Source organism: Phalacrocorax aristotelis, chromosome 1, assembly GCF_949628215.1.
Source record: "Phalacrocorax aristotelis chromosome 1, bGulAri2.1, whole genome shotgun sequence".
Taxonomy (NCBI): Eukaryota; Metazoa; Chordata; class Aves; order Suliformes; family Phalacrocoracidae; genus Phalacrocorax; species Phalacrocorax aristotelis.
Genome location: NC_134276.1, coordinates 32,095,007 through 32,371,907, shown reverse-complemented (window position 1 = coordinate 32,371,907; position 276,901 = coordinate 32,095,007). Strand labels below are relative to the sequence as shown.

Here is a 276,901-nt window from a genome sequence, read left to right as displayed (position 1 = left end):
ATAATTGAGCCTTTCTACAAACAAAATAAGAAAAAGTCAAAGCACAAAATGTGAATTTTTTTAGGCTAAGAAATCTGGATGTTCCAACTTTATCTGCAGCTAAGCAAGTCTGTAAGAGGAAGATTTAATGTGCCACTGCCTTAAAACAGACAATATTGTTCTATATTTATTGTTCTGTCTATATTTAACATTCATGTATAAATTAATTTTATAAAGCTCTGCGTTAATAAAAAGTTTGGAATTCTGCAATGTTCACAGAAGCCCTCAACCCCTTCTGAAAATGAGAGTCAATTAAACATAACAGCTCATTTATCCTCAGAATTATCTACCCATTTTGAATGAGACTTAATGAGGAGACAATGGAACTATAAACTAGACAGTTACACAGGATGCTCCATGATCTTTCTTTCATTTTCCAAGTTAGCTCCCAGGCCTGTGTGCCTCCATCCGTGTTTCTGAAGCAGACCAGAACTGCTTGGAAGGCCCAGGCTAGGACGACGGACCAAGGGCTTTCCCTGTTGAGGGGGAGGTATCACTGACAAGAAAAAATCCATAATTTATTCATGCTCAAGCACAGGCTATAGTTTAAAATGCAATTTACTACCTGATCTGAAAGACTTCTGTGCAGCAGTTTACTGTCATTAATTAAACTCTAAAGGATTTGTTACGTCAGCAAGCCCCTCTGCAGCGATACGACCCCAGTAATAGCCCAAATGTATTAATAATGGAGTTTAGTAATCAGAAATGGAATAGCCAAGTCTCATTCTTATTTACTAGTCTTCCAGTAAAGTTTTTAATCAGTTAATTTATACATTATCAGTTGAATCCTTTGAAGCCTCACTAGACACAAATGCATACGGACATACAATACGTCCTTTCTACCAGTTTAAAGAATTGTCATTCCAAAATCCTAGTTTTAAAATGTCTCTTACTTCCCTCATAAAAGAAATAGGATTCTCACAATGGATTTGCATGCAGCTCGACAGATTTTTGGGTTATTTCTCCTTCACCTTGTCTTTCACAATGAATTCAAGAAATATCACGCATCCAGGGAACAGGGTAATTCTAAAATTAACCAGATGGCTTTGGCTGCTTGCTGCTGCTGTCATTCGTGAAAAATAGTACTTTGATGCATGGACGGTGCCACTGAATTCAATGGAGCTGGTGATTTTGAGCAACAAGATACTCCAGGGGAGTGTGGCAGAAGATACTCCAGGGGAGTGTGGCAGAAGATACTCCAGGGGAGTGTGGCAGACTTTACCCCAGGACTGTCTCTGCTTCAGGTCGGAGACAATGTCTAGCTAGACAGCACATACAGCCTCCGTCTCAGCTGGCAACTCTGGGCACTGCTGTAATACATATTAATAACAATTTTGTTGAAAGGTCTTATTGTAGTTTTTGATTTGCTTTGGACCAGCCACATGAAAGGACATCCAAGTAAGAACAAAGAGTACAGACCATGGCCAGGGACAGAGTCAGCTAGTTAGCAGCATCTGGGGCCAAGAGCTGAGGGCCACAGTAAGCTAGTCTGGCATCTGATCTGCATGGCTCATTTGAAAGAGACTGTTAAAAACTGTGGAGAGAAGAGCCAGAGAAATTTTAAAGAACTCGAAAGCAACCCCTGAAATAAGGCAAACAGAAGACTTCTTTTTTTAGCATCTCAAAAATAAAATTAAGAGATGAGAGCATTGCACTGCGTAAGTACCTTGACTGAGAGAAAACGTGAGACTCTTTAGGAGGGCAAGGCTTGACAGAAAAAAATGGCTGTAATTTAACTCATTTAAACCAACAAGTAAAGTTTCAAAATGAGGCAGGGATTTTTACATGAGGGTTTCTCACTATTGCAACAAGGCATAAAGGAAAGAGAAGGATGCCTCTTCGCTGGGGTCTTGAAGTGAAATCTAAAGTGTGAATTGTTTGTCTTTTATGACACCTAAAATACTTCTCAGGAATTCAAACATAAAGTTTAAAATGGATTCAAACAAGTGCTCTTTTGTGTTTTGTGTTTTAGTGTGATACGTGCTCTAACCCACAGATCTGTGAGTTATTTTAGTGGAAGCTCTTTCCTGTTTTGCCCACAAAAACCTTTCCAGAAATAAGGGTCTTCCTGACTGAAGTTTCACTGAAACAGAAAGTTTTCATGAAAATGTTAGACAAATTGACATATTTTGATTTACAAACAAACCAAACCAAAATCAAAACCTTCACTGAAATGTTCCCAACCAGCTCTAATGAAATAATCCTATCTCAACATCTTGGATTTTCAGTCAGGAAGCATAATGAAGCAGATTTTATCATAACTTATGTTTTGTGTGTTTTTCCACTACTATAGTCTATTATTTGTGTACTAAATGACATCTTGATGTATCACATTAGGTCTCTGAGTTATATTCAACAGCTTGACATTTCTAACTTGCTCAATGTAAGTTTGAAGCTCCTGCTAATTCTCCAGTGCATGAGGTGGGATGTCAGCTGAAGTTCTTTGCTCTCCTTTGTGCAGAATTTCAGTGGGGAAGAATATGCAGTATTTTGATTACCTTTCTGAGGTACAAAAAAATTCCTCCTCTTCAGAAAGACAGTATGGAAAGAGGATGTTAAGGGCCAGAAAGGTGATTAATTTTGTTGGAAGAGGTATCAAGCAATGCCTACAAGAGGAGCGTTGCTTTTCGGCAGCTGCAACAGCAAGGCTTCGCAAACTGTACAGCTGGAAGATGAATCAAATTGCAGTAATCCATCAGCTTGTTGTGGTTTCACAGACAGGCCGTTTCCCACCGGACCCAACTGATCAGCTCTGCTCTATAGCTTGACTGCAGAGATAGAAAAGGATTCCCACCAGCCCCTGACCTCTGCAGTCATGCAGGGGCCAAGCTCCAGCGATCACAGAGCAAGGACTCCATAGGAAAACATCCAACTAAAAATACACTGGGAGCCATGGGGAATAAGCAGCTGAGCTGAAGTGTAATACTGTGAATATAAAACCTGATATATGGATGTAGTACATACGCTTAGGGTGACATTATGTAGGACAGGGAGGTTGTTTTCCCTTGAACTGATCCTGCTATGATCATTACCGTGCTTGGTTTGGCCCAGCAGGTAGAAGGTAAGTTGGCATTAAACTGTAAAAAAAGTTCCCATTTTGAGAAACAGCAAGTCCCTAGCTGATGGTAATAGCTAGTAAATGTCAGTGTAACTGAAGACAGATTTTGCCTTTCCTGACTTACTCTGGTAACAAGGAAGGTTTGTATTTTAACTGTTTGTGCAGTGCATTTTGATCCAAGAGTGGTGCAGGGCAGCTCCAGATGCACAGTCACAGGTCTGGGGATACGAAACAAGAACCGGTCCAGGGAACATCATGACATTCAGCAGAAATGGTCTTAAATGTCATTACTGCTGGGTGTTGATAACCTGCCTTTTCTGTGGGTGTTACTGTAATGCCTCCTCCTGCACGTCTATGGTGTTTCTTTGGGAAAGGGTGGTGCTGCAGCGTGACCCTCCCCTGTGCAGGCAGCTTCCAACTGCACGGCTGAGGGAAGGCCAAAGCATGTTTCTGTGCACACAGTACTAAGAAGTGTAACAACAGGTTACAAATTATGAGGGCTATAAAAAAAATTAAAAAGCGAAAGGAAATTGTAAATCATATCAGTTCTGCTTAAATCACTTCAAATAATTTTAGCAAGTGGAGAAACACAACGAGAAGCATATTATATTTGCCCTCCCTGGCTGAGGGGAGGCAACACACACATAATAGGTGTAATATGTGGCTTGTCAGATATAAATCTTAGATATAAATCATGTTTGGTGGGCTTCTCGGTGCAGAGCAGCCTTTCCGACAGGCACGTTGATAGAATTTATTATAATCAGGAAGATCTCCCCAGGCCACCCCTCCACAGGTCTCTCCTTTGTTCTGAAAAGAATTAAAAGAAAACAGTCCTCTCATTTTGCTAACCGAAGGAAGAGAGTCTGGGTTAAATCTTTTTCCGAGAATATTCAGCACATCTTTGTACTTTAATGAACTTAAAACCTCTTTTGGGTTTCTCTGAGACAGGAGGATGATGCTGCAGGTTGTAGCCAGGTGAAGAATATGAAGCACTTGGCTCTTTCATGAACATTTTATTTTGGTTCCTGGCAATGCTCTTGAAAATGCCTTCCCAGAGCCAGAGCCTGATGGGGTGCTGCACGAGATGGCTGCACAGCTGCCTCATACCCCTATAAATGTACTTAAATGCCATAGATACCTGGGATGGTAGAAGTCCAGAAAAGCTGTTGCCAAAGCAGTTCCTGCTTTCTGCTGGGTTTTCCTGATTTCTACTCGGCGAGTTTTCTGCTGCACTGGGGAGTTGAACTGTGTGGACTTGGGGTGAGGTGAGAGGTGGAACTAATGCAGGGATGGGACAGGAGCGTGCATCACTTGTGGTCTGTGCAGGCATCGTATGTGCGGTGTGTGTAGGCACGTGTTGGTGTGCATAGGCACAGAGGTGTGGGAGGCTGGTGGAGACTCTCCCCTGGGAAGGCACCTCCACTGGAGGAGCAGAGCATCTCCCACCACTCTGAGTAATGCACCCACTGTGGACTGCTGCAAGGGACTGCACTGAAGGCAGGACAACCCTGAAACCAAATCAGTATCCATATTTTTATATCTTAGCCAAGCATATAACCAAAGGCCAGGCTAGTTTAACTAAGCAAGGACACCTCTTAAGTGCTCTGCACGTTTTCCCACTCTATTTTACAATTGCAGCGGCTTCTGGAGCTCCAATCACTTCAGTGCACAAAATCCAGTGTTTCTGCATTTATAGTAGCATAGTCGATATCTATTCAAATAGCTTTTGCTGAAGCTTCTCCAGCCCTTTCACTAGACTGGAATATAAAATTGAGAAACACGACTGACTAAAATCATTTTGGCTATGGGTGTGTATAATTTACAAGAGGTGCATATCTTTCAGCTTGTGTGTATTTTGTGCCAGGGCTATATATATCATGAATTATACCAGCATTAATGCACAGTCACAAGCAAGACAGTAGATGTTCTATGTCCATGTCAACATCCGCAACCCAAGAAAAGGCTGTGAAAGGTGTCAGCAGCATCTTGATCGATTTAAGATTCTCATAGAAACTGAACTTCCTGTGCACTTTAATTTATCATTTTTTTCTCAGGTATTTTACTGGTAGCTTGTGACACGAAAGCAGGCATGCTGGCATTAGAATGATTTATATCGCCTTTCATTTCCATAGCACCCTGGTTATGTATAGATCATGCCATATAAGCAAAACTGAGAAAAAATACGAGGAATTCCACATACTGATATAACAGAGTTACAGTAAGAAATATCATTATTATAAATGTAATGAGACATTTATTGTATCAGTGAGATCTGGGCTTTTATCAGGTTTGGACTCTAAGGATTTAACTTGCCCAAGGCAAAGAGCATTTATAAATGCATAGGTAGGCATTAGTCACGAGGCGGAGGAATATTTTTCTCGTACAGCACCAGCATAAACATCAGATCTATTTAACATCATGTCCAAAGGGGGAACTAATTTCTTCTGCTTTGACTCCCTTCAGATGGGCCGATTTCAGCCCCAGGTTTGTATAGTCACAAGTCTGCTGAGGGAAACGTGCAAGCATAGGTGTACCTTGAGGACAGACCACAGATCATCATCTCATCATAAAAATGACCTGGTGAGATCACCTGGTCTGCAGAGCCATTCAGGGCAGCTGAAAGCAGACACATATTCCTTTCTCATAGCCTTTTGAAGGAGGACCATCACTCCAATTAGAGAGTCCCTGCAATAAGAAATTGCTTTCCATTCCTATTGCCTCTTTCTTTTTTCTTCTGGCACTATAGGTTTGTGGCTTCTCTCCTATGGTCTGGTTATGTTTAATCCAACATTTTCTTGCTACTGCTGCTTTGGCTCTGAGCACAACAGATCTAGCCCAAAGCCGGGGCAGGTCCTAGCTGCTTCATGGTCCCAGGCAGCCTCCGTGGGGCTAATCCCTTGGCTACAGTCTCAGGAAGGTAGCACTCTGCTTGGTCAGCAAGCCTTGCATGCAAGTCTGTGTTACACATGAGCCAGAAATGTCCCTGGTGATTTCTGGGGGGGAATCCATGTGGCTGGCAGAGAGCCAAGCCGTGTTGCAGCTCTGGGAATGCTTTCCTCTAATTTGTCAGTCCCAGGCAGGTGCCTAGTTTGCTCACAGAATGGACCCAGTCCTCCTGCCCCATCCAGTTGTATCACCTGTGTCTGCAAAGGCTCTCACATATCCACCCTGGGGGTCTGCCAAGCCCCCTCTCCAGAGAAGCCACACATCTGGCTGGAGGTGCTCATCTGGCTGGAGCGCACACATCTGGCCAGTGGCATTTCTTTGCAGCTGTGTTTGTAGCCAGCAGACCACACCCTGGCACCTCTTGGGGAGGCTGAGCAGCTGCGGGCATCCCAGGTGAGCAACTCCAGCCTGCATGCACCGAGCCTTGACAGAGCTTAACACTCAGTTATATCTTCGGTAAATATGTGCAAGGTCCTGCACCTGGGGAGGAAAAACCCCAGGCACCAGTACAGGTTGGGGGCTGACCTGCTGGAAAGTGTCTCTGTTGAGAAGGACATGGGAGTGCTGGTGGGCAGCAAGCTGACCAGGAGCCAGCACTGGGGTGCATTAAAAGGAGTGTGGCCAGCAGATCAAGAGAGGTTATCCTCCCCCTCTACTCTGCCCTAGTGAGACCACATTTGGAGTACTGTGTCCAGTTTTGGGCCCTCCAGTTTAAGAAGGACAGGGAACGGCTCGAGCAAGTCCAGTGGAGAGCTACGAAGATGATCAGGGGACTGGAGCATCTCCCTTATGAGGAAAGGCTGAGACACCTGGGTTTGTTCAGCCTGGAGAAGAGAAGACTGAGGGAGGATCTTATCAATACCTATAAATATCTGAAGGGTGGGTGTCAGGACGATGGGATCAGACTCTTTTCATTAGTGCCCAATGACAGGACAAGGGGCAGTGGGCACAAGTTGGAACACAGGAAGTTCCACCTCAATATGAAGAAAAACTTTTTTCCTGTGAGGGTGCCAGAGCAGTGGAACAGGCTGCCCAGGGAGGTTGTGGGGTCTCCTTCCCTGGAGACATTCAAAACCCACCTGGACATGCTCCTGTGCCCCCTGCTCTGGGTGTGCCTGCTCAATCAGGGGGGTTGGACAAGATGATCTACAGAGGTCCCTTCCAGCCCCTGCCATTCTGCGATTCTGTGATCCTGTGATCCTGTGAAATGTATATGTATATCTCAGTGGCTTTGCTGTTGGAGCTGTATTACCGGGTGGGATCCCACTTGATGAAAAGTAGTCATACCAAAATAACTGCAAAAGTTCCTTCTGTCTGGTGACCCTGATGCAGGATGGGATAAGACATGTGAAATGGAAACGATGGGTGAGACTGCGTGCTAGAGATATTGCCTGGTAAGATGCAATGCTCCTCTTTTTTCATCTGTAACCCCGGAAAGGAATGGCCTGTACAGAGGAGGGCTTTGGATGGGTCACTATGAGCTGTATAAGCAGCACATGCTTCTCCTGTGAGCACAGTGTGCAGGGTAGGGCTTTAAACCATGGTGTCAAGATACTTTTTTCTAGCATGGCCTGGAGATGTCAAAGCTGAGGTCTGAGCAGAGGTCCTGGAAATGCTCATCCAGCTTCAGCAGGCAGGGGTTTGAGTGAACTGCGCCAAGGGCTCTGCAGAGCTAAGGTGGTCGGTGGAAGAATAAAGTTCCCAGATGATCCCACCATGAGAAAGCAAGTGTTTCCCTCTGAGTTTAGGGCAAGGCTTGGGTAAGGATTTTGTAGAAGAACTGAGATGGAAAAACCCTTCTGAAGAACGGAAGTGGGGTTGCCTGCAGTTGCTGCAGTTCACAGGTGGAAAAACCTGGCCTGGATAGGTAACCTCCTGGGAGAAACAAACTGAAGAGCTAAGTGTACTTGCTCCTTCAGCAGGACTTCTGAATGAATGACCCTGACTTACCTTTGCTGGAGGCCACCTCATTTCCCCCAAGCTCCCCTGTTGTAGCTCTGTGCATTTGAACTCAAACATATGTTCATGTTTAAGCAGTACCTATAAAACAAAAGGATTCTGTTTCTTTCCAGTCTTGGTAGAATCATGGAATCACAGAATGGTTTGGGTTGGAAGGGACCTTAAAGATCATCTAGTTCCAACCCCACTGCCATGGGCAGGGGTACTTTCCACTAGATCAGGAAGGTATCCCTATTTTCCTCAGAGAGAAACAATTTCAAGCACAGTACAAATGTGAAAAGAACAGTTTGAAATGCATTTCGAGGAAAGTTTTAGCTAATTTGAAAGAACAGCTAAGATTACCCTCTATACCCTGCCTTTTAGTATCTACAGTTAATTTATCCTGTGCAATTATTAGGGGATAAACACTGGGCTGCATAAAGCACAGCACAAGGCACAGCACATGGTATTGGTCCAATACGCATAGGGTACAGTGCAGATAGTGGTTATAACCAGTCACAGACAGAAAGAGCTGTTGGCCAGGAGCTAATATGATACATTTTGATAGGATGAAAGTTTTCTGTGTTGTCTGCAAATCTGAGCTTCCTTTTCAACTGAGAAAACAGTGGAGATGTGGTTGAATGCAGCTTATTTCCTCTATGCTTTCGAGTAAAAAATGTCAAATAGTTTCCCGTAGTTATTCATTATTGCACAGATATGAAAGGGGAGTAACCCACTGTGGCTTTTATCATTTTCAAGGTAGTGATAAAACTGCACAAGGAATATCTGAAAATGCAAAAAGCAAACTAAATTCAAATAATTTGTACTTTGACAATGTGCCATCAATAGCTTCTGATAATGCAGATGTTGACTTTGGAAGATACCTCTTTAGTTACCAGTTAGCAGAAAAGAAAATAGTGTTTTCTTCTAACTGATCCAACCTCTCATATAATATTATACAGCAAATTAATTTGATTTTAAAATAAGTTTAACAGCATTTACAAAGACCTTTTCTTAATTCCCAAGAGTTTTGGAGCTGCAGGAGAGAATTTTTCCTAACTTTAGACACATGGAAATATCAAGGTATATCTCCATGTGACAGTTATCTCCATACAGTTGCATTAAAAGAATTTTAAAAATATTTTCTAGCCCTTTAAACAAATAAATTCTTTCTTTATCTCTTTGAGCATTAGATAAAGATTTCCCAGTTGCACATCTAAATTCTTGAAGGATCTCTTAGATGTGGTTGACAGAGAAGTGTTATAAAAAATTTAACATTTCTTTCACAATGTGCCACAAGATTTTTTAATATGATAACCTTAAAATTAAATGACCTTATGATACATGTGCTGAAGTTGATTATATAATGCATTCATTGAGAGGTAAGTCACAAGATAGAATTGGTAGTTCCTTCGTCGTAAGTATAGCTTTTATCTAAAACACTTCTTAGCGAAGAAAAAAGATAATTTTGTCACATACCCAAATACTTGACTTCACATTTTAATTTCAATCCTTGGCCTAAGATACTTTCTCTGACAAAAACATTGACTTTCAGGACACACTAAGTTCTGCTGAGTGTCTTCAATCCGACAGGAAGCTGGATATGGCATATTTGCATAAGGCTTTTTGTATACTGAGAGGCTCAGCACAGCTGCTTGAGTATGTTTCAGGAGTCTTGTATTAGGAAACAGGCTGAATCCTGCTCCTCTCATGATCTTAAACCTCTCAGAACTCGTCATGCCGTTCCTACTTCAGACGCAAAGCCATGCTGAATATTTTTCACGTGTGAACCTGTTAAAAACTGTATTAGCATAATGCTTCAGACTAAAGTAATTTCAGTTTTTCTGGGAAGAATGGCATTAACTGATTTCAAGACACAGAGGATAAGTTGAAATGTCTCGAAGGAGGTTGCTGTCAATTATGACAAAGCAAATGATGCCCTGAAGCTCATGGTAATTTCATTGGATGTTGGAGGGCATTTGAAATGAACGCTTGAGAAACACATCCATGATAAAAGGGAAAATATCACGTCCCTGAGGTATGCCATATGGGGAACGTTTTGCTCACAAGAGGTGACCACCTGTGCCATGAATGGCCTGCACTCATCCACCCTCCTGGTGACCCCTGGCCTAAATGGGGCCCCAGATATCCTGCCCTACCGTGACCCCGCTCCCCTCGCCTGCCTCCCGCCAAGGTCGTCCAACCCTGAAACCTCCTGCAAAGCCCTAATCCCTGCTTTCTGCTCCCTTTCATGGCAGTTTCTCATCAGAAAGGGTTAAAGGAGAAGAAGGGTTGCAGCAAGGGTTGAGTGAACCTCTCTGGCAGGATGCGGGTGGCCCAAAGCCACCGGACACCGATGCGGGACCTCAAAGTGGCTGGCAGGAGCACCGGCTCGCTTCCTATGCCGTGCTGCTCGCTGAGCTGCAGCAATTCAACCGCCTGCCACTGCCAGAGCAGATCCTAAAATAAAAAGAGAAGCAAGGCTTTTTTAGGGTGCTTATGCAAGTGTAGGGTGGCACTTGGTATGCCGCCGGGTTCTCCGCTGCATGTAGTCAGCTTCCGCCCTGTGCCAGCAGATTTTTCTCATAGAGGGGGTAAAAAAAAGATATCAGTAAAATGCCATTTCTAAACAAAGCTTGGCAGGGGATTCAGGATAAGGTACAGTGCCGCTCTTAATCTTTTTTCCAAAAGAATGGATTTCAAGTTAATGACCCCTGAAGCACGTTCATTGGCTCTGTAGGAACAACCAAAACATCCTTCCTTTTTCTTTATTTGGGGACAAGAAGGGAGGCGTGCAGCACAGATTACTTCTATTTTACAACTTGAAAGACAATTCACTGATTCATAGGAGAATATTTACATGATTTTCCTGACTTAGGAAATATCTTTGGGCTGCAGGGACAGGAAGCAACTACTGCGAATATTTTAGCAGGGGCTGTGGGTTGTTGGCGTTGCCGCAAGCACAGGTCTGTCTACAGGCAAGGGCTGTGCTGCTTTCTGTATGACTTTGTCTTGATGTTGACATGTGACTTGTCCGACCAAGCCAAAGCGTGATAAGACTCACAACGTGATTGAGCAGCGCAGGAAGAGGGAGAACAATGATTGTTTTTGAGAGTGTCAGGAAAAGAAATCGTGCTCTGCTCAACATTTTTTTTTTAAATTGTTTTCCAGAGTAACTCAAGCTTTACAAAAAAAAAAAAAAAAAAAAAAAGAGTTTGTTCTCAGTGTAATTTTTTTTTCCTGTGGGTAATTATCTGGACATACATAAAACTGGGTCAGTGGTTCCCACCCTTTCCAAGCCGTGTTTGCAGTTATTGGATTTCTGCCAAACTTTTCAACATCCCTCATTGCCTTCAAGTAGAAGGACTGTGGCAAATGAGACCTGTATAGCCCTGTCACTGCCAGCAGCCGTCATGCTGTGAACAACTGTCTTAGCAACTACTGAGATAGTTTTTACTGATCTACAGTTGCTGAGACATGGCTGAAAGCTTGGCCTCCAGTCTTTGCATCTGTCAGGGTGATTTAAAAATATATATACTCAAAGCTATGAATGCTGAATGGTGGCTACTTACAGAACCCAGAACAAAGCATTGATGTCTCTTTATGCTGACAGATCTTGTCACTCAATGACCTTGGAGTGCATTGATTAAATATTTTGAGGCTTCTACAGCAATACAGTCCACTGCAGTTCAGGGACATTTTCCTAATATTTCTCTGAACGCAAAGAATAGTCTTTCTACCCAACACTGGTCATACTTGTTGCCAGCTGAGGTTGTGATCATTCCTGTTAAAACTCTTTGGGCTCGTTACACCCCAGGAAAGATGGGAAACATTCACAAGAAAAAGCACTTTCCAAAGGACAAAGTCAGCCCAGCAACAACCTTATTGCAAAAACAAGTCATAAGGGTGTGCGTCTATGTTAATGCATGTATCTGTTTAATGAGGAGGTATCTATAACTGGTTACAGCATTGGAGAATAACAGCAGGAATATCACAGCCTGTACACCTGAACTTTGCCAGCATCTCCCCTTACAAAAAACTAGTATCATTTTAGGGCAAAAAGAAAGCAGTCTGGGAAAATGTAGTTCTATGCCAGCACTCAGATCTGTTCTTCTATGAGAACCATTCACCCGTGTGCCTTCTGTTCTGGCTCATTCAACGAGGTCACCCAAAGAAGACCATGTGCCCATATTGTATCTTCTGTAACATGAAACAGCACTGGAAAGACAAAAATATTTGCCTTTTTACAACCTTCCCCATGGTCTTTTCCCAACTCTGGCAGCCCCCGTGAGCCCCCCCTGCAGAGGGCCAGTCCCTTATCCTGTGTGTGTGTGCCATTGGATTCATTTACAGGGGAAAGCTGGATTCCTCTTTCTCCCCAACACATCACTGTTGTGCCAGTATCAGGTTCGTAGCTCTTCAGACAGACACAGAGTTTCCTATTAATCTTTGAAGTCATGATCTGAAACGTAATGCTGGCAGCAAAAGCCAGGATGTGGGAAGCAGGACCATGGCACACAGGCACCCTGCTCTTCTGTTTAACCAGTAGGTCACTTCATATTAACAGTAGGGTTACCCCCTCCAGGCAAAGCCATAAATCATGCCGCCTAGCAGCTGCCAAGTTGAGAAAGCCACCCCTGAATTTAGAAATTCAGTCTCAAGCTATGCCACCTATTGCTCCATGCCCTATTCATTATGTTGAATCTGTGGAATTTGTGGTCTTTTTAGCCCAGCTCATAAAAATAATGTCCTGGATGATCAAAGCTCTACTTTGATCTGCAAACCTCTTCCTTTGTCTTGAAGCATTAGCTTCAAACACCTTAAGGACATCTGCTAATGAGCCTGAAATGAGTCTGCCCTTTGCTGTGCTGAGCAGAGCTAGATGGATGAGAACAAGCAACCCTCAAGCCAGTTTGTGCAATAGCGTGCTGGACAGTTTTTCATTTGCCTTAACCACAGCGAGGGCTCTCAGGTGTTGCAAGACATCTTGTCTCCAACCTGGCCTATCTGAAGGACAACTGTTTGTTCCAGGATTTCATCAGCTGTCTTCAGTTCAGTCCTGACTGAAAACTCTGGTTACTGTGATAGGCAACAGCTCCATGTCCAGCAAATCTTGGAAAAACATCTTCTTAGGACCAGACTCACCTCAAATAATTCCCTTTCCCAAGAGAGACCTTGGTAATACTCAGGCACAGATTTCTGCTAACCTTCATCTTGGTCTGATGGAGAAAGATTGAACTTTGGCAAACCTTTAACATGGACCAGGGTGTACCCCTGCATGTACAGATGCTCTGGGAATGTTCTGTCTTAGCTACTCCTATCACTCTCCTCGTAAGCCCGTCACGTCATGATGGGAAAGACATAGTCTTTCTAGGAAGCATCCTGACATTGCCTGCCAGGGATAACAAGGATTTCTAGATACCTTAATCTGAGCTCTATTTTGCATGTGGGTCCTTGCTGCTATGCCTGGTGCATACCACGAGTGTCCGTGGACTAGGCATGAGGAAGCACACCAGGTTTTTTTGACTTGGCCAGCTCAACTTGGGTTTAGGTTTGCCAAAAACTGTTGGGCTTTGTTGCAACCTGTCACCACCCCAGTATCTCCCTGTGATGGCCTGAAGAGTACATGGTCCTCAGGAAACACTGAACTGGGGAGTTGTCAAAGAGAAGAGGGGTGCTCTATAGAAATGACTGGTGAAGAATCAAAACGATGTGAGATTGTTACGCTGTTTAATGCTATAAGTAATAAGCAGACTTCTGGTGTAGCTGTGTAGGGCAAGAGCAGAGGGGTCGAGAGTTGCATGACTGGTAAGTTCCCAAACACGCAACATTAATGAGTTTGAGAAAGTGAATTAGGAAATAAAACTGAAGCTCAGGAAAACAAGAAGTAGAATTCTGTGTTTATAATTTGTTTTTCTGCTGCACAGGCTAAAAACATTTGCCGTCTGGGATCTTAGAGGCTCTGAAATGTCCTGAACATTCACAGAGAACAAATGCATGGTCTTACGGAAGAGTGCCTGTGCACAGGCATGTGGCCATCAGTGTGGCAACAAATTAGTAGGGCACATATGTCACATAAAGTAGTGACTATTAGGCAGATTCCATGATTCCTGGAGTTCCCAAACAGATAAAGGTCAAGCCAGTAAATGGAAAAGATCGAGGTCAAAGTGTAGGTCAAAGGCCAAAGTCAAAGTCAAAATCAAACACCACATCATTTCGATGCACAGATAGATATTGCAGTGCACAGCGGAGAAACAACCGGAGATTCAGATAGTACTCCATCACCAAATCTTACGGGTTTCCTGTTCTTTGCTCCCTGTGTCTGTTTCCTCAGTACCGGTGAGTGATGTCTTAGACACAAGGACGTGTAGCATTTAGGCACAAATATCTGTAGCATATTATCAGGCCTCTGCCACTAAGGTTTACATTGCTTTTTCACTTTGCCCCCAAATATTAGGGGTGCCACAGATGGGAGAGTTTTGCTGGGAAGGAAAACTTGGAATTAAGCCCAGGCCAAACACATGACTTGGATATTTCGGCTAGGTTTACAAGCAATTTACTTGACACTTTCATGGATTAAATATGATGCTTTTTGAAAAATCTGTGTGGCAATCCATTAACTTAATCCTATTCATTTTGGTATGAGTATGTATATCCCTGTGTGTGCATTTGCACTCCACCAAATAGCGACTTCAACTCCTGCTGGACCCTGGTTGCTTGAGTCACATCCCAAGTCCGTGGCTGGCTGCTGGGATCCAACATTTTAATGTTTGAGCAGTTAGGTGGTTTTAGGAAAAAGATAAAAGGCCCAGTGGGTATCAGCAAGATTCCTCTAATGACATACTTAATGCTTAGAGAGGAAATTATAATAAAATTGAAGATACCTGAATCTGATTAATAAAACAGTTTAGGACCAATTTATACACATACATACCTATATACACACACATATACATACAGGTCCTATATTGTTGGGAGTTTATATATATGCACATACGTATATGTCTATATGTGTGTATGTGTATATGTATATATATGTATGGGAGAGTGTCTATGTATTTGTTCTGCTGATGCTGTTAGGTGGGGGCTGGTAAGCAAGCACAGCTTCTGCAGCATCCCACCCTCCGGGACTGGGAGGGGTTGGCAGAATGCCCCGCTAACGAAGCTGGACCGCTCTGGCGTGCCTCCAGCCTGCCACCGGGCAGCTGCAAGCGCAAGCGGGTCAAGCCCTGTCTTTGATTTGGCCTTTAAGGCATGCCCTGAGCTGCTGCATTTGAAGAGCCTAGTGATGTCTGTTTCTGAAAAGCTCATGGGCAAAACCCAGATGTCTCCATTGGAGTTAGGCCCCCCAGGCATCCTTTCCAGCCGGGGGAGAGCAATGGGTGCTTCGACAACACAATTTCTGACCTATCTTAGGGTGAGATGACTCACTTTCTAAAAGCATGTGGTTCTCACCACTGAATAAATGGGAAGTGAGGATGACTAGCTCAAGCAGTGACCACTTGCATTTACTTTGGATTTGTCTGTGTTTAATCAGATGATGGAGAAGTCTGTGGTGTTCCCTGCACAACTGATGGCTTTCTGCAGAGATGTGTCCTGAGAGAACAGCTGGAGCAGAGCTTTATTGTTTCAGGGTGCACAACAGATAAAACTAGTCTGACAATTTCATCTCTGCATCCACAGAATTACATCATTTTAAGCAGAAATGAAGCATTTTATGTTTAATTTTATTCTTCATTCATATACATAATCCACTGGTAGACAGGCTCATCTAATCCTCTTGTCAGCGAGGTCTTTGTGGGGTTTATGTTCTCTAAGATGATATATCCTAGCAACACCAGAATTAAACTAGCTGCAGCAAAACAGGGAAGCTGCAGGAATGTCCGAGATGTTGGACATTTTCTGTCACCTAATCAATACAGCTGCTGTCAGCAAAGTCTCAAACAGCTCAGTGGCCCAAAGATGCATCCTAACAAGCGGCATGATCAAAAGAGGTATAGACCATTTCTTGCAGTCACGTTTTCAGATCCCTAAAATCTCCCTTGATGTTATGCTAATTGTCAGAGACACTGAAACGTGGTTACACAGGTAGCTCTTAAAGTCAGAGGGAGAGCATATGAGTAGCTAAGAGGGAGAGATGGCACCGCTTCAATTTCTCTGAAAGTAAAGATGCTCCACTCTCCCATGCTGATTGCTGGGTATCTCTTGGCATGTGAGCTCACAGAGGAAGTTTCCATTTTAGTAACAGCACTTCTCTCCATTTTTTGTTTTTCTTCAACTGCTTTTTATTGAAGAAGAACTATCTAAAAAGGAAAAACTAAACAGAGTCGCGCTACAAAAGCCATATCCAACATGATGCAGCAGCTGGGGCAGCACTTTGATCTACAGTATCGCTGGATTAGATTCTGCGTATGTTCCTGTGTGATACTGAAAGACATCAGTGAAGAATAAAGTCCATAAAAATTTCCCTATTTGAAAACAAACAACAAAAACAGCAGAAAAAAGTTCTTCTCACTGATGTTGAAGACTCCCTGTTGGGCTGCTGCTTGGATGGGTGGCCAGCTTTCCCAGTGACTCTTAGCACTAAGCCCTGTTTTATCTTTACGTCCTGAACTTCTGGGATTAAAAACTTCCGGGATTAAAAACTTCCATCCTACCACAGAGTATTTAAATCTCTTTTTCCACTCTAGCCCAGGTTCATTCATCTCACTTGTTTTGCAAACAGGCAACGTAGCTCAGCTACCTCCTTTACTGCCAGAGAAGTTTAAAGAAGGGCAGGCAGACTGTCACACTTCCAGGTGTGACATTTGATACTGTTCACTGCTAACCACCAGGCATCCCTCTAAAAATGTGTGTCACAGTTCTGGTTTCCTGGTACCTCCTTTCTTTTGGATGTTACTAACCCTTGGATGTTCCCTTACCCAAAGGATTTTGGTGTGCCCTGCTTTGCCCTCCTGCTCTACCATCATCCCACTAATGCTGGTGGCTCCACTGGCTTTTCCTCTCTTTCCTTCCCTGCTCCCTGGAATCATTCTTATATTCACTTCAGTTGGTAAAAATGATGCCAACATCATCTGGGACCATGTCCAGAGCTGACTTAAGGCAGAAATATCTGTCTGATGGGAGGCAATAACTCCACCACTAATGAGCTGCTCAAAGCTGATAGTTAGGGTCAGCAGATACCATGTAATGCTGCTTTTCTCCCCCACTTCTTTTCTCAATCTCTGATTCCCCCCTAAGTCAATGGCCTGTGCCCATGGTTTCCTGTAAGACACCACATGATTCTGGAATTGATTGTCGTCTTCAGTATCCTTGGATAATTGCACCAGGGCAGAGACTTTTCCCATAGTTGAACAAAGGGGTTTCCTTTGCTTTGAAAAAAAAGAAAGTTTCATCTGAAAAATGAAAAAAGCCCAAACCACTCAGGAATGGTTGCTTGCTTGTTAGACAAGGTTTTGCAGAGGTTTGTCAGACACGCAGACTGAGTTCACATAACCATTCCCTATATAAACACTCCAACCCCTGCCTGATACCTTCTTATAGGGAGTCTCAAGCTGTAATAAGTCAAATAAAAAAAAAGAGACCATTTGAGAAGCTCACCAGATCAGTGTATCTGTTCTTCAGCATATGATTAACTCCCAAATTTCAGAGTACTAGGGATCTATGCATACATTATTACAGTCAGTTTCCTTGACAGCATACTGCAATATCTGCAACATTACCAGACCACACTTAAATCACGTACAATAGCATCTTGGTCAACAGCATATAAAAATGATTGATTTAATCGCTCTGTTAATTACTTGTTCTTTATCAGAAAATCCTTATTAAATTTAGCCTGCTAATTTATCACTACCATCATAATATTAGGCATTTTGCCACTACTTGGAATTATTTGATTCTGAGAAAATCAGAGCTTTTACTTAAAAAGATCATTTTAAAAGGCTTGAACCATTATGTAGGAAGACGGGAAAATTAAAATTAAATAGGCCCTAAAGGCTCAGAAACCAGAAGGCAAATTGAAAGAACCTACCATTTATTAAAAAAAAAAACAACCCACAAAACACAAACAAAAGAAACAAACAAACAAAAAAAACCAAACACAAAAACCAAATAAAGAAAAATCTTTCATGGTTTTCAAGTCAGTTGCCTTCTACTCAAGGATCTGATACGTGTGGTTTAAAATCCTGAGCCTGACCACATTGCTAAACCCAAACTCCTCAGAAGCAGAAACCGCCTGATGTACTCCTTCATCGAGACCCTGCCTGCTCCATGCTAGGCAACATATTTTTTCCAGAAGTGTCCCAGCTCCCTGTGACAGTATCATGCACTTCTCAGTTCCTCTCCTCGTGCTCCCTTCTCTTTCCCAGAAGTGTGAGATGCTGAGAACTCGCACTGCTTCTAACTCCTTCCCATTTGCTTTGCACTTTCTTTTTCGTTTCCACTGTTGTTTGCTCAGACTTCTCCCTAGGACACAGCTGCAAAGAAGCAGCCAGTTGCAGAATTATGCTCAGGCAGCCCAGAAGGAGAAGGGATGCCAGCAGCTCAGATATCCTAGGGAGATGCTGTGACATTGCAGGCAATTCCCTGTGACCTTACCAGCTTCTCCTTCCTTGCTGCAAACACTTCTTCCTGCTCTTCTTCAGCTTTTTGCACTATTACCTGCACCCCTGGGCCTCAGTGACAAGGTGTGCAGCCCCTTCCTGGCCCCATCAGGCTGCTGGCGCGGGCAGGGTGTTGAGGAGAAGGGCTAGGGCATTGAAGACCCACCAGTAAGCAGTGCTGGGGCAGATGTTCTCGTGTTGCCATTTCTGCATCCACATTGGTTATAGCGTACATCACACCTCCTCCTGTACAGCCACGGTTGCCTTCCCGCTGGCCATCCCCTCACCCCTCCAGGAGGCAGTGCCATCTCTCCTCTCCCTGGCTCCCAAGCTTTTGTGTCCTCTTCTTCTTCGATGACAGTACTAAAAGCAAATGCTTAGATGGACAGAAGGACAGATGTAGGCAACTAATGCAACACACCTGTAAATACTTGTCTTAGCTTTCTAAGGGAGTGGCTTTGACCATAACAGGGTCCCTTTCTGTAACCAGTCAAACTGCACCGGAAAAACACTGTTCAGAGAAGTGGGAAGAGGTGCTGGTCCTGTGTGACAAGCTCTCTCGCTGTCAGTGCTGCCAGAATTATAATTCGATAGATGCTGTGAAACTGATTGCTATGGCACTGCACTGGCATCTTGAAGACTTTCTTGCAGGTTTTACAGCAGTGTTCCTGCCAGTATATGCTTATCACCAAAATGCCGCTTTCCTCTGATTTTCTGCTTTTCAAGGAAGAGCAAGAATGCCTTGCTGTGAGTGGGAGAAAGTATGAAAAGCCCCAGATTACTTCCTGCAATGATGTTTGAGGACAAAACCGGATCTGACTGCTCATTATGGTGGAACTGGATTCTTAGCACAAGATTTCCACAACTAAGCTTTGTAAGGCCAATTGAAGGCAGTATTAAGGTGATACTGTTTACAAGCACATCCCCACCGCTCCAGTCAAAGTCTAGTTCAAACAAATTGCACTAATGCAGCACTCAGCAGTACGGGAGGTTGGAAATGCACATTCGTCTCTGTTCAGATGGAAGTCCACTGCTATTTCCATTTCAGTGCTTGAAAAAAATCTGAATTACTCCCTTGTATATTCATAGAATCATAGAATGGTTTGGGTTAGAAGGGACCTTTAGAGGTCATCTAGTCCAACCCCACTGCAATGAACAGGGACATCTTCAACTAGATCCGGTTGCTCAGAGCCCCGTCCAACCTGACCTTGAACATTTCCAGGGATGGGACATCTACCACCTCTCTGGGCAACCTGCGCCAGTGTTTCACCACCCTCATCACAAAAAATTTCTTCCTTATATGTAGTCTGAATCTACCCTCTTTTAGTTTAAAACCATTACCCCTTGTCCTGTCACAACAGGCCCTGCTAAAAAGTTTGTCCCCATCTTTCTTACAAGCCTTCTTTAAATATTGAAAGGCCACAATAAGGTCTCCATGGAGCCTTCTCTTCTCCAGGCTGAATAACCCCAACTGTCTCAGCCTTTCTTCATAGGAGAGGTGCTCCAACCCACTGATCATTTTTGTGGCCCTCCTCTGGACCCGCTCCAAAAGGTCCATGTCTTTCCTGTGCTGAGGACCCCAGAGCTGGATGCAGTGCTTCAGGTGGGGTCTCACCAGAGTGGAGTAGAGGGGCAAAATCACCTCCCTCAACCTGCTGGCCATGCTTCTTTTGATGCAGCCCAGATTGGCTTTCTGGACTGTAAGGGCACATTGTTGGCTTATGTCCAGCTTTTCATCCACCAGTAACCCAAAGTCCTCCTCCACAAGGGCTGCTCTCAATCCCTTCATCCCCCAGCCTGTGTTGATACCAGGGGTTGCCCTAACCCAGGTGCAGGACCTTGCACTTGGCCTTGTTGAAATTTATGAGGTTCACATGGGCCCACTTCTCAAGCTTGTCCAGGTCCCTGTGGATGACATCCTGTCCCTCAGGTGTGTCAACTGCACCACTCAGCTTGGTGTTGTCTGAAAACTTGCTGAAGGTGCACACGATCTCACTAAGTCATTGATGAAGACATTAAACAGTACTGGTCCCAGTACGGACCCCTGAGGGACACCACTTGTCACAGATCTCCATCTGGACATTGAGCCATTGACCACTACCCTCTGGATGTGACCATCCGGCCAATTCCTCATCCACCAAACAGTCCACACATCAAATTCATATCTCTCCAATTTAGAGAGAAGGATGTTGTGGGGGACCATGTCAGAAGTCTTACAGAAGTCCAGGTAGATGACATGCATAGCTCTTCCCCTGTCGACTGATGTGGTCACTCCATCATAGAAGACCACGAGGTTGGTCAAGCAGGACATGTCCTTGGGTGAAGCCATGCTGGCTGCCTTGAATCACCTCCCTGTCCTCCATGTGCCTTAGCATAGCTTCTGGGAGGATCTGTTCCATGATCTTCCTGGGAACAGAGGTACAGGACACTGGCGATCTAAAAAAAGATATTTGATAAATGCTTCCAGGTTCATTGCCCATAATGGCAAAAAACACTTAATTGTCTCTACAAACCTCTACCTGAGATGAACCGTTGTCCTCTGCTCCTGCACCCTCAGCTCAGAGACACTGCTGCAGAGCTCTGGCTCTGCTTGGGGGTGCCGGCTGCAAGCAGCCCTACCTGTTTCATCCAGACATCGAAGATCTTGTATATTTTGGTAAGACTGTAGCTCATTTGTATTGCAGTAATTTTTCTTTCCAATGTATTTTCCTGAAAGGCAGGTTGTTGTTTAGCTGGTCGCCACACCAGGAAGAGCCTCACTTCAGTGGGGGGAAGTTTTCTTTGAAATCACTGGAAATTAAAGGCACAATCAACTACAGTGTTATTTTCTGACTAAAATGCATGAAAGGAACTAAAATATCGTCTCTCTCTGCACTGCAGATCTATTTAATATTCCTCCCTTATCTGCAAGCAGAACTTCTACTGACATTAATTGGAGCTTTATATGCAAAATACAGTAAATAGCAGAGTCCTCAATGCAAGCAGAAGAGGGAAACAAAGAAATATCAAACACAAGAGGAAAAACTTGTATGGTAGGCACCCAAGATCAGGGGTCACCACTGAAAACTTTGGATGCAATCTTCCTATGCATTATTTTCTTCCTGTGACTAGGGTTTGCAGTACCAAATGGATAAACTAATTTAAATTAATTTGAATGTCTGGTTCACCCAGATATAATAAAGCATCATATAAAGGCTTGTGAATACACAAATAAGCTTATCCTAATAGAAGGTCCCAACAGATGACAGTTTTGAATGTACGCCTGACACTCAAAAGAGCATCCCTTGTGATTTTGCTTGCATTGACTCATGGTCTAGTCAAGTATGCACATATATGGGGAAAGATGATAGTGTGCATCATGCACCCCAGCGCACAACCGGGATGACTGTTGTATGTAAAAATAGCAGGAAAACATTAATCCACTTGCAAGCGAGTGAATCAGGAACTGTGTGTGGGGGGGGGCAGGGAAGTGGCCATGGCCGGCATGCCATGGAGGGACTGCCTTGGGGACACCTGAGCTGCACAGGAGGAGGGCCTTTGAGGCATCAATGTGTTCCTGGAGGCAGCTCTGCAATCACCAGCTGTCAAAAACCTCTGGCAAGTCAAAGCAAACTCTTCTGCGCAAAATGCAGATGGGCTCTGTGTCAGTCTTAGCAAAAGATGATAAGAGGTGTTCTGGTAGGTGCATTTGGGGGGAGTACCAAAAACCCTCCCTTAAATGGCATTCCTGGCCTCCTCTTTCGCCCTGAGCTGGAAGGAGCAAGGCTATTATTCCTGAGCCCTCGGCAGCAAGTGTGCTGGGTAGGGGGAGGAGGAATGATGTTTATCCTTGTAGCAGATATCCACAGGGTCATTTTCTCCCTCTGAGCATCACCGTTTCTCAGACTTTGCCCTTGAAATCCAGCAGCCCTTCCCAGCGGGCCCCTGCCTGCCAAATGTAGGGCCTCAGTGAGAGTGGGCATCTGCTGCCCCATCTCTCCCACACAGTGGTTCCTGCTGGGCATGCATGAAGGGGAAGATTGAAACCAACTGGGGTCCAGGCTGAACCACAGCAAGTCTGAAGGCTACACCATGGAAAACAACCACCCCACAGTTCAGAGGCAGCCTGGAGTTATTTCTGAGATGTCACGTCCTTCCTTCCATTACCTTGATGGAGGAGTTGTGGTAGTGCAGCTACAGCCATTTGCAGGGCATGTTTCTCTCTGGTTGATTAAGATGGCCATTTTACCTTCATCCCTTTTGGTGGAGGAGCTATGCCATGGCTGCTGTGCAAGGACACCTGCAGAGCTGATCCTTTCTGACAAACAAGAAATGACACAGGCATGGTGGCCTGTCTCCAAGAAGAGAAAATTGCCTGGAAGCTTTCCAGTGTCTCCTAATCCTGTCCTCCATCCCAGCAGCCAGCACAGCCCTAATCTGATCAGGAAAGCAAGTTCTGCAACTATGGGGCAGTGAGGACATGCTTGGAGTGCTTCTGTTTTTGTCCAGGAAACCCCATGATTGCTAATGACTCCATCCTTCTTTTTTTGGGGGAAAAAAAAGAAGGAGAGAAACCCAACTTTTTTTTTTTTCTGTTAGTTTCATAAGATTGCTCCCATGCCCCCAGGGGTGAAGGAAGCACCTTTGTTTCTGGGATGAGAACGTACGCAGAAATGTGCTTTAGTGGGACATACAAAGTCGGTATTTCCCTAACCCTACCAGTCTGGTTCAGCCTTGGCTAGGGAAAGGCTTGCTTTGAAATGGGTTGGAAAGCTATGGAAAAATCCCGCTTTCTACAGGGAAAACTCCCATCGGCTTCAGACGGAGTTTTGTTTAAATGTAGCGACCAGGATATGGTCCAAAGAAGATGAAAGCTGTATGCAAACTAATTGCATAGCAGCCATGAGACCCAGAGTGGCTTTCTCCTACCCTGCTACAGATGCAGTAGCTGCCCAGCATGAGGTGAAGACCCACAGTTCACCTGACCTACGTGACAGATCGTGCTAAAACGCCTGCTGCGATTATTGTGCTTCTGGTGGGAATGTAACAAAACTGGAAGAGCCAGATCAAAATCAGCCAACGCCAGGGAGCTGTGAGCCTCTCTGAGCATGCATTACAGGAGAAGAAACTTGACAGGGAGTGTACAGCTGACAGAGGATAAGTGCAGGGGGAGCAGTGCCTACCCCAAGGGCAAACCTGGCCTCTGTGATGCTTAATATGTCAGCTCCAAGATGCACCAGCTCAGGATGGCTGCATAGACATGTTTGTTGTGGTGAAGGACCAACAGGGTGCTCTAGCCCCTGGCATCACCCCGCTGAAGTCAGTACCCTGCCAGTACCTGCATGGGCAGGGCTGGCTCTGAAAGGTCCCTGGGAAGGGCCACATCCCGCACCCCTTGCCATGGGACATCTGTGGAGTACATACAAGCCCCACACCTTTGCCTTGGTGAAGACCACAGCTCATCCCATCACTTCATAGCTGTGTCTGTAGAAGGGACCTTTTCTACCTGATCCAAGACCACACTGTGCCAGTGCTTAATGGAAAGGAAGATAAAATGTTTAGATAGCTCTGAGGAACACTTAGTGTCAATATGTTTTTCGCCCTGTTGGAGGAAAGACTCTTCCCTCAGCTTTCTGCCACCCTACTCTCCTCTTGAGCCTCCCACCTCCCTACCGTCTCCCCCCAGAAAGCACAGGCTCCTACAAGGAGGGAGAGCAGAGACCCCTCCAGAAGCCCAAAGCAACCTTCCTCCCTGTCCTCTGATAGGTGGTCCTTGCTGGTCCCCTTAACCTTCATCGCCTTGTTTAGGAAGAAGGAGAGGAGCTGAAAACCCCTCTTAGATGCTTTCTTCAGCTTGGAAGGGGGACCCTGTGGCTGTGACACTGTGGTTGCCCTCTTCTCCCTTTGCCAGCTCCTGGGGCAGAGGGTGCAGAGCCTCAGGAGCTGTGCGGATGAGCCAGGTGATGTGGGGTTGAAGGGATGTGGGGGCAAAAGGATTGCACAGAGTTGCTGGCTGTGTGGGAGCTGCCACTGGGGCTGGGGCAGAGGAGGGGGCTGCACAGGGCAGGGCAATGGGAGGGTGGATTGTGGAGGGTTCGTAAAGCAGAGCAGATATTAGGGCAAGTGTATTAGCTGACTGGGAGAACAGGCTCCATTTGGGCTTTGCGTCAATTCCTTACTGGGCTCTTAAAATTAATTACCAGGTGGAAAAGGGAGCCAACATCGGGACAGCAGTGTGCCAAGCCCTTCACACACATGCACACATGCATTTTTCCAGGCCACTTTAGGAACAGCTTGGAAGTATCTTGGTCTTCAGAGAGCACCAAACCCCTCTCATCTCTCATCTGCCATTTACAAGAGACCCTCAATAGATATGGTGGGTTTAACAGGCAAAGGCAAGAGGTTTTCTTGCAATTTCATCCAATATGCTGCTCAAGATAGGCAATATAAATGTAAGGTGGGGAGAGAGAATCTGGGAAGGCAGTGACAAAAGACACCTTCACGAGATGAAAAACACGTTGTCAGCAGCTGCTCAAACACAACTGGCTTTCATTAGACATTGGCAGCTGTAGAAGGGACAAAATCCAGCAAGATAAAAAAACTGCAAAGGGTGAAGGGATATAGAAAAAGAATGGTGGGGTGGAATAGGTGTCTGGAAGATATCAATAAATACTTGGACCATTCTAATGGGCAGCAGGTATAAGGAAGTTGTTTCATGTTCTTACCATGATCAGTATTGGGCCCTATATGCAAGGAGGGAAACCTTGAAGCTCTGGCTACCCTTCTAGGCAGAGCTAAAGGGATGGTGAAAGATAGAGAGAACTGGGACAAAGCAGATGGCAGCATATAAAATGAGATCATCTGTGTCTTAGAAGTGCCTTATTTTCTCCTTTGCTTATAGAGGTGCCACTTCCAATATAGACACCTCTCCATGAAGATGTCAAACCAGGTGACATTGAATTGTCCCCAGTCTCTCGCACACTCCCAGGCACAGAGGTATATGTGGCCCTGGTCTTGCAACAAAGACCCATCAAAAACTTCTGCCTTGCTTTTGGTGTAGACGGAGACTTCTGGCTGCTGCTGTGTCCCTGCCATCGCTGGACAGATGGCTTGGTTGCTTGTGCATTCACTCCCAATCCCCTTTCAGGCAAAGTGTGTCAGGCTTCAATAGGAAAGGACTATTATATTTTTAAGCTAAAGCAGCTAATTTTGGCTGAATTGTGTTAGGGAACAATCTCACGGGCAGTTCATCTGGCATATGCACCAGGCAGACAAAGTGCAATGAGGACAGCGGTCACTCGGGGCCCAGCTCAGTAAGGCACCTGAAATACTTAGCCAGGTTTTAAAGAAAGCAGCATCTCCATTATGTTTAACGTGGAAGGCCACCCTGCAAGCTCATGCCAGCAACGGTGCAAGGAGGACTCCCAACCCCAGCTGCTCACGAGGCTCAGGGGAAGTCCCTGTTCCAGGATGGTGGGTGCTCTCCGGCACGTGTTCAGCACAGCCAAAATGCACTGCTGCTGCTCCCCTGCACATGCAACACTTCAGTCAGCCAAGGAAGTTTTGAAACTGCAGACAGCCTCCATAGGCTGGGATCCTCCCAGGACGAGTGGGGACTGTCCAGTTGTTTCTGACATTGCTGCTCCGTGTTTGGGTGACAAATTCTGCTAAAGGCCGGCTTTAGACATCTATGTCTCCGCTGGATCTGTCACTTTGTGGATCCCTAATGACGTAATATGAGGGAGCCCAGCCTTTGCATTCTGTTCCTATTCTCCAGCAATGGCTCAATTTTCACTTTCTGTGTGTTTGCCAAGCAGATGAGAACACGTTTCTGCAGTAGTTTGCAAAATGTAGGGGTTTTCAACAAGCAAATCTTAATTTATACTGAGCTAAGATTAGATAAGATTAGATCTGTGCTCTTTTGCCACTTAACAAATGTAAATAAAGGCCCAAAATCTTGAGCTTTAGCTCATATACAGCTAACAAGAGTTAAAAAGAGGGAGCTCTTGCTGCGTGAACTTCAGGAACATTTTAATACAATATATAAGCCAGTCTCCAAGTATAACAGTCAAAAGCCCCAGGATTTAAAAGAAGGAGGTTGGACAACAATTAGCTTTGTCATTTATGATCTGGCATTCCTTCATGTTGTTTTTCACTGTGTCTCATAGACTGGAATATGTTTTCAGCGGCCTCTAAACTTGCACGCTTCAATGGCGGAGCTTCTGAGGGTGAAGAAATAATGATGAGCAATGCAGGCTGTCAGAAAGGTGGCTTTCAGTGGATGAGCTGGGATGTGACCTGTTGTAACCAATAAATGCCTCTGCTAAAAGGATTGTAGATCCAGTTTAGTTTACATCTATAGTAATGTAAATTCATGGAGATCAGTGGAGTTCAGTTAGTGGAAGTGAAGGGAGAACTGAGGTCTTTAAGTATCCTACATCTAGAAAGTCTTTCTCTCTGACAGAGGCATAATAATATCATGGCACATTCTCACTTTTTTTGTTGAGCAGATAATATGTTCCCATAGCAGCCTGCAAAATTTAGGTATGAACCCTTGATTCAGCTTCAGCTGCAACTGAGGTTGTTTCGACATTGGCATATAGTGATTTAATAAGCAGATCAGTACATCTCAGCTTGTTGAATTAACTTGCGGTTGGCTTTAGAGAGGCTAGGCAAAGGGCAAGGAAAAGGCAAAATTATCTGTCATACCACATCATTCTTCACTGACCCACTGCTTTGAACCAATATCTAGATATGAGTTTTTAGTCCTGGTTTCAGTTCTGGTTCAAAAAAAAAAAAAATCAAGCTCAAATGCAGCTTGAAAAGTTAAAGTTTTTTTTTTGATCAAGCTACAGCTCAAGTGTCTCAGTTCTGAGATTTTATTGCTATGCAATATAAAAATTATATATATAATATTATCATATAGAAATTTGTGTTTATGTATGCCAAATGCACAGTCCAAAAAGTATCCTCTTTTTGGCAGTGCCAACACATTACAAGGAACCATCTTTGATGACCCAGCTAACGCATTGCCTACGAGGGACAGCTTGCTGCTGGAAGTGGTCTCAGTGCTTGGAGCTAGAAACATTCTGATGGGAGATCCCCGAGGCTGAAGTATAGCCCTGCCTCCATGCTCATCCCCTCCAGCCCCATGGAGCGCTGTGGGAGCTCTCACAGGGTGGCTTCTGCCGCAGGCATGAGGCCCTGGGGAAAAGCTAGAGCTGCTGGCTGGCAGTAGCTCCCACATGTAATTGTAAACCTGCCAGAGTTCAGAAACATTTCAATAAAACAAAACAACTGGTTCTCTTTTGTTACTTTCTGCATTTTTTTTTAAAGAAGAGTGAAGAAGCCTCAGAAAGCCTTTCACAGCCTGTCTGAGCGTCCTTACTGCAGGGGAGGTGATGCTTCCTCCTGTCTGCTAGCAAATGTTTACAGGGCAGCATTCAGCCAGAGGCAGCCCTTAGCCAAAATTCAGCCAGCTGAAACTATTTTAAGTGGAGTCATTTTTACTTGAACATAAAAGCTGAAAACTGATTGGAAAATTGAAGCCAAACAGAAAACTGAGGAGTAGATGCACTTGAGCCAATGGTCGGGAATACAAATCGTTTACCAGGGGTTAAAATGAAACACAGAAATAATTTCTTTACAGCACAAGTGTACACAGCAAGCCAAGAAAATTCAGAGTAAAGAAATAACTTACCAGAAAACAACCTAAACAAAACATGGTACCATATGGAAACTTACAGCTAAGGCACCTAATCAATCTTACCTTTGTCCTCGTAGTGGGACTTGGCACTCCCCCTGCTTATGAATTATACATGCAGTGATGTTTACTGCAGATCAATGCCTTTGGTTCAAGAAATATTAAACTAGTTGTTAATCAAAACAGACTGTTCTTCTCTTTCTTTCTACCCTGTATATGTAATGCTAAGCTAAGGTGGTTGGAACTACACATTTATAAATTTTAGTGTGTTATAAAAATCCAGATTAGAAAAAATCCCAAACTCTGCTGATGAAATGAATCTGTTAGGGGAACTGCAAGGTATTTCAGCCAGCAATGTTGGTCTCTCATATGGCATCAGCGCATGTGGAGGTGCTAAGCAGGTGACAGCTTTCTCACCCACCCTGTTAGCTCTTTGGTCTTCCCTAAACCATTTTTTCTGTCTTCTCTAGTTCAAATGCCCAGTCTGACTTTCTTGCCTCAGAAATGAAAGGAAAAAAAGATTGCTCTAAACTTCAGTCTGTTTTCTTGCATGGCTCACTGCACAGCTGCACAGATAACTCTGGGGGGAAGGTAGAATAAATAGGACCAAGTAAGCTGTCACTGACACTGGATGGAGCTGCTCTTCGAGTCACTCTGTCACTGTAATGGCTCTTCTCAGCACTGCAGCTAAAAGCAACTATTACAGGCTTTTAAGGCCAGAAAGTAACTGAAATTCCCCTGTCCCTTGGTGATGCTTGCTGTGCCTTGCATCAAACACAGGAGCAGATTGCATTGCATGCCTGCAGCTTGGCTGTATGTCCATCTGAGGGTTGAACTTTGCTGCTCTTCCTCCTCATGAATTATCAAATAAGCCTTGAGGGGCTATAGATGAGGAATACCTGGGGGGATGATTTGGGAAAACATAATTTAAACTTCAGCCACCCCTAGTACTGCTAGAGCCCTACAATAGTTGCTGTAAAGCTGAAGGTGGACTTCCTCACAAGAATGTTTTTTTGCTTCTCAGTTCCGTAGCTCCTGCCTTGAGAGCTGCCCTGAGCACCCTATTCCCCAGAGGAGAGAAGGTGCGCCGTGGCTCAGACAGCTCTGTGGAGGGTGAAGTATCCTGCTTTCCTTGCAGCTGACTTGCCTTATGACACTCAAAAGGCAGTAGAGCAACAATCTGTTGCCACCCATTGGAGACATGCAAGGTTGGCATACAGGACTCGTGTTAGAAAAATGAGTTAGAAAGCTGCAGGCAACTGAGAGATGTAGGGAGGCAGAAGGACTTGAAGTTGCTCTTTTCCTTTCTGGCAGTACTTGATTCACGTGGTGTGTGGCAAATTTTCCACAGATGCATCGTATTGCCGTGGAATCTCATCAAGATTTCTACTTCATGACTAAGCCCATTAGTTCTCTTTAAATTTATAATTTCCTTCCTTAAAGCTCTTTAGTACTTGCATCTGATCCTGGTAGGGACATACTTTATGTGCCTTGCATGTTTGCTTAACTTAGGGTTTCAAAGATACATGAACTACTGAAACTATTTCTTCTGGGATGCCTTTAGCTTAAGTTTCAAGCTAATCTTTTTGAGCAATATGGAGATCATCACAAAAAGCAAGTTTATGGCTGTCTTGGACCTTGAAAAAAATGTGCTGAGCAATAATAAAAATAACCCTTTTATGGCCTTTCCCCATCCTAGAGGCTGGTGTACAAAAAAATAAAGGAATTACATCCTGTATTAGTGAGGGTTCTTGAACTACTGCTATCTTTTGTATAGACAGGAATATGGAAATGATGTTCTAGGTCTTTGGAGACCAATATTGCTGGATGCAATATTGTTGATTCTGGCCAGCAATGTCACTGACATTATTTTCTCTATTTCTTGCTTGTGTCTACCCAATACTTCTACTGGAGGCAAACAAAAATTGAGTAATTTTCTCAAAGCACCTGACAGCTAGTACTTGAAGGAAATTTTTATCAATAGTAACATGCATGATAGAAGATGACAGCTTTTAAATTGTCAAATTTCTACCAGCGTTTTCAAATTCTAATGCATTCAGCTATAACTAAGCACGTGCATAATCCAGCTTTTGCAAAATGCTGAATGTTGGAACATCTATTTCTATTATATCTTTTAAACTGCCTCATTGGAAACAAATGGGTTCTGAGTCATTTTCACTGAGGAATTAAATGCTATGTTGCTGTCTCTGTTAAAAATTAACAAGAGATTATCAGTACCCAGGCTCACATTTTTATTGTTCTGACTCTATCTGTATTCATAATCTACATTAGTGATAAAAGGCCCAGACAGTGGAATTAAATATTATGGAAATACAAATATTAAACATTGATTCCATGTGTTTTGGCAGTAACGACTCAGTGCTAAATTGCTATCCATAGATGTCTCCCTGCTCGTATGCTGTAAACTGTGCCCTGCAGTTCTGCTGTGTTAAAAGTCCTGCTCTCTGACCTCTCTCTTCTGCAGAAGGCGTTCAGTTCATGGACGTCCACGCGGCCAGGAAAGGGTGTCTTGGAAGCTCCAGAGGTGGAATTGTACTGAGAAAGGAGTTGTTATTGCAAGGAGGGATGTTGTGGACTATCACATCCTTGTGCCCCTGGGGTAGCCAAGTAGAGGGAGAGCACCACCTGACACCAAGCAAAGTCTTGCAGGCCTGATAGGCAGCGGCTCTGCAAGGGGGCTGATCTGTACAGACATGTTTGGCAAAACACGGCATCGCTACAGACTTGTCCCCAGTTATTATTATTTTTTCAAACTGGACACTTGCCCTTCACTAATAGCTGCAAATTGAATAGTGTCCTAAAGTTTCACCTAAAAATAATTGCTCTGGGACTATATAAGGCACAATTCTCTTTGAACTAGTATGGCACATCCTTTGCTATTATACTTGGATACCTCCTAATCACGTTTAAAGATTCTCATTTTAAGTGTCAAAGGGCACTGAGAGTCTTAGTGCAGCAGATTAGATCCTGAGCATAACTGCTGTATGATTTAGCTTTCACCATCTTGCTATGACCCACTTTTGGAGCATATGCCTACACTGCATTCAGAGCCATAAGTGCAATGCAGATGCACCGAATTGACCTTGAACAGAAGTGCTGAAGTGCTAAGAATAGCTTAGGTGCCTGCAATCACCCGGCTACAGCAGCAGCCAGCCCAAGCCAAATGACTTCGATTCTTCAGTGGGATTTGTGGATCCAACTGAGTGGCTGCAGTAGAGTTGGGCAGGGAGGAGTTTTCTTCTTAGGTGAAGGAGAGATTTTCCTTTTGAACATGCCTACATCAATGTGAGATGCTCATCAACACTGGGAATCTTCTCACTGGTGATGTGGGAGATAGGGTTCAATCTCTTCCTTCTGACTCAAGCATAGTAGAGTCCCAACTGTTGTTCGAAGCAGAGTTATTCAGCTGCTTTGGCCCAGCTATACTGAGACAGTCCAAATTTTCTTCTTGCCACGCTCCTTTTTTTCTTTCCTGAGGAAAAGTTTTTGGATTTGGACAAATCGACACTCTTTCATGAGAGGTTTCTTCCCAAACATTCCTGAAGCTGAGCACTCTTCAGTCTACACGGAGATGTAGTGACAGGATGCTGCCAACTGCATATGCTTTAAGGGAAGCTGGTCACTGCAACATTAGGGTGGGACAGACCCTATGTTGACCCAGAACTGGGTTCTGCCACTTATTCTGTGTCTTTGCACAAGTCATTTCAGGACAGGTGGAACAAAATACAGAAATGATTGCCTAATTCCTGCTTAAGGCCTCCTGTTAGAGTATCTTGGTCTTGCTCTTCCAGATTCCTGCCTATAAAATGAGTCTTCCCAGCCTCACTGGGTTGCTCTCAAGAACTCAAATATTGTGTTGTGGGGTAAAGGAAAATAATAGCTAAATTCCTAAGGTAGATAAATATAGTACATAAAATTAGGACAAGAGTAACCTGGTAAATATTCTTGAGATTGTGGCTGCCTGAAAAGATGCCTCAGTTCTAGCCCTGGATTTGTATTTCATTTAGGAAGTAATTTTACAAGGGAGGCACAATAACATGCACAGAATTTGATACTTTTGAATAGCCACTCTAGATCTATATTCATTGATGGTTCAGACAATGAGAGGAAACAGAGAGCCCTGTTTGATATAGTGTTAGAAAACAACAACAACAACAGTAACAAACTCAGCCAGCAGAAGCAACCTTTACTTCAGTCCCCAGTAAAACATAGTGGAAATACTACTATGCACACTGGCAAATATCCCTGTAACCTTTATGCCTTGCTTAGGAGACCAAGGTGCTTTGGAAATGCAGCAACAAGGCTGCATATGGATGCTCACAGTTTGCTGCTGGGCAAGCATAAATTATATTTCTTGTCAATAATCTTCTGGCTATTTCCAACTCAGAGACTTCCTGAGAGGGAGTGTTTTATATATTACATGCATAATAACCTTTTAAAAATATATATTATAACTACATATTTCCTAACCATTGGTGCATTTCTCTTCCAGGAGTTTATCCAGCCATTTTCAGATAAAAATACAACAGAGAGCTTGTTCAATAGCTCACTGTCAGATTTTCATACTGAAAGAATCTGCTGAAAGTACCTTTGCTCTTCTGGAAGAGTAACTGAGCTTCTAAAAGGAGAAAAGGTTTTAAAAAAGTAAAAAGTGTTTCCGAAAGGACAGGCAGAAGAACCAGTGACATTATGTGAGTTTTTTGTTATTGCTGCTGTTTAGGATTTGGGGAAGAGGGGATCTGCAACTGGAAAAAAAACGCCACTCATGCTCAGCTTGCACAAAATGGGGCCAGGGCTGCACTTGGCCATGACTGGTGCAATTCTCAGTTGGCTGAAGGAGCCCAGCTCCAATGCACTTGAGCACGTAAGAAAGCTGTATTGGTGCACATCTGCTGCAACTTAATGCTCTTATTATTTAGTGATTACTGGAACATAGAAAGAGACCTTCCCATCCCTTCCTTTCTTCTCACTGTTGTATTTCTGTCCATCTGCGTAATTACTGTAATATAAATCTTAGGGTACAACGCTTTGTCCCAAGTTGATAATTTTTACAAGTTTCTCTTCTTTCCCAGTCCCCATTTACTCTTTTTGTTCATATCCTTATAGCATTTTTATTGTTACTCATTTTCTTATATGCATTAAAATAGATTCTTGGTTACCATAGTGGGGAGTGATATATCAGCTAGAAGGTATTGAGGTATTACTTCCCTTAGCTTTCTGGTGCATTTTATCTTTTCTTTCAATATTTTTTAGTCAGTAAGTCCCAATTCATAATATCCTGTGTGTTATTATAAAGCTTCCCCTAAAAGCTCCTCAGCTTGTATTCATCTCAGCAGTTATTTTGCACTTTATTGGTGTTATTAGCTCTCATTGATTCCCCAGAGCATTCAGTCAAAAGTCCCATGTAAATGCAATGGAAAATAGAAGTAAAACAAATCCTTTGCATATTTAATAAAGATTTTATAGGAAATCTAAAAATAAAAAGATTTGTATTAATAGTGGCACTGTCTGTCCAATGCTTTCCATGATGAGCTCCTGTTCTCTTTTGCTTATAACTTTGCCAAATGGTAACAATTGGGAATGAAAAATTCCCTGCTGGGCATCTGTCCATTTAGCTGAAATTTAAGTGCATAAATAAAACAGTTCAGTCACTTCCAAGAATGGGGCTAGAAAATATGTATTGTTTTGGTGATGTTAATTTCTGCCTTTCATTTGGGAGCTCTAGCTAGTCCCCGTGCTTTATAGGAGGGACATGAAACTTAACCATAGATGACTTTTGTATATTTTGTATCTCCAAAAAAACGAACCCAAATATGGCCAAGTTACAGACCTTTTAGGGGAAAAAAATAGAGTTAGAATATGCTTTTTAGATCTCTGCCGCAGCTGTGAGCTAAATACTTTGGAAAGTCTGTCTGAGCTGAACACCATTCCTTCTGGACTGTGTAATTGCAACTGTGGGCTACCATGGCCTTGGGGCTTGGTTTTCCTAGCCTCTGAATATCCCTCTTTTTCTGACTGGTGGTAGGGAGGAAGGAGAAGTTGTTTTTTTTTAAATATAGGACAGATAGGAGCTAGAGCTTGGAGACGTGTGATCAATTTTGGGCAAGGATAAAGGAAGGGGAGAATGGGGAAATGAGGGAAATTTGGGCGGGGTGAGAAAATGTAGGAGGCTGGGACTGGACAAGGATCCAGGAATGGGAAGAGATGAGGCTGGGAGGGCTGGGAGAAGAAGAGGTCAAATTTGAGACGGGCTCGGGAGGAAAATGGGTGGCCACTCAAACGTGATCCCCTGCAAAGCCCAGGGAAAATCCATGAGAGGGGTCACAGACTTTGTCCACACATAGTTTTGACTCTCACCTCTCCTCTGTAGGGCACGGCTACTGAGAAGACAACTGCCTGCCAAACACTCTGCAGTGTCCTACAGGCTTCTGTTTCTTGGCGAGCCAGTCACCTCCAGCCCTGGTGCTGACCTTTCTTGGTGAAGGCAAAATCAGGGGGCAGGGAATCAGTATTTTCAGGGTTTTTAAAAAAGGAAAAATAGAGAAACAATTGCTCTGCTCTCCTACCTTCTACCCTAAGCATCATTTTAGAATAACGTCGGGTTTTGTTGCAAAATCAGATATTCAAAAGGTAGGAACTTCTGGAGTTATTATAATCTCTGTGACTTTAATTTAGCTGTCGGCTCAGGCTTTATGTTACAGTCTCTGTTAATGAAAAAGAGTTAATGGCTACACTGAAAAGCTTAGGTTGCCTCAGGGCCAATAATCATGATCTGATTATGTTCAATATGGGCAAACACTGCACACTGGCCACTAGTAGTGTATGTTCCTTGGTTATCCTGAAAATTAAATTCCTGAAGAGGGGGTAAATTATGAGAAAAATATATGGGAGGTGGAATATAGGTAGTAAAATGAAAATAAATATGTGAACTTATTCCAGAGAAGTTTATTTAGATGGAAAGATGTCAGATTTCCCCCTTTGTCAAGGGGGGACTAAACTTCAGTCACGATTTGGTGGCAGAAGGACATCAGCTGTTGAAAGGATATAATTTCTGTAGTGAACAAAAAAGAATCCGTACAAGTAAGAAACTGTTAAGTGTTGAAAATAGGTAAGTAAAGGCTTCAGAACAAAAAATCTGCAAATGACAGCCAAGGCTAATATGAAAGCATTCAATTATTAGGAACAATGATGACATTTTAGGCCTATCACTAGAAACAGCAGGCAAAAGTGATATCACTGATGCAGAACAGACAGAAATATTTTTAAAATTATTTTTTTATTCAGAGTGGAGTAGGATTTGTGCATGCGTCCTAGCAGAGTCATACACACCTTTCAACACATCAGCAATTAAAGACGTTCAGAAAACACCTTGGAATTGGAAATAAATTCCAGAAGACTGGGAAAATACCGAGTCTGTGCCAGAATTCAGAGAGTGTGACGAGCTACTAATTATAGGCTTGTTAGCCTGACATCAGCTGTAGGCAAAACGACAGAAAAATGACATGGGGCTACAAAGGAACTGACATCTACAGATATAATTATCACCCATCAATATAGATTAATGAAAATGAGTTATTGTAAAGCAAGCCTGATTCCACGCTTGAGGAATCTATATAGTTGGCTGATAGAAGTGCTGTAATGTATTTAGATTTATTAAGACTTCTGACTTAATACTGGATGGTGTTCTGTTAAAAACATGAGCGCTAGCCAATTTTCAGAGTTTTTATTGCAGACATGTTGCAAACGTGAGGCGCACCTGGTAATTAGCCTTTAAATATATGCTTGTCTTGAAATCAATCTTCTTCACTTATCAGGTTAAATACCCATGGCCTGACCAAAGTCAGCATGTGTGTGAGGCACTAGGTAATTTGGAGATGCTGTGAATGAAAGATGCACTGTTGCTGTGAATAAGTGCCTAGCATATATAAATAAGTACCTTCAACACAGCTCAGGAAAGACATTTTATAAGTTTTCTGTGTATTTTTCCCCTCCCTGAATCCCAAATTTAACAAACTGCAGTGACCAAAATCAGGCACACTTGGTATAATCATCCACACAAGGGCAGTGCGAGGAGGCCCTATGGGTGTGTAGAGGTTTGCCCCATACAAGCTAAACCAACTCAGGGACTGGACCAAAAGCTCCCCATGCCCCAGCATGATGGGCAGTGCTTGCTGAGAGAGCTGTGGAGCCGTGTGACTTGTCACGTAAGAGATGCTGCTGCAGTAGGACTTGCTGGCCTGAAGGACAAGTGGCCATAGATGAAAGGTGTGAGGAGCTTGCCGCTGGTTTGTGTGAGCTTTAACTGTGTCATATAAACACAAAGAAAGGTGATCTGTGACTTCAGCACAAAAGTTCTGAAATGGTTTATGAAATGTGCCTCATTCATGTGGACTGTAATTACAGAGAGGGGAATCTCATCAGAGCAAAAGGTATTTGCATTACAGTTGCAATGACCCTAACAATTTCCCAGCTTAATATGTTCGAAAAATCAATTGCTTCTTTTCAAGCACAGAGAATGCAGAATGTTTTTGGGGAAAAAAAACAGTAAGTGCTGGTTGCAATGTCTAATTTCTATTTCCATTTTTTTCTGTTAAAATAATCTCTATCCCCTGCCTCTCTGTCATGCAAGGGCTCGAACAGGGTTTCCCTGACCAGCACTTTCCTTCTTTTTATTTTCTTCAGAGTACTAAGAACATTTGTTTTACTTTGTTTTGCTGGCTGTTTTCATCCTTTCTAAACAACTCTCTAGGCTCCCATGAAACAGATAAAGGATATACCTTTGCCATATATATGCCCAAATGAATTCAGGGAAAGGTAGCAAGATCCCTGAAAGGTTTTTCTCAGGGATTTCTGTTGTTCCTCTTTCATTTGTTAGAACCACTGAGGACTAGTAATCTGCATTACTGCTTAGGTGTTTGAGTAATAGCAGTGATTTCAGTGCTATAGGCAACACATGGAAAAAACATCCCTGTTCTAACTGCTACATGTAATGTAAGCTGTACAGGCTGCTCCGTGTTTTACATATTAACAGGGATGTACGGATCACAGATGGGGGGGATGGGTGGAAAATTGCTTTTCCTTCCCTTCTCTCCACGTATGCTTCACTCAGCTCTGCCATTTCAGTGTTCGGCTCCGTTAAAAATAGAGTGTGTGATATTAATTCTAAGAAAGTGCTTGAAGGCACAAGGTGAGGGAGATGGCTCAAACAAAACTGATGGAGAGAAAGAAAATGACATTCAGGTAGGTGTCCTTAAATGGATGCACGTTGAGGGCGTAAGGACATGCACCCTTACAGATCAATTCTGTGTAAAGGTCAGCACCCTCCACTCCCGCAGCTTCTGCAGAAGCTGAGGACTTCCCAGCATTTCCCAGGAGCCAAACTGTCATGAGAAATTGATCAGGTCACCACCCATCTCTGGGCACCTTCCTCGCCTCCACTACCTGCAGGATATGAAACTCTGCAGCTAATAGGATTGCCTTTATTTAGCTATACCCAAGAGTGGGCTGTAACTCCACCTGCCAGCGAGAAGGAAAGCTATCTCGCTGGGTGGGCATTGCCCAGTCTGACAGTTTACCTGGAGGAAGAGGAGGAGATAATGGGAAGAGTGCTGCCTGTCCAGCACTGCAAGAGCCTGGATTTATCCCACATCAACAACTTTTGAGCTGTCTTTTGCCATCAGTCTTACTAGAAACTCTGCGTACTATTTCTTCCCAACAGGAATCTATTATTCCATTGTGCTTCTTGGTATTATGCCTCTTACTTCACCGTATGCACTGTTGCCAAACATTCAAGCCTGTGTGTATGAAAAATGATTGGATACTTATAATGCAAGACATTCTGGCCAGTAGCTGTATTTTTGCAGTGTAATGCAATGAGGTCTTCATTTGATGGGGATCTCCAGCATTTTTATTGCTTTGATAAGAATGAGAGAAACTTGCCCTAAACAATCAGTTACTTTGGTTCTTACAAGCATCTTCTTTGGCAAACACTGAGGTGCTCTCATGGTACGGCGTGGTTTGGAAAGGGACAGTGACAAGTCACGTGACAGGGTTTGAAGGGAGGCTGCAGAGAAAAGTGCTATCTTTCCAAGCAGGGCTCATCTGAGCACTGGTCCTACCTGTGGCTCCCACACACCTCCAGTTGTGCCTGGTCAGTGGTACCTAGAACATGAGATTTTGGAGTGATGGAAAGTTCACAGCCCCATATTGCAATTGCAGGACCTAGATCTCACTGGAAAGTAGCAGGATTCTGCTATGTGAGGATCCTGCTCACCTCCCACATGCTCCAGGACCTGTGATGCACTGCTGGGAAGTGCTTTCTGCTGCAGGCGAAGCAGCAAAGCCACAACTGGAAGAGCACTTCTGACCACCTTTTCTCAGGTCCCCCTGTCAGCACACCCTCTGCACCCCAGCCCACCCCGTGCTGTTCTCCAGTGATCCAGTTCACAAGCTGGGAACTAATATTAACACACTGTTTACAGGATGGAGGCTTTGTTATGAGCTGGAAGAAGATAAGACAAAGCGTTGTATTCTGTCACTAACTGGGAGTAAAATGCCTCTAAAATATTGCTTATAAACTTAATTGGTATAGAGTTATTATAGTTATTTTAGATGCATTAGTGGCTTATGATGGAACAAGCTGAGTCTTTGTTTTTCTCTCAAATAAACCAGCAAGTGCTGTATTTCTTGGTAGCTATGTCAAAATTATTGTTGTTGGGATGTTTAGTATGAATTGCTGAATGCCTTGATCTTTATGGAAGGGGTGGGGACACAAATTGCAGTTGAGCACCCCAGGATCTGCAAGACACTATCAGTTGCTCTAGCATTGTGTATGAATTACAGAAGAATTGAAGGCTCCTCTAAGACATGCATTTTCTCTGTATGTCACACAGCCTACAGTTCTTGAAATAAGGAGTATACTGGGTTTCCCCATCCTAGTCCAGCATTTCCCTTGGCTGTGTACCAAGGCAGCATTCCCCTGTGGGCTAAAACCTGCCTATCTGTAACACATACAGCTTCACTTCCATGAAAAGTGATGAAACTAAGTGATTAAAACTGAGGGTCAATGTGACTTGCTCTTCAACAAAATGTTGTATGTTGGCATCCTTGCTGATGTTTGGGGGTTGTCAGTACATCCAAGGAGGAGGTTACTCTTTGCTAGTAAAAGCTGTATTCTGATGGTGCTGCTATTGCAACTAAACCTTGTTTCAGTGGGCCTGGATGCATGTTGGAAAGCAAAGATACCCCTCAGGGGTAAAATACCTTCTGGGTAAAGAGGTGCTGGTGGTTGCAGGGATTCATATTTGTGTGTATTATCAAAGCATTATATCTGGCTAGTAACATGTTCTTGGGTACAATTCCACATTCAGGAATCACATGCATGCTTTTTTTTTCCCAGTGGCAGGTACCTGAACACCCTCTTTGCAATTTTACCTTCACACTTACTGCTGCCAGTCAACTGGTATCAGCAACATGGTTGGACTGAGTGGAGAAAAGGCATAAACACAGCAGTGGTCAACTGAAGTTAGTTACCTGATTCAAGTCAGGTGAGTGGTTTGCAACTACCAGGCTGGTGCTGGTTCATGGCTTTTACTGAGTTCCCAGGTGTATCAAGAACTTGTTTATACCAGCGAGGTGGTTTGTTGGGAAAATATTTGGGCTTGCATTCAGGTAGAGCTGTTCTTTAATTTCCACTGCTGCTTTTGGCTTTTAGGTCTTCACTTTCTCTGTGTATATCACAGCTGCTTACCAGGGAGTTGTTCTCTGTGGTCCCAGTGTTTCTGCTGTTCATACAGTGATATGAAGCATTTTATCTGCTGTCTCTCCCATAATCATGAATATAGGTCTTACAAAACCCTTGTCTTGTGCGCTCCACCTAGAAACCAGAGTTCAACTGCTTGGCTGATGTCTTCTATCTTCTTGCATTTTCTGGATTTTGCAATAGGCTGAGGACTCTGTATTTCTGTTTCAATCCCATGTGTCTGTGCCAAGAGTCTGCTGTGGGTAGGAAATCAGGTTTGCATAGTTTTTTTGCAACAGACATATAAACTGTATTATTTCAACAGCATGCACCGGAGGCATTGTGGGACTCCCAACAGTGTCTCTCTGTAAATGCTGTCTTATTGCTAGTGACAATAACCAATTGCCTTTTCTATTTTTTATTAGAAGACAGTTTTTTTCTTACTTCCATGGCTTCTTTCCCTACCAGATTCTGTTTCAAATTTTCACAAAGGTGAATTCCTGCAAGACATTCCTTTCCCAGTTTAGGTATATCTTTGTTCTACTGACCCATGGTGCAAAAACCTGCTGGTTCTTCCTGTTTCAAGAGCAAGGCTCTCGCCCCGGTTACAGTCCCCTGAATTTCCACTGAATCTCTGTTGAAGTTGTATTTCAGCTGCGGATTCAAGGTAAGTGTAGATGTAGTTACCACTCTATCACATTACATATTTCAAGGTCACCCAAGAAGCTTGGAAGAAACTCTGCCAGTTTACAACTTCTAATAAGCTTTGAACTAAATTAATATTTCAGGTATGGGCATGTTACTATGTTGCCTTTAAATGTTTAGTCAGGTCAAGTGTTTCAGGGATACTAAGACAGTTTCATTTTGGTTTTAGTTTACCCTTAGGTCTGTTTTCATGGCCTCTGAGCTGAGAGCTGAGCTCTTGGTCATGATCTCTTGCAGCTTCTGTCCTGCTGCATCCATGTCTGCTCAGCAGCATCACTACCATGACAGTGAACCTTGCCAACATGTCTAGTATATGTGGTGCCGTTCAGGATTGGTCTTGCTGCAGTTGACTCCCACCAACAATCACCCAGTGTGTGTTTTGAGCCTGTCCACCTGTTCAGCCTCAGGACACAGTGAGGAAGCTGCTTTCCAGAGCTCCCAATGCTTGTCACGGTCAGTCACTGGGACAGAGAAGTGCTTCTCTGTCTGTAGCAAACAATTTTGCAGTGCTTCTGTGATGAACTTGCTTGGATCTATGTGAGGATGAAACCCATGTGTCTTCTCAGCAGTGACCATGCTGCTTACCTACCTTCTGAGCTCCTGCTTTATATATAAGCTTCCCCTCTTCTCCTGCCTCCTATCAATTAATTGCCCTCTTCCTTTTTCCCCTTTTTTTCCCTGAGTATTCTGTGAGGCAGGTGCTATATATATATATGGATTTTTCTGAGCTATTTCCTGATATAGCTTCCCCGTCCTTCAAACTCTTTTCACCAGCTTTGCTGCAAGGAAGCTGCAGTGCATTGTCTGCTCTGCGTAGGCTACTCATTCTGCTGGTGTGTGCTATGAACCACTTGTCTAAGAGTCAAGAGCCCATGTTTTATTGAAAGGAACATCTTTTAATCTGTACCACCTGAAGCTTCAGTCTGCATGCTTTTACTCTTGGGGTTCATTTAATATTTTTCATTGTCCTGGTGCCATTAGAATCCTGCTACCAAGGATGTATAATGTGGCTTTTCTGAGCTGTGAATGTTGTTTTGTGTTGCACCAAACAGAGGTGGCTTTGCAGGTTGAGTGATGCCCATTGTCTGTTTGGTATTTGACTTAGTGTTTATGTGTTGCTTCTGTCTCCACACTGGAAAGCTTATCCATATGAAGAAAGCGTTGGCGTACCCTGTGTGTGGGCTACTCCATGATAACGCCTCTTCAGGATTGTCTTAGACCACATGGAGCGTGAGGTAAATGTTGAAGTAAAGTGAGGCTCTCCCGCTCCATGCTGTAAAAGTCCCATGTCTAGTAGAGGACAGGTATACTGAGGTCACCTCATGAGGCACCAGCTACCTGTACCTAAGCCCTCACCTAACTCTGATCTTCACAAACCACGTCGGCCTTGTTGTTTGTCTCTTTTCTGACAATTTAAAGTCACAGAAATTCACTCTGAGGCTCTAAGGCTCATGGTCTCCCTCAGCTATTGTACATCTCTGATATGATTTTTCTCATTACAGCCATTATGTGTGACCCAATTTGCAGAACGGTCACCTCTGCAATCTTTTCCTCTGCTACACCCACGAGTGTTCCTTCTACTACACTTGTGTCTGCTTGCTGAAGAGCATCCTCTGTTTCTTTTTCCTTCTAGAGTTAATTTTTAAGCTGATCTAGGACTCACAGAAGAGTCAGACAAGTGCAAACACCATCATTTAGGAACTGGGAGATCACACGGCTGGGGGCAAGAAATGGAAGGGCTGCTTTCAATGACAGCTTGCCACTAGTTTGGCTTAGCTGCTGTGCCAGGCTGTACTCTCTTTGTGATCCAACCAAAGTTAATATAGGGAGCGTGACCTTTTATATACATCTGCATGGATAGCAAATGGGTGCTGTTGCAATTGATCTTTACTTTTTCTGTAGTGTTTTAAACTTCTGATTCTTTGTATCTACAGGAGTGGAGTTAGACCTGGCATGGCACTCAGGCAGAGAAGAGAGAAAATCAAGGTATTGCTGCTACCCTCCCTTATGCAAGATGCTGTGAATCAAATCCCAGGATTAGTGTTACGGTGTGAAGACAAGGAAAAGCAAAAAAAAAGCTTTTATTTTTAACAAAATCAGCACTAGAAATCATTTTGTTTTACCAGAAGTGGGGGAGGAAGGAACATGGTGTCCCACTGGTGAGAAAACTTACCAAACCTCACGAAAAGACAGGCCTGCTATCTGACAGTAAAGAGCTGGTGCTGGAAGATGATTTCTGCAGATATGCTGTCTGAATGTTTAGTTCTATATCATGAATTTCAAAATAAAGTTCCATGAGTAGTTTAATACACATGAAATCTCCTGTGCAAAGTTATTTACTGGGTTATAAAACCTATGATATTTCAGACTTCTCTAAGTGCAAAAGAATATAGTACCTAGTTCATTAAACTTGCATTAAAAAAATGTCCATTATAGGGGAAGTCTAGCAGTTTACTCAACTTGAACTACTGTTCATCAACACTTTTCTTTAAATCGCTGAGAAGATGTAGCTATTCATCTGTTTCTTTATGTTTTCTAGCAGCAATGCAAAGATTGCACACAAGCTGGAATTAAGCCTTTTAACAAATCCAAAACATGCAGTGACTAGTGGAAATTTGTGGTAAAAACTAACTTAAAAACCCTCCAACAAGCTTTGTCAAAAGTAATGTGATATCTGGGCACAACTGTTGACGTGGTAACTGTTGATTTCCTCTTTGGCTAGGGGCTGTTCTAAGGAGTGGTGTCAAGAATTGCCCTCTGGTGCACCCAGAATTTTCTCAAACTGGTAGGACACTGAATTTGTCATGCCAAAACCTGAGATCTCCACATCAAACATGAAGAACTGGCAATTGTAGGTGTGATGGGAGTTTGGACTGGAGTTTAAGCTCAGGGCCTATATTTTAGCTGCAGTATAAATGTACTTACAGTGAAATAATCACCCTCCTACCCATCTAACCTTACAGCTTTTAACGTAAGGCAGCCTGTTTAACATGCTGCTGTGCTGCCTGCAATGCTTCTGCAGTGATGCAATGTATACAAAACTACCACGAAAAATGCTGATACTGACAGCGTATCTTAATTATAAAGAACAAGTTTTTAATGGATGTTATGATGCTGTTATGTGAAAAGATCTACCTCTTACACACTTGCTCCCTTTAAACCAGTGCTGTTTCTTGTAACTGCTAAACTCACTATGATCTCTCCTGTTTTTCAGAAACTAAGAGTTGTTTCACTGGGGCAATTCTGTTTTCCTTCTCCCTGTAGTGCTCAGTGGTTGAGCTCCCTGGAGCTGGCTTTGGTTTAATGTCAGCCATTGATCACAGCACAGGGTAATTGAGTGAAATGTAACGGCCTGTAAAATACAGGTCATGGGTGATGACGTCCAAGTCCTTTTTTAGCTTTGAACTCTGTAAACCCTGTGGAAACACGTGGCCTTGCTCCTCTGCCACTCCGAGGCTTGGCTTTGCAAAGCTACAGAAACTGTGGGGGAAATAAACCAAAACCAACACCGTCGCCCCCTCAGAAGGGTTATCCCACTGAAATCTGATCATGATTCCTGTGGTTGGAATGTCACTACAAGTCACACCTTCGAGGGTCCCTCTTTGTCAGGCTGGGCCCCAGGGGCCACGCACATGTGTGAAGCAGCCCCCGCGGGAGAAGCAAGTCACAGAAAAGCCTTCTGCAGGGCAGACGCTCCCCAGGGCCTAGTTCAGTGGCAACATCCACTGCAGCTTTTAATTTTCAAATGAGGCCTTCCACGTGAGCACATCCATGCTTGCCTGTGCACACGCGCGCCGTGGTTTCACGCCACGCAACTACAAATTGCTTCACATCCAGCCCCTGAGCCTGCCGCCGCAGTTAGCGTGGCGAACGACTTCGACGGGTGTCGGGAGAAGGGGCCAAAGGAAGGCAGTGCGGATGCCGTGGCAAAAAGCAAGGGACAGCTCACCCCTCCCTTCACACTCGCATGCGGTTGTCGTTGTTATTGTCGCTGCAGCAGCGGGAGGCCGGGGGCGCGCCGCGCGCCGCCGCTAGGTGGCGCCGCAGTGCCCCGCCCCGCGCGCCGCCCGCGGGAGCGGTGCCGGGGAAGGGAGGGGGGAGCGGTGGTGAGGTGGAGCATGCGCAGTGGGCGCGCCTCGCCCGGGCGGTTCGCGTCCGCCTCCTTCGCCTGCGCTGCCGTTCCCCCTCCCCCTCACGGCGGCGCCGCCACCACCACAGCGAGCGGGAGGAGGAGGAAGGGGGAAAGAGAGAGGGAGGCAGGTCCGGCGGCCCTCTCGGGTACCCCCAGCGGCGAGGCGGGCGAGGGGAAAGATGGCGACGCTGGGAGGCGAGTCGCAGCCCTTCCCCGCCGCTGCCCTGGCGGCGGCAACGGCCGGGGTGGGCGGCGGCGGCGGGTCGTTGGGTTTGCAGGCGCCGCTGAACCGCGGTCTGGAACGGGCGTTGGAAGAGGCGGCTAACTCCGGGGCGCTCAACCTGAGCGGCAGGAAGCTGAAGGAGTTCCCGCGCAGCGCCGCCGCCCTCAGCCACGACCTCTCCGATACGGTGCGGGCAGGTGAGGCCAGGCGAGGAACCGGGGGCGGCGGAGAGGAGCGGGCGGCCGGCGCCAGTATCTGAGGGGGCGGGCGGGGGGGGGGAGGAAGGTGGGTCCCACCTTCCGCCCCCTCCCGCCCCCTCATGCATCTTAGTGCCCCCCAACCTCCCTGTGAGAAGAACACCCACTCCCTACCCTTTCACTCAACCTCTGTGACATGAGGCGTTCGCCCTCTCCTGGGCACGACCCCACAGGGGGAACGGAGCCGGCTCTCAGTTCTGCTTGGACCCTGTCCTTTCTTTATCTTTTCATTCTGTTCTCTGCCTTGCTGTATGAGGTAGGTGTTTGCTCCCATATGGCTGGATAGCTGCACCCCGCCACCCCCCTTCCCCCGCGTTTGATGAGGCAGAGCTGCTTCTCCCATGGCACACTGGAGGAGCGTGTGTGTGTGAATTCTTGCTCGCACCTGTCTCCTTTCCCCTCTGGGGAATGTGCATTTCTGTGCCACCCTTCCCTGACCGCTGAGGTTTGAGATGGCAGCCAGCCCACCTTTGAATCTGTTGTGTGAGGAATGTGTATGCATGCCAGGTTCAATACCTGCACCTTCTGTCCTGCTGCTTGTACGTGGACTCACCTGGCATGGAGGGGATCCATGTCTGTATATAACCACGTTAGGACACTCACATGCCTCTGAACATCTCACCTATTTGCATGCCACAGGTGAAGACATGTCTATAGGAACACTTTTGCTCTGCAGCTACCCCAGGGAGCATGCTGCTTTTCACAAATGCCACTTCTCTGACACTGGGGTTGACATCCACCCTTGTATGCTTACAGTCATGTAGTCATAGGTCCAGCTCTGTATGCAATGCAGTCTTCCAAGGCAGATGTGGAGATAAAGCACTTATCTTCACAGGCACTGTACATATTCTGCAGTGGGGGACACCATCATTACATAAATCTGCAGGGGGGGCAGGCCTGACAACCCTGCAGGCAGGAGTGGTTAGGGGAAGTGTATCCAGTCTGTGTTTATCTTGCCCTCACGCCCTCCTTCCAACATGAAAAAAGGCACACTTGTTTTCTCATGTAAGGGGACAGACCCCTGCAAAGGGTCATATCTGTTTTCCTTGTCCCTGTTTGTGCTGGAGGTTGGAACCTAATCCGTTCTTTACACAGTGTCACTCAGTAGAACAGTACAAACCTGCACTAGAAGAATATATCCTGAGATCTTCAGCGCACCCCCTCTGTGTGCCCTTTTGTGTTCCCATTTGCCTGCTGAAGATAGTTGTGCTTTAACAGCAAGGGAGCAGACAAGTTATCACTTGTTCTTGTCCCACAAAACAGCAGGTGCCATACCTGCATGCAAACACATGATAACCTAAATTCTCAACTGCTCCTGCACATGGGGGTATTTATGGCTTTCTGTATGTGGAGACATACATGCTTTCTGCACGCTTGCATCTATCCCGGCTATAGGGAACAGAGAGTAGTGTCTCAGATGTGTAGTAGATGTCATATGGAATTGTTATTTAGCTCTGTCACTTGTTTGCCGTTCCTGAATGGATTTCACAGCAATCTCTGTGAATACCTGTATCATCGTATCAATAGAAGAGAAATATGAAGGAAACCTGATGAATGAGAAACTACCATGAATTGGTAGCATGAATTGCCTTGCTAACCATTAACCCCCTTCAGTAACAGTCATGATAGTGAAAGGGATAAGGCGCTATAGAGGAAATGTATGCAGTTAGAAGAATGTCTGTCACCTTGTCTCCCCAAGCAAGATGTTTAATCTCTCTTTCTTTTTTAAATTTGTAGTCTATTGAAGACATGCCATGATATGAGATTAGTTTGGGAATCCAGAAAATTAGCTTGTTTGGTTTGGCCTAATATTGATCCAAACTGTTGGAAAACTAAATTATATACTGGAAAAAAAAATTCTTTGACTGGCAGTGATTGCATGTTAGTATTTGTATATTGTGTAAGTATGTTCTGTATGAGCATAAGTTGTGTGTTGTATGTGTTGGTAATACATGCCTGTTACATGCTTACTTATTCTAGTAAGTTTTCTTTTCAGAGGAGAGCTCTGGAAAAAAGTTTTTGCTTTCAAGCGTTAACGTGTTTTCGTTGAAGTTTACACAGAAGACATTAAATGTGAAATTAGATGTAGAATGGGATTTTCATTCTCGTTTTGTTTGGCATAAACGGCAGTGTAGAGCAGCCCCTGTCTCAATCTTGTAACAACAGCGGTCCCTTTTTAGGAGAATTAAGTATTAATCTACAGTTATTTTATAGTTTCGTTTGTTACAGCATGTTGTAACTGTTTAATGGGATTTTTTTTGCCTTGTGAGTTAAGTCATATGCTGGTGTATTTCCAAAAAATCTGCGTTCCTTTTCACTTGTTACATTACATAAGTAGAATATATAAACAGAAGAGACGCTTGGCTTAAGCCCAGATTTCTGAAGCTCTCAGGGCATACTCTTGATGGGAATTTTCTTTCTCGCTTCCTCTCCATAAATGTGCATGGTATAAAACCAGTACTTTCTTGTACTACTTGGAATATGTCCTTGCGATGAGTGACTTTTGCTGTTGGATTTGGTGTGCTGACATGTCTCTGAAGCCCTGACACTCTGGTGGTTGGAGGGTAGGGGTAGCTTTTCACCGTTAAAACATTTTTGGAAAGAGGGCCAGTCTCACTGAAAAATACAGACAGTTGTTGATTTAGAGGAGACTAGTCTGGGGGACTGAGTTCAGAGATCTGAGGAGTAGGGGATTTCCAGAATACTGAAACCATGCCTGCATCTAGGCAGTGTTTTAGCATTAGATCCAGTATTTCTGGATTAAGAAAATGATGGTCTACTTATAACTCTCAAATAAAATATTATCAAGCTTGTTTTCTAGAAAAGTTCTGAGTGCTCTAGGTAGGTCTGAGGAAGGCAGAAGTGTTAAATTTTAAATTCTATGTTAATTAATTTATTTTTTTCCTGAAGTTAGATATCAGTTGTTATATAGCAATTGATACCCTTACAAAAGGGATGTAGCTTGGTTGCCTTTAATAACTGCAACTGAATTGCTTGACTTCTCTAGTTCCTGTTGCAGTTACGTTCCATAGTAACTGTAGAGGCTTAACTATACTTGTCATGATCTGTGTTGCTTTCTGCAGCTTCTTGGTATGCTTTTTCTTCTGTGACTTTTCTTTGCACTGAATAAGTCTTGCTTATAGAGACACGATAGGACATTCCTTCCTCCATCTTTGAAAGTTCTGCTTAAGAGCTGAGTGACCCAGTTAGATGAACTTTCAGGCAGTATCTTTGCACGCAGAAGAGAGTTTGCATGGCGTGCAGTACTGTTAGAAGAAAATAAAGCCCCTATGTAAAGTATCTTGAGTTTAGTCAGATATTTTAAACCACATCAGTGTGGATGCATTGCAAAAACCATTTCAAAAATAATAAATTCTATTCTTATCACTTCTATTACAGGCTGGGTTATGCAGAAGACAGTGGCACAGTAATCACATAGTTCTTAAGTAATAGTATACAATTATATTCCTCAAAGCCACTGGGAATGCTGGAAGCATGTTAGTTTATAAAAGAGGAAGAAAAAGCCCCAAAGCTGTTACTTAAATATGTAACCATGGCTGCCTGTATCATATCAGCCGCCTTCTGTAGGCTTTGGCTGTATTTCTGAAAACAGATCCTTTGAACCTTTTCTGGTGAATACCTGTTTCATCCATTTCTGTTGTGTGGGTTAGGCACATGAGGAAGGCTTATATGCTGCTGCTTGTGATGATGTGGGAGAGAAGTAAATATTTTTTTTCTTAAATCAGGTGTTGGATTGTTTGAAAAGAGAAATTGAAACATTTGCTAGTTTGGACAGCATGAACTTCTGGAAGGAATATGTATTTATTTTTTGGACTGTAGAATGCTCATTAGACAAAAGAACTCCTACCTGCTGTTTTTGAAAATGTTTATAAATGGACTGTGCTCTCCAGACAATGCTGTGTTGAAGACACCTTAGCCTGGCAATGTCTTTGAAATAGTTGCTTGGACTGTGTAACTATGAATTTATTTTCAAGATGGTTGAAAAATCAAAGTATCACCTGAACAACTACCTGAAAACCTGTAGAGTTTTAATTTTAGTTTTTGGGGTACTTTAGCTTGAGTTTTGACATCTAAGTGCTTCAAGTGGAGTCATGTAAAGGGCAAAAAAACCCCCGAAACCTGAAGTTACAAGTTGTCTTCCATCACAGTTAAATCCAGGAACGCATTTCTTTGTACCCAACAGTTTGAAGTTCTTTCTGCTTGTCTTTCTGAAAAATGTATTTCTTGTTTGGGGGATTGATACTGGTTCAGGTGAAATATATTCCTTTTAGTCCACTTTGTAATAATAATGATAATAATAAAAAAATCTTATTTACCTTTTAAAAAAGTAAACTACTATGTGTATTAGATTGCCATAACTTATTCTCACTGATTTTCTCCGTCTCCTTTATTAATGCAATTCTTCCTTTATTTCTAAGAATTCTCCATATTATAGCAGTAGATGTGCTGTTGGTTCCACATATTATAAATGCAGGTTGTACTGGGAAGGACGTCACAGACTAGCTTGTGCTGCTGCACACTTTCATGAACCAAAAATGACTGCCAAACAGATTCCTCTCTAGAATTTGGTTATTATTTGGTCACTATGGAGAAAAAGAGATTTGATATGCTCCTCTCCTTTTAAGAATTATCTCTGATAATTGCTGCTTTGAATAGGTTGCAATTCCATTGTCTTGAATTCTTATTTTGATTACATTGTGGTTATTTTGGACAAGGCTTCTTGAGAACCTTTCATTTGGCTCATTTTTTCCAAGTTCATATCAATAAAAACTTCTTTAATTATAAAGCTGAAAAAAAGAATAAAACTCTTGTTTCTTCTTCGTGTTCAATAGTCAGTCCCTTTCTGTGTTTATTTGAAGATTTCTAATCATACTTATTCTGTCTTACACAAATAATATCCTAAGTGTGTTAGGACAGGGAGAGAGGAGGAAGTATGTCTGTTTATTCTCACAAATGAATTGAATATTACCCTGCAGCCAAAACTTATAAGATGTAACTCTTTTTTTGAAATTAGTATATAATGTATTTTTATACCAAGGCTAGAAAATGAAGATACATCCATTTTGTGTTCATTAATATGTATCCAATAGTATAAATGCAATTTCAGACTGTAACTTTATAATGTGGTCTGTCTGGACATCTCTGTATTAACACATTCTGGTTTCTTTTTTTTTTTCTGATAAGCAGTGCTTTGTGAAAAAGCTCTATCAAACTAAAGTTTTTTTGAAAGCATAGGTGTGGTTATAACTGCAGAATACCCTTTTAAACCCTTTGGTCCTTTTTTTCTCTTTCTTTTCCAAGTCTGAGTATGTCCTTGCTTGTGGATCATATAAACATCAAGGCTATTGACTCCTGTTGAAAAGACTCTATTAGTTCTTCTGTTATATGGAGTCTAGTCAGTTGTGCTTTTACAAGTTACCTCTTTTGTCTGGACATTTATGCCCCCGTGGATGAAATGCAGTGACTTTGCAGGTGCTGTTTGGCTCTTCTCAGCACAAAATAAAGTGAAGTAGGTCTGAGTGCCTTTTGTTGCATGAAACAAATTAGGAGCGCTCAATTGCCCGGTTACTGTTCCAGAATGTGGCTTGAACAGATTAATGGCTTTCCAGCACTCACTCTGTGTGTGTGTCCATCTCCTTCCCCAGAGTGGTTTCTTTTTGTTTCTTCTTTGGCTAGCTAGCTTTGTCTGTAGAGAAGCTTCAAAACTCTAGTGCAAGGGCTAAGAGGTAGGAGAGATGACAGCCTACAAAACACATGATGGGAGAGTGAAACCTCTCAATTTCAGCAGGAGTAAGCCCAGCAGTTTACTGAACCTTTACCCTTAAAGTTAACTTCCAGTTTAGGGTGGCTGTTTTTTAAACCTAGAATTGCCAAAGCCATGTTTGGCCGTGCTGTGCATGTAGGTGGATGAAAACGAATTGCTTTTGTAGAAATGTTGTGACTTCGTGTGCCCTTGGCCCATCTGCCTTGGATAGGACTGACTCAGAGCTCCAGAAGTTCTATTATGGTAGTAAAGGTGCTACAGGTTCTTTTTCAAATGCTTCTAGCCGAACAACTTTGTTTTTGAAGATCCACTCGTATGTGATCACAGGCCTTGTGGGAGGTAGAAGCCAAATACCCCTATGTGGTTTGTGAGCCCCCTTTTCTTCCTTCCCTGGTCTGTTTCTTTTGTGTCCTTGGCACAAAAGACATCTTGGTTTAGACATCTGTAAAACAGGAGAGACAGTGTGTATTTTAATGCAGTTACTATACATAGAGTTTTGAAAGCACTAAATACATTTGTGAGGGGAAGAGACCAGGGTAGAATTGGCTGTGACAAAGTAGAATGAATATTTGCCATGTAGAACTGTGACTTGGAAGAGGAAGGGGGCAAATGCCAATGTAATATAGGTTTAAAAAGAAAATGGCTAGAAAGAAGATAGTGTTTAAAGGCAGAATTGTCATACAAAGTGAGTGAAAATATATGAAGTGGTAGAAGTGAAGGAAGTGAAGGGATTAAGAGGTGAGCTCTGTACTCTTGGATGAGTGTAATGGCTTGAGATACTTTTCTGATATCTGTACAACTGAGGAAAAATTGATTTCTTGAGCAGTTACATTAATAATGATTATAGTTTTGTGAAGAGAGAATTAGATAATCATGAAGAAAATTATTTGACTCTAACATACACAACGGTTACAGGCTTTATGCTATGAATAATAGCTTAAAATTCATACTTCAAAAGATTAGCTGTTGAATTTAAGTTTGGGAAGCTTAGCATCCATTTGCCTGCAGAGCGAAAAGCCAGTGACATTTTTGCTGCTTACCAGAGTTGCAAGAGCAACTGAGACAGAGGGACTGATGTTATGCTTATCAGAATGACCGTTCTAGAAAGGATGAATAACCTTCCGAGGCCACAGACTGTTCATTCTGCCTGCTGTGTTCTTGCTGGCTCTGTTAGTAAGCATCCACTAGATTTGTGACCATTCCCAAGCTGGTTAGATCCCTAATTCACAATTGAAATCAATATGATTTAAATGGCGCTTCTGAAACCAGAGAGGTGTCCTTAACGTGTTCTGTTGAGACCAGAATTGTGAAAATAGCATACCCATTTATTGTCCTCCCATGTGTAGAACTTAAAGAGCCAGAAATTTATCACTGTATTCAGTGTGCAGATCAATGTCAAAAGTGAAGATGGGTGTTATGTCTCCCGACCTCTAATTGCTTTCTGCTGATCGTATTTTGTAAGGTATAATACCCACATCAGAGTAGTTCTTTGGAAAGGTACTGAGCAGTTAAGCTTTTGGAGGAATAATTACTTTCTGCTACATTTGTGAGTAAATGCATCCTTGTGGGAGGAGTTCAGTTCTAAAATTCGAATGCTTCTCCCCAGCCTCTTCCCCCTAAGGGTGTCTTGCTGGCCAGCTTGCCTTTTTATCCCTTTCTTTCCTTGTATGGTGCAGAACACCATAATGTCTGTAAACCTCTTAACTATTAAAAATAGAAATAACAATAACTGGTTTTCGTCCTTCTATCCCAGTCCGGAGGAGAAATATTTTTAAAGAAAAAAGAAAGACAAAACTTGTGAGATGATGATCTTGGCTGAGCCAAATGAGGGTTTGTTTTGCATTTAATTGGGAGCTTGAGGTTTGCACTCACTTTTGAAGCTGCATGAAATGTTTCATGTTCAGCTGAGCTTGTGGGAATTCTGATTTCTGTAGTTGGAAGCTATCTGATAATTTCATGATGCTAGTTTGAGGTAGCTCTTCTAGGTATGTTTAGAGAAGTTACTGGAAGTAGCTGGAGGTTTTGACTATCAGGATAGAGTTCTTGACTTCGTCTTTATGTGAAGCAGAAAAAGAGCGAAACAGCTGAGCACCATGTTAACAGTGATGTGTGCTGCTGAATGGATAAGGTTTTCATGTTGGTTTTCTGTAGCTAGGTGATTTTATTCCTTGGTGCGAATTGTAGTAACTGTAATATTGAGTGTGGAGGATGCAAACCTGTACAGGTGGTTTTCTTTTACTTGGTTTGGAAATACTCTTTCTTGAACGGAGGGAACTATTTGTGCTGAACAAATAGGAAAATATGTTGGAAGATACTTGTAGTCTGTTACCTTTTTTGTTTTCAATAGATTAATTTATTGAAATATACCAACCACTTGCATATATAAATTGCAAGTGTTGTAAAAATTATAAATGTTTTGTGTCTCCCTGCAATTGTTTCTGCACTTCTCTTTATAGTCTTTCCTTTTTGAAGTGGATGTTGCCAATGTCAAGGTAGACTTGAAACACCTGCTTTAAAAACAGAACTTTTGTTTACTTCCAAAACTTCAGTGCTGTAAAATGCAAGATTGGTAACAGATTTATTTTCTAGTTTTTGCATTTAACTTTTTAGAGTAGTTAGGTTTTTTCTACTAATGCAGCCATATAAATACTTTTTTCTGGTAGAAGGAGACATTGTTGGGACAGCTGGCATTAATAAGTAGGTGGAGAATTTAAGGTAAATAGGTTTTTGAATTAAAGAAACTAAAGTCAGAAAAAAACCCACCTCTTGGAAGTGTATTTAAACATGACATGTGCCTTGATTTCTTTATAGTGTAGATTATAATGTAAAGTAGTATGTTTCAGAAGTAGCAAAGTAGCTACAAATGACAATTTCACTTTGATTTATTGTGTGTATACAGATGTATCAGTTTTTTTATCATCTGAAGTCTGCATCTTTATGTCACTTGCAGTGGCATCTCTCCTTTGTAGCACTATATTAGAGAGGCAAAAAGTAAACAAAAAAAAATCAGATGAGAAATAAAAAAACCTCCACATCTAAATATGAAAAGTCAAGTTGATCTGTTGTTTGGTGAACAGAAGGAAACAGGTTAATAAAATGTGTGTGCAAAGATGAACTGGTGATCACTGAAACTGATGGAGAAGTTTTGGAAAACAGGCAAGAAATGGGGCAGGAAAAGAAAAGATTAATCCAAGGAAAGAAATGGAGCAGAATACCCCCTTGGATGAGACTTACAGGAAGTAAGGCAAGATACCCAAAAACAAATAGGAGAGTGCATGTATAGTAAGAACCTTGTGTCTGAATTTAAAGATTGTGAAATTGCTATCATGGTAAGGGAAATTAGTATTAAAATGGCACTTTTTTTTTTTACTCTTTGAACTTTTAATTGTTTATAAATTTAGTGACAGGAGAAATAGGGGGTAAAACTATAGAACACTTAACTAGTCATACCACTGCCATTGTTATATTCCTGTATTTTGAGAACAGTGAGGCCTAGCTGAATTTATTCAATTCAGTCTTTTTAAGGCATCGCAAATGTAGTAACAACAAAGCTATCTGTTTATTTGGTAGGGAGGGAGGAAGAACGTAGTGTCATTTATACGTTATATAATTAAAAAAATACGGACAGTGATGAAGATTTTTGGGGTGAGATTTCTGGTCAAAGATGAAAGGACCCTTCTCAGCAGTCAGGGGGGCAGGGGAAGATGCCCTGGTTATTAAACAGCAGCTGTGATTGGTTAAGGGGAGAAACTTAAACCCAGATTTCCCATGCTTGTTGTATGTTGTGTTGCTAGGGTTTATTTTTGAGGTGGGGTTTTTTTTGAGTTCATCCCAGTTCAAGAAAACTGTCCTTTTGCCTTCTGTTATGTACAGTGTTGTTTCCCTGCTCGGTAAGTTTGGCCTGTGATCCCTCTTCCAAGATCTGAATTTCAGTCTGGCTGAATGCCTACTCTTCGCCTGTGTTTCGTTTACCAGCCAGTTCAGATTGCTTTGAGTTAATGACTTGGTTTTTGTCTCACTCACACATGTCCTGCCACTTGCAAGTTTTACCAGAGGTGGTGTTTTCCCCTGCTTAGTAGTGGTTTTGAAGAAAGATGTATAACCATTTTTTTGTGACTTTGTTTGAATATGTTTGTGGGGTCCATCTAAAATGTTTTATGTTTCCATACTTTGCCTTATTTTAAGACCTGTCTGTACCAGTACCTAGTTTGTATACATCATCAACGTACTTTGTCATTGTGTGTAGTCTTTGATTATTTTTTTTATTCTCTTGTGAGCAGATGATGTAGTTTCCTAGTGAAAATGTGCAGAAATTAAGAGTGCTTTACAGAATTAAAGCTGTATTACAGTGGATGTTTCCATTCCTCAACTTTAAAATTTGATGGAAAACTATTATGTTTGACAATGAGCAGTTTCTTGCATTATTTTTCTGAGGTCTTTTGAGGGGATGAAAGAGGCTGCTGAGTCTGAAATTGCTTGCTTTTCTTTAAAAAAATTGGCATGTTTCTTCCCTATCTTTGGAACAGTCCTCTTATTTTCCTGCGTGCTTATTCAAATTCAGCATGAAAAGTGAAGGTGATCTATGGCAAGCACTTCAGAGAAAATTTTTGATGCAAGTGGTATGGATCTTATGATTTGAATGACACGATGAGCTAATATAAAATATCCAATAACTTCAATTTGCTAGAATTTTTGTGAGGGAATTTAGAGGTAAGACAGCCACTCTTGGAATATTCTTTTGTACCATGGTTTTGCAGCTTTACTGCTATGTTAAAGTGTGCTGTGGGTAACTTTGACATTCAGCCAACCAATGAGGAACTTCTAAGTAGTCTTTTGAATTTCTTGTATTCTGGTTAATTTAAAAGCCTTTTATGTAATTATATTGTGTCTTGATGTAATGACTTTAAGAGCTGATTTCTATTTTTAGGTGGTCTTAGCATATTCCTTGTTCAGTGTTTCTGTTAAAAATTACCTTGCAAATCTTGCTCTTCTTGGTGAGTTACTGTTCTATAACGATGCAGGTTATCCCTGGTTTTGCAGATTGGAAAACTGAGGAACAGAAATTTTGAATGGCTTAATCCAGATCTCAGAACAGATCAAGGACAAAACCAAAAGGATTCCAGCTTTGGTTCTCTGGCTTTTATTTTTACATCTCAATGAAGACAGTGTAAGATATTTGGAAGATTGGATGTTGAGGTGTTTGAATTGAAGCTTTGTTATTCTAGAAGATATTGGGATAGTAGTAAAGATGTAAACCTTGAAGCTTTTGTTATGCTTTTAAGCCCTGGGAGTGATTTTAAATGTACTAACACCATGCAGAAACAAAGAGCATCTGGCGTGGAAACGTGGTAGTATGATTCAGAAAGAGTCTCTAAAAGAATATCAGTATTGATTTGTAATCAGTTAAGAATCAGGTAATACGAAAGAGTTAAGTTAAAAAAAAAAAGTCAGTGTTTTGGCAAGAAGTGCTGTACTCTTTCTGTCAGTTTTCATATCTTTGTACATTTGGCTTTCTAGAGGACTGGAAAGGTTATTTTTGGCCTAGTGCCCAAGGCTAAAAATGGCTTCTGGAATCTTATAGCTGTGTTTGGAGTTGAACAGTTCTGTGCGGTAGTAATGTAACTGCAGTAATTGGTAGTCTCACTGAAGCATTTTAATTATGCACTTAAATGTTAAGCTGTGGGAGATGTGGCCATGTGATCCATGCAACATCTAGTTTATCAGAAAAACTTAAGCCATGTTTGTCTATGAAGCAATAGTAGCCTGAAAAAAAAGAGCTTTTCTACAAGTACTTGTTAAAGGGGAATAGAATGAGTGCAAGGTTTAGCCTCTAGAGAGGAAAGCTCTAAAATGAAGAAATAAACCATGGTATTGCTATGGGAATAGCGAAGCATGAGCATTGTAGTTGAGACTATACATGTGGGGAAGAGAATGAGCCTGTGAAGTTTCTGTGTGCTTTAATCCAGTATAGTAGGATTTACCTCCAAAAGTGGGGAAAGAACCCCAAACCCAAAAACTGTCCCCTTTTACCCCCCCCGCCCCAGTCAAGAAACAAATACACCAGTTACTATATGTGAATGCATGCCTATAATAAATGTAGGCTTCTGCATGATTTCTGAATAGTTTGGATGATGACATAACCAGAAGTCTGGAATAGTCAGAAGAATAATGAGAGGCTAACTATTTGAATCTGAAAAATCTTACACCAGTAAAAGATCTGAAAAGAAGACTTATGAAAAGACTGGATATTGCCTCCCTCTACATCCCTCCCAAATCTGTTGGCTTTTCCCCAAGTTTTTAATTGGAACAAGTGGGAATAATGCATGGTGTTGCAGGAAAGTAAAGCTTTTCACAACTAGAATTTGCATAAAAATACAATTGTATTAATTTTTTTGTGAGTGAAATCAGCATGGACAAATTCTGCATGAGAGTCAGTGTTGCTTTAGACATAGCTCATAAGCATCCATAAAACACTCATTCTAAAATCTCCTGAGAAATCAGTATTCATTTTTTGTGTTCTAAATTTCCAGTGTAAGGCTTTGTTAACACAGTAGTCTGGAAATATGGCCAAAATAAAATAAGTTCTGATCAACCTTGATCATGCATATTTGAGGTGGCCAGACTAGTGAACAACTCTGCAAAGACTGTTAATTCTGTATCAGTGAGAATGTTTGAGACCTATCTACTTCCAAAATTACTGTTTCTAAAATACAAATGCTTTTGTTCTAAACCATTTATGAAAAACAATCATTCCAGATCAACTTCTGTAGGATACCTATGCTTGATATGCTGAAAGGTTGAATTTTGCTTACCTGGACTAATCAGAAGCCTTGCTAGTTGTCCTAAATACAGCCATCCCTCTAAAACAGAATCTTTTGTTTAATGTTTTGATGGCTAAATAGTCTAAGCTGTTTTACATTTCTTGCTTATAACGTCTAGCCAAATAGTTTTATAGAATGTTTGCTATTTTAAAAAATTATGGTACTTATTGAAGATAAATAACCTTCTCAGTTAACAGCATTTGAAGGAATTAGACTGTCTAAAAATTTTCCTTCCTTGTCTCTAACAAAACCATCTTATTTTTTTAATGTTCTCATCATAGAAAAATAAAAATGTTTTCAGTTAGAAGGTATTGTTCTGCTTATAATTGATTCAGTTTGGAAAAAAGTCAGGTTTCTTTTGTGCTCAGTCTTAGTGCATTTACATTATGTCATTGTGTGTGTATTAATTATATTAAATGAATTATATAAAAAATGTTTCATGTGCTTTACTTTATGCATGTTACAGTTCTACTTTTTCATGTTTCTAAATCTTTCCTTGATGCATGAAATAGGTATAGCCTGAGGATAGGCCAATCAAGATGTGTGCAAGAAGTCGGGACATAAGGAGAAATATATTACTTTATTGGTAATTATTAAGATGAAATTATTAAATTAAAGTTATGTGAGTGTGACCACTGTATGTCTTTCCTGCGGAATACTATAATTAATTCCATGGGAAGCAGTGTTGCAAGGAAGAAAATGGTAGAGAGCAATAAACTGTTAAGGTTTTTTTGATTTAACAGAAGATGCTTTATTTTACAGGAATTTCTCTAACACTTCAAGAATATTTAGTCACTTCTGTCATTCTTTACCAGATGTATCTCACCTTATGTTGCTGTTTTCAGTCTGGGGCTGGTGGACTATACTTATTGAAGCATGGAATAATTGATATGTCAGAATACTAGAAGAGACTTTTATATTGATACAGTTTGACCCTCTGCCTAATACTGGCCATAAATTTCTCTGACTGAGTCTTTGTATCTGGATCAGGAATTTATTGCTCATATATACTGTCTCTACTTTAAAGTATGCCAGTGATAATGGTATGATTAAGAATTTGTTTCCTTTGGAAATAAATAAAAGAAATTACACAATTTTGTATTTTACCTTTGACTTCTGGTTATTTGTCCTTTTTTGTCTTTGGCTGCTAGATCAGTTAATCCACTGAATCAGACATTCACACTTCTGCAGTTGTTTATAAATTAATTTCTACCTTTGTCTTTAATAAACTAAGAGCTTTGATTAATGAAGGGTAATTCCTATCATTCTAATTTAAGATGCTACTGCAGTTGTCCATCTAGCTTCCTACCAAAAGGTACTGCCCATCTAACTAGGGTGACAAGACTAAATGGTGATGAAGGTGGATTTAAACTAAAAGGACAGGCTCTAAATTGTGCTGTTGAGGAGCTGGCACACAATTCTACCTGCTGCCCCTGTTCTAGGGAAGGGAACTGCCAGCAGAGGAGTGGGGGACAGACTTGAGGCTGCTAATATCTTATATTGCTGGAGTGAATGTTACAAGGGCATGTGAGCCAGTCCTAAACAGACAAACCTTTGGTGTTCTGCTGTGAAATATTATTTCAGAACCCAAGTCTTGTAATTTCCTGAAACCTTTTTATTGTCTTTCACTTAATTGTTAACTCAACAACTGGACACAGCAATTTGAGAGGTGTTTTGCAAATACTGTCAGTGGGATGATGTATGTTCAGCTTATTTGTCAATAATTGCTGTTAATGCACTCAACTTCCATGGTAGTCATTTGCACCTTAAGGTCATTGCGAGCTCATGATTGTCATCACTCCAAGCTTACGCTATCGCTTCCCAAGACCATGGTATGAACTTGATTATGTCTAACCTGCCGTGCTCCAGGCCCTCATGTATCTGTAACTTGTCCTTGCTGTTACTTATAGCACCATTAACATCAATCACTTGCAGATTTCATCAGCAATGACTCTGTACTCTAGGAGGGAAAGCCTAGAAAATCTTGACTGGTTTTGGATTGTGAAGGAATACATCTAGAAATTTTCTGATTCAATATGCTTAACTTTCCTTGAGGATATTGTTCAGTTTCTCTGAGTAGATGTCAGATTAACACTTTACAACCAAATCAAAATGACTGATGTTCCGGTATGAACAAATCAAAAAGGCTCTTCTAGTAGACATTGTGTTCATATGAGATTATAGAATATAATTTGTTTCAGTAGTGTAGAAATTTTAGCTTTTGATAGTGTTTTTTAAAGATATCAGTGTTTTTTTTTCCTTGCAATAATTTTACACTTAAGTCTCAATTGGTGTTTGAATTGCTATATGAATTAGGGACATAGAAATGAAGGTTATTTCTAATGCTGAAGAATGTTTTAAATCAAATACAGGACAAGTTGCTTTTTAATTAAGAATGCTTCCTTGAGTATCTGTTCTAGAATGGATTGCTTGACAATTCTGTTTATAGAAACAGGATGTTTTGGTTTTATGAAATGTGGATTTCTTGGGAACTCATTTTGAGAAAGTGTTTGTCTGCCTCCACCCTTGGTGGAATGCAGATGACATCAGATTTTTTTATGTACTGGTGCTACATCCAGTGCCTAAAGACCAACTTTAGAAGTCTGTGACATAGATGAAATTGCATGCTAAGCAGCTGTACTATTTAAGGTGAATTGGTGGTATTGATGTCCAGGTGACCATCTCAAAGGCAATAAAATTGGAGTTGGGGGATTAGTTCAGAAAGGCTTGGGAACAAACAAACGGATCAAAGCATCTATGTCAGAAAAGTGTATTGGTGACGAAAGGTGGCTTGGCTTATTATAGCACAAACTTTGGGTTAAAGGCAGATGCCAGTATTCAGAAGAACATGACGCCCGCACCTAAACATTTTTCAGATATTTTAACTAAAGTATTTTTTTGAATGGTTGAAAAGAAAGGTTAAGTGAGCTGGAGAAAAGGAAAATGTAGATGAAAAGTGAGAAAGGACTCATGTACTCCCTCCACGCTTCCATGCCTTTGTTCCAAATTTTAGCTCTGGCAGCACCTCAGCAACTGTACTCCAAAGATTCATACAAGATCAAAATGTATTGGGTGTTTCACAGAGAAACCATGCTAACGCGTGGCCCCTGCCTGGAACTCAAGAGAATTCTCTTCTCTGCTTTTCTCCCATCTTTTCTTATTTCATATTTTGTCTTCCATTCCTTCTCCAGCTTTATGCTGGACTCCTCTTGGATTTTATTTTGAAAGAACTTCTAAGTAGCATATGTTGGTACTGCAAGGTGTGGACGTATTTGTTTTTCCAACAGTCTTATGTTGGCCTTTTCCCCTTATAAGGGAGTGTCTTGTAGGTAGTCTTGTCTAAGCTTCTGTTTCAGGCAGTGATGACTTGGAAAAGGGACATAGATGGTGAGCTAATGTCAGCTTTTACTGAACAGTTTTAAAGAACTGTGAAAGAGGTGTTGATAACCATCCATAAATTAGGCAAGTTTTTTAATAGCAGGTTTCAGAACAAACTGAAATTAAAAAATGAAAGATGCTGATGGTCATTTTCTGTTAAATTTTGATACTAGCATGTGCTTAATTGACTTATTTTGGACTTTTCAAGTCTCTTGATTAAAAGTTACTTTAACTTGTCTTGGAATTAACAAAGAACCATTGCTCAGTGCTGTAGGTGGTTTTGATTTTTTACCTGTACCATTTTCAATATTTCTAAATGATTGCAGTGTAGGTTCCACTTTAGATCACTTTGTGATATTTCTAAAACATACCCCTTCAGCTACCTTTCTTGGATGGCAAAGCTGTCTTGTTCACTTCTTTTGGATCTCTTATTTGTGTTTTTCTCTCACTTGTGATAATTTTGTTTCAACTGGCATTTCAATTTAGAGGTAACTTTTCCCTTTGGAAAGTTTTGGTTAAGATCTAATTACAACTTCACAAAACCAGCTTCTTTAGACAGGATCACAGAACCACAGAATGGTAGGGGTTGGAAGGGACCCCTGTAGATCATCTTGTCCAACCCCCCTGATTGAGCAGGCACACCCAGAGCAGGGGGCACAGGCCCGCGTCCAGGCGGGTTTTGAATGTCTCCAGGGAAGGAGACTCCACAGCCTCCCTGGGCAGCCTGTGCCACTGCTCTGGCACCCTCACAGGAAAGAAGTTTTCTCTCATATTGAGGTGGAACTTCCTGTGTTCCAACTTGTGCCCACTGCCCCTTGTCCTGTCATTGGGCACCACTGAAAAGAGCTTAGTCCCATCATCCTGACACCCACCCTTTGGATATTTATAGGTATGCATGAGATTCCCCCCATAGTCTTCTCCAGGATATTTGTTTGTAAATCAAAAGGCAAGTACAAGTTACAATACATGGTTAATTTAATAAAAGTCTGCAGGCTTATTCAAACTTTGTATCTGAATTTTATGGGATCATAGGACAATGGTAGGGGTTGGAAGATACCCCTGGAGGTCATCTGGCCCAACCACCTGCGCAAAGCAGGGACAGGTATGAACCTGTTAAACCTGTTGTTGCCAGCTGAAGTGTATTTCATTTAGCTGAGGCATTCCCAAGTATTTTGAACTCCAAAGTTTTTATTTTGTAAGGGCAGTGTAGTAGGTCAGCTGAAGGCCTCATTTTCAGTACCTTTTTTCCTCTTTAAATCAAAGCTTTTCTACTTTGTCTTTCAAAGCCTGCTCTCTGTAACTTCAATATGATATTTTGAACAAGGTAGCTGAGCTTTGCCAGACCAGTTTGTGTGGAACAGGTGTGAGGTATTCCTCCTGTCGTGAATTCTCAATGTTTTCTGGGTGAAAGAATACTTGGGGTGATTAAATTCTATTTACAAACTTGCTTTGCATCTATGCAGAATTTACTACTCAGAGAACTTCTGTCTGCTGACATATTTACCCATAAACCTATTTGTAGAGTTCTGCTCCAATTGTATATTGACATAAATTCTGACATACTTTGCACATATTACCAAATGCAGACTCTCATTGTTAGTCCGTTTAGGGAATACTGAAGGAAGGATTTACGTTAAAGCATTTTGTAAGTGCTTCTCCAACACTTCAAAGAGAATGTGGTGGTCTTGGTTATTGTTTTAAACCGTGTTCTGAGTATATTGGTGGTTCCTGAGGGACCTGTAGCATTCAAGATTGAAATGCTAAGTATGAATCTTAGGAGATACAGAATTGTTTGGGTTGAGATCAGCATTTTTTTTCTTTCAGTTCTGATGGCAGCTGTGTAATGCCTGTGTTTAAAATTACTGAACTGTTTAAGTGGTAGAGCTGTAAACTTTACTTATTTGTTCAGGGTTAATGCCAGCAGGCAGCTAAGCCCCACACTGTTGCTTGCTCACTCCTCCCATGGGATGGAGAAGAAAATAATGAAGGGTAGAGATGTGAAAACTTGTGAGCTGAGTTAAACACAGTTTAATAGCTAAAGCAAAAGCTGTGTGCATAAGCAGGGCAAAATAAATTGTCCTTTTTTTTTTTTTGCCAGTTTGGTGCACGGATGCAGGTATGGTGAATGGTAGGCAAAGCTGAAGTTATTGTCGAAATCCCTTCTGACTGTATGTAGGATTATCCCATTTTTCTGAAACAAATGATACTTTATGGGACTTAACTCTTAGGGATCTGTAGAGCAAAAATACATCTTGTAATGCATGCAGAAGTCTGCTTTGGTACAAAAATACAATACAGATACACTGCCTCAAACTTCCTTTTAATAGGGGGTGAACTGTAGTTGTAGCAGTCGAAGACAGCTTGCTGTCTTTTTATCTGCATAAACCTCAGCACAGGTTTATTGAGCCTATTTTCTTGGCAAATTCTTCTGTCGCTGCTGCTGCATTTAGCCTGCTGTCACCATCTGAGTTGGGTTAGTTCAAAATGAGTTTCAGTATGTATGTGCCACTGTGAGTGTAGTAGTATAGATGTCTGTATACAATGTGACTTTGCAGTTACAGCTGTTGAAAAATAGTTATTCTTGCTTATGAGCTAGTATGAATGGTCTTGCATGTTATGCCTTGGTTTTAATTCTTACTTTCAGGCTATCTTGGGGCAATGGTAGTGCTGTATCAGCAGTAATGTAAACAATAAAATATTATCAGAGTTCTTATATTCCAGGATCTGAATGTTATAAAATTGTCTTCTGATATTAACTGCAATATATTTTCATTGTATGCACTGTTACTACTACATAACCTCATCATATATAGTTTGAATATGTGAAAGTTCTCCTACTCTCCTCCCAGTAAGAGGAACAGAGTAGATAAGAGGACAAATACTTGTTTTCCTTCGGTTTATTCTCTTTAGTTTCATTAGCAAATAACCAGAAACTGTAGCTGTTAAAAGCAAGACAGTTAAAGCTTATTTTCTGAATTTAATCAGATTAAAATCTGCAGGAGAACTTATCTGTGGAAAGACGATGCCAGACTACTTTTATGATTCAGTCATATATTAGTGTAAAATGGCTTAGGTAATGAAACATGCTGAGGGCTCCTCTCTTGAGTATCACTATTGTTATGTGGGATTTTGTTTCTTTTTTTTTTTGTGTGCAATATTATTAACCTGAAGAGTGGTAACATTTTTAATGAAGTAATTTCTTAGAATGTAATTCTCACAAAACTCTCTTCCATTAATTGAATTTTCCATTTTGAAATGTGGTTACCAATGTCTTCTAACTCATAAAATATTAATAATGCAACATTTAACAGTATTTCTAGGTTTTCATTTATTCCCATAATACTTACCATTAAAGGCTATAAACTCTCTGAATGGTAATTTGAATTAGTGAGAACCTTCATGTTCTAAGTGGAGAAGTTGATGAGGAATGGGGCAGGCAGCATTTATTTTGGGAGGTGACAGATTTCTAAATAATGTTTCGATATTATTAGCCCTCAGAATGCAAAATATTTTTCTGCTTTCTGTCAGCCTTTATGGCTAAAGTATTAGAAACAAGGACTAACTGTGATATATTAGGCCACTGGCAAAGTGTTATACAGAGTTATGGTTTTACTATCCTAGCTGTGTTAAATGGTTTTGAACATGGGTGTGATCAAATCTCCTTTAACTGTCTCTTGTATTGTCCTCATAAATATACTAAGCTTCTTTAAAACTTTAAAGGAGGAGGAAGTACAGTGACGGCAGTAATTTAGTTTCTATCCTATTATACTGCATTTATACAGTTTGGTACTATGTAAGTACTTTTTTCCTTGTGGGATTGCTCTATGTTCCTTAATTTTAATTTAAAATGCTTGTCAGTCAGTGTACCTGGCAGTAAATTAACTGGAGGAAGTCAGTGTTTAAATAATATCATTTGACTGCATCATTTGACCTGGTTTTAGGGACTTCCCACTGGATTTTCACTGGTTTTTAGACAGCTTTTTTTTTTTTTTTGAAGAAGCTTTGGCTCTTGGTCTTTCATAAAACTACAGGGTAAACAGTGAACTACAGTTACATCCTTAGTTAGCCATGTTTACTGCAGTTTACTAACTTGGGGCAAAATTTGTAGGTTGCGTAGCATGAATCTGTTGTTTTGCTCAATGTTTTAGTAGTTGGAAGGACACAATGAATCTATCTGCTGTATGTGAAAGGAGAGTAAGGTGGCAAGGCTGAATCTAAAGACACATGTTGGAAATTTGCTTCTCCCCTCTTTTGCTTTATCTTCCATTATACAGTGATGAAACTAGTTAATTCACAGAAGACTTGATTATTGGTGCAAATACCTAATACCTCTGACACTGAGGAAAATGAAGGGAAAAGAAGATTAAGCCCACCTTCTCTTTTTGCAGAAAACCAAATTATGTGGTGTAAACTCTTGAAAAGGGGATTAAGTACTTTGTTTTCTTTTTTTTTAGTTGTGCAAGCAAGTGGATCTGTAATTCAGAATGATTTTTTTAATAAGGGAAAGTTTATGAAAATACATGTATGATTACCTTGTTTTTGTTAATTTTGTTCTAAATGGCCTAAGTTACCTGTCAGTGAAACTTGAAAGAACAATTTTAAATACCAAACAGTATCTTCCAGCTTCTAACAGGAGGATGTTGCATTGCATGCTTCTTTTGTAACTGAATCTATTAATTTATAACTGTATGGAAGAATCTTTTGCTACTTCTATGTACCTTTTCTGTATGGAAAAAGCCAAATGATGTGTGATTGCCTACCTGGTATATTGCTTCAAGTGAATGAGATAAATATGAAAATCAAAGATGAGCTAATTCAAGTTATCAAAATAAATACAATTAGGCTTATGTGGGATGCCATAGCCCCAGTATTTCTCTGAACAATGATTTACAGTATCATGTACTTTTAGCAAATGGCAAGAGTCATATTAAACAATAATATCTCCCAGAATGCTAATTTTCATTTCAGAATACATTAATTGGCCTATTTGTGCTTGTTTTTTTATGATAGTTGAGTCAAAATTTCTGAAGATTACCAGATCAGTCCTTCCCTGTTTTGGTGAGAATATCTGACTGATATATGTGCTTCATATTTGCTTGTAAGACTTTGAAGAAAACTTAATTTATAGTTCACTGTTACTTTTTATCCTTGTTTGATTTGTGTGTGTACATATATATTAAAAAAAAAAACAACTTAGTCAAGTGTAGGCCTCTCTAAGCCTTTGTAGGGGAGGTAGGGTATTTACTTGCTAGATGAAGCCATAGTTAAGCCATGAGAATGTATTTCCTTAACAGACTGTTCCCTGGAGTAATGGTTCACATAAAAACACATTTGTTTTCAGTTTCATAATTATATGCAGGCAAAATATTTCAAATCATACTGGCTATTGAAATTACTGCTTACCAGAATTGTGTATAAAGCAGTTTCTGAAACAAGGATGTACTTGAATAAAGAAGTGCCTCAGTCATTGTGCATTGTATTCTCTCATTTGCAGGGGTGTGCAAGCACGTGTCCATAGAGATGTGAAAGAATTTTGTATGCATGTATGCTAACTCCAGGCATATGGACTTAAAATTTGGATTTTCATTTTCTTGTAGCTGGGGAGTAAAAGGCACATTTTAATGTCCGTAAGTTGAAAATTAGAGGTCTTTCTGGTGTAGTCATGGGAGCTTTTCAGGATCAGTTTTAAGAACAAAATTTGATTTATGCAGAATTTGTTCAAAGAAATTGCGTTTATATTTCATTCTGAACTTGGTTGCTACTCAGAGTACATACTTCGGAAATACGTTATTTTTACAGTAATTTTTGCATGGTCACACTTGTGCTTAATGTAGGATTAGCTATTTTCACAGAATCACAGAATGGTAGGGGTTGGAAGGGACCCCTGTAGATCATCTTGTCCAACCCCCCTGATTGAGCAGGCACACCCAGAGCAGGGGGCACAGGCCCGCGTCCAGGCGGGTTTTGAATGTCTCCAGGGAAGGAGACTCCACAGCCTCCCTGGGCAGCCCGTTCCACTGCTCTGGCACCCTCACAGGAAAGAAGTTTTCTCTCATATTGAGGTGGAACTTCCTGTGTTCCAACTTGTGCCCACTGCCCCTTGTCCTGTCATTGGGCACCACTGAAAAGAGCTTAGTCCCATCATCCTGACACCCACCCTTTGGATATTTATAGGTATGCATGAGATTCCCCCCTCAGTCTTCTCTTCTCCAGGCTGAACAAACCCAAGTCTCTCAGCCTTTCCTCATAAGGGAGATGCTCCAGTCCCCTGATCATCTTCGTAGCTCTCTGCTGGACTTGCTCAAGCAGTTCCCTGTCCTTCTTAAACTGGGGGGCCCAAAACTGGACACAGTACTCCAAATGTGGTCTCACCAGGGCAGAGTAGAAGGGGAGGATAACCTCTCTTGATTTGCCGGCCACACTCCTTTTAGTGCAGCCCAGGATATTGTTGGCCTTCTTGGCCACAAGGGCACATTGCTGGCTCCTGGTCAGCTTGTTGTCCACCAGCACTCCCATGTCCTTCTCAACAGAGCCACTTTCCAGCAGGTCAGCCCCCAACCTGTACTGGTGCAGGGGGTTGTTCCTCCCCAGGTGCAGGACCTTGCACTTGCTTGTTTTGACTTTCATGAGGTTCCTCTCGGCCCAGCTCTCCAGCTTGTCCAGGTGTCACTGGATGGCAGCACAGCCTTCTGGCGTATCAGCCACTCCTCCCAGCTTGGTATCATCAGTGAACTCGCTGAGGTTACACGCTAGTCCATCATCCAGGTCATTGATGAATATATTAAACAGGACTGGTCCCAGCACAGACCCCTGGGGAACACCACTAGTGACAGGCCTCCATCCGTACTCTGCCCCATTGATCACGACCCTCTGAGTTCTGTTGCTGAGCCAGTTATCAATCCACCTCACTGTCCACTCATCCAACCCACATTTTGTTATATAGTTATGTATATTATATAGTAGTCTCATATCAAGTATGTAGCTGACTAGTGACTTAAAACCCCTATTCCGTTTTTACAGAAAAAGGAAATATCAGCAGAGTGTGAGCACCTCAAAATTCTAACCTAATCTCTGATTTTGTTTGCGTCCTTCTGCAATTTTTTTCTATGTATGTCTTGCTACAGTTCAGCAAGAAAATATATATTTTGCTTTTCACTTACGATTTTATGATTTCTGTAGATATCTCCATGTAACTTTTAATGTTGCATATCATTGTTTCCAAGATTGCTTGTAGTCTGAGAGGAGTTACCCGCCTTAAACATATGTGCCAAGATGTTTATGACCGTTTTGTTATCTTTTCTGATTCCTTTCTGATATTATAATGTTTTCCCTTTCTTAGGCAACGGAAATGTCTTTGTATTTCAGATACTTGATTGCTTCTGTTCCTCTGTGTGATGGGGAATACTAAAAGACAGTATTTTAAATTGATTTAATACAGTTGAGTGGTTTTAATGCATAGAAACACTAATGAAAAAATTATGTGCCTCTGTGGGCTGTTTTTGTTTCTTAATTGCATTCCTTAAAAATCAGTCTTCAGCCACTAACTCTTCCTCTTAGATGTCAGTGGATTAGTGTCACTATGTTACTTGAAGCAAGACATGTTAATCCCTTATTCAAGGTTTAAATCTATGAATCCTATAGAAAAACTGCTTCAAAGGAAAAGCAATTTTGTCTTCAGTTAAATTTCAGGTCTAACAAAGTCAGTTTTTAGTGCCTCTTTTTTTTGCGGTGGTGTTTTTTTTTTAAAGTCTTAACCCCTGAGGCAGGTGTAACGGATGAAATTACCAGTGAAAGTTCAGTTAATTATACAATTACAGATTTTTTTGTTGGGCTAGAACTGTATCAATTAAAGAGATTTGTCATGTATACCTTAGCAATTAGCACAATTTGTAAGAGTGGATCTTGAAAGCAGAATAGTTGGTGTTGGGGCCCCAGTCACCTTATTATTACAAATTTAAAGGGATTTTATTTTTGGTTTGTTCTGATCTCTTAGACTGAATGCCCTTTTAGGAGGGTATTTTCAAGTTTCGTTGCCTCTAAAAGTTGATGTGCTCTCTGCCGTGCATTATAGCGTAGTAAGCGGCAGTGGTAAGGAGATCTGTTCTTTTGGATTCCTGATCTGAACTAAAATGCTGCTGTAGACACATTCAGTGTCTCTTCAACAATCTGATTTTTTTTCTGGCACTCTATTTAGAATAAAAGGAGGATGCCTGTAAAAGTTGTTACGTTCAAAGTGTCGTTCCAAGCGCGCGCGCACAAAAAAATCACTTCCTATTTTGCTGAAACAGGAAATTAGTATCTCTGTCGCTGCTTTGAGGGACAGAATGCCTAGAGTAATTCTGATCACATATTGCACTTTGAAAGACAACTGGATCTAATGCTTTTAGGGCTGCACTTAAGTGGCTTACATTTGGCTACTGTCCAAATTGTGTTTTAATAACTAGTACTGTTTGGGGTGACTTTCTCTACTGTTGTACATGAATTCATAAAGAGGTAATAAAATCAGGTGTTTCCAGTTTAGAAGACTTTAAGGCTGACCTTTTTTGAAAGTTAACAGGTTAAGATAAATTAAGGTTTGATTTTTCAATGTGATTCCCAAAATACTGTATTAGCTAGAACAGACTTAGATATTAAAATTTTTTTTATATAAATTGGACATAGGCAAAAAGCTAATTCACATTAGCTTTACATTGGTTAATGAAACTATCATGCAAAATTAAACTATCATAATCACCTTTTTTAAAGGTAATATTTAGAGCATAGCTGTTGCTTTAGAAAGATTGACATACTTCTACCTCTTGTAAATTTGGAGGGATGAATTTCTGGTCTGATGCTATGTGGAAATTACATGTTATGAGTTAGTGGATATGCTGAAAGAATGTTTTCATTAATGTCTCCTTTTAGCGTAGCTGTGCCTACTCTTTTTTAGGTGATGTAATAAAAGCCTAGCTGCAGCCCTACTGAGGAGCACTGAGAGACAGTGCAAGAGAGCGAGCCCAAATAATACCCTGCCTGAGCTACAACAGGTCCATCACAGGAGCCATCAGCCTATCAAAGGCCCATCCCCACCAGCCCAGAGGAGCACAGAGGCACGAAGAGCACAGACTACGGACTTGGAGGAAAAGATGCTCTCCCAGGAAGCCTCAGCCCCTTTATCCAGGTGTGAGACCCATCAGGATGAGTCAAAGCTGGAGCATCTTCTAGACCGAGAGGGGTCCTGCCTTGGGGTATGGGGCATGCTATGGGCTGCAGGGGAAGAGCATTTTGGGATTGCACAGGATTTATTATGGCATGCTTTGGAGATGAACTGAAGGTGGAGAAAAGGAATAACTTCAGTGATTTGTGGAGGAACATGTATGGGCAAAACAGGGGTACTTAACAGATACAAAAGGCCAGTCACTTGGAAGTAATCTGCTGGTCAGTACACTTGTCTGACCGTGCCTTGCACCTGGTCAATCCAGTTTGCATTAACTTGTTAAATTATTTTTAAACTCATTTCTGGGGTGAGTGGCTCCTTGTTCTGTGCGCATGGGTGTGTGTGGGGGATTGAGTGCCAGCAACTGGAGTTGGACCATGAGTTGGAGGGCCCATCTATGGTGCCAGCAAATAGAGAAACTGGGCTGAATGGAGTTAAGTGCCAGTAACTGGAGTGGGATTGCAGGTTATAGGGTCTGTGGTGCCAGTGACTGGAGAGACTGGGGTGAATGAACCCAAGTGCTCGCCACTGGAGTGGGGGTTCAGAGGCCCGTGTGGTGATGGTACTTGGAGTGAGTGTGGGGTGTGTTGAGTGTACAAGCTCTGGCAAAGGTCAACTCCGACTAACAACTGAGTAGGTAAAGTGGTGAGGGAGCTGTGTGTATCTCTAAAGGCAAGACCGCAGGAACAGCTGGCTATTGGAAGGATCAAGGAAGTTCTGGGCAGCTGCTGAAGAGACTGTAGGGTCTGGGGGTTTCTGGGGATGACACCTGTGTATTTGTGTGGCCCTCTAAGGGCGAGACCATAGTGGGGCTGGCTGTTGGAGTACGAGGGGAGTCCTGGCGCCCCATGTGTGTGCATGCACATGCACAGCCTTGGGCTCTTTTGTGCCAGCAGCTGGGGAGACTGTCTGAACTATGCTGCTGGATGGATCCACATCACCTATGTGTGTATATATATTTTGCTGGTGCTGCCTGTGTTTGAGTGCTCTGTGTGTACGTCATTGTTCTCTGTGTGGCCAGTGAAGTATCTATGCATATGTGATGCATATGTGTGCTTTGTGTGGGTCTGCTTACTTGGACTACATTTTCTACCTGGCTGCTGGTTGGACCTGGGATGATGGAGCTGCAGTGGCTTCTCTTCTCTCAGGTTGTCTGATCTGACCTGATATTTTCCCCTCATGCCTTTTGGTTATGGTGTACTGATTTTGATATTGCAGTATTGGTGCTTTTTAAGGTATTTTAGTACAGAAATTGGAGCATATTTATTACTACAGATACCAAGTATTTGATGGATCCTCTTCTCTATTAGTGTTTATTTAAAAAAGCAAGTCTTCTGCAGGAGTTGTTGAGTGAAAACAGTGTCTTGCATAGACACCAAACACACTTGTAATATAGAACTTCAGGAATAGGTGAATGTCTTGACATGGCAAATTACTCAGTGTGAAGAGACTTTGATTTTGCTAACTTCTTTTACCCAGTCACTTTGAAGTGATTTATTTTATTTAAAAAAAAAGTGATGTTGAGTCTTCAGTAGTACAGCAGCGTTTTTATTTCAGTAAGCAGGAAGTGTGAACATGAATTCACAGTTGTGTTTAAAGCGAGAAAAAAACAATGCTGCTTGAATATGTGACATTCTTTCCACCATCACTACAGTGCTTTAAAACTGTATTGTATATTTGTGACAGAACATATCAAAGAAAAATTCTGCCTTTCCAGGCCTGTCCTTTAGTTATGTAACTTTCAGTTTCTGTTTTTAAAATATTACTTAATAAAGTACAATGAGGGTTACTGAAAATCTGGGTAGTAATATGTTGATACAGGTGTGTCCCCATCTATGGTGGCTGTATATGCTTAAAGTCTCTTGAGATAGTCCTGATATTTTGGAGGTGCAGGAATGTGGATTCCTGGAATAGCCAGGGTATCCCCGTGGCTTTGTAAAATCAAGATGTATGTAGGCTATGCAACTTCAAAGGAAAACCTTTCATGTAGTGTAAGGTATGCAAAAAGTTAAACCATCTTATTGGGTACGTAACATTCAAGAGTGTGTAAACAGGTATGCCTTAAATTCTTACTGAAACAAAGGTATGGAAAACCTTTCCCTCTGAACTTGTGTTCTTGAACCTTCCATGTCAGAGAGGCTCTGTGTTCTGGATCTGTTGGAGTTAGAGTGCACTGAATCTTGCACTTAATTTCACTTGGGACAGTTCTCTCCAACAGCAGTTTCTGAAGTGAAAAATATTAATTACACACAAGCTTGAAAGTGCTATTTCACTCAAACTGTTTACAGATGCTTGACATAAAACCTGAGGATTTCCTGAAAGTACATCCTCTTTCCTTTATGACTACTAAAAATACAAGCAACAGCCAGAAACAAAACCAAACTCTGAGTGTTAAGCAGTTTTCCAAAGGAGAGCTAGACTGCCTGACACAGATTCTAGAATGAAAATTTTTATTTAAGAACAAGAGTTTTCCTTTTTTCAGTCTTGCCCATTTCAGATGATTTTCACAGATGAATGTAAAAGTAGTAGGTGAACCGTGGGTGGAGGAGTATTAAGTTTATCCAGGTAGAATTGAAGACGTGTAGAAGAATGAAGTATTAGTGAAAGTTACATAAGCAAATAGTAAAGACGTCAACCTGCCAGTTTTTAAAGAACAGTTAGACTTTATAGGAATTCTGTAGACTGCTACTTGTACATTTTGTTCAGAAAATTTGTGCTGTCTTTGGAGGGACTTGAAAAACTTTGAGCACCTTGACTGTATACACCTTCATTCCTTCTTACATTTGGTTTAAACCAGCTGAGTAGGAGTAATTCTCTGTACTCATCTAGAATTGTAGTTTTCCCTTCTTCCGGTACAAGGATGATTATTGTTGCAGTGTTTTGCAAGGCTTGCTTCTTGCAGAACTGCAGCTGAACTTCCAATGAGATAAGCTTGTGGGAAGTATGTACAAGAGAAAGGTAGTGAGCAAGCAAATAACTTCTGGCAGAATTGAAAGGCGTTTATCACTTTTAAGGTGAGAGGTGGTAATAGGGACTCACTGTGGTCCACGGATGAGGAACATGACACAAAGCTGCCTATTTTTCATAACCGATGAAAGAAGTCTCTCTCACAGAAAGAGAATTCCTGTGACGGATTGGTTCTGAGAATGATTGTCTCTGCAGTGGGTGGCTGAACCTTCCTAAAAATGCCTCAAGCCCCTGGTATTGTCATCTTTAAAAAACCTGGAACATCTTTTGCTGCAGAGACTTTCTTTGCAGTCTGTTATCCTACCAATAACTGAATATAATCTGTGTGTAAATGATGAAGTTACGTGAATTTTGTCTGGAATACTAGTAATAGTGTTTATTCCTGCTATAATGTTATTGCTTCCTTTAAGTTCCTAACTAATAGCTAAGAATCAGGCAATAGCTGCCTTTTGTGTATGTTGAGAGTTTGAAGATTACAGTCATATCTTAGCTGGACCTGAGAGTTGAGAGAACTTTTCATTAACCTCAGAACTCATGTGACGTGTTTATTATTTTGATTCCTAGTAACAGAAGAGGATAGTTTCAGCAGTAATTTTTTCAGAATTGTTTATATAGCAGTAAGCAAGCTTGAGGGAGTGAAGAAAACGGAGGAAGGCACATAGCTTTTGTGAGAGAAGCCCCAGGAACTTGGGAAGTGTAATGTAACCAGATTAATTTAACCAAAGATTGTTTTTAAATAGGGCTAAATATATTATGTTTTTGAAGTGGAGATGATCAATGTCACCAGGGAATTTGTCATTTATGTTCCATAGCTTTAGTAGTGAACTGTGGTGTTTTTTAAAATATCTTAGTTTTTGAGGTGGTAAAGCTTAGATAAATATGCTCAGTTTCAAAACTATATAAGACATCTTATGGCTGGTGATAATAATTGAAGCATATTGAGCAGAAGAGATAATTCACCTAAAATGTTTAGTTAGTTTGTTTTACTAGAGGTATTCTATTTATAGCAAAAATTATTTCATTTGACTGTACAGGGAGAGGAGTATCTTGGTACCACAGTATCACTAATGTAACAGCTTTATCTGGCTGGGTAATTTTTTACTTTTTACATGAATATTCTAAACTCCAAAAAGAGACTTTATTTAAATATCTGGTTTATATTCAAGTTCAGAATTACTCTGTGTTAATTTAAAAGTAGAGTATGTTTTTACAATATGTTTGGAAATACTTCAGATGGACTTTTTATTTGAGAACTGGAAGCAAGTTTTAAATCCTTTTCTTGCTTAGGTTTTTTTTGATCATGGCTTCTCAGGGCGACTTCTGTGCCTTGATAGTGGGAATGCTTAGTTTGCAAGGTTTTGAACAAGGAAAGTAGGAAAGAAGGTAGGTTCTTAAGGGTTATGCTGAGGTTCCTGACTGGCAGTGCTTGTGGTTTCCTTGTGGAATTGTCTGAAATGAATGTGGATGAAGAGGGGATCATTGGGGAAAGAGGAAAAAGCAAATACGGACGCACGTTAAAAAAGACAACAAAACCTTCAAATAACATAGCAAATTAGTATCCTGTGGCTACCCATAATGAATAGGCTGACTACAGTATAGAAACAGTTTCCGGATGATGTTGATAGCCAAGGCTAAAATGAAGCCATTTTTTGGACATGTGACTTTTTCTTGTGATACCTAAATTCTCAGCAGAACTGAGCCTTTCCATTATTGATTATAGTTGTTATTTGAGAGCACACCGGAAGAGCAGAGAAAAAAGCATTTTGACCAATTAAATGAATGCCTAGCCTTTGCTTCTATATAAAGCAATGCAAATCACTCTTTAATTCTGAAAGAAATAGCTAATAAAATATAATTAACTTAAAACCTTTTGACCTTATTTAAAAATGGGGTGAAAATCCTCTGTTGGAACTACTAATAATGAAAGCTAGGCAAGGACATTGTTTGTCTCCTGAGTTTTTATATCAGTAGACATAGCGAAAGTATCTATATTGGCACTAGTTTATGGTCTACACTCTTAGTATTGTTAGTGGACCCGCACCAGTACAAACTAGGAACCTGAACTTTGCAGATGTAGGCATATTTTCTGAATCTTAACATTTACATTTAGTAAAGCTATGTAACTCTTCAGTCTGCAGCAAAACTAAAACTAAAAGTGTCTTGGATTCTTCAGGCAAAAGTTAGCTTCCTATCCTGGTGTTTAAAACAGTGTTTGTGTATGGTAAAGACAGGGGGATTCTCTGTTTCTCTCTTTCACCCCTTCCCTCCCACTTTCAGCAGTATTACTGTACACTTTTTTTTTCCCCTTTTCTGAATCCTTTTGCAGCCTCTCTGCCTGACAGTTTTTCCTTAGGGAGAATGTCATCTTAGAACATAGTTGCCATTGCTGAAACTTGGTGGGATGAATCCCATGACTGGAGTGCGACTATTGATGGCTACAGGCTGTTCAGAAAGGACAGACAAGGAAGGAGGAGCAGAGGCGTTGCCTTCTACATCAAAAAATGGATAGATTGTGCAGAGCTGTCTCTGAAGAATAGCCACGAGCAGGTTGAAAGCTTATGGGTAAGAATTAGAGATCGAGGTAACAAAGGGAAGCTTGTGGTTGGTGTCCACTACAGGTTGCCCTGTCAGGGGGAGCCTATTGATGAAGCCTTATTCTAGCTACAGGAGGCATTGCGCTTGCAGGCTCTTATCCTGCTGGGGGACTTCAGCCACCCTGACATCTACTGGAAAAGTAGCATGGCAAGCTGTAGGCAATCCAAGAGACTCCTTAAGCCAGGTAATACAGTCCTACCACAGGAGATGAGATAGTGGACCTTTTGACCACCAATGCAAGTGAGCTAACTGGTGACATCAAGATTGGAGGCAGCCTCAGCTGCAGTGATTGTGCACTGGTGGAGTTCGCACTCCTGAGGGATACGGGTCAGGTGAAGAGTAAAGTCAGGACCCTGAGTTTTAGGAAGGCAAAATTCCAGTGTTCAAGAAGTTAGCCAATAGGACCCCCTGGGAAACTGACTTCAGGGACAAAGGAGCAGAACAGAGCTGGCTGATCTTTAAGGACGCTTTCCATACTTTCCATAGAGCGCAAGAGCTTTTGATGCCCAGATATAAGAAATCAGGAAAGGAAGGCAAGAGACTGGCATGGCTGAGTCAAGACATGCTGGTCAAACTAAAGGGCAGAAGGAAATGCACAGACAGGGGAAGCAGGGACAGGCATCCTAGGAGGAGTATAGGGACGCTGCCCAGTTGTGTAGGGATGGGGACAGAAGGGCCAAGGCCCAGCTGGAGCTGAACTTGGCAAGGGATGCAAAGAATAATGAGAAGGGCTTCTGCAGGTATGTCAGCCAGAAAGGAAGATCAAAGTGTACACCCCCAATCAGCAAGACTGGCAAACTGGTAACAACGGATGAGGAGAAAGCTGAGGTACTCAACAAGTTCTTTGCCTTGGTCTTCACTGGCAACCTCTCTTGCCACACCTCTCGAGTGGATGGACCTCAAGACAGGGACTGGGGGAGCAAAGTCCCTCCCACTGTAAGAGAAGATCAGGTTCATGACCACCTGAGCAACCTGAACATACATAAGTCTATGGGATCCGATGAGATGCATCCCAGAGTCCTGAGGGAATTGGCTGATGTAGTTTCCAAGCCATTTTCCATGACTTTTTAAAAGTCCTGGCAGTCAGGTGAAGTCCCTGGTGACTGGAAAAAGGGAAGCATTGTACTCATCTTTAAAAAGGGTAGAAAGGAGGACTCTGGGAGCAATGGACCTGTCAGCCTCACCTCTGTTCCCAGGAAGATCATGGAACAGATCCTCCTAGAAGCTATGCTAAGGCACGTGGAGGACAGGGAGGTGATTCGAGGCAGCCAGCATGGCTTCACCCAAGGACATGTCCTGCCTGACCAACCTTGTGGCCTTCTATGATGGAGTGACTACATCAGTGGACAAGGGAAGAGCAACTGATGTTGTCTGTCTGGACTTCTGTACACTGGTGTCTCAGGACTCAAAAGAGTGTCAGCAAGATACAGGAACAAGTGCTGGAATGAATAGGGAAAGATGGAAGAAAGGCTGGAACTGGGAGTGAGGGAAAGATGGGTTGTATTATAGTAGGAAAGAGTAGAATTGCCCCTCACCACCTGCTGTTTTAACAGTTTGGTATAATTTGCTCTGTGTGTGTGGGTGTTCAATGTAGAACTGTCCTCTTCTATTCATCTGTGTGTTTCTGGTGAGCCATATTATCCGCAATGTGTGTCTCTGTCCCTTTGGAATGATTGCTCCAGCAAGTCCATTGCTTCTTGTGGGACCTGGAAAGGTGTTAGGGGGCAGCAGCTCTTACTGACCAGGCCAGGGGAGGAGGGAATCTTGTGAGTCCCTCAGTATACTGTATCTGGCTGCCCCCGAAGATATAAGCATTTTGCTTCTTTAGTTTTGGTTGTCTGTGAGGGATCCTTTGCAGTGTTTGATGCTGCTCTCGAGGCAAGTTTTCTGTATCAGGACGGTACCCAACAGCACAGAACAAAACTTTCCATGTTGCAGGCCTGGTATTTGAAAAATGGTTAACACCCTGAACTCTAACTCTGTTGGAATTTGATACGCCCTTTGGGTGATTATCACCTCTGAAAGTTAGGGTACTTTCACTTTTGGATTTTAATGTGTATGGAGTCCTAACAACTTTCTCTCCATAACAGTGAATAAACGCAGTTACTAATTTAACTGTACACTATATCTTTTAGCACAACAGCTAAGTATTCTGAGGGTTTTTTAGTGGCCGTCTGTTATTGCTGTAAAATTACTTAATAGCAACAAATAGTGATAATGGGGGGAGAGAGATTGAATGTTTTTTAAGCAAGAGCATATCAGAAATTATTCTAGAACTGCTTGAACACAAACACTGGCAAATGTGTAAACATGAGTAGGTAAGAAGCGTGTCTTAGGATTAGTCTCATTCCTAGCCCTTATTTCCCAACAGTTTCCAGAAGTGCTGTTAATATAAAACTTGTTTTCTGATAAAAATTTTAGGAAATAAGTTTTATGTTGGGTCTTCCTTGCAATCCCAGTTCAGTTGTCCCCTCACCATGAGGAGGCCAACTGATGAACTTCGCCATCTGACGGGACTAACCTGCTATACATTTGACTTAGGAAGAACCACGTATGCCAGGGGAAAGAAAATATGTGATATCTAGTTGGGTATGTGGTTATTTGATGGTTTTCATGATTTTATACTTGGATTCTTCAGGGGCAACTCTGAAAATCAGTTTTCTCTGGAGACGAAATAGCAGTGATCATTTCATGTTCTTCCATTTATTTTGTTGTAAACATTTCTGAAAATAGAAGAAAGTCTGTGTGTGACAAGAACTTGCCTCCACACTACAGGATGTGATTAGTAGTAGTGTAGTAAGAATTTCAGAAGGCATTGCTGCATGTTACATTCTGGTTTTATTTTAACAAAACTTAACCTGGTAGATTTAAGGTCATAATTAGTTTTGTTAATAAGCACAATGACTGAAGTAGAGAGCTTCTGTAACATGATTTTTATCTCAGAAGCCTCGACAGTTTGTTTTATACCAGCTTTATGCAAACTAGTATTCTTAGAAAGCTGGTTCTGAATTCTTAGAATACTTAGCTCTTAGTAATCTGCTCCTTCTTTAGCTTAAGAGGTAATGCTCTCCTGCTCCATTTTACTGTTTACTTTGTCTTTGTTGACTGAGTGTTGGGTTATCATGCAGTAATGGAGAGAGATTAACGTGTTTGTTATCTCCAGATTCATTAAGTAACGCTTTTGTTGTATACCGCAACTGGATAGTATGCGTGGCACCCGTTTGCTTCCTCTGTTTTTAGATGCTCCTTAATAAACAAAGTGATATAAGTTTGCCAAGTACTACTGCAAGACACAGGAGTTTTACCAGCTCTAATTAAGACATAAAACATGTTGTTATGGATTTGACAGAGAGTAAATGTGATCTATAAACATTGTAGAAGTATGTGACTGCTGAGTTAAGGCAACTCCTTGTAACAGTGATGGCATATTTTACGATAATTTGCTGCTTGCAGCTCAAAGGAAAGATTTTCAAAGAACTGATTTGGAACCATTGTGGTGGATGGCTTTGTTCTATTTCACATCTATGGGAGGATCCCTCTGTTGTCTTGAAGCAATTTTTAGGGGTTTGCGAAAAGAAAAAAAAGAAAAAAAGGCAATAAAAGGCATAAAAGTCTTGGTGCATGATGAAGAAAAGGATTTATTACCCAGTGCTAGTAATGCATTTGAAAGGCTCTGTGTGTGACTGCTGGTGTCAAAAAAAAAAAACAAACCCAAAAAAAGCTGGGGGGTGATTGTGTGTGTGTGATGTTGGTAAAATATTTGTGTGGCAGCTGGACCATTTGAAGTTGTTAGGTTGGGCAGTTCAATCGTTTTCTCTTACCTTGCTTTATAAAGAGTGTGAAAATTTACTAGTAGACTCAATAGATTTTATAGGCACCCAAAACATAATCCTTATGTTAGGAAACAGATGATGGAAGACAAAATGCGGTGGTTTGTTTTCCCTGGAAGTGACTGCTGTCTGGCTAGCTGGCTGAAAAAAAGAGGGCCCAAAAAGGCAATGAGGACAAAAGAGAATTTAATTCAAGCTGACACTTGTTGCCATATTTAGAAAAAAAACTCTTAACAAAAATGAGCTTGACTTTTGACTGGGCCGTCACACAGCTGTGTTAATTGTTGGCACTGACAGCAATGGAGAATTGCAGCTGTTCCTTTTCTCTTCCTAAAGGATGCCCTCATCAGAGCATGCTTTTACCTGAGGCTGCAATTTAGTCTTCCTGCAGCTCATGCAGTTACACTGCGCTTTGTGAGCTCCACTTCATGAGCATGTAGTTCATGAGTTTCAGCCTTGCCTTAGTTTTTTCCCTCTGGGATTTCTCATCTTCTAGCAGGTATGTAAGCCCAAAGTTTGAACTCATTTTTGACTAGTACCAGCCTCCCTTTTTGTAGCATTTGCTAGGTATAAAGCAGTTCTTAGGCTTTATTCCATGACAGTAAGGTGCTGCTGGTTTATTCCAAAGTCAGTGTTATGTATTCAGTTCAGCCAGGTGAGGTGAGTCCATGTCAGCTGAAGGAACATATTTCTGGGACTGTTCTCCTCTTTTTGATAAGTTCAAAATAGAAATTGTTTTTAGGAAAATTAGAAAAAGATTGAGATCCGCTTTTAGTTTTTACTGCGTGTATGCATGCTGTTTTGACAAGTATGTTTTATGGATTGATGGGTCTTTGTTTAGCAAAGAACAGTAAAGGTCATGTAGTATTCAAGTCTGTAGTAGTTACTGACTTTTTTAATAATGACAAAGGACAAGCTTTTAGATGGGTTGAAATAATGCCTGCAGTTTTAGCTACATTATTTTTGCTAAAAAGAATGGGAGATTCATAGAAGGGAAATTGTATGGGAACATAAATCCAACCCTTGTTTTGTGATAATTGCATCTACCGAAACCACCTTGAATATGGTATGCTTTGAATGAAGAGGCTGTTATTAAATTATTAAAAAACCCTATTTTATTAATCAAATTTATTGTTAATAACAAGAAAACTATTATTAATAAGCTACTCTAAAAAAGCAATGTTAAGCATGCTACACAAACCTGTACTTGATCACTTGCTGTAAACCATTATTTACTATAGGGCTATAACATGTCTAATAACAACATTCCTTATCAAAGAAACTTAAATATAGCTTTTGGATGGATGCTCTGAGTAGATAGTTTCTGAAGGAGAAAACAAACCAGAGTTGACTAAATCTGAAGTCTATGAGAAAAATCTGTGGTGACAAGCTGTTTTAATTCTATATTACTTTTTAGAGGGAAAGGTTTTACTTCCCAGTCTGATCCACGAATCGTCCCGCTCGATTTAATACCATAATCTCTTGTAAGAGCTCTGGAATGGTCTTTTCTGGATCCAGCTGAAAGACCACTCTTAGTTCTATTGTGGCCTTACTGCTGTGTGTGTTTTAGCTTCTCCCTATGGTATCCCAGTTTTTTTGAGCTGCAGTTGTGGGGCACTTGTGGATTTAGGGTGAATAAGGAAGTATACAAAATGTCTCTGTCTGTCCATCCTCCATCCCCCCTCCCTGGCTTGAAAATGAGTTGAGAATCCAGCTCAATTAGATTTGCTTAAAGGAATACTTTTACGTGTTTGCAAGTTCTCTGATGCTTTCAGAACAGTAGATGTTTAAGGATAAAGTGTTGTATTTGGACATCCCTTTCCAGATACTAGGTAATCTTGATTTTGGTTTTTTTTGGTGGTTTGTTGGAATTGGAGCCAACAAAAATAAAATAGTGTAGGTATATCAGAAGCACAATGTGTGCTGATGCTTCAAAGGAAGACAGTGTTTTTATTAATTGTGTTCTGCCACTGGTAAGGTAAAGGCTAGAAGTTTTCCAAAACTTAAGTTTTCTCCCATCAGTGCCCCATTTTGAGGTGGAAAAAGGAATGCTACAGACATATAATATTACAAATATGTGGGGACACTCAAATAATGTGTTTGTGTTTGTGAGTGGACGTGTTTGAAAATAGGTTATTTTCTAATGTGCTATTGGTTTTTATTTGGATGTTTTTGGAAGTCCACAGCATTGCAATACCAGCACTGCCTTAAGGATCTGTCGGATCTTCCAAAGTTTTTTTGTATTTGTAAAATATTTTAAAAACCCCTATTTCTCAAGTGTGAAGTGTAATGCTTTATCAGGTGGAAGAAAATGTAGGCATCCATAGAAAGTGAACATGGTATGTAAAATTTGTGTATCCTCTGACTTAAACTGCTGCTTGTATTATGAGATTACTGAATAGTTTAATGCAATTAAATCAGGGATGTAGTGAGTTTGGACTAGTATAGAGAGGCAAGTCTGTTTAACTAGGGAAGTGTGACTGATGGTTTTATATTTATCTTAGTGAATTAATACTATGTATGTAGAGATAGTTGCAAAATACCAAGAATTAAGCAATTTGTTTTCCATTGGTATTTCCTATGGATATGTTGCATATAGTGCATCTTATTGTCTTCATTATACATTTAATAGCCAACATATTTTCTTTATTGAATAGTTAGTAAAGACAGTCAGTAACAGAACAAGCAACCCTACTGACCTCTTGGAAATAAATTTTGTGGGTGTATTGTGGCTTGTTCATTTGTACTCTGAAAACACTTAAAATTCTGATGAATGCATGACTCCAGTTTTCCTGCCACAGTGATCCTTTATGTAATATTCCCCATGTTTTTGGAATAGTCATGTTGTTATCATGTTGTCTCTTTTCACTTAAAAAAAAAAAAAAAGAGGTCTGACGCAGTTGGAATTTCAGAGTCAGAATCTACTGGCACAAAAATCTAAATTTTATTTTGCTAGAATATAGTTAATTTCATTTTTGTATGCCCTAGAATTTAAAAAGTATATTTTAATTTGATCAACAACAAAGCCATATCCACTTTTTCATTAGAAATAAAGAAAAAAAAAAAGATCCACAGCCCATAGGGCACCCTAGAAACTACTGGCTTGATATTTTTGTGCTATGTAAATAGTACATTTCTATGGCATACCACAGATTCTCTGTGACTTTTCTCCCTAATGGAAGATTAAACAGGGAATTTCTAAGGAGCTGCAAAAAATATTTTTCAGAATAACTGCAGATCACCTCGGCTTTTTAAGAAATCAATTTTATGAAGTTTTTTCACAACTGTTAAGAGAAGTCCCAGTCTGCAGGGCTGTTTTGCAACGTATAATGATTAAGAACTCCTTGTACAGTAAATATTAGGGGTTTTGTTTCTGCTTCTCAGTGTTTATTTTTTCCCTATGGAAACTCCAGGATATGGTATCTTCTGCAACTGACAAGAGCAATTTGTCCCTAACTTCCAGGGCTGAAAATGGAAATCATTACTAAATTTGATTCCTGTGTAATATTTAGCATGCAGCTATTTTTAACATAGTTTCAAAAATGCTTGTGAATCTTTGCAGTAGTATAAATTTTTTTAAAATAATTTATTCAGTTTTGTTTATAGTTCTGTTAAGTCATTCTGCTGTGGTACAAGAATTCCACAACTTAATTACATTCCTTAGGAAATAAGAATCTTATACTTGTAATGAGGTCAAATACAAAAGAACTAAATCATGACTTTCATCAACTTCTCCTTTTACCACGCACAAATCCTACAATTCCAGTGCCTTATGTATGTTTGTTGTACAATTACATTGGAGCATGAAGGAACGGGTTTTGTTTGGTGGGGTTTTTTAAATAGTACTGACACTGAGGCTGCTTGATATAAGATCAGCCAAAGTTTGCGGGGAGCCAGTTGCACTAGTTGAAAGGAGTTGAAGGAAAGGGTCAAGATTTTTTTGGTGAGCAAGTCATACCCCAACTGCAAAACATAAAATATCGCATATATATTTTACTGGATTATACTCCTAGATTTTATGGGCTGCTTACAGATTTGCAAACTGGTTATATGTTGTCGAATTAAATACTGCACATTTTATGCAATATTAAGTACTTTCTGTGTTTTTTCTCAACTAACTGCTTACTCTAGTAATTACATCAAAATCCAAATTTGAAAACTGTTAATAGCTTACAGTGGCTGTTCACTTTCTTTTTGTTTCTTTAGTTTAGCCAATCTAATGTAACACTTGGAAATACTTCCGTACTTCCGCCTTGAATGATTTCATCCCCCTTCAGTCTTCGTGTTAGAAATTCAGGTATAGCCTTTTCTGGAAGGATTTTGAAACAGCTGAGCTTGTAGGATTGTAATGTTAGAAGTACTAAGAGGGAATTCAGAGGGAGTTGAGCTGTTATTCAAGTCTCATGCATTTAAAATTTTTGCATCAGAGAAATGATTAGAGAGCTTCTTGTTAACGGAGTATGGTTTTTAGCTCTGAGATTAGAAAAAATTGTATGTATCAAAGAAACTGCGTTGATGGGACAGGAGGTGGGGCTGAGCACTGTACTTGAACCAGAAGATACAAAACAGTAGTAAACCTCGGTTTATTTATTCTTCTGCTGCTTTAGTTTTGTTTGTAAGATGGATCCCATGGTATGAAGAGCAGAGAGTATTGATGACTTCTGTAATAATGTGGTTACCTACTGTCTCTTTCATTAGATGAAGATTTGTTCATGGGTGTGAGTCATGAGGGGTTTTTTGCATATAATTTTGGTATAATTTTGAACTCTCTCTGTTCCTGCCAGACACTTCTGAGGTAGGTTACTGTGAGAAACAAGATCTTGTGTGATCTGGGAGGTGCAGATTGTGCAACAGTCTGCCTTGCTCACATTGCCAAGTTTCCATTTTTGAAGGTGCTAATTGGGTAAAGGTGATGTTAGGAATCATATATTATTTTTCTACATAATTGATTTTTTTTCATGCTTAATTATCTTCTGATATTATGTGTATAATGAATTAATTCTTCAGGGGAGAGACATTTTGATTCGGGAGACCTGAAGCCATCTGGCCAGACTGAGGCTTTGTTGTCACAATTAAAAGAGAAAAATAGTAGTGGGAGTGGCATGGGCTTGGATTTTTTTAACCATGGTAACTGTGCGTGGGCAGTGCTGGCAAAACATTGAGGACAACGTATTTCTGTTTCGCTGAGGTAAACTTGCCGAGGCAAGACCTGTATCTCTGTCTGAGACTGACCTCGTGTTTAGTTTCCCTGGAGGTAAAAATTTTTTTACCTTACTCAGCAGCACCGAACAAACCTGAAAACTTGTGGCTGTAAAATGAGCTTGGAACTAACTTATTAAAATGCAAGTGTTTTTAAGAGTGCCTGTTTCTTCATTTATATCTACGAGCTGTTACTCCGCAGTGTGAAGCAAAGTTACATGACTGTTTTCTAGTAATTTTTAATATTTTTTTCTTTCTTTTAGATGTGTTTTTAATTAACATGCATATGTGTGGGATTTTTAATTATGCTGGATATGTCAGATCATGTGAAAGCAGGCTAGCATATGATTTTAAGACTTAAATGATGGAGGGGCCCACTTTGAATTTGATCAGAGGTGAAGGAATTTGGGAAGTTCATAAAGGTACTGGGATGCCTCTTTAGGGTTCTACTCCTTGTCTAAAAGGTATATGTTTGAGTTAACTTGGATGCAGCTGAATACTGAATCTTCTCCAAGGAAATGCTCCCCACCCACCCCGCAAAAAAAAAACAACAAACCAAAAACCATGCTTGTTCTGTATTATCTATGCACAACCTCTAAAATAATGTAATTTAAACCACAAAAGCAATTTATTGATTTATTAATGGGATGTAGTCGACAATCAGGAAAATGTATGCTTAGGATCGATACCAACAATACAATAGATAAAACAATTAAATTGTTTTATGTCAGACAATTAAAAACTTTAATAAAAGTCTACAAATATCTAAACATTTTATTCATACTGTCTTTATATGTGATATCTATCTTTTTACATCTCTTAGGCAACACCATGTGTTTTGTGAGTAAAACCACAGTTTACATTTGGTTTGGAGTTATTTTTTCCAGATTGGTAGAGTTGCGTGCCAGATAGACTTAGTTTTAGTCTGTTAAAGTGTTTTCTTCTGTCAATCTGCAATAAAGTCATTACATATAAAAATAAATGTTATAGATACACGCTAGGCAACACTTTACCCAAAAATAGATTTGGCAACAATTGCATTTAATTTATTTCAGACCTTGTTAGTAGGTGACCTTGCTGAAAACTGTTCCTGATTTTAATGCTTTAAATTTTTACCAACTCTCTTCTCTTGAAAAGCTTCACAAAAATTCTTCAGCCTTTGTAGGGCTATTGTGAAGTTCATGTTTTTGTCACTTGTTGCTGAAAAAATTGCTGCAGGGGGTTGATCAACTTTGGCCAAAATTACCAAGCAAGTAGTCTTCTGCGAAACAAATTTCTTCTATCTAGGTCATGATTCCCTCAGAAGAGGATTGTGTGACTAAATAATCATAATGTTTGAGCCAAAGGAGGAAGCAAATGGCAATACTTACACTTGAGCACTCTCATATTTGCAGAATGGTGAATATATCTACTAAAGTGGCTGCAGTGAAATATAGCCATTGAGAGTCAAATCTCAGATGTAATGAAATCAATGCACCTTTCCTTCTTCATAGCAGCTCAGATTTCATCTGTTAAATTCACTGTCAGCACAGTGCTTGAAAGCCATTGCCCCCTGAAGTGTTAGATGCAAATTCATCTTCACAGGTGCAACTGCTGCATTAATTGACTAAAACATGATTTGCTTTAGCACCCATAATTTAAGGAGAATTTTGGAGAAAGTGCCTCAACTGCTCAACCAGAGGTTCAAACCATATAAGTGCTTTTGCTTCTCAACTGCAGTCCTGTGCTGGAATCCCACAAAGCTGGGAATTTTAGCATATGACTTCATATATTGTCAGATGTTCTGAACAGAAGTTCTGTCAGAAAGTTGTCTTATGTAGCACTTTGGTGGAAAAATTATTCTATCTAGGATCTGCCAGCTTTGTGAAGAAAGGCAGGTGGGTCACATCTCCTTCTTTTGGTATGGTTCTAGTTGTCTCCTTGTAAATCCAGTATTGTGTAACTTAGTGACATTCTGAATGGAACACTGGGTGATAATGATTTATTATTTATTATTGGAAAGCATCGTTCATGTAGAATTTAGTAAGGTCTGTTAGAGAATTGAGCCTTTGGACTTCTTGCATGTTACGCATGTGGTATGTGTACTCTAACTCTAGATTTAAGAACTTTTTGGAGAAGACGTTATTTGTTGTGTAACACATTAGTTATTAAAATAAAGTTAACAATTCTTCTATATGTGGATGTAGCTTTTTTACACTGATGTGCCCCTAAAACAATACTATTTAGTACCTTATTAAATGAGCATATTGCTGGGATATGAAGAAGCTCTTCTCCCAGTCTATTTTTAGGAGACTGCATATATGTATTCCATTCAAACCAAAAGCTATCATTACCTTGCTAGAGTGGCTGCAAACGTTTTCCATTAGAAGTCCTATTTCTTTTCATTTATCTGTCATCTTAAAGTATCAAGCTGTCATGCATACAAAACTTATTGTACTAAAAGACTTGAAGTATATCGAGGCATATTAAATGTCTACTTCAACCTTAAAATAATTTTGACATTGAATTAAAAAGTGCTGTATACTGGGTTTGCTATGCAGATGGCCCAGTGAAATGGCAAAAATTTGTGCAATGAAATGGCAAGTAGTAGCTTTACTTTCCATTGATGTGCAGCTAAGGGACTACAGTAAATCAATGAACTTTAGTCAGTAATCATAATGTACTACTGTCAGTTGGCAGTTTAAACAAAGCCATTGCCCTGAATTTTTGCAGGCTTTAATTCATGTGAGCTTTTTATATCCTGATGAAAGAGAAGAGCTTATAGCAGTAACTGTTGTTTAGCCCAGTAGCCTGTCTCAGTAGCCTGTAGTGGGAGCCTAGGGAAGAGTACCAACGAGTCTAATGAGTGTTCTTATCTCCCTGAGAACACATGGCCAATTTTCAGAATTTTGCAGCTGAGGGACTTCATGACGCAGAAGTGTCGCCTTTGTTTTTAAGCCCTCAGTGGGTTTTTCTTTCAGAAAGTTTGTGTAGTTCCTTTTTGAATCCCAGTATGCTCATGTAAGGAGTTCCATGTTTTGTTCTGTTTTCTTTTCCTTGTTTTACAGAGACAGTTGAATTATCATTTCCTATTGATTATAGTGGTTCCGGTCCTGACTTTGACTCTTGTATCCCTTCCACCAGGTTATCTTCAGCTTGAAGATTGTTGCTTTCAATGTATCTTGTTCCAAAGCTTTTAATACTACTTTTTACTCTTCTTCGGCCTCTTTGGTTCTGGCCATATTATTTTGGTAAAGAGGCCACTCGAACCATGTCTAGTCTTCATAATAGAATGTTCCATGGATAAAGATGGTGAAATTGTTATTTGCTGTTTAGTTTGGTCATGCTTCCTTCTTTGCTTGCTTTTCTGAATGTTTCAATTACTTTTACAATTGATATTGAGCTCTGTGCTGCTTTTCCATAAACCTGTTATAACTCAAAATCTCTATCCTCTTGAAGTAACATACAGTTCAGAAAAAGGGGGGGAAATGTCACCCAACTTTGCTCACTGAATGCCTCTTTTTATGGTAGAGAATTAAGTATACTGCAAAAAGTGCAAATGTTCTAACAATACTTTCCATTTTCCTGGGAATTTTATATTCCAGTCTTATATCCTGTATTGTTGGATGAAGGTTTTGTATTCCCATGCCTTAAAAAACAGTATTTGATATGTTAAATTAGATTCCCACTCACCATATGCAATATTTTTATGCTTCATTGATCTTCCTGCATAGCACTGGTTGCTCGGTGTCACGGTGTTGTTTGACAACACTTAAATTGGCCTTTGTCTTTACAGCCACAGAATTGTAGTGTTATCAACTGTGTAGTTGTAATGCTTAACTAGGTCACGATCTAGCATGCCACTGTTTGACTAAGGAATGCAAACAGCATTATTGACTTACCAAGAAAATATATATATATATATATGTACAGTTGAACAGCTGCTCTTAAGTTCTCCCTTTGATCAGGGTAGAATTACTTTACAGCTTGCAAAATAAATGTTAAAAGCTGAGCTGATTTGGAAAGATAAAAGCTTCTAAATTCTGTTCGATCTGACCCTGATAACTTTGTCATACCTTTTTCTCATTCAGTTAATGCCCTTTTTTCATCTTGAAGTTCCAGAGGAGTAAAGCCGAAGGCCTAGTGATCTGCTCTTTTATTGACTTGCATGCATGCACACACAAAATCCTCTATCCAATTTGAACAATTTCAGCTTAGGGGAATGTTGAGGCAGTCCTAACTTTTTACTGGTTTGGAACTAAATTAATGGTGGAAAAGCAAACTCTCTAATACAGTGGTAAAAGGCATTGCTGGAAATTAATTGGTGGGAAATTTTCAATTTTAAGATCAGACTGAGCTGGAATTGTAGGAAAATATATGTGCAATTTCTCACAACATTTAAGTTTTATTTCTTAATTTAGATTCTTAAAGCTCTGCAGAACAGTTTGTGTTAGGTTTCTGTGATACTACTTTTAATTTCAGTACTGTATAAATAAAGTTTGTTTTACATAGACAATATGGTAACTCAAACGTTCTTTTTGGGACTCCCAGTTAAAGCAGTTTAGATGGTTGGGCACATTTGATGCCAATATAGTTTGAATTCATTCTGCTGGGTTCAGTTGTAATGGGTACTATGTCTAAACAACTTCATACCTCCTGCCAGTAATGGTAGGGACACTAAAGTTTTTCTGTGGGGAATAAGTAATACACTACAGTTTTTAGTTATGAAGTTGCTTGTTCAGCGTAAAAAGCAGTATATTTTGGATATTCACAATACACTTTACCAAATGATCTTGCAGTACTGTGGAAAAAATGGTATAAAAGTAAAGCTAAACTTTTAATGTGTATTATTAAGTTCCAGATGTCTTTTGTTTGTTTGTTTTGTTATTACTTCGCCTGTACTGAATATAAACAGTTGTCAGGAACTTCTGTTGTCTTTACTTCATGTGAGTTGTTGATTTGCCATTAGTGTTTGCCATAGATTATATGCTTAAGCATTCAAAACAACAGCTGAGACACTTCAATTGTCTCTGAATAGATGTATTTACAGCATTACTAATAATATCCCAGTTAACATTTTTCCCTCGTAAACTCACCACTTTGAATAGACTTGCACAAGAAGTTCAGAAGTTTTATAGTTGAAAACTGTATCACAAGTCTTGTTTTCATTCTTGTATATCAGCTACTGACTGTGATCTAAAGTGAAGGCATTTAAAATGCCTTCTGAACTTTCTATGTTGTGTTCATATGGGCAGTCACTTTCATCTGCATATGATTTAGCTGTTCCTGGAGCCATAAAATAGCATGTTTGTGAAGTTTTATTTTTCATGATAAAAGGTGGAAGAGGCTGGAATAATTTTTTTTTTTAAATTTTAGGCAACTTACCTGGTCTTCAGACTTAGATTAGTTTACAGTGTTCTAGGAAAATATTGAAGGACCATGTTTCTCTTATTGAATATGTTTGGGTGATTGCTGATGAGTTAGAAAACTGTCCTGAAGAGGAATCAGTTAGTACAGTTCTGGTATGAAATAGAAAGTGGAGTGCTGTAATCTGCAGTCATGTATATATAAAAATGCAGGTTTGGCTTAGACCAAGACTGGAATGAAAATTCCTTGATCTCTTGGCCTGACATGTGTGTCCCTGCATGGCAGGAGGATATCAGAGCTCCAGACCAAATTACAAAGTAACTATGAAAAATAAATCCTGTGAGCCCTACACATTGGGCTTGAAGAGGATATGTTAATCTTCACAGTTCCCTGGCCTTTCCAAACTACTTAAGTAATTTTTTTAATTAATACACATCTCTAAAACTCCCATTAAGAAATCAAAAAATAAATAATTCTTCAAACTGTCGAATGCAATAAAGCAAAATTTTAAAATACTGTTTTCATTACTGATAAGATGGATAATTCTCTCTCATTAGAAAATAGGCCAAAAATTGTATGGGAATTAATTGAACCATAGAATACCAGGTTGGAAAAGACCTCGAGGATGATCTGGTCCAACCTTTCCTGGCAAAAGCATGGTCTAGACAAGACGGCCCAGCGTCCTGTCCAGCTGAATCCTAAAAGTGTCCGGTGTTGGGGAATCCACCACTTCTCTGGGGAGATTATTCCAATGGCTGATTGTTCTCATTGTGAAAAATTTCAAATTGAATTAAATAATTGTATTAATGTAGTCTGGCTGGCTGGTAGAAAAACCTAGGGAACAAAAGTCTCTAGCTTGGCATATTTGGGAAGTTACTGTGGCGGGGATAGTACTTAGGAGTCACATAACCTCGGTCAAGAGGGTGCAGCCAAGGAATCTAGCCAAAACAAACTGGAGCGGATTTGTGTAGAAATTCGGATGAGCAGATGCTGTGGACAGTATAACTGAATTTGAGAAAAAACCTTTTTTAATTCTGACAGACAATGTGAAGTCACAGCACTTTCTGACATGCGAGAAGTGTTCTAGATTCCCAATTGAGATGTTGTTTACCTCATCCATGTCCTGCAAAGAGGATAAACACCACCTTATCCAAATCATGCAAAAAAGATAATAATTTAGAGTCTGGTCTAAAATCAGGAATATTTTTCCTCTTGTTTCATGAGTTTTTGATTGAACTCTGACAGGAAATCGATACAGTACTCATTAAATCTGGTGTGATTCTTTTTGTGTTCTTGTTAACCAAATAGGGATTTGGTTAACTTTTTAGTGAACTTTACAGTGCACTGAGCATTACAGTGGGGTTAGGGAACTCTACAGTTCACTAAACTTAGGACAGTGAAAAATGATGTTTCTGATTTATAACCAGTATAGAAGTTACTTGAGACACCATTTCCACAATTCAATGCAAGATTAGTGATGCTGCAAAGTCAACGCTAGAAACCTGTGTGAAAGCAAAGGGTATAGTTCTTTGTTCAGCTGGATTTTCTTGGAAGTACTTAAGACCCGAAAGCTTCTAGAAACACCTAAAATGTTTATATTAAAGTCTGGAAATAAATTTTGAAGGGATCTGACAAACTTTCACCAGCTGCCTTTGTGGTGTGGAGTCTTATGCATAGAAATTGTAGGCATTGGAGTTTGTTTATCAGTTACAAGTTTTTAAAAATCAGTATATGACTAGTTTAAAATATATGAAGGACTCATAGAAAGCTTAAAAGCCACTTTACAGTACTGCTTAATTAGTTTTAAGAGAACTTAAATGCTTAAAAGAGACTTTTAGCCTGTCAGAATTGGGTTGTGAAAGCTGCTGAAGAAGAGTGAATGACAGCTACCCAGTAGTTTGTTGGCTGTCAAAGAAAGGCTATATTTCTTATTTGTTATACCTTTTAATGACTCGGAGAGAGATTTTGTGTGTTTAGTTGTGGTTTTGGAAGATAGTGTTGCTCACTAGCCAAGTTTCAATAAGCTGTACTTGAAAGATGTATGTTGGGGCAAAACAGTAAGGACCAAAGAGCAGCTGGAGATGACATGAGTCTACCACATGCAGATCATTTGACAATCTGTATACAGAGAATGCAGAAACAATTTAAAAAATGTAGACTGCTCCTACTGGCAATAAATTCCCTTGTCTACAACTAGAAGCAGCTTGAGGCAACTCGGAGATACGCTTTTTATCAGTTGCTCTATGTTCATGTGCCAAAATAAAAGAAATTAAATACATATTAACAGTGACTTCAAGTAATTATTTTTGTGCTTAAGGAGGTTGTTTTTAATGTGATCACTTACTCTCTAGACTATAATATTCTAAGTATTATTATTCCACATGTAATATTATATGTATGTTAGTGACACTGGTGCTTTTGAGAGTGGATTTTTACTTGTGTGTGTTTATAAGCATAGCACATGCAAGGACTGAGATTTCCTCCTCCCTATTTTTTTGTTCTAGTCAGTGAAGAACTGTTCTTGGAACATTCATATCTGAATTGGAATTTACTTTCTTTTAAAGAAAACCAATGCAGTTGGGGTACATTTAGACTATGGCAATGTCTACTGTAGAAAAAGTGTAATAATTAAAATTAAAAAAAACCACAACACATTAGAGAAACCTTTTTATAGGTATTTAAAATAAGGCAGTCTTATTTGTAGGAGGAGTTCTGTTTTTTCTAAAGCATATCTATATGTTGTAATCTTCATTTGTTCAGGTTTCCCCTAAAACAGATGCAGTTTACACTGTGGTCCTAGGCCACCATATAACTAATCCATGAGAAGAAAATACTACTCTCAGCTTTAAGGTGTTGTTTTCCAGCATTCAGAACCTGAAAAGTGGACTTTGTTTGTTCCCTTCGCTATCAGTAGCACAAAATAATATAGGAGAAACTCTTTAAAAAAAAACGTGCTGAAATGGAAGAAAGTACTCTGTATGCATTGCCCATCTGAAGTAGAACTGAATTCAGTGGAGAAAATGCTCCTGCTCTGTTATTGTCTCTCAGGCTTTTTTCCAATTTTTTCAAATAAAAAAGTGAAACACTGTTCTTATGTCCTTGGCAACACAAAGATAGCTTGGTGAGTACTGGCTGCATGGAACATTCTCCTGCTGAAGGAAGAGCAGGAGAACCCTGACTCCGCCTTCCCTTCGTTTCTGTCAAAGGTAGTGATCTCACAGATCGCTTAATAACTCCGATTGAGTTGTTCCTTGATCCATGTCCCCAAAATCTTTGTGTTGTGTCCTACATGCTGCTGAAGATCACTTATTCACTGAAGCTAAGTAAATAGATGTTCTCCACCTCTCATTGAGTGCTGTTATTCCCTATTCCTACTTTGTGTCTTTAACGTGTGCAAACATGAATTGCAGTAGGACTTGACTGTATTTTTTGTTATGAAGTGCTGCATCCTACAGCAAGTCCTGCAGTTGCATAATGAAGGAAGGGGATGCTGGTCAGGTCTGTGTCAAACTTTATGTTCCTAATGGTGTCATCTGACAGCCAGTATGTTCAGTGAAGTGCTAGCTTGCCCACATTGCCTGGTTTCTATGCTTCAGTCTCTAAAGAGGCTACACTCATCGTGTCTGAAGGAACAGCCAGGTTCCTGTCTTCCTCCGTGCATGCTAGCATTTGTTCCTCTCCTTGAAAAATACTTGCATATAAATCCAGTCTATATATATAGCTAATAATGTTCTTGGAACTTGGCTACAATATCTAGACGTGTAACTTTGTCTCCTTGCAGTGGTTTTTCTAGTCTCTCAGTAAAAAAATAGTGGGATAACAAATGACTCTTCTGATGGAAGTTTTGGCATGGATTCTGTTGCATTGGGAAAGATGCAACAAGAAATGGAAATGCTAGTGTGTACTTCTGTGAGCTTTTGACATTGACTGGGAGTTGTTGACAAATGGCTGACGTAATTTAACATCAGAAGATTGTCCCATGAGTGTAGTGCCCACATATTTTGTTAAAGTAAGTTTAATCTAGCCATACTTGGTTGAAGAGTTTACATGGTGTAAAAGACCTCTAAAATAAACCTTAAAATAAGCCTAAAAAACCTCATTTTTGAGGGTTTTTTTTAACCTTTAAACAGAGCTTTGCTAGTGAAAAAATGTAAAGAACTAGATTTTTTGTTCATGATTAAGATATGACTGATGTATTAATGGGAAGGAGGGAGGGTGTGGGCAAGATTCTCTTTAGATGCTTGATAAAAGCAGACCTGAGAAAACTTGGTGACAAATGGCAACAAACATGTTTCCAAATTATCCATTGGTAAAGGTGGTCTGGTTATTGGCTTAATTTACTAAAGAGCCATAGCTTTTATCTTTGGAATTACAACTGAGAGTTGTAATGCGAGATATGCTTAAACTTGTGTAAAAGTTTATTGTTGTGAAGCTGTAATAGAAATTGCTGTTGCTTAGTTTTGTTTGTGAGCAAAAACTTGTTGGTGTGGTTTTTTTTTTTATGGTGGTTGTTTTTCTAATTTCTGCTTTAATTTCAGCTGAAGTAGGTAACTTATTTCTGAGACAGAAAACTTTGTTATGGAAACAAAGTATTTTCTAGTGTCAGTTTTTTTCAACCCACTGTAGTGTCTATTAAGCACTCTAATTTCTATGTGGTGAGAACACAGACTTAGGACAACAGTTCGGATATATTTTGTGTTGGAAATATTCATTGCTCTATGAAGAATGCTCCAGAAGAAAGGTAGCTGAAAACTTCAGAATCAATAAGTGAAGTGTCTGCTGTAAGTCATGGATTCATCACTTGTAATTAGTAAAGGAAGAAAACCTGGATATGACGCTTGTAAAGGTGGTCACAAGCTGCCAATATGACAAATCTTAAACATCTGATTTTGTTGTGAGGCGGTATCAGAAGATGTATTTCAGCAGGGACAAGGAATTCTTAATGATGTTACACATGGCTATGGTGCAACATAATCCTCCTATGGAGGATTATATCCCTTCATGTTCAAGGAAGATGACCTGAGACTGAAACAGGTGCAGAAAAGGTCTACTTGAATGGTCAGGAAAACTGTAATGAGGAAACTAGAAGAATCTAGCTTGTTTTTCAATTTTGCAGAGGAATGACTGGGAGAAGATATTGTTCTCACAAATATATCACTGAGAAAAGATGGGGGAAGGAACTGTTAGGAGGACAATATTGATCCTTATCCTTATGTATTCATGTGGACAGTTATATAAAAGAGGGGCTGCAGAATAAGAAAAAGAATCATAGAATCATAGAATCGTTAAAGTTGGAAAAGACCCTTAAGATCATCGAGTCCAACTGCTAACCTATCACTGCCAAGTCCACCACTAAACCAGATCCTCGACACCACGTCTACCCTTCTTTTAAATACCTCCAGGGATGGAGGCTCCACCACCTCCCTGGGCAGCCTGTTCCAATGTTTGACAACCCTTCTGGTGAAGAAGTTTTTCCTAATATCCAGCCTAAACTTCCCCTGGCGCAGCTTGAGGGCGTTTTCTCTCACCCTATTGCTTGTTACTAGGGAAAAGAGACTGACCCCCACCTCGCTACAACCTCCCTTCAGGTAGTTGTGGAGAGTGATACGGTCTCCCCTCAGCCTTCTCCAGACTAAACCACCCCAGCTCCCTCAGCCATTCCTCATAAGACTTGTTCTCTAGACCCTTCACCAGCTTCGTTGCCCTTGTCTGGACACGCTCCAGCACCTCAGTGTCCTTCTTGTAGTGAGGGGCCCAAAACTGCACAGAGTACTCGAGGTGCAGCCTCACCAGTGCCGAGTACGGGGGCACCTCCCTGCTCCTGCTGGCCACACTATTCCTGATACCCAGGATGCTGTTGGGCTTCTAGGCTGCCTGAGCACACTGCCGACTCGTGTTCAGGCGGCTGTCAGCCAGTACCCCCAGGTCCTTTTCCTCCAGGCAGCTCTCCAGCCACTCCTCCCCAAGCCTGTAGCGTTGCATGGGGTTGCTGTGACCAAAGTGCGTGACCCGGCACTGAGCCTTGTTGGATCTCATACCGTTGGCTCTGGCCCAATGATCCAGCCTGTCCAGGTCCCTCTGGAGGGCCTTCCTGCCCTCAAGCAGACCGACACTTCCGCCCAGCTCAGTGTCATCTGCAAACTTACAGAGGGTGCACTCAATCCCCTCATCCAGATCATCAGTGAAGATATTGAACAGGACCGGCCCTAACACTGAGCCCTGGGGAACACCACTCATGACCGGCCCCAACTGGGTTTGACTCCATTCACCACCACTCTCTGGGCTCGGCCGTCCATCCAGTTTTTCACCCAGCACAGAGTACAGTTGTCCAAGCCATGAACAGCCAGCTTCTCTGCGAGAATGCTGTGGGAGACAGTGTCAAAGGCCTTACTAAAGTCCAGTAGACAACGTCCACAGCCTTCCCCTCATCCACTAAGTGGGTCACCTTATCATAGGAGACCAGGTTAGTGAGGCAGGACCTCCCTTTCATAAACCCATGCAGGCTGAGCCTGATCCCCTGGGTGTCCCGCATGTGCTGCGTAATGGTATTCAAGATGATCTGCTCCATGACCTTTCCCGGCACTGAGGCCAGGCAGACAGGCCTGTAGTTTCCTGGATCCTCCTTCCAACCCTTCTTGTAGAGGGGCATCACATTCACTAGTTTCCAGTCATCTGGGACCTCCCAGGTTGACCAGGACTGCTGATAAATGATGGACAGTGGCTTGGTGAGCTCCTCTGCCAGCTCACTCAGTATCTCAGGTGGATCCCATCCAGCCCCATGGACTTGTGAACATCAAGGTGAAGGAGCTGGTCGGTGACTGCCGTCTCTTCAACAACTGGGACTTCATTCTGCATACAGGGGCCTGAGAACCCTGAGGATGACCAGTCTATTAAAGCAAAGAAAGTATTAAGTACCTCAGCCTTCTCCTCATATTTCCTGGCAAGGTTACCTTCTGCCTCCAACAAAGGAGGGAGATTCTCCCTGGCCCTCCTTTTGTCACTGATGTATTTATAAAAACATTTTTTGTTATCTTTAATGGTGGCAGCCAGTTTAAGTTCCAGCTGGGCCTTTGCCTTCCTAATCTTTTCCCTGCATAACCTCACAACATCCTTGTAGTCCTCCTGAGTCACCTGCCCCTTCTTCCAAAGGAGGTAAGCTCTCCTTTTTTTCTTGAGTTCCAGCCAAAGCTCACTGTTCAGCCAAGCGGTCTTCTCCTCTGCCTGCTCGACTTAAGGCACATGGGGACAGCCTGCTCCTGCACCCTTGAGACTTCTTTCTTTAATAACAACCAGCCTTCCTGGACTCCTTTGCTCTTCAGGACTGCCTCCATACGGACACTCTTAACCAGACGCCTTAACAATCCAATGTCTGCCCTTCTGAAGTTCAGGGTAGTGGTTTTGCTGACCCTCCTCCTTACTTCTCCAAGAATTGAGAACTCTTATCATGTCATGGTCGCTGAGCCCAAGACAGCCTCCAGCCACCACATCACCCATCAGGCCTTCTCTGTTCATAAACAGCAGGTCCAGCGGGGCACCTCCCCTGGTTGGCTTGCTCACCAGCTGCATCAGGAGGTTCTCCCATGCACTCCAGGAACCACCAAGACTGCTTTCTCTCTGCTGTGTTGTATTTCCAGCAGATATCTGGTAAGTTGAAGTCTCCCATGAGAACAAGGGCTAGAGATTGTGAGACTTCAGCCAACTGCTTGTAGAGTACTTCATCTGTCTCCTCATCCTGGCTGGGTGGTCTGTAACAGACTCCCACCAGGATGTCTGCCTTATTGGCCTTTCCCCTGATCCTTACCCATAAGCACTCAACCTTATCATTAGTGTCACTGGGTACCCCTCCACCTCTCCTTCCTTGCCTGTCCCTTCTAAAGAGCTTGTAGCCATCCATTGCAGTGCTCCAGTTGTGCAAGTCATCCCACCGTGTTTCCGTGATGGCAACCACATCATAGTTTCCCTGGCACGCCATGGCTTCCAGCTCCTCCTGTTTATTGCCCATGCTGTGTGCATTGGTATAAATGCAATTCAATTGATCTGTTGATCTCTTCTCCAACACAGGCATGCCAGCCCCAGGCTCGTTCCTAGCAAGCCTGGTTTTATCCCCTTCCTCCTTCGTATCTAGTTTAAAGCCCTCTCAACGAGGCCTGCGAACTCCTGAGCCAGAATCCTTTTCCCCCTTTGCGACAGGGGAACCCCATCTGTCTCCAGCAGGCCTGGTGCCATGTAAACTGCCCCATGACCAAAAAAACCAAAATTCCACTGCTGGCACCAGCCTCTGAGCCACATGTTAATGAGCCCTCTCTTACATGCAAGAGAATTTATCTACAAATGTTTCTGGCAAAAGACTTCAGCTGATACAGCAGAAGACCTTGACAGAATATATCTTAAGCTTGCAGGGATTCTGGCATTTTAAAATCTTAGGATGTTTGACTTAAAAGCATAAATTAACCTTTCAACAAAGTTTAACCAACACTTTAACCTTTTCCGTTTGTTAGAAGAGCATGGTATATAATAGGTATTTCTGTTCTCAGTCAATAGTTAAAATTAGCTTTCTGTGAAATCAAATACTGTTGTATAGAGAAAACAGATCAACTGATAATTTATAGCACAACAGTTGTGTAGTATCTTGCACAGTGTATATAACTTTGTGATAATGTAGTCTTTTGAATAACACCTTCAGTATATCTGCAGGTGTGCTGGCAGATGGCTCAGCACGAGCCACATTAGAAGCTTTTTTTTGTTAGAGTTGATTTTCTGCTATCTGTGTCAATCTTGAATAAATAAACTTCAGAGAGGAGACTTTCATTAAGTAAGCATAGGAATCACATGGGGGGTGTCTGGTAATGCCATCTCTTCAGAGAAAGAATTGATGGTTGAATTGATTCATAATTTCTGGATAGTGAGAGCCTTTTTTTTAATCAGAAGCAAAATGCATTTATAATTGTATATTTGCTAGTGTATCTTTTCAGAGTTCTTCCCAAAAGAATGAATTTCTGATCCAAATTTTTGAATAAGAGATATTCTTATTCAGAGATATGACAGAGAGAAGGGACAAGAGCTGAAAAGTATATGCATCAGTCACAAATACCCAGTTTTGGAAGAAGTCCAAATGAAAATTTTTAGAGGTTCTTGTGAACTCTTGGGAATTTTTTTTTGCTTGTTTTAGTAAAACCAGGCTGCATTGGCAGTGAGTTAGATAAGAACGCAAGACTGTTGCTTTTCTTACGCAGAAAGGAAATTTTAATCTGAGCAGAATGCCATGCAATTTTTCAGTTGAAACCACAATGTTCTCATTAGGTATAAGCTCTTACTGGGCATGACTAGAGTACTTGACACTTAAATCCTGAGTCATGAGAATGCATTTGGTAAGAGTCAAAGTCCTGACAGGAGTGGTTTTAATATTGTCTGAAAGGTGACAAAAATCAGTTAAATCACCCGTGGATCACTTCACCTCTGTATTAATGAACTTGTTGAGGGTACAGTTAAAAAGTATCATTTATTGACTCAGAAGGTTTAGGGGGTACAGTTAAAAGCGTCTGTTATTGAATCAGTGAGTTTTGCAGTGCATTAATGACCTCAAAATTGAATTAATTTGAAATTGCTGACTTGGAGTTTACAATGTCAGTGGACATTTAGGGACTGACTAATAATTAGTGGTACTATAAGGTTAGCAGGTTCAGCATCCTGAATGACCAGGTTCAGCACCCCACTGGCAGAAAACTCTTGAAAATGAACAGTTAATACCAAAGATTTTAAAATGCATATGCTGGATTACAAGCCAAGAAGTTGAGTACTTCATAAAATCTTTTGTACTCTCTACTACCATAGTTGAAGGTGTGCTCTGCAAATCTCCAAGTCCTAGTTATGAAGCTTTTAGCTTGATTCCTCTTTTCACAAAACCTGACCTGGATTGCAGCAGCATGCATATGAAACTGTTTTTTGTCACTGATTTGAACAGGATCATAGCTTGTGCAGCAAAGACTTTTTATTCTTATGACAAGGCTAATTTAATCCCAACTGCTTTATTAAAGCATTACTGAATTTTATAGCAGGAAGAAAGCAGGTAAATTAATTTTTTTTCTTTTTAAATATACCAATAGCAGTTACTGGACTTCTTAAATCTAAAATCCAGTGGATCTGGCTTCTACTTTCCTTCTACCCATCAGGCTATGATAACTAAAGGGAAATAATGCTGCTGTATGCTTTTCACAGGACTCCTTATCATCTACCTGTAGGTCTTTTTCATTTGGGCCTGAATAAACTAGCTGTTGTAGCCTCTTCAGGATTAGACCTCAGAGCAGGTAGTTCTTTACCTTTTATTTTAATTATTGATGGGGAGAGCATAGTGAATTAACACTTTCTTGCCCATTTCCTGCTGCTCTAGGCAACCTGTTCTGTGCCTTTGCTACCCCATTGTTACGACATTGAGTACACATTGGCCATCAAGCAAAGAGGAAGATGCAAGGTGACATACACATAAAACCAGAACAGAATCCCTTCAGAAAGAGAACTCAGTCCAAAATGATTGTTACAGGAAAATATCACTCCACTACTTAGTACGCAAGATGGAAATTAGACCTCCTGAAAGGTAGTTTGAAAAGAAAATAAATAAGGAAGTAGAAATGAATCTGCACCAGAAGCAGGAATTGTAGGCCAGGCTCAGCAGGCTACAGAGATGTACATTAGTCATTTCATGCATTTGAGAAGATTGTGAAGTGATCTCTCCTCCTGTCCCTGTCCCCCCACCATCCTCATCCCCCTAAAAAACCCCAAAACAAATCAAACCAATATTGAAGGAAATAAACCAGAAGGAAACATTCTTTTGTCCCTTCAAAATGCACGTTGCCATACACTTGTTACATACCAATGGCATTGGTGTTTACCTGTGGTTGGAGACTGACCCACAAGTGCTGTTGATGCCAGCTGGTTTATTCCCACCTGTGTCCCCCAGCAAGTATTATGGCAAGTGTCATATGGTTTCTGCCTGCCCAGTCACAGGCACTGACTGGATTGTTTATAAGAGGAGGGTGTGTTTGTGTTTTTACTTCCTCCCCACAGTCTTTTTGCAGTCTATGTATCTGATGTCTCTCACTTTATAAAGTAGTTAGATTAAAATCCTGGTGTAAACTCTGACTTGTTAAAACAAGTTAAAAAAAAAAAAAAAAGGAAATTTGCTTGTGTTATCCATCAAATCCAACCCCTCCCCTGACCAACAAGCAGTGTATTGGATGAGATATCTGTTCTGGTTTTGTTTTCCACAAAGAAGGCAAGGTTCTTTGATTCCGAAGGAAGGAAAAATGAGAAGGTTGAGAAGCATTGTTTTAAACTTAAAAAAGAGCCATAGGAACAGTTATATATGATAGAGATTGTGGTACAAAATTTACAGGTCTATAGTTCTAGTAGTTCTAGGTAGGTGGTTTTTAGGTTTTTGGGGTTTTATAAGGAGAGACACAGTACATACTGTGCTGATTTTGCTTTCAGTTCAAGGAAGTCTTTCTATTATTTCTTTTTTTCTTCCACACACACACACACCCCCCCCCCCCCCCCCCCCCATCTAGGAGTAGCCATCTGATTTTTGGCTATTTATTACAATTTCATTTTGTTTATTCCAGTATTTTCTTCCCTGCTACCTCAGTCTCCAGTAATGTTTTAATGGATTCCTGTTTTGTTTAGAAGTCTGAAGTATTTCTGAGACTTTTTTTTCAAATGCTGTATCTCCTGTGTAATATCCATAAAATTAGTTTGTTGTTTAAGGATGTGCTCAATAGTGTAAGTCAGTTTTTATGGTAGAAAACAGATTTGTGTTGATAAACTGCTATAATTATGTTGTGCTGACTTCAAGCACCATTGTGGGAGAAGTACATGAATAATGTAGATAAGGTTGATTAACCCTGGCATCTGTGGGAGAAGGGCAGACAGAAAAGGAAGTGATTATATGAGTAATACTCTACTTTCCATGTCACTGTAAATTAGCATCAGGTAGCTTTTTCATGTCTTTGCCCACATGTGTTTGATGTACCCAAAGATCAAATAACTTTTGTTCATTTCCCTGTTCATAGCAAATTTTCTTACAGAATGTGAGATGATTCCCATATAAAAATGAATTAAAGATAAACAATTCTAGTATTTTATTCTGTCAGGTGTGAAAAATAATAATCTTCAGAGTGCTGGCAAGTGAGCTACTTCACAGAAGCTGGTTTATGCACTACTTCTACCAGATGGTAAATGTGAGGTAACTCCTCTTTGAGCAGGTCGCTGAGGCAGGTAATGCATAGCATGAATAGTGTTCTGTCTTCGCAGCCTGAGGAAAAATAATAATAGTAGCCGTTAAAATAGAGCATTAAGTGAAAAACAAACCTGGACACTGCATTCAGCTTGTTCCTTCTAGTAGTGTTTTCTGCAGCCTGGAAAAGGTGGTAGACCACCATATTACATCCTGCTGTTTTTGAGTGCATCACATGGAATTGCCCTGTGGAAGTGGAAGGTGTTCATTTCCAAAGTAGACAGCTTTAAGAAAGGAGATATCTGTGGCTGAAACAGATTCATAACAGAAGACACTAGAGTACGTCCATGCAGGGATCCACCACTGTCTTTGGGATAGACTGTAATTAATGTTTTTGTTTCACATTTTCCCTCTTCTCTGATAGGTGGGAGTAAGTTGCTTGACTGAAATGAGGTTATGTGTGTGTTTATATACATACACATACAATTTACACCTTTTTGAACTTTTGAATTTGGTGAAAGCTGTGGTCACTATTCTTTTTTCAGAAAAGGATTTCATAATCCAAATGTGTCCTGTGAGAAGTCTCTGATATACCTGGAAGTCCCCTTATATTCCCCACAGTTTACCTGATCTACCAGCATTCCATGCTAATAATTAAAGTGTAGCTGTGATGGCTGAAGCTAATCGTGAGGACTCTTAGTATCAAGGTATACTTTTAGTTGTTCCCACAGAAGAGCCAGCGAAGGTCTTCTTTTCATATGGGTGGATGTTCACTACAAAATTTTCTTTCATGTGCCAGTATGAACAGTTCAGGCAGATGACTGAAATACAGTAAAGATGTTCAGCTGGATAGTGTACGATGTGAACCCTTGCTTCCCATCAAGCTACTAAAGGCTGAAAATGATAAAAAACACTTCTTCAAGTTTTTGGAGTTGGGCAAACATTTCTTTTTACTGCTACTGTGTCTGAGAAAACACCTGAAGTATTTTAAGTCCTGCTGAGGCTGACTAGTACAATACTGGAATTATACAATCCATTGGTCCTTCTTAGGGTTGGTTGTTTAAGGAGTGTGAAAATTAATGACTTGTATCCTCCCTCTTGTGCGGAAGGCGTGGGAGGAGGAGGAATGCTTCATGACGCATGAACTGGGTTTCATACCACGTGTTATTAAAGGCCATTCTGTTGATGGAAGGTATTTGTTGTCTGATATTTTGTCCATCTTGTGATACAGGTGTTTAGGTGCCTGTATTTGCTTTACATGTCAAGATTTTGGTACTGCTGGAGGGGTGGCTTTCTGTGAGAAGATATCAGAAGCTGTTCCCATGTCAGACAGAGCCAGTTCCAGCCAACTCCAAGGTGACCCTCCGCTGGCCAAAGCCGACCCCATCAGCAATGCTGGTCACGCCTTTGTGATAACATAATTAAGAAAAATTTTAAAAATGCTTTCTTACGTGGCAGCTTGTGAGAAAGGAGTGTGAAAAATGTGAGTGAAACAGTCCTGCAGGCACCAGTGTCAGTGAAGGAGGAGAGGGAGGAGGCGCTCCAGGCGCTGGAGCTGAGACTCCCTTGCAGCCCCTGGAGGAGACTATGGTGAACCAGGATGTCCCCATGCAGCCTGTGAAGGACCCCATGCTGTAGCATTTGGACATGCACTGAAGGAAGCTGCAGCCTGTGGAGAGCCCACACAACAGACCTGTGACCCCATGGGGGACCCACACTGGAGCAGTCCATTCCTGAAGGACTGCACCCTGTGGAAGGGACCCATCCCAGAGCAGTTGGTGAAGAGCTGCAGCCCATGGGAAGAACCCATGTTGAAGTTCATGAAGGACTGTAACCCATGGGAGGGATCCATGCTGGAGCAGAGGAAGAGTATGAGGAGGGAGTGGCAGAGACAAAGTGTTTATGGACTGACCACAACTCCCATCCCCCTGCACCACTGGGAGAGGCAGGGTCCTGCAGAGGAAGTAGGAGTCATGAGTGAAGTTGATCCTGGGAAAAGGGCAATGGGAGGAAGGTGGTTTTAGTTTTGTTACTATTTCTCACTGTCCTACTCTGTTATTAATTGACAGTAATTTCCCCAAGTCAAGCCTCTGTTGCAGGTGACAGTACTTGGTGAATGATCTCCTTGCCCGTATCTTGACCCATGAGCTTTTTCATTGTGTTTTCTCTCCCTGTCCTCCTCAGTGTCTGGGTGGGCACCTGGTGGCCAGCCAAGGTCAACCCACCACAGTACTAAATCCGTTTGTACCTACATGAAGATCTGCAGGAAGAATCCAGTTGTTTTACGGTATGTTTTTAGGGAGTCTCATGCACTTCCACACCAGGTTCACCTTCTGTGTAAACAGAACCCTCTTAGGAACCACTTTTTCTGCCAATCTTAATGCAGAACAGTAGTCCTAAAGAGGAGGGCATGGAAGATAAGGAGAAATTTAAATGTTCTATTTTGCCACCTAAAGGCAGGTGCAATAATGAGGCAGATTGCTGTATTAATCTTCTATTTATTCTTCCAGGCTTGTGATACTGTTTTGAGCAAGTTTATTGCAGAGAAATTTCCTTTGTCTCTTTGGAATTGGAGTGTGCCATGGAGCTAATTTTGCAAATATGCTTCCATTTACTGAGTTATTGCTACTCTTTTGCTCACTCCTTACCCCACCCTTGTTTCACTCAGAGGAAGCAGAAGACCCTGTAGTGACGTTTGCTTCAAGTTCTGGTGTCTGGGAGAGGTAGTTTATGCTCTTCAATTGCTTCAGGCTAGTTAGCGCACACTACCTGAGAAGAAACGTAGGATGCTTGTTTCTTACACTTGGCTGTGCTTTATTGGGATGTTACAGAGCACTGTGGGAAGGCAAGCTATGTATTCCATAATGGAGTAAAGATTTGGGAGGAATAAGTTTGTAAGCAGGGGCTTTGTCCAATGTATCTTCTAACTTTTAATGCCACTTTTGTCTGAAATAAGCCAAATGTTGCTATAACTATAGAGAGCTCAAGGATAGCTCAGGCTGTTAAATCATCTGAGGGAAGGTTGGGGACAAAACACTTGAACGTGGCTATTGCAGAAGAGACTTTTTTTTTTTTTTGCAAGGGCCTCACCTCATTAGAAACCAGTGTATATATTTGGTTCCTGCAGTAATGGTTGCAAGTGAGCAGCCTTATTTGTCATTATTTGAAAACTGTAGTGGGAAATGGATTCATAGAAGTGCGGGGAGGTTGTAAAGTGTACTTTCCTGTGTCTGTCATTTTCATACCCTGTGTGGATGGTCGCTAAACGAAGGAAGCAGTTGAAACACTGTTACAGGGTCTTGGCCAAATCTGTGAGATGAGGACCCCCTCTAGTGGTGACACCTCTGCCAGGCTCTACGAGATACTCAGCCTGTTGGTTTCCTTCCGCCCTGGGTTTTTTTCCCCTCCTTCTAAACGCCACATTTAGGTCCCCTCTGATAACTGTGGTGAATACGTATGATTACTATTGGGCTCGTTCTGACCATGCGACACAGAGAGGTCAGCGTTGTGTTGTGTATCACTAGTGTCACTAAGATCGCAAGCTCTTTAACTTGCCCACGTATTATAATACCGTGTCAAGATGTGGAACACGAATGATAAAAGTGGATACAAAAGTACGTGTATGATCGCTTGGAAATATGCTACACTTGTAGTGTAATCTTAATTTGTTCGTGGCTTTGGGGTGGAGATTTTTCACATTAATTCTTAAATTAACAATGAGACACAGATGGAAAAGAAAAATGTGCTGACAGTGCTCCAAAAAGTACTGCTTAGCAAGTGTGAGAAACAGCAGAGTTGCTTCATAATCTGTTCAAAATATTTTTCTTGCAATGTCTGTGCATTTTTGTGTTGAACTGCCTGGGATAGATGCACTTTCTACAAGTTTTGAGTCAGCAGTCGTACATATGTTATTGTATCAGTAATGATGACTTTCTCGGGAATGAGCATTGGAGCTACTTTTTTCTTACTCTGTTACAAGTTGTAGTTTTGGAATTAAAACCCTTGAGGCCATGCACTACTATATTATGTTCTTTCTTCCATGGAAGCAGAGTTGTTTTTTTCTTTATTGGGCATTGCTTGTCTTCTGTTACTTGTTCTTCTGTCTGCTAAATAACTTAAATAGAAATGTCTCTTAGCAATGAAATGCCATGCATTCTTTGTGGCATAATTGTCATGAACAAACCAGAATTCATTTGGCGCCAGAGTCAGTGGAGGTCTTTGCTGCCTCTTTTTTGTTCATGTAGCATCACTGTCGGTTGAAGTTGCTGGCTACATGAAAAGCTGGCTGTACATCTAGGACATTATTCATTGATACTGGCAGATAGAAAGGGCAAGTAGTTGAGACAAGGTATGCCACTGTGTGAGATAATGACAAGTTGTAGAGCATGTCTTAAAAGTGTATAGCACTTTATAGTTGCATTACAGTGTTTTCATGACTTGCTATAGAATGATGCATTTTCCTACCATTTAGGGAGGAAAATTGGGTAAAGGCTAGAATGAAGTAATTGCTTCATTAGAGAGCATTGACTATTTGATTCTGATAGGTGTAATTACATTGGTAATAGATCACTTGCCGCCTTTGCCAAGGCACGTATGGGTGGGATACAGTGTTGCTGAACGTTTGAAGTGCACTTAAGTAGGTATTTGAAAAGTTGTCCAAGATACAGTGCCATCAATTTGTGGCTTCAGTGATTAATGAAGATATACCTAGCTAATATGGAAATACGGGCTTCCTAAAAGCCGAATAAAAATATGGGTAACTTAAAGTATAAAAGGTAAAGCTCCATACAGTTGTGTCATGCCATATATAGACTCCTTAGCATTCCTGTTTGCACTATTTCCCCATGAAATTAGGGTTGAACTTACTATGTTTTTAGGCTCTTATAGTGAATTGCTTGAATTCTTTGTCAAATCCAATTCAGACATCTCATTTGAATACCTTGAATGGTATCTTAGTACAAATGCAAATAACTTCTTCAAAATAATTCCTGTCTTTGTATTCAGTAAGTGCTGAAGAGTACAAAAATAGGAACTTTGTGGGCTGGTGGAGTTAAGGTTGTTTGGGTGACTTTTTTACCTTGCAATTTCTTGATTTCAAAACTCCATATCAAATACAGATATTTCTTCTGTTTCAGATTTTTATCTGTCTGTTCAATGGTGGATAGATGCTTACCTGCATAATTTCAACTTTTGTCTATTGTAGGTTTGTGTGTTAGAAGTATAAATTTGTAGTGAATTTTTCTATAATCTGAAAATTTAAAATCACTCCTTTTTGATAATACTGCTTTCATTAAAATTCTTGGCTAAGCTTTGATGTGGTAATGTGTATGCATATTAATTTAATGAAATGCTGTTCTGACTCAAAGGCTTAAATTGTTAGTTCTCCCATGAATAGTCTGCAATTTTTATTTAATAATGTATTAATAACTGGTATTTAATAATGTTTTGCTAACATGAATGTAGGGAAATTGGAGCACTTCGGTAACCTTACTGAAAAAAATGCAACTAGATGACTTCTAATATTATTCTGGTTATCTTGACAATGCCATTTTGGTTTCTGCAGTGGCAGTGTTTTATACCATGTGTATGTATGTATAGTGGTAGTTGCTAATCTGCCTGTAAAGCATGAAGTCAGAAAGGTCTTGGTCAGCAGTGGTACGTCATTGTGGTGGACATATTCAGAGCTACAGGAATTGAAATGCTTTGCCATGAGGATGGGTGAGTTATTGCTGGTATGAGGCAACGTGGACCCTGGCCATGTAGCATGCCAGTCACCAAACAAGGCTTGCAGTTTTCTGTTTAAATGTTTATTTACCAGTCTGAACTCTTTGCTTTTTATTGTTCACTCCCAGCTAAGGAAGTGCTTATTTTGTGTAGTTCCCGTCTATCTTCCAACTTAGTAACATTTCTTGTACAAAAGCTGTGTCATAGCTCCAGAACTATGCTGACTCTTTTAAAAAGAACACGATTCCATCTAATATTTTTCTAAACTGGCTTGCTTATTCTTTTGTGTTCTGTAACTTTATCTTGGAGTTTTAACAGACTTGCTCCTGGCAGGAAAAAAAATGAAGTGAAGCCAGATGTAGTTTGAAAACATCTTCATGTCACAAATAATGAATGAATAGTGTATTTCATTTAAAACAAAAAAGCTCACTCAGTGCATGGCCTCCCTCTGTATTTGTTTCTATTTGTTACCTATTTCATAATGGAAGTTACAGTAAATAGTCATCTCAGGTGAAACCTGCCTATACTGTCTTGGCAACCATGAAGTGTACTTCTGCCATCATAGATTGATTAATTTGTTAGATAGTATAAGCAAATTAATAAAAATTCTTTTAAACACCTGCAAGTTCTATCCTTCTGTTCACTTCCATTTCTGTAGCAAAAGCTAGTCTTTACAGTAACTTCATTATTATTAATTACCTTGAAGTGTTATTCTACAAATTAATGAAGGAAGGGGGTTGTGTAGCTTAGTGATTTGGGAAGCGTAGAGTTAAAAAATTACAGTAAGAAAGTAAAAGTTTGCCAATTAATTCTGTATTTTAAAAATATTTTCAGAAATTGTTTAAAATTTTAGTTTCTGCATTCTTCTTTCTTACTAAATAATGAATCCAAGAAAGCCTTTGCAAAGTAGTTTTCAGAAAGTTTACATGCGCACTGTTTTTCTCAGTATGTTCAAAAGGGTCTGCAGTTCATTAAGGCTTAACCGTTGTATTTTGTTCTAGAACTTAAATGCCAGAGTAAACCTGAGATACTGCATCTGATTATATCAGTCTGAATCTAATTTGAGGCAAAAGTGCCTCTGTATAAAGTAATATCAATATAATTATGTAAATTTCAGAGGTTCGGTATAGAATTGTTATGCAGGCTGTTTTCCTTACTTTTCAGTTCCAAAGACATGTACGGAGTATTCCGCATATGGCATTTTCAGAGACATCTGAAAGCTGCTAGGCTTTCTTCATAGCTGCATCGTGTTCAGAGGCTCACATTCATCCTAGGATTGAATAAAAACCATGTCTTTTGTAAATTTCATTTTGCTTCTATTTGATCAGGGAAGTCTGGTTTTTAGCAAAAATTATTACTGCTAGTTAAGAAAGATGATGAGCGTTCTGTATGTCAGATTCCGTTCCAGGACTGTTCCTTAGAGGCATTCATATTTGGTAGTAATGATACCTCTTAGCAGTAAATTCTAGCAGCAAACTTATGCTTTTCCTATTAAGTTACAATGGTATCAAATAAGATGGATGGTTCTTACTCCTCTGCCTTATGCTGTGAATAGAATTGTTTTTTTCTTACTTAGGAAGCAACAATAGATACAAGTGTTGAAATGATCTTAATCTTAAACTGTGATAACTAGACAGTAACAAATAATTGACTTCCGTTGTTGTAAGTTAATTCTTGAATTCCTTTGTTGTGTACATAGTCCTGAGGGTGACAGGAAGGAATTTGTCTGTTATGATCTGTGGGTTTTTTGTTTTGGCCTTCAGATTAACAGAGATAAAGCCCGTGTGAAAAAAGGATAGTAAAAAAAACCCAAAAACATTACTGTCATAGTAATGTCCCTTATAGGAGCAGGGTCAGCCTAGGTGCCGTTGCACTTTTTTGAGGTACTAGAACTTTCCGAGGGTAAGTCAAATGTGGCAACAGTCCCTTTTATTCAGTGTGAAGGTACATGAGAACATGCATGAAGATGGAGTTTAGGTGGTAGGCTGCAGTTTTAGTAGCTTGAGAAGTAGTAACATTTTTGTGTTCACAGTTTTTGATCTTTGTACCACTTGAGAAGGATCAGATGAGGGATGAGATGTCACTCTCCATGTATCATCCAGTGCCATGCAGGTTGTCTTCAGCTTAGGCGTAAAGTTTGGTTCACTCTTCTGCATCTTGCTGCTCCTCCTTCTTTAAAGGAGGAAACAAGAGCAGTATGCATGTGGTGATGTCACTCACTGCAGAAAAGTGTGATTAAAAAAAAAAAAGGTTTTCTTTGCAATCAACTTGTAAAATAAGATCCCCTGCATGATTCAAAAAGTTATAGCATGGCAGTCTTCTGCTAATATCTGGTAGTCAACACAGCTAGAAAGGCAACAGGAGAGGGAGCCAGTGGTAATTTTTTTTTTTAATGCCATGTTAGTAAACAAATACTGTCATGATAAACAGAAAACAGTAGAGGGTTAAAGCACTGAAACAGACCAACACTGATGAGCTTTCTCCCCCTTTGAAACAGTAATACCATTCACTTAAATAGGCAATGCTTTAGTTTGGCAGAAGTGAAGGAAAGGAGAAGCTGAGGTAATGCTGCGTCTAACTACCATCAAAGCCTGGTAAGAGAAAGCAGAGCAGTTCAAGCATTGCTGTTGTGTAGTAAATTAGAAGTTAATAATTTTGGTTGAGGTGCTCAATTCAACCATACTGCCATTTGGGTCAGCAGGGCTGCTCTCGATTACTGCACTTGTAGGCTGTTGCTGTTGTCTTGGTAGAGGATGGGATAACAAAACCAATTGTCAGAATCAATGAAGTGAAGCAAAGTGGAATCTGGCAAGGGGAACAGAGCGAACTGAATTTCAGCTCACATTGCAGGAGACAAGCAAAAATAAAAATGATAAAACCTTTCTGCTGATGATAGTTTTCAGCTCAAGCTGTGCCTCTGTGCAGCAGACTGATGATTCTGGAACTGCAAAGGAAGCTAAAAAGATCTTCAGGCTTCTGCCTGTTGTTTCCAAAAGCGAAAAATTGCTTTATGGCCCTAAAGAGAGGATTCAGATCATCAGCGCTCTGAAAATGTATCTGCTATACTTTGGCTGCTTTCCCTTTTATGTAGTTTAAGAAAGTAAGTTTTGAAATAAGCTTAGAAGGTTCAGGGAGGAGGCTTGAAATAGCAGCAGAGAAGAATTGAGAAGATCATCAAGTTCCATTTTTCTGTTGTATCCTTCCCATCAGACATCTCACTTTTTGCCCAGGTACATTCCTGTTCCCTCCACGTAAAGCAGGTGACTGTTCTTCAGGTCAAGTTATCTGTCTGGCTGTATGGGTAGGTGGCGTTTGTGCAGTTTCTGATGATAAGAGATGTTTGTGCTGCAACACTGTTTAAACGTTTCTTTGAACCCAATTAATGCTGTAGAACGCTGGCATGCGTTACTATTTTATAACTTGTGCTTACATCAGTATTATGATACCTCATTTTTTATATTGTGGTAGTTAAGAAGCAAAGCTCACTAACGTTTCTTCCTACTGATTTTCCTTTGTGTCTGTGTGCTTAAAATGAGAAATAAATAATGAACAACTAGTTAAAAGCTTTTGTTCTGTGGGTACAAGCACTCACTTGGGGGATTTGGAATCCGTCATTGTTGTCTTGTAAGTACTTACATCAAATCCATTCCTGAAGGTCTTCAGCATTTTTTATAGGTAACGTTCTTTTATAATGGATTGAGATCTAGGAAATACAGGTCAGTTTGAAGTGTTGCCCAAAGAACATTTTAAATTTTTTTTTTAAAGAAATTAAAGACAATCCTTGTTTGTTTTCTCTAAACACTGTCATTGTTGCAGATGTCTAGCTGTGTACCAGCTGGATCTCTGGGTGTATTATACGAGCTTTGGGATCTGTACTTGGTTCTGTTTGCAAGTATTTCCTCAGCATATTGAGTCCTTCAAATAATTACTTTTTATTAGATGGAATAAATGTAATTGAATGTTTGCTTTTATACACAGTCTGTTCCATTTCAAGATTGTGAAAGTTAGCACTAGTTTTATTTTGTGTAATAAAAACATTGGCTTAATTTGCTGTCTTACTGTAGGATTACATTATTTTAATAAAGAAGCATAGCTTTTCAAAGTATATCTTTCTATTGGTACAAAAAATATACGTTTTCTTTTTCTCTTCTCAGATTTATCCAAGAATAGATTAACTGAGGTTCCTATGGAGTTGTGCCATTTCGTGTCACTGGAAACACTAAATCTATACCACAATTGTATTAAAATTATACCAGATGCCATAGTGAACTTGCAAATGCTAACCTACTTAAATTTGAGGTAAGCGTAACTTTGCCACATAATCTGTTTATTTGCAAATGTGTAAAGCTTTTTTTTTTGTCTGCACATTATGTGTTTTTGGAATGACTGACTACATTTTTCATTTGATTGGAAACAGTAGTGCAAAAACTCATTGTCTGTAGATACAACTCTGTATGAAGGCATTGCAAAGGCCAAAATGTAAAACTAATTAAGGAAAGACCAAGTAATATTAATCCCTTTCTTTGGTTTATTTTTCTAGCAAATTCAGAATGCTAATCACATTAGCACAGTCGGTTTCTTTTAATTCCCTTCTGATGATGAATTTTGTGAGGCTTGACATGCTTTTGTAGTTAAAACGATGGAGAGACAGAAGATTAATATTGGTGAATGGAGAGGAAAAGCATGATGTGTTATCATTAGCATCCTTTTACTATGAAGAAGTGTAGTCACTGCCTTTTTAGGAGGAAGGTGCAAAGAATTAGTCACCTTTGTCTTTTTCATGAAAAAATTGTGTGAATACTAATTGGTACAGTGAATTGCTACTGGTTAAAGTGCAGGTGAATGCACATTTACTTTTGAGAGAGGGAATGCCAGCACTTTTTCAGTTGGGACAAGATGTGGAGGTTTATTTGCAGCTGAGTATGTAAAAACTGTAATAGTCAAGATGTGATAAACTGTTCTTTGTGAGAATGAGGTTTGGGCAGGAGGCAAAGTGGCTCTTGGGCTTTTAAGTTCAAGGTATGAAGGCTTGGCCATCGGTTTTGTAAACATTGCAGATGTTTCTAAAGCTTTGCTGTATTGTTACTATATTGCAGTTTTGGCCACCATGGAACACTAATTTTGGCTCAAAAAATTGAAAGAGAATAATGTGTCCTGATATCTGCACACATGGAAAGAACAGGAATTGAAATTTTGTAATAGTGTTTGTTAGATATAAATAAAGAAATTAAGAGTGGATGAAATTATTAATATTACATAAAACATCTTAGTTAATTTAGGAATTAGAATGAACTCCATTAGAACTCAGTGTAGTGATGGAATTTGTGTGACTCATGACAAACCTAGAATAGTTACAGAGTTAATATCACATACCGCAGTAAATGAGTCAATCAAAATGAAAGGAAAATTTTCAAGTTTTAGTAAGTGAGGTCATTTCCCTCAGCATAAAATCTCCTCTTCACTTGGATGTGCCCTTTCCTCATCTTAGTTGAACACAGTAAGCAGTCTGTAGAAGGAGAGATGTCCTTGACTTGCTAGCCATGTTGTTTCTTGGCAAGAAAAATATAGATTTAAAATGAATATTTTTCTGCCTATTACCAGCAGAGCACATATGTTAAATAGAATTAGAAACTGTTGCCAGAGATATACATAGTCTTTGGGCATTGGTGGATACTGTTCATGTTTTATTTAAAGACATTCCTTTTAAACTAATGATGGTTTATTGCTCACTTGCCCTGGTTATGTGCTGTTCCCTATCTCTTAGTGGGCTGCTTCTGAGTTCTATAGAACTTAAAAATGATTTTTACTCGATTATATTTTTTTGGTGTCTGATCTGCTGCATAGTGTAACTTTTTTTAGATTCTAGGCTTCCTCCATCTGAGTTGTTTGGAACTTAAAAAAAATTATTTCTACTTATTTTTTAGAATAAGTTATGTCTTGGTCTTCTGTAAAGGCACTAGAATTGAAAATCCTGACTCCACAATAAGCATTGATTCTTTCTTTCCACTACTGCTGGTTAGTAGTTGGATTTCTCATTTTTAATATCCTTGGGTTTGGTATTTGATATGTTATTTGTTATCTGCCTGTTAACAGAGATATGATGATAGCTTGCTTTGTAAAACATTTTGAGACTGTTGTGTGGAACATGAATATAACTATGTGCAGTTTTGTAGCAGACCACTGGACTGGCAATTGAAGAAGAAATGTTTTGAGACTTGTGGAATTTTGATTTTTGTTGCCTTGTGTTTCAATTGCAACTCTTACTGAAATTACACAGGACAATTTTCGCTATCTGTTTTCAGAGTTTAGTCATGCATGTTTGTTTTCTGAAGCCCTAACAGTCATGCAGAATCTATCTAAAGTGGTTCTTACTGGGGTGCCATGTTAAGTTACTGGTCGTTGTTTTCCTAAAGGTTAATACCCCTAAAAAAGAGGAAGTTACATTTTAAGAAAACCTTCAAATATTCTAGCACAGACAGTAGTTAATATGTTATTGTTCCACTTAAAGTTTCTTCTGGGAATTCATCCACAAATCACAAGAAGTTAATACTTTTAATCATCTGGCGATCACAAAGGGTCATGGCATTTGTCATCTTTAAATTCTAGCTTCTTGAGTGTCATGGTTTAATCCCAGTGGCAACGAAGCACTGCACAGCTGCTTGCTCACCCTCCCCCTGGTGAGATGGGGGGAGAGAATTGGAAGGGCAAAAGTAAGAAAACTTGTGGACTGAGATAAGAATAGTTTAATAATTGAAATAGAATATAATAATAATAACAATAATAATAGTAAAAAAGTTGTAGTGAAAAGGAAAAGAACAAAAAATGAGAGAGAGAAAGGAACAAAACACAGGAAAAACAAGTGATGCAGCAACTCACCACCTGCTGACCAATGCCTAGCGAGTCTCTGTGCAGTGATTGCTGCCCCCTGGCCAACTCCCCCCGTTTACATACTGAGCATGATTTCATATGGTATAGAGTACCTCTCTGGCCAGTTTGGGTCAGCTCTCTTGGCTGTGCCCCCTGCCAGCTTCTTGTGCACCCGGCAGAGCATGGGAAGCTGAAAAGTCCTTCATTAAGTGTAAGCACTACTTAGCAACAACTAAAACATCAGTGTGTTATCAACATTAGTCTCATGCTAATCCAAAACACGGCGCTATACCAGCTACTAGGATGAAAATTAAGTCTATTCCAGCTGAAACCAGGACATTGAGTAATTGTTACTAGAATGAGAATCTAAATCTCTTGGAAGTTTTCTACCAAATTTTGCCTTTCCTTGCAACTCTTTTCATGAAAATCTGCTCACTTTTTTTTTCCCCCGCCAGAAATATGGTATGAAGAATAAAATGGCATATGCCAGTCACTTAAAAAATTGTTTTATCAATTTTAGGAAAAAGTAAGAGATACAGAGATAAAATGGCTCAGTGTGACTCTTGGAAAGACATGAACCATTGATAGTCACAGAATTTTTTGCTGTATTTACCTGGGTTAATATCAAAGAATCATAGAACAGTAAGAAGCAAGTAATCTGTAACTATAAGTGTGCTTTGAAGTAATTGAAAAAATAACAATTCTATCTGTAATTTATTTGTCTTCCAGCTGGAACAACAGACATCCATTATACTGCCACAGTAAACCATAGGAATGTTTAAATAATTGCAAAATACTGTCTCAGTTGACTTTCTTGTATCCATTAAGAAGGGAAACAGCTGTTCTAGGTGACAACCAGGCGTTACAATATTATTAAACTGATATAATGTATTTTTTCCAGAGTGGTGATATTCCACAATACTGTTTAGTATTAATGCAGATATTTTTGATGTGCAGTTTTTTTCTTACTGACTGCCATTCAAAAATTTAAATTTTATCTGCATAAAATCTAACCCATCAAAATGAAGGATTTTTACAACTCTCAGACTTTATGTGAGTATACAGTAGAATGTCACTGGTGTTTTTAATGGTTTGTTTTTGTTTTGTTGCAGTCGAAATCAGCTTTCTTCTTTGCCAGCTTGCCTGTGTGGTCTTCCTCTAAAAGTCTTAATTGCAAGTAACAATAAGCTAGGTTCCCTTCCAGAAGAGATAGGTCAGCTAAAACAGTTAATGGAACTGGTATGTTACTGATCTTTTTTTATTTTTTATTTTGACTTTGTATTTTATTAGAAACAGTAAAATCCACTTTGCAAATATATTTGAACTATAATGCAGGTAAAAAAAATAACTTTTGGACTTCTCAAGTGTGTTGGGTAGTAACATAAAAATAGTTTTCTTTATGTTCTTCGGGACCTTTCTAAACAATGTCACTGCCCTTGGTTCATTCAAAACTCAGCTTCAAAGTTCATCGTCTTTGAGTTTTACTCATCACTTGCACTGGCTCCTGTTTTGCTGTCTCAAGTCCCTGGTTCTCGCATCAGGCTCTGCAAAGCTGTATGCCCTGCTGTAGCATCCTCCCCTTCTGCTTCCTTTCTGTCTGTTATTACTATGCACTTACCACATTGCATTCCACTACTGATACTGTTCTTCTCAGTCTATTTCACTATTTTTGTCCTGCAACCTTCCTTTCCTGGAACACCCATCTAAACATTTACAAAACAATTATATTCCTCTTGTTTTCAAAGCTGTCCATATGACTACTGTTTCTGCAGGCAGTAGGCAATCTATAATATATTGTCTAATAAATGAGAATCTGAAAAGGCAAAAATTATTTGGTACCTTAACTTAAAATTAATTTAATTGCACATATTTTTTAAAGTTTGTATGTGGAAAATGTATATAAGAGAGTGCATCCCTTTCTCTCCCTTCATCTTCCTCTTTTGTGTATTGTAGGCTGAGACTCTGAATTCTCAGTGGCACGTACGTTACGTCTTCTGGTTATTTCACCTTAACCTCCTAAGATACAAATTGACAAATGAACTACATTTTGATGCTGCTAATTTATGCAGAGTATAACAATGATATTTGAACTTTTTTCCAACTGCTGATATCTCTGTTGACTGCTTTTACCTTGCACCTCTTTTTGGTACCTGAATGTGCCTGCTTATCATGTTACCCACAGAATCACAGAATGGTAGAAGTTGGAAGGGACCTCTGGAGAGCATCTTGTCCAACCCCTGTTGGGGTTCCTTTTATAACAGTAGTTTCTCTACTAAATTATGTTACGGAAATTGAGCTGACCTTGTTTTAGGGCCCGATCCTGCTACTGGTTCTTCATTTGTGGAATGAAGTGGCAACTAGTATTCTTTTTGTACAGCATCCTGTGGTATCAGGCTTCTTGTATTTTTTACAACTGATCTGGCTCTTGGTGAGGTTTGGGGGATAATTAACTTTTCCTTTCTGGGTTGTACCTGAACTAAAGACTACCAAGTTTGTTCTGTTTTGTTTGGTAAGCATTATTAATTTATCACGTAGTTTATTGAATGTGTCTGTGATGGCGTTATTTAGATTACTGAAATGGTTTTGATTTAATTTGTTAGGCTATAGCATTGTTTCTGCTTTGCTTAAAATAGATTCAATAAAAGATTTATAGTTCCAGTTTTATGTATAATTAAAGTCGGACAGTACTAAACACATCCTAATTTAGGGGATAAGATGACTGAATAGATAATAAACAAAGACTGGAACCTGTTAGATCTTGATTGCTTCTAGTTTAAATGTAGCCTAGCTTAGTGGTGGGGGGCTAATATGAAGTAATTGAAAGACTTGGCTAGTTTCTGTCCAATCAAAACCATCCGTTTTACTTCTGTTAACTGAGGTCTGTGGTAATATTTTCAGTAAAGAGCTGCTGAAGTGCTTTCATATCTAATTTCCCCTCCAATTTCAAGTTTGAACCCTCCCAGTAAGGTGAACTAGCATTGCTGGTGCTGCGTTTCACTGGTTAGTAAGAGTTTGTACCTAGCTTAATAGTAGCCCTTATCCTTATTTTAGACTTCTGAAAAGGTAAAAACTAAAAGCTTGAAAATTAATGTAGATGATAGTCAAAGGAGATAGCGCTTGTTTGGTTTTTTTGAACAAATCGTATGTATAAATTAACTTCTGGAATACTGGATTTTTGTATTGCTTTCCAATTAGAGTATAATTTCAGTGTTACCCTTTGTAATGAAGAACACAACAATTCCTGCTCTAAAAATATTTCAGTTGAGAGGCTATAAAAACATGTCACTTTGGTAGCCAAAAAGAATTATGAAAGCTGAAGAAGGTCTGATGCTAGTTCTTTGTAATTAGAAGGGGATGGGGCAAGTGAATAACAAGTTTTTGTTAAATTAGGCAGGGCTTGGTCAGATGACATGATTACTTAGTTTGATGCCACTGTGGTACATTTCCAGTGAAATGAGTTGCATTATTTAGCTGGAAATGACTAAACTGTGATGTATTGGGAGAAGCAAATCGTGGTAGGATTGAGAGCCAGTATCTGTATTGGCATAAGTAATATAATGCAGTTTAGATAAGGTGATCATTGTTCTAAAATGATTAAAAAAAAATAGATAAAAAAGGTTGAGTCACGCTGCAGTTGTTGCACAAGACATTCAGCTGTGTGAGGGCAATGCCAGCCTGAACAGCATGTGGCCTTCAAGAAACGCCACCACCCAGCCCTCTGGCAGGGCAAGCTGTTGTTTTGGGACAAACAGCAGCGCTGCTGCTGAGCTGGCCCAGGGCATCTGTCCTGAGAAGTGTCAGATGCCACCTGACTGCATTCAGTTCTTGTATTACTAGGACTTTGCAGAGCACCCTCAGGTTCTCAGTGTGTTACAGCTTTTCACAGGCTGCATGCAGTAAAATCTGTTTGTACGTAGCAATGGGGGTTTGGGGGTGTTTTTTTTAATCCGACTTTTTGAAACAAATTTTACTTCTGTAGTCACTCTTGAATGATACAAGCATAGTTTGCTGTAAATTAGGTCAGATCTTTCCAACTAACTAGTTTCTTCCCTCTCTTCCAAAATGGGGTAGGCAGTTCTTTTTCTGTAACACCCATATGTATTTATATAAATTTCATACTTGCGGCATAGAATGGCTTGGATATTACATGCAGTAAATTTTCAGGTATTCATTTAAATTTTAGGGTTCTGGGTTATGTAGATCTGACAGCTATCTAAAAAGCATCAAAATAACACATGGATTGTTCTACCTGCAGGATATATTAAAATTATTTGCAAAATTTAGTTGGGGAACCTAGTTTTATTTGCAGCTGCATAACTCAATCATACTTCTTCTGTCAACCAGGAGGATGAGTGCAAAACTGGTGTGAAGATAATCTGAACATTCCTTTCCATCAAAGAAAAGTATTTGGGCAGAGATAACTTGTTAATTGCACCCAAAACTATCAGATGTACAGCAAAGTAACGTTCTACATCCTATCAGGCAATATTGCACTTCTTACTTCTTCAGGGAGCAGCCTTCTGCTTCTGGGACCCAAGGAAATGGCAGGAAGATGTGCCAGGGGAGGTTTACGCAGGATATTAGGAAAGGGTTCTTCATCCAGAGGGTGGTGGAGCACTGGAACAGGCTCCCCAGGGAGGCAGTCACGGCGCCAAGCATGGCCATATTCAAGAAGCACTTGGAAAATGCCCTCAGAGACACGGTGTGAATTTGGGGTTGTCCTGTGCAGGGACATGGACTTGATGATCCTTGTGGGTCCCTTCCAACTCAGGGCATTCTATGATTCTCCAACTTTGGGATGCTCCTGTCTCATGTTGGAAGCCTTTAAATCTCTCAGCTGGGATTTAGGTCCTTCACCTCATTCATGTAATCTGGGCCAGCAGACTGGCCAAGTGGGACCTGCTGCCTTCCATTTTGTAAAAGGATCCATGTGCTCATGCACTGTGTAACTTCTTTTTACCATTCAGTTTGTCTTGTATGGCACAAGCTCTGACAGAATCCACGTGCTTTTTAGGAATAACAGCTCAGTCAGGAATCCCAAGTTTTAAAATGGATGTAAGGGGGAAGTTTACCTCAATTTGGATGGTCTGGATAAAGTCCTGTGTGTCAATAAATATGGAGCCAGAGTATCACATTTGGTTTTATATTATGCTGAATTTTATTGGTAAGACTGTTTAAACTTTACCGTAAACAAAAGAAAAATGTTGAAGGTTTTTATTTGTTTTCATGCCATTGAGCTTCAAGCCACAGAAATCAATGTTAAATTTAAATATGCCTTACATTAATCTTGAGAAATTGTGTCTGTGTTGTCATGGCAGGATGAAATAGAATTAATGCAAGAAGTCTGACCTTCAGCAAACAGTAGCCCCTGGAACTTGAGTAGGTGTTTGGACTTCACTTCAGTTGTCTGCAGATGTTCTTGAAGCGAAGTTCCAAACTGCTGGTTATCTAGTTCCTTTAAAAAAATTATTAGCCTGAAAATGAGATGCATTTGAATTTGATAGTATTGCTTCCATTACTGCCAAGGTAATGGGAAAGATAAATGCTGTCTCTGTCACATACTCGCTTGTGAATTCTAATAGCAATCAAGCCCATAAGTGTAACTAGAAATGTTATAGGTTTTTGTTTTACATGGCTATTCAAACAAAGTAATAAAAAAAGAAATGTTGGATTGCAGTATGCAGTAGGATAAAGAATACCACTGTCTCCAGAGATCTTGTAAATGCTGACATGCTATCACAACAGATCAGTCTTACTGAGGATGTTTTGAAAGGTTATAAGTGGACTTTGTTTTCCAGGCTACACACTGGCAGGCTTCCCCCACCCCACACACGCTTCCTTTGAAATTCTCTCTTTCCCTGCCTTGATCTGATGTCTGTGCATAAGTACGCTTGGTCTAGAGTTCCTCTGCCACAAGGTGACTTTAAATTTAAATTCCGTACTCTAAAAATTGAGTAACTAATTATGAAGTTGTTTAAAGTCTATAAATTAAAAATAGGACAGTAAAGCTTTAAAAATAAATGATCTGGGAACAGTGCAATTAACCATACTTTGTGGCAACTTGGGCAAAAGATGCACTGATTAACTGGGATTTTTAATTTCCTTGTCTAAAAGCTAAAATAATTTCCTGACTGTGTTTTGACAAGGGAAGGATCCTTTAGCAGTAGTGAGATTCTGTTACAAGAAGAAACTTGTCTGATACAGTGAGCAGCATTGCCAGATCCCATTTTGCTTTTACTGACATCTTTTGTTAATTAGTTTTTAGGCTTGAAGATAGAGAGTTAATATAACGCTTTTGACTAGTATTAAAGCAACTATCTTCAAAGAGGTGACTTGGAAATCTGACTGACTGCTAGAAATTTTGTAATCTGAGAGCTCCCAGATACTGTATAAATCTATTTGAAACAATCAGGAGAGTAGGAGTGAATGTCCTAAAAGTATTCCATTGGCTCTTCAGGAAAATTTGGCATTACACCACTTACTTCTCATACCGTGAAATACGGTTTCCTTTTTTTAATGCAGAAATGGAAGAATTGGGCCATTACTCAAATTTACAGGTTGCCTGGAGTGTAAGCAGATGTTTCAATGTCCTTTTGATTTCACATTGAGTATAGATGGTTTGTCAGTAAAAATGATAGCTAGTATCTGAAAACTATCTCATTTTAGGCTGACTTAATCCAAGAAGCTGATCTTAAGTAGACATTCATAGCAGTTGCTTGTTAGCAATAGTGTTATAGTTTTTATTACAGTAATACTACTGTATATAAATCTGTTGCTTGAAATTATACTCAGGATAGCCAGACCCTGTACTTTCAACTCAACTTTACAGCAGTTATTTCTTTAGGAGCACTGGAATGAGGATGTGTTCCAATCTCATCCAGATTATTAAATCAGTTGTATTTAGTCATCCAAATCAGGCCTATTTAGAACCTCTCTAGGCAGTTAAGCAGTAGCTTTTACAATAATATGTTGAATATCTGTATAATACTAAATAAGACCCTATTTTATTATGGCCTATTATATGATGTGATAATCAAATTATGCCTTTCCTAAGCATCATTACCGAATGGAATTCTATTTTCTCTCTTAAAAAAAAAAAAGTTTTGCTTAAATATTCCCTCCAGAAGAACAAGAACCTTTTTAAAAAAATCAGATCCACACACTAGCAGTTTTATATTTCATCAATTTTTTTAGTTATGTAATCTTAATACTGAGTACTTCACATGAATAAAAGTTAAGAACAAAAATGTAAAACATCTTCAGCAAATGGTTTTTAATGTTTCTATAGATATTAAATTAACTTCAAAAATAAACTTCAAATAAGAATTCGCTCTGGGCTTTAAGTAATGGGTAAATGTTTTCTCATGTATCTAGTTTTGCATTGTGAAGACAGGACATAGATGGTTGCATGTTTTGAGGTTAACAAAACATTACAATGTAACAGCAAATTAGCTATGATTTCACGTCTGTATTATTTAATATTTAGGAACAAAAAAAGTTCATTATTTCTATTATTACTGTTTTGCTGTAGGATGTCAGCTGTAATGAAATCACAGCTTTGCCACAGCAGATAGGCCAGCTGAAATCTTTAAAAGAACTGAATGTCAGAAGAAATTACCTCGAAGTTTTACCCCAAGGTAAAAGCAAACAAACAAAAAATCCTAATATCTTTGCAGTAGCTCTTTTATTAGCATTTTGAAAGTATTTTTTACCATCTAAGTAAATATGATTAAAAAGTAGTAATTACTTTGTGTTCAAATTTATTCCATTTAAGTTTGCAGACTATAACATTCAGTGGTACTCACTAAATAGCAATACTTGAGGTTTTTTAATGGATTATCTTTATGATTCTAGGCTTCTTTTAAGTTGCAGAAGTACTTACCTGTGAATGCAGTACAGGAACTGGCTGCTTAGTTTCAGGGAAAAAAATATTTCAAAGTATTAATTTTAAAATTCATTGCCATTTCTATAACAATAACACTTTCTTCATTTTTCCAGTATAGAATGGACTAGAGTGGAGTAAATGTTGATCGTATTCCTTGCCTGAGTTTGTATCTTTCCTGATGCAAAAGAAGGCTTATTCAGAAATATTATTTTATGGCAAAAATAAATACAGATATATCACTGTCTCTCTTTTTTTGGTTACTTTTAGAACTAGTACAGCTGCCCTTGGTAAAGTTCGACTTTTCCTGCAATAAAGTGCTTGTGATTCCAATTTGTTTTAGAAAGATGGTGCAGTTACAAGTATTACTGCTTGAGAACAATCCTTTGCAATCTCCACCAGCACAAGTAAGTAACATCTGTAATTTAAATTGTGCCTTAATTTTGAGCGGATGATAACAAATTCTAGCTTATAAAATGTCACCTTCTGCAATTGCAGGCTTCTGAATGTCAGTCATCACAGACGCTAGTTGTTGATGTGTACGTAAGACACAGACAGTATGCTATGTTCTGTGTATGAGTCTGCATCACTTGAACCAACACGAATCTAGAAGATTTCCATTCAGCTAGCTACCTGCTTATTTTTGTAATTCCTGTCTGCATATGAAACTTACTGTTAGAATATGTATATAATTTTGAAAAAGGGAATAATGACAAATTTTCTCTGTTAATAAGAACCCAGTTGTAGGTGGTCTACAGTGATTTACTATTAACTTAAATCTGTGGGAAATTAATTTTACTTCATAGTGTAAGTTTATAGATTGTGATACACAGAGAAAGAGAAATGAAACTCCTGTTCTGAACTGTAAGCCATGCTGAGAAATTATTATAATAAATGAATGGAACCTGTGCTTGCTGCTTAAGCACAACTTCACTGCTGTTGTTGACTTACTGGACAGTAGATTTAAACTACATCTCTGAAAGCTGCATTTGTTCTAGGTCAACAGTTGTTGAAATACTTGAGAGTTTTTATTACGCTGGAGAAATGCTTTTCATAACCAGTGGTGATGCTGCTACTAAACTCAAAAAATACAGAGCAAGTTTCAGGGAACATAGAACCATAGAATCATTTAGGTTGGAAAAAAACCCTTAAGATCATCAAGTCCAACCGTTAACCCAATGCTACCAAGTCCACCACTAAACAGTGTCCCTAAGCGCCACATCTACATGTCTTTTAAATACCTCCAGGGATGGTGACTCAACCACTTCCCTGGGCCGCCTGTTCGATGCTTGACAACCTCTTCAGTGAAGAATTTTTTCCTAATATTCAATCTAAACCTCCCCTGATGCAACTTGAGGCCATTTCCTCTTGTCCTATCACTAGTTACTTGGGAGAAGAGACCGATACCCATCTCACTACAACCTCCTTTCAGGTAGTTGTAGAGTTCAGTAACTCATCTTTATCTGAAGTACCTTTTAAAAAAATAGAAGACAAAAAATAATAAAACAGGAGAATACCAAAATGTTTTCAATACTGAAGTGTGACATTAGTTTATACACATTCTCAGTCCTGCAAGCTTCATACAAAGTCTAAAACAATGGGGCCCTTAAGTAACCAGGAAAGCTTGTGTGCACCACAGGTGCAGAGGCAGAAGCACTTGAGCTAGAAGTCTGCAGTTAAAGAAAAAAAATTCTAAAATGCAGGTGAAATGCATCATAAAGGTGGTTGGACACTAGTAAAACAATGTGACTTAGAGTATAAAAGACATGCTGATTAATTAAATGTCATTACTGACTAATTTTGGAAAATAATTATTCAATTTATGGTTAGTAATAGGCCATATGATATATTACTTTGTAATTATTTTTGCGTGAAAAGCTCATTTGGATTTTTTAAAATAAAATAAATTCTTTTCTTGTTTTGTCTTTTATGCTCTGAGGGTTTTTATACTACTACACACAGATAATTGTTTGGGTACTTGAAGTAGTTCTTAGTAATTAAAAAAAAAAAGAATAAATTCCATTTTCCTTTATGTGATATCTATTGTGATGATATGAGTTGGTTTTCTGCGAGTTATGCGCTAAGTGACATTTGGAATACATTACTTCTTTCATTCTAGTTAGAAACCTATCCTTTTTTTCTTCTCTAACAGATTTGTACGAAGGGTAAGGTGCATATATTCAAATATCTGACTGTACAGGCCTGTCAGATTAAAACAGCAGACTCACTGTATCTTAATGCCATAGAACAGCAGCATTTGCCCCAGCCCGTGGAAGAAAGGTACATGTGAAAATCTCGCTTGTTTTTTCATGTAACACTTCTGAACAAAGTGAAATAAATATATTTATATCTTTAGCTTCCAGAGATTTGTTTGTTTAGATGCTATTTAGAGTGCACTTTTTGGAACACAGATTTGTTTTGCTTTAATATATTTTATTCTAGTGAAATCCCTATAAGAATTTAGAACAAAGTATTGTAACAATATGTTCCAATTAAAGTTAGCAATAAGATAGAGCTTAGAAGTGAACCTTAGTTTAAATCTAACATCTTACTAGTAGACTACTGGAATATATTGAAAATAATTGAGATGGTAGTATCATTAAGTGTTGGAACTTTCTCGTAAATCTGTTAACACATTAAATGAGTTTTGATTTCTTGTATTGTTCTGTGATTTATATGTTGTTATACATTCATTGCGTAGTTGTTTTAAGCTTTTTTAAAAATTCGTCCAGACTGTTATCTATCCAGCAGAGAGAACTGTATAATTGTTGAGACCCTTTTAAGGTGAAATGTGCTAATTTGTTAGCAAAATTAAATACAAAATCTTTAATGTCTTTCAAACATTAGGAAATGTCATCTTATATGGTGGTATTAGGACAGAAACTAGCTCCTTTTTATGAGAGTCTCCATAGCTAATAGGAAACAAGTTTTTAGCCAGTCCTCCTTCATTATACATGGGAAGTATAATATAATCAATCAGAGAAAGAACGATAATGCCCTATTTTTGGAGAGACGTACTCAATAAAAACAAAGTGTTGATGTAAATAAAAACAGAGATGTTGCTGCTAACACCCTAGGGAAAAAAAACAACCTGTTACAGAATCTTCCTATCAGTCATCTAGGTAAGGTTTCAAGCAAATTTTTTGGTTTTTTGCGTGTATGTTTGGAGACACTTTGTGGATTTCTGTCAGATAAATGCCAAAGGTGGGAAGAATCCAGGATGAAGAGCAACTTTTCTGTTTGGGAAACACTTGCTGGTTTTCTGTTTTGTTCTTTTAGTATACAAGAAAAAAATGACAGGAATGTCATGTCCTGTATGACGTTTTGGCCATACAGGATTATACAGGTTAGGGTATGGGGGTAGCACAGAGTAGGTACCAGTTGGTAACTAACAGCCTAATGCTCTGTCTCATAATAATTACCAGATTTTGATTTTAGAGAATAATTTCACACTTCTAAAGAAAAAGCATAACCTAGTTAGGATTTCCATATGCAGTTTCTATACAAAATCCTTTGTGTTTACTGATAGGGGATGATTTAAGATTAGGATTAATTAGATATTTTACTGGTGTGAAGACTGATAAAGTTCTTTTTTAAATTGTCGTGTCAGTCTGAATTTAGGATTACAGCTTTGAGAATTGCAAATAAGAGGATAATAAAGCTATTTTTAAAAGTTAGGTGAGGAGTGTATTGCATCTAATAGTGTACTTTACCTAGTATGACCTCTACTCATTTTAATGAAACCAGGAGAGAGGAGCAGTTGCCATTACTGTCGTCGTTTTCTTAAAAACCTAAATTTCAAAGTCTATTTTAAAGCACAAAAGAAGGTTTCTGTGCTAATAACTACTTCAAGCCGCAGGGAAATACCAGTTCATTTTAATGCGTCAACGGTTAGAATTAAATCAGTTGACTCCAGTTTGAGTTCAACTAGTTTAGTTGCTTTTCCCATGGCTAGATGACGTCAGTCGGACTCCTGTGCTACTTAGCTAGTAACTAAGCGTTTCTACACAGTGTATAGACAAAAGCAAGCTTTGTAGCAGGCTTCTGTTGTTTTCATTAGTCATTAGGCTAGACAGCTATTCCATCTGATCTATTTTACTATCCCCAGACTGCAAATGAGTAGTTTTTAACCATACTAAACTATTTCAGCCTAGTCCATTAAGACTGGTTGGAATTTTGCTTTGATTTAAGTGAAACCAGAACAGAGTTCTAATGGTAAATGCTATAATAGCTTCTTATTGTGGTCTTATTTTTTTTTTTAATTCACATCTAGCATTGATGACATCTACCCAAGTAAAAAGGACTCAGATTCAGGTGTTGGTAGTGATAACGGTGATAAACGTTTGTCAGCAACAGAGGTAAGTTGCCTGAATTTTGTGTCCAGCTCCCCTTCCCTCCACAGCCATATTTTGACTATATTTTAAATGGGGTAACAGTGTAAATAAGTTTTTAGCCATCAAAACTGCAGCCACATCCTTGGCATTAATTTCTCGCTAAGAAATGGCTAAAACAAAGATAAAAGGAAACTGGGGGGCTTTTTTTGGCGGGTGGTGTTGGGTTTTTTTGTCTGTACACTTCTGAAGAGGGAAGTGAGATACTTGCTTACAAATGGTCAACAACCTGCCAACAGTGAAAATTCACTACAGTTTTCAGGCAGTTTACTTAATCTAGAGAAAGAGACCAAACCAGAATCCATATCTGATCTTTCCAGTGAAGTAAATGTCCTAACAGGCTACATGCCTGGTGGCTTCTCAATCCTTTTCTCTCTGACTGCTGACTCTTACCTGTTGGGAATAAACAGGACTTCAGTGTGCCCAGTCCTTGTGTGTTCTGTGATGTCATGGTTATGGCAGTTTGCTGCAGTGTAGGAACTTCAGAAACTTTGCAGATCTTAATGTGTTTGCATGCTCTGGCAGTTAGGCAGGGCTGGAATTAAGCCTTCCGAATTTCTTCTGAACTATGTTGTCTGACTGAGCAAAGAGAAAGGATGGCTTTCTGAGACCAGTGTTGTCCAAAGCAGTTACAACAGGCTTTCCTAGAACTTTTTTCTGAGGCACTGCTCAGCTGAACAGGGCACTAAATCTATTTGGAGTTGAACTGGATAAATAATGGTAATTAAGTAAAGAATTTGCAGCATAATTCAGTGATAATCTTTCTGAAATGTACAAATAATGGGATTTGTGGTCTGACCTAATGGGAAATATTCAGGTCACAATAAAAGAATGGACTTCTTGCTATTTAAAATAATTTTACATGGATTCTTTAGTGTTTCTTTCCTCCTTTGAGGAAAAGAGAGTCTGTTGCTTTTGAAACAAATATATAAAGAATCAAGCTTAGGTACTGAATTTGTAGGTCCTAAAAACCAAACTGAAAGTGAATCCACTTACTCACTAATTGCTCTTTTAAATACAAGAGCCCTTAGAAACCCCTGAGGGGTTTTTTTTTTTTCAAGTATTTGGGCAAGTTTCCTGCTCGATGAAATGAATCAGAATTATGATTATTTCTAGCCAGACTTCTAATAGTTTCCCTCTACTTGTAAGAGCGTGCAGTCCATTCAGAGATGCTTACAAACTGCTTTGCCATTTTTACGCTTCCTGAAGCTGAGTTAGCTTGTTAATGAAACTGTTATTCTAGAATTTCCTCTTTAGCTATTAATAACACCTTTAGAAAATAAATTATCTTTCCTGTAATCAAAATGACAATTTGAATGCTGCAAAAAATTGTTTTAAAGACAACCAACAGTGATCCCATACATTTTCATTAGTACAAAGGCTTTTAGTATGAGAACTATTTACTCATTCCATCCCTGCCTGACTACTGCTCTACTATTAAGGAGAAAATAGATGCTGAGATCAGTAATCTCAAATGTATTTGGTAGTAAATTCAGCACTCACTTTTACTTCTGAGGCGACCTTTAATACCTGTGTAGCAATTGAGAATTGTGCAAGAAATATGGGCATGTTGCGAATACAGATTCACATTAATTACAGTCAGAAATCTGCATGCCAAACATTAGATAAACTTTAAATGATCAGTCATGATCATTAAAACACATTTTTGGAGGGTTTTTGTAAATACATCGGACATATAAAAACAAATTACAGTTTAGTCTGAAGGCTAGTGGCTGTTAAGTTTCAGCTGTTTTACAGAAAATACTACAAAGTCATCTTGCATTTGTATAACTTCAAAAATGGTAACTTAAATTAATTATCTGTTTGAATACTAGTGTATTTTTTAGGAAGCTTATTAATTAGCTTTGAGTCCATACACATAGGAGGAAGTGCTTGATGAAATGAACAATTTACGTATTTCTGTCTGGCTTGTTGGTAGGGTCATTACAGGGCCAGTTCTTCAGAGCTATAGCCATCATGGGGGTTTCAAGTGAAAGACATATTGTAGTGTTGCTGTAAAATTGATGGCAGCAACTTGAAGGTGAATTCTGCTTTAAGGTAATGAACTCATGTACCTCATCTTTTAGGAACAGTGTAGCTTTTTCATTCATTTTCCACCTCTCTTTGGCCTTATTTTTTCTTCAGTTAAAATTCATTAGAAGAACAAGGTACTCATTAAGATCCAGATGGTGTCCCTGCTTTATTACCCATAACAGTGATACATTAGTACCAGCAAGAATGTACATGAATATTCTTTCCAAATGCATCATCTGAATTCAGTGTTGGAATAAAGTTAGGTATTTTTGATTCTCATGTCTATTGTCATTTTCTGTTGCCAGCTGAATAAAAATAAAACTGTGTATGAAGGAAGTGAGACGCAGTATTTCACCTGTGAAGGAGCAGTACGTTTGTATTATTGCAAGCTGCTTTGGATAGTTTCTGTTTCATAGTATACTGGCAGGAAACACCTGGAAAATCAATTGCAGAGTTCTGTAAGCCCTGAAAGAGACATAGCCTGTTAAAGGAATGATTCTGTTTCCAAATTGAATGGCTGATGGCTTTTTTTACACCAACATTCAATAATATATCCCTAAAAGCTGTGTGTGTTACTCTGCTGAGAAAAAAAGTTTTGCCTGTTTTAGTACTCAGAACTTGTATTAATGCATATAAGGACACTTTACTGTAAAATTTTCAAATTATAGTTGTGAAATTAACAAAACATGAATCTTTGAACTAGAAAAGACTAAATCTAATGCTTAAATGTCACATGAGATACAACCTGAAAGAAAGAGAAGGAACTTCACTGTAGCCTTGGCTGTCTAAATGAGTTTATATTGTGCATGTCTTTTTTAGCTGTTGGATTGTCATTGTTTCAGGTCTGAAAGAACTAGTGAATTTTGTGCTTAGAATACTTGGAGTGTGGTTTGTTTATATTCTGTTTGAGATACTAATTTGTCTAGTTTTAAAATAAAATTTATTTTAAACATTAAAATTTATTTTAAAAATTGACAAATAAGAACAGTACTGCAATGTTAGTTCACTTCATTATAAAGCTTCATAATTTGGATAAAGCTTTATCAAGTCCCTGAAGATCCCTTTGAATTTTTTTTTTCAGCAGAAGAATACAGAAAGTGAATTCACAGAGTTAATAATGTACAGTTTATTCACAAAGAACATCATTTCTGGTGGTCCACATTTACAGAATGTGTTAAGTCCAGGGTATTCTTGGCAAATGGGAATAACCACATGTATCTTTGCTTTGCTCTTAAAAAACTGTATCAGGTTTGCTCCATTCCTTATCACAAATCTCAGCTTCAGGATTTTAAAAAAGTATTTTCTGTATGGAATATGAACATCTCAAGGGAGCAAGAATGGCATAATTCTACTGGAAGCTAGTGACTATGGAGCTGAATAACTGGTTTTATGTAATAATCTCCCATTCCGTTGCAGAACTTGTGCTGCAATGGGCTGCATTGTTAAATGGAGAAACACCATTTCCTTAAAAATATATTCTTAACGGATATGGAGCAAACTACTATATAGGTATTATAGCAGTTATAATTACAGCATACATGTATGGAATATGTATGCTCAGGGTAGGAAGTTACAGAAACACAAAGCATCTAAAGAATGAGCAACATCAGTGGGTTTGTTGGGAAATAGATTCACAAAGCTCTGACAGACTGTTTTAGTGGTACCCTTGCTATCTTGGGAGAGCAAGAATAAAAACTCAGTCTCTTCTGGAAACTGTATTTTTCATAGAATCGTGGAATCATTTAGTTTGGAAAAGACCTTTAAGATCATCAAGTCCAACCGTTAACCCAGCACTGCCAAGTCTACCACTAAACCCTGTCCCTAAGCACCACCTATACACATCTTTTAAATACCTCCAAGACTGGAGACTCAACCACTTCCCTGGGCCGCCTGTTCAATGCTTGACAACCTCTTTAGTGAAGAATTTTTTCCTAATATTCAATCTAAACCTCCCCTGATGCAACTTGAGGCCATTTCCTCTTGTCCTATCACTAGTTACTTGGGAGAAGAGACGGATACCCACCTCACTACAACCTCTTTTCAGGTAGTTGTGGAGTGCAATAAGTTCTCTCCTCAGCCTCCGGTTCTCCAGAGTAAACAACCCCATAAGACTTGCTCTGCAGACCCTTCACCAGCTTTGTTTCCCCTCTCTGGAAATGCTCCAGCACCTCAGTGTTTTTCTTGTAATGAGGGGCCCAAAACTGAACACAATATTTAAGGTGTGGCCTCAACAGTGCCAAGTACAGGGGCACGATCACTTCCCTACTCCTGCTGGCCACACTATTCCTGATACAAGCCAGGATGCTGTTGGCCTTCTTGGCCACCTGGGCACACTGCTGGCTCATGTTCAGCCGGCTGTCAGCCAGTACCCCCAGGTCCTTCTCTGCTGAGCAGCGTTCCAGCCACTCCTCCCCAAGCCTGTAGCGGTGCATGGGGTTGTTGTGACCCAAGTGCAAGACCCAGCGCTTGGCCTTGTAGAATCTCATACCATTGGCTCTGGCCCAACGATCCAGCCTGTCCAGGTCCCTCTGGAGATCCTTCCTACCCTCAAGCAGACGAACCCTCCCACCCAAATTGGTGTCGTCTTCAAACTTACTGAGGGTGCACTCGATCCCCTCATCCAGATCATTGATAAAAATATTAAACAAGACTAACCCCAGTACTGAGCCTTTGGGAACACTGCTTGTGAATGGCTGCCACTCACCACCACTCTTTGGGCTCGGCCATCCAGCCGTTTTTTAACCCAGCAAAGAGTACACCTGTCCAAGCCATGAGCAGCCAGTTTCTCCAGGAGAATGCTGAGGGAAACGGTATGAAAAGCTTACTAGTTTTTGCTGTAGTTCACATCAAGGGAGAATGTGAGCAGGTTGCTGCCAGTTCTACAGAACAGCAGAGCCCTAGTGGCATGGGACAGAAGCGTAGGCTGGTGTGTCAAGCACTTCTTTGTGTAGCCACTATCTTTAAAGTCATAGACAGGATAAGCTTGTAGATAAAAGTAATGTGTTTTAGTGTACCGGCTAATGCAGCTGAAAAAAATGGATGAGGTTTTAAGCCAATGAAGAAAAGCTAGTGTACTTGAAAGTTCGTGCTTTTTTTCAGCTCTACAACTTAATCTAATAAAAGATACCGCCTCAGCCTACAAATCTCATCTTGCTTGCTTTAGCCATTAAATTAACAAGCTACACGGTAATGCAGGGGAGAAAAGTCTTGGAGGAAAAGAAAAAAGGACTGTGATATGAGGCTCAGTTTTTCTGCAGACATTGATGTCTACAAGAAGCCCCTATTCTCAGCTGTTCCAAGAAAGCACTCAGAGAGCAGCACAGTGCAACTGTGTCACTGCAAGGAGAGGATTAGTGCAGTGAGGAAGATAGGAAAAGACAACAGAGGAATTGTGCTGCTTGGCAAGCCTCATGTGAGGATATATTCAGCGTGACTATGGCTTCCTACAGCAGGATTTGGGTCATGTTAGATGCTTTGGTCTCTCGCGTATTAGTTTGCTGTTCTTTCATAAGCACTCTTCTTAATACGTATATTTTTTGTCAGTCTTGGTTTGAGCTGAAACAAGTGTTTCCTCTTATTTCTTTTTAGCCATCTGATGAAGATACTATCAGCTTTAATGTTCCAATGTCGGACATCATGGAAGAGGATCAGGTTATAAAGGAAGATTCAGGTCACCATGCTCACTCAAGAAAAGGTTGGAATGTAAAAAAAGCAAAAGTTAAATATAGGGAAATTCTGTCTGCTAGTTCTATGTATAAGACTAAATTCAATTTGCAAAAATCACAGCCCAACAAGCATTAATCTTGTACAAAAGCAGGGTCTATTTCTGTAGTTGGACTTAATGCGTATAAAAAGCTTTATTATTCAAAGTCAGTATTTCCCCTGGAAAGAAATAAATCTCTTCAGATTTTGAGAGAAGGTGTAATTTTATCTAAATTTTATTGAAGTAACTTATGTTTTTCTAAATTATATCTATATAATGATTAAAAAATGTTTCTCCAAGGTCTGCACATACTAATGATAAATGGCAGGATGAACTCACTGAGTTGCATTTGGAAACCATTTAAATAGAAGATCAGCCTTTCCCCATCGTTACATACTAGATTAAATGAACTTGAATTGAGATACTCATCAGAATTTAGTAGAATAGTAAGTGAGATAGTAAAAGCATTACATCCTGCCTGCAGTGTTTGTTGGCACACTGGAGAAGGTAAGTTATAGGATCAGAGGAGAAAATTATTACTGCCTCATACCCCTGGAAGCAAGAGATTGGCATAGGCTCTGAATCATTCGGTTTGAGTTCTGCTCAGAGTTTGAGTGTTTGTTATAGTATAACAACTCTGAAGTTGCGTTAAACTGCAAGTCACTGGCCGAGACATCTAAATGTCCTTAAATACTCTCTAGCTGCCCAGCTGTGTTCTTGCACTGGTGCTGGCAAGACATATTTGGTGTAGTTCAAAACCAACTGCACTAATGCCAGTTCTGTTGCTTCTGATATACAACTGTATGAGCCCAAGGTGTTGATTTATTACAACTTTGAAATTAATTGGCATCACTCCTTAGAATGCAGAAGTCTTAACTTGTTTGAGGTTTTTAATATGCTTTGAATTTAAACTTTGCATGGTTTTGAGCTCTGTAATTTAATACAATTGAATTGGGTTGAGTAACAAATGTTGAGCTGAAACAGAAATAATTTTTCTGTCTTTTTTATTGTTGTTATTAGTGGGATTCCATCAGGGATCTTCTCACTTGATTGTCAATGATAAGGCAAGAGAAACAGGAAATCAGTTTGATGAATCGGATGCCCTTACTACTGAATTCATGACTTACATTAAGGCAAGTTTGTGACAATTTTAAATGGGGAGGGAGATATCTTCACTGCATTCATAAGTATAGAACAAGCAGGAATGACAAACTGCAGACATTTTAGTGAATAAGAGACCACAATTGATATTCATTGACATAAAAAATAGAGAAAGCAAAAATAAACAGGTAGGTTTAAAGTGATTACAGTTAATGTAGGATGTCAATTTACGCATAACTCTTCCTAGTATATGTGAGTTGTCCTTTAACTCTGTTTAAGGATTTAAGAAAAAGTGGGAGATGTGTTCTGTACTATTCGCTTTATATTTTGAATAGAGCAATTTTTGCATTTGTTATGTTAGTAAAATGGAAGAAGACTTTCAGAATTAGCTGTGGTGGCTAAAGTTATGAAATAATGTTATGGCATTAAAATACATTTTCTTAAATGTTTTGAAATTATAGTAGAAATTGAGAGATCTCTAAAGACAAATTACATCAAACCTAAAATAAAATCTATTATTCTAGGAACCTACCTTTTGCAAGATTTGGCAACTTCCTTTCTTGGTAGATTTTGGGAGTATACGCTGACTGTTACGAACTTTGAGATGCTATAAGTGATAGGAAAGAGCATTTGAATAATTGTGTGGATATTTGTGTGTGTAACAAAACATATATGTGCGTGTATATAAAAGTATGTAAGAAAACACAGGTTATCCACAATAAGAAACTATGAGATTATACCCATCGGTCTTTTTTGTATGTAAAGATCTGGGTACCACTTTAGTTTCCTTAAGATGTTCATTACTGAACACTGGTGCTCTGTATTGCTGGTCACACTTGCCACAGGCAGTTGCTTAATCCATTTGAAAGTATTACTCTTGTCTTTCTGTCATGGTTAATGAGTACTTGCTTATCAGTCATGTGGCATGTTTCTGTCATGTGGCTTCTTGTCGGGGAACTATCATGTGTGCTTTCTTTTTTAAATGTTTTTCATAATGTATGACCTTTTAGAAATTGTTCTGTTGTGCCTTTTTGCCTGTTTTAAGTTGTATTTTCCCTATTCGTATTGTCACTTCCTCATTTTTTTCTATTTGTGGCATTAGATTTAGTGGAATATGCCTAGACGTTACGTGTCTGAGAAAGCTGCAATAGAATCCATAGACATGTACTACAAATCATTAGTGATTGCTGTTGTGTGGCAACTCATGAAATTCACTTGCTTTATTATATAGCGAGAACTGCCTGACGAATTTATAAACTGAATGTAGTTAGGTAGACTGAGGGGTTTTTGAAAGATACCAGAGAAATTTTGAGCAAGTGTTTTTCTTCTGTGAAAATTTATTTGCCGGATACTTTCACTAGATCCTTTGCAATGCAAAGATATTTGAGAAACAGTAGCATTTTGTAGCATTCCTGTGGACATGATGTCTCCTCTTGATTTATAAGCCAGAAGGGATTATTTAGTATGGATATTTTTAGAATAATTTTCTCCTTCTGTGGAGATTCTTAAGGTGCGCAAAGAGGCACTGTATCACTTCCATCTTCCATTGCTTATCGGAAAAAATGTGCTGGGAAGTAATAGTGGAAAGAAAGCATGTGGTCTTTCAGCTTCTTGGAAACAGACATCTGGTTCTGCAAAAGATCTCTTTATTTGAGCAACCTTTTTGTTTTTTCTAGAAACAAAACTCTTGCAGATTTTCAGCTAGTTGCAGAGTCTCTGAGGTGGCAGCCACAGACGACTAGCATTTAAAAACCAAGGAAAAAAACCCCGCCTTTTCCCTTTCGTAGTTACTGAAGACATGTAGTTATCAGAAAACTTGTATTTACATAGTAAATATATGTTGCTTATTATTTTTTATTTAAAAATGTGAATTCAGTAGTGTTTAAAATGGCAATAGTGTATTGTCTAAAACATCGTTGATTATTAGGAAGTGTTGTTTATAGTTGCTGGATGTTTAGGACGCTACGGGTTATCTTATTGGCTTGTTCTTTTGTGACTTTTATACTAAAAACTTATTATTTTTATGTAGTCAAAAATGTTAACAAATGATCCTAGGTTTCCTGTGTACAAATTTTCAGCAAGTGTACACGTTTGAGGTGAATGAACTAGGTAAAAGGGGATAGAATATTTTCCTTCTTCTCTGACAAAGGGGTGTACACATATAAATCTGAATGTACATAATATTATGTAGGTACTTTGTATTTCCTTTCCTTGTTCTTCTCACTTCATCATCTTGATTTTCAGTAGCGTACCATTTGAAGGCTCTTCCCTTGGGAATGTCCTCTATCATAATAAGATAATATTATCTGAAATAATTTGTTGCAGACACTGTTTCAGTAAAATATAGTTACTGTATTGAATTTCAGTGTAAGAATGTTGCCAGAGTGAGCAGTTTAATTTATTTTAATTTTTATATCATCTTAACATTATGTCAGTTGATCACAGTTGGTGACTTGAACAGGTAGCACATCTGTTTTATTCTGAGGGTTTTGAATTCAGGGCATTTTCCTTCTTGTGCAGGTTTCAGAGCCTGTGTTCTCTGGTTTACATTTAGTCATGTACTAGAATGTCTTTTGAGACAGAGGTATTGTAAAATTGAAATTCTGGTTAACCAAACCGTACATAAAATCAGTACAACTTGCTGTGCAAAAGAGGATCTTAGATATGGAGGATTTTGTAATTTTTCAAATGTTAGTCCTAATTTATATGGCTTTATTTATCTTAGCTAATTATGCCCAGAGACTGAGGACTACCTTCTACAATAAGTGCTGCGTTTTTGTCATCTTGTGATATATTCCCTTCTTATGGGAAAAGTCATGTGCTTCATTCCTGTAAGGAAAAGAAAAAAATAATTACTTTATTCATTCTACTGGGGAATGGGCCATCTTTGGGGAATGTTGCAGGACATGGTACACTCTTCAGTGACTCATCTGGCAGAGACGGATAGCATTTATTGGTACAGGGTGATGTGACTGATCTGCCAAACAAATAACACAAAAGAGGAAAAGCCTCTCTGTTTTCTGCTGTTCATTCTCTAGTACAAATGCACATCCATTCAGAAAGCTTCTCTCTTTACTGGCAGCTGCACTACTTCAGTGTTCCTGCCTGTCTGAGATGAAAGAGAAAGGAAAATTGCAAAGCACCAAATGGAGGCATAAAAGAGAGCGTCACATTTTCTAATAAGTAGCACTTCAGTTATAGGTAGGACAGTGGGGGCTCTAATTATGCCTACATTGAACCCAAAGTAACTGGCTGACGGATATGAATTGTTGCATGCAGTTTTTGTTCTAGTTTGTTTTAAAAACAAAATGATTCATGGCTGTTAATTGTCAAGTAGAAGTCCTGTTAATAATTATGGATGAAGTACGTAATTGCTACTGTTTGCATATTTGGAATTTCCTTGCTCTGTAAACAAATCTGGCTACAGGAGGAGAGCAAGAAGAGAGTTAGGTTCACGCTTACTTGAAGCATTGTTAGTGTACACCAGAAAGGCACAAATGAAATCTGGGACATAGAATAAGGAATTCTCATGCCGCTTGACTTTCTTTCTACAGTTAAAGGAGGGTAAGTGCTGTTGACCTCAATAAAATCTGAAGAGTGAATAGAAGATCTTTTAATCAGTGTCTTAAAAAGGGGTAGAGTGAGGAGTGGAGCAGAGATGTTGGATTGCTTCAACTAGCCACCCTAAACTGTTACATAAATTAGGTCAGTGCTGAGTCTGAAAGCAAAATTCATCTGCCTACTTAATTGCAAAGTTCAGTTCACAATATCTCTTTGTCTGCTTACAGAGCAGAGCAGAGTGTGATGAATTATTGAGAATAGAAGAGGACACACAATGGCAAACAGACGAAATGTAAGTATTTTTTATGTATATCTAAGTAATAAGCTGTGTCATTTGATTAGATTGACCAAAACTGGCATTTCCTTATCAGTTAATAATTTTGCAGACTAGGAGGCATGTCAGAAGCAGTCTTGCACTTTGTGTGTTTTACACATTACTGCTGAATAGAGCAGCTGTTATATTACAACTAATTAATTTGTATGTACCAATAATGCTGTCATATTTTTTCCTGTGTAGAATGCAAGCATTTTAACTAGGTATTTTGTTATTTAGTCTGTTGATAGCATTGGTAAAAAAAGGATTTTATCAAAACTTGCAAAATCTAAATTTAATGTACATTTTTTTTAATATAATTGGAAAAAATCCCTGTCTTTTTTCATTTATCATAATTTTATCCCTGAATCAATCATTAATTCATAGTCATTAATTCAAGAGCAGAGCAAGTGAACATCAGTTGCTGAGGAGAGTGAATAAGAAAAGGGGATTTACCATGACAGTGTACTGTGAAGTTGTCACTAAGCAGAATAGTGAAGTCCTGTATGATGTAAAAACAAAATTTGAAGGAAGGGAAAAATAAGTACTTTCTGAAGGAGCCTTATTGGCAGAACTAACAGGTGATTGTGTTCCTAAACCCCCAAAAGACTTACCAATGTTGAAAAGCAAAAGAAAAGAATGCTGGTCCATTAAAATAATCGTTGTATTTAGTACTTACGTTAAAACAATATATGTGATGGGTTCAGTTAATAAGAGTCAAAAAATTATAAATAATGGTGAATTTTAGAAGTCAGTCTGTTTTATTGAACTGCTGAAAGTTTTAGTTCATCACATTTGTTTAGGTATGTATGTATTGGGTTGGAGGGCTTTGCGAATGACAAAGTGCTGGAGAATTTTTTCAGAAGAAATTCTTTCCATAAATTCAGTACACACCCTGTGCAGAAAGGCTGGGTTTTCTTCCCCTCTGTAGTCTTTGCATGCCAGTTGGAAGGTACAGCTCACAAATTGAAATTCAGGCTACCCTTGATAATTGCTGTTATACCTGTTTTATGAATGTTTTTGTTCTCTGTTTTAGAATAAATTTATCAGAAGAACAAACTATTGATATAGCAATGATAGAACAACTAAGAGAAGCAGTAGATTTATTACAAGATCCCAACAGGTATGCTTACAGTAGCCGGTGTCTTAATGTCATGTATTCAAATTTTTTTTTGTGAATAGCTTTGGAGTTCTTAACTGACAATTTAAAGTTCTCTGGCGTTATGAGGTGCTTTGTTAGCATACTGATGTTTTTCAGGAGGCACTTAGATAGTTAAGAAGGAAACTTGCATTCTCTCTCTGAATGTCTAGACAAGACTCCCAGTAAATTAAGAATAATTTCAGGTTTAAAAGAAACCTGAATTTATAGGTGGAGACACCTCTTAACCATTCATCATGTTACACTACTGTGATTTTCTGAAGTTTTGTCTAGGATAGTCACATTTTTTCCAGAGACGATAAACTCTCCTTTACTTACTAATCCTTGCTGTATTTTGTGGGGACCAGAGAAGGTGGTCTCACCCAGCTTCATCCCACCTCAGTGGAGCACATAAAGGAGACCTGAATTAGTGGTAGAGTTTCTGAAGTGTTTCTCTGAAATCAAAAAGAGAAAGAGGAGGAGGAAGCTAGAGATAGTTACTTAGATTTCCCCTGACTATAGAAGGTAAAGTTTTATAATTTAGGTGCCTGTTTTAAGTGGCTAAAGTCAGGTGGAATGACTCTGGATCTGTGAATAAACAAAGGAATAAGTATTAAAAGAAAGAAATCGCTTGTCCTACTGAAAATGACTGACAAGAATGATGTAGATAGTTTTGTCTAGATGCTTGCTATTGCTTTTCTTTGTGTAACAACTGTCAGAAATTAAGTTCATTTCAAAACTAGGTAACTCATTTTTATTCATTACTTCTGTGAAGTAGCTGGTTTAGAGCTTAATTTCTCTGAAGACTAGAAACTTCCCTGTCACTTCCAGCCTAAAGTATCCTTGTTTGTCCTTCCTTGCTTGGTCAGATCACTGTAGCCATTTGTTCTTGCGACTACACTGTTCCTTAGTTAAATGCCTCCTTTGATACTGCTTTTTCACCTATCAGACTTTGTACTTTTAGGACAGAAATTCACTCCTGTTAATATTTCTAGGGAGGCAACTATCTGGCTTTATTTTGCATCATATAAAGAATACTTGAATCACAAGTATTTTTGCTTAATAAAAAATCATACAAATTAGGAAAGCTTTTTAGTTCCTGTGGTTTCTGTGAGATAGTATACCATTGCTTCTGCACCTCATTTGAGGCTTATTACTTTGTGGCAGAAGTGTTGCAATTAAAGGAAAAAGTCTGGTTTGGAAAAAAGCGGCATTAAAACAATTTCATTTCTTAGCCTTATAAATTTTGTCATTTTGATTTTTGCCACGTATTGCTCCAATATTTCCAACATATTCAGTTTTTGTTATAAAATTTAAAAGGGGCAATAAAATATAGAAAATTAATCTGTTTCTCCGTGCATATTCAGATGTGCTTTCATTAGTAACATGACAATACATTTGAAATGTGGCTTTTAAAAATGGTTAATCTTGTCATGCATGTCTGTATTTTTCTACTGTTTTTTTACATAGTGTTGGGGTTTGTTTTTTGTGGTACACTTTCTAACGTTAAAATGAGTATTTATTTTTAATTTACTGGGTGCTATATAAGCTTTTCAATATATGTCTCCTATATGTTGATATAAAGACTTACCCAGCAAGATACACCTGGGTGCTTAATACTTGCCAAATGGTGCCGTGGACTTTCAGTCCTTTGGCCATGGGTTCCTCATCATTGATTTTATAATTACTGGATTAAATGACAGTTTGTTATATACCTGCATTATATAAAGCAGTGTGAGAAAATTTTGTTTCTCATACTGAATAATTTTTGTGTCTTTATCCAGATGCACAGAGGAAGTTAAATGCTTCCATTGCTCATGAGTTTAAGGTGCACAAAAGCCTTCATGTGCTTTTAACTTAAACCTAAAGCATGTCAAAATTATAGCATTCCCCAAAGAGGTTTCCTTTGTGCATCAGTATAACTCTAATAACCTGATCAGGATAACCTAGTTGAAATAACTAACTAGAGTTAACTAACTAGAGCCAGCATTATCCTTACCTCACACTGAAGGCCATTTAGGAGTTAGAAAGAGAAACCACTGTAGGGGCTGAAGCAGTAGGTGATGCTGACATGCCTAACATGCAGTGACTAGAGTTCAGTGTAGAGCATATCAACTGGAGCTATATTTTCGCTAGCGGGTATGACTATTAAACTTGTAATATGCTTGTCCAGTTACTATTGTTGTGGTGTTCTGCAGAGTTTCGAATCTGCATACCCTATGGGCACATAAGCAGCACTTCAGTTCTGGAAAGGAAACAGATTTCAGACTCAACCTTTTTCAGTGTTTTCAGGTGTTTGTTTCAGATTCCTATATTCCCTTTCCTATATTCACTGCTTTCTTTCAGATCATTGTCTGTTGTGAATTTATTGTTGCACTGCTTTATTTTCATCCACTGTAAATTAAATTTGAATATCTGACCAGGGCTGTGTCTTCTGTTTGAACACAGGGTGCTAGAAGTTAGATATAGAAATCTGTGGTCTTCTAGATAATGGCATGGTTGTTGGTAGTAAACAGGTCCTTTTGTTTTGATACGTGCCATTGCTCAGGGTGACATTTTGCAGGGGAAAGCATTAACATTGCTTTGACTGCACTGGTGATAGTGAAGCACCAGGAGACATTTCAAAAAGTTGCTAAGAGATAACACTGAGCCAGTTAGAACCTTGCCTATACAGGTATTTCATATATCCATTTGTTTGAAAATAAATACTGAACAGAATGGTTACCAAAGCTATACCCCAGTGCAATGTTTTTATTTCAAACCTTGCAGATTAAGCATGGATATTTCAGAGAGCAGTGGTGTGAATCTGTATCCCATGGAACCAGCAACAGCTTTAGAATTTCAGGATTCTACAGTAAAGTGTGTTTATCTACCTTTTTTAGAAAAAAATAATGCATTTGTTAGATTCATCATATTCAAGTGATTACACAATGAATTACATATTTGCATTTGTTTATCTTTATATGTAGTGGTCAAATGCAGATGGAGATGTCTTCCCTTGGTCAGGTACGTTAATGAGTGTATTATTACAGAATATTTGGGGGGGAAGACAGAAAATGAGCCAACATTTTCATCAATTATTAATCTACCAAGTAGGGAAGGGAAAAAGTTAAATTAGCAGGTTGGTGGACAAAAGAAATTTTTCTTTAACATTTTTATGGAATTGTTTTTACTTTTTATATATGTATGAATCAAATATTTCTGGGTTTATCAGTTATTATTTCATCTTAGGGTTTGTTCCTCCCCGCCCCCACCATCTGCAGCTTTCATGTATGCCAGTTCATAGCTCAGCTATGCATACTCATCTACCATCCCACTCCCCCATCTCTCTGTTCTGGCGTAGGAAACCAGTACGTTAGTTAAGGATAACCCAAAAATATTTTGTAAACTAAAAATTAATGTTTTCCCAGAGCACTTTCACTATAGCTACAGAGAGTATATAAAGTATGATTTGAAGTTTTACAGTGTGATATATGATGCTTATTATTTGATCTGTATTCTGGCTGGTCAACTGGTATTCCTTATGATGTACTTTGTTTAGATTTACACTGTCTACCTGTTAGCACTGGAACTGCAAGTATATAGTGGCTGCTTACTTCTTTGTTTGCTTTTCATCACAGTATTTGTAAGAAATACTTCTGAGGTAATACTATGCAAAAAAGATATAGTTCTATTTCCAGTGATATGCAGTCTAAAGAGTTATTTTTCTTGCAGAGAGAAAGTGCTGAAGAGGAACTAGAATTTCAGAGGAGGAGAGAGTTGATTATGGAGAAACCAAAGCCCGAAGTAAGTACTTAGGAACAGGGTGAAAAATGGTCGTTGAATCAGGTATTGGAGGTGTCTAGTGTGGAAACATTTGGAATGGATCATTGCATTCTATCAGTTGGTGTGTGGACATAATAGTGTGTTTAGGCCTGTTGGGGTTGGTTTTTGTTTGGGTTTTTTTTTTTTGCCTTAGCATGAATCTCTAAGTTTGGCTGTAAGTGGGAAGTGGATTAAGACCTATCTCTCTGGAAGAAACTGATATAGTGAAATTAGTAAGTCATTTCTGCCAATAAACACTATAGTAGTTGCAGTGGTTGCCTTCCCCTGGAAAAAACAATTCACCTCAAAGTTAGATCTTCAGTAAAATGAAACACTTGATTCCTCTTCCCCTTCACCCCAAGTACTCTTGATAGTTATATAAGCTGTTAAGTTTTTGTTAACAGCAGTATTTTTAATGTGTTTAGTATTTCAAACAGATTGTGTATAGGTTGAGATGATAGTTCTGAAGTTTCAAAAATATTTTAAGTTTTGTGTACATTGCAGTGATCCAGAAATGAAGAACTATGAAAGAATCCAGTTTAAATATTTGGTGCATGTTATTACTTCAGAACTTGTTTGTATAGGGATTTTTGTGACTGCTCTTGCAAGAAGGTTCTGAGAAAAAAAATTACATAATGTTCTGTCTATATTGGTAGTGCATTAATATGGTCTATCTTTTTCATAGATTGAATCTGGTTTATCTTGATGCTTTTCAAATATTCTTATGTATAATCAAAATACCATCAAATATTCCTTACATCCTCGTGGCTTTGTTAGTCTTAATTTTGTCTTGTTTTTTCTCTTTAAAACATCAAATTCTAAAAGATTGAGTTGGTTCATCTCTTTCATTATATTATATGTTGGGGGTTACCACACTTTATTTGGAACAGTTCTTACTACATTGCTGAGATTAACAGATAAGGCTAATTTGGCGTCAAAATGTGTGTGGTCTCTGTATTTTGATGAACTGTTTAACAAGGACACTGCTGATTCACTTCTAAGGAGAAGAAATAGATCTTCCTGAAAGTTGAAGAGACCCTGATCTGGACTGTGTTTTGCAGGTGAAAGCAGTAGGCACGTTTCATGAAATGGAAACACATCTTGCAAGAGCAAGTTTTTAATCATGCTACATTCTGTGTAGTACTGTAAGCACATGTATTACTACTTGTGTTACTAAATTGATTCAATTTAGCACAAACTCAAAATTCTGACTAGTGACCTGCGTGCTGTGAGAGAGAGAGGTTAGACCTCAACATAGGCCTAACTAGCAGGTCTGTCACAAGAACATAGTCCCTGAGCATAAGAGTGCTCAAGTGTTCAGGTCCCCAGGTAGAGCTGTCTGGGATCAGATGAGTAAGATTCCATTCTGTTTATTCTAGGTAATACAGTGGTTTAGGTAATAGTACGAAAGATGTCAAAAGGTGAAGAATTTTTTTTTAAGCTTGAAAAGTAGCCGAGAAAGGTCATGAAACAAAAGGTTGTGTAATCTTCCTTCCCATCTTGCTAACTTTTGGAAAGCTCTGTGACACACAAGTGTTGCAAGTGCCATCTTTTATTTTTATTTCCATTTCTTATCAGTTAAAAAAAAATTTGCCCTAAGGAAATTCTTTTGAATTGAATTACAGTTTGTTTTTATTTATGCCAGCTGTGTTTCTGCTGACTGAGTTATGACTGATGCAGAATTAATGATTGCATTTCCTATTTATTAATGTGACTTACATGTTTCCAATTTAGCAGAAGTGGTAACAAAAGGTATGTTATACTGCAATTATAAAATTATTTGCTTACGGAATACTTTTCTCATCAAATCTATATTTAAAATATATTTGCATATTAAGCTTTTGGTGATACTTTAATTACATAATCTGTGAAACAAAATGGGATACAGTATTTGAAGCAAAAAAATTAAAATCTTACAAATGCAGTTATAATTACTTGGGATTGAAACTAAAAAATGAATGACAAACCTGTGAATAATTTCCACAAGGTTTTTTTTTTAAATGTAGTTCAACTAGCAAAAAACAATTATTTATAATTCATGAAGATTAATTGTTTCTGTGGGGGAAAAAAAAAAGTATTAGTGTGTATCTGGGTATCATGAGTAAAATGTCCTGTTGTGGTGTATCACTAACATTGCTGCTGAAATGGTCACTTTCGGGTTTTTTCTCTTCCCCCCCCCCCCCCCCCCCCCCCCCAGCAGAATGACGTAATTGTTTGGAATACAAGTGGGCAAGCCTCTCACAATGAGGTAAGACACTAGTGCCATTTGTGTGTCTTTCGTATGCTTATTATGAAAATGGTTCAGATACTAAATGAAACATGTAATTGGGTATTACAGAAAATATGGTTGAGCTCATCAGTAATGGCTGTTTTATTTGGCCTGTGGCTTGTTCTTGTCATCTTAAGCATTTACTAGGGTATAAAGAAATACTCTCTGATAAGCTTGTTTCTGAGTTATGTAGTTTAGTATAAAACATCTAATTATTTTATATTTTATATTTTGTTTGTTCTGCCACTTTTATTTTTTTGACTTCTCCTTGTTCCACAAGAGTTTCCATTGATTTAAGTGCAATTTCTTTTTGCACAGTTGTGTTGTTTATTAGTTTTCAGAGAGAAGTCTGATTTTATTGATCCTATTGCATTCACAGTGCAAATCTCAGGAGAAGGTCAAAAAGGGAAACTGTAGGGAGCTCCTTATGGAGATTTTTTTTTTCCCCTTCATATTTTCTGTGCAGAAACAGGGCTTCTCCTTCTACATTGCACTGTGTACAAGCATCTTGCAAATTCATGAGCACCCAGCCACCTTCCAGCAGTCTTGGTGATGGGACTCCTATAGTTCCTGGCTCCCTGAGGAATCAGTTTTTAAATAGGATTCCCGTTATGGAGTTTGATTATAGGACTGTGTTACCATTGATGGTACGATGATTTTACCTCACCTTCTCCTTTATGCTGCTACTCCATTTTTCCTGTTGCAACTGTTAGCCTAGTTCAGGGTCAAGGGCAATCCTACTCTGAGGTGTACGCTTAACTTCCACTTTTCTGCTTAAAAAAGCAGAAAGTCAATGTTGCGTGGAAAATACCATGCAGAAATGGTACTTAATTCTGTGAATTAAACATATCTAAGGAAAAACATATCTTTGCTTTGTTTTCCTAAATATACTATGCCACAAAATGTATGTTTGATGGAACCAAGTTGATTACATGGGAGAAAACTGAGAAATAATTGAGGTTATTTATAGCTAGGGGGAATATCTTGCAGTCTTTGTTCAGAAACTCATCTTTTCCAGCAAAGAAATAGGATGCAATAAAAAACGGTGATTATCATAGGTTTGGGGCTATATTGTGATCAGATTATGGTGGAATAGTTGTAGCATGCAATATTGTTAACTTTCTCATTTTATACAGTCAGTTGTGCTGAGATATTCTGGATGTTACTCTTACTTAGATTTATGTTCTTGTATTAAACAGAACAAGGATAAAAGTCCGACAATGTCTCCTACTACAAACACCGCAATCCCTTTTGGCCTGAAGCCGCGATCAGGTAATGTGGGAAAGAAAATTAACCAGTTTGTGTATACGTTCTTTTTTTTAACATCTGTGTTAGTAACAGATGTCTGTATTTTTTCCCTTAAGAAGGTGGTGATGAAACATTTTTCTGTACAACAGTTAGAAGAATATTAGAATATTTTAAGGTTATAGGTTTGAATCAAGACTGAATTTGTATCAAGTATGTATTTGGCACTTTATATATGGATCAATTTTCATCCCTTACTAATAAACTAGATGTTTTATAAAATTGTATATATGTTTAAAAATACGTGTGTGTATAAATACACATATTTTATACATGTATACATCTGTATAATCTGTGCTGACATACTAATTGAAATACAGTTTTTTCTTATTGGTATGTAGTGATACAGTTTGATTTTGTTGAATAATATATGTGAATAATAAGGCTTTTTTGGAAGACACTTATGCATTGCTCTGAAAATTGCTTATTGCAGCAAGTCTTTCAGTAGTTGTTATGCTTGTGTAAGGATCAAGCATTATGGGAAGATTAGATGTTGGCTTCAGCCAGCAGCTGAGTTTAATGAATTTGCCATGCACTATAATCTGCAAAACCATCAATCTTCTAAGAAGCAGCACTTTGTTTATTTTAAAAAAAAAAAAAACAAACCACAAAAAAATTCCCCCAAAAAAACCTGTTGATGTATTTGAGGGCTTGGATAAGAGCTTCCTTTAAAAAGAGGATTAGCTACAGGATTAAACTCAGTTTTCATCTCCTCCACGCTGAGGTAGTCAATATTGTTCAGTCTTCTCCCATCACCTCTGAAGAATAACCATAGGCTTTTCAGTATGTTTCAGCATCCTAAGACTAATTCTGGTTTCTCTCACTCACCACAGATGCTTTTGATCAAACGCTGGTAAACCACTACAAGCTTGTAGTTTCCATAACAAAATATCTTGGCAATAATGACAGCAGTTTCACATTTGAATGTTTAAGAAATTGTACCCATAGATTTGTTTTATTTAAAAAAAGTCTGTAAAAGCAAAGAAAATCATATTGAACCAACCTTGTTTCATAAATTTCTCACGTAGTTACGATACACAGTTTGACAGATATGTTCCGTTGCATTTCTTAGTTTGTTGGACTGCTAAACTCTGTCTCTATCCTGGCTCTATTCTTGTATGTTCCTGATGCTTTAGAGATGTTATTTCTCTATGTATTTGAAGTATGGGTTAAATGATGAGCAAACATCCTTTCAGGATTTGGAAAAAACAAAACACTGAGTAATATTGTGCTGTCCCGTGGCAACACTGCAATAACACTGTTGGGAGAAAGACGTGTGAAGGCAAATGGGCCCATGCCACGTTGCTGCTTTCATGGGATGTAGCCTATGTTCTGTTGAGCTGCCAGTGAAATCTGCTGCTGGGGACTGGAAGCAGCATTGTGGGAGAGAATTCAAGACTGACTTCTTGTTCAAGTGTTAGTTTAACATGAGCTTCCGAATCTTGGTGTATCAGTGCGCCAAGATGTCCTATGCTTACTGACTGTAATAGCAAAATTTTGCAAAATAGCTCAGTCGGTCTTTTTTCTAGAGGATTTACAGGAAGACCGGGTTGGAGTCATTTGCAACAAATCCTCCAAGTCGCACGATACAAGACCAGATGTGCACAAATCGTACAGTTCTTCCTCTGACTATATTGCAGCTATGTATAGCCTCATTGAATACCAAAGTCAGTTGGTTATAATCTGTTGATTTTCTGCACTGTACCAATTCAAATTCATATATTTGAATTGCTTTAAGTATGGCAATACTGTAGTGTCTTTCAGTCACAGCTGTGGGTTTGCAGAAAACTTGATAATCTGAATTTATTTTCCTTTCCATATCATACGCTACAGAGTCACCAAGCTAGAGCCATTACTGCACAGTCTTTCATCTCATAACATCCGTTTTCAGTCATGCTACCCTAAACTTATACCATGGTAAGACAGGGGAATTTGGCAATAGTAAAACTTCAATCCAACTTCAGATGAAGACAGTATATTAGCTACGTAGCACAACATAACAAAATGAAACTTTGCAAAGGAGTAGTGAAGCTGCATATTGTTTCCTCTCCTGCACCCACTCTAGAATTGCTCTAAAAGCAGTATTAAAATTTGTTTTGCTAATACATAAGAATAACGTACAGATAGAAGTAGTACATGACTGAAAATACTGGCATGTTTGTGAATCCTGCATGTTTTTCCTGTTAAAGCTGTTAGCTGGTCTCTAGTTTCTTCAATGTATATCCTTTAAATCTTTGTGCAAGTTTTATTTGAGTTTAAACCATCCTATCACTGTCTGAATTTGTACTTGTTAATTATATACTGCTTTGTTTGCCCTAGAGCTGAGCTAGTCTAGGGCTCTAGCAATTCTGTGATCCAGGAAAGTTGTTCATCTCAGTTCGTAGTTTATTTTAATAGCTTTTTTTCATTTAAGTTCTTCATGGCCTTGGGGAAACCTTAAAATTAATTGGAAATGTGTTTTAGCTATTTAACTTCATTAGAGCTTACATTTGAATTACTTGCTCCTATAAATCTTTTAAATTTGAGTGCCAGATGAAAAGAACATTAAAGTGTTCAAACTAAAAATGTGTACATCATGCTCTGTGGAGAAAATAGTGGCAAATTTTCAATTAAAATATCTGTAACCATACCTTTCTGAAATTTGAGAGTTTATTTTCACTGTGTTTATTTTCATCTATTTTAAATTATTTTAGTTGCTTTCTATTTGACCACCCCACCCCCACCCCCCCTTATTTCATAATGATTTATGTCTCTTGGAAAGGTGAAAATAAACTGTTCTAGATTTCTGGTAAGGATTCCAGTTTTTTGAAGTACACATACAAATGGAAGTGCTTCCAGAGGATAAACTGCAGTGGCTTAAACTTCTGTGTTAGTACGTACTGATACATGTTCAGGACTGAAGGTCCTTCTCTTCTTTCACTTTAAAGCTAGGCAAAACATTGGGAAAATTAATACCTGATGGCTGACAAGGTACCCAAAGAAAATGTTTTGAAAGGTAATGAATGTGTTTTGACTTCTTGACAGGATCTTTTCAAGGGTCAGATGTTTACATAGAAGGTAAAAAGAAAAGGATTTTTTAATTTTTCCATATATTTCCTCCTGTATTTTAAATACTTCCATGGAGTATGGGCTTCTCAAATTCACACGAATTTTGAAAACCTTAAAAAATTACTGTTGAAAAGAACCAATAATTAAAAGTTTTCTTAGAACCGTATTTTCACTCTTGGGAAGTGCTTTTGATCTCTGAAAAGGAATCATTCAAAATAGTTAATAAATTCAAACCCTTTGTGCTTGATTCTTGAGTTAATTAAAATATTCAGAGTGGTGCTAATTGTCAAAATTGAGTGTTGCAAAGTTCGTGCCACGGTATCTTTGATATGCCAGACCTTGAAGCCTGAACATCTACTAATACATCTTGCAGTACTCAGTAAAATTTTTTACTTCTGTTCTGTGCCATTTTGAGGTCACTGTGTTTCATAGTTTCTGCTGAACAGGGTGATGGCAACACAGACAAACAAGCAAAAAAAAATTGTACCTTCAGAGGCTAGAAGAAGCACTGACAAAACCCGGAATCACAAAGCAGTTTGTATTTTGAAGTGAAAAGCTGTTCCTCTGCAACTCTTTACTTAGCATAATCTTACTTGTGAATCTGGTGTCTTCACTTTTGGTAACTTGTAGAGGATTGAAGCACAATGTTAGTATCTGTGGACATGCTTGCCTTACTGTCTTTCAACTTTGTTGGAACACATAATGATCACTAGAACTTGACAGTATTTTTCCCTCTTTTAACTGCTAGTTCCTGTTTTTTCTAATCTCTGGTTATTTATTCCTTCCATTTGTTTTCTTCCCTAACTGAATTATCTGTGTACTTCGGAAAATAATGAGACTCCTAATTGCCAGCATGATTAAAGACTGTTTATCATTTGCTGTAACTCCATATTCTGCTACCCAGTGTTGTCTCTCCTCAGAGTTTGTTATGCTGACTCTCAGGTTCAGCTGATTTGGTGTCCCCATAGCCAGAAGCGGTAAACTGGCTTTGGAAAAAGGCATAGCTAAAGAGAGCAAGTTCTTGAACATTTGAGTGTGAAGAGAAGTTTAAGGTGAAGTTTTATACAATACTGTTTGAATTATCATCATGTTAATACGAATTCCAGAGCTGTGGAGAGGAGAAAGTCTGTGATTAAGTTCCTTATGATTATTAATTTGGAATGGTATAAAATAGGGACTTTCTGTGCTTAATGAAACTTTACCTCGGACTTTCTTCTAATATTAAATGTTTTAGCTGCTTTTCATTCTACACTAATTTTAAATTGATTTAGGGTTATGGTTTAGCATTTAGAGGAGAGGTAGTTTATACTCTCCAGTTTAGTTTGAGGAGCATTAATGTTGCTTGTTTGGGGGACTCAGTAGCAAAAACATGGAAATACTGGTAGGAAACCAAGAAATTAGTGAGTTCATAATTTTTGTGGTGGAATTAGTAAGGAACGTTATGATCTGATACTGTGAAAGCTCATTAAGGAGTGACATCATTGTGAAGGGCAGAGAAGGAGAGATTAAAATTCTGTGTCAGAAAATAGGAAACCAGCGGGAAGCTTTGAAAGGATGGACGACTTGCTGAAGATAAGCATGGAGGAGATACTTTAAGGATATCAGTGTCCAGTTCTGGAACATTGTAGAATTGAGATTTGAGGAAAGCTGGGGCAGAAATCCTTGCCACAATCAAGACAGGAGACAGAAGTGCAGAGTAGATATGATGGGGAAGGAAAAAAATATCTGCTGAAGGATTTGAGGAGCAAATAAGAGGTGTTGTCCTGACTAGTTGAAGGAGAGAAGGCAGAATAGATGGAGAATAGGGATTGTATTGCTGTACAAGTTTAGCTCCATAATGAGGTGATGAGTGGTAATGAATTGTAGACATGACAAGCTTTTATAGTCATGTGATGGATAGTCTTCAGACTCTGTTGCAGCTTCTGTGGAAATATGCAATTTCACATGCTTTAGGGAGCCCAGTTGGATCATTACTGAATTTGTGCTTGTTAGAAGACTGTCTGCATCGCAGGTTTGCCAAGGCTTGTGGTGCAAACTCAGGATCACCCTTTAGAGGTATTGTGTGTCTGTTCTTGTCCCTGGAAAGTCTTTGAAAGTTGCAGAGGACCAGAACTTTCCTAGGGTGGTGGGCCCATTGTGGGTTTGGACTTACTGCTGGGGCAGTCAGCAAGAAATAGAAGTAGCACTGCATGTGCTATTAAGTGTCTTAAAACAGAAGGAAAACATTGGTAGTACCTGTACTCAGAATGAGAATCCTAGGGATAATGTAGTTGCAACTTCTCAAAATCAGCTAGAAAGTTGTAATGTAATAATATTTTGATATGGATCTGTAAATTTTCTTTGTCTTTGGGGGACGAAGTGTTCTTATTGCATAGTTAGAAAAAAACACCAAAATTATTATTCTCTGAACTTCTAATTGCTGAAACTTCACAGCTGATATACTTACCTTCTGATTCACAGAGTCAAGGTTTTTGTCAGGCTATAATGTAAAATCTATGGGTACTTTTTCTTAAGACTTGGTTGTAAACAAGTTTTGTGAAGTGCTATGGTTACAATGATCTTGCTAAGCTTGACAGCCTTAACTGCACATATAATGTATGATTTGCGAGTACTAACATATAACTTTTCATTCTTTTTATTCTGCACCATCTTTCATTCTTTTCTCAAAAATTATGCATTTTGTATTAATCACCTTTGAATTACATCTTTGTCATTACCATATAATCCTAATGCCATATATGAAATGCTGCTGCCCTCTTTTATCCCCACTCTGGTCCTTATACCACCATGGTTGGACTGGCTATCACTCCCCTCCAGCAGACCCATCCCTCAGTCTTCCTCCTATCTCCTTCAACACACTTGCACAGGCACAAACATGGGACAACTTTAGCTACAGTATCCCATCTGAAGGAGACAGTGACGATGGTAGGTGTTCCATATATAATTTACTTAATTTTGTGTTTTCAGAAACCTGAATATATGGCAAATGCCCCACGTGGCTAAGGATGAGGGACTCTTAAGGGGATTTTTATATGACTAAATACCTCAGAGGATGCATGTTAATTTACTGTAGAATATGTAGGATCAAAAGTAAATGAGTGAAGAGTGTCCCTGTTTTCAAGTCTGGCAAAACAACTTTTCCCATGATATCCACTCCAAGAACTATTTCCAATACAGCTATATTTACTTCCTTTACTTTCAGGGGTTTATAAAATTTGTACTCAAACAGCAATTAATTTTGCTACTGGCTTTTCTGCATTTTTTTATTTATTATTTTTTGATAGATACTGACTTAATAAAAATATCCTGCTCCCATCTGCAGATATTGATGCAGGTGCATAACTAGACTTAATTAGAAGAGGAATCCATGAAGAAACAAAGCTGAAACAAAACAATCAGCTAAGCAAAAATAGTGATTTTTGTCCAACAGAAACTGTTAGTAAGCTGTTAAACCTCTCTGTTCATAGTGGAGGCCAGGTACATTAGTGGACTTCGTTCCAGCTGCTTTTGTTTTGTTTTTCTGCAGGGTGTTATTGTCATAGTGTATTGAGTCATGGCACTAAGACGCAAAGTTGGCCATGTTTGGGCTATCAGTGTCATATACTGCATTAATAGTTAAATGTTGGATGGAAGAAATAGAACCTAGACAATTAAACTGTTTATAAATATTTGATAGGCAGATGTATTTTTTGCCCTAAATAAGAAAGGTGTTTAGTTATTAGAAGGCAATGAAACTGTCAAAAGCATCAAATTGAAACCAAGACAACAAATCTTGAATGATAAATGCCAAAATTTAGTTTAGAATGCCTGCCTTCTCAGGTCAGGTTATTACTTGACAATACTTGCTATTGCCAGAGTGTTCTTGATTATAGAACCATGAAAGACAGCATATGTAAAGAATCAGTTCCATAAAGGAGACGAGTACAGAATATAAGAATCATGATAACGGAAAGTTGAAAAACTGAATTTAGTTCACGATGGTGTGTAGCTAACAACATTTCACTGGTAAATATTCTAACAGAGAAAGCTAAAGGTGCAGAATTTGATCTCTCTTAATCTAGATCTTGTTTTACTCTTCTAAATGAAAGGAGCAATACAGACTAGCGTGTGCTGTGCATTTGGAACAGATACATGTCTTGTCATTCAAATCTTAAGCTAATGTGAATATTAATGTTTATGACCTTGGGCTCTTACAACAGAAAACTGCTTTTATGACTGTATTTATTTTTTTTAATCAGGACTGTTGCCCTTCTGTTCAGATTTTATTATCTGGGGCTAAATTTATCTACGTTGTATCTCCCTATGGTAGGAAGTAAAATGGACCAGAGACCATTCTCTGGCCCTGAGGTTAGTTGGCACAGCATGATTCAAACCCATACCTAAGCACTCTTACTTTCCAAAACAGGATGGGTGCATTTAAGCTGCCTTTGGGGAATGGCCTCTGCCTGTGCTATATCTCGAGGCACACCTAGATGTTGCGTAGAAGAGAGGTGGGTTTGTATGGACCAAAACTGTGCAAGGAAGCAACAATGTTAACGGTATCGATACATGCAGGCCAGTGCTGAGGATCCATGCCCTAGCCCTGTGTATCTTGCTAGGGCAGGTGTAGCCTTTGAAATGCCATGCGTCAATGTAACTATCTTGCAACAGCTCTGTAATAGAGGAGTCTTAAGTCCAGAATTTCTGGGAGGTTGTAAGGCTTGAAACAGACAGGTCTCCCAAGATCAATGTCCATACCTTGTGGAGGCTTTAGTTTAGCAAGTAACCCTGTATAGTAACTTTACTGTTACTTAAATTTGTACTGAATAAACTAATCAAAGAGAAATCTAACTATAAACTTCTGTTTGTAAACTGACTTCATCTCTGCCTCTCATAAGTCCAACCTTCTTTTTGTCTATTATTTTTACAGTCAGGTTAAATCGTTTTGTTGTTTACCTGAAGGATGATAATGTCCAACTAAGTACTCGGGACACTAAATTCCTTGATATGCTATAAATAGTGCACCTATGTGCATTGTAACTCAGTACGAAAATGAAAATTTTCACAAGGAAGTTTGTCCTTGACTGTGGTATGTTGAATACATGTTGTGGTATTAACTATTACCCATTTAACCTGTTGAGACTTGTACAAAATACCTTTTTAAAAAACTTATTGGAGCAAGCAATACAAGCAATTTAGTTGACCGTGGGTTCAATACGCAGAAACTTGCTCTTGGAAAGATTGAAAAATAGACCTTCAGGTGTGCGTGAGGTATGGGCTCCCCTTGCTGGGAAACGTTGTGTAATGCAGAGAAGCAGGCAATACGCAGGACTGCCAAAACTTCCTGTTTGAGAACATTTTTTTCTTTAAATTCAGTATATAACTGAAACTTTCATAACTAATGTTTTTGAGTGTGGGGTTTTTTTTGTTTTGTTTTATAATCAGTTGAACTTATTTTATTTTATTTAGAAATTTTAGTTGTAGTTTCCCATTGCCTTGAGATTAGCCTGCCTTTTTCCTCATGGAAGAATGTATGTCTCATTCATGAACAGAATTGAACTAGTAATGTTGATATTTACTTTTCATTAGCAGATGTTTATAGTCTGAAATCAGGAGGAGGTAGGCCTTGGGACTTTCATATTGACTTAGAAAAGACCTAAACAAAGATAGCTGTGACCAAACTGAATGAAGTCCGTAATAATACTTTGATACTTGCAAAACCAAACATAAATATGAACTAGTGCTTTTGTAGAGAATTGTTTGAAATGTTGCTGCTGCTAATAAAGCTACAGTAGCATTTAAATACCATTTAAATATGGTACTATTCTTCAGGCATGGTTTTACCTAGGTATTTAATCTGAGAGGCAGCAAAGCTCAGTTATTAAAGTTGTACTATGAACTGTTTTTAAAATGAAAATCTTAGAAATTGCGACTATAGTTTTTAATAAATGTGATCGGAAATTTTTATTTCACCTCTTAAATATTTAGGAGCAGTCTCCAATAAATTGTTACAGGACCCTAATGCAGCAATTTTAATTCAGTACAATTCTGGAGTTTAATAGAGGTCCTGGGTAAGAGTTTATACACTTTGAAAACTTAGGAGTTGTTTTTTTGTGTTGTTGTTGTAGCCATCCTAAACTATATGATTTACTATAAGATTTATTAAATAGCATTTTAGATATATCTAGTTTTTTAATTTTCACCATGTATAAGTGCTTTCATCAGAAATTTACCAATGTATTAATTAGTTTAAAATTATCTAAGTCAATAGATAATGCTTTTGAAATGGCGTTGTTAAATCAGGTATATGGATTGTTATACTTCATAACAGCAGTAGTTACAGCTGTTAACGGCCTTTGTATGTTTGGGAATGTGCAGTCATAGTTATACACACACGCCTCCAATACAACTCAGCACCTATTGCATCTGAGGGCATGGCTCTGCTACTCTCACATTATGTGTGAGAGGTCAACGTAATTTATGTTTTTATTTATGATGGATGCACCTGAGTGTATAACCTTCTGAATGGTGACACTGGTGACGCTAGGTAGTCCACCTGGAGAAGGGGACCGAGCAGCAGTCAGTATCTGTAGTTCTCAGTCCTGCACGTTCTCTACAGGACACTCTCCTACTCTGCCGGTGAGATTTCTGAAGACATTAAAAAGGATAGAGTTTACTAACATAAAACTGTCATATATAGGTTTCCTATTTAAAATCAGGTTTGTTTAACAAATAACCTTTAATAAGGCATTCCCTGAAATTACTGATTTAACAGCAATATAGCAAATTTCAGTTGCCTGTGAAAAGTTAAAACTAGGACTGTGTGAGTCAAGTAGTGGAAGGAAGCAAGTTTGGTAACGGACCATAGTTTATTCTGTCTTGATGCCTCAGATAAGTAGCCTAAGAATATGTAAGACGTTTGTTGCCTTAAGCTCCTTTTTTAGTAAATAAGGGTAAGTTGGCTGGCCTGGCATAGGTGGTGTCTGTCTGTCCCTTTGGCAAGAGAAGTAGCTTAGATTACTAATTTTGTTACTTAACCAACATGCGTACAGTGTAGCTGAGATTCCTGGTGACTAGACTTGCCTGAGATTTGAAAGTATTTCTCCTGCAGAAGCTTTGTCTTGTAGAGGTGCATATATGCAGAGATTTCATGTAATTGTTTAAAGGAACTACATATAGGCAAAGTGATACTGTCAACCAGATTGGTGAGAGGAAGTACTGCAAAGAGTTTGTGCAATGCTACATTTGCAATACAACTTTTTAATGTAGGCAGGCTTACTGAATGGCTAAGTCTGCCTACATTAGTTGTTGTTTGGTGGGTGGGGTTTGGTTTTTTTTTCAGTCTGACTTTATCTAGTAAGCAGTTTGTCCTGTGTAGGAAGATGCTTGTCACAGCTTGTTACACAATTCATCATCTTGTATGAGAGGGTTTTACTTAAAAGGATAAGAAATGTTTCCTGCCATATTAGATAGAAAGTTTTGTACAGATCAGAATCTCTAAGGGACAGTGCTGGTGCTTAATCATCTGACAGAACTTGCCTGTTGAGATTAAGATTTGGTTGAAAAATTATGTGCTCCATTGATGGCACTTGGTGCTGTTCAGAGCAATATCCAGAAAATATCCATTTATGATTGTAATCCAAGGTCAGATTTTTCTGTCCTCTTGAGGACAGAGAAATTTTCAAACAGCTTTTGCTGGAGGCAGTGCCTGAGGATTTTGCTTCATTTAGAAATTAATAAATGAAGGTGTTAGTTTTAAAACTAAAATCTGTCTTTTTTTAAAATCATAGTGTTCTTAAGACCACAAAGAAATTTGGAATCAATAGACCCACAATTTACAATTCGAAGGAAAATGGAGCAGATGAGAGAAGAGAGAGAGCTTGTGGAACAGCTACGTGAGGTATGTGTTGGTAGAATTAATTTATGCTAATGGCATGTGGTTTTTAATTTTTCTTTGGGAAAGTTGTCTAAGCAAGAGAATATTAAAAAGCTTAAAGGAGGTGATGTTGCTTCTGCAAATCACATTGAAGAGACTCTTCCTGAAGTGCTTTATCATGGTCAGATGTCTGTACTTCAGAAAAGGTTATGTAAAAATGGGAAATAACAATGGGAGTTACCTGAATGACATAAAGTTACACAGCATGCGTAGTACTGGTGGAATTAAGAGTTTATTTAATTTCATCAGGAAGGATAAAGTGATCACTAAAGAGGTAAAGAGGTCTAGAAACTATTTCCTGAAAGCTGGAGAAGTCTTCAGTCTATCAAGTAAAAGGCGTAATGAAAACTGTTAGTTAAAGCTGAATATAGAAACTTTTTTTTAAAGCAGATAAGTAATGCTTGGAATAACTTTCTTAAAAATGAAATTAATATTTTGTCACTTGAAAATCTGAATATATAAGATGGTTTCCTGATAAATTGTCTCGAATATAAAAGCAAGAGTCTGATGCAAAAATAGCTGCATGTGGTTGCATAGGAACTGTTACACAGCTAATACCTAGGTAGTGCTGTTTGTGTGCCACCAAAAAACCAGATTGACAGCCTTTGCCACAAGTAATGTTGTGAACCTGAACCTGTCAAGGTTTCCAGTTACATCATGTTACCAACAGAAGAGATGGTATTGTTGCACTCCTAAACGCAATGCAAATCCTGAAATTGTGGTAGGTGACTTCGGTATCTCAACCAAATTACAAGATTATTTGTTCTTATGTCATTAGCTTCATGGAATGACTAATTCAAAAATCATTCATTTATTTTAAATAATGTGCCTTGTATTATTTAATTTTAAAGCAAGAGTGTTGTCATTTTTCTCCTTATCAAATAGTGTTCAAGAGGCAGGTTGTTTAGTGTAGAACTATGAGGACTTTTAGATCTTCATTCTCTTACCTCAGGCCCTCACCTGCTTTGAGTCTGGATTAATCTTACTTTGTCTTGCTGAATTTTTGAACAGAACAGACCTTGCTGAAGATTCAGCATAGTTGACTGAATGTAGTATATTACCAGTCCTAAACTTGAATGGTGCCAAAATGGCAAGATGCAGGAATTAGATGAGACTTACTTGTAATGGAGAAGAAAATGGAAGTAGCAGTAATAAACTGCAGTAGGATGTAGTTCTTCTGTGTGTAGTCTAGTTAAGAGTCAATGCAACTTCTTACGTTTCTTTTAAGTTACTACAAGTGTGTAGCAAGTCCCCAAGTAATTGCTCCTAAAAGTAGTGTCCTCAAGCTTCCTGCCTTGTGTATTAGTTCAGTTAATCCTCACAGTGGAAAGTAGAGCAAGGTTATTCACTGTATCAGGCATGATCATGGAGACTTAATAAGGATCTCTCTACACTCTATTAGTATTAGGTATTGCCAGTAATCCTGGTTTGATGTGTTATTGACCTTCAGCTCCGTATACTGTCCTCTTTTGCCCTCCCTCTGAAGCATTTTGTCCTGAAATGAAAGTTCTGTTGTCTCTTGTGAGAAGTTTGATTGCAAGTCAAGGAGTGGTGACAGAAGCTAGAAGATTGGCCCTGTTTGGAAGCGCATAGTGAGATTTTTTTTTTTTTTTAAATTAATAAATTTTAGTATATTGGGTCCTTTAGTGAGAGAAGCAACTTCCAGACCATTTCATTTTATGTACTGTACAAGAAAATAGTGCAGAAAATGTAAGTCGCTAAGTTCATACTTATTCAATAAACATATCTGTTAGTATATTTTGCTTTTGAATTGTTTCATGTTATGTTAGAATTTAGTGAGACTGCACAGAACCTGCAGCCTTAACCAAGTTGAGCGCTAAACAAGAACAACTATTTAGCACTTAGGTTCCTTATTTAGAAATCTAAATGCAGTTGCCTTTAGCTCAGCTGCTTTACCTGAGCTGTATATTGTGAGAACATTGGTGTTTCTTCCACACATTCCTCCCTTTTCTTTAGAATGATGTGTTTTTACAGAAATTGTTCCATTTCATAAATCTTGTTCTTCAGAGACATACTTATTTTTCCTCCATTTGAGCTATTTGATTTTGTATACATCCACAGGCACTTCAGACAGTTGTCATTTCGAGAGTGATTCGCCACTTACTCTGGAGCAGTAGAGTAGAGTCTAGCTAGCAAGAAATACTGGTTGATTTTTGTCACTCGAAGGGTAAACTTCCAATAGTTTTGACATGTTAAGTGGAACAAATTGCTGCTGTATTGTGGATGATTTTTTAAAAAGAGAGCAGTTCTTCAATGGTGACAAAATTGAAAGAGAATTGATCCACTTCTTGAAGTTTTCAGTTTTAACTAAATCTAGTCTCAGACAATGAACTGGCATTGAAATAATGTTGTACGTGTGTTGTGCTCATAAAAAAAAAAAAAGCACCCTGATCTATACTGAGTAGTGTCCCAACAGGCAAATCAGGGTTTTTAAGAGAATGAGTTTTTAATTCATTGACTTAAATAAATCTGTTCGCAACAGATTTGGAGAAAAGTCTCAAAATATATTCTTAATTTATAACTTTCTGCACATACCTCATATACCAAAAATGTTTTCTAATGTATGAGTTAATCCAAGGTGAAAGCAAAACATATTAGTCCACGTGATGCACTCCCTCTTTTGGTATGAGACCATACATGTGGGTACATGAGTAGTGTGTCTAGTAAAATTAAAACCAGGAAAATATAATGAAACCCTAGAGTGAGTTCAGTGGAGCCTACATCATGGTGAGGGCACCCAAACAAAGGATGTATGAGGAAGAAGCCAAGAGCTAGAATTTTGTTTTTTTTTCCTGGAGAAGAGTGTGCTGAGAATATCATATGATTGTCCTCAGCTGCCTGAAGGATAGTAATAGAGAAGATAAAGCCAGGCTTTTCAAAGATGCACAGTGAAAGAATGAGGGGCAGTGGCACAAATTGCAGAGAAAAAGATTTCAGGTAGATAAAAGGAGAAAATTATTTGCAATAAGGGTGGTGAAACACTGAAAAAGATTCCTCAGAGATGTGGAATATCCTTCATCGTAGTAGATACCCAGAATTTAACTAACCAAGTCTCTGATCGCATTTCAAATTTGTTAGAGCAGGTGACCTTCAGAAATCCCTTCCAACCTACACTCTCCTTTGATTCTAAAGAGAATAATCTATTTTTATCTAAAGCACCTAGCAAGGATTGAGGTAATATAGTAATAGAGAATAATGACATTAAGGAGGTTCAACTAGGAATAAGAAATATCTGTTTTAAGGGAATGGTAGTAATTATCTCTGAGAGATAATCTAAGAGTTATTTCCAAGTATATCGTTGGAATGTTTTCAAGATTAGAGCACAATTTAGGAAACTCATATGAAACAATCCTATTGTAGGGGCTTTTTTTCCTGGAAAATTCTCAAATATTTTCAAATAATTTTACTTTGCAATATCAAATTCTTTTCAATGAGGCTTCAATTTTACTAACAACTACCCAAAAATTCTCTCTTAAATCTGAATGTTTTGCCTTGCCTTACCTGTCTTTCTGATCACTCTAATGCTTCCTAAGTAATTTTTAGGCTATATCGAACATATATATAAATTTATATAAGTGTGCCTTTGCCAGGTTAAGTATAGTTGGCCTGTCTGCCTTGGTAAAGACTGGTGATAATTGTCTTTTTGGCAGGAATAGTGACACATCATGGTACTGAGCCACAGTTCGCCCCTACTTATTTTCACCCTCATCATCTAAGCTTATGTCACCCTCAGCATTTCCAGGGGAGTCTGGCTCCCAGCTTAGATAGATAGGGTGGAAGGGTCAGTTTATTTCTAAATCATTGCATATTTACAATACATCAAACATTAACATTTTACAATAGTTCTTACTTTACTAGCAAACGTACACATAATATCTAGCGAAGAGGATAGTTCTTGATTCGATAACCAGTGAGCGAACTTTTGCTCACATGAAATAGTCCGAGTTCTTTCAATAGTTTGTAGTTGCCCTGGTACCATTTTCCACGTGCCAAACGGGAGATCCCATAAATTTAATGATATTAGCATTGGTCAGTTCCTGCACTTGATCTTTTAGGCGTTGGTATTTCTTAACTGCTTCTGTGGCTGCATCCACCAAAGATGCTAATTTATTTACATACCTAACTGTGATGTCAACATCCATGGCTTGGTCTCCTTTCAGGAATACCAGGTCTGGTTTATATAGTTCATTCTGTTCATCTCTCAGCAGCGGCTCTTGGAATACTACCCGGTCCTTTTTCACCTCCTCAGCCAACAATTTGCATAAGTGATTGTGCTTTTTAATCCTGGTATCCTGTACTGCTGGGTAGTATCCAATAATATGTGCGCAGGACTCAAGTGACTAGGGAAAGATTGCGTTTTACTCTCTGCTTGTATAGTGATTAACACAGCGTAGCTCTGATTCAAAGTGCTGATGATAAGGAAAATTTGAGATGCAGAAATAGAAGACTTGAGGGAATGGTGAAAGGAAGGAGCCCCATGTAGTGCAATCACACAGCTAATTGCATGTGTATGTGTTTTATATGTATACATAAAAATAAATGCATATTATGACAGCAGCATTTGAAGTGTTGAGTTATTTTAAAGAAGTTTACATAATTCAGTGACATAACTGAGTTTACATAATTCGGGGTAGGGGGGATTAGTTTTTAGTTTTTAAAGAATTTGTTATATAAAGGTAATGTGTTTCTTGGTAGCTAAAACTACCTGTGCATCTACAGCATGGGAGAAGGTGAGGATATATGTTCCCTTTTTTCGCCCTTCATTGATTCCTATAATAAAGTGTGTATGTCGTCTTCATTTGCAGAACATTGAAACAAGACTAAAGATTTGTCTGCCTGAAGACTTGGGGTCTGCTCTGATGGATGGTGTAGTTCTCTGCCATTTAGTAAATCACGTTCGTCCTCGGTCTGTAGGAAGTATTCATGTACCTTCACCAGCAGTAGTAAGTTGAATGTTTCTTGTTACACTGGGGTGGGGGTAGGAATGTTTAAAAAATTACAGTTTTATTGCCAAATGGTATTTGGTTACATAAAACAGCTGGCTGTTCAGTGAATGTTCTTTTTTGTTAGGGGCAGTATTTACATTATTACAAATTCAAATGTTTGTTAATTTTTATCTATTATATATAAATAAGGTACGTGTTTTTATATATACACACACAAACATCTATAAGTAAATAAAATTTTATCCTGCCTTTCTATGATCTAGCAACAGATCAGATTTTTTTCATAATGGCCTCTTTGTTCAGTACACAATGAAATGTTATGATTTCAAGATTTTATTATAGAAAACCCTTTTTAAAAGAAAATTAGCCCCTTGTGTGTTGATTGAAGAAATATGAGGTTAACTTTAGCAGTCTGGCTTAGCAGGTGTTATGTAACTAAAGCATGTACAGCACTTATTATGATATTCTTCCTGTTGGGTTAAATGTAGAAATTATTCGTTTTACCTGCAGACAGAATGGAATAGAAACATGCATTGTAGTGGTTTAATATTGGCTTGCCAAACTGAAGGACCGAAGATGTCGGGACATAAACTCTTATGTAGTGTGTGTGCATTTTTTTGAAATTTAATTTTCTCAGTTTTTTCTCTGTTTATTTATGTCTTTTTCTTAGCCAGATCTTTGTTCCAGATTTCTCGTACTGGTCTCATTCTGAAGAGGTTTTATATGTTTTTAAGACTACCTGCCTTTTCTTTTTTTTTTTTCTTTTTTTGAACATACATATTGGTAAATATTTTCCATGTGCAGCCTGATACTCGATTCTGAGAATAGCTTGTGGATTTCAGAGTGAATCTATAATGAATCTATAATGAATCTATAAGAACTTTCAAGAAGGCAGATGTTAAGAAAAAGACATTTTCTCAGATGGTCTAGGGGAGTTTCGTTCTTTTACTGTTGCTTGGTTTTAAATTACCTCTGTCTTTGGTGAAAATATGATATTGCCAAAATTCACTGACTTGAATTTCTGGGGCAAAAACTTACGTTTTCTTGCTGAATTTTTTTTTTTTATTATTGAAAGATAAAAAATTTTTGGTGTTTCCTGTAACAGAAAACAAATACTTTAAATCCCTTTTCATTTTGTTTTAACTCTGTACTGATGATGTTCTCTTGCTTGAAATAACCTTCAAATTGCTTTAGCCTAGAAAATTAGTTCTTTAAAGTCACTGCTACTATATTGAATTCTTGATTTAAGTGGATATTCAGGAATTACCATTGTTTCACATACTGTGTTGAAAAAGTGAAATAGTGAGTTGTTGGAGGGGTTTTTTGTAACATCATATTTCTGTAACAGGTGAATAGTCCTGAGTGAGACAAATTATGGAAGTATTTGAAATTCTGCAGTAATAGGACATTTCCTCTTCTGGGATATTAAAATTGTGTATGGTTACTATACATTTGTGAGTGCATAAAATATTTAAGAAGTAAGAGCCTGTTAATTACAGTAAGTCTGTTCCCCAAAATATATGTTGAAATCCTTCATCAGCTTACTTGCTGTCCAGAAAAATCAATGTCTTCTATCACAAATCATCTAAAGAGGCTAGTTTTACAACCTCACAAGCTGGATATGAACAAGTAGAGATCTATATGTGCTGGTGACTTTAATAACTAAGTAAAAGGATGTGGCACCCACAACTCATGTATTCAGATTGTATTTGTAGGCATGATGTTTTTAGAGTGGTAGAAGAAAAAGTTGAGCAGAATTTTATGCATTGTTTTCAGGAGAAATAAAGAAATGGTGCATTGGTACAAGAATAATGCAATAGATCAATCTGTTGACTGAATGAATGTTATTGACTTCTTTTGCCATAAACTATTTTCTCTTGTTTTTACAGCCTAAACTTAGCATGGCCAAATGCAGGAGAAATGTGGAAAACTTTCTGGATGCATGTAGAAAACTGGGGATACCAGAGGTAATTTAATTAAGTCTGTCAGTTCTAGATAATCAAAAATGCAAAACACGTTAATCATGTTAAAAATGGAGGATAACTTCATGAACTACAGTTTTTCAGCCATAAAGACATATAATTTAAAAAATCGATTTAAATAATGTGAGTTAATACTACTTTAGTGCATTTAAATGGCTCATGTCATAGCACTTATGAATTGCAACTTTTGTCTTAAATCAGTAATTCAGTATTATCCCCAATGCCTTCTTATCTTTGCCATGGAAGATAAATAAGGAATATGGTAATTAGGTAATATGTAATATGTAATTAGGCAAAAGTTTGCTATTCTTTTTTCATTAAGCAGTATAACTCCATTTTTGCCTAGTGCTTTTAGAATAGGGGCTTCATTCTTTTTAATTATTGATTTTTCCTTTTTTCACAATAATAAGTAGTCTGTAATATGCATGGTAAAAGTTAATAATACACTTATGTCTTATACTGAAACACTTCTGCAGCAATGGGAAGAAACTGTGTGTTAAGTATGGAATGTACATATGAGTAAAGTTCTATAGCATAGATATAAGTGTTTCACAAGTTGGAAATAGGGAAATTGCAGTGCTTGGTGTTTTCTGTTTTTCATTTAAGAATGGCAGCATTCATCATGTCATTTATTGTCGTATTAATAACAAAAAATATATTTTTAACTAATGTAATGAATTCTGGAGTTTCATTGGGAGTATTTCAAAGACTCCCTTATGGTCTAGAAGTACCTGCTAAGAGAGAGTTATTTTCAAATACATGACCCTCAAAAGAAGGTAAAAGTGTTATACAAGGTCTTCTAATCTGAAAACATGAAAATTGTATGATGTATTTTCCCTACATTTTTGCCTACATATGACAATACAATTAAACCTGAGTTATTTTTAGTGTGTGTTTCAAGAATGCTGAAACAAAAGGATATTTGTGTGTGTCTCCCCCCCCACCCCCTTGGGGAGCAGGTGGCAATCAAAGATTTCACACTGGGAAAGAATTCCAGTTTGAATTCTTTAAATTTTGTCTGTATTTTAGCACTTGATTTGGAGGACAGCAAAAGTGACAGTTCATTTTTGCTCTTTGTAGGAATTTTGAGGGGGAGACTTGTATCTTACAACTCAAATGAGTGGTTCATCATAAATGTAATTTGAGAATTCAGTGTTATGGGCTGGGCCTCTAAGTTGTAATGGTTGATTTAGTTCTTTTAATTATGTAATTTAATATGTTAGAATGATTTCATATTAAAGGTAAAACTTCAGAGATTATAAAAATATCAGTACTGTGGGCTTGTAGACATGGAGTGTTTCTTAAGGTGCCCCAAAACTGATTGTCTCCTGATGCATCATAAATTATTCAGTGAATTAGAATACAAGTCAGGTTTTTCTATATATAGCCTGTTGGGAAAGAAAAGAAAAGAAAAGGTCAAGAGCTGTTTTCATTGTTGTAAAGAGATCTTACAGCAATGGAAATAAAACAAAAAGTTACAAAGTTCCTTGCAGTGCCATATTACAGATGGGTAAGCTAAGCTTTACTCCAAGTTTTTTTTTATTTTGAATTTCTGTAAATAAGCTTTCTGGAAAAATACCATTTTGTTTTATATGTATAGACATTTTTAATGTATTTATTACTCCTCCTCTTTAATGCTTCTATTCAAATTAGTGGAGAATTTCTTAGGAGTGGTTTTTTTATTTTGTTAACATATATTTGTTGCAGAGTTGCACGTTAAGCACAAGGCCAGATCATGCTGATCTGATTTATAAACTAACCATCCTTACGAATTTAAATAAGCGTTAACTTCTCTTGAGGGGAAAAACTGATTCACTTAAACATTAAATGAACAGCTTGCAATTGTAAATTTACAATAGATTTTAAGTACTCTGAGGATATTCTTTTTCATTAGCGGTTGGTAATTTGCAAATGTATGTGTCTGCTATATATTGTGAAAATCCATTGTGCTGCGGAACTAGGTGGTAGATGATAAACTTTGCTGCCTGTTGGAGGGAAGTGTATTAGGAACACAAAGTTGTATGATAGCAAGTATGAAAATTAAGTGTCCCAAGTTTTTAAAGAACTACAGATGGTGTGTTTAATGCTGCTTCGGGTTGATGAGTTGTACGTTTCCTAACTACCTCTGGACGAACCAGTTAAAGGAATGCACTGAATTATTTCCTTTTTTTAAAGCAAGCATCTTATGGGAAAGTGATAGGTTCCGCTTCTGGATCCTAATACCCATAGGTATTGGGCTTTTCTGTGATACTTATGTCCATGTTTAGTGCCTGAGAATTAACTTGAAGTTCTGCTGCATGGGGTCTTTTTAAGGATTTAAAACTGTCATAGTTTGTGTTGGCTTGTTTTCAGTTATTTACGGAATGGAATAGAGTACATGCTATTTCCTGAACTCCACAGGTTTAGAATAATATCCTGTCAAATCATGTAAAAGGAAAAGAAGAAAATAGCTAAGAATCACTGCGTTCTTCTGATGTGCGAGGTTTCTTACTTGTGTGGCTTTCAGCATTCAGTTCTTGGGTCAAAACTGCTTTCCCTGGAATGATCCCGGCAAACATCATCCAAGTGTAGAAAAATGCAATTGTCATCCATATCCAAATGTGCCATGAAAAGTATCAGGAGTTGGCATCTTGGCCAAAGAATCACAAATACAAAATTCAGGAACATGAGCATCTCTTTATAATCCCCTGGTATGTAGATGATTCTGAAAACCATTAACTGCCAGATGAGAATTTCAGTACAATGGGTGACGTGTTGAAATCACTTTCTGTTACTGGCTATATGATGCTTCTGATCAAATGCAGAAGGGATATTTTAAGCTTATGGTTCTGACCCTTTCATAATAAAGTAAATAGCAAGGCTGTTACTGCACCGGTAGGCTATCAAAAGTGTGAGAATTGTAGGACAATCAGCTTGTGTCCAGTTTTGCCACTGACTTTTCCTGTAAAGCCTTCTCAGAGATCTTTTGAAAATGATAATTTTTTGAGACAAAACAAAATTTTTGTTTGATGTGAGGAAGGTTTGGTGGCAGGTAAGCATCTGAAAGCCTGAAGATTCAGCAAATGTCTGCCGTGCCCCTCAGGAGGTATATGACAGAAAAGGTACAAACTTTGTCACTTAGAAAAGTACAAAAGACAACTTTATTTTACACTGTTAACTAAAAACTGTCCCATTGCCTAATCTCTTCCGTAACAGCGATAGAATGACAAATACTCCTACTTTTTGGCTGATACGGATTGAATAAGCAAGTGGCAGTAGATGTGTGGTAAGTAGGTGGTCCCTGTCCTACTGCATTTTTCAGAATGAGAATGATATGGAGTAGTTGGATGGTGCCATTCACTGGAGTAGGTGGTTAATGTCACGTGAACCTGCTATTGACACCACCTGTAATGCTTACTCGGTCCACCTATATTGCAGCCACCCTCTCACACTTTCTGGGTTTAAAAAATAAAGCTAATTTTTTCATTTTTCTCTTTGTGTGTAAGTGTGGCCTCCAAAGTGTCAAATGTACCTGTTCTAATGCAGTTTTACTCTTCTGAGTGACATCTCATCCCAGATGTATTAAAAATGATCAGAAGAGTCTGAATTATTATTACATGAGCATGTATGTAAAGTTACAGAAGTATTTTGGTTTTAGCTGCTCTTTCATAAAACCAGTAACAATATATGTAAATAAAGACAAAAATAGTCATATACATTTCTTCACCTTGGCAGTTGCTGCATTAGAATCAGTATTCATACTAGTAGCGAAGTAGACTTTCCCATTTTAACCTGCAAATCAATAACTTAAGCTTTAGCTTTCATTCTTGGTAGCTGTTATTCTTGGTAATCCATACTACAGAGCGTTTTTTCTTATGCACTTTCAGTAATGTTAAGAAATATTCCTATAAAAAGGAAAAAAACTGATTTGTGGTGGGCTGAATGATACTTTATTTCCAGTGAGATTTAGGCCAAAAGAAAGCTGTGAATGCAGTATGTTATTTGAAAGGCAAAAATTTCAAGTTTTGGTCTGTATTTCTTCTAGTTCTCAATTATGAACAAATACGGCATATCAGAAGTAGGACCTTCTAAGCATTTTGTCAAAAAGAATAATTTGGACAAGGGATTTTCAGTGTTTGTGAGCCAAAATGCAGAAGTTATCTTTTTACACAGACACAGATTATTTTTTATGGTCTGCAACTTACACTAATATAATATCTTAACAGTTTAGGCACTTGAGCATCTTTTGGTCCTTTATGGGGCCTCTTCAGTTCAGATAAATTAGGTAGAGTTATTTGCAAAAAAAAAGGAAAGATTTTCCTCACATACACAGACACATTGCCAACTTCATATAGCTTGAAAAAAGATAGACTTAAGTTATCATGATTAATACTAGAATGGTAATTTCTGGTGATAAAAGGTAGTGATAAAACGAAATCTTTCACAGACCGTTGTTACAGCAGATTTATCGAGCGTCTGTGTTCCAGCACGTCAGTAGTGGTGCAGCATGAGTTAGTGGGACAAGGTATTTCTCAGATGTGAGAGAGATTTCTGCCACATCTCTCAAATTTTCAGTCAGCTCCTTGGTGTACACATTCTGAACAGAAAGGAGTGTGATGGTAAGAAACGGCTTTTTGGGTCTCAAGTTACCATATAAAGTTTCAGATTACAAAAGGCATAGCTGTGTCCCTTCCTGTGACTTTCGAGTCCTGCAAATGGAAGCTATTAGTGCATCTCGCCTCCTCTGAAAACTATGTCCACTACGTTGCAACATCAGCCAGAGTTATTCTAAAAATCAGCATGATTTGTGTTAGTGTAGGAATTACTAATAAAGTAAAACAAACAGAAAAAAACCAAGAGGCTTTTGTATGCTAAAACTGGCAGAACAAAGTAAAAAGAAGCAACCAAGCTGAGAGTGTCAAGTGTTTTATCGGTCTGTTAGTTGCTCAACAGGTAATCATGTTTAATGCAAGGATATTTTCATTACCACTTATGCTTGTTTTTTGATCAATTCACATCATCAGTTACTTCTCCATAGTTTCATCATGAGACATCTATGAAGTTGCAGTAAATTTTATCAGGTATGACTCCTTACTCCACCCTTTCATTCTGGGCTCGGTAACGTACACTGTTTGGCCTACATGATGCAGTAAAGTGGTTCAGTATGCTGTCGTGGAGTACTGGAAGCATAATTCCGAGGGTCCTTTCGTTTGTGATTTGAATATAGTGCATATGCACTACAGACTTCATTCTTCAATGCACTTCTGCAAACTTACTCTTGACTTTTTTTACCAGAGTCGAAATTTGAAGAGGTTGGTTTATTGAAATGCTGTGTTTTCACAGTCACTGCAAGAGCATGTAGAATGAGGGGGGTTTGTGCACACAAACAGCTGGTTATGCTTTTCTTGTTCCAATTCTGTCTTACTGTGTTTATTCTGCGTGCATGATTTTGGTAACTGTGATTTAATCACGTAGCTTCATAGACATAACAACTTATAAATGTAATGATTAAGTATCTTTTTCGTCCTTACTAGTAATAATTTCAGTCTCCTAAATGAGAAGGGCAGTGCTCGCGATGGATGGGTGGGTGGTTGGTTGTCTTTGAGACTTTGGGAGAGGGTCATGTGCTTTTTCACTATTTCATGATGTCATGTTTGAGTTTGGTATTTTCATTTCACAGCATGTGTAAAATATGGTAACTTAAGTGGAAATACATTCACTGTTATTGAAAAGCTGTAATTTTTTTTTATCTAGAGTTACATTACAGCAGTTTAAAATACATACAATATAAACATTTTACTTCATAAGGTGTGAATGTAACACCAAATTATCCATCGTCACAGAACACAAATATAAGCAAAAAACGATCAGATGTTTCTCAGGCTTCCAGGTTTCACTGAATTTCACTAAAGCACAGCATGGTGGTTCCCATAGGAAGTCTCTCCTGCATGCGTTGGCTGTTTTTGTATACTTTGGCTTCTCCTGGGTACTGCTTAGTGTGTTCATCCCTGGTTAGCAAGTTCTTCAGACTCTGTAACAATTCAACCTATTTACCAGCTCTCATTCTCTAACTCTGAGATTACTTCCTTCTCTATTTGACCGCAGTAGGGACTGTTGGGCCGGGGAGTTGGACAAAAATTATGAAAAAGTCCTTGTTTTAAAGGTCTGTCAAATTTTTTATATAATTTTAGGTTCAAGTTAAATTTAAGTTAGATACTTATTTTTGGGATGTGTTTGCAACATAGAGTTAAATCTTGTATGCTATTTTAAAATTAATTCAGCATTTGCTGGGTTTATTGGTGTCTTTGGTAAAAATACAATATATTACATAATTCGTACTCATGAGTGAGTAGGTTTTTTGCCCTAAAAACAGTTTCTCTGGTAAGCAGCTTGTGAATGTAGATGTTCTTGAATGCAGTACTAGTCCTATCCCATTTTTAAAGAATATCAGCATGTTTTGTTCTGTCTGTGAGTTTACATCCTTTAGAAAAAGCCAAATAAAATCGCACTGAAGTTTATTATTGCACTAGAATTTTGAGTTGAAAAATTCTGAAAAATTACTGTAAAAATGACAGTGTTGTGCTAGGCAGGGTGGTTTTCCCCCTCTGTGTATCTAGTGGCCTAAGTAACAAAATTATAATTTTGCAGGTTTTAACTCCTGTTAAAGCTAGAATCAGGCATGGTAAGCAAAAAAGAAAAAGAAAAAAAAAAGTGTCACTTTTTTCTTTGTGTTTGAATAATAGTTCTGACTTCCAATGTCACGAGTCATTTTTCTGGATAGAAGGGCCTTTTAAATACTTCAAAGTTTAATTTATGGCCAACTAGGCCTTGAAACTTTGCGCTAACAGAGATCCAAACTCCCATGGCATCTTTTATTGGGTGCACTGTCAGTCTATTAAGCAAGTGAAACTGAAAAGCTTCTAAAGAAACAGTGTTCCTCTGAACCAGGGGATCTCTTTCCTACTTCCTACCAATTTATTCCATAAATATTCACCATCTTTGTTGATAGTTAAGGCCTCATTTTCAGTGTAAAATGGTATATCTTAGACTGCGTTTTTAAAGTACTAGTTGTTGCTTTGTTTGATTGCAATGGTAAATATTGTGTGTGCATATTCATACTTTCTTTTGTATAGGTAGTCTGGAGTAAATTGCTACATGAAGTCAATGATACTTTCCAAAAATGTGTGTGGGAATCTTAATCTGCTAATAACTTTTTAAATGCTACCTAAGGAATTCAGTGTCAAATTCTTCAGTTTAGAAACTTTATTAAAATTAAGTATAGTTAGTGCTACACTTACTTTTTCGGTTTCCATCCCAGGGTATCATTTAAGATGATATTTGAATACCAAGTTTTAGATTATTTATTATGTTAGAGAATTTTGCATCCTTCTAACAATTTCTCTAAGTACTTTTTCTTGAGACTTCATGTTGCTGCTGCTTGTGCCTTTAACAGCTTTCTAACCCACTGTTTGCTATTTTATAAGTTAGATTTTACAGCTGGTTCCAATTAAGCATTTGGGTAAGGCCCAGACGGACAAAGGTGTGCAGATCTCGTTGGAATGAGTGGATCCACACGCACCTTCTCACCCTTGTGAATCTGGGCATAATTTTGGGAGGATTTGGAGGCCTGAGCTCTTCTGTCTCAATGTTCTGATATTATATGATAGCTTCAGTATTTAAAGGAAATAAAAGAAAGCTGGGTGTCTAGTGACTAAGGCAATACTAGGAAGAAACTATTCCTACATGTTTATGCTAGAATACTGTGATATTTTATCAATATCTTTCTATTTTTGTATTTTTAATTTTATGCACTGTTTTTTTCTGTTCTAATGGCTGCCCTTCGGGATAGGCTGACCTCTGCTCTCCGTATGACATCCTGCAGTCGGATATTCGTCACATTCGAAAGACTGTTGACTCTCTGCTCGCCCTCGGGGAGAAAACCCCACAATCAACTTCTACCTTTCGCTCCTGGGATCTAATAGGCTTTTGTCTTTTCCACATACTTTTTATAGTCTTGATGTATATAACTTATCACTGGAATGTGCTAACAGCATAACCTGTTCGCATGTGCACACAAACTTTCTGCTTTGTCTCTGACAAATTACAGGTACTTAATTTCCTTCCTTTGTCTTACAAAATTCTCCCTTCCCTTGCTTCCCTTCCTTGTAATATCTTTATTAATCTCTTGAAATAGGGGAGAGGGGGAGTAGCATCTTGAAGGCAAGTCCCATCTCTTTTCCCCCCTCCAGGTCTAGTTTAAGAACTTACGTATCTCTTTATTTATAGTTTGTTTTCTTTTATGTTGCCTAGACTACACACTAACTGTGTTAAAGCAGCGAAGCTACTCTTATCCCACTTTTGGGTAGGCTAGATGTGTATGACAAACTAAACAGAACTGAGCCTCTTACTTTTTGTGAAAATCCAAGAGCGCTGCAGATACTGAGGCAACCGAGGTAGCACTTCAACAGATTAAAGTATTTTCTGAGTTGATGCCAATTATCTCAGCATACATTGTGTTAAGAGCACTTACAGAACTCTCTCAAATTATTGTTATTTTTTAATCCTTTAGATTAACAAGAGTACTGTAACTTTAAAGATTGTTGGTCATCTCTGCTGTTCCAATTAAATTCTGTACTGGAATAGTTATGTTTTCCCACTTATATTTTGTTTTCCTCCAGATTCCATAGAATAATCTTTTTCTTCTGTCACACAAAGCAGCACTGAACTGCTTTTAAACACTTGCTAAGTTTCACCCCGAAGATGACTGTAAATTAGTAGTGGGTATGAGCAACCCATAATACACCAGGGACTTTAGAATGTTCAGGATGAAGATCACGGAGTACAGTGTGATACGATAAGATAGCGTGAGAATAAGCTGTTAAGATTCCTGTATCTGCCATTCTTATGTGTGACGTCAAGCAAGTCACGTCACTATCTTGTCTCTGTTTCATCACCTGTGAAAATACAGGTAATGTTTGTTTGTTTATGTAACAAATGTAACAAAGACAACGTAGCTAGGAGAATAGATCATGTAGGAAGGCTTTAGATTTTCCATCCTAGGAGGTTTTAAAGAATAGGTTAGACAAACATTAGCCAGGAGGTGTTTTGGTATGTTTGAACTCTGCCTATGGCTAGAGTGCTGGACTGCTGACCACCATTTCCCTTCCGGTTCTGTGTTCTGTTCATCTATTATAAAACTTTAATAAGGCAAATTTTTTTTGTTTATTCCTTGTCAACATGAAATATAAAAATGAAAATTGATTGAAAAAATATACAGCCTCAACTATAAGCCTATACTGATGTTGCAATATTGGCCTAGATGCTGTTGACTAAATTTGTAATTTAGTCTCAGGCTAGCTAAGCAAAGGACCTCGATTTCATGGCTGTGAAATAAATATATTCATTTCTCACTGCCCAGTATGTAAAAAAAATTACCCATAGAATTTTAGAGGATAACTAGCATAAGAACTTGTATGTTACTGATTATTCTGGCAATATGGTTATGATCTAGTGCTACACTATAAATATCCCCATTCCATAGATATTTATAAGATTTTATTTAAAAACTTCTAAATGCAGTTCTATTCCTGGTTTCTGTGCCTTAAATATATACATACATATATAAAAAGGATGAAACGTATTATTAGAGAAGTATTTTAAGAGGGAAAAATTAATTTCAGATTATAAATAAATCCCATTTTTTTAAAGGGTTTGGTGTCTAGCAGCTCCCAGTGCATACATACAACTCTATTGTAAAGAATGTCTTCTGTGACCAGGCATGAGTTCAGTGAGTGCTTCTAGTGTTTCTTGAGGAAACGGTACTAGTTATTTGAGTGCGTAGCTATGAAGTTGTGCCCTCATCCTGCACAGGCCGTCTCTTAGCTGTGCCTAGTTTCAGTGATTATAGCAGTGGACACTGGCTTACTCAGGGTCAGAGCTTGATGTTTAAGCTTCCACTTTCAGCAGATCTTTGTCATGATTTTGGTTGTCTTGTTGAAACAATGTTGCTTTTCCAGTGAACCTGGGAAAGTGACATAAAGCTTGAATCAGTTCAGAATCCATTAGTTCTATGATTCTTTATAATCCATTGTTGGTATCTGAGACAAAAGTGATGTCTTCTCTAGGGCTGGGATTTTACTCCCGCTCCCATAAGTGGTGAACAGGTCTGTCAATGCTTTGTGTTGTGCACTCCTTATGTAGTACCGATCTACATGTATGAGTATATTTTAACATTCTTTGCAGTTAGAAAATCAGGTGGTGAAGGTTGTTACTACCATGCTATAGTACATATCTGTCTCATTGTCTAATATTATGTCTGATTATCCACTGTATCCCATAGCTCTGGGAGGGAGATAAGAGAAGGAGCAGATCAGTTTTGCATTTCCAGTGTGCAGAAATGGAAGTTCATGTCTTCAGTGTTTTTGAGTGTTTTATCAGACTAGACACTGGGTTAGAAACTGAATGACTGTTGTGCCCACGTAGACCAACTGAACATACCCCAGTCATAATGACACTTAACTCTTAAACTTGTCCAAAGTTTTAGCTTTACATATGCTTACCATGCAGAGTTGTCTTTTAGTTAGAGTATATTTTCTCATTATTCTCAACTATGACAAGATACAGTAACTAAAGTATAACATTACAAGCACTTTCTTGAGGTTACAGAGTTGAAGCCATCTTGAACAAGACTGAGAAAAACGAACATACTTGCTTTATGACAAGCACAGCCTTATTACCATACATGAAGCTTATCCGGTTTTGTATTTTTTCAGGTTGTTATTGATAACACTTCCAAATATACATAAATCTTACAGGGAAAGAAACAGTAAAATATGCCCTTACATTTCTCTGTGAATATAGTAATGTTTCTCAAAATGTATTTCAAACATAATGCAAAAAAGAAAAATACTTGTCTTCCCACCCCTGAAGCCAATAATTCTCCCACTAAATGGGGAGGTGGAAACTTAAAACATATACATAGCTCCTTAATCTGCTGTAATGGGTCCTTTGCTAAATTCAGAGTCCTGTTCCTGTGCTGCAGTTCCTGTTGCTTTAGTAATTGGGAAACTAACATTTCAACTGACTGGTGGTTCTTCACCTTTGAGGAGGTCCCAGCATTGAGACATTCAGTTATTATTTAGTGCTCCCAGCTGGTCACATGATTAAGTTGACAACCTTGGCTTTAAGAACAACATACATTGTAGTTCACCCACATATTCATTGATAGCATGATTTATATTTGCTCTCCCACTTCTTTCCCCATTCGTTTTTTTTCCCATTGCAGTTGTCATGAGAGATTTGCAAACTCTGCTTTCTTTATAAATAGGTCTACTCCAGTCTGTACTGTGCCTATCATATTGATTTCTCTTTTATCCTGTGGAGGTCATCTCATCCATACTGCAATAAAGTAATAAATATAAATTGTAGTGGATATACCTGCAGGTAAAATGTGTTTGCACTGGATTACCAGTGGCATTTTGATGTGAGGATCTGGCTTGCTTTTGCCTTGAGCCAGAAAACCGATAACTATTTCCAAGTGCAGTATAGTAGTCCTTCAAATGCCTCTTTCTTGTATATTAACAAGCTTTTAGAGCTGAAAGTTGTATATGGATCCCATTGTGTTCCTAATAAGTTTTCTGAAAGGTACACTTAATGTGAATGGGTATTGAATTAGACCTGAGCAAAGATTCAGTCCACTTCCAGTTTTCTAATCCATATATATTAATAAGTTTCCAAATTATTGCCACACAGTTGTTTTTCACAAAAAGAAGTATTCTCAGCATTTTACTTCTGTTACAAAAAAAATGAAAGCAGTCATATGCAGATTTAGAAAAAAACAGTAGAGCAGGTTTTGTGAACCTTTGCCATTTCCTTCATTTCTAGCCCATACGCTGCGTTATGCAGAAAGAACAGTATAAAAGTAGTTCAAGGTAATGACCCATTCTGCTTTGACGCTACAAAACGTTCTTGTACATTCACTTTTGGAATTTAATATATTAGCTTATGGTATAATTGATATTTCCTCTGTAAGTGTCCATTTTCTGTTACTGTTTCATGTGTGTCTGTCTTTATTATGTTTTTTGTTCCTTTCAGTTTTAGGTCACATGTTTTCTTAGCATGTTAGAATGAAACTGTGAGGCATTTTGGCAAAATATATGGTCTGCTTTTAAAATTTTATGGATCGAGGCCAGAATTTGTAAAAGGGTCCGATGCCTACTATCTACAAATACAGTTTGGGAAATATTTGCAATTTATTACATGTTCAGAAGATGCACATATTTAGACATCCAACTGGTTATGACTCCAAATACAGAATTACAGCTGCAGTATTGAAGGTCTGGTTTGGTGGGTTTTGTGGTTGTTTTTTTTTTTTTTCTTTGTCAAATCCAGTCAAAAGTGTATACTTTACAAAACATACTAATCTTTCCATTGGAAATTAAAAGGAACAAAATGGTGAAATATACCTATAGCCTGAAGTACTGTGCTTTTGTTATCTTCTGCTCTTTTCTTTTGTACTTCAAATGGTAACTTCAGGGTATTTGGACACATACAGACGGCAACAGTAATAGTGGATAAGGAAAATATATATAAGAAGACATAATTTCAGATTCTCTTAGATACTTGAAAAAGTAAATATTTGCTGTAGTTTTTTCATCTCTTTAGAAAGAAAACTTGACCTAACAAAATTTCAAGATTTTGCATATTTGACATGTTTGCTTAAATATAAGGCCCTGATGTTTCTTATAGTGACTTTCCATTTCAGAGTATTTGGCTCCAAACATTAAATGATGGGCATTACATGGACTTTTAAATTTGTCCTTGGAGAAACGACATATTCCAGCATTTCATTGTTCTATGACTATTTTGGTTTTTCCCTGTAGCTCTAAAATCTTGTATTCTACAACTACAAGAAAGAAAGAAAGAAAGGCTCTTGCCAAATTGTAGAATTCCATTTTCCTGTATTTTCACTAACAGATACAGTTGGGTCCTGCTGTTACCATGATGCGGTCATTTCACTACTTGCCCATATGATATAATGGCAGCAATTACTTTTTTGATAACTGCTAACTGTAGCTGACTTGCCAGGCTGCTTGTCCCAGCATAAACCAGTTCAAACAGTTGTCATTACTTTGAAGTCATATGATGCCAAAGAAAACAGCAGTGTATGTGTAGCGTGTCACGTATCCGTGTGGGAGCAGTGTCCTTGTGTGTTCCTGGTTTTCTCCTACACTGTCGAAATCAGCCATTTTGTTCCAGGATTAGAAACTCGCTCTGGCAAGCACATGCACGTGTGTAAGTTTGTGGGTACACCTGTTGTACTGTCTTTCTGTGTTGCTTTGTGACTCAGTCTCCTGGCTGTTGCCTCCTTTTTGTGCTCCCGCCCTCACCCCCCATCAAAAGGAGTTTGTTCTTTTGCTTCATGATGAGTTTGGAAACATCTTTATCCATTCAGAATGGCTGTGTGTCTGTAAAGTGGTTTGCTTGCAACAAGTTACTCTTGTATTCTTACATGTATACTCATGTATTGTGTTCTTAGGGAGAAAAGATACATTCAAAATTCAGACCGTAATTTCTGTAGTCGAGAAGAGAGATATTCATGGTGCTATGAGTGGAGTGGCAGCCCTTCCCTCCACAATTGTTTCTAAAGATTTTTAGACTGGTCCTGAGAATTAGTAGCCAGTTCTTCTGTCTGGCTTTCTGGGTCTTGCTCAGTGACGGTTTCAACAGGGGTATTCTTAGACAGGGTTTGATACTAATATAAAAGGGACAGAAGTCTCATCAAAGGCGGGAAGAAGTGGGTAAGGTTTAGTCTCAGAGTCACAGGTGAGTTGTCCTCTTGGTCAGTCGGGCATATTGTCTCTAAAGGGCAGGATTTAAGAAAAGTTTTGAAACCCTCATGGCTTGCAGCTTCACAGCTCTTCTGTCAGTGGTTTCCAGAGAGCGGTTGTAGTGGGTTAGAGAGTGAGAAAGAGAGCATGGAAAATGGACTGTGCTGCTGGGACAGTGGCTGAACATAAGGACTGCGACACCTGGGATCTCGGCCCAAGCTAACTGCTGTTACGCAGGAAGCCGAGTTGATTATCAGTGTGCTCTGGATTCCATCCTTGGCAGGATTTGATTTTTCTTACTCTGAGAAGAGTTAAGTATATTACTCTAAAGCTGTGAGTTGAAAAGTATGTGAGGCAGGGTTGATGAAATCCATTTACAAAGCCTTGAAGTTAGTGATTAGGGCTTAGATAAGAGAATTGATTTGTGACACATTAAGATGAAGTTTGTCTTTTTTAGGAGATGATGTAGGACTCATTGTCAGTTTTGGGAAGCTCCTCATAGCCACGTGTTTAACTGCAGAATTATAAAATGTTAACAGAGTTCCACCTTCTGCTTAGTAAAGGAAGGCTGTCAATTGTGTATGTTTCAAGTGCTAATGAAGAATGATGTATGATATTAAAAAGTAACGTGCTGTGAAACCTCTCACTCCTAGAGCACAGCTGTACAATCCTATTTTTATAGACCTTCTTAAACAGCTTTAGTTATTTGAGTATGCACCTTGTAAATACAGCAGAGGTTGCTTTATACAACCTGGATTACTATACTGTATTTAAAAGGATTAGATAATGCATTGTCTGTAAAAGGAGAAAAATTATATTTGGAGGGGGTTTTATATGAAATGGAGCATGCACTCCTTTATGCCTTCAGTGAAAATGTGCTTATAAACAATTGCAAAATCCCTAGCCAGAAGGGATGACAGAATAGCTCTCTGAGTGCTATAAGGCGCCACAGAAACGGTAAGTTTAGTTTTTCAAAAGGAAACATCCTTAACTGTGGCTTTTTCAGCAAATTTGGCTTCAATAGACTAAATTTAGAATACTCTCAAACATAAATATCAAGCAAGGTAGGTTTTTTGGGGCAGGGTTGTTGGATTCAATCCCTACCTATCTGTCAGCCTTGTAACACTAATCACTTGGGTTTCAGATATGGGATTCAGCAGGCATTACTATTTAATGCCTTTTGTCTAGCATGGAAGGTTAATGAAAAACTGGCACGTTATGGGCCACCAAATCCACGAAACAAGAGCCTAATGTGCAAGAGCACTGGAAAGTAGTAGAAGAGAGTGGAGGGAATAACATTTCACTTTAGATGTTCTGATTTGCATTCTCAATAAATTAGTATAATTTTTTTAAAATTGCTGGAATCAGAATATTGTAGATCTTCATATGAACCACGTCCCAAGACATCAGATTGGCAAAGTATTTTTTTGAAGTAGAAATATTTTTGTGGGTTTTTTTTCCCTTTTATTTGATATCACTATCTCTACATTCTTTTGTAGCTAAGGCAGTGTTAATCAGGTATCAGTTTAGGAGTTTACATCCTAAAATACATATTTCTCTGGAAAAGACACTTTTTTTCCAGAGGAATAAAAGTTGGTGAGAGCCACCTCTGACAGCTTGCAGGTCAATACCTCAGTCAGAAGAACGAACAAGAATGAACTGCAGAACCCAGTGTCTTAATTTAAATGACCAATTTAGGGTAGGTTTGGAGTGGAAATCTGGGTGATGAACTGGAACGGCTGCAAGACAGGGATATTCCTTTGTGCTGACTGGGCAAATAGCTCCAGCAGAGAGGGGCAGGGTAGCGGGCAGGGGTGGGAGGCAGCTGCCGCAGCTGTTCAGCCAATGTGAATCAGAATCCACAAACCGAGTAGAAGTGGAAACCCAGCGTTAGCAGACCGCCAGAACGTTGCAGCATCTTCCATGTGGTGAAACGTGTGTTGTCCATCTCTTACAGCCCTGCTCAGCCAAGCTCCTTGAAAATCATCTGTTTGAAATTGTTTCTTGGATCTGTGTGTGCAGAAGGAACCCACAGTATTCGTTTGGTGTTCTGGGCTATATCCATGAACCTTAAAAAAAATAATTACAAATTAAGTTTAAAAAAATCTTTTAAGCATAAAATAATAACTATTAAAATATCCAAAGTAGTAAATGTAAAATGTAAACGTAAATATAGATAAATTACAGTTGTCAGTAGCAGATGCCATGATGGTGAATAAAGTTTGGCTCTCACTTTTTAGGTTCACTTTTTAGTAGTTAATTGGTAAGTTTTGCAGTTTTTCTCTCATTGAGGCTGGAGTGGGGTGTGAGGAACTTCACCAAAAATTGAAACAAGCGAAGCGTTGGTTGTGCATAAAGGAAATACTCCTGAACAAAAGAAAGTCAGAAACATCAGAAGTGGAGTAGCTGTTTAATGCTGGTGCTGTGCTGATGGAGCGGTGGCCCACTGCAGATTCCCTGAGCAAAGACTGGACAACCGTGGAAGCCAATAAAAGCAATTAGACATCGGTGCATAACATGATAAAAACTGTGTGAATTGTTCTTGTACAGTTCCAGTTCCATCATCCTGGATTTTTATTTTTAGTTTTAGTTTTAAGGGCTTATAGGGGTCAGGGAAGGGACTAGAGCTGAACAGAATGTGTCATGAGAAGAGAGAGGTTGAAGAGATTAGTGATGTTTAAATTGAGATAAAATCAACGTGTACATGAGGACGTGTGACATAGGCCCATGAATTGCATAAAGATAAAATAAGAGACCCTTAACTGACATTAGAGAAGCAAGAATAATATTCAGTAGAAGACAGGCAATTAATTAAAATATAATCTCAAATGCATCGCCAGTTTTAGAAGCTAAAAGTTGAGTGAACAGCTAAAAGATTCAATACTGAGAATATCAAAACACCCACCCCTCTCCTTCAAAAAATAAATCAGTATCTTGTGTCTGCTGGTGGTCACATACGGATGCTTGGGGAAGGAACAGAAGGTTACATCATAGATGGTGCCTTTTCAAACGTAAACCAATCTGATGTGCGCAATTTAAGGACTTCATGAGCCAGACACTGTATCCGTGTGTTTGTGTTTAATAGTGTCGTTCGGGGTTTTTCTTTCTATCTGTATATTTTTGTCATCCCACTTACACTTTTGGCTTCCATGTTGTGCCAGTAAGTCTCACAGCTGTAATTACGGTTTATGTGATGTAGTGTGGCCTTTCCATTTATTTTTTAGAAACCTGCTGCCTGATTTCTTAATTCCTTGGGTTTCATTAACACAATTGCCCAGTTACATTAAGAAAAACTTCTTTTTGAAGAGAGGGCCAATCGTGACACAAGGCTGCCTCTCTATGCAAGGCTTTCTGTAATTATTCACTGGGGGGTTTCTTGTTACCTGTAGGAAATACAGTATTTACTGTTTGACTTTCTTCTGGTGTAACAGCCGCTGTGGACAGAGAGTAGGTTTCAGCCTGGCCACGATTGCTGTGTCCTTAACGGTGAATAAAGTTGATTCCTGGATATGTCAAACTAAGCTGCTAATTACTCAGAACGAAACACTTTGCCCACTCAACGCACGACACGACACGCACTTTTCTGTCAATGCTAATGGGTGGCTTTCAAGGGGCGTGTCCTGGGACCAAGACCTGCCTGTCTAGAGCTCAGTGGTAGGACCTTTTTTGACTGACAAAACCAGCCTTCTGTCCCCAAACTCACTCCCATGTAATAACAGGCAAATGCCATGTTATCTCACTTTGTAGGTGAAAATTCAGCGCGTACTTGCTGGCCCTCGCTCTTAGCTAAGATGTTTATGTACTGTAAAGACCACAGAACAGGTTGGTTTCTGAGGCCCAGAGTATTAACAGATCTGTCACTAATTCATAGGTGTAACGAGAGCAAAATCAGAGACACTCTGTCAAAATCACAGGCAGTTTTTTAATTCAGAGTAGGAAACGGTTCCTTCATGTTGGGCATTGTGTTCCAACCGTGTTCATGTAAAGCAAAGAATTGCAGTGAGTATTGAATATTCTAATCTTTACTCCTTTGTCTGTCTTTTTCTAGGAGAAGCTCTGCCTACCACATCACATCCTAGAAGAAAAGGGCTTGGTAAAAGTGAGCATAACAGTTCAAGCATTGCTAGATGTAACCACAGTGAAACAAGCTTTATTCACATGAAACTACTCTCTCTGCTGTTACCAGCTCCACTGTGCCATCAAAGAATCAAAATACTGCCCGTCTTTTCAAACTGCATTGGAAAAAAACCCCAGTGCTCTGAGAGCATTCTTATACTTCTGATTTTAAAATCATCTTTCAGGCTGTACAGCTGCGTCGAACTACAAACCACACACTAACCAGAAACATTTTATAGAGCAAATTGGGGCTTCACTGCTTTTATAGCTCACTTTGTACAGTACTTGCTAAAACAGCCACCTTTCTGCCACTTAAAAACGTGTGGAGCACACAGCTGTCTTGCAGCAAGATACCTTCGTATGATTAAACTAAGAATCATTGTAATCATTTGGCGGGGGGGAGGGGCGGGAGAGTAAATCAGACTTCTGCCACGTTAGGTTCTTCTGCAGTTGCTTCAGGCTATTGCCTTTTAAAAAATATCCTGACATAAAATATTTATATATTATTTATTAGTGAGTTGTTATTCATCCTTTGGATGCAAAATGTAAATTAGGAAACTGTATTTTATTACTGCTTTTTTGTGGTTAAACACTTTATTTTAATATAAATATTTAGTTATTTTCTATTCTACTTGGTGTGCAGTAGCTCTAGATCTCTGTAAATTGTATTTTCTGATACATATGATAAAAAGCAAACAAAATAGGTGCTTTTACTAAAACAACAGCTAGCTGGAATGGCATTCCTTAATTCTTGAATTTGTAGAACATTGGTAAAAATCTGTCTGCATTCCATTGGGTTTCCTACATTCCAGTAGCACTTTTCCCCCCCACTAGATTAAATTGGCCAAAACTGAGAGCACACCCGATTTATTTGTATATAGATGTTTAAAAAAAAAAAAAAGGAAAGATGTAAACTTGAAAAATAAATGTGAACAGATATTTTTGATTGCTTATTTTACTATGCACAAGACATTTAACTTTTGCCACAACGACATGAGTGATGTGCATTAGGATCGTGTGTCTTGAAATATAATTTTGCACTGCGACTTGGTTTCTTTTAACGACTGCAGCACTACAGAACAAATAACAAAAAATAGCACAAGAATATTAGCGAGAAGATTTACCAGGTAGCCAAAAAATTTTTGTTTTCTTCAGTGATTCCTTTGAGAGGAGATAAAATTATTAAAATTGCCGAAGGCAGTCTCAGAGACTTGATCTTCCAGCTACAACCTGCTGGCCACAGGGCTTCTCCTTAGAGCCTCCATCGTTTTCCTGCAGGCTGAAGCCCCGTGTTCCGTAGCGAATGTTTGCAGGGTCAGACCTCCGATCCCGCATGGGCAATAGGAAATCAGGTGGTGGTCCTCACCGCTACTTGAAATTTTTTTTTTTTAAAAAAGCATAGTTTATTATTAAAATATCACAGGTTTTAGATCAAAAAGTTCCAGCGCAGCGATTCTCACAGTATCTGGAACATCTGTTTTTTCTTTCACGCGAGAAGCGAGCGATGTAACTTCGGCAGGCCGGCCGGGAAAGCTGCACGTGGCGTAAAGGGGAGCTGTTGGGGTCAGGGGTGCACGCAAGCAGGTAGTTCACAATGCATGATGACGGAAAAAGAGGCGATGTGGTGGGAGGACTAAATACTGACGCAGGAAAATGCGGGGAGGGCTATTGTATAAAGACTTTTTGGAAGAAGGATGCATACTTGTCGCTACTACGTATCGAGGCAAAGTTAGACGCATGTTCACAGACACTGCATTTAAAACCACCGAATTCCAGTAGCGGGTTTTTAAATCGTTAATACAATATTTGAACGCAGGCTACACCCTTTAATGCCACAAACTGCCAGCACGCTGGCACGTATTGACAGCCACGTGTTAGGAGGAGGAAAGTGGGCTGGCAGCCAGGGACACGTAGGTTATGCAGGGAACATCCAGCCACTTCAGCCTCAGCAAAAGCGTTTCTTTTATAGGGGGAACATTGACTTAAATTGCAGTTTGGATTGGCAGCTAGCATATTGTTTCCTATAAAACGTACTGTGCACTTTAACACTAAATTAAAATGTATTTTAATATTTTACAGACCTGCACAAATATCTGTTTTGTCAAAACAAGCACGAACAATGTAAAGAAAATAAGTTTTCGAGTCAGAGTTTATCAAATTTTAAAAGCATTCAAAGGTGGAGTATAAAAATAGGAATATTGATTTCTGCATCTCGAGGGATAAAATGCAGGTTTCCTGGGTATTTTTCTACAATGTATATATGGCAACATGAAGCTTTGTAATTATTATTTTGACAAATCTTGTTTTTTCATAATTAAAACTTTGTTTTTCTCCCGATAGTGTCTTTCAGTATTTGCTTGAAGTTGGCTGTAAATAATAGCTCTAAATATTTTGTAATACGGCTTTTTTTTATGCAGTCTTAACCTGTACGGCTAAAAAGAGAATCTTCATGAATCTTTGTATACTATTTATATGTGCAATAAAACATGCATGGCAAATCTATAGTACCCGAAGCAGCAAACATAATGTATATAGAAAATCTTTACTGTAGTTACTATTAAACTATATTATTTGTAGAAACCTTTTAACCAACTACCCCTGTGCCTGATGGTTTCTTGTAAAAGAGGTGATGTTTGGGAGAGCCAAAGGCTGGGAACGATGGATATAGGGGCTGGGGGTTGGGGGGGGAGGAGGATGGTGTGACCCAAATAAAGGAATAGGATCCAGCTCCCAACTGCCGGGCGTTGGTTCCCCCAGCTTTGCTGCTCAAGCTCTCCTGCCAGTCTCGTAGTGACCTGGGGGGCTCAGCGCAGGGAGAAGGGGGGATGCAGCGTCACTTTGCTCCTGCTCACGCCCCCATACGGGAGGCGTTCTTTTTACTGCTTCCCCCTTCGCTGTACAGTGCGGCTTGTTTTCCTCCGTGCCCTCCTGCAGAGGCTACCCTGCAGGCTTTAGCAAAGAAAATCGGATCATGTCTTTAGTGAACCCAAGCAATAGTTCAGTCATGCTTTCTGGCCTGGGCGTAACCCAGCGTGACAGGGCTGGGCCAAGCTGCTTTGCCCTTTTCCCGTCTCTGCGGAAACAGGTAGTAGGGAACTACTGCGCGTAGGTGACAGCATACAGCCTTCTCCTGCCTGTCCGCGTCTCTGAAGCCGCGTAAGTACAGATCCTGCTGTTTTGTCGTTTCTCTAATGAAGCATCCGTACCGAAACCAGGTGATTTTATGGGCGTATTTGTTCCCTTTTAGTAGTGGATTTTGAAAGGGAAGGATCCCCCTGCAATAATCTCCTGGGGAGATCGTGCTTTTGATTGCCAAGGAAGCTTGAGTGCCTTCGTGGCTGTTGCGATACAAAGCCCGGGACAGACTGATCGCCGCGTTAGAATCGGCATACTTTAGGCCAGAAGAGTCCCACAGCAGTCCTGCTCTGCGGCTCCTCACGGCGAGCAGAGCCTGTTCAGCAGCAGGCAGCCGAGGGCCGCGTCCCGCCGAGGTTCGGGCATCGCCAACGGGAGGGATCTGGCGGCCTCACACAATGCTTACCGAGAAGGTGCAGAGACGCTCGGTGTCTGTAGCCGCGCGCGCAACTGATCGAAGCGCCCCAGCTCTTCTCACGGCTTTGCGCTGGCCTGGGCTTGCAGCCCGTGCACGAGTGCAGCGGGAGGGTGTCCTCCGTGCCAGCCCTCTAGCACCCGTTTTGTAAGAGCCCAGGGCAGCTTCGGTGAAGCCTTGAGGTTACCGACTTCGAAACAAGTTTGCTTGGACTCAGGAGAGCCCGGCCGGGCCTTACCTGAATCTGCTCCAGTTCATAAGTGAGGCAGCCGGAGCTCCCCCTCGAGGAAGGCAGCGCTGCACGCGAATGATCTGTTTTACTAAGAAAGTGACCAGTGCAGGACAGCTGTCAAGTATCAGGAGCGCCGAGCGGAAAATATGACAGGTGATTTCAGCTCCAGAAGTGTAGCCGGGTAGTTGTTTGGGGAAGCTGATATGGTAATTAATCTCCTGCTGGACTGTAAATTAAGGATACTGGCAATAAAGCTCCCCACAACTATCAACAGTATCATGGGAAACTTAGATTTATACCATATAAATTTATGATGTATGAAAGAGGACCTTTTTCCCCCCACCCAGGGCAAGTTGTTTCCCACCATTAACTCAGCAGCTTTAGACCAGTGGTTTAAAAGCACTTTTAGTAAATGACACAGTTAAACCTGCTTCTTAATCTCCCCTAATGTAACACACAGGTGTGCTCACTCCCGTCAGGGAGTGACAAGGATGGCACGTGCCCTCCCTTAAATACAGTCATCAGAATGCATTAGGCAAAAAAAAAGTACTAGCTTTGACAGGTAACAAATGGAAATGTTTATCATTAGAAGTACCTGCACCAAGCTGAACACCCCGACTCCACCGCTGCCCCATCAGGGGAGGTTTACGTTGGATATCAGTAAAAATGTCTTCACTGAAGAAGTGGTCAGGCACTAGAACAGGCTGCCCAGAGGTAGTGGCGTCACCATCCCTGGAGGGGTTCAACAAATGTGTAGACATGGCACGGTTTAAGAGACATGGCAGTGTTGGTTTGGCAGCAAGACTTGACGATGATCCTAGCGGCCTTTTCCAACCTTAATGATTCTATGATTCTATTCTGTGATGCCACTCCTAGTACTGGGCACAAGGCTGCAGCACAGGCACAGCGTGCCTCTGCTCCCACCCCATGTTAGGGACAGCCCCGTAATCCATCTGCTGGCTACGGCAGAGCAGTCGCCTGGTTGCTGTGGGGGGAAAGGAACAACTAGAAGAAACAGCCACACATTAAACAAGCCTTTGAGCCAATTTTGCTGTTGTGGGACTGGAAAAAATCTAAATACTTACCGCTTTTTGGCTTAAAATTTTTATGTCATTGCCCTGCTTTACATGAAAGGAGGAGTTAGTGCACGCTGTAAATCTACAGTGTGGAAAACTTCTGTTCAGCATTTCAGAGAACTCTTGCAGTGCACCATCGTATATTCCCAGCGTTCTAAGCTTACTTCAGAAATAGGTAGTTGCAAGATCTAGTGAAGGCAATACCTAATTTAAGCCCATTACCAAAACTGAAAAGAGGATTCCCAGCATGAGCCTCACTGCAACCTAGAACCAGCTGGGGCCGGAGACCCAGGAGAGCGTGCAGCATTGCTTACAAAACCAAACCGCTCCTACGTCTACCCTCATATCACCTCTGGCAAGAACGAGTCAATGTTTGAGGGACGATGCAGGTTCAGCCGACCCACGGGAACACGGAGTTTACGAGTGATTGCCTGAACGTAAGATGAAGAGCTCACTGGAACAACCTGCGTTCTTGCCCCACACAACGTACCTGGTGGGATTATACCTCTGGGAACTATTTTCGATCTACAACTGTCAGGCCTAAATTCTGCCATCTACTGTGAAATAAGCACGCTCGTTTTCAAGAATAACAGATCACCTATAGCTAGGGCCTGCTGTCTTCAGATGTATTTATCAGTTTCTGTTCAGTCCTGTGAAGTCTAAGAAACCCAGACACACTCCACAAGCCCTTCTCACTCAGCAACAATTAAAGGCAAGTGGAGGGAAAAAAACCCAACAGACCTCCTTTACTACAGACTGCTTCCTTCACGCGGTTTGTACGGGCCTTTTCTTTCAGTATCACCCATGACGTACTCTTCAGATTACTTGTCTGAGGTTAATAACGCAGAGGACAGTAAAGCACTCTGCGCAGCAAGCTTCTGTCTGTATTCTCCACCAGACTTTGCCCTTGGAGTGTATTTACAGGACAAGCAAAAATACACCGAACACTTCAGATTAATTAAGTAGCTTGACTGATTGTGCCACTAATGACTTCCTTCAGCATTAAGTGATGAAGTGAACCCTGGTATTTAATTAGCTGAAGAGGCACACTCTTGTTACTCTCAGTCTCTGCGTAGTTGCGCTAGAAACTGCCTTGGGGTCCCAAGTACATACCCACTTTCACAGCCTGAAACTAACTCATCTCCTAATCTCCATTTTGACCGAGAATGCAGCGATACCTTCATGGCATCGAGAGAGTTTTCAGAGCATGCAAGAACATTCAAAATGCTTACTCTAAAGCACACACATCAAATTAAGCGGGACTTTTATTTTTCTTAGCAGTACAATCAGAAGAACTCCATTTACAGACACTACTTCAACAAATGATTTTTGTTTAGTTCACCTCTACCCCTTGATTCATGTCAGACAGACGACGCACACATCCAAACCGTTCAAGCATTGAGGTATTTTGCATGGTGTTTGATGTGGTCATTAATAAATGTAGCAATGAAAAAATAGCTGTGATCGTAACCCTAGAAAAGAACAACAAAGAAATCAGCAAATACAAAGAGTTCACGGCAAAGCAATCATGCTAAGCTCTCTTCTAGGAAAGTTAATGACTCTCCTGGTTTGATCTGGTTTAAGAAATCAAAAGTACTTGTATTATATATAGAAACTGTAAAGGATACCTAACTAACAGGTGAAGTCTGTGTGAACACTGGGAAGCTAAACAAACAGAATATACCTTAACCTGCCCTGATCTGGGGGCGTAAGTGGGAGATGGGCAAGAGCAAGTGTCACTTGCGGAGCAGGACGCAATCTGAGAGGACAGTTCTCCTCACCAGCATTGTCTTACCGGTAAATCGCAGGGCATCAGGAGAACCAAGCCCACGTCTGAATTGTTGCTCCAGCACTATGCTAAAGTGACGTGTAAACCTCTGAACTACTCCACTTTGTCAGCACTAACTGTATCTTTTGGTGCAGGGCTGGGTCTGGCTTGAAGCTGTCAGTTGCTTACAAAGACTCCGGTGCTCTCCGGACAGGGCTGTTCTGGGTCACTGCACTACAGGAAAGAGCAATCCTTCCACCTGGGTGTTTAAATGAATCTAACATTTCAAGCAATTCCACACCTTTCCTGATCTACACAAACACATGCAAATTAAATCACAAAGTATTACGCTGAACACGATACCCACAGTACAGATAAGGAATCCAGCAGAAGGACGTCTGTCACGTTGTCCATAGAGTGACTGTGACACTTATTAAAAATTTTAATTAAAAATTAAAATTCAGCCGCCCACTGGCTGCTTGAGTTACCATCAAGGGATCGGCTTGTTGAAACTAAAACCGTGACCCCACCTAGTGGTGAAATGCAGCTGAATCTGATGGATATTGCAGTCCTTGATGGCTGGCGCGAAGGAAAATGTCCCTTTGCACCCTCCTCCCCACTTGGCCAGGGACAGACTCACAGTCAAGTGGCAGCATGCCCCACTAAGAGACGCTCTCTTCACTACCTGCACCACACAGACCCAAAAATCACAAAGCTACAACCCAACAATCAAGGAGTGCAGAAGCAACTTGCCTGCTGCAGTCTGAAGACTACTGGGATTTTCCGCTCTGTGCAGGCAGCAATGAAGTTATCAGGCAATAACTGGCCCGCCGATAGGAACTGGTCATCTTTGCCTTGATCAATCAAGATGTCCAGGTGAGAGTCTGGACAGGATTTCACAAGTTGTGTAGCATCATATGCCTGCAGAAATAAGAGAGAAACAATTTCAGTTCCATGCCTCAGACTGGGTTAAATTTGCTAACTGCAAGAAAAGAATGGCATATATAGAGTAGTGGGTGATACTTATCAGGACACCAAATTACACTGTAGAAGAGCAAAACACTGGGGAAATTTCAGGTGAGTGAAAAGTAATACCCATGTTTTAAAAAGGGCAAACAGTATGACCTAAGTAGTTACCAAGCTGGCTGTTTGACCAAACAGAACATCCAGGCCAGAGCTAAAATCATACAGAATTGAAAAAGAACAATATAATCTAGTACCGATTCACATGCTTCTACAGAAACTACAGCCTGCCAGAATAACTCAGTATCTCGATGTAACTATTTTGGCAGCTAAAGGTCAAAACACCAGTGTAACACAACTATGCTCATGGAAGGCATTTAACCTGAAGGTTACCATGATAATTTGACAAGAAAACTTTGTGCAACCGAGAAACAAAAATGGCACACGCTGCATAAATTAAAGACCGCTAATATACATGTATCAAAATGTAATTGTGAATGGGGAACGTGTTTCCTGTGGGGTTCTGTGCTTGGTGTGTGCTCAAAAAAAAAAAATCCTTTAAAAAGGTAGAGAAGTGTTTAAGGCAGTGGAGAAGAGAGATCGCCAACAGACAGCAAAGTGCGAAGTCCTACACCAAGGCATCAGAGCCGTGCTTCCAGGATGCCACCAGATCCAGAAATGACACTGCAATGGAAATGGGAGTTGGACTCAGCCAAGCACTGTGGCTGTGGTGTAAAATGATCCTTGCACATATTTACACAGCAATTTTAAGCAGAAATACAGACATCAGAGGTCGTATGTCTGTGCCAAAGGCAGGTCTGAGTCAATTCCTGATGCCTGCTGTTGATCTACTGGACTGGGTTTGCAGAAGAGCTCCCAAGCAAGTTAAGGGGCCAGAAAACTTGTTTTATTTTTCAAAATAAATTATGTTAAGTGTAAGCAAGTTTAACTCGTGATTTCTAAATATACAAACTACTGTTATTAACAACTGTGAAAGCAGCTAGCACTCTCCATCCCTGCAATGTTTTAGTCAGACCTGAATGTCTTCCTAGGAGATACTTTAATCCAGTTTACAAGGAGTTTAAATGCAGCTTATGTTTATTTACAAGGAAATCAGAGTAACTGGTCACGATGATCCCTTTTAACTTGATTCTAGAAATACAGTGCAGTGTTTATGCTGATATTAAAAACACTGAAGGGCTTCCCAAATAATGCAGCAACATGGACACAAACTTCTTTGTGTCTCAGCCATTCATATATGGCTAGTCATATTTCAACATTAGGGCCCCAGAGCTAAAAATCAATCTTTGTCTGGTTTAATCCTGTTCTACAGGATTCCAATTTCCAAGTATCCAATGGGGTCCTCTTCTAGCTGCCTCCAACAGGCTACTACAAAAAACAGCTGTTTTTGTATATTGAGAACTGAGTTTTGGAGGGACAGGCCATAGCCGAACTCTTTTAAACTGCTCACTGCTTTCACTCATTAAGAGAGTCTCAGATGGCTCATAATTCTTCTTAGCCCAGATTTTAAGATCACCCTAAAACAGGGAGGAACTCAGTCAATTTGATGAGAGCCTTCTACCTCATTACATTTGTTACAAACACCATCAGACAACTGCAGGTTATACCCACCAGAAACATGCAATGCTTATCCAGGCTTAGGGGTGTAGTAAAACAGCAGTACCAGCTCAGAGGGACCCCAGAGTTTTGTCCCAGGCTCCTGCTGCGGCGTATTTACAGATCACTCGATTCATGTGTTATTAAAGGACTGCGGCTGCAGAGACATACCTCCCATTTGCTTACATCTGATCCCAGATATCCACCAAGGGCTTTCTTCCCCCACTGACACTGAATTGGGTTACAGATAGGAGCAAATGCTGATACAGACTGTTGAGAAAGAAAGCATGAAGAAAAACATATGAATTAAGGAAACTGATTTCTGCTAACTAACAAGCTAACAAGAAGCCTTTTCAAAAATTGTTTTGAAGTTACTGCAAGAAGCCAGGACTCCCTCAATCCTCTGAGCCAGGTGCCCTAACCATTATCTTACTTCCCTTTTATTCATTCTTTCTAGCCCCACAGTTTTGCTTTCCTTTTTGCACATCGGCCAAGCTACAAAAGGCAGGGTTAGGTGCCCTGTTCCTTTCCTTGTTGGGAGATGTTGGCTGGAGTTCGCTTAAGCAGCAGAGAAGGGTCTCAACTCTGCTGTTGGGTCAGCATGGCCAGAGCGTGGGACCAATTCATCTCCCACTGGATTTTGGCAGAGAATAACAAAATCCTGAAGCATGGGGCTGCTCAGCCAGTGTAAGCCTGCAACAGTGTCCCATGAATTTAGGTACCTCCAGGATCAGGGGTCAAGAAAAGCACATTTCAGATCACAACTCCAGCTACTGGTGTCAGAAGTCCAAGCCCTATTCTTAGATTCTTCTTTTGGATTTGGCCCTGGGACATCAAGATTTCCACTCTTATGTCTTGCAAGAAATAGCAACAAACCATCTGAGCCACTACCAGCTCACCTGGATGTTGGTATTTTCAATTTAATGTTTAATTTTTTTAGATAATACAATTAACAGGTAAGTGCCAACAGTAAAAATGTAAATTCCTGAACTACTGGTCCAAAAAGATAAGAAGAGCTGAAAATAAAGCTTTATCCTACATTCAACTCTCTTACAATACCAAGCTAATGACACTGAGCAAATCATAGAATCGTAAAGGTTGGAAAAAGACTTCTAGGATCATCAAGTCCAACTGTCAACCCAACACTACCATGTCTCCTAAATCATGCCCTGAAGTGCCACACCTACACATCTTTTAAATACCTCCAGGGATGATGACTCCACCACCTCTCTGGGCAGCCTGTTCCAATGCCTGACCACTCTTTCAGTAAATAAATTTTTCCTAATATCCAATCTAAACCTCCCCTGATGCAGCTTGAGGCCATTTCCTCTCGTTTTATCGCTAGTGACCTGGGAGAAGAGACCAACACCCACCTCGCTGCAGCCTCCTTTCAGGTAGTTGTAGAGAGCAAGAAGGTGTCACCTCAGCCTCCTCTTCTCCAGACTAAACAACCCCAGCTCCCTCAGCCGCTCCTCATAAGATCTGCTCTCTAGACCCTTCACCAGCTTCATTGCCCTTCTCTCGACATGCTCCAGCAACTTGATGTCTTTCTTGTAGTGAGGAGCCCAAAACTGAACACAATATTCAAGGTGTGGCCTCACCAGTGCCGAGTACAGGGGCACGATCACTTCCCTACTCCTGCTGGCCACACTATTCCAGATACAAGCCAGAATACTGTTGGCCTTCTAGGCTGCCTGAGCACACTGCTGGCTCACGTTCAGCCGGCTGTTGACCAGTACCCCCAGGTCCTTCTCCACCAGGCAACTTTCCAGCCACCCTTCCCCAAGCCTGTAGCGTTGCATGGGGTTGTTGTGACCAAAGTGCAGGACCCGGCATTTGGCCTTGTTAAACCTCACACAATGTTATGCTATTTTCAAAAATGCAGTTCCATTTTTGCAGCAGCTGGCCACAAAGCGCAGGGACAGGACTGCCCATGAAAGGACTGATCCACAAAGGCAGAGCCCCTCACCTCTAACACCAATGCCTGATTCTCCCTCAGAAATGCATTTTACATAAGCGTATCTCCAAAGAGAACAACAAAATTTCTCTCAACCCGCATGAGTATAAAGGAAAGGCAAATCAGTTCCAGCATGTTTGATTTAGGTTCAAGTAGAAATTAACACAACCTCAGATAACCTCAAATACTCCAACGATCAATCCTTAGGAAAGCTGACATGCAAATCTCAGGCACGGTAAAAAAGCAGGGGGGAAGAAATGTCCTCCAGATACTATTCCATGTGCAGTTCAGATGCTTACAGTTACACTTGCTGTCAGCTGGAGTTAACAGACTCTGTAGTAAATTCTAAGCAAACACACATATAACAGTGGCTAAAAGGTTTGCTGGTAATAAAAGCTCCAAGATGAACACGACAAGATTTGGAATGATATCGCAAATCACACAACCAGATTTCTAGACAATATCAGCAGCATGAATTAACTCCAGAGCTAGGAGGAGGCTGTTTACATTTAAATATAACAATTGCTTTGGAAGAGCTGTAGTGTCATCCAAAAGAAACCAAACTTTTCTTAACTTTTAAAATTTGAATATTTTTTAAAATTTCACTAATACTCGCATTTCAGAGTGGTGTTTCTGGCAATTTTCCATATTCTAATACCAGGTATCAATGAACTCCTACAACTATAACTATTTGTGTATTTAATGCTATAACAGAACTTGGTGGTATGTTTTCTTTCTTCACCTCCATAGAAATCTGTATAAGCCTTAGCACACCTCATGTAAGCTGTATTATATCTTACTTTGTACTTCCCAGGATTCTTCAGAGCAAGAATAAGAGCTCCATGACCTCCCATGGAATGCCCAAAAATAGACATCCGTTCAGGGTCCGTTGGAAAATTGGCATTTATTAGTTTAGGCAGCTGTAAAGGAACAATGGTGCAATAAAAATGTTAAAGCAACTTTGGTATGCTTGGGAAAAAAAGCACACAAATAATGAACACATTTTAATGCCAGGGAGCCACTGAAACCAAAGGCACATCTTTAGTTCTAGCCTGACATTTGTGATCGTGGCCTGAAAGCAATTTGAACAGGACTGTAAAATCAAAAGGAAACAATTCATCCGATAACAACTAACTCAAGGTATCTCTATAGAAATCTATCATAACCCTATAACACAAGGCGTGGGAACTTCCTAATAAACACAGTCTTATTTTAATAGATACATAAATCTGTATTTCCTCCTGTAAGTGACCAGAATGACCAATTGGTTTTGGGAGATTATTTGCTTCCCGTATTCCTATCAACTTTAGTTTTAATCCAAACACAAACCACACGCAGAGTAAACTGGACACTCACCCTTCTAATATGTATCTCAAGGATCTCCTTTTACACCAGTTTAAAAAAAAAAACAAACCAACCCAAAACTAAACAATACCACCACCACACCCTCCCAAGACAAGCAGTGCAAACAGTCTAAATGAGCAATACAACTGAAGTACTGGGGGCAGTGAAATGCCGTGGGTTGTTTCAGAAGCAGCAGAGCAGAGATTTTACAAGAGCCAGGATTGCACAACAAATGAATCAAGATTAGAAGGGTAGGCCAACCCTGTGGCACCTCCGGCAGGGAAGCAGACTCAAGGAGTTCCTGCTCATGCCCTGCCAGGTGTTATCATCTCTGTGCTGCGGTCCTCTCCCTCCTCAGTTCTAGGACAATATCTGTTTGGTGGGGAAAGGCCTAGCAGCTGGATAAATCCAATCACTGAAATAATCAAGGATTAAAAAAGGAAATAATAAATTATTTTTATAAAAAGAGGAAAGCAAGAATATGACAAACCATGCATAGGCTATCAAGATCACCTTAAACAAGCTTTAGTACTAGGAACACAGCATGACTGAACCACACCCCTTCTTTATCTTATCCAACACCACCAGGAGAACCCAGCAGCAAAGTTACCTCATCCTTTATGTAGGAATACATCCTATAGTTTGTTTTCCAGGGATCTTCAGTGGCATCCACATAAAAACCAGCACCAGTGCCAAAATCCCAGCTTTCATCTTCTCCTTCAATATTGCAGCCACCTATCATGAAAATTCTTTCTATAGTTACTGTCTTTCCATTACTAGATGTTCAGAGTTGGAGAACCTGACAGACAGATCAGAGACTCAGGACATGAGTTCCTCAATCAACACGTCTCTACCCCACCGATAATTCAGATTTTCATTCGTTAGTACAGCATCTTCAAGCGTTATCTCAACTACGCTTTCAAAATGCCACTTACGTACACATGTATCCAACTTCTAACTTGTTTCAGTATTCTTTCATAAATAAATATAACACACAGATCTATCCTAAACTAATTCTGTAAAGCTTCCCCCATTTTACCCAGGGACTTATTCAAAAGTTGGCACTTGTTAATTGCTGCTATCAGCTTATTTCAGTTATTAGACCTCACCCTGTCAAGTATAAGAAACTATACAAGAAACTGTAGAAAATTTTCTTTGCCCCAGAAGGGAAGAACTGTATATCACCAAATGGTGTGTCCAGACCAGTTTGTGTGCTTCAAATAACACCTGCTACACCTCCCTTCTTAAGATTCAACAGCAAAACAACACTTACTGTTTCTGTCATTTTTTAAGTATATAACTCTACATCTTCTGAAATTCATTTCATTGCTCCCACCTATAACTCCCATAAAAACTCAATTTCTTCTTTAAATAACTGCAGGTTTGTATCCTCTTTTCCAAGGCTACACTTTCAAACTAAATTTGCAGATGTGTCCTTGAAAGTCAGTAGATCCCACCAAGTCCTCCCTTACTCTCCCTTTGATTAGCCCATGATTTACCAGCCTGGTCTGCAGAACAGAATGTAATATTTCAAGGTATATGTGATGGGAAATAATGGCCTCCCTTTCTCCAAAATGTTCCCAATTTCTGCAATCCGGAATTACATGGGCTTTCACCACTGTCACATTACATTGCAAACCATGTGTTATATGACAGTCCCTGAGGATTTGTGCAGAGATACCTACCACCCTTTCACAGTGTGAAATCAGATTTTCACATGGATCAGAGTTGAGTTTCCTCCAGTGACATGCCCTTGAACACTGAGTGATTTTGTAACTTAACAGTCCAGCAGTCACAGGGACTTGGGGTGCTTACACAACATGTTGGACATAAAAAGTATATCTTTGGTCCCTCAGAGATAGAAAAAAACTCAGAAAGTCCTGCCAGGCAACAAAGGCAATGCTGATTCTGCTAAAAGAAACTTAAGGGAAGCCTTGAAAAAAGAAGTGTGAAAAGGAACCTGCAAAATACTGCTCAGCACACCTGTCTGGAAAAGCAAACCCCTATGAAAAAGGAAAAGTAATGAGGGCCTGACAGAGGGTCTGTAATGCCAGACTTTTCATGTTTTCAGGCAGTCTTTCTCCCCACCCAGATACATCTCCTAGCCCCTGGAAGGTAGTTCTCATGTAGTCATAACTACACAGTTAAAAAGCACATGTAAGCGTTTTCACTACATATGCTCTGATCTCTTAATTTCTGATTCCATTTGAACAGCTCTTCACTTGTTTCTCCAGACAGCTCAAAGAGATTTAAGAACGTCTGGGGGCTCTGAGCTAAAATGGAAGATTATAATATGAAACACGCACTGAAATTCACCTGAATAGCACGAGCAATCCTGATCAGTTATTAGACTAAAAGGCAAGACAGAAGCTGCAAAGAGGATTTTAAAAGAAAACGGACAAAGCAATGAACTATGCAAATGCAGTTACACATTGACAGAGACAACTTACACAGACAACACTAAAAACAAGTCCCAGTGTGAATAATGCAAAGGCTAATTGCCGATCTCTATTCTGTAGCAAATAGCAACAACGAAGTGTAAAGTTCATTAATACACAAGTTTTGCTCTTCTGTCCCTCTTCTTCATTAGAAACATGCATTTCTGTTCTTTGACCTGACACAACTTCAAAACCTGGATGTGAAAAATATTTTCTGGAAAGAACATTACTTCATTCCCATATTACCTGTGTTCAGATCTGACCCGCTAGAGCTTTGGAAATATTAGAAGACTGCCACCTTTCTATACAGCATTCATGAGACTTCAGCAGAATCCAGCAAATACTAAACATAATACACTGAATCCCCAAAAGACTGTATTTCCAGTAACTGCAGATCCACCATTTTCAGGTTTCCCATGCAGACATAAGCTCGGCCTTATACAAATAACGGCGCACATTTTAAAAAGCCATTCATCAATAGTCTATTGCAGCTGCAGGGTGGAAGGTTTTTTGGTTTGCTTTTCTAAGTATTGGAATCCTCTGGAGGCATGTATTTAACAGGCTTTAGAAGACAATACAATAAAGAGTAAACATTATGGCTTTGTGTGACAACAGAGTTCTGCAGATTTTTTAAAGTCTCAGCAAGCCACAAAGAGCAGGCAAGTGTCTCTGGTAACACATGTGTCTTGTTTTCCTTTTCTTCCCTCTCCTCCTTCATGCTGAATTCAATGGCCCCTATGTCCTAGTTTTAGTGTCATTACAATAAAAGAGTTTCAAATGTCAGGCCTTCACTATCATGTTATTAAAAATATAGACAACATAATCTAGCAAACAACGCAAGATACAGAGGTGAGGTCATATTCTGACTCAGGTGGGGAACATACTTTGTAGCAAACCGTAGCACTCCATTCTTTGAGGATAAAGACAGGGTACTTCAGCGTAACAACTGTTATCATGTCTCTTGTTAAAACTTACGTGGGCTTGTGTCTGGCGCGACTACAATAAGGCCGTGTTCAGCTGCAGCCTGATGAAAACCAGCTTTTGTTATAAAATTCTGTTCTGTGCAAGTTAACCCTAGAGAAATAAAAATATCATTGGTTACACATTGCTCACAGCATACCAGCTTCAAAAACCTCTTTGACAGAAAAGGTTTTCAAAAACAAGAGGGATTCCTATCTCCATAAACATGGAAAAGTCTTTTCACTAAGTGCAACAGTACTTGATAACCCACAGAAACAGACACAGTTGCACTTTCGCGTCTAGTCACACTTACATTTGACCAAAAACAGGTCAGTGTGTACTCTCTACCCCCTCAAGCACCTACTCATGTGGCATATGCAGTTTCCTCATGTACTCCATATTTAAATCCTTTGACTACAGACACTGTTGCTAAGATTAATATTGTTAACTTCTGACATCTAACCCTGCAACTAAATTTTTCTCTCTGCCGCCATTTCAGCTGTTTACACTACAGAATTATACACGTGGTCTGACAAATCCTACATCTTTTAGATGGGATAAAGGCCCATAAGCACGCTGGCTCTAAAACCCACAGCAATCCATGTCCTTTGTACTCCAGCAGGCCTGACTGAAGTCCAATTACAAATAAATAATACTGCACACCAATATTTCAGTTTTTCTGCACTGTGCCATTAGAGAGGGGTTAACAGTTCTAGTTTTCTCTGAGGACAAGTTGCAAATAACCTAATTCGCCTGATACACTAGCCAAGACAGCATGGTTTAGATTCAGAAAATAAATGTGCTACATGACTTGGAGCTCTTCAGACAATTTTGACGCTTCCAACTTCAAGGACAAACATTTTACCCAGTCCACTGTCACTCAACAAATCAGACCTACTAGCTATTTTGTGAAAAGAATAGATAAAAGGAATATCGTCTCCACACTACCAGTTAATCTTTCAACTTTCTAAACACAAGTCTCAGTAAAGTAACCCCTAAAATTACAGAACGGACAGAGCTTCTGCTTTTCATTTTGAATAATAGGAAAAAAAAAAAGATGCCATTAATCCTGGAGCCATCACCAACATAAATCTGACCATTTTGGAAGCGATACCTTAACATTATTTATGCATTTTTGGTGCAAGACCCAGCTCTGTGGGAGATGACAGGAATAGGGCAGAGGAACAAAGCCAGATAACTGAGAGCACATGTTTCTCCATACAATCTCATCCCAGCTTGCCTTACATCCAGCAAGACAGCAGCTGGATAAGACACAGCAGGAGCTGGAGAGATGAAGGAATGATGCTGTGGATGAGACAACTTCACTCCTGCCACACAACCCTCTTCAGCCCTTCGCCCTTTCTGACCCAACAGGGTTACCTCACTCTAGACGTGCTTGCGCCAAGGCAGCTAACAGGACCTCCCTTTCCAAGTTCACCAGTTGCTCCCTGCAAAATATCACTCAGAATGAAGGTGGTGTCCAGAGGACAACTCTGTGGGCTCCCATGGGCTAGATTTGCCCCCCATCATGTTAGCTGAAGCAGTCTGTCATAGACAAAGGAAAGCAGGAAGTGTCCCAGTGGGAAGGCCTCTCAGGTGAGCCTTTCAATGTATATTGTTTAGAACATAAAGTATGTACACTTTAGAACAACAGGGTAGAACGTTTCAAACACATTTCAGAACACTATCTGGTAGGCTACCCCCTGAGGCCTGCTGCATCCAACTTTATCACAATACACTCAAAGTAAACGTGTGTTCCAGAAGATGATCTTTTGTAGAATGCAAGAGCTGCCACTGTAGTACCTCTACATCAGGTTTTCAATAACTGTAGCACAGTTATTGAACATGCTTAAGATTATCTTTTAAGTTACTAAAATTCATGTTACTTACCCGAGAGCCAATACAGCACAGGACACTTCCCAGTTTCTGCTTTTGGAGGTAAGTAGATTCCAAATTTCATTTTGCATTTTAGCTCTGCACTGCATTAAGAAAATATTCCTGTTATCACCACTCCTTAATTAACAAGGTCACTAACATTAAAAAAAGAAAGCTGATTCAATGCAATTCCTTCAAAGAGAGATTTGGTCAGTGAATTATAACAACTACGTTAAATAAAGCAAAAAGCAATTTTAAAACTCAGCGTAATCAGCCCCTTGAATTGACAACAGCTAACCTTCCTACCTTGTTCTCAACATACTTAAAACAGAGACTTACAAATAAGCCACATTTTTGCAGTACTGCTAACCAGGAACAGTTTGAAAATTGAATTTTGAATACCAGCAATATTTAACTTGAGCTTTGTCTATTAAATTGGAAAGTAATTTTTACTGAAGGCCACATCCACATGACTTGCAGAACATATACTACACAGCACACCCCAGCAAGACAGGTTTTCAGTCTGCTAAGTCTACCGACTAACTCATTGCCCAATTAATATTAAAGCCTAAAATTGTCAGTAAAAGCTTATCTAAGCATAACTAATAATTTTTTTCTTCTTTGGATCAGAAATGAAGAACACAATGCTTTTCTGTTCACCTTCATCAAACAAGACTCTATCTACTGCACCTCTCTGCTCACAGCATTTTTTAAGAGTGCACAGAAGTGAAATATCCAGTAGAATGAATGGAACTTTGTACACACGGCAGATCTCTGTGCTGCAAATAGGACAACCCAAAGTAACGGAGCTTCATTTTCAAAGGTAAAAGTACTGGCTTCCCATCTCAGATCTGCAGCACTAAGTATACTAGACACGTTAAATATTAACACAGAAATGCAAGAACACAGCCAAAGCAGCAGTAGACAGCATTCCCTACTGAAATATGGATATTTCCATATATCCATATCGCAGTATGGAATTCTCACTAAACACACTATTTTCCTGCAGACTGAGAACACTGACAGCAATAGTTGGATGGAATCACTGCCCCATGCTAAACGTCTAAGTTGCTTTTGTAGTGTTTACCTGTCATGTTCAAACACCTTCTGGAAACCCTCAAAGCATTTGTTGCTTGAAACCTGTTTCAGCGCCATGGCTTTAACTGGAAAAAAAAAAAAGAAAAAAAAAGAGCAAATTAAATTTGAAAATAAAACATTCCTGGACTTATAGTGAGTTACAAGAACAGAAAAATTGAATACAACTTAAAGCATCTTCACTTAATGTCGCGGTTTTTCAGAAAAAAGAATCTCCTGCAAACACTTTCTGATCTTTCATTAACTTTCTATTCCCCAATATAAATGGAGGGGAGGGGGAGCTGAACTCTTGTGAGCAGAGCTGACAAAGCCTTCCTGCTGTCCCACAGACCCACATCTCCAATCACCTTTACCTCTGCCGTAACCGTAGCTTGCTTTTTGTCTACCAACACTGCTAACGGACAAGAAATCTCATGCGCTGCGGTTAGCCTGGAGCTGCCTGGGACAAGGGGACAGGCTGCTACCTCCATGATGCCCGTGCAGGAGAGAAACCTGTCCCTCCTTTCCGTCGCTGTGTGTGCCAGTATCCAGCCACTAATTACCAGAATACTGAGGACTGTAATCATCTTTGATGGAAATCAATTACCTTGTTCTAAAAGCCTGGGCGACAGGAGAAACACAGGCCTCACACAGAAGTAGAAGGCTTATTTCCACTGGAAACACTATGAAAAACACAAAGAAAGAGTCATGGGGCTTGTAAAACAACCGGGAGTGCACTTGTAGCAAACTTGCTAAGGGAACTCGGGAAGGCTGACAAGAACGGAGACGCTGTCAGTTTGCATGGACAGTAAGGCCAATAGTCAGCTGAATGGGAAGAGGCCCGAAGGGTCGGCATACAAGAAAATCCTGAGGAGAAATCAGGTAACAATCGCCGAAATGAACACATTCCCTCCCTCCTACCTGTGCACTCCTATGGTGTGCCGGGCAAGAAAAGCCACGCACCACGGACAGCCCGCAGGGCCTGTTCATTGTTTTCCAACACCCCGTGTCCGTTTCCACATGCCCAGCACCGCCCGCCGCACCACAGCTCTCTCCGGTACCTCCATTTTCGCTCTCCCGTACTTCCATTTTCACCCTCCCGCCCTCGGTTACACCCGCAGGCAGCCATCCCTCCCCCTAGGCCGCCGCCGCCCCGCTCGCCCCCGCACCGAGGGCCGGCGCTCCACCGCCCTCAGCCGTCCAGCCCGGCGCCCCCGTCCCCTGCTCCCTTACCGCGGAGGAGCGACAGGGCCGGGCGGCGGACGGGGCGGGCGAGGGGGCGGCCCCGAGCGGGCACGGCTTCCCTCCGCCCCGGCCCGCCCCCGGCCCGCGGCGGGGCCCGCCGGCAGGCGCTTCCAGCCCGCCGTGGTGGCTGATGGGACGCGGCCTCCACGGGGGAGGGAAGTACATGGCCCCCGGGGGGATCTGAGGGGTCTGCCGCGGCTGTGGGGCCGCAGGTCCTGCTCTCCTCCTCCTCCTCCTCCTCCTCCTGAGGCGCTTCTCCAGCTCTTCCAGTTTAGAGGGGAAACCATATGAGGAACGGCTAAAGTCACTTGGTTTGTTCAGCCTAGAGAAAAGGAGACTGAGGGCAGACCTCATCGCGGTGTGCAGCTTCCTCACAAGGGGAGGAGGAGGGGCAGCGCTGATCTCTTCTCCCTGGTGACCAGTGACAGGACCCGAGGGAGTGGCAGGAAGATGTGCCAGGGGAGGTTTAGGTTGGATATTAGGAAAAGGTTCTTCACCCAGAGGGTGGTGGAGCACTGGAACGGGCTCCCCAGGGAGGCAGTCATGGCGCCAAGCCTGGCCATATTCAAGAAGCACTTGGAAAATGCCCTCAGAGACATGGTGTGAATTTTGGGGTTGTCCTGTGCACGGACGGGAGTTGGACTCAGTGATCCTTGTGGGTCCCTTCCAACTCAGGGCATTCTATGATTCCACCCAGTGCTAGAGGGGAGCAGTTGAGCGGCCTTGGCACCTACGTGTCCCATGGCTGCCAAAGTTGCCTTCCCAGCCCTGAAGGAGAAAATCTTCAACTGTAAAGTTAAGAAAATAATGTTAATCCAGAGAATCTTTGAATTTGAATTTGTGAGAATTTGAATAGTGAACTGTTCAGAGCAGCAAGTATTTCTGTGAGCATTATTTCCCCTCAACCACCAAAACCTCAAGGGGGAAAAAAAGTTGCTGAAGCGGCCTGAACTTGGACCACAGCATCATTAAGTTTTAAATGTTTTACCTCTCCTCAGTATTTCAGCTATTTCATAGCAGCTGCCACCTGACAGACTCATGGTTTTATAATAAAACCCAGTTCTAGTCCAGGTAGTTTTTGCCATGGCAGCTCACTGGCAAGATCATAAAGGAAAGATGATATTTGATAGTGCTTTCCTCTTATTCAGAAGCCAAATTCTTCTTGCTGCTGTTAGAGTCTTTTTTTCCTTTAAGTTTGCAATTAAATGTACCTATTGGATGCCAAAAACATGTCCTCAGCGAAGATCTCTCCCTCTTTTAGTCTCCTAGCATGTATTGCATTAACAGTAACTATTTTTGCCTGTAGCATTTTGCAGTCTGATCATCTGTTACTTTGCTGATGTAACAATAATTTATTCCTATTTTTAATCCTAATCCTAGCAAGGTGCAGTTCTCACTGCACTGCAACTCTGTCCCCCCCTTACTTTCTACTCTTCCCCAGCAGGTCTGTTTGGACTGCGGCTGCTGGACCCTGGACCTGGGCCACCCATCCAGCCTTCCAGTGCAGTTTTCCTCTCCTGTCTCTCTACTTTGATGTAGCTGGTACAGATAGTCTGTCTCTGAGCTGTTTAAACTCTCTTCTCTCAGTTTTTCTTTTGGAAGATTTAGTTTGCTGTCAAGCAAGTTAAAGTGTGTTCTTCACTAGTATTTCTCAAACACTCTTCAGGTTGTTCCTTCCGTCCCTAGCTCTGTGCATTTTGTAGCTTTCTTAATGTCCTACTCTCGCTAGCAAGATACTGCCCAGTTAGTCTGTTATTTGATCTAAACTTTAGCCAGTCTGTTTTCTCTCTTGTTTATATAGTCAGCTGTCATTACTCACATCTCATTTTCCATTATATCTACAGTTGTTTTTAGCTATTTCTCTCTTGTCAGTATAAAATCTGCCTAACTCAGCACTGATGCTGACAAGATTTTGATGTGTTCTTGGGCTTCCTGTCCAAGTCCCTTAGGTAACCTCTGCCCAATTTCCTCCCATTTCAGGGTGATACATTCAGAAGGATCTAACTGGCAGCCTGCTGATGAGTTTACTTGGCCTCCCCACATCTCCATGCCATCAAGATATAAGCATTATTTTGTATGTCTTTCCAGTCAAAAATGACTGAAGGAAACGCATAGGTAAATAATGTGAGAGCTGTGTCGCAGCCCTCCAGAGGGCTGTTCTCATGACACAAAGCTGAACATGTGTTGTGTGTAAGGATGTGTGAATGGAAAACACACTGGCATAGTGCTGAGGACAGTGTAAGGTACAGGGAGCCAAGGTGGTGCAGTCTCTTCTGTGCTGTGGTATTGATCTTTTCAGTATCTTTGGTTATGCACATTTGTTTAACCAGAATGCCATTTCTGTGTCCTATGAGACAGTGTCTGCAGCTGTCACCAGTGAATTCATTTTGGTATCATTCTATGTATCATTTCAGATTATCTATAAAAAAACAGATATGAAATGGGCTTCCTGTCCTTCATCATGAAATGGCTTCTCCTTAAATGGTGCAGCAAGGCAACCAGTAGAAACGAGGATATTAAAAGAGAAGAATAACAAGTACTCACTTTGGAAAATCTCTTGGCTTATGTACTCTTGCCTTACATATTACTTTATAGTTGTATTCCAAGTACAACACATACTTCTCCAACATACTTTCTGTTATCTTCCCCCTACACACACAGTACTTTCGGCCATTTTACTGCTGATCTAATCCAGTGGTGAGATATGATTTCACATTATCTGCCTAACATTTCTTTTGGCATCTGTAAGAATGGCTTTGTATTCCATTGGAAGGGTTTTTCTGCCTTTTCACAACATTTTCACCATCCTTTCTGTACTTGGGGAAACATACTGTTAGCTTCAACCCACTCAAACACATTTGCCATAAAGTTTCGAGCAAGACACGTCCACGTTGTAGGCAAGCAACCTGTATGTCTTAAGCTTATAGTACCAAATTCTTCCTTCTCATTTTCTTTTCAGTAAGTACAGTCCTTCCCTCAGCTGTGCATCTGGATAGATGCTTTTCCAATGTTTTTGTTGCGGTAGTCTGAATTAAGGATGGTAGTTGCTAACCTCTTCTACCTAATAGCTGTGTATTCCACCTCCTGCTGGTGCTTTTCAGTAATTTTTTTCTCAACTTTTTTTATAGGATCTCATCTTCTCTTTGGTTACTCAGAGCACTGAACTCACACTTCACTGTCTACTTTGCCAGGAGATCATTTGAATGTCATTCTTTCCTGGAAAGAACTTTTCCAGTGTTCTTAATAGTAATTGTTCATCATTTAGTCATTTATGATTCTAATGTAATATTTGTCTAAATTGCCTTAAACTGTCTCATACCATGCTATTGGTCATTTCCAAGCGACGTATATGGGTGGTAACAGTATTATCCCTCAGTATATTCAATGCTGACTGTACTGACACAATCATCTGCTTCAAGTCTTCAGCCTTTCAAGCAAGAAACTTTAGACAGGGAAAAAGAGAATTTTCTGCTACTTCATCATTATTGGTTTATTTTTCCGTTTCCCCTTCTTTACCACGTCCATCTGTCTTACCTTTTGTCTTAGGTGAAAGTTAGATCTTCCAAAGTTTATTTTCTTTTCTTTCCTTCCATACTGTCAAGATTTCATGTGGGTGCAACTTATGTCATTAACCACTGTCCCTTCAAGGCAGTTCTTTACTTTTTCTGCAACTTCCCCAAGGTGCTTCTTAGTCAACAAAACCCATGGCAGAGGCTAGAAGCTACACATCCTCACATATTTTATCTGCCTACATAGAGTTTTTTCTTCTTTGCTCCATTTCTTATTTTCATTATTTCTACAGTTGCAGAAATAAGCCATTTGTGTTAAGAAATTAGAAAAAGTTAGTATTTTCTGAAAAAAATTATTTGTCTCTGAAGCAGTAAAAGCAATGAAAACTTTTCTAGGGAAAAAACCCAGGCATGCTTCTTTTATTACAGTGTTGTGAGTAAGAAATATTAGTAATACTTTTGTATCATTTCAGAAAAATGCAGAATTAAGCACATGTTACAACTGATACTGAATTCAGTGAGGTATATGTGTCTGATAATTCTGACAGAGTATTTTCCTCTTAATGATTTACAATTAAAAATGAAGCAGTCTTGCTTTTTTATAGTAAATTGACTGCACGTATTTGTATTATGTCTTTTTTCTATTTCTTTCTTGTACAGATTAATTTTGAACTTATGAAATGTCTGCTTGTTTAAGAAATTTTTCTATGTACAGTTTTAAATGCCTCATGTTGGATTTACTGAGCCTTTGACGTTGATATTTTGAATGTAGATATCCAAGTAAAATTTGAGGTATAATTGCAGCTAAAGGAAGATATTGGCTGACAGGAAAGTAACAGTTAAGGTCTGACTTAGAGAATGCCAAAGTGCAAATTAAAATTCCATTTCAGCCAATAAATAATTTAGTAGAACATTAAGGCTCGCCGTATTAATGGTAGCCCCAAGGAGAGATGGAGACACAGATGTTTGTTTAGGCTTATGGTTGTCTTTCCCCGGGAGATAGGCTTTTCTTTAGGTCTGAGGGAATAAGCTAAGACCAGCAGCACCAGCTGGCATTCCTAGGATTTCTTGATCCCTACATGATCCTTGAAGTAATACAAGCACAGTGGACTTCCTTTTTTGATCTTGGGGTGCAATTCAGGCCACAGACTTGAAGTCATTTGTCAAATTTAGGACCAAAATAGCAGAAAGAAGCTTTACTTTTTTTGTGTCATAAACTTGTCTTGTGAGGACTATTTCAATCTGTAACAATGTAAGACAGAGAGTCATGCAAAATTACAATACATGAGATTTTTATTTAAAAGATTCTTTTAAAGAGCGTGGCAGAAAAGGCAGTATTTTATTGCTGTCAAAAATTCGAGTATGGTAACATGCCTAGATGGCTTTTGGATCAACTGACGAGATCCTCAGCAGGAAGAACATTTTTTTCAATAATATGTATAGTTCCTAGGGGAAGTACAGACAATGAAAGAGTCAGAAGATTCCAAACATCATTTAAGATGAAAAAAATAAAAGTAGGTACTCACATAGCCCAAGAGAAATAGAAAAAAAACCACTCGATTGATCTGAATTTTAACAAAAGATAGTGGTCTTCTGAAAATCCTCATTTAATTTGATTCAGGCTGAGTAACTGAAATCACAGAAAAGAATGAACCTTGAAGGGAACAAGTTTTCACTCACTAATATGAGGGATTATTTAGTTATAATTAGTGTCTAAAAGTGAGCAAAACAAATGGAGTCACAACCCTGAACTTCAGGAGAGCAAATAGTGGTTATTGGCAGGTTCCAAAGGAGAGCCCAGGGGAGATGGTTGATCTTCAGAGACAACCTCCTCAAACCACAAAAACAATCCACTCTGCAGAAAATTGAGTACGGGCCAGCATGGATGGGGAAAAGGCTCTTGAGTGTGCCAAATGCAAAAAGGAAGCCTACAGAAAGTGGAAGCAGGGGTGCGCTACCTGGGGAGAGTATAGAAACATCTCTAAAGCATGCAAGGATGGAGTTAGGAAAGCTCAAATTCAGCTGAGACTGAGACTAGAAGTGATGTGAAGGGCAACAAGAAAGGTTTCATTATGTACATTGACAGCAAAAGGAAGGATAAGGAGAATGTGGGTCCATTGCTCAATGGAGCAGGGGAGCTACTGACAGGGAACATGGACAAGAACGAGGTACTCAGTGGCACTTTATTTTGCCTCAGCTTTCACTGATAAAGTTGGCCTGTCAGGTGAGCATTAGCCAGAACAGGGGACAATGTTTGGGAGAACTTAACTCGTGATATGCGCAAGCATGTGGGACTAGAGGCAATGCATTGGATGGTTCTGAGAGAGCTGGCCAATGTCATTGCAAGGCCATTTCCTGTCATGTTTAAAAGGTCAGGACAATCCAGAAGGTCTTACTGATGTTTGGAAAAAGGTAAATATGACACCCACATTCAAGAAGGACATGAAGAAGGATCAAGCAAACTAAAGGCAGGTCAGCCTTACAGCCATCCCTGAGAAAGTAATGGAACAAATCCTCCTGGAAGCCATTTCCAGGTACACAGAGAACAAGAAGGTGATTGGGAGTAGCCAACATGGATTTACCAAGAACACAGCACACCTGACCAGTCTAATTGCCTTCTGATGAGAAGTCTGCCTCAATGGACAGAGCAAGAACAATGGAGTTTGTATACCTTGGCTTTAGCAAGGGCTTTGCAACAGCTTCTGTTAGTCTCCTTGTCTCCTTTTAGTGAGATTGGCAAATGATTAGTGGGCAATAAGGTGGGTGGAAAATTGGCTGGATTGCTGGGCTCAGAGGGTATTGATCAGCAGTACAGAGTTCAGCTGGCAGTGACACCCATCTGGGATCGATACAAGCGACAAGACTGTTTAGTGTCTTTATTAATGACCTGGATGATGAGATGGAGTGCAACCTGACGTATATAGCTAAGAAAAAACCAGATTATTGTATCATAGTTATATGCAGCAATCAAAATACTTTGATGGAGTATCTGTTGGACTAGTCTGCTTGTAAATACTGAGATTTTCCACCTTCCTTTGACCCTGAATAGTTCCATCTCTTTCACAAGCTAATTTCTGAAGCAGATATCCTGCCTTGGATTAATTTTCAGGCCCCTGTGTGCTGCTTCCCAAATGACTAGTATTTCTTTCTCATGGGAGGTATCAAAGAGGAATGTTGGGATAATCTGTCTTGCTTTGCGTCATTCAGGGTCTCACGACTGCTTTAATTCAGCTCACAAAGTGCCTTTGTAAACTGCTTTTGCTTCCTACTTTTGCTGGTTGCTCGAACGTAAGTAAGTAGACCTGACTCATTTCAAGCATGCAAATCTCAACTACATTGCTAGGATTTTTTTTTTCAAGTGTCAATATGAACTGCAGATTCCCAGATGTCCTCTGGAAATCTCTATTCCCTCAGCATTGGGAGGTAGAGGCTTACAGGGAGGGGATCCTCACCCATGTCTTTTAACTTCTGGGTTCTGCTCCTGGCTCACTGAGTGGCTTCTTTTATGGATTTTATCTCACTGTACCTCAGTTGCCCGTCAGCAAATAGGTCCCAGCAGTAGTTGCCTTTCCTCAAAAGAATTGTAAGGATAAATAAATATGAACATAGTCTGACAGTGACTGCAGTAATCTGTTTAATGTGTTTCTCTTTCCCCCTTTTTTTCCTTAAATGTAAGTCTGTAAGGTGAAACCTCCCTCAAAATGGCACAGTTTACTCCTCATTCATCAGCCACCTACTTCCGGGGCAGATCAGAAGATGGCCCAGTTCAGTCTTTTCACCATCTCCCAGGTGGTCATTGCTCAAAAGACTCATTCAGCAAATAGTCTGTGTTCTCCCTCAAGAACCCTGAATGTCGCTGTTAATAGTCCTCTTACAGTGGGAAACTTATCCCCTATACCGCATCTCCAGGCTCAGCCTTAGCCCCATCAGCCCCAAGTATTTAGTTTTGAAAAGCAGTGTTATATGGCTACATTATAGCTGCTGTTAGTTGTGAATTAAGCGATTTTATACTCATGGATTTGAAGGCTGGGATTTTCTCCAGTAGACAATTCCAAATGGTGATTCTTTCCACTTGCCGTAAATCCTCTTTTTAGGCTGCTTCTCTTTCTCCATTGCCTTTAGGATCTGGGTCAACTGGCTTAGACCTGGACACTTAACTAGCAGACCCCTAGCAATTCCCAGCCTAAATGACTCAATGAGTTTTTCAACTCGCACCCGTTTTGCTTTTTATGCAAAGAGACAGGAATCACCCAAACATCTTTGTCATTTCAAATCAGTCAGCGGCAGAGACTTTACAAAACAAGCATGTTGTAAATTTGCTTGGAAAATCAGCAACCATCATTTTAACTACTGTTTTCTTTGCTTCCATTTCCTGCAGTGGTTGTGTGGTTGCATTAACATAATTTTTATTACTGGGTCCATGAGAGCAGTGAAGAAGTGTTAAAGGATTTTCAGACTAGCAATCTTTTCTATTGCTACAGAACACTTATCATGTAACTGGAAGAATAACAGTGAGTTCAGAAAATACTAATATTTATATTGTCAGTGAATTTTGACCTAAGGATTTACAAATTAACTCCATAAGGTTTTTTAGGTCAATTGCAAATGCACTTGCAGAAATCTTTATGGAAAAGCAGAAACAGAAAAAAATGGGGAACTGCTTAATTAAATTCATATATAGACCGATTTTTCATTTGAAATCTGAAAGAAGAGCAGCTGTAGTTGTGCAGACCAACACCCGGTTTTGAAGATGAGCTGTAGCATAAACTGGTAGAAGGAAGAGCACAAGTATTTGACAAGCAGCTCCAGAGAGCGCCCGCTAACATCTAGCCATCTGAGATCACTTCAGTTCTCTGGCTAGAAATGTCTATCATCTCTATGTTAAAGAGCTCTCTTTGGCTTCATGAATTTGCCCAATCTTTTAAGAGTCCTAATCTATTTAGATATTTACCTGTATGGAAACCATCCTGTAATTTTGATTGTCCTTATTGCCTTTCTCTGGACCCTTTACAGTTATTGTCATATACTATTTTAACTACTGCTGATCATTTTTTTCATAGTACCATAACACAAAGGTCTCATTCCCATGTAATAATGGTCAGTTTAGAGCATATTATTCTGTATGTAAAGCTAGAGTTGAATTTAAAAAAAAAAAAAAATGCATCATCTTACTTTTTCGTCTTTGAATTTTACCTGCCATTGCCAGAGCCATCACAGAGCATCATGTGGCCTTTGCAATCAGTTCTCCGCTATGCACGCTGTCACTTTTGATATATTTTTTTTCTCTAGAGGCCCCTGTAGGACGCACTGGTGTCCTGCCTCTGTGGTGAAGACTGATTATTCTGTCTTGCCTGTTTCCTGTCTCCCAAGGGTTCTTCCACCGTGCAAGAACCTTCTGTCTTAACTTGTGGTTAGTTTCTCTTGAGCCTTTGATGAAGGACCATGCTGATGCACGTACATACTGACTCCCTTCAGAGAATACGTACGTAAGTTGGTTTATGTCCTTTATGTAATCTCTGTATAGCTTTCACTTTTGTTTCTTTATCTTTTTACTGACAATTTGATGTGAGGCAAATCTTCTGACACATGACCATAAGGAAGTCTGCTGACATAGGATCATTCCCAAGCATCCCTGGTGTGAACACAGATTTAAAAAAAAAGAAGAAGGAAAGTTTTTCTGCTTATAGGTTAAGATCTCCTAAGGAAAGATCCCAGGTCTGATTCTCTGCACACTCTGTTCACACCCAGGGTGGCAAAGTAGTCATATTTAAAATATATTACCTTGCACATTTTAGATAAAACCCAAACAAATCCAGCACTTGAAAAATTACAGTGCCTGGCCATGATGAGCTCTAATTTTTCTCCACAACCACCTAAATTCTTTGTTTGCATTAGTTTTTAATTTTCCATTCTGATAGGATTTTGGTATTTAAAATATGAACATAACTATAACCATCACCTATTTTGCATGGCTTTGTACTGTTGACACAGTGATATAACCCAAGCAACTCAGATGCAGTTACTCCCAACTCATGTCCTGCAAACACTAAGAATATGAGTAACTTTAGACGTGTAAATGGACACACTGAATTTGAATAAAACTATTGAGTTTTTCAGCTTTTCTTTCTCCTAAAATTAAGATTTCAATCTGACTGAAAATGTTGAGCTTTTGTGTAGTCAAATAACTTTGGACATAATTAATTATGGTTTGCAGAACCATGTTAGAACTATTTTCAGGGTCAGATAACGTGGTATGTTTGTGATTAAATTAAATCAGACATAATAAAATTCAATCAAGGAGGCTTTGGAATTGCTGTGCCTATTTGCCAGGTCTCACATGTCAAAGCTGCAGGTATATCAAAGCACTTCACTGCATTACACAAAATTTCCAAAGACCCTTTTGCCACATTTCAGGGAGTGTCCTCAGAAGATTATACCATAAATCGGAAGACCCAATATCTTCTTTTTCAAATATCTTTGCTTTTATGCCTTGCAGTGCCAGATGAATAAGCTGAATGTATTATCTTCCAATGGTCAGTGCAAAGTATGCCAATACAGGTAAATCTGACAATAAATTTTCCAACAAATGTAAGAAATTATGATACCCTGGAGTCTACGTACAGTAGTCTAGTACTACAGAGGTAAAACTGAGTGGATTTTCAATTCAGGGATCTTATCTGGCATGTTTCGCCCTATGGTGCCTCACAGGTTTGTAGCTGAAACAATCTGTTTCCCTTTGTTTGATAACTTCTGAAAAATATGCCTTTCTACGCTTTTTCCTACACATTATAAAGCGTGATGAAACCTTGAGATTACAGCAAGGTGTTGAGGGAGCTTCTTATTAACAGCCATACTACTTTGATATGCAAGGCAATTGTAAACTAGAGCGTGTATGCTGTAAGATCAGTTGGAGGAATAAACTCACTCTGATTTTAAGATGGAGAAAACAAAAAGGTAACAAAATCCCTTTTGGTTTCTTGAATACTCTTTGTGAAAGGAAATGCTACCAATAGATGGCACTGCGGTTCTGTCACTCGAGTGTTCTTCATGTCCGTGCAACAGTGCAATACTATTTATTTATGCTGCTTATTAATTTTAATCTTATAGTGCTACTTCTTAGTGAAATTAATTTAACTGTCTTATTACTACTGCAAGTACGTTGTTCCTGAGACTGAAATGTTTTAAGCTATATGTACTTCTCTAAAGAATATACCTTTTCAGTAGAAGAACAGCTGTCCTTAGAAAAAGAGGACAGATTGCAGTGGCTCATTTTGGACCAGTTTACTGAGGCAGTTAAATTCTGCAACATGCTTTTTCTCTTTGTCCAGCAAAATATTTAAAATTACTTTAGCCTTCAGCAGACATTGTACTGTGAATATGTATAGGAGACATTAAACCAAACCAAAATAACTAGTTAAGACAAACCTCCAGTTTATAAAACAACTGATGGCATTTAAATATTTTAATCTGCTTTACCAGCAGTGGGATCTGACAAAACAATAAAGCATTGGAACACCATTTTAAATTAACATTAACAAAATACAGCAAATGTTTTTCTCTATGTATTTACATAAGCAAACATATAGGTATTCAAAATAGAACGCATCTCACCGTCTGGCAATAATTACATAAGTACAGTGCATGGTTGGCTGAATGGGATAGATACATAGGACTTTTTACCCTGAAGTGTATAAAGGATGCACACCAGCTTAGGAGATACATGGTGAGCTTCATGTCTTTGGACATTTTTCAGATGCAGTCTTAACAGTAATAAATGTAGATCTACTTGAAAAAATGTTGGTGAAAACATTTTTTTTCAGACAAAGTGGATTTTTTAGATGCAGATATGACAGACTTATTCAGCATGCTTTTCCTGTAAGGTGGGGGAAGGCCCTAACCTCTGAGCTAGTCTGTGTGAATGTCTTCTCTTTTTTTGCCTGGTAAATTACAAAAGTTTCCATTCCAGTCTGATGCATAATGAAAACACTCACAGTTTTTTGCAAGATGGAGGTGTTGCTCTGAAGCTGGTCATACTAAACTGTAGTGTTCATCCCAAGCATGGGCCCAGTGCTATAAATTCGGGTTTAGAACAGCTGAACTTTGTCGTCTTTCTGCAGTATAATGACTCTATTAATTGCTACCTACTGATGAACAACGTCCCGCAGTTCTGGCATGGTGGGTAGAACAAATTCAGACGCTGACTCTGTCATCCTCACTAAGGCAAACCACACATATATCTATTAACATTTTGGTGCAAGGTGGCAGAATCAGGCCTTGCTAAACTGTCAAAGATATCCATTAAAGAGCTGAAGATACTGGTCTTTATCTGCTGTGCATTCTTGGCTTTGAGAGGCTTCTTAGGCAAAAGCTGCTGATCACTCAATAAAACCACCTATCCGAGTGCTTGCAGAATTAAAATGTCAGGCATCAGATATCCCTGCTTCTAAGGGAAAAATAAGTGGTTTGTTACCTCCAGCTGTCAATTAAAGAAATACCGTCAAGTGTCTTAGGTCCAAAACATAGGTTTTATTTTAATAAGCTAGAAAATAATTATTGTTCAGAGTCATCTTCTAATGAAACATCAAGCAAGTAATTGAAACCCTCTCTGTTTGTAGTGAAACATTCTCCGTCAGTATTTGCAACCTGAGCAATTTGACATTGTGAAAGAGGAACAGAAGGTGAAATGAAAGAGAAACGGGGGGTGGGGGGGACTGATTTGCTCTGCCACGTGGGCGAAATGCAGACAGTAAGCAGAGGCATAAGCAGTGAATGTTAAAAGCTCAGTAACAGTTTATCAATCGCAAGCTGGCGAAGGAGGCTGTGCAGACCCGCAACCTCAGGAGTTTTGGGAGGAACTGAGCTTTGGAGAAGTGCAGGGTGCCATATACGTCACACAGTATGCAGGCAGGCTCTGCTCCTTGGCACAAGTGGGCAACAGGACCTGAGCTCTCCGTCCCGTCTGCTTCTTTCTCTCGCAATGCCAGAGATACTTGCATCAAGATGGGCACAAATTGCACGAAACGTGGCAGTTCCTCCACTGGTGGAAGCATCTGTGTTTTCTTTCCCCTCACACGCAGGGGTAGAGACCTTTGATCTTGTGTCAGTGTCCATCATATGAAGGCAATCTGGTTTGGTGGCAGATCCTGAGCCTCAGGCCTCTTCTCATGAAAGACCTTTGGTTTTTTTACTGCCTACTTCTTCCCTGGGGTGCCCGTTCTCAAGGGTGAATCCTCAAAACCATCACTCCAATTGTGGAGTGGAGACATCTGGACACCAGGAGGTACTTCAATACCCTGTTCCATGAGGTGTCCTGGACCACTTGTGCTCCATCAGTGCTCCATCCCTTGCTTGGCTGGCCTGTGTGATATGAGCTGGCGATTATCCTTAGCTCAACCCCCCTGATTTACATCAAACTAATCAGGAAACAGTGGAAAGTCACTGCTCCCACCTACTACTACAGTGGTTCTCATGCACAGCTGCATTTAGGAGATTCCTCCTGAAATCCCTTCTGTGCCTGTGTGGCACCCCTCACATGGCACTGTGTGGGAGCAGGGTGTGCACAGGGAGGCAGGAGCAGTGAGTTCGGCTTTCCTTCTGCTGAAGTTGTTCAGTTTGATTGTAGTGATCAAGTGTACCTAGAGCCAGAGAGACTGCATAAACCACCTCGGTCAGCACAGCATTTATACCACTGGATTTATCAGGCGATCCTAAATTCCCCATTTCAGGGGAGAAACTATTAATGGCCACGAGCTGATGGATGACGTGCATGACATCGCTGCAACAGGACTATAGTGCAACACTTTGACCCAGGCATGGAGGCTGAGGGCTGTGGAGTGAGTCAGTGTTACCACATGCATGCAGAGCTCCTGTGTGACCTGTGCACAGTGGTTCTGACCTATCCCACATTGGAGGAAATGGCTCATAAAACTGGCAGATTTAGTTATTATACTGGCAAGTGAACAACAAAAGCAGTTTCTTGGAAATCGGCTAAATACCCAGCCAAGTTTCAAGTCCTCTTCTACCACAGGTCAGTATTTTAAGCTAAAAGTCTTCTTCCAAAGACCTGCAGCTAGTAGGCTAGAATCAGAGTCTCCCTGTCTCTTTCTTTCTTTGCCATAGTGGAAATTTAGTTGGACAGTGAAAACTGAACAACTTCAAGAGAAGGACTGATGAAGGCCTTGGAATTTGGCTTCTGGACAGGCTGTGGTTTTTTCAGAGTGGACAGGATCTGAAGCTGAAATACATCCTGCTTCTGATTATTATGGCTATGAAATTCATGGAACAAATCCAAATGCTTGGATTTAGGTTTTGCAAGTGGATGTAACATTTATATTTCTGCTCTCCAGCAGAGTCCCACTGGCTGCAGTGGAATTGTCTATGATGCCTGAAAGGAAACAGTTTCATGACTAGGCATTTCTGTCAAGCAATGTATTTGATGTCCTTTATGTAATGTATTCTGCCCTTGGAGTTATGCAGGTGAAATACAGTGCCACTTATAAATCCTGTTATTTTTCAAGTGGGCCCCATTTGCCCACACATATTTCATTAAGGCTGAGTCCTAATAGTGCAAGCTACCTACCATTCCTGAGCAATCTATCACAACAGCAAAATCAGGGAAAACAATTTTGAGCAACTAACAGTTTTCTAATAATTCTGGCTTTACCAGCCCTAAAACAAAACCAGGAGGACATCTTCACAACAGACATTTTAACCAAAGAGAAACGATGAGAGAGGATCTGCTGCAACTTTTTACTGAAGGCTTTACTCATGCAAAACTTCCACTGACATTATTTAAATCAGACTCTGTTGGAATTGAAAAGGGGCGTGGATGTTAGAATCATTCCTGAAATTATTTAGCAATGTTGTGCCTGATTTTCCACTCTTCTCTCACTTCACTTTCCTTTCAAAAACAGCTGGAAGGAGCAGGGAATCAAGCCCAGTAATTACTTTTGAAAAAATTACTTTCAAGTTTTAAGCTGAACAGATGAAAGTTTTTGAATGGAAATAAAGTACAAGACATGAAATAAAGATTACGAATGGTGGTGGAAACAAAGGATCATTCAAGTATAATTTACCTTTGAAGATTGCTAATTTGAATTATAGAACAAATGGCAGAAAAGCCCAGTAAAATTTCAGGTGGTCACTCAGAAGAAAAAAAATAGCCATAAAAACACTGTTACCAAAATGTCATATAGTTAATCTATACAGGTTTTATAGGTTTTGCTTTAATACTTTAAAATCTATTTTAAATATATATCAGCAAATTAACCATTATTTTATTAAAATTCTGTAAAGTGCTCATTCAGATAATGATAACAAAATACCATTGTAGCAAGACAAACTAGCTGGAGCCTACTCTGCGAGGACATCAAAGGACAGCTTAGCTTTTATTTGCAAAAAGAAAAGAAATGCGTAGGTTTCTTCACAGCCCATGTTGTAATACCAGAAATTGCTTTTTTTTTTTTCCTTTAAGAAATATATCCTTTAGAATATTAAAAAAATAAGTTTAATAAAGCCTGTGCTTAAAACAGCCAAGGTATTGTATGAAAAAAAATTGCACATTTGATACTATTTCAACCCTGCTTTTCATCCACAGGTTAATATGAGGAGTATGTGATGTTATTGGAAGGTCTCTTGAACAGGGCTGATTTTGCTAAGCTATCAGAGCTTCTCACAGCCAGGTGAAATTTTCAGCGTACACACGGCGGTTGTCATGGCAGCTGCTGACTGTCACACGCCGCTAACCTTTTCGTTTGCTGGGCTGATACTTCCCTTGGAGGTAGCATCCAAATGATGTATTCCTATCGTGACCATCGAATAATCCTTAGCCATCATTTTTGCCTCTTTTTTCAAACTCTTCATTTGTGCTAGCTGGAGCTGGCTGGAATTATACGCAAGTGCTGGGATAGTGTTCACTAAAATCAGCTGGAAAGGTTTCTTCTCCTCCTTGTAGCGACACTGAATATAACGAGCGAAAGCTGAACGGTAGGTTTTATTGAACAACGTATATACGAGTGGGTTGACAGCCGAAGAAAGGTAGCCAATCCACACAAATACGTTAAGTAGTCCTCCAATGATTTTTTGATTGCATGACTCCTTGCAAATTACAGCCATCACATTGGTGATGAAAAACGGGCACCACATCACAACAAACAGAAAGAAGACAATGCCAAGAACCTTGGAAGCCTTCTGCTCGTTGCTGATGGATTGCATGGTTCTCCTCCCAGAAGTCCCAACGTCTCTGTTCAAAGAGCGCTGAAAGAGTTTCTCTGAGGACAGGGAACTCTGAGGGAGGAAGCTAAATGAAGCAAACTTGGTCTTTGGGCCAGTGCCATTCACGCATAGCATAGCTTCCTTCTGCAGTGACTTGATAGTTAAAAAGTAGGTGACCACCATGATGGTTAGAGGGATGAAGAATGCCACAAAAGAGCCTACTAGGACAAAATTGTCATCCACAAGCAAGCAGCTGCCTTTCTTAAACACTTTGGAGTCATCTTGTAGTCCAAAGACAGGTATAGGCATGGAGATACCTGAAGGTGGTTTAGAGAAAGAAGAGGTTAAGCACAACAATAAAAGACACCATTTCCAATCTCCAAGAAAAAATAAACAAAGCACTCTTAGCTATACACAGATCATTTCTTAAAGCATAAATGGTTCTAGGACACGAATGCTAACAGACAGTGCCACAATTGATAAACATCCCAAAGCAAACTGAACTTACACGGGGGAAGGAAAAAAATTGCATCTCATGTTTCAGCAGCAGCACGATGCTAGTCCTGTTCCTGTGACATTTTACTCTGGCTACACTAAGAAAAGATGCTGTGTGAAATGTTGGTCTTGCAGATATTGAGTTTCAGGAACTAAGCTGTGTTCTGCCAGGCTCTGGCATTTGTGCTGCCACCACCTTTACACAGTCCCAGCAAAGACAGTGCAGGGGAAGAGGAGCACTGGTGTTACATGGGATTTTGAAGTTGCTCTAATCTGAATTCCCTCTCTTCTTCAAAGAAACCTCAGCCACAGGTAGAATACATTTGCTTCCATCCAACTTTCCCATGACACTTTGTAGCAACAAAAGCATAACTCCTTATATTCTTGGATCTTGGGCCCCCTCTAATGATCTCCAGACTTGCTCCTTGGTTCCTGCCACCTTGGCAAAGGCTTTCATCAACTATGATCAAGATGATACCATGATTTTCTTTTCTGGAGTGTCTTAAGAGTGGTCCTGGGCTGTTCTTCATAAGAGGATTAAAAGTGTTCCGAGTAATGGTTTCTGACTGTGCTGTGAAATACTAATTTTAGGTGAAAAGATAGATTTTTGTCTTAGGTCGGAGAGTAATCTTTCACTGGGTCTTTTTCTTTTCTCCCTGTAATCTCCATACAGTCAACACAGTCTAAATGCTAAAAAAACTTTCCATGGCAATGGCCAGAGGAATGATGGGGACAAATTAAGCATTGAGAGACACTGATATGAGGCAGCCTGAGATGTGGTTCACCCTGCAGGACTACATGTTCCTTCTCTGTATTGCCAACTGCTACAGGCTGCCCTGTCAACATACAACCCAAAGGCAGCAGCAGCCGTGCAAACTTTGTCTTTCCCTGGAGCATATGCTGCATCCTTGCCCTGTCATGAACGACAAGGCCAGGTGATAAAGTCCATCCTCCTTGGACTGCTCTGTCTGATTCAAGCCCACTCAACCATTTCCTCGGGGTCTTCTGCAAATGCTGCTTGTGTCTGAGCAAAACCAAACAGCTGCTGTTTCTTTGGTTCTTGGTTTTGGATTGTTTTCAATATTTGTCTCCTTGCCACCCCCCGAAATGGATGCTGTCTCTGCAAGAGAGGCAATGTTCAGACAGCAAAAGGGATGATGTGCTGTGAAGACAGCAAAAGTGGAGTTGTGAAGCACGGAGCAAAAATGCAGCCCTGTTTGGAAAAAAAGCAGCTACAAGTCTGACTCCTCCAGAAGGTTATCATAATCTGGGAGTTTCAGTCCCCTTTGCATCTTTGAACAGAAACCCCAGATGCTGTATTTGGCTTCTAAGGAAGAAAAAAATTAATTAGAGAAGAATTTCTTATGAGGTCAGGATGATGCTGTTGCCCTACCTTGTCCCCTGTGTGCCCAAGAATGTCCTTACTGGTTCACAGATGAGCCCTTGAACTCATCCTCTCAACGTCAGCATTTCAATGGTACCTCCCTCTACCTCCCTTCCTTTCCCTTCTTCCCACTCTCGTGCATAGACTGTGAGCCCTTTAAAAGCACAGACTGGCTCTTCACTTCACACATTTCCAGTGCCCAGCATAACAGCTCCAGACCTAGAGGGAGGCTGCGAAGTCCAGGCACAGTACAAAATAATAATAATAACAGTAATAATAATAATAGACTATTATTCTCTTCAAATGATCCATTATTTTGGTGCTTCTGGAGATTTTACAAAGCTCTTTATTTTTCTAAGACCACTGCTCTTTATTTTTCTAACAACACTAGCTTATTTTATCTGCACAGCTTTGAACTGAGTCATGGCAATGCCATGGGCTAATTTACAGAAGTGCTGTTCTTATCTGCCCAGGGCAGAAGCTGGTAGAAGGCCTGCGGTATTGCCCTTTCTGTTTCTGCTGCACAGGCCCTAACTGCTTGAACTTGGCCTATGAGAAGCCACTGGATGAGGTGCAAACTCATGCAGTGTGTGGCAGCTGCTGGGTCGAGCTGATGGAAACCTCCAGTGACTCCAGGAAAGCTGCTGCCTAAAAACGTCCAAGTCAGTCTGACTGACAGCATGGAGGGAGAGGTCACTGGCAGGAGCCACATTGCCCTGACATTGCCATGGCTGAGTAACCTGGGGTGCCGAACACCTCCAGGGAAATGGGGAATGCTTTGAAGTTCCTTTTCTTTTTTGGATGAGTTGAAGGGATACGGAAGGCACCCAGCACCTCCCAGCATTACACTTCAGCTGCATGAAGACGCAGCACTAGTCAGAGAAATACCACAAGTTTCCCGTTCGGTTCTGCCCCGTACTGATAACAGCAGGGCTGTTTTTCCATTTCATTCAAAGACCTAGTGTGAGCTGCAGAGATAAAATAAACAATGGTATTGACAGAGCAAAAAGATGCCTTTCATTACTACAGACCTTATGGTTCAGCTGCATCAGGAGGCATGGGAGGAGAGGCAGCAGCACTACAAAGAGGAAAATTTTAGTGTAATTGCAAGCTTTTTCAAGTAAAAGCCTGAAGTCAGTTACAACTCTGGACCTGAAATACAAGGGCAGCAATTTGTCGCCTGCTTTCTTTTGTTGTTAGCAGCTTCTGGAGACTGGCATCTAAATCCAGATTTCTGGCTTTAAAAAAATGGAAATGAGCTTCAGCTTGTAGCTTCAGTTTCCACATTCCCTTGTCATTCCTTTAACAAGTGCAAAAGTGTTGTTCACAGCAGAGCTGTAGCAGGCACTGCTAGTCATGTAAGTTTTTCTGAATCAAGGCATCTTTCCCCTACAGCCACAGGTAACTGGCCTGTATACAGTTTAAAAATACCAGAGGTACCATGGTTTGGTAGAGGAGAACATTGACAGCTGTGACCTGCTTTTTGAGTACGCCCCAGTTCAGCTGTTGCGGGGGATCCTCTAAAATGGTATTGTGGCATTCCTGATTGGAATAAGTTGACATCCAGCCCAATTCTCTCTTTTCATATGTCTACAGGAACTAGATTTATTGCTCCCCTCTCCAAAGGAGCAGAGTCTTTCCCTTTTCAACAGGTAGCTTCTGGCTTCTGTAGCATGAGGATCGCAAATCCCACTGAGGACACAGGGACCAAATTCAAAGGCAGTCATATTTAAGCTGTAAATAAGGGAGCTTCCATGTGCAACACATGCCCACTATTTTGATGGGATTTTTGGGAAGCATCACAGATGGCTAAGAATGTCACCCAGATGTCACTTGGGTTTGGTCAAGATCAAGCTTGTCATGTAGACACATAACAAAAAGTCCTGGTCTAAGCTGTATTAGCATTATTGCAGATGACTGAATTAATTCTTTAAAGATTGAAGCTGACAAATCTATTTCTCCTTGATGATTCAGATATATGATTTCTTGCTGGTTTTATTGTCCTTGCTTTCCAGCTCCCTGATCTTGGTGACTGTGGCTGTTTAAGAAGACACAGGCTGTGCCTGTGTATTCAAACGCCAAGAGAAGAAAGTCAGCTTCTCAAGAAAGGATTGTGCAGACCTACCAGCTGGGGACGAGCAGGTATTTGGGAAATGGACCATGTGCAAACAGTAGATCTGGAGGAAGCAACCTGGCAGGGCTGTAACAGAACAGCTAGTCCACACCCTGCCCATTCCACATCCCTGACTCCCACTAGCTTGAGATCAGTCTGGAAAAAGTCTTAATAACCCCTGAGTACTTCTTTATGGTTTATGTTACTCTCCTTCCACATCAAAATAAGGTTAGGCTCAAGGAAGCGCTCAGCACAGAATGGGAGCACCCATTCAAGCACTGGAGGTACATTAGCTGCTGTGTTTTCTGTTGCCGTTCCCACTTATATCAGAACATTTTCCCTTGTGGACAAACCCTAAATACTGTGTTCCTCTGGTAGAAGGTGGTTTATTTATATAGTTTGATTTATACACAGGAGGCTGTTTCAAACTCTATGGACTTTAATAAACTGCAAAACAGAGCCCAAACAATAAAGATGAGTAATAAATCCTGCATTAAAACTCAAGCATTTGGGCACAACTTCAGAATGACAAAAGGCTCTTGAAAACACCAAAGGTTAAGAAGTAAAGCAATAGCATCCTTCTTGTCGTTCTCTCAAAAAGCCTGGTAAAACTGACAAAGGTTGATTTAGTGGCACACATTACTGGTTTGCAAATCTTCAGAGGTATACAGCAGCCATAAAACCACTTTAACTGGACCGGTGAACTGGGTTTGCAGCTGCCTTGAGCTGCTGCAACTATCAATGAATCAAAGCCAGAATTTACAATATGCCCTGCAGGGTGGCACACTTGGGCAATTTAGGATGAAGAGAGGGAGAGGGGAGTGAACTGATAAAATCAAGGTTCCTTTTGTGAAGTGTCCTTCAAGCAGAAACTGTCAGTCACATGCTTTCACCTCACATATATCCATTTCAATTGATCCGAATACAAATGAGCATGACTATGTGCTTTAATAAATGTCCCAAGGGATAGGAAATACCTTTTAGAAATGTCATTACATTTCTCAATAACATTTGGCACCTTTATTCACCTTCACATGAAAAAGAAAATAGCTCCCCCCCCAGCTCAAGTTTTAGCAATCTCATTGATTCAGACACACTCAGGTTATGGGCCAGATCATGGGCCACTGCACAGACGTGGTCTGTGACACTAGGGACCTCTGAAGGGATTGCTGCTTGCAGAAGGCCAGTCTCTCCTTAGAGCAGCTCGGTGTGGCAATATTGTCTAATTCCTTTAGAAAAGCCCATGCCTGGTACCTGATGCGTTTCTGTACCCAGGGAGGCAGTCATGGTGCCAAGCCTGACAATATTCAAGAAGCACTTGGACAATGCCCTCAGACCCATGGTGTGAATTTTGGGCTGTCCTATGCAGGGACAGGAGTTGGAATCAATGATCTTTGCAGGTCCCTTCCAGCTCAGGGCATTCTATGACTCTATGAATGTCCTGCTTTGGTACATGTACACAGTCAAACCACAAACAGCCATCCCTGTATACTCACATGCTACCTCCGAAGGCATACAACACATACCCTCAGTTTCATCTTGTATAAAAATTGCCCTCATGCAACACAACCATTACATTATTTCCAGTATTTTGGACTGAAATAACCACACAAAATAGTATTTATTCCTTTGGGCTACCGTGGTGCCCTGTGTGGATGTTTGACACACACCACAGTAAGCCACTTGTGGGGGGACTGTGGACCATGTCGTCTGAGTATCAAGGGTGCAAATATGTCTGGGGCTTATATCAGCAGCTGGAGTTTAGCTACTTATGCACTTTCACTTAAGCATGTGCAGAGGAGCCTCTCGTTCTGGCTCTATGTCTCTGCTTGGCATGTAGCACTCACCGTTACGGGAGTCACCGTTTCCCCAGACCTGCAAACACTTAGCTGATTTCTGCACACACCTGAAAATGCTATTTCCCAACTGACTCATTTCCAGTCATGACAAACCTTTCATGTTATAATTTTGTTGCTACCCAAATAGCGCCAGCCACATTGCCAATAGCAAGGTTGTGCAGTTTGCTGATAGGTGGTAGTGCAAAAGCAGAAATTTCCACCTGAGGAGAAGGGATGTTGAAAAGCTCTGGGTGCTTTGGGAATCACCATCTGAGGCTGCATCTGGTTAGCATGAATGTTAAAAACCTTCTGCCTTTCTTAGTCAGTGTGGCCGTGTCCCCAAAGTCCTAAGCTAGAATTTCTCCTCACATGTGAAACAAGCATGGACCTCTTCTCTAGCAACAGGTGCGCGTGTTGGTGGGGGCAGGAGTGGGTGAGAAGCTTTCTCTCACGAATCCCCACCTAATATTTACTTTCATATGGATTTTCTCTAGAGCTAAGTGAGTCACAGTGCTGGTGGAGCATCACCTCCTTTCTGCATCCCAGCGGTGCCATCCTTACATGACTGAAGGCAGAGCAGGTCCAGGTATTTTCCTTACCACTATCTATAGGCCAAATTTATTTTCTTATTCAAGGGCACACACAGAGCTGGTTTTCTGTATCTTTCCCTTGGAACACTTTATTTGGTCACACATGTTCTATTTAATACAACTGAAAGGAAAACTACTTAACTTCGCATAGGGGCTACCAGGTAATACTTGGATTATCCTATAAAGTTTGAAATGGCTTTGTTCTTGGCAGCTCAGAAAGTCTCTAAGGAAACATTTAGCCTAGGAGGCATATGCAGTTCTTTTTATGTGAGAAAATTATTGTAAATAATCATTTATATTAATATAATGCTGTAAATCATCTATTTCACTTTAGAAAAGCAAAATCAGAAAAGTCTCAGTGTCTTCCTCATATGTTTGTCGTTTATGTCCTCAGTCCTGAAGCCTATTTCTTACAAGAACAGAGATGCGTGTCTCCAAATTAATTTGTACGACTGTGATAATAAATTAAATAGAAACAGAATTAGAGAAGCCTTACAGGGAGGACAGAGCAAGAAATGAAGGACATTTCCCCCTTGTTGTCCCAACTGATTAGAAACCCTGGGCTGCAGGGTGGGCTGAGTTATGAGAGGAAACTGCTGACGGAGTTATTTACTGCTTTGGTATAATCCTGTTCCCTTACAAAATGTGCATGCAGCCCTGTTGCCTAGAGGCAGCAAGAATCCAACAGCAGGGAGCAGTTTCTTTGCTCTCGGCTTTAAGTGCTATTCCTGCCTATACATACCTCAAATCCCCTTTCTTAGCTGTGCTACAGGACTTGTTTACAGCAGTTCTATGTCCATCTCTGGCCCTTCTTGTTTCCTTGTTGGATTTTCCAGTCCTTCTGAGCATCTGAGGAAAGCATGACCTTTTGCATAGCAATTTTTGTGGAGCGTCTCCACCAATACAGTCTTTGCTTTTCATCTAGTGACATTATCTTTAGTTTGGGCAGAGGCTTTTGCCAAGGTGCTATTGGCTTCTCACAGCTATCTCAAATCAAAAGAAGTTTTTATCCCTCTGTGTAATATGATTATCTGGTCACTAAAGGGACTAACAGAGGCATATAGAAGTCTACACTTATCAAATAGCAAGAAGGAAGGAAGGAAAGGAAGGAAAGGAAGGAAAGGAGGGAAAGGAAGGAAGGGAAGGAAGGGAAAGAAGGAAGGAGGGGAAGGGAGGGAGGGAGGGAGGAAGGAAGGAAGGAAGGAAGGAAGGAAGGAAGGAAGGAAGGAAGGAAGGAAGGAAGGAAGGAAGGAAGGAAGGAAGGAAGGAAGGAAGGAAGGAAGGAAGGAAGGAAGGAAGGAAGGAAGGAAGGAAGGAAGGGAGGGAGGGAGGGAGGGATGGAGGGAGGAAAGATATTCATAAATGTCCTGGAGAACTTTATTTTGAAAAGGGTTTAGGGACTGGGAATTGCAGATTATGCCATTCATGTACGCAGCAAGGAGCAATGGTGAACAAACTCCAGTGGTTTCAACTGAACAGTCTGAAATAGAGATTCTTGCTATTGCAACCCCAAACGTAAACTAATTTAGTGCAAGTACAGGACTGTCTCCACAGTCTGCCTTCACCTTCTGCCAACTGCAGTGTGAAGAAGGGATGCCTCGAAGGGATAAGAAATTGCTGGAGAAAGCTGTGCTGCCTATTCTGGTCTTTCATAAGCAGGGAGGCAATCATACTCCCCAAAGCTAGTCTTGGTATCCATTTGAATATTAGATTTTTTTTAGTTATTTCCTGATGTGGTTTTAGTTATTTGCAGTTAATGACCTCCTTGGCTCTTGACTGAAAGTTGCCTCATTTTAACTGAAGCTTTGCAGTGCTTTGGTCTTTGTAGAGAAAAAGTATTTCTGCTTGGAGTTAGCACACTGGTGACTTGCAGTATGGGACAGCCACAGGCAAAACCTTCACCTCTAGGGCCAGCAAACAGAAAAAGTATGGTCTTGATCAGTGGGAAGCTCAGAAAATTGAAATACTTTATGCAGAATTTTTTGTTTTAGATGACACATGTACTTGAATTCCAGATGGTTGTTTACTGTAAAATTTATATCTACTGAGGCACAGAACTTTTCCTAAATAAGTAAGAAATAGCAAACTGCCCGGTAAATAAATTTTTGCACAATATGACTAAAGGAAAAAATAAGGTGTACCACATGCCAGATTCTTCCACAGGCCTCCCATGGATTCGATGAATCTCCCTTTTTACTGTGCTTGTTTAGATCCCACAGCCTGATTCTGAATATTTTAGTGATGCTAAGTGTGGAGAAAGATGCCAAAAGACCCCAGCCCTAGAGACAGTATGTGTGTCAACTTTTAGATAAAAAGTAGATCTCTTTACCTTATGTAGATTACTGTGCAAATACAAGTTGTTATAAATGCATCTACAGAGAAGAAGAGGGAGGATGCTTTTGCAACAGAAGGCCAGACAGAGCTGTTTAGCTCCAGGATGTCCACGAGGTTAAATGCCAATAATAGAGACAGCCTAAAAATCCTTTTCCTTTTTATGGATCCAGAGGAACCCACTCAACCTGATCTCCAGTAAGGAGCATGCCATTGTGCCATGTAGAGCAAACTTGTTCACCTGAGAATGCACCATCCCTGTGCTCCCCAAGTGAAAACTTATCCCATCCTTTGAGATGGGACAAATAAATGTGTATGGAAGTGTTTCAGCAGTGTTTTGGCACCACACTTCCACATCACATCCAAGATGAAATTGCTTCTCCTCTGCCCTGCCCATGTTTCCCAGATGATCCTGAGAGCTCATGGACAACCAGTGTCAGAGTGGCAATGCTGAAGGAGCACTGAGAGAAGGGCAAACCCCACTCCATACAGGCCACCTGTATGGATGTCATAACTTTCTTCTTCTTTCTCATTAGCCCTCCCGCAGGCCAGCTATTCTCATGGGGAAGTGCCTGAAGTTTGGAAGGTCAGGGAGACCTGCCTGCAACCTCAGGTACATTTTAAAATCTGAGAATATGTAATATGACAAGGAGTGGAAAGGCATGAGTACTCTATATCCTTCTTGGCTCAGAGGCATGTGGATACCATAACATGTGACATTAAAAGAAGCAAGGCTGAAAATAAGCACTAATTTCACACGGGCACACACCCAACAGCATGTGCGCACATGCCTGCTCAACTAAGATAGCCAGCTTTTTTAAATAATTGAATTACAAGCTAGGTTTTCATGATATGAAGCCATCACTACTTACATCAGCCTCATTTTGATAACTGTGTGCAGGTCGTTACAAACATCAGTGATGCCCTGACGACCAACAAGACCAGTGCTGTGAAACCTTTAGCCTGTGGTTTGGCATCAGTGCTGCTGTATCTGTTATTTCAAAGGAGATGTCCTGCCATCTCTCAAAGTGCGTAGGGTAGAAAGTGTATAGGGTAGCAGTGGAGATTTCTGCAAGTTTTGTGGCCCTGTAGTTTGTCGTTAACATGTATATTTTCATTTGGGTCTGGTGAAGCCTCCTGGGAGGAGTCCTATGCTGACACCATCCTGCTCTCTATCCCAGCACTCCTGGCTGGGATGGTGGTGTTGCATTTCAGGTGAGGTTGACGGGGCACATGGCCCTGTGTGCCAGCCCTTCTACAGGGACCCCAGCTTGCTCTGTGCATCTGCCTGCACTACAGTCCCTGCCTCCCACCAGGGAAGTCCTGCCAGGAGGGAGAGAGGATGGTGTGTCACACTGCACAGTGCCTGGAGGAAATCAAACAGCAGCTGCAAAATTCTAGGGGTGGGGAAGGTTTCTAACATAACAATAAAAAGCTTTTAAGAGCTCCCACCCTGTAATTTAACTGCATTATTATTTACAATACCAGCTTATTTGCAGTCTGGTCTTTGGTGAGATTGAGACTGGTCACCATCTTGGTGAGACTGAGACTATCTGACACTATCACCGAGTCTGGAAAGAGAAGGGAGTAAGGTGGTGTCTGGCTGAGCACGGAAGGAGGCCAAGGAAGCGGCTTGCCTGGGGTATGCTGGCTGAGCAGAGGTAACCAGGCGGCAGCTACCGTCCTGCTGTCAGCTGCAAGTCGGGAGGGAGCTGGCCTTAATATTCTCCTCCAGGGGATGTAGGCTGATGGCAGCTGTGTAACCACTTCATCCATGGTGATTAGATGTGATTAGAAGTGACTGACCTTATGATAAAGAGCTGAATATTTAGTTTGAAAAATTGCAAGAGGTGGCACAGGTCTCCATCCCAGCTCTGCGCAGAGGGACAAGGTGCTACTCATTCTTATTTAAAGCTCCTTGACGAACAAATCTGCTACCTCTGTGCCTCAGCAAAATGCAGCAGAGTGGGTCAAACACCCTTTTCCCTTTCTGTGTATTCAATTAATGTTGTTTAAATTGCATTGGTGTTTTTAAGTTCCCTGTAGCAATGGTTTAATTCCTACTTGAAAGAAGTTAAAAATTTACTGTTGTCACTGGCTTAGGTAAATATGTTAATTTGAAAAGGAAAAGGGTCTTTAAGTGTGACCAACTCCAGCCACTTGTGATATCCCTCCTGTTTAGCGTAGGACCTTTTTGTATTCCATGTCAGGTGACTTCGCAATTTTCACTCACAGGCCCCTAGGAGAATAGGTTTGGGGATAATTGTGCTTTGGGAAAGAAAGAAGCACCATACATTTGTATCAGGATCTTCCCAGATCACATGTTATCAGTCTGCCTTTTTAGCTATGAAGCACCTGAAGGCTCCTCAGGGCTAACTTAATATATCCTATACATTCTATGTTCACAGTAATGCTTTGTGTGTATATATATAATAGCAATAAGACAGAAATTGTGGAAAGATTTTAGATATTCCACTATCATAAGCTACTAATGTGACGGTTCCTGGAGCAGTCTAAGTGAAAAGGTCCTCTACAGTTTTTACGCTTCCAGGCTTTTAATTGTTACTTTGTATAATTTGTTGAATGCTGGTAATTTGCTTAACTCTGCCTTAATATTCCACTGAACTGAACAGAGATTTCTGTCGGTATGTCTCTGATATTTCTCCAGCAGTGCTGCTTGACCTTGTTGTGTAGTTTAACAGGAGACCAAATGTAACTATCAGATAAGTTGTTTAATGTGAGGGGTTTTTAGCAGCAATTTTGCGCTGAGCCTGAAGGGCACAGACAACCAACACTGTAATTCTTCTGGATTTTCTAGACCTCAGGGTCCCACTTTAATCCAATCTTTGTCTTGTCTCTCCATGTCTGCTTTTGTGCAGAGGCCGCTGTTTAAGCAAATGGTCAGCTTCCTACCAGATATACAAGGACAACAGCTGGACAGTTATTGAAGTAGATGTCCTGATGCGATTGATGATTTGGAAGGAAAAACAGGATAAGAAGCAGCTTAGAGACCTGCGCTGATCTGAACAGCAAGATTGGGGATCCTGGGCTTCATACTCCACTGCCCACCTGAGCGATAATGCCCTTCACCCTGACTGAGCTGCTCTTTTGTCAGATCAGTCAGTGCCTTGGTCACATTTGGAGGATGGCAGGGTTAAAGAGGAGATGAAAAAGTGATAGATCGTATCTGCCTGTATTTCCCATCTACAGGTTACTGAGTATGTGCTATAGCATAATCCCTAGACTTATCTTTCTGCTAAATGTCACAAACCAGCTTGAAAACTGAAAAAATAAATACATGAACTACTCTTGCAATTAGAAATGGCTACTCTGCATGCTGGAGGGACCTTCTCATGTCCTTCAGTGGTATGCAAAGCAGGGCTTGTTTTACCCTGGGAACATTCAACCTAAAACTTTTGGGCACTTTTACGCTTGTAAGGAGAAAGTTATGCTGCTCACTCAGTGCACATGAGACCAAAAACCACACGGTATTTCTTGCAGGATACTCACAGTTCAGCTCAGCCTATGATCCTAGCAATAGAGGTCAATTTGACATTTCAAAACTCAGATCAAATACAAACGTATAACGAAGGTTATGTTCTGCCAAAAGGAAGCGAGTCTTCCCAGTGGGAGTGATTTACTTGCAACATAAATGCAGGGCTGAATACTGTGCTATACACAGCTCCAATTTTGATCAGCCAGAAAAGAGAGCCTTTATCGCGATGCCTCAGCCTGCTTTCACAACGTCATAGGAGTTTGACCGGCTCTTTTCCATCAGTGACTCTGGAGGACATCAAAGGAAAAATCAGCTGACAGGTATTTCTAGATTTGTTGTAGGTAATTAGGAATATGGTGTCTCAGCTCTGACAGAACCCCTGATTTTTGTTAGCTAGGCCTCTGCTTGGAAATGATGCCAATACCATAGGCCAGGAAATGCGTGGGGAAAGTTAATTGCAGCCTGAGTGTGTGATAGTTTGCAGTGTTCCTGCTAATTGGGGTACATGTAAGGATTTCATTTTAAAGCAGAATTCTGTGATACATTTCTCTTTCCTAATATTATGGAATGCAAAATCTGGCTTAAATAAAATATAATTCTCTAAAATGCATAAAAGAAGCTGTGAAATTGCTCTGTATAATTTTAAAATGACAGAAAATTTCCTTGTTCTTGACATTTTCTTTTATGCAATACGCTGCTACTTTAACAACACTATTTTTAATTTATAAGGCGATTAAATGCAATTGCAGTGTACAGATGACAGAGTTTATAAATCCCAACATGATTCCTTGTACACTTCTTTTCTGCTCATTTATATTGCATGTGGCTTCTGCTATGCAGAAATGCCAGTTCCTCTGATTAAAGATGCTCAAGTAATTTCTTGGCCAATATAGGATCCGCTTTTGAGCATATACTGTTGTAGGGATCTACCAGAAAAAGATCAGAGCAGACCCGTGAACATGTCTTTTCTGCATTTTGCAGCATCTCACGTAGCACTTTCTGCAGAAAAAGGTTATCCTGTGGTGGGACCTAGACTCATCCTTCCCCTTCTGGATGGGGAATCCATTCTGGATTCTTGTATGTATTGCATGCTGTCTAAAAAATATAGCCTTTCAGAGAAGGAGGAATAACTTACAATAGGCACTGTACTGCTACTGTCTTTTTTTCTTAAAACATTTCATTTACTCTGAAGTATCCTACAAAGAGAGACTGGCTGATTATAGGTCATATTGCCAACAAAGAGCAGTTCCTTCTTCATTCAGAGAAACCTGATAATAGGACCAGCTGCTCCAACTGAACTTAATGCTTTTTTGCGGGTAACTTCAAGGGGAAGAAGAACATGGTCCTTATGGTCTTCAAAGCAAAGACAAGTTTTTTTTCTAAAAAAAAAAGACAGTGAACAAATTCTGTCATCACTACCTTGACTAACCAGGTTCTTTCCACATAGCCTGCCCTTAAAAATAAAACCAAAGCAGAAAGAAAAGCCACACATCAATGTTGTGACCACTCCTCATTCCTTTCTTCACCTGTAAAGCAATGTTTCTTGCAAAAGAGGAACTCACAGAATGGGTGTGCACCTTTTTCATAGGCAAAAGCTTTCATCTCATCTTGATAATCAGGTGATGACAATGAAAATGGTAAATATATACATAATAATTATTCTTCATTTGACAATACATATGTACTGGTATAATGTATTTTCCCCCCGTCCTGATGTGTCCCACATTGCTCAATGTCTCTGGTTTGGAAAAGCGGCCCTATGGGTTTTTATGTTTCTTTATCTCTGTGTTTCCAAATTTGGAGAATTTAGAAAGCAGTTCAATCATTACCATTCATTTGAGCCATTTTTCATGAAAAAAAGTATAAGGTTGGTAACACCTCCTTGTCACATAATGAAAACAACACATACAAGGTCAAAATGCAAGCTTGTTTAACCTTCAGTAATGAGAGGGATTTATGTGTGGTAAGTTGTTGGTCTGGTGGATGAAATGTGTTCACTCTTTTGGGAGGAACAAATCAAGCAAAGGATTCTGTTACATGGGAAATATGGGAATAATTTACATCAATGAGGAAAGTAAATATAATATTTATGTCTTTCTCAGAACCATCTTAAGTAACGTCTCATAACCAGAATGTACATGCTAGCCAACTCAGAAATGTCCATCACAGCACTGAACACAGGAAGTTCCACATAAATATGAGAAAAAGACTTCTTTCCTGTGAGGGTGCCAGAGCAGTGGAACAGGCTGCCTAGGGAGGCTGTGGAGTCTCCTTCCCTGGAGACATTCAAACCCCGCCTGGACACGGTCCTGTGCCCCCTGCTCTGGGTGTGCCTGCCCAAGCTGGGGGGTTGGACAAGATGATCTCCAGCGGTCCCTTCCAGCCCCTGCCATTCTGTGGTTCTGTGATTCTGTGAATGTTACCTTCCCTCAGACAGTGCTTGTTTACTCATTAGATGTCACTGCTTGTGGGGTCATTAGTATGTCAGTGAACTTTCTACTGGCATAACTGTTGCTGACTACAGAGCTCATATGTTGTGTCTCTGTAAAATGATACAATGAAGATGCTATTTCTGTGAGGTGGTGGTGAAGCTCTAATACTTAGTTTGCAAAATTTTGTTCTGTGGCCCTTCATAACAGTTAATGTAAATTTCTTTATATGTTGTGTCATGGTTTTTGACATTTTTATGGCATTTTATTTTTATGCTGGCATCTACATCCACAAATGGGAAAGGTCCCAGGGGATTGCCCAAACACGAAAACTATAATTTTTGCCCTTGAGAGCCTCTAGTTAGAAAGAGCAAACAGTACATTCACTCACTGGGAGACGATTTCATAAGTGTGATTAAAAAAAAGTGTTAACTAATGAAAAGATTATAAGTAATGCTAAGACTGCAAAGCCAAGTTTTCGAAAGAAGAACTGGAAGACAAGTGAATGACTACATGGTAAAGACAGTAGTGTAGCAGATATTTTGAGTTTAGCTCCAGCACTTCCAAATTTAGGTGCTCAACTTTAAATCTATGTCATTGGAGTACGGTGCTGTGTGTAATTATTTGCAATTTTATGTGTTTTGGCAGTATATTCTATGTTTTAACAAGTGGTCTTTTCCTATGCCAAGCCATCCCTAAATTAGACTTGAACGAATTGGCAAATGATGTCATCCGGAAGAAATGGAGGACATGGTGCATCTGGAACAGGGATTCCCAACCTGCAGCCCCGTGGCTATTTGTGCCGTTTGAAAACAGTAAGGGGACTTTCAAATTAAGGCTGTCCTTGGCAGGAGGAGGAGTGAGCTGAAGGAGGCCAAAGCTGTCAACAAACCATGAGCTGGAGACACTGGTAGTTGTACGTTCCAAATCCCAGCTGCATCCCTGGCCCTTTGTACTCGGTGGGACAGCAAGAAGTCACGCAGATGAATTGCAGGCTGCCTGAGGAGGAGGTATAAGCCTCTATGTCACCATAAAGCTTCCCACTGCCAAATTATCAGAGGGCTCAGTTGCACTGGGCTTGTTTCATACACCTGGAGGTAACTTTTTGCACCTTGCACTTTCGAGAATATTGCTTCACATGCTACAGTATTTCTGTATTTTTGAAGCCTCAAAAGCAATGGCAAAATTTTAAGAGAGTTGTGGTGGGAGACATTTCACCAGCTTCATCCAGCTCCACTTTGGACTTTTTTTCTGCATGAAAAGTACTAAATAAATCTAAGTTGCTAGTGACTGAGGAGAGCAGAGACTGCCTGAAGGCAGTGAACAGATGTATAGGCTGAGTGAGAAATGATAAGAGAAAACTCAGCTAAGAGGATTTGGGCTTCATCAAACTTCACGTTACTTAGACCATTAACAGAGGAATAGAGAGAAATAGGGACTGAGGAATGATATATAAGGGCTTAACATTTGTGACTGAAATTCTTTTATGTGGCCCTTTCCAGGATTTTTAAAGGGGAGAATTATGCATTGTTGGCCTCTTGCAGAGCACTATGTTTCTTAGGCCCACTTAGGACTCAAAGGTGCTTTACCTGTATTTTTCAGCATAGGCTCTATTTGCAATTCTATAGATTCCAGTTAAATGCTATTCAAAATTCAACTCTATTTTTTTCTAGGAAGGAGAAATGCTTGGGCTTTTTACACCTGTTCTCAGTAATGACCTCTGTGCTTTAAAACAAATAGAATAATTTTCAGGGTTTAATGGGCTTTTGCCTTCAACAGCTACAAATAACTTAATTATCTAGCCTCTCTGGGTACTGGATGATTTAAGAATTAAAGACACGATTAGAATCTGTTACAGTAATTAGAATCCATTTTAAACCAATTGCCTGTGGCATTACATGGTCTAGTGAAAGAAAGGCTGCTGGCTGAAAGCTCTTCTTCCAGTAAATGCAGAAACAAATGTTAGTACAATTTTTTGTTTTAATCTAAGAAAGTCAAGATTTCAGAAGTCAACTAAATCAAATTATCTGTCCTTTTTTATGCTGTTCTTCATATATCAGTGAAGCCAACAGTAAAAAGACCACCAATTGACTGGTCTTTGGATCAAATTCACTGAATAAATTTCTAAATTTAGTGAATAAAATGAAAATTACAAATTTAGCGAATGAAAGTGTTATTACTTACGGAAATTAGAAGCCATAATGAAAGAGATATGGATAGATTGGGAAGCACTAGGACAACTTCTGCATGCCCCACATATCAGCTAGAAGCATTTGCAGGAGTCAGTGAGCAGGTAGATAAGGGTGATCCAGCTGATATAATGTTCCTGGATTTCCAGAATGCTCTTACAACACTGTTTTGTCAAAGACTGTTAAAGAAATTAAACTCTAATGGCAGAAGAAGAAAGGTCCCCTTGTAAAAAAAAAGGGTTGGTTGAAAGACAGAAAGCAAGAGGAAGGATTAAATGGTTTGTTTCCACAGTGAGGGCGGTAGAAGGTGGCGTCCAGCAGCCCTCTGTGTTCATCAGTGCTGTTCAGTCCATCTGTGACCTGTCTGCATGGACACGGGAACTGAATGTATGTGCTGGCGACACGTAGCTGTTGGCTGCAGAGAATTGCAGAAGGCCCTTATAAATCTCAGCTGATGAACACCAAAGTAGCAGAGAAAATTCAGTGCTAAGAAGTAGAGAGTTGTACGTTAGCTGGGGGAACCCTGTCTTGCTATGCAAAACTATTTGTCATTACTCAGGAAAGAGAAGAGGGCCATGAAAATGGTCAGAGGGCTGGAACACCTCTCCTATGAAGAAAGACTAAAAGAGTTGGGGTTTAGCCTGGAGAAGAGAAGGCTCTGGGGAGATCTTATTACATCCTTTCAATGTATAAAGAAAGCTTACAAGAAAGATGAAGAAAGACTTTTTACCAATGCCTGTAGTGACAGGACAAGGGGCAATGGTTGTAAACCAAAAGAGAGTAGATTTAGGTTGGACATAAGGAAGACATTTTTTATGATGAGGGTGGCAACTGGCACAGGTTGCCCAGAAAAGTTGTGGATGCCCCATCCCTGGAGGTGTTCAAGGTAAGGTTGGACAGTGCATTGAGCAGCCTGATCTAATGATAGATGTCCCTGCCCATGGCAGAGAGGTTGGACTAGATGATCTTTAAAGGTTCCTTCCAACCCTTCCTTCCATTCTGTGATTCCATGATTTTGGAGCCACTGAACTCAGTGTGCAGGGGTGGTCCTAAAGACTAAAAGGAAGGCAGGGCTTATTAAGGTGGGAATTGAGAACAAGGCAGAAAACATTATTACACCACAGGAATTTATGGCGTGTCCATGTCTTGAATATTGTGGTCTGACCACCGTGTAGAAGCACTAGAAAAAATTCAGAGATGGGTACAAAGATGACCTGGGATCTGCCACACAGAGACTAAATAGATTGGGGCTCAGCCTGGTAAAGCAGTCATTGAAGGGGACTATGGGAGAGGATGGACTGAGGATTTTTACAGTGAGGGAGCTACTGAGGGTCTCTGATCAGCAGGTTCCCCCTCTTCCACTGGTAAAATGAGCCTCTACAAGAGCAACATGGTGTCTTTCATTTCTTTCTCCTGCTTTTTACCCTCTGTTTCATACATCATGAATATTCACAGGGCACCAGCTCAGCTGCAAACTGCAGGAGCAAAGGGAAGCCAAAGGATATCTAACTGAGGCTGAAGGGCAAAACCTTGAGAAACTCTCACCTCTCCAAATCTGTCAGTGAGAGCAGCCACACCGTGCACTGCAGAGAGCACACTGTGCCCAACACCAGCTCTGCCTGTGGCAGCTATAGCTATGTGAAAATGCAAAGAGTTAAATAATTTATAACCCTGCTACGCTAAGTAGCCGTGAGAGCGTGGGGACTGGTAAATGATACATAGAGCACCTTTTTGTTCAGAAGCCATTTCCTATTAGTAAATGATATAGAAAGCACCTCGTTCCTCAGAAACCATTTCCTATCTATTCTGAGTTGGATCCTGGCAGATCAGGAGGACAGGGTCAATGACCAACTGACAGCAAGTTGTGTGGGTGATCTGGGATCTATCAAGGTTTCTTATAATACCAGCATTTTTCTTTATTCTATTGGTATAGCAATATGCCATGGTGCAATCTCAGTCCAGCCTGGCAGTGACTAGCTCAGCACCTTCTTTACAGCTTGCTGTGTGTTTACTTCCCTGTCTGTCCTCTGGAGCACATCACATTTGCTGGAGCTCATTCACAACGCAGTTGCCAGGCCGGGAACCAACCTGGTTTACTTCAGCTTGTCTCCCAGTGCCCCTTGCTTCCACAGGACTAGCAAACCAGCTCAGCATCAGTTCATTTCTGCACACCTTGGTGTGCTTGCCTGCATTCATTTATATCTATTTAACATACTCACTGTTGTGGTGACAAGTGCTGTGTGAATGAGATCGAGTTTACCCTATTAGCCTACCATTTTGCCTAATATCCACCATTCCCTTACATGTGACTTTATCCAACTGCAGGAAAGCAGGTCTCTCTTCTCTTCACTCATGCCACGCTTGTGTGCTTTCCAATAAAATAAGGGTTTGCATTTTTCAGTTCTATAAATAGGGACCGTGTTGTTGTAACTTGCAAAATAACAAATAACATCTGTGTCTCATCTGATCACAGTTAAAACAAAATTCTCTAGAGAGCACAAAAGGTGTTTTTACAATGTGTAAGTTGTTATCAGTTATTAGTGCAAAGAATAGTCCTAACTTTTGAAATTAAATGTCAAGATATCAAAGAACTAACCCCGCCTGCTAGAGGACATAAACCATGTTCTAACTATTAGGTCATAAATAATACTTCTTTCTGGATTCATTTCAATAGTGAGACACTGTCTGAGGAAAGATGCGGAGCAGCATGGACCACTTGTTTGCCCTCGGAATGGTCATTGTGATCGTTCTTTGAATTTATTTGTGATCAAATAGCAGAGAACAGCAATTTCACACCTAGTGATAGGTACCACACATAAGTGCAGAAAAACACGATAAGTACAAATTTAAGGAATGCTTGACTTTTTAATGTTATATGGAGAATGCACCGAAAGTTCTGTCACTTAGCAAGGTCCAAGACTGGAAAAAAATGGGCCGATTAAGTAATACGTTTTCTACTGAATTGATAAAAAAAGTGACTGTAGAGATATATGATGTGATTCATCTCATCTAAATGAAGACATCTGTGTCTGAGTTGCTCTAGGCTTCCTTTATAGTTGAAAGCTAAGTATTTTAGGGTAGAGTTCACCTGGCCTGTGCTAGATGTCTACAGCTGATGAGTTGAACACACCCCAGAGACACGCGTGATGCTGTTGAACCTCAACGGGTCTTGGAGGATACAGATCTGTCCTCCTGTTGAGAGAGGGCTCCCACTGTTTCTTCCTGTGCTGCAGAAGATACAGTTAATTCAAGCCATAAATGTCCTAGACTGCTTTTTCTCAAATTCTGGGCCAAAATCAAGTGGGAGGCCAGGAGGTGATTCAGAGCTGTAGGCAGGCAGTAGTGTTAAGCATCATCTCCTTTCCTTCCCCTTGGAAGAATGGTAGTGCATTACAGTTACCACTTGCAATGATTTACATTAGCCAGGGAAGCGGCTAATTATCCTTGATTGCTGGCAACACTCATCTCTTCCAGGGCAAGGGAGTGAATTTTTCCTCCTTCCTAATAAGTGAGCTGCCAATGCTCGAGTGGGGGAGAAGAGTGGGTCTACAAAACTGGATGAGCAGAAGGGGAGCCATGCCTTTAACACATTTGAGAACCATTGCCCCAGGTGTATGAGGAAATCCCTGATGGCATCAGGCACCAAGCTCTATCTATCTACCTCCCTCGCCAAGAAACTGCTCCGCCCTGAGGGTGCTGCCACCACGGGAACGCAAAAGTAACACTTCCACTCCTAGTTATGAGCCTCTGGGTTTTGCCAGTGCAAATAGATTAATCTAGGGAGTCATTCAGGGCACCTCTTTTAGGCTGCAACTCTGAACCTTCCTGTGGGGAAACTTCTTTCATTTATGGTGTACACCGAGTGTATAATGCCTTCTAAATAGATGTGTAAATACCCTACCCTATGCACCAAGAAAGGCAGAAAATATCTGCCCATAAGAATCATCTCTAAGCAAATTACCCAAATAAGATGCTGTGAAAAATTGGTTTACATAAAACAGGGAAGTCTTTTTTTCAGTTGAGATAATTTTTTCTTTTCAGACGTTAAGGTAATGAAGGATAATCAATATGGGAAATAGACACATCTTTAAAACAAACTTGAACCCAGCAGTCCTATCAGTGATGTATATTCTTTCAGTGACAGTGCTGCTCAGTTCTCCTCCATTTCCCATTGTTGTCATTGATTTCCATTGCATAATTACTACATTAGAACACTTCTTAGACTGTGGCAAGCAAAATATTGCAGGCAGAGAATGCAGTTTTAGACTGCAATATATATGTCAAATTCTCTCAAAGACTAGAAATCTGCAATTACAGGCTGAAATATTGCCTCACTTACCAACTGATATGGTCCAAACAGCAATTATTTTTGCAAAAGCCTTAGTTCTTGAGTTAAACCGGCTGTGATGGATGGGGTTTCGAATGGCAATATAGCGATCCAGTGAGATGGCACAGAGGTGCATGATGGAGGCAGTGGAGAAAAGCACGTCCAAGTAGATCCAAATGGCGCAGAGCTTTGTAGGTAGAGGCCATGTGTATCCTGCACAAGAAAAAGTTGACATCAGCTAAGAATGTGACATACTCACATCTTTTATTGTGACACATATATCTTAGTGCATATATCCTTCTAGTAGAATCTGGTAGTAAGTGATGCCTTCAATAGAAGCTGCCTAACACTGTTTAAAGAAACCTTTTTTATTTGCTTGCAACATTTTAACTCCGTAGCTTTTGGGATTAACTCTGCTTCTTTCTCAGGCTACAAGCAGTGTATGTATTTTTCTTTTTAACTCTATTTGCATAATGCTAATGCTTGATGTTACAATTAACCATTTCTGGCAGCAAATCTATGGAAAGAGAGCAATTTTGTCATTGTAAACCTGCAAGTTCTCAGTTTTGTTTTAGGACATTTTATCCACATAATTACTGCATTATTAACACCTGCTGATATGCAAAGCCACCTAAATTCTGAAACTGAAACTTTAGATTTAGTGGCAGCTGAAGAAATGAATGTATTCTGTTGCATACCAATGACATTTATCTCACCTGTGGTACCTACCACATACTTAAATAAGGATATTCCCTGTACCAACAAATAGGCCCCTCCAGAGAGAGCAATTGAAAGCAAATGCGTTAGTGTTTACCAATATCCAACCTACATCTTCTTTTCTGCAAATTAAGCCTTCCCTTTTCACTTGTTCTTTCTACTAGCCATGAAAAATAATTGATTGCTGTCCTTTCTGAAAGATATTGGAAGATGGCTATCATGTCTTGCCTGTTTTTTTCTTTTGCTCTTCCAGACTAAGCAAAGCCAATTCCTTTATCTTTTGCTTACATATGATGCTTTTAAAACTTTTCTGCTTCTTGTTTCTTTGCCCTGGAATCTATTTAATTTATCCGCATCTTGCTTATCATTCAGTGACCAAAACAGGACTTGGTTCTCTCGCAAGTGCCTCCTGACTGCTAAGTGAAATACAAGATTGATTCACGGGTCTTGCAGGGAATGTCCTTATATTTACACAACCTGGAATGATGAGTGCCTTTGTATAAAAATATCATACTAGTGACACATGCTTAGCTTATGATCCATTTTGACAGCCAGATCTTGTTCAGCATTCCTGAAGCCTGGACAAATTTCCCCAGCAGTGGTTGGTTTGCTATCTTTTTCCTAAGTAGATATCTTTGCATTTTTCCGCACTGAATGTTATTGTTCATTTCAGACTTCTCTTCAGGGGTCCAGATGATTGTTGATGATTCTGATCCTGTCCCTCTGAGCGCTTGTAACCTCTTGCAGCTTGGTGCTTTTGGAAAGCTGTGTAAGCTCACACTCTTCACACTGTCCAAGTTGTTAGGAGCAGTACTGAGTAGACCCAGGCTAAGCAGAGCCCTGCAGGACCCCCATTCAAATGTCCTTCTAGTCCTGCAGGGAACCACTAATAACTCTCCTTGGAGCAAGTTTTGCAGTTAGCCATGTCCTTATCTTGTAGTGATTTAATTTAGAGCATAATTACCCAAGCTGCCCATGACAGTGAGGCATGGGGCAATGCCATAGCTGGTATTGTAAGAACACGCTAGTGTTTCGGGGGGTGCCTGTCTCCTTTATGTATACAGTACAAGATTTGTAACAGGAGGAACAGAAGGAGAGGAGAAGGAGGTAGGTCCGTGCCTAATTAAATTTAGTCTCAGTAAGCACTGAGAAGACCTATTTGTTGGAGCGCTTGGGCTGCTGTAATATGAGCTGACCCTGACAAGCCATACAGCTTTTATGGATATGTTTTATCTTGTTTTCTGGCTTCCAATGAGGAATCTGGTCTCCAGAGTATGTTACATGAGAGCTGGCTTTCAGGGGCATGTCCTCCCAGCAGCATCTTTCTGTCAGGCCAGGTTACACAGGGAAAAGTGATAAAGTTTTTTTACACTTGACAACATGCATCTGTTCTCTTGCTTCAGTGGCCTTTGGGAACGCATTTGTCATATCCTTCTAGACCTCTTGTCCTTTCTCTAAACCTGGATGGGGCAGGGATAAAACAGCATCCATCAGATATACTACCTTGGAGACTACAGGGACAAGAAGGGGAAGGGAAGGTACATGAAAGAAGCCAACTGTGGATGCAATAAGAGTTAAGAAAGGTGTAGATAACATCCTCCAGGCAGGCCTTGGGACATTTTATGTGGCACATGGCACAGGGCACCTTTGCCTTGTGCTGTGCTCTGGCCACTGTCCAATTCACCCCTCAACATATCCAAGGGGAAACAAAGCAAAACATGGCTACAATTTAAAGATTGGGTAGGCAAGGAAAGTTTTACAAGGTCCAGGATTTCATGTGGTCCCTGAGAGCTCATGATGTCCAGGAGCTCATATGAAGGAGTCCCATCCAATGGACAGGCAAGTGATGCTTGTGCATCTATACATTTTCAGGTTGAGAGGCTGAGAGGGAGGGCACGTAGCCCCTAGGATAAGATTTTCTTCCTGATGTCGCCAGATAGTAGCATCCAGGAGAGAAGAAACATTTTCTCACAGGCCTTTCAGGTGAGGAGGCAAACAAGCCAGGCTGGCCAGGCTGGCTGGGCTGCTGCTTCTTTGTAACAGGAGGTACAGAAAACTGTTTTGAGTGAAAGGCTAAGGAAGTGCTGTAAGGAAAGAAGAGAGGAGAGTCTGTAGGCACGGGCAGGTGCTGAGGAGGACCTGTGCACCATCCTGCCTTGTCAGAAGCGCATCGGCCGAGTCTATGTCTGGGGTCAGCACTGGGTTTGGCAGGAGCCCTGGTCCTTCCACTGCAGCAGGGAGTTATGCATCATCTGCCAATAATCCCAACATCTGCTCCATGCTGTTACTGTCGCCCCACGGCATGAGACGAACCTTTGAGGCAGCAGCAACAGGCATCCAGCAACCTATGTGTTTTTGGGTGAGAACCAGCGCTGTTGTTCAGCTCTGTGAGTTTTCTGCTCTGTGGGCGTGTCCACCTTGGCAGGACTTGCTGGGTGTCTTTTTTTCCAGCGGAGGCTGGTGCTGCTGGGTGGAAGGAGAAGCCTGCCTGGCCCAAAGGGTGCAGGCTGGGCAGCCACATGGCTGGTGTGGCTGGGCACCCGAGTGGGAATTGCCCATAGTAGCCATAAAGCTCTCAAGAAGGAAATCATCTCTTTTGAGCAAAACAGTCACAAACCCCCTTCAGGGGCCTGCGGGGCGGGTGGTGGAACACTCTTGTTCCACAGCCTCAGAGGTACCCCTGCAGGGCGAGGAGGGTGTAAAGGCCCCCAGTTTGGGCTCAGGACTGTCAACATAGGTGATGTGGCTGATGCCAGCTGCATCCTGGTCTTTCTCTGGGCAACTGAGGCAAAGGAAATGCTCCTGTGTAAGGGGAGGTTTCCCTCTGCGCCATCACTGGTTGTCCTGGAGGTTGACAGTGCACCGTGCTGAGATGGCTCTTCTGGTACCTGCATGCACCACCAGATGATTTTTCACACCAAGTTACCTTGCAGAAGCCTCCCCTTCTTGACCTTGCAAGGGAGAAAGCAGGGGGATATGAGGCAAAGCCAGCAACTCCCTCTCCCCTGTGGCTTTAGGTGCCCTGCTGCTCCTCCACGACAGCAATCACAAAAGAGGGCAGCGCTGCCTTTCCCCTGAGGCAAGGGTTTCAACTTCGCCGTGTGCAGGAAATCCAGCATCACAACCCCCAAATAATTTTTGAGCTGTGGATTTCGGGCACCTCTTTCCTTGGCAGCGGAGCCTGGCCAGCAGGAGTCCCTGTTGCACGTCTCAGGGAATCACACAGGATTTAAAAGGGTTGTACTAATCTCATGCATCGGACAATTTCTGCTCCCGTGGCTCCCACCAGAGGTAATTGCACCACTAATACAATAAATCACAATGTTACACTATCACTGATGCCAAATACAGTTTGCAAATGCTACTGAGGGCAATCTGTGTAGAAATATTGAAACTGGGAAATAAAGTTCCAGTTTTCTGGATTAAACCTCTCTTAACTCACAGGCTCACGCTTGGACCTTTAGTCCCAAAAGACTGAAACAGTAGAAATCTCTGCAAACAGCCTCACTTTCCTTCTGACGTATCTGGCTTTTCCTTGAACTGTAGCACTTCAGTTGTGGTACCGGCAAACTCATTTCTCAAAGTTTAGTGATTATAACAGCCTCACAGTATTGGTACTGAACACACAGGCTGCTGCTATTTTCTACGTGAGCTGTGCTGCAAGTGGTTTTGGTGAAAATGAGAAGAAAGATCTGCTATTGATCACCTACAAGGGTATGAACTGTGAGTCATTATTCACTTAATTCTTAAATAACTTATCTTAAGAAATCATAGCTTTGCATTTGTAAATGTTACTAAAAATTATGTGGAATTAATTCCCATATATTTTTTAACTCCTACAATATTTATTCCAGCATTTGCTGGTAAGTAGATGTCTAAGCAGGGTAATGATGTTAAGAGATTATTTATGTTTGCATTATTTCATTATAAAATGTAAAGGGGTTGTCTACTTTGAATCTAAAGGTAGTAATTACTGCTTCTGTGCATATCTGCAGAGCAAAGTAACTGGCAGGACCCTATATTCTCATTAGGAATATTGAAATTTATGAGCCAGGGATAAAAACCCTGAAAGAATAAAGAGAACAAAGCATCTTCATATACACTTTGAGACAATTCCTCCAGCAACTGAGTAATAAGTTAATGTTCTGGAGTGTGCTTAAAATGCCTGTAATTAGAAATATGAGGTAGGAAAAGGATTCAAGTACTTCACCTATTCTCACATCCGTTAACCAATTACATATATTTCAACTTGTAGTGAGTGATTACAATTTTTTGTCGTAAGAGAATGAAATAACAACAACAACAACATGTGCATGCAATGTTTAAAGCTCCTCAATACATGCAGTAGGTTACATAGCTAATACTCACCGTACAGTATGGTTAACATTGACACAGGCATGACAAGGAAACCCAGCAGCATATCAGCTATTGCAAGTGACATTAGAAAATAGTTAGTGGCATTCTGGAGTTTTTTCTCCAGTGATACAGCCATGATGACAAGAATATTTCCAGCAATGGTTAAAACAATCACTATCACTGTCAGCAAAGCTGGCCAGTTTTTCTGTGAAAGGTGAGGCAGGGAAGAGTAGCACGGTGGACTCATGTTACTTTCACAGGAAAGATTGGTTAGGTTTTCAGAGTCCACAGTCAAGTTAAAGAGATGTGATATATTAATGTCTCCAGCTCCATAAACATTTCTGTAGAGTCTTCTCTCATGATTTGTTTGTATTAAGGAGTTTGCAGTTGGGTTCACCGAGCTCTCCTCATCACAAAGAATATCCATTGCTAAGTCCAAAACCGGTGAGATAAGTAGTGAAAAATAGGGAGTTATCACCCTTTGTCACCATCAGGCTTTATATTCCTCAGCTGTCCATGCCAGAAGTTGAGGGAGCACAATCCTTTATCGACTGTATTTTTTCCACCAGCGTGATGTAGAATATCATACCAGAATTACTCCGAATGCTGAAACATTTTGTTTTCAGTTCCATAGGAAGTCCAGTGTAGGCATACATTGAAAATCCAGCTGAAAAGCAAAACCAAACTGTAGGATAGAGAATGTGGAGTTGAGGCTTCAGAGAGCAAAAACGCTTGAGAAATAAAAGAGGAAAAAACTTTTGCAACCACTAGGACTCCCCACTAGAGCTATATCTTATTGCTATTGGTAACTATAATCACACAATTTTAAACACAGCAGTATTAAAATAGCTTGCCATACAAAACAGCAGAGCTCTCACTTCCCTATTAAGAAAGTTGATTAAAAATTCCATCCAGCATCTTTCTCTTGAAATAATTAGATATGCTCTTATTTATAGTTCATCTTCCATAATATGGCTGATAGTCTCTGACTTCTCTTGTATTTCAGTATTATTTTCAGCCTCATATCAGAGATTACACATTCTGCTCCATGCTGATTTTTATAGCTAATTGTACCTTCTGGCCCAGCCTGGCTTCAGAATGGAAATTAAACAACTAGATACTGTGATAAAAAAATACAATTTAAGGAAGACTTACATTGTACCTCAGAGCCCACGCTCAAACAGCAATTAGGTGCACTTTGTACCCTGATTTACAATATTCTTCACTGTGTTTAGCCAGTTTCATGTCCTTTTTCTTCAGCCTCCTCCAAAATGGTGGTATTCGGAATAGTTTTTTGACTTCTAAACTGCACACTTGAGTGAAGACCGTTCCTGTGCTGCGAGGCTTGCTCTCTTCTTCTGAGAGATAGGCTGCTTGCTGACTCTTTCCTTGTGCATTTCCCCGCCCCAGGGCAAGCTATATTTAAAATAGTAATAATATCAGAGCCCTTCTTGAAGTGACACAAAAGGAAGAGCACACACACACACGAAAAAGCAGCCTGCACGGAGGAATTACTGATTTCAACAGGAATGGAATTTCTTGCTTGCTGCCTTGTTCGGTTTGTCAGACCTCCCACTATCTGGATGTCATAAACTGCAAGGTAGCAACAGCAGAGGAAGGCAGGGGAGGGCAGACCAGAGAGGGTCTTTCTGGTAAACTAGCAGTTTTTGCAGTGTGTATTTTGGAGGTCCTCTGCTTGGGTGCTTTTTCAATGCACGCTTTCCATTTGCAGAGGGTGGCTTGCAAACACAGCTGCATGCAATTCCAGTGTTTTACAGGATACAGGCTTAGAAGAGACAAAATCTAAGGCTTCTGATGGTAGACACTAGTGAAAAATGTAAGTGTGAAGCTTTTTCCATATAGAGGGGAAATTATGACACCCTTAGAAGGAAGGAGTAATATTCAGTCCCTTTCAGTTTTAACTCTGGGTCTGTGCTGACATGTTAATCAAATTTGCAATAGATATTTATAAAAAATTGAAGTCACTCTGATGTCACGCTCCTTTGTCAGGAGGTGGGTGTAACAATTAATCCCAGCAGCCTGTCCCAAGGAAGTGTCCCCAGCAAAGCAGTTCAGTAAGGCAAAATGGTATGCAGCAGAGGGGAAAACAAAACTGCCTTCCACTGTTTCTGCCTTGTACCTCTGCTGCCAGAACATGAATAAGAAGTAGCCAGCTCCTCAATTTTCAACGTAACACAAAACCTACTCCAAAATTCACTGAGACTTATAGCTGAGGGGGTCCGCTGCTCCCCTGCCCATCCTGAAATATATTGCAGATTTCCCTCAGGTAGAGGGCAATGGCTTTGTGCAGGCAGGCTCAGGCAGTTTGGAGTGAGAGCTCAGAGAGGTGTGAGCATCACCAGGCACCAGTGGGTCCCGGCGTGCACGGGAGCTGCAGTGTGCTCCAATAGCTGAGCTCTACACGCAGCACTGCTAACTCCACTGCGGATCCTGGGGGGCTGCAAACACATGGCGAGTTACCACAGCTCAGCTGGCAGGTGCTAAACTCTTCAGGGGACAAAGCTTATCAAAGTGAGTTTCAGAGCACCCGCCAAAGCCCGTCTGAATCTCTGAGGAGATGTTACAGAAAGCCTTTGACAGTAAAGTTCCTTTGGGGCTGGTTTTGCTCCCAGCTGAGCCCACACCAGCAGCTGTCACAGCAGGACAGAGCACCCAGGCACTAGCTCCCACTGATGCCCGCTTGGGAGTAGGAAATGAGTCATCCCAGCACTTAAGTTTCTCAGTCCCGTAGGTGAGGCCAGAAGACCGACTGTCAGGCAACACAAGCTGGCAAAAAAGGCTGATAATGCTGAATTTAGCAAAAAATATCTCCACCCTGGCAGTCCTGTCCAAAAGCCAGAACAGACCCTTTTCCTCTCTTCTTTAACACGATAACAAACCGGGTTACTGTGATCACCAAGTGAATTTGGCATCCATGTTCCAGAGGGTTTGGCGGCTGCCCCCGTGAAGATGCCCTCAACGTGAGAGTGCAGGTCTGCTGCAGAGGTTGTGCTACACTTCTTTTGAACATAGCTACTGTGCAAAACAGTGGACACAACCCCTTGGTACGGCCACATATAATCCTTTGTGAGGAACCCAGGTGTCCCGTTACTTTCTTAGATGGCTCCCTCCAGGCTCTGACGACTCTTTAGTGTAACAGTCATGGGTGGGAGGTACTTTTTTGCAGGTGAATACCCAAACTGTGGGTCAGAGGCTGTAGCTGCCAGCAAAGCCCAGTTTCACCAAGCAGAGATGTGCACCTTTCTCCCTCTCCAAGGATGAGATGAAGGTTTTGGACCTGGACTTCTACTTTTCTGAATGAATACGCTAAGAAATAGGCTGTGTGTAAAAGGCCTGTGAATCCTGATTTTGCATCTGCAGCTCCCTGTAGACCTGAAGTGGATGCCTAAAGGGCCTTCCTGTTCCTTACAGAGCAGCTTTATCTCCCCTTCACTGCGGTGGCATAACTTTCACTCAGACACTTCATTCTTCCTCTGTTCCAATGACTCATTTAAGGCTGTGTCTCTACTCTGGACATCAGGAACATGGAAGGTAGTTGCAAACAGGCTGAATGTTGCCTTGACTAAGACTTTTGCAGGTGCAGTTATAAGTGCTTCAGATAGGCACTGAACCATTTCCTTTGGTCTAGCTGTAGACACATCACCATAAGGTCCGAGTGCCCTCTGAGCACTACTCTCTGTGTGTGTGTGTGTGTGTGTCCGTCCCCAAAAACTATTTGATATATGTGAAGCTGAGACACAGGTAGATGAAATGCCTTTTTTAGATTTGCACATGAAATCTGGATGAGTCAGAAACCACTTCCGTGTGGCCCAGTATGTCAGAAACAAAACCATGATCTTACGATGTCTTCTAGCAAAGTATGTTGGATGTGCTACTGAGCACAAGTATAATTGTTTATCTCAGGGGGTTTTATTTGACTTTAACAAAGAAAGAACCTGAAAATGTCTTCCCTTCCATATACTATCCTTACAGGCATCAAGCAACAAAAAAGTATCCAACCTTCCTGGCCTGAACCCAGTGAAAGGAGTGTACCAGGGCTTCTACATGTGGTCTCTTCTCCTGGCAGAACTGATCACGCACTCTGCCTTGGAAGAGCAGTGAGATATTGTCATGTCTAAAGCCAGTCTTGGTCATTGCTTTTCCTAAAGGTGAATAGCTCTGGAAAACTGTAGGCCCCATGGTCTTCCATTTTTAAACGAACAAGCTTGCGGTCTGATAGCGGCAGAACTTCACATGCTGTGACCTGCAATCCCAGGCAGAATGTCTGCACTAAGAACAGAGACAGCAGCAGTCTGTCTCAGTCTATGTAAATTAAGTGAAATCTTAGCTTAAAATGGCAATAATGTGGTCTGCATTAGACATAAAGCATTCTTTGGAAACACAGCTGGCACTGGAACAGTCTACATATTGCTTTCTAATTTCTGGAAGGCACCAACGTAACAGAGTCATGAAAGCCCCTCCTCTGTTCCCTAGCTCAGCTTGGAAATGTCGTAGGACACTAACCCGTCCTCTTGGGCAGGGTTTTTGTCCTTGGCATAGTGCATATAACTGCTTCCTAGAAATGCTGCTTTTCAACAATTTGATCTGAGAGAGGAAAAGTAAAAGCGTAGCTTACATAAATTAAACATAGCATTCTCAGGATTATTTCAGGTATGAAAATCCCCAGTTTCTGAGTTTGCCATTGCCATCCTTGATGTTTTGAGTGGATTGTGTAATCAGTGAATGTATAAACTGCAGAGGTTAATCATTCACTCTGACATCTAAAAGTGAGGCAAGTGGAATGTGAATAATTTGTGTTGTGGTCAAGACTACTACTATTTGGTATCTCTGTTTACATTTATCAGGGGCTGCTGGAGCAGTTAATACTGTGGCGCCTTGGGACACGAATCAGAGCCTAGTTATTACAAACCAGAACAAATAACTAAACAGCGCTGCTCTCTTTTCGACGCACGCTCTGCAGTCGAGCTCATTCTGAATCTCTCACCCTTCTCGACCCATGCCGTTGCAGAGAGGTGAGAACAGGCTGACAAGATCTTTCCGAAATCCATGCAGGAGCAGTGTCCCTCACCCTTGATGTCCACGGGTGATGATCCTGAGCAAGCTGGGTCTTGTGGCACCAGCACCCTGTGTCCTCCCATGGGCCGCAGGTCCTGATGTCTGAAAACCTGTGGGGAGTAAGTGGTGTGTTGGTGTGGGGGTCTCTGCTGTGAAACTGGCTGTCTGTATTGATTTGGTCTGGACTGCTTTTGAATGAGAACTGAATTGAGGCTGAAGCGGCAGCTGGAATCACTCAGTTTAACTATAATTTCTAAGTGTAATATATACTGAGCAATCTGCAATAAGCAAATATGTATCATATATATGTATATAAAAGTAACTGAAACTCTCTAAACTTTCATGTCTATCCCACACAAAAATGCTAGTTTCAGTCTCTGTTCAGTCCTAGGTGATGTTGTGGTTTATCCCTTACTTTTAAAAGCCAGATTGTCTCAGTCTTTCATGAGTTTTGAAAAGACGTGCAGTATTCCTGGTGATTTGTAGGGTGTTCTGCTTTCTAACCACATGTTAGAATGAATTTTATTTCACCCAGACACACATCAGTGCAAATCCCATGACATAAAGCTCTATATTCCAGCATTAGTAGCAGAATCTCTTCCTCTAATTTCTTCCTCAATTTAAAATGCCAAGCAGTAGTGAGCATTTGGCACTTGATTTGCTTCAGTCTACAGCTTAAAGATGCACTGTCTCTCTTGCTGCCCACAATTAACATTGGTCATCATCCAAAGCCTGTATGACCACAGCTATTGTCTAGTGAAATAACGTCTTTTTAATGGGGTAATCAAAACCATACACCATATTGCAAAGGTGGCATTGTGGGAACTTTCTGCCAAGCCAGCATCATCTGTAGGCCTGTCTGTAAAAAGCTGCTTTATCCTTATCGGGAGATAGACACCGCAGGAGAAGGTAGGTGCGCTTCATCCTTCCTTCCTTTCCCCTCCTCCAATAAATGCCATCGCTTTGTAAAAGATTACAAAGTTTTAATTTTTTTTCTTGTATTCACTGCTGATGCTTACTTGTAATTTTAGGTCCAGCTTTATTCAAATTAGGCTTTTTTCCTGCTCAAGGTCAGTACAATACTGCAAAAGGAAGACGAAAGTTGTTTCAATTTTTTGTGTTCCAGGCACGGATTTGTCAGTATTTCTCTGGGCCTCTTTTTTCTTTGTTTCTCTAGTAGCACAGGAGCAGAAAAGCAAGAGTAAGCCGAATCCGTGAGGACCTTGCTACACTTCTACTTGGACACTGATGGATGGAGAAGCATTTTAAAAAAAAGATCGATATTGAATCCAAAGAGGTGGGTCACCTCTGCTGGCTTAGCAGCGTTATGTGGTGGCAGAGAGTAACCCAAATACGTCTGCACTTCCCATCTCCCCAGAAGCTCATGGGCTCACCAGCATATGGCAGATGGTACCAGAGACCTGTGAAATAGGTGGGGACCTGCTAGACCAGCAAGAGTTAAGATTACAAGTATTTTTTCTTTGCATACCATTCTTGCTCCTTAAATATGGAAGAACTAAACAGCTGCAGCCCTGAAGTGGGGCTCTTAAAAAAATAGATATAGCTGCTATTTGTTACAGTTCTCTATTAAAACTGGCAGGTGACTGCTGTTATGTTTTCCCTCTTTTATTCCTGGGATAGCACATTTTCCAACTTGTTAAGTTACAGTATGTAATTTATAACCATCAAAGTGGAAAACATTATGCAGCACATGAATTAGCATCAGTATGAATGTCTGTTATTGGAAGTGGAATATATTTCTAGAAATAAGCAGTTATTCCTCCTTGGTAAATGTAAGATTTTTGCTATCAGGATTTGTTTAATTATATTTGACTGATTAGAACAGCTTTAATGGATGCATGCAAGAGTTCTGTAAAGGACAGTCCCCAACAGGTCTAATTTTGTGTGAAACTAGGCAAAGTTGTTTTCTTTTTGCAAACATAGTCCAGCATTATGTCAAGTTGTTTGGGCAATGTGGATTGGCAAGAAGGTGCCGACAGAGATATGCTGGCTGATTGGGTCCTTAAATATCAGTTATGATATGTGACTGTGGCTTGTCAACAGGGTTAGCATTATAGACTAGGGTCCAGTCTGCCTGTTTAAGATAGATATCTACCTAAATTGTAGGTGCATAGAAAAACAATTGCGTTGATGGAAAGGCATTGAGTTTCTCCACTGAGAGTCAATGGAAAAGCTTCCACTGATTCTGTGTCAGTAAATTTAGGGGCACTCGTTCACTGGGCTGCTGTGCTGGATCCCATCCCTTAATCATTTCATGTAAGATGGTGATTCACATAGCTACACACAAGCTACAAATTGTGTCTTCATAGCAGCTGGTTCTTAAAACAGTGACAGCTGAGACAGAGCTGCAAAATAAAATAACTGTGTTAATGCCAGGTATGTAAACAGTTTTCTACATCTAGATCCAGCACTGTCTACTAGTTGACTCAACTCAGCTGACTGTGCTGAGACTTTGTTGCTTACTTCCAATGTTTTAAATGCTGTATTTCTTGCAGAATAATTTTACTATAATTTAAGGTGTTCCAGAGGAAATGTAGCATCCTTTTGGCTTAGTGATGTAACTAGTTCCCACCTTCTTTTTCAGACTCAGTTTGTGAACAGGTACCCTCTACAGAACCCATAAAACTCTGCTATGTAGGTCCCGAGGAGATCACAAAAACTTACAACTTGGTTTGTAAAAGAAGCTGTTATTATTTACCTGGCTTAATAAACACTGCTTTATCTGTGCTGTAGTTCCTGAATATCACTGGAATCCAAATGTTTTTATTTAGAACACTTAAGGCAATCAAAACTGTTTATTTAAAGCACTGAATCACTTAAGGAAACAAGTGGAATACTACTGAAAGCTAAAATATTTTTCCAGTGACATTTGACATCTCTGTAAACATTTTGGCTTTAATTTTCTTCCTACTCATTTTTCAGTCCACCAAGGATCCAAATATCAAGTTTTCTATCAATTTCCACCAGGGATGCAAGTACTATAAGTTGGAGTATAAGTGAAGAACCCAATCACTTTATGTAGTGTAATTTATACCCTCCCACACTCTAATGTATGGCTGAGCACTGCTGTATTGTGGAGTCCAATAAAAGACTGACTTCTTATGTTATACTCTTTTAGGAAAACCCACACTCACTGGGCATCTCCATATCTTACATACAGGTATCACACAAACATGGGCTTCAGCTGAGCATCAGAGCCATGTGGGGCAGGCATGGGAATCCCTGAGGGCACCTCTAGTCTGAATGTTAGATAAGCTTTATTGAAATACCTCTTTTAAATGAACTGAGCCTGATGTCTCTTGTACTGGAATACACCTTCGTAATGGTACTTCCTTGAGAGCTGTTGATGAGAGGCCGGAATGAGGGAACGGTCATTACCATTAAGAGCATTAAAGTGTTGGGCAGTAAAAGTTATTGCCTTTCTTCCAACCGCAAGTTTTTATAATGTCTGTTAATACAACACAAGACACTGCAGCTTTCTGTGGTACATGCAGGGTCACTGAACTAATGCATAGATCACTCTCTTGCACACAAATAAATCCCAGTTAGCTGCTGGTCTGTTCCAGTTACCTGCCTGTCATGGTTTCAGCTGGGATAGAGTTAATTTTCTTCACTGTAGCTGGTATACTGCTCTGTTTTGGACTTAGTTTGAAAACAATGTTGATAACACACTGATGTTTTAGTTGTTGCTGGGTAGTTCTTGTACTAGTCAAGGACTTTTCCAGCTTCCCATGCTCTGCCGGGTGCATGAGAAGCTGGGAGAGGAGAGGGCACAGCCAAGAGGTCTGATCCAAACAGGACAAAGGGATATTCCATGTCATATGATGTCATGCCCAGTTTATTAACTGGGGGTGGTTGGCCAGGGGAAGCAGCAGTCTCACGTGAGAAAGTCTGGAGGGACATGCTGGCGTGACCCACTGCAAGGAATATGTGTGTGTGTGAAAGAGTCCCAGGACTAGGGCAGATCAGAGTACTTCCCACGGCATACATATCCCTCATGAGGATGGCTGCTAGCATATTATCTAGCCTTGGCAGCAATCCTGTACATGTCCTTGTGAGATACCATCAAGGAAAAACTTCATGAAGATTGCCAGTGCTACTGCAGCAAGGGCAGGGAGGATGCATGAGCGCCCTAGGGCTGCCCACAGGATGGATGGGAGGCATCCAGGAGAGCCCTCCAGGCTGACAGCATTCCCGGGACATGCTGGCAGATACAGGGTGGCGATAGCCACAGCACTGCAGTGACTAACTGGGCCCAGTACCACAGCTCTCACATGGTGAGCAGAGGCACAGGCGAAAAGGAAGGCGCTTTTAACACTGATGTGAAAGCAGATGTTCACAGTGATAAGGAGGAGAGATACCAGGAGCAGGGGCTGCTGCAAATTGCTGCAGGACCTGCAGAACAGAAAGTGGTGGGTGTTTAGGAGATTTGATGTTTGATGGGTGAAGGGAAGAAAGGGGAGGGAAGGAAAATCTCTCTATCAGTTATAGTATGCAGATTCATAAGAGTCAGGTATCAGGTATGCAGAGTCAGATAAGCCTTTGACAAAAACTCCCTTCCATCTCACTGTGGCCAGCTAGATTCCTGTGTAAGCCCAGGAATGACCCTTTTCCACATCCATGGTTTGAAGTTTGTTACTTCAAATGCAGAAACACACAAAGTGGGAAAAAAAAACAAGTTTACATTTCTGTCCAAAAGAGTCTTTAGGGTCCTGGAGGGCTCTCTTTAAAGTTTTAATCCTTTCTTGGCTTTCATACAATGTCAAGTCCTTATTTTAATGCCCTTTTTATCCTTCAGTATTTCTTAGACTACTTTATCTCCATGTGTTTGTCAGGCATGCTGCAGAAAGAAAAACTTCTCCAAGTAACTTAGACCCATGTCCCTGTCTGGACTAAGAAAAGAAGAGCTTGGCAGGGGAGTCCAGTATCTTTCAAACCCTGGTAAATCAATGTAAATGCAAAATCTCCTGTTTTCACTGCAGCATGTTTCCAGGTCTGGGAGGGAAACATTGTACCTGAGCCAGGTTCTGCAGTGCGGCAGAATCCGATCCATAGGGATCTTCTTACTGCCGTTTCCCAAGGTGCTGTGCCAGTATGCTTTCCTGTCTGAGACTGACTTTGAATACCTCTGACACTAGAAATCCAGTGAAAGCCTGAGAGAAAACAGCAGAGAACCTACCTTTGTAAAGGAAGGCTTGGAACGGACATGTGAGCTTTCAGTAGAAACTATGTGTAGGCAAGAAATCATAGCTAGTTGCACGGGTTATCATGGGGAGCAAATTCAGAACAGGGATTTGTGATCTTTTGTTCACAGAGGCAGGCTCCTGATGCTACTGGAAGTCCCACCATGGACTGCTTGGCAGAGGTTAGCGGCTGCATGTCTATATGTGTCTGGTTTTATAGCGAGGTTTTGGATTGCACAATCCACAGGAGAAAGGCTGTGGGAAAAGCGCATCTCCTTTTCTGGTTGCTTTGTAGGAAGAGTTATTAAGAACACTGACTTTGGAGAGACACTTCTGCTATAAGGAGGTAATTTCTGCCATTTGCGCCTTATACCTTGTCCCCAAGAAACACACCGAGAGGGGAACAAAAATAACTGTTCTGTGGTGCTGGAAAATTTTAAGGCTACAAGACATACCTGGCACATGCTAGGCAGAATCAATACATCACACAGGAGAGCTGCAAGCATTGCGCTGAATTGCTTCTTCGGTGGTCTGTGTGTAGTGTTTAATGTAACGCGTGGCATTAAAATGCAAGATTCAAGCCAGAAATTTGCCTCTGAAAGTATATTGGGCATCCACCCAAACGCCTCACAAGAGATGAGCCTTGAATTGTTTTCTAATGGCCGAAACCCCTTGGCCCTGCCAGCCTGGCAGAGTCCAAGTCCTGAGTCAAGGACCACTGTTGAATGCCTTTTTTCCTGTAAATATGTGCTTAAATATCAGGCTGCTGAACTGGTGCATCCGGCCTGAACCCTGTGGTGGTGATAGGTGAACAAAGAAAATAGCATGATCCAAGACAAATAAAGGAAGTCTTTGTAAAAGCAAAAAGTTCTTCTAACTCACAGTGAATTCTCCAAAAGCAATAGTGTTGCCACTAACGTAAACTGAATGCAGAATGAGGCTCCCACAAACTGTAAGCTGAAGGATGTGGAGGAGAAGTTCCTGCATCAAAATGCATGAACTATCTCAGTGACTTTAAGTACTAAAAAGAATTGATCCAGGCCTATTTTACGGGCTGCACTCTGCAAACTTTTTACGGCATGGGGACACAGTAATTACTGTGACTTGTAGGTGGTTCTCTAGAATAAACAAATCAGTGCTACCCACCTCACTGTCCAGACTATGGAAAATTAATTATTATACAGTCACTGAAACTAGAAATTAGCCTGGTGCTTTAGAAAAGCCGTCCCAGGAGGCCCTGAGCTCCAGGAAAATGCAAACGTGATGCTGGAGAACAGTGCATCCCTCCTGCCTGGAGCTGTCTGGGATCAGGCTTGCTCCCCATTTCCCCATCCTGTTGCTGCTATATGGATGTTTAGATACGTTGTTCCAAGTTCCTGTAAGGTCCCTGGCATCCATGTGTGCTGGCAAGTGAGAGCAGTTACTTGTAGCAGTACTTAAGGTATAGCTACAAAGAAGACGGAGACTCCCTTTTTACAGGGAGTCACATGGAGAGGACAAGGGGGAATGGACACAAATTGCTTTTGGGGAGATTCTGATTGGACACGAGAGGAAAATTTTTCACAGTGAGGACAGTCAACACTGGAATAATCTCCCCAGGGAAGTGGTTGACTCGGCCACGTTGGACACCTTTAAGAGTCATCTGGACAGAGTGCTGGGCCATCTTGTCTAGTCTGAGCTCTTCCTAGAAAGGTTGGACTAGATGATCCCTGAGGTCCCTTCCAACCTGTGATTCTGTGATTCTGTAATGTCCAAACCGACGAGCAAATTACCTCCTAAAGTCTGATTTCTGTGTTTCCCCACCCCCCGCAGTTTCTGGGATGAGCTACTGGTCTGGATTCACATACACTGTGTAGCCACTGACTTTTGCGAGATAAGCAGCTCAGTGCCTCCACCCGTTATCTCCATCTCATGTGTGCTCCCTGGTAAAGAAGAGGAATGAGCCATTAGATTAAAAATTTGAAAATTCTAAATGCTCCAGGGTGTATTGTCAGCTGGAGAAAAATCCCATCATTACACTGCTACTACAGCATGCACCTTATTTGTGCCTCCAACCCAAATGCATTAAACTTAATTACACAGTAGTACAACTCCAAGAGAGATTTAACATAATGGGATAGGAAACCTTTAAAAAAAGCACTCCTTCATTAATAATTGAAGCGGTGCTTGTGCTGGCAACAGAGGAAAGCGAAGTGATGCCAGATTGTGGGACACAGTGAAAAGAAGCAATCTTAGACTGCTTTAATAAACACATACAAATCTTGAGTTTGTGGTCATTTAATCCCGAACATGGAGTGAACAGATGGAAAAACTGATTAGGTCATCTATTGCGTGTGCCCGGCAGCGCAGGACTGCTGCAGGTAGTGTGCTTCTGTTGAATCAGTCTAGTTCTCCACACCCCAAGCAATGAGACACCCACTTCCTAGAATATCTTCCTATGTAAGGACTTTTTGTTTTTTCCCCCTCCACAAGGGGCAGTTTAAATTCACTTTGTGATTTCACCCACCGTTCCCAAATGCGTCCTTTCTGCGGAAGGAGGTAACTCCCCTTGGTGTTCAGACCCTTCGAATATTGATAAGAAAATCTCTGTGTCCCTTTTCTTTTGCAGATGTGTTTAAGTCCAGTTCTATGCATAGCCTTTTAAATCTTTCTTCCTGCAGCCCCCACATCCTTTTTGCTGCTCTGTTTTTACAATTTCTCACTGTGGATACGTCTTAACATTTCAGCTTTGATGGTAATACAGCAGTCAGGGCAGGTTTGCCAAACCCTTGCCACCAGTGTGGAAGATAATTAATCCTATTGTTCTTCCATTTTACAACTGGAGAGAGACAATTTGCTTTTGCTTGGACTCTCTTCCCACTGCCTTTTCGGCTGGAACTGATTGTCCCCTCCCGTGCAACTTCAGCCACATTCAGTGCTTGAAATTCCATTTGCAGCTTTTTTTTTCCCCTTAAAAACAGGGTGGGGGAGAAATGAAAAAAAGAGGAAGTGAATTAGGAGCTTTTGCCCTTCCCATTTCACAGCTGTTTCATTCCATCATTAACCCTGTCATTGCTAAAAGGGTTTGGGAAAAGTCAGGCATGGGGAGAGGCTGGTGACAGGAAAAGGGGATAAAGCAAGGCAAATGCTTTGGAGGACTGGTGAGCATCAGAGCGGAAAAAGGCACTTTTGAGCAGGATAGCTGCAGAGGGTATAGTGAGGATTACATTGGGAGGTTGAACTGGGGAGGCCAAGTAGGCAGGAGGTGGCAGGAGGAAGAGATATGGCAGTGGCAGCTGATGGGATAGAGGGATAGTGGGGGAGAGGGAAGTGGTGTAGTACCGCTGTCAACTAAATTTATCGCCTGCTGGATGTGTAGGGTGAGAAAAGCAGACTTCATGGTGCAGCAGAGAACATGGAAAAGCTGGATTTGTAACCTCAAAATGAGCTAATGCTCTGGGAGGACTTCTGAACGGAGAGTAGGTCTTGATATAGGACAATGTAGTATGGTAAGATGGAGCAGAGTGAACAGGCATTAAGACAGAGAAGTCTTCCACCGCCATGTGCTTGACATAACAGGGGACTGCAACAAAGAAGATTGGCAGAGGTAAGAGCTTTAATGATAAAACTCCCACAGGGGAGCAAGAGGACTCCAAACTCTAAGGGGAATCTCTATTCAGTGATTCATCTCCTAGTTTATAGCACTAGAAGGGGAATATTCTGCTATTACTGAAACATCCCTCCAGAGATGTGCATCTGATGCAGTAGGAGCTACAATATTTGGATAAAGTTGTGAAATCCTGCCTGTTCCTCCAGGAAAATGGGTGCTCTGAAAAATATTTACTGTTGCAATTAGCATAAGGAAGCCCTGTTTATCAGTTGGGTTTGGTTTTAGCTCCATGATGCTTAATGGTCACAGGAATTTCCCAGGGGTGACAGCCACAGAAGCATCATGCAACCCACTGGGGTTTGCAAGCAACCCACTGGAAGAGATTAGCATGTAAAAATAATAGTTGGTTTGGTTTGTTTCTGAGCAATAATTACACATTTTTTCAGCTGCCTTCTTATTCCTAGGAATTTAGCCACATCTCTGCTTTTTTTCTTCTTTATGTGTGCAATCCAGGATTTCCTGCTGGAAATAGTCTTCAGCAAACATGAATGTCAGTGTTAAGCAAGCTTGACCCATCCTATTTTAAGTCTGGCACTGCCACACCCATAAGCATTCAGGGTATACTGAATATGATTTTCCCATGATAGAATTTCCCAAACAGTAAGCAAGTTTGAGGTAGGAAGCTCCTTTTTTGATTACTTAATGGCCTGCATTCATCAGTCATAGTGGTTTCACCATTCCTAGTTCCAGCTACATGTGCTTGAGTGGGGTTTCAGACAGTGCAAGCAACCTCATTTTGCAAGACGCTTTGTGTTCACAGTGCAACTGGAGGTTCCATGGTATATGGCTGGGCATTTTCATATGGGTTAACTGCATGCCTGCTTGAGCACAGGAGCTAGGGGTTGGGCAGTTCCTCCATATGAAACAATTCAGCAGTCAACACTGAGGGTCTGTGCGTGATTGTTATGAACCGGCAAGTATCTCCCTTCCTGTTCTGAGCAGGAAGATATTTGTCGGTGCTTATGCTGCCTTGTACACACAAATAAATGAGAAAAACAAAGCAGGACTGCCTCTGAATGTAATTCTGATAGCTTGCTTATACCCCAGACCTCAAGAAATGTGGAATTGTTTCATGTCTTATGGGAAGAAAAATGCACCTATACTTAGGCAGAGTTACAGGGCAGATTTTGCAGAAGGGTTGCCTGGCCAGTGGCATACTCTTATCTATATTTGATGCACCTGCTGATCTCAGCCCTATCAGTATGTTTTATAAGTTACTGAATGTATTTCTCTTGCAGAAGTCTGTGCATTTGGCCATGATAATTTTGACTCCTTCGTTCATCACTCTCCATGCTGGTTTTCTGACTGCATGTACTACTTGCCACAGAAGGGTCTTGAGACATTGGTTCTGAAAACTAATCTGAAATTGCAAGGAGTCCCATGTCCCTGCTTTCCAGATTTCTTTACAGAATATTATATAGGAACATAGAATCATAGAACAGTTTGGGTTGGAAGACACCTTTAAAGGTCATCTAGTCCAAACCCCTGCAGTGAGCAGGGACATCTTCAACTAGATCAGGTTGCTCAGGCACCTGTCTAGCCTGACCTTGAATGTTTCCGTGGATGGGGCATCTACCACCTCTCTGGGCAACCTGTGCCAGTGTTTCACCATCCTCATCACAAAAAGTTTCTTCCTTCTGCCCAATGTAAACCTATCCTCTTTTAGTTTAAAACCATTATCCCTTGTCCTATCACAGCAGGCCTTTGTAAAAAGTCTGTCCCCATTTTTCTTATAAGCCCCCTTCAGGTATTGGAAGGCTGCAGTAAGGTCTCCCTGCAGCCTTCTCTTTTCTAGGCTGAACAACCCCAACTCTCTCAGCCTTTCTTCACAGGAGAGGTGCTCCAGCCCTCTGATCATTTTTGTGGCCTTCCTGTGGACCTGCTCCAACAGGTCCATGCCTTTCCTGTGCTGAGGGCTCCAGCGCTGGATGCAGTATTCCAGGTGGGGTCTCACCAGAGCAGAGCAGAAGGGCAAAATCACCTCCCTCAATCCGCTGGCCATGCTTCTTTTGATGCAGCCCAGGATACAGTTGGCCTTCTAGGCTGCAGGTGAATATTGCTGGCTCAAGTCCAGCTTTTCTTCCATGAATACCCCCAAGTCTTCCTCCACAGGGCTGCTCTCAATCCCTTCATCCCCCAGCCTGTATTGATACTGGGCATTGCCCCAACCCAGGTGCAGGACCTTGCACTTGGCCTTGTTGAACCCCATGAGGTTCACGTGGGCCCACTTCTCAAGTTTGTCCAGGTCCCTCTGGATGACATCCCGTCCCTCAGGCATGTAAACTGCTCCACTCAGCTTGGTGTCATCTACAAACTTGCTGAGGATAGACATGATCCCACTGTGTCACTGATGAAGATATTGAACAGTACTTGTCCCAGTACAGACCCCTGAGGGATGCCACTTGTCACTGATCTTCATCTGTGCATTGAGCTGTTGACCACTACTTTCTGGATGCAACCATCCAAACAATTCCTCATCCACCAAACATTCCACCCATCAAATTCATATCTCTCCAATTTAGAGAGAAGGATGTTGTGGGGGACCATGTCAAAGGCCTTACAGAAGTCCAAATAGATTACATCCTTTTTTCTTCCCTTGTCCGCTGATCATAGTGGTCATAGTGGTCATTCCATCACAGAAAGCCATGAGGTTGGCTAGTCAGGACTTTCCCTTGGTGAAGCCATGCTGGCTGTCTCAAATCACTTCCCTGTCCTCCATGTGCCTTAGCATAGCTTCTAAGAGGATCTGTTCCATGATCTTCCCAGGCACAGAGGTGAGGCTGACAGGACGGTAGTTCCCAGGGCTCTCCTTTCTGCTTTTTTTAAAAATGGGTGCAACATTTCCCTTTAAACAGTCACCAGGGACTTCATCTGACTGCCATGACTTTTCAAATATCACGGAGAATGGTTCGGCAAGTACATCAGCCAGTTCCCTCAGGACTCTGGGATGCAGCTTGCCAGGTCCCATAGACTTCTGCATGTTCAGGTTCCTCAGTCACGAACCTGATCTCTTACAGTGGGAGGGACTTTGCACCCCCAGTCCCCATCCTGAGGTCCATCCACTCGAGAGGCGTGGGAAGAGATGTTGCCAGTGAAGACTGAGGCAAAGAACTTGTTGAGTACCTCAGCTTTCTCCTCATCCATTGTTACCAGTTTGCCAGTCGTGCTGACCAGGGTGGGTACACTAACAGACTGTGTGTGTCTGTTTCTTCCAATATTCCTGCTTGCAACTGGAAGAAGAGAGTTAAAAATAACCTATGCTCCAAATTCCCTTACCAACCATCCCAAGGCCCTGAAGTCTTTTTAGATCGCCCTTGGACTATATGCTGGGGGTTCATTGCTACCCACATGGGAAAGCAACCTGTCACTAGTGGAGTCCCCCAGGGATCGATATTGGGCCCAGCGTTATTCAATGTCTTTATAAGTGATCTGGATAATGGCATCAAGTGTAGCCTGATGGATTTTGCTGATGACACCAAGTTGAGTGGGGAAGTAGACACTCTGGAAGGGAGAGCTGCTCTGCAGGGAGATCTGGATAGGCTGGAAGAGTGGGCCAACAAGAACCTTATAAAGTTCAACAAGGAAAAGTGTAAGATCATGCACCTGGGGAAATATAATCCAGGAGTGCAGCACAGACTGGGATCCACCTGGCTGGAGAGCAGCTCTGTGGAAAGGGACCTGGGGGTCCTGGTGGACAGAAAGCTCAACATGAGTGAACAGTGTGGTGCTGCAGCCAAGAAGGCCAACAGGGTGCTGAGATGCATCAAAAAGGGCATCGCCAGCAGAGAGAAAGAAGTAATTATCCCACTCTACTCAGCGCTTTTCAGGCCACACCTAGAGTACTGCATACAGTTCTGGTCCCCACTGTACAAAAAGGATGTGAACAGGCTGGAAGGGGTCCAGAGAAGGGCCACCAAGATGATCAAAGGACTGGGAAGCTGCCATATGAGGATAGGCTGGGAGAACTGGGTTTGTTCAGCCTTGAGAAAAGGAGGTTTAGAGGGGATCTCATCACCGTGTACCAGTACTTAAGGGGTAGTTACAAAGAAGATGGAGACTCCCTTTTTACATGGAGTCACATGGAGACGACAAGGGGGAATGGACACAAATTGCTTTTGGGGAGATTCTGATTGGACACAAGAGGAAAATTTTTCACAGTGAGGACAGTCAACGCTGGAATAATCTCCCCAGGGAAGTGGTTGACTCGGCCACGTTGGACACCTTCAAGAATCGTCTGGACAGGGTGCTGGGCCATCTTGTCTAGACTGAGCTCTTCCTAGAAAGGTTGGACTAGATGATCCCTGAGGTCCCTTCCAACCTGTGATTCTGTGATTCTGTGAATAGGTAATAGTCTGAGGGCCATACCAGGCTAGGAAGTTTCCTAGTGATGTCCTTAACCCAGGGCCCAGGGAGGCAGGAGACTTCCCTAAGGGGAGGGTCTGTCCGGTATATTGGACCCTCTGTTCCCCTCAGAAGGGAGTCACCTACAAATATAACCTGCCCTTTCTTCCTCGTGGAGGTGGTCATGATATGTGGGGTAGGCCTTTCTGACACTGGCACCATCTCTGGTGTAGATTGACCATCATCCACATCATCCATTGACTAGCCTTCCACATCCAGAGCCTCATACCTATTGTAGAGAGGCACCTGAGAAGGTGAGGTGGGCAGGGAAGGGCTTTGCCTGCTGCCCCAAGCACAGAGTTGCCTCCATTCACTCCTTGCCTTTAAGCTACTGCCTTCAGCCTGGTGGATGTTTTTTTTAATGATACTTCCACAGGATCTGGTGCTATATTTCACAAGCCATGCTGGAACAGCTCAGTAGTTTAAGCTTCATCTTAAATAAAATAAAAAAATTCCCTTCTGGTTTGAAAAGAGGCAATTTTTCTTCCGCCATTTTACTTTGTTCCCTTTCTGGAGAAATCCACCACAGGGAACCTTGTGAATGAGGATTTTGGAAAATACATAGATGACAACAAATGTTTTGCATTGAATTAGACTCAGTGTCTGGAGAGGGTTTTTTGTCATCTCTAGCAATCAGCTCTAACTGTGACAGTCTAGAAGATGGCAACCAAACCCTAAATCCTACTGTAATTTTTACTTGTACAGTCACAGTGAAACTTGTTCAGAACAATATTGGTCTGAGGAAACACAGCGAATACCAATTTCTGACATTTCTTCCTCCGTCAAAATAAAGGTACCAATTATAGTATTAAGGTATGATTTATAAAAACTAAAGTACAGCCAGTGTAATGTCATACTGGTTTAGTCATGTACATGCCTAAATCAGCTGTACTTTGTACAACTCCATATCCTCGTTTTCAGATTAAGTTCTTCACAGTTTGTAGCATTTCTAGCTAAAATATCATCCCCTGGTTTAGAAGATTAAACTAATCTTCCTCTCTTGGCAACAGCTCTGGTTGGCATCCTAACACTGCTGTTGCCAAAAGATTTTGTGATGTTACCTGTTCATATTAAGCTAAATTGTCAGTGGGAGTCATGCACAGAAGTTACAGTACATATAGCCGTCATGGAGTGGGAAAATGTTTGATTGAAACAATTTCCTATTTAGCCACAGTAGGCAGCTCATAAGCTGTTCAGGGCTTTGCATGTGGGAAACACGAAAGGAATTTAGGACTGAAAAAGGAATACACTGATGACCACACCCTCATCCAGCATATAATGGCATTGCCACTGGAGAATTCAGCCCTGATCTGAATGGGGAAGGAGGTGTATAAGACTCAATGCATTAATCATTGCAGGTTCACTTGCTGGCACGGACAGAGAGAGGATATGTGGTGCAGTGGTACAGACTTCACAGCATCTTGGAAAATAGTCTGACTGGCCATAACTCCTCAGACTTCAGCAGAACTAACCTGAATTGCACAAGATCATATCTTGACCTTAAATGATAATCACTTACACAATTAGTCATTGACATAAGATGTCTACTAGAGCTTTATGGAAAAGAAAACATTCATTAGAAAAATATTGAAATATTGTTAGAAAAAAATGAATATTTTATTAAGAAAAAGAAAGGTTTTTCCTCAGAGTCTGAAAGGGTTTAAAAGAGAGCAAAGATTTCTGCAGAATGGTTTTGTTTAATAAACCCCCTAATTTTCCCTTCACTGCAAAGTATGAATGCAAAACACTAGATGAGTCCCAATGCTTGGGAATGAATGATCTTATCAGACTTCTGTACAAGCAGAACCATGCGCTGCCTTCCCTCCAGGGTCTTTGCTCAGGAACAGGCAATGAGGAGGTCACAGCTCAGGACTTCAGATGCAACAGTGCACACATATTTCCACCCTCCAGAGAGGACAGTATTTACCTCCATAAATGTGCTTTTGTGCATGGGACTTAAACCAGCATTTACCTCTTTTTACTTTTGCCTTTTTCCCACCTCTGAAGCCATTTCATCTGTGCACATTCATATGTAGACTGCTCTTTTGTTTAGAGGGAAAACTTTATTATTGTAATCCACAGGGGCTCAGGACCTCACAATAGGTATTAAAAACATTTGTTTGACCTTTTTAATATTATACCAAATGATGATAAACAATTAAGTGCAATATATCTGTGTAAACTGAATGTGTAATTTCTCTTAGGAATATAAATGTGAGAAAATTAAATAATTAAATGTCAATATCTACCTTGGTGTTTACAAGTGCAGACATAGAATATGAATTCCTTGCCTTACCTGAATTCCAATTTTGTAAATATTGCTGCTTGAGGGAGATTTTTTTTTTTTTTTTTAAATGAGTTCTTATACGTAATCCCTCTGGTGGCACTGAATGTCTCACTTGTAAGGGACTTTCTCTGACACTGTTTACTGCTGGTCCTGTGGAAGCATGTTCAAAAACAACCGGGTTTTAAGACAAGCACAGTATCAAAGACAGGGCCTCAGACACCTGAGAGCTGATAGCAGTTCCCAGCTCTGGCAGTAGGTAGCCTGGGCCAAGCCTATTCACCTCTTTCTGTTCTCTTTCCTTTTAAAGTATTTCCTGTCTCATTGGACTTACTTAGAACCTTCTGGAGGCAAGAACTGTGCCCTATTTAGCTTTTGTACTGTGCCTGGTGCCATCAGGGGACCATGTGCTCAGCCCCAGCCTCAGCTTATGCATGGTACATAAACACAAACACTGATAATACACACTGCCCACTCCTGTCTGCCCATGCATTGGGAAGGAAAGGGGAGAGGAAGCAGGAGCATTGGTTGCATTGTGGCACATCTATAAGCTCCTGCTGTTTGGAGCTGAGACCATGATAGCTATGCACTTCCTAATGACCCAAGAATTCACTGCAACTGAAAATATAAAGAAAAATCCTTCCCTTGACATATCTTGTTCACAGAGTGACAATTCCACCTCAGGACAGGGTGGTTTTAGGTTAAAAAGGTGTTACTGAGAGTTTTTGATTTGTTTCAGTCCTGGTTTTATACTGTCTCAACTAGCTAGTCCTGCCAGAATGGAGGAGGAGCCTCTTGTTATTTTAGTGTAGACTAGTCTGTTTCCTCTTTACCATTTTACTGAATTTGCTTTACTTAGCATGGCAAAGGGAACCGACAACACTTCTGTGGACGTCACTTCTGTCTCATCTACCAGCCTGTGCTCAGGTGGATCAAGTGCCACAGTTGCATGATGAAGCTGAGAAGAATATTTCCTCACCAAAGTGTGAATCTTTTCCCCTGTCATTGTTTTTTTTTTCCTTGGTAGTTGGTGATCAAGTTGGTGTCAGCCCAATTAATATTTCCATCATTTAAAAATATGTTAAGAAGGGGAGACGTTGGTTTTAACAGTCCATTTTCTTCCATTTTATGTTACTAAAATAATAAAACTGCAGTGGATGCCACAGGATGACTGACATCCTCAGAGAGAAATAACCTTGCTTCTAGTGCTAGCTGAAATACAAGCAGGAGTAGCATCTGTGAAGCCAAGACAATAACCCCTCTTTCTTGAGTTTCAGAAAAGTTGATTCATTCATCCAATTAAAAGAATAACTCTGTGAATTAATTAAATTGCCCTTCCACTAAATTTGAGGCTTAAATAGTTTGCTGCATTTGACAGAAAAGCAAAATAACTTTTATTGAATAAAGGGTGAATTGAAACAGAGTTTCTGCCTTTGAGGTAAGCTGGGAATTGAGTGCTCAGCTCAGATGAAAGGGTAGATTTTGCTATTTCCGTGTAGTTCCTTGTTGGCTTCATCTGTACTTGCAAGTACTTTCATGATTACATTAGTCATCACCTACAGGGATGAACTGCTTCTGAGCATATGTACATTGATAATCATCTTGCACACATTTGAGAGGAGACGGTCTCTTTCCAGCAGACCACATGTCAAGTTCCCCAAGTCCAGCTGTGCAATGCTGAGGTGGATTGACCTTGGTTAAGGGCCAAACACCCACCCAGCTGCTTGCTCACTCCCCCTCCTGAACAGGACAGGGAGAGAAAATTGTGTGAAAAAGCTCATGGGTCAGGAAAAAGACAGGGAAATTGTTTACCAATTACCATCATGGGCAAAACAGACACAACTTGGGGAAAATCAATTTCATTTATTGCCAATTAAAAATGGAATAGGATGGTAAGAAATAAAGACAAAAACTAAAACACCTTCCCTGTACCCTCTGCTTCTTCCCATGCTCAAGTTCACTCCTTCATTCCCAACTCTCTACCTCTCACAAGTGTCACAGGAGAAATGGGGAATGGAGGGCAGGGAGGATTACAGTCAGTCCATAACTGTTCCTCTCTGCTGCTCCTTCCTCCTCACACTCCTCCTGCTCCAGCATGGGCCCTTCCCGCAGGCTGCAGTCCTTCAAGATAAACCTGCTCCAGATGGGCTCTCCAGAGGCTGCAGTTTCTTTACGGTGCACCTACCTGCTCTGGTGGGTGGTCCTCCATGGGCTGCAGGTTGGATATCTCCTCTGGCATGGGGTCCTCCACAGGCTACAGTGTGGATATTTGCTCCAGTGTGGTCCTCTCCAGCACCTGGAGTACCTCCTCCCCTCTTTCTTCTGACCTTGGTGTTCACACTGCTGTTTCTAACATTTTTTTTTCTCTCCTCTCTGTCTCGCATTTTTTGCCCTTTCCTAAACACTTTTCCCAGACGTGCCACCATCTTGGCTGCTGGGCTCAGCCATGCCCTGCAGTGGGCCCATTGGAGCCAGTGGGAACAGGCTTGATGGCCAAAGCCAAAGTTAGGTTGGTGCCACGTTTTCCTCACTTACAGAATGTATCCCCTTCCCCACGCACAGTCTCATGAAGCTGGGGACATCCCAGTTTTGGACCTCTCTTCACTAAGATATATTGTTTCTCCTCAGAGATGATGAGGAGTTGTGAGTTTACTGATGGCAGTTCCTCCTCCCAGGCATAAGGTAGCCTCTGAAGGCTACCAACAGGAAGGTACTGTAAGAATTTCACACTGGGTTAAAAGAGATATTCAAAGTTTTAATATTCTTCTACTAGAAATTAGTGAATATTTTATAAGCACACTTTTGAAACCTCTGTCAAGAGCTGATAATTAATAGAGGCACTCCTGTGCACCGATATGTTGTCCGCTGTTCAAAGAACTATACTATAATTAGGTGCACTCCACACAGTTTAGAGCTTCAAGTGTTGGTGAAAACAAAAAAAAAATTTACCTACTTTATGCTGATTCACACTTTGCATAACGCTGGTCAACTGCAATGTCCCTTAAAGTTAAGAGCACACTTACTATGCATCTAATCCTTCCACACTTTTTGCAAAATTAACTTTTGACCATTATTTGCACACCAGTTGGGCTGTTATGGATACTCTCTGAATCATACACAGAGTCAGAGCAAAGGTCATAACCAAGGTACTAATGTTTTATTAGTGAAATAAAAGAATATGGAGGGGGGTTGACTTGGGGTTTTTATTTTTTTCTTTTTTTTTTCTCAAAACCCTCTCCTTGTCAAGCAAGTTTTACAGAATAACAGAATAACCTGTATAGGTATATAGAACATGACTGAGAATAATATCTGAGAGCAGAAGATTTTTGTAAAGCTGGGAAACTGCAGTGACAACAAAAAAATGCTTACTTACCTAATCAGTACATACATTTTACTTAAAACAAAACAAAACAAAACAAAAACAAACAAACAATAACTGAAGTCTAACAAAAAGGCTGGACTAGAACTTAATTAATAAGTAAGTAAAATCTATTCAAACATTGAATTTTATGAAGTATTGCAAATTCAATTTGACATTTCCTCGTTGCACATCAAATTAGTACCCTACTTATATTATTACTACACCCTATGTATAGTACTACATATCTATTATATATAGTGTATTTGTGCATACTTCATATATATAGGGAAAATATTTCTCAGTGCTTAACTTTGGAATTAGTAGCTCTGGGTAATTTTTACCCTATCTTTGAAAAGTTTTTCTTCTTTTTTCTGTGGAATTGAGGTAGCCTTCTGTCTTAAGAGACATTACCCTAAAAATATAAGACCCCAATGTACATTCTATGAGAAAATTAATTTAGGAATTCATGCAGTCAGAAGAAAACCACCAGAGATGCTGTATGCGAGCACTGGTCAGTACCAGGACACTTAAGAAGATGCTATGAAATCTCTATTTCATAGAATCATAGAATGTCCTGAGTTGGAAGGGACCCAAAAAATCATCGAGCCCAACTGCTGTCCCTGCACAGGACAACCCCAAATTCACACCATGTCTCTGAGGGCGCTGTCCAAATGCTTCTTGAATATTGTCAGGCTTGGTGCGTTACTACTCCCTGGGGAGCCCGTTCCAGTGCTCCACCACCCACTGGGTGAAGAACCTTTTCCTAATATCCAACCTAAACCTCCCCTGGCACATCTTCCTGCCATTCCCTCAGGTCCTATCATTGGTCACCAGAGAGAAGAGATCAGCACCTGCCCCTCCTCCTCCCCTTGTGGGAAAGCTGCAGACCACAATGAGGTCTCCCCTCAGTCTCCTCTTCTCCAGGCTGAACAAACCAAGTGACCTTAGCCACTCCTCATATGTTTTTTCCTCTAAACCCTTCACCAACTTCGTGGCCCTCCTCTAGACACTCGCTAGTGGCTTTGTATCCTTAATGTACTGTGGTGCCCAAAACTGCACACAGCACTCAAGGTGAGGCCGCACCAGCACAGAGCAGAGCAGGACAATCACCTCCCTTGACCGGCTGCAATGCAGTGCTTGGTGCACCCCAGGACATGGCTGGCCCTCTTGGCTGCCAGGGCACATTGTTGGCTCATGTTTGACTTGCTGTTGACCAGAACCCCCAGATTCCTCTCCACGGGCCTGTTCTCCAGCCTCTCATCCCCCAGTCTGTCTGTACATCCAGGGTTGCCGTGCCCCAGGTGCAAAATCTGGCACTTGCCCTTGTTAAACTTCATATAGTTGGTGATTGCCCAGCTCTCTAATTTGTCTAGATCTCTCTGCAGGGCCTGTCTCCCCTTGAGAGTGTCAACAGCTCCTCCCAATTTTGTGTCATCAGCAAACTTAATTAGTATTCCTTCCAGTCCTGCATCCAAGTAATTTATGAAGAGATTAAAGAGTACTGATGCTAAGATGGATCCCTGCAGAACCCTGATAGTGACTGGCCGCCACCCTGATGTAGCCCCATTTACTACGACCCTTTGGGCCTGACCCGCCAGCCAATTTCTCACCCATTGCATTATGTGTTTATCCAGCTGTGTGCTGGACATTTTGTCCAGGAGGGTGCTGAGAGAGACAGTACTGAAAGCTTTACTGAAATCCAAAAGATTACAATGACTGGCTTTCCTTGGTCAAAAAGGTGGGTAACCTTGTCATAGAAGGAAATAAAGTTTGTTAAGAAGGACTTTCCTCTCATGAACCTGTGCTGGCTGGGACCAATGACTGCCTTGTCTTTCAGGTGTTTTTCAATAACTCCCAGAATAATCTTCTCCATAATTTTGCTAGGCACAGAAGTGAGACTGACAGGCTCGTAGTTACTGGAGTCATCCCTGTTGCCCTTCTTGAAGACTGGGGCGATGTTTGCCAGTTTCTAGTCAACTGGGACTTCTCCAGATTCCCAAGAGCATTGAAAAATCATTGAGAGAGGTCTCACTATGACATCAGCCAGCTCATTAAGTACCCTCAGATGGATCTCATCAGGCCCCATCAACTTATAGGGATCCAGCTGGTATTTCTATTTCTATGATAGAAGTCTTTCTTTTAGAGCTCAGCTGAAAGATGACTATACCAGCTTCTATACCTGTTTCTGTGAGGCAGTTGATCAGTTCTGACTCATAAAGAAAAGCCACCCACTGAATCACCAGGTCACAGGTCCAGGTGAGAAACAAAGCTGATGCAGTTTGGAAGAACTGGCTGGTAATTGCAGCCAGTTCTCAGACTGCCTGTCACCAGGTCCAAGAGGACCTCAGGCCTTCCTGCTGCTGCTGCTCCACTTCCAAGACATGAAGCACTAGTGTCTGGTTCAGTGGCTGTTCCTCTCTGACCTGCCCAGCCTTAGACCCCAAATGCCTAATCCTGGCTGTAATCTTGCATTCTAGCATCTGGAACCAGAGAGTAGTTGTTGGGCAGAAGATACTCCTGTCGGCAGTGGTCTAAGGTAGATTGTTGAAAAAAATGTTTAAGAGACTAATGGAGTTGAAAATAAATGTAAATCAAAAACTGACACTCCAGACATGCAGTCCCACTAGCTCTTAGAAACCACAGCCAACTTGACTGGAGCATAGAAGCTGTGGGACCAAATAGCTTCTTATTAACTCATTGCAATGAGTGCTAACAGCAGCTCATGGGAGGTGTAGGTGTTTGCTCTTTTCTTTCCCTGCCATCAGATTTCTGAATATAGGAAGGAATATATTTCTGAATATACCTCTGGTGCCAGGAGATAGCTAGCTGAATTGCTGTTGTAAATAGGACAGCAAAAGTTCTTGGAGTGCTGTTGTCTCCTCCTGGGAGGAATTATTGTTCTTTATTACATGGTAAGAAACAGCACATACCTTACATTTATTTTCACTGTAAAATTTTTAGTTTAAGATGGTTTGGTGCAATATTATATAAAAGGAAAAACTCTCAGCTTCCAAAATGTTTTTCTTAGTTCTGTTTTCTGTCACAGCTAAAGAAATAACATTAGTTTTCTATTTTTTTCCCCGAGTAAGAAGACAAATAGAAACTAAGATTTAGTTCTTCAGAGGGGTTGAACCCTTTCATGACACTTTTAGGTTTAGCACTGTAGTCATTTACTGTGACAAAGTCTTCTGCTTGTGTAAGGAGAAATGTACCCATCACCACGCAGTTTGCTGACACTGGCTAACAGAACATATGCCTGTGTTTTGGCAGGGAGATGGCAGATGTCATCCTGCAGGAAGCCCAGGGGAAAAGTGAAGATGTGACCTCAAATTGTACTTCTTCCTTCAGCCTGGCAGTGCAAATCTCCCTCTGTCACCCACCCTGCTACATGTTGTGCCTAACACCTGCATCGCCCAATGCTAAACATCCTGTGGTCAACAGGGAACGTAAATAGCCAGAGTTCATTGTTCAGAGGTTTTGTGCTCCCGGTCTTCATTGTATGCTTGTCTGGTATTGCAAGTGGCTGGCGGAGATGCAGGTTTCATAGGGAAAAGGACAGCAGGGACTGTGTGTGCCCCTGTTGAGAGGCCATTCCCTGCTTTGTGTTGTGGACACAAGCATGTGGCTGCGTTAGCCCCCCATCCTGAGATCAGTGAGGTTAAATTTCTGCCCTGATCTCCCGAAGGTGGACTCTTTGTTGTCCCTTCCTCTTCCATAGCTTCAGAAGTTTTCATGGTGCAACCACTGAACGCACAGCAAATCCAGTCTCACGCACAGATGTATGTTCTGATTCAGCAGAGCAGATGCAATTTCTGTGCACGTATGGAAGCCAAATATCCCTCTGAAATACAGATGCAAACACCCTGTGGAGATGTGTCATGCTGCAAAGAGTTGAGGACAAATTGAATTTGAGAAGAGAGACAGGCAGAGGGTAAAAGCTGCATGAATATGTAAGGCAGGGGAATTTCTGCAGAAGACATTACTGCAGACTCAGCTGTAATTAAACTGCCCACAGCTGCTGTTTGTCTGTCACCTTTGGAAGTAGAGGATGCTTTAACGAGAAGCAAAGTCAAAGGAAAACTTTACATATTACCTAAGATCTCAAGCTGCTTACTGTGACCTAAGAGAAAACCATTTTATTTTACCTTGTCACCTTACAGACATCCATTATCAGAACTGAATAAACTGCTTTATTTTGGGAAGACTTTGGAGTTTGCCGCAAAAATGTGGAAAACTCCTTCATTTCCTATACATATCTTGGTGGTTTATTCCCCTTCCAAATGGGAAGGGAGAGAGAAGATTAAAAAGAAAAGAAAAGAAAAAGTTGAGGAGTTTTCAGGGTTTCTTTTACTTTCTTGCTTTCTATTTTAAAAGTGTGCTTGTGAAAGAGGGAGGGAAGGAGAGGAAGAAAACAGAATGAGACTCTTTAGAGGAGGAAAATTTGGGGAATTCTTCCATTCTTCCTATTTACTCTTTTTCCTTACTTCTTTCCAGCAGAAGGAAAGAGAGAGGGAGAGAAGAAAAACAACTCAGTGAGGAAGGTGATAGCAAGGAATCCAAACATTACAGGTTTTGCTTTTGATAAGGCAACCATATTTACCCTTAAATTTTGGCTCAACATTTCCTATGGGAAGTACTTTTAAAACCAGCTCTGCTTGTTATGCTTTGTTATTTGTGTATACGGCACTCTACGTGTCTGCAAGAAGACAAAATCATTCTGGAGTGTTTGCCTTAGTGCAGGCAGATGTGGCAAGAAGTCTTGCTTTAAAATACGTTAGTGGAAATGGATGCTATTCTTGTTGACACCTTACAGGTCTCTCTTTGAGGTAAGAAGATAGGCAGAGGACTGTAATGCTGCAAAAACTATTTGGGAATACACAGTCAACAAGTGAAGTGAAACTGAGGTTAACTCAGGGAAGCTCAAATTGAATTTCCAAGGTAGCACTCAAAAAGCATATCTGAGGAAGAAAGTAAATTTGCATATGTGAAAAAAAGGAACAAGGAGTGTGGGTTTGCAGGCAGGAAATAAAAAGCAAATTGATAGCCATGCCATAAAGGCTGGGGGTATAAAGGACAAGCCTAGAACAGAAGGGAAAAAAGCACAGAGTATGACAGACCATTATCTATAATGGCAAGAATTTCAGAGGGTGAGAAGCAACTGGCTTTTGTGTCTTTTAAGGAAGCATTAGAGATAGGAAGACAAAACAATAACCCAGGGGAAAATGGGCTTCCCAGGTTGCAGGCAACATTTCATACCAGCAATGTAGTAAGCCCTTCAGCACTCTTCCAGTTACAAACCAGTAAGGGTATAGTTCAGATGCAAGCTCCCAGATTGCTCTGTGGTAAACGATGCCAGTATAAAATACATTTGTGATATGAATATTTCTTAAAGGAAGTCACAAGAACAGCATTGCTAAATGGCGACTCTTCTCTTGTAAATGTTTTGCTTTTGTCTGTCCTATTCTTTCTTATGAACTTCCAAATGGGACAACTGGCATTTTCTTAATTAAAGATATCAGGTCTGAACATGGTGCTTGTAGGTTATTAACCTTATACCAGACTATTCTTCGGATGCTGTACTTTGCTTCTTGAGGGATCCTGCAGCAAAGTGAGATACTATAATCTCCTTAACCAGAGACTCTAAGGCATCAGAGTTAAAGCTAATTAGGATTTATGAGACTTTGGAGGGAATATAATTTGTATGCAAACACTATAGGTGATAAGGGGTTTCAGATGATGAATATAGACCTAAACTGAGCTCAGGTACCACAGTTTGTCAGGATAAATCATTAGGAGTACATTACACATTATTCTTCCATTTCATCTTCTTTTCAGTCAGAAGGCAAAGGCAGGGAAAATACTGTGCATGTGACACATTTTTGTGGTCCAGCTTTTGTTAAATCTAGGCTGGGTCTGTAGCAGCAATCAACACCTCCTGCTTACAAAGCACTTCTTTTCAGTAAAGTCTCAGCTGCTGAAACAGCACCTCCCTATTCAGATGTCTATCCTGCTTTCCTCTTACCACCTGGATCATATCACATCATGAGTAGGCATGTGCTTGCTAAGAGTTCACTGGGGACTTTGTCAGAGGACTATAAACCTGCTCCAGTGATTATAAAGTAAGTGGTCTTGAGAGCTTTTTGAACCATCCCGCTAAATCCAATACAGCTGTTCTGTTGTAAGAGTCAGCTTAACATATGGTTTATAGTGATCATATATTTATATTATATACAGTATAAAATAAAACAAAAGGTGCTTGAATTCTATGAAGACAGCAAATTGCTGTAAGCAGAAGTGGAGAGAGAACAGTGATTATATACAATCTGTACTAGACTAGCAGGAAACATCACCAGTAAAAGGAGAGGAACCATGAAAGGGAGGACTTCACTACTAGGGCAGCTGTCTACTTGGCAGCTAATACCAACAGATATTTGATGTATGAAACCTCTCTGGGAGCCTCTGGTGATGACAGTAACATTATTTTGCATTTGGCATGCTGTTTCTGTGTTGGGGCACCTTGGTGGGATACTCTGAAAGTCGAATGTGTAGGATTTCTGTTGTGCACATGTATGAGTTTATGAATTACAGAAATTATTAGTCCTGGAAGGGATGTGAAGAAGTCCTTTTGGCATCTCCTTTCTCTGCGGAAGGATAAGTGTATGTCCTTGGCACTGCTTGTAACCTTGTTAAAAGTACCAAATATTCCTAAGATCCATGTTTCCACATATCACTGCCTTTAGAATGTTTTTTTTTCCTTATATTTGGATATTTATCACTTGTGGCAAAGAACTTTTTGTTCCACATGTGGTGCAAAATGAAACCATTGATTGCAGTCCTCTTTATGAAAATTTTGTTTATATTGGAAGACACCTGGTAGACGTGAAAACATTTGACCTTTGTTTCTCTTGTAATAGTATTTTCATTAATGAGAAGTATGTTGTCATGTCCTTCTTCAAGTCTCTATTCTAGGTGGAAGAAACAAAATTCTTGACAACTCTTTCTTATCAGTCTGTTTTCTAAAGCTCTCAGAAATAGAGTTACTCTGTTCTGGGATTTTCCCATTATTTTTACACTTTTGTACTCCAGACAGGTTCTCAACAGTGCTGCTTGGGGCAGAAAAATAACATTCTTTGCCACTTACGAAACTTGTTTGTACATCCCACAATTGCATTGAAGTTTCTTGCAGCAACATGTTCTTGACTCATATTCAGCTTCTAATCTACGATAAACTCCAGATATTTTTTTTTTACTTTTTCTGTAATGTCCCTCCTTTGTTAGCAGAGATACAGCCTAGAGGTACCAACAAGTGGTCTCTTTACAAGCTGCTCCCTAGTCTACTCGGCTGTATATCCTGGTGTAATCTCCAGTCAGGATCTTAAAAGGCAAAGCTGTAACAAAGTCCCTAGACTGAGAATGCGGATTCATGCTACAGGAAACTCTAAAAGTTGCAAAGTAGGAGACAGGGAAATAATTCTAGAGTCAATTTTAAAAGTATAAGGCTCACTAAGTCTCTTAATCATACCTCTCATAGAAGAAAACAAGTTATATTTAGGACACATATGGTCAAAAGCGGCAGCGAAGATTTTGGAGACTGGATTTGGGAGCTGGTAACATTTCAGTCATCTGTAAATTACTTGAGAAATCGAAGTCATCAGTTCAATAGTAGTAGGTACTGGCAGGGTACTTGGCTTGTTTATGCACCATTTTGGAATAGGGTTGGAGAAGAGGGGATATCACACACAGAGCCGACGCTAATACCCCATCTCCCACATGGAGCTCTATATATTTCTCCCTGATGATCTTGCATGGACCTCAAATTGACTCCAGAAAATTACAACTGCAACTCATCAGTTTAACTCAGTTTCCTGCCATGACAAGGAACTGAACAGTCATAACCAAAGGAAGAAAACTTCGAGTTATTTTGAGACAAGAACAAGTCAATGTGGCTTTTTTAATGAGAAAGACATCTTCCAGTGAAGGAAACAGACTTTTGTGACATTGCTGTGGAACTCTTGTTTCTTTTGCAGCGAGTTTCAGGCTGCATTTCTATTTAATTTTCATCAAGCCCAATTTCAGAGTTACACTTTCCTCTGAGCTTTAATTTGCACTTAAAGCTACACTCCACTGACTGAACACTGTCTTACTATTATTATTTTCTCACCTACAGCTTTTTCTTTTAGAAAGAAACTCTGCCATCACCTAAGCTGTTCCTTTCCTGGTCCCT

General features: G+C 40.3%; 3 protein-coding genes across 8 annotated transcripts; 1 reads left to right on the top strand and 2 right to left on the bottom strand.

Moving 5' to 3' along the window:
* Positions 1-44,844: 44,844 nt before the first annotated feature.
* On the top strand, positions 44,845-183,694 carry LRCH1 (leucine rich repeats and calponin homology domain containing 1). 5 transcript variants are annotated; one of them, XM_075087027.1, is made up of 22 exons: positions 44,924-45,285; positions 112,567-112,711; positions 116,392-116,518; positions 122,811-122,916; positions 123,432-123,568; positions 125,314-125,441; positions 127,435-127,519; positions 133,175-133,280; positions 134,310-134,422; positions 138,179-138,243; positions 139,301-139,387; positions 142,172-142,261; positions 142,372-142,408; positions 143,117-143,188; positions 145,404-145,454; positions 146,675-146,747; positions 152,649-152,753; positions 157,598-157,707; positions 162,570-162,707; positions 164,600-164,677; positions 172,521-172,778; positions 182,549-182,630. In XM_075087027.1, the coding sequence occupies exons 1-21, from the start codon at positions 45,045-45,047 to the stop codon at positions 172,725-172,727; spliced, it is 2,301 nt and encodes a 766-aa protein (XP_074943128.1). In that variant the 5' UTR covers positions 44,924-45,044; the 3' UTR covers positions 172,728-172,778; positions 182,549-182,630. The 5 variants fall into 5 exon arrangements, with proteins under 5 accessions (XP_074943124.1, XP_074943115.1, XP_074943128.1 ...); XM_075087023.1 differs by lacking the exon at positions 152,649-152,753 and having other exon boundaries at positions 44,845-45,285; XM_075087004.1 differs by lacking the exons at positions 152,649-152,753; positions 172,521-172,778 and having other exon boundaries at positions 182,549-183,694.
* Positions 183,695-188,721: 5,027 nt separating this feature from the next.
* Positions 188,722-202,794, bottom strand: ESD (esterase D). Of its 2 annotated transcripts, XM_075087048.1 has the most exons (10): positions 202,704-202,794; positions 202,078-202,153; positions 201,484-201,559; positions 200,412-200,500; positions 198,537-198,635; positions 195,734-195,858; positions 194,580-194,699; positions 191,994-192,092; positions 189,996-190,163; positions 188,722-188,946 (listed from the first exon to the last, which is right to left on the bottom strand). In XM_075087048.1, the coding sequence occupies exons 3-10, from the start codon at positions 201,549-201,551 to the stop codon at positions 188,866-188,868; spliced, it is 849 nt and encodes a 282-aa protein (XP_074943149.1). In that variant the 5' UTR covers positions 201,552-201,559; positions 202,078-202,153; positions 202,704-202,794; the 3' UTR covers positions 188,722-188,865. The 2 variants fall into 2 exon arrangements, with proteins under 2 accessions (XP_074943149.1, XP_074943139.1); XM_075087038.1 differs by lacking the exon at positions 202,704-202,794 and adding an exon at positions 202,392-202,625 and having other exon boundaries at positions 188,722-190,163.
* Positions 202,795-216,966: 14,172 nt separating this feature from the next.
* Positions 216,967-246,069, bottom strand: HTR2A (5-hydroxytryptamine receptor 2A). The gene is made up of 4 exons (XM_075086985.1): positions 245,858-246,069; positions 244,715-245,369; positions 239,642-239,842; positions 216,967-218,754 (listed from the first exon to the last, which is right to left on the bottom strand). Exons 2-4 carry the CDS (start codon positions 245,127-245,129, stop codon positions 217,955-217,957), a joined length of 1,416 nt encoding a protein of 471 aa, XP_074943086.1. The 5' UTR covers positions 245,130-245,369; positions 245,858-246,069; the 3' UTR covers positions 216,967-217,954.
* Positions 246,070-276,901: the final 30,832 nt, after the last annotated feature.

Excerpts from the sequence above, each read along its gene's own strand:
- LRCH1 (XM_075087027.1), top strand. The coding sequence starts at position 45,045 with ATGGCGACGCTGGGAGGCGAGTCGCAGCCCTTCCCCGCCGCTGCCCTG. Across the intron at positions 142,409-143,116 it reads AGATGTCTTCCCTTGGTCAG|AGAGAAAGTGCTGAAGAGGA; the intron begins GTACGTTAATGA and ends TTTTTCTTGCAG. Across the intron at positions 152,754-157,597 it reads TGAAGGAGACAGTGACGATG|TGTTCTTAAGACCACAAAGA; the intron begins GTAGGTGTTCCA and ends TTAAAATCATAG.
- ESD (XM_075087048.1), bottom strand. The coding sequence starts at position 201,551 with ATGGCGCTGAAACAGGTTTCAAGCAACAAATGCTTTGAGGGTTTCCAG. Across the intron at positions 195,859-198,536 it reads CGCGCCAGACACAAGCCCAC|GTGGCTGCAATATTGAAGGA; the intron begins GTAAGTTTTAAC and ends TTTTCATGATAG. Across the intron at positions 192,093-194,579 it reads AGAATCCTGGGAAGTACAAA|TCTGTATCAGCATTTGCTCC; the intron begins GTAAGATATAAT and ends CTTTCTCAACAG.
- HTR2A (XM_075086985.1), bottom strand. The coding sequence starts at position 245,129 with ATGGATATTCTTTGTGATGAGGAGAGCTCGGTGAACCCAACTGCAAAC. Across the intron at positions 239,843-244,714 it reads AATGTTAACCATACTGTACG|GATACACATGGCCTCTACCT; the intron begins GTGAGTATTAGC and ends TTTCTTGTGCAG. Across the intron at positions 218,755-239,641 it reads TGTTTGGACCATATCAGTTG|GTATCTCCATGCCTATACCT; the intron begins GTAAGTGAGGCA and ends AACCACCTTCAG.